This window comes from Pseudorasbora parva, chromosome 22 (assembly GCF_024679245.1).
Source record: "Pseudorasbora parva isolate DD20220531a chromosome 22, ASM2467924v1, whole genome shotgun sequence".
Taxonomy (NCBI): domain Eukaryota; kingdom Metazoa; phylum Chordata; class Actinopteri; order Cypriniformes; family Gobionidae; genus Pseudorasbora; species Pseudorasbora parva.
The window spans coordinates 21303212-21591569 of record NC_090193.1 but is presented as its reverse complement, the minus strand read 5'-3'; the positions used below and the strand labels follow the sequence as shown (position 1 = coordinate 21591569).

Genomic DNA, 288358 nt, shown 5'->3' with positions numbered 1-288358 from the left:
ATGCTTGTAAATAAATGTTTTGTTTTATTATTAATAAAAATAATTATTATAATTTATTATAATTGTGCTTTGTATTCTGTTGCATTACACTGAAACATTCAATGCAAATCAATTACATTGAAACATTGTGCAACATTGGCCAAGGCTTACTAAAGGAAAGGCTGTTAGACATCAATCAGTGTATGAGTCCATTAAGACCCTCTGGTGGCCCATAAAGCCTCAAATCATGTGACCGATGACTGTCCACTCCTCACATCAATATCTGAGCCTCCACTCGGGTGGGTTTACAAAGAAAATATGCGCTGATGTAATGGTGGTGCTGTTGTCTTTTGACAATACAGAACCTTCTGGATTCTAGAAGCAAAGATGTTCTTGAGTTATATTATCACTTAGGAGGAATCATTGGGGGGGGGGGGGGGGGGTTCTCTTAATTTATTTTCTGCAGGAAATTATGCACTGTTAGTATGCTAATGTCCTGAACCTGCACAAAGCCCTGATTCATATTTCAGTGATTTTAATTATGCTTGACCCCATTATGAAGAATGAAGTGACTTACAAAACACATAAATGTGATACAATCACTACATTCGTGTATGTTTCAGTCTCTAATCTAATGGTTTAAAAAAGGGTCAAAAGATCATTTAGGCAATTAAAATGGAGGACTAAGAGTTTCTTAAGAAAAAGATCTTCAAATACAAACTAGTATAAAAAATATAATATAATATTACAAATATAATAATTATATGGCTATGTTGGCCGCATGGTGACGTTTTATGACAGTTTTAAAGGGGTACTTCAGCACTGGGAAGATGAATGTGTATTTAAACTGGGTCATTTATGTAGTAGAAATGTGAAATTATTTTTGAATTTGGTGCCTTCTAGACTGAAAAAACCCATACAATGTATTTTTGGCTCATGTGGATGAAAGACAACACCTCCCAGAATGCACTTGCTTTCCTGCCCTGGCTACTCCCAAAGCCACCGTTACTGGATCACTGGATCACACCGCCCCTACCATTGTTTTAATTTCATAGTAATAAAATAATTTAGCTCAGTTAGAGAACAGACACTATAATTAAAGGAACTGTATGTAAGAAATGTATTTCAATGAATCATAGAATGACCCTGATATGTCACTATGACCGTGATATGTCACATTTGTTGCAACCCCCCCCCCCCCCCCCCTTTTTTTTTTTAAACTACAACTTATTAAGTAAATATTACTTCCTTATTTCATGGGCATATTGTACATGCATTAATCGAGTAATGTAGCTAGGTTTATTATCACTGAGATCACAGATGTTGGGGGGTTCGGGGGCATGCTCCCCCTAGAAAATTTTGATTTCTATGATCTACTACATATGTGTATTTTAAGATGTTCTGAAGGCCAAAAAATTAGACAACAATAGCTTGAAAACCATGTCACTCGGAGCCGCTGCGGATTGAAGAACACAAAGACTAAAAGACGGGGCGAAGCCGTAGCCGAAGCCTCACGCCAGTTTCATATGTTTTAAAGGTTAATCACATATTTTTTTTGGGGGGGCTGATGCATAAGTTCATAAAAAAGGGCCTAGTGAGGCCCATGGTTATGACAGTATTAGCCTACTTGATCAATTTACACTAAACAGCTATCTCTGATGTAAAAAAAAAAAAATGATTCAAATGAACTGCTATAACGTTATGATAGAGCGACCAGCTTAGTAGAGAACAAGTAACTTAACCAATAAGTAGGCTAACATACCTGTATATTTCGCTTTCTTTTTTTATATTTCCTCTTTTTTCTTTTTACGATACGGAGCCCCTGATGGCTTTGACCTTTTCATGATGATGAAACTAAAGCACGCTGTAACGAGTAGAAATATAGTGTGGCCCCTTTAAGAGTTGCGCGCGCTCCCTGCAAACGAAGTCTGCATTTTGTGTATGTGCGCACTGAGTCTTGAGCTCCCATGTGTGGAGATTATTTTCTGTTTTCTGTTGCTAACAGTCAGTTATTTTGTTTTATTAAGTAATGCTGTGGACAGAAAGGGAGTTTGTGATGAGAGTTCAGCGGGGAATAAAGTGCGATCTGTTTGATGTTAATCGCCTCCGTGTTTGCATCCACTCCAGTTACATTAAGTGAGCTATCCGCCGCCCTCTACATGATCTCATTTCATTACAGCAGCGCCACTATCACCATGGCGACTTCACTCCAATTATCGCAACTAATCATAATGCCTTGAAATAGCAAAAGTACGAAATATTAATAATAAAATATATATGAAATAACTAAAAAATCTTGTTGGGGCGGGGGCTCATTGGCGCCCCCCAGCTGTTGGCGCCCTAGGCGACCGCCTAGTTTGCCTATGCCTAGAAATGGCACTGCTGACAACAGTAGTCCGGCCAGGATATTGTCACTTAAAAGTTGTTGTTGCAGCTCTCAACTGATGTGGATGTTGACATGTTGTGTTTTGGCCTGAAGCTCCACCCTCCACCTATCTACCAATCATGAAGTCAGCAGTGTTTCGGCATTCGGGTTGCCAGCTCTGCTCTTACCACAGCTGCACCTACAAACGTTCCTGCTGGATCCTGCAGACTATCTGGCAACCTCGAGTCAGGGGGGAAGGGGAGAGGGGATAGTGATTGCAGTACCAGTTTTGGCCACAATTTTACATACACTTCCTTTAAAAACTGAATGTGTCTGTTTAATATAGTGTGAGCCGAATGAGTGTCACGGCACAAACGCAGCAGGAGTCAGATTACATTCATCATGAGAGCTGAGGTAAGTGCGGCCGCAGCATACATTCACAGCACGTGTTCAGCCTTTGGAAGCTTAACTTTCATAGGAATTCATTTGAAAAGTTCAAAGGTGGACTTCATTACTTGAGTAAAAGTATTACTGGTCAAATATTACTCCGTTACAAGTGAAAGTTGTTCCCCCTTTTTTGTACTTAAGTAAAAGTACAGAAGTATTTGTTATCTAAAAGTACTTAAGTATCAAAATTAAATTATCACTTTTAGGTAGTATTATTGTTGTATAAATGCACACTACACTATCATGGTTTAAGCTAGTCAGTGATGCTCCATCTGACATACTAGCATACGGCTAACTTAAACTTAAAATGTTACAAAGCTCTTTACAAAGCTGCTGTCACTTTAAGGCCGAATGCATCGATCAATACACTGATACACATCTGATATTCTCCTGGGAAATGGGAAATCATTGAACTTCATGTGATCCTACAACAGTGATTACTGATAGGCTTTCCGCAAAAATGCAAACACCTTTTAAAGAAGGAAAAAATCATCCACTGACTTTCAAAGCTGCTACAGAAACCACTTTCGACTTCGAGGACCTAGATAGAAATGTAGTGGAGTAAAAAAAAAAAAAAAAAAGAAAAGATCATTCAATTATAGTCCCAGGTTTCTACTAATACAAAGCTTAAAGCTACACTGTGTGATATTTTCCCCCATCTAGCGGTGGATAGGTATATGACCATCCAGTGAATAATAGTTTCTGTTCCTCTCAATTCTGATTTCGTTTTGACTCCTACGGTGGCTGATTTAGTCCAAGATTAACATGGCAACCCCCCTCTTCACATTAGACACGGTGCCATCGAGTGATAAAACGCGAAAGGCGAAGCTTGAATTTATGGGTATGTCCCTCTTTGGCTAATGTACTTTCAAGATGGAGGGGCAACATGGCGACCGGCATTCAAACCCCTCACCTGTATGTATTTTCAATGACATATTATAAACTTATGAGAATACTTTATTACTTGAAAGAAGTAAATATACATTAATGAACACATATATTTTTGAAAGAACTAAGTGTTTTTAGCTAAGAATAAACTAAAAAAAGTTACACAGTGTAGCTTTAAAGGGTTACTTTACCACTTTTTCATATTAAACTATGTTATTCCCTTAACTAAAACGAGTTGATACATACCTCTCTCGTCTCAGTGTGTGCATTTAATCTCTCTGATGCGCGGTGATGATCTGATAGCATTTAGCTTAGCTCCCTAAGCCCAGTTCATTCACTATGGTACCAAACAGAGATCAAGTTAGAAGTACCAAACACCTCCATCTTTTCCCCTATTTAAATACAGTTACACGAGTAGTTGAACGATCAAGTATGGTGACAAAATAAAATACAGTTGCACTCTCTCATTTCTGTCAATAGGGAGATGTGAGGGAAGATGTTTCGGCCGGGACTTTTTACTGCGGCGAGCCGAAGTACTCTCAGAAGTGCTATTCCGCCATACATTATAGTTTCTTCTTTTTAATCTGATTAGAAACGTGCCACGTTTTATTTTGTCACCATACTTGATCGTTCAACTACTCGTGTAACTGTATTTAAATAGGGGAAACGTGGAGGTGTTTGGTACTTCTAACTTGATCTCTGTTTGGTTCCATAGTGAATGAACTGGGCTTTTTTTATTTTAATAAAATACAATTAAATTAAATTGTTACAAATAAATTACATTAAAATAAATTATTGAAATTAAATACATTTCCAGGTCTAAGGTTATGGCATCCATTCTACACGATCATCTAACCCACAAAGAACATCTACATATGGTGTAATAAATTGCAAAGCAATTGATGTGTTGAATTGAAGCTGTCATTCTGGCACTTAAACAAAAAGGGTTCTCTTCCTGAATCTACCTGCACCTGTTAACAGGTAGAATGAAAATATGTGTCGGTTTCACCCCAACCTGTCTGACAGGTCCCGCCCAGAGAGCAGGTGTGTTAAATATACAGTCAGTCCACGTTTTGCTAGTGGAGCGGTTTCGTAATCTCTGGTTTCCAGGATTGAATGTACAGTAGTGCAGGTCAGTGCCAGTGCAACATCACATTCTACTCCCCATTATCAGCCAGTGGAATTTAGTGGAATATATATATATTATATATATATATATATATATATATATATATATATATATATATATATATATATATATATATATATATATATATATATATATATATAATATATATATATATATATATATATATATATATATATAATATATATATATATATATATATATATATATATATATATATATATATATATATATATATATATATATTGAACTATTACGCACAACAGACAAAGCAGGCCAGAAACCCAGAGATAATGTCAGAAGAGACTGGTTAGACGAGATTCCTGAAGTTCCAAAGCGCGTAGAGCAAACAGAGGGCATGGATACGCATAAACATCCAGTAGAACATTCTAGAGCTCTTCGGTAAGCAAACAGGTGTCATGAGAAGTTTATGGCACTATGGATATTTAAGTCGCCCATTTCTCATTTATTTGCTTTTGGAAGCCAAACGTCCTCCTAACCCGCCTCAGAATCAGGTGTTGACTCAAAGAAACAAAGTACGCTAAGATTTTCCCAGAAACAAAGTCTTGTACACACACAGCAAAAAGTGAAGAGGAAGAGATATGATAAACAAAAAAAGGTAGGAAGTAAAGGAATCAGGAAATGATACTGAGGAAGTGACATTGGTCAGGGCTAAACAGCAGAAAAGGGCTCATCATGTTGTCTCTGACTGGACTTAAAACTTTCCCAGCATCTGTGTTTCACAAGCGCTGCAGTATCTGAGTCAGCATACAGTATTAAATTGAATGCAGCTTATGCCAAACTTTTTCCCCACCTCAGCTCTTGAACTTTACTCAGGGTGTATTTCAGAAAAAGTACTAACAAATTGACTGTTAGTTATAGCCCTTTAAATATCTTAAAAACCTCTACATTATTCATTGTTATAAATATGGATTTTTACATTTCTGCAAATTAAAAGAGGCCTATTTTAATTTATTTATTGACAGAACAATATTACAGAAAAATAAATAAAATAAGCTAAAAAAAAAAAAAAAAAAAAAGATTATGAAGCTATTATTGAATTATGGTATAGTTAATTTATTACTGGCAGTTTTTAAGCTATAGGAAATTATGAGACAAAAATGGGATTTGGACACAACACAGACCAGAGTCAAACCAGAATTTCTCATATGAGTACCAAAGCTCAACGTGACCACGATTATTGAAGTTAACAACGAAAACAAAAAAAAACAAGTTCTTGACTGTTTGGGCGAAACCAGAGTGCTCGGAGGAAACCCAGGCTGACACCGGCCGAACACGCAAACTCCACACAAAAAGGAACCTGGGACCTTCTTGCTGTGAGGCAACAGTGCTACCCACTGAGCCACCCATAATAGTATCTAAATGATACCAAAATAACACTGAGCGTGACTGGAGAGCTATGCTAACCGCTAGGCCAGAGCTCCAATAGAGAAAGAGATTTGAACAGTAATGAACACAAATCTGGCAGGACTCAAACCTGAATTTCCCATATGTGCGCCAAGGCTCAATGTGACTGGAGCACATGTGCTAACCTCTAGGCTCCAACAGAGGCCTTCCTTAAAGGGTTAGTTCACCCAAAAATGATATTGATGTCATTAATGACTCACCCTAATGTCGTTTCAACACCCGTAAGACCCCCGTTCATCTTCGAAACACAGTTTAAGATATTTTATATTTAGTCCAACAGCGTATCTAAGTGTAGGCACACTATACTGTCCATGTCCAGAAAGGGAATAAAAACATCATCAAAGTAGTCCATATGTGACATCAGTTGGTTAGTTAGAATCTCTTGAAGCATCGAAAATACATTTTGGTCCAAAAATAACAAAAACTACAACTTTATTCAGCATTGTCTTCTTTTCCGCGTTTGTTTTCAAACCTTAAATAAAGATTCAAACGGTCATGAATCCGTGAATCAATCAATGATTCAGATCGCCAATGTCATGTGATTTCAGCAATTTGGCAGTTTGACACATGATCCAAATCATGAATCAATCCGCTGATTCATGACCGTTTGAATCTTTATTGAATCTTAACCCTTTAATGTACAAACAGAACAAGTTATAAATAGGATGCCAGTGTTCAAGAGGGGAAGGATAAAGTTAAATGAAAAAGGGAAAAAAGGAGGACATGCGATGGGGACGGAGAAAATAAAGCGCTGAAAAGAAAGTGAAGGAGAGATGCTGCAGTCTGCACTTTTCAAATGAGGACAATGCACTCCACAGAGATATCTAATTGCAATACCTGGCAGCAGGACTTATTCAATTAGGTAATGTAGGAAAAAGTATTCGCGTGTATATGCAGTGCAGCTCACCAATGAGATGAGGTCAATGTAAACTTTTCCAAACAAAACATGCTGAGAGAGGGTAAAATATAAGCAGTAGAAAGGTATTCACTCACAAATCAAAACTGAACATTCAGATTTCTCGCTCATGTCATACCGTTAATTTTTCCTTCATTATATGACATAGTATAGACAGATCATAACAATCACCTCTGTGAAGCTCCAAAATGGACCAAAAAAACATTATAAAAGTCCATACATATATTTCAAGTCTTCATACAATAGCTTTGTGTGAGAAACAGACCAGAATTGAATGACTGAATCATTCAGATTTGTGAATTGGATCAAGTAGTCCGTAGGAAGAAACCCTTACCCTGAGATTAGTAAAGATGCCAGCTGTTACATTTTTTTTTAAATACACATTTTAAAAGTTAAAAAGTCAACCTATTTTGAGAATGACCTCTAAAGATTTAAGAAATGTACACGTGCGAAAAACCTCAAATTCTCCTCCCTAATCCCAGTGACTCCCAAAAATCACAATTTGTCTCCGTCTTTGTCAATGACCTAAGAAGAAAAAAACTTCAAAGTCTGAACTATTTTTTCAACCACAAAAAAGCGACAGATGGAGAGAATTGGTTTGTCATGCCTCTTCCTAACTTCCTCTCAGAGGTGCTGAAGACAACTTTGTTTTCCTTCCCTCTGTAATGAAGGAGAAGAGGTCTAAAGCATGCCGCTACAGGAAAAAAAACCTTCCTAAATGAAAAACAGACAGAAACACCAACTGCACCGCAAGGCAACTTTAGCTCTTTAGCTTAGCATAAATTATTCCCGCCCAACTATCTACAGAGAGCAAGAGGTACAGATTCAAAAAAATGGCTACCAGACTCAAGGAATGGCCTTCTTTAAAGATGTTGATGCAATTACAGGCTATGCCAGTAAATCAGTGCCGTACAGCCTAATTTAAACTGACACTGCTATATTAAAGGGTTAAGAATAGCATCAAACATTAAATGCACCTCCCTCATCTTCACGCTTTTCTGACATAAAGTTTGAGGAAGAGAGATGGGCAGAGTAGAAAGTGAGAACGCAGTACTGGGTGGTACAATGATATTTAAAGCAATTTTGTATTTTCATTGGACGTCAGCGTGATCATGTTTTCACTGATATTTCTATGTTTAAATTTATGTAGGCTATGTTTTTAAATGTATATTTATGCCCAACATTTTAAGAATATTTTCATTTTTTTTTAAGATTAAGGATATTATAAGTTATTTATTTTGTTCTAAAAAAAAAAGAAAAATTACTCATGCCAAGGCTTAAAATTAAATTAAATGAACACAGATATGACAAATCGGACCAATGAGTGTGCGAGTAGATGACAAAGAAGAGAGAGAAATTACCCTGCTGACTTACTGCAGGCAGAATATGATGAATCTCAACAGACAATGTGCGTGCGTGATCGCGCGTGTGTGTTTCTGACCCTGTCAATTGGGACGGCACTGAGCTCACACGGCCACATAAATGCCACTCAAATCACAACACCATGACGTCTCTTACCATAGCGAGAGAGTCAGCCAGAGACACAACGGAACAGCATGTAAAATCTAATTAATGAAGATGAACAGTGAAAGAAAGCAATTAAAAAGGTGTTGATGAGAGGTACGACTCTCTCACACTCGCACACAGCAAAAAAAGACACAAACAAGGAAAGAACTACACGGAATCCAACCTAATAAACTAGTACAAGATTGCACACGTCCCTCATTTCTTTGAAAACAAAGATAGGGACAATGACAGCAGATGCCGAGTACAGTGGCCATCGCTGTCAGGATAAATCGTACTGTAAACATATGGCAGCCTCACCTCAACAGCTGCGTACTGTCAACCCCCCCCAACCCCCGTCCCACCATAAACACGCTAACAAAAGGCATCAGGATGGTTTTGACATCGACACGCTCCAGTCGTTACATTCGGCACCACAAGTGTTTTGAATCACACCGATTATTTTGGAGATGGAGGTTTTCGAAATTCTACCAGAAGATCTGATTTGTTTGGAAAGCAAGTACGGAGTGTTACTATGTGAGAAATTAATTAAAAACAAAGTAACTGACAAGTGGGAAAAGAAGCGATCGCAGCTGGATTTCTTTGATTTAATAACTGAAATGTGCAGAAAAAGTTATTTATATAAAAAGGCAGAACGTTCCGGGAGGGGTTGCTGTGGGAGAGATTCTGACTTCCTTCTGTAAATACTAACATATGGTTATTAAATGTAATTGCTTGATCTGTTTTCCCTTCCCAAAGCGGGGTGCATCCTTCCACGGGTGTGTGTGTGTGTGTGTGTGTGTGTGTGTGTGTGTGTGTGTGTGTGTGTGTTGTGTGTGTGTGTGTGTGTGTGTGTGCTTGGGTGGCTGTTTAAGAAACATCAGTCTCTGACGCCAAACCAAATTCCTTTGCAAGCAAGTTTTTTTAATAGTTTTAGTTAATGACAACAACACTGCCAGACACTGCAGTTCCTAATTTGAGAATACTGATTATACAAAGCTAAAAACATCAATATGATATCCATTTGCATCAAGAAACACTATTCTTGACCCTGAAGAAATATTATGATTATTTTGGGCCTATCTACAGAAAACCAGAGAACAAAACAGAATGCATACATGTAGGTCACATTAATTTACATTTGAAATAATGCATTCTGGAATAAAACATGCTTGAAAAGAGCAGGAGCAAAGTAATTAGCTCAAGCAAGGCTCTCTTACAAGAAAAGCACAAAAAGAGAAGGCACCAAAGAAGGATCCATGGGCAGCCGCCGACCATTTCGGACTTCATGGTGGCACAGTGTGTTGTCTGTCTGCTATTGTTGACAATAAAAGCCTGTCTAAATCCTCTTGAACTAGTCTGACCCCCCTCCGAACTCTCTGAGAGACACCCCATACTCTTTTTCTTGCAGTCTCTCTTTCAGTAATAAGGCCGTACGAGAAGAGGCAGAGAAAGAAAAGGCCTCTTCTTTAATGAGATCTGTGTATTCAGACCCCTGGGCATCGGCTGAACAGAACCGTGCTGGAAAAACACAACGTGCTGGACACACAGCAACTTCTCCAGAGACTCTGGGATGATGAAGCATAATACAACCGAATATAACAGGGTATTCGATTAAAGTTCCACTCTATACATTTTTTTATCGTCCAGATAATCAAATCTAGCAGCAAATATGGCGTGTATGCTATAAGCAATGTGCACTGTATGAATACTAAAATGTCAAAGCAATAGCATTTTCCCAATATTCTAAGCAATGGTAGTTTCTAAAGCATTAATGAGAAATCATTAACTTAAATAAACTTTACATTTAAGCCAGACAAAGAAAATCAAGTGGCTGAGTGTTCACGTGAACCACAAAACGCTAATTGGTGACTTCTGGAATATAGGGAACCGGTGACTATTCGCACCAGGTCAGGATTATCCCGAGGTTAAGTTCAATTTAGTGCTTGTGTGAGAGACTGCTCTGAAAATCATCGAGAAAAGAGGGCAACGACAGCAGAGCTGTGGCTATGCATGGGTGATCAGAACATCTGATGTGCGCAAGTACGTTTCTGCAGCGTTTCTCCCTGCAGGAGAAACTTTCAAATCGTGTTTCTCTGCACTAACCATAGTCTCTCACAGATGTCACTTAGAATAATATTATCTAAAGGAGATATTCTCTGGGTTGTTCCAACTTTCATCAATGTCCAAGTCTGTAGCGTGTGATTCCAAAGCAGGGACGCTGCCAATGCAATAACAAATGTTTTCCAAACATTCAGTTTTCTTTCTTCCTCGAAATTTGAAAAAGAATCATTCATCGAATCAGAATCATTTTTATAATTTCTTATATCCTTAAACAATAGTTTCATTTGTCAATGACTGCAAGATAGTCCAGATTTCAGCTATAAATCTGACTATATAAACCGATGAAACCCATGCACCCTTTTGAAACTGATTCCCAGATTCACAACTGACAGATGCGGATTTATTCAGCCTTCCAGGAATAGCGCAATGTTCTAGCAGTCATCACTCACCACAAGCTTGTTTGCCATTCAAAGCATCTGCTGATTCAGAAATCACATCTTTCACTTTCATTCAGTTCATATGTGACTAGTTGATCTTCCCTGGCCAAAAAGAGACAGGCTGTGACAATTTAAGGATTAGTTTACCCAAAAAATGTATTTCTGTCATTAATTACTCACCCCCATGTCATTCCAAACCATAAGACCTTCGTTCATCTATTACATAAGTTATTTTGATGAATTCGAGAGGTTTCTGAACCGCATTCAGAAACGTCATTGCATCTCCAGAAAGGTAGTAAAGACATTGTTAAAATAATCCATGTGTTATGAAGCGACAAGAATACTTTTTGTACCTCCCAAAAGAATGAATTTATTTAACAATCTCTTCTCTTCCACATCATTCTCCTACGCTCGCTGTTGTAAACACAGTACAGCGCTTCCAGGTTCAACGTCAGAACTCCAGCACATTATTGGCCAGCACCTGCGTCAGGATCACACGCATCATGTTAACATCGTCGGCCAATAATAAGCAGGCGTTCTGATGTAGAACCTGGAAGTGCTACACTGTTCATTATTTTGTCTGGTTTCAAAGACAGCTCGAGCTGTGGTTAGAAGGATAGTTTCTTGTTTGCATGACATGGACTTAATAAATCCTTATCTTGATCTATACATTTTGTTTCAAATACATACCTATTTAATTTATGTCTTTTAGTTTGTCAAGAGATTTAAAGCACCTTTTTTGAAGAGTGCGCATGTGCGTACGTGCTCTAGTACGTAAGAGTGAGCGTATGGTTGAATTTGCACACAAAAAAGTAATAAATGACAGAACTTTCATTTTTGGGTAAAGAAACCCTTTAAGTGCATAACTAATGCAAAATTGGAGCAAAACATTTCTTTCATAAGCAGTAAGCACTAACAAAACTTGCATGGCTTGCTGAATGCCTTGACCGTGATGTTGTGAAACGTGGGGCAGCGTTACTGACCGAAAGGTGAAAGAAACTTTTCAAAAAGATTGTTTTAACAATAAACAAAAGTTCTATTTAAGCTCAGATTTAACTGAAAAACTGAAAAACAGCCGAACACAGAAAAAAAAGACCAGATAACAAAAGAATGAGAGTAAAGCGATATAAGATTTCACAGGTTAAGTTGTTTTGCCTCAATGTGCATGTTTTCTTGAGAAAAGTGACAGGCAAAACAAAGACTAAAGAGTTTTATCTAAGAGCCAGCCCAAGCCTTCCCCAGAAACCTCGATTGAGACAGGTAAGCTGTTGACACATCACTGAGCACACACCAGCCCAGAGTTTCTGACATTCAGCTCAATGTTTGCTCATCTCTTTGGCAACCGGGGCTTCAGATGAATGGAAGTAATCATTATAACCTCCAGCACTCTCTCAGACACACACACAACAGACAGCAACGACAGAATAAAACTGTCCATGTGTGATACACATTTTTTTTTAAAGAAATAAAGTTAATCATATTGAGAGCTACAAAGTCGCGTGTGAATTGTAAAGATATAAAGATACAGATGTGAGAAAAAACAGAAGATTTTTGTGCATATCATAGTAGTGACTTTCTCGTAATTGTGACTTCTGCACTATTAAACAAATAACAGCACAATTTGCTCTGTCATGCATCACACAATGTGAGTCAGCTTTTAAAGCAGCAAGCAAGAAAGCAACATAGTTTTGCGAGTCTGAGAGCAGAGTGGGAGATCTCAGAAAAGCAGCCATCTCACAAGTCCCCTTGTAAAATGCTCTCTGATCCAGATACAGTCAAATCCAGTTTGATCTGTGAATAAGAATTTCTTTACGGCACCCTCCACAAATCAGTCACAAGACCCCATTAGCCCAGTTGGATGGAAGCTCTCCCTGTGGATACACATAGCTTGGGGGGGGGAAGCGCTTTTGCCCTGGAACGGTCGTTCTGTACAAACACTAGTGTAACCAATTCCCCTTACTTGCCTCTTATATTATAAAAAATGTCCATGATTGAGGTAGCAAAAGGCCAAGCCCCTGTTGATTTACTATATATAAAGACTTTTTGTTTGGTGTGTTTTAACATTCGGTTTCATCATCTTATCAATGATATTGGCATCCAGGTCAATTAACTCAAAGGGATAGTTTACCCAATTTTATTTATTTAAATGAAATGAAATTAATTTAAATTAGCCCATGATTTACTCAAGCCCTCCTATGTGTATATGACATTCTTCTTTCAGACGAATACAATTAGAGTTATATTATTATATGTCAAGTCAATGGCAGCCCAAAATTTGAAGACCAAAAAAAGTGCATTGCTCCATTATAAAAGTAATCCATTCTATACAGACCCTCTGAAATTATCAGTGGGTTTTTATAAGAAAAATATCCATATTTAACAAGTTATAAAGTTAAATATCTATCTTCCGGCAGACTGCCTTCCGTATTCAACTTACGAAGAAAGTGTTTTACTTTTTTTCGCGTTTATTTTTTAACTTTTTACAATAATTTTACCCCCTCTAGCTGTGTGGAGTACTTTTATAATGGATGGATGCACTTTTTTGGGCTTAAAAATATGGGCTGCCATTTACTGCCATTATAAATCTTGGATTAGCCAGGTAATATTTTAATACAAGTCTGATTGTATTCCTCTGAAAGAAGAATGTCATATATACCTAGCTTGAGGGTGAGTAAATTATGAGGTAATATACATTTTTGGGGGTTAGCTATCCCTTCTAACCCCCATCGCAAAAAACAAAACAACAACAACAACAACAACAACAAAAGACTCGGCCATACAGATGCTCCACAACATCAAGAAAATCAAGTTTCCTATCCAAGCATGATATACAACTCTTTGTCCAGATTCTTGCTATCTCTAGTACAAATTCACGGTTCCTGAATAGTGGCACATTCCGAACTAAATCAGAAAAGCTGGATCCCTCTCTAACTTTGAATACCACATAAAAACACAACTCTACAGTGGGCACCTGATTCAAAGCTGCTAATAAGACAAATCAATGGATATATTATATATTATATAATAAAAAATATCATAGATTCAGACCTTGATTAAAGCATTAAGCGCTACACCATAATGCAGGGGTGCCCAGTCATGTTACTGGATATCTACTTGCTGAGTACAGAAACAACCCTGATCCAACACACATCTGTAATTATATAGTTCTCCTGAAGATCATAATTAGTTGTTTAGTTGTGTTTGATCATGGTTGGAGCTGAACTTTGCAGGAAGGAACAGGATTGGGCAACCCTGCCTTAATAGTAAGGTAAACAAATTACTGTTGCATAACCATAGGTGGATGCACAAACGTGCTGTTGAGATCATTTGGTTATTCATTCACTCATTTATTGTCCCTTCCTTTTTTTGAAGCACTGAAAGAATGGCTAGCTTTCCTTATTGTTTTAAGTTGTTCCGGCTCACAGACTGTGATAGGAAGCAGAGTGGGTTCCTCTCTTTCTCCTGAAGAACACAGATGTTTAAACTGAACTCAGGAAAAGGAAATAAACACTTCCACATGAAATCTACCCACTGAGGCCTCCACCACTCCCCTTCAGCTAATTTACACTGCCGTAAATCTATCAGCCGGCCATATAAAAACCTACAATATATGAAATGAAATTGTGTTTGATATATGCGAAATGCACCACGACTGAAAATTGCCTGTGTAAACAATAAAAATGGATGTGGAACGTAAGGGCACAGCCTCAAAAGCCTGATGTGATCCAGATACTAAATACCTTCATGTTAACCCTTTGACCACTGGCTTAATGGCATTTCACATTCCCCTTTCTAATGGGTCACGTTAGATTAGCATGATCCCATGTGCAAACTGACACAGTGAACATGCTAAACACACACACATGCATTTTCTCCCCAGGCATAGCCTAATCCAGCTCAATGTCAAATCCCACACAAAAGCTCCCAGACAGAGGGATGTAGAGCAGTGTGTCATTCTCCCCTTCAGAAGGCAGCTCGGAGAGGAAAACTGAACTAGGATCAGCATTTGTTTACAATGAGCACAGACATGGGAGAAATCTGATACAGGATAAATTGTCCTGCTGTGAAATGCATCATGATAACAAGTCAACAGCTAGTCTGGAGTCCAGACGGCCTTTGTATATGCACTCATTTGCAGCCCAACAAAAACTTGGCATATTTGAGTATCCACAAAAAATAAAATTTTGGTTTGAAAGCATCATTTAGAATACTATATGTATTCACGTTGGTTGCATATGGCCTGAAAAACTTTAATACTGTTTTCAGTTTCACAAATTACTCTAAAAATGTCATATGATATAACCATAAAAAAAGTTCTAATTTCCCTTGCAATTTGAACATGTGATATTACACAATCAATAAGTTTTAAAAAATACTTCCCAAAACAATGATGGCATTGTTAAAAAATGGCATTAATTATGTTTTTGGGAAGTCTCATAACCTTTACTTGGCGGACAATACTGTTTCAAATATTTGAAATGAATGCAAAACATTTAAAGTACATTAATAAATTGGACAAAATAATGCCATTCCACGTAACTTTCGGCTCAACTCCGCTGACATTACCAATAACAGTGATTTCTCAGAAGAAGAGGCTTATTCCATAAATCAATACAACAGCATTGAAAGGTATTCCTATTACATATTACCTCCATAGAGAGCTGCCAGGGCACAGACTGTTAGTGAGGTCACCACAGAACTGAGAGTCTAAATGTTAAAATCAATGAAGATTAATGAGTGAATTTGTTGTGCGCTGCATTAACTGTGCTGAAGGTTATGGATGGGCTGTGTGCTCACGATTAGACACTGTATATAATAACGGCCCACGCAAATGAACAAGGCCGTGGTATGACTGCCGTGAAGACCCACAGGTGCTTATATAAACAAGGGCGTACATAAGAAACGCACTCCAAGCTCAGCTTAATGCATTTCATATCAATTATTCATCCTACAAGTCTGAAGAATGGGAGAGTTTGTGATCATCAGCTTGTAGAGACCAAAAAAAAAAAAAGACTTTTTGCTCACAAACTCACAGAAACACAGATGGCATTTGTTGCCAAAAAAAATCATAATTAAGGTTGGTTACAACAAAGAATTCCCAGACAGCATGATAGATTATAAACAGTGAAACTCAACACCAGAATGTATATGTGGAGTGTACAAGAGAGAGAGAGAGAGAGAGAGACAGAGAGAGAGAGAGAGAGAGAGAGAGAGAGAGAGAGAGAGAGAGAGAGAGAGAGAGAGAGAGAGAGAGAGAGAGAGAGAGAGAGAGAGAGAGAGAGAGAGAGAGAGAGAGAGAGAGAGAGAGAGAGAGAGAGAGAGAGAGAGAGAGCTGGAGCCGGGCCCAGTGGTGCTCTGGGAATGCAGTCCGATTTGATTGGCTGGTTTCCTGATATTGTCTGAAGTCATTTGGTGAAATAGGCAGAAGCATAGAGAGCAGCATAACTCAAACCATGTGATGAGGCAGAGCCCTGTGGGGAGTCACCACAGCTTCAGCACAATGGACAGTCTGTAGTGCCTTTACCTGGGAATTAAGGCTCACTCATCAACTCCTCATAAAGTGAAATAAATGGCGAATGGCCTAGAAATGTGAAAAGCGGTATCACGTGATTTCTTTTTAGTGAGTCGTGCATTTACAAAGGATGTTCAGCATTATCTGACCTTCTGTGAAGTGCCAAACACGCATTTCAACATAAACTGGGGCAAAAAGTTTCACAATGCTTAATAATATAGATTTGCTCATTCTAAAGTGAGAAGTGCATTACATAAAGTCGAAAACAACAATGAGAATGAATGTGCAAAATGCAGAAATGTAATGGCATGAATAAATAAAAAACACTTCTACTACTTGCTGGTAGCTCTATAGGCTTTCATTAGGGAGGCACAACCAATATCCTTTAAATCGACACATAGAAAGGGTCTTGGTCAGTGAATTGTATGCTACTACACATAAATAAATAAATAAATATTTATCCTAAATAAAAAATAAAATATATATCATGTTATATTATACTGCACTGTAATGATTTTGTATGGTTTCAAAAAGAAATAAACAATTAAAAATCGGTTCTACCTAATTAGGCTATTGGACAATAATTACTTGATTGGATAATCCCTTGATGATTTGTTTACAGGAAATACATCACATGGGGAAAACAAAAACAAACGCACTCTTACCTTGCCTCACAGTTTTCAACCTAATGGGTCCCTTGCAGTTCTTGATCACTGTCAGCACATCATATAGCGGCAATCCAGAGACAGAGAGCGTCTCCACTTCCAGCAGTAATTCCCCCTCGGACACTTTCCCATTTCTGTACTGTACGGCATTCCCGTTAACGTGTCCGATATAGGCGAACTCCCCGTTCTCCGCACCGCCGAGCAGCTGCACGTTGAGCTCGCCACGGGCGTCCTTAGAGACTGTGCACTCGTTAACTTTGGTGGTCCAGTGATTCTTTTTCTGTACCACTTTGGACATGATGAATCAATAAAATCCGTCCAGAAACAGGTGGTTCCGCTGACAGACGAGAAAATGAAATAGTTTCATAGAATGAAATATCCCACGCACACGCGGTAAAGTTTCTTGTCCGTCCCCTCGGTCATGAATGCAGCTTCCTCGCAGCCCAAAAAAGAAAGAAAAAACAAAATCAAGCCATTGTCCGGCTTTTGACTAACTGAAATTCCCTGTCCGACCGCTTCCCTAATTAGCCTGTATTGTTTTCCTCATCTTGTTAACATCTTTGCCATTTAATCCTCTTGGTTCCGCTCATCTGCTTGTGTTTCCATTTCATAAACCTCTTTAACTACACTTCTTTAAGTCTTACGCTGTTTTCAAAATAGTTTAATATTTTATAAAACACTTCTAAGTATAATTCCCGCAGCTTTCTTTGGTGTTGGTGAGGATTTCCTCCTGGTTCACGGCTCCTTTAAACAGGTACAGCGTTGACGTCTGTTTTGATACATTTCATCCTGTTCTGCCTGCTCGCGACTAGGGATGGAGCGAACGTAACGTACGCGCATGCGCACTCTTTCCCTTCGGACTCTAATAGGGAATCATCTCTGCGCCCGTCACCAGGTCCTAAAGCCCGTCTAAGATGGCACGATTTCTGGAAACTCCTGATTAAATGTCTCTCACATTATAAATCGTTCAAGTGCCGGCAATAAATGATTGCAAGTATAAACATGTATAAATAATCGCACCTGGACTGTATTCAAGGCTATAATCAGCATATAAAATGGGTTAATTGTAATGAGAGGAATTGACAACATCTCTACAATCAAAGTACTGGGCCTTAGGCGTAAATCATAACAGATTTTCTCGAATGTAGTTTTGTCTTTGTTGTGTTTAAGACTTGCTGTTTACAAAGACAGGAATTGTTTTCTTACACTCCTGCACAACCAGTTTTGTTGGTTTGCCCAGAGTGGCAGTTAGTGTAGCCTAATGTAGCATATGGTTCATCCAATGAACCCTTGATGTAAATCAGATTCAGCCTACCTGCCTATCAGGTCTGTTGTCCTAAAGAATTGTGCCATATTTCTCAAAACTGTTTATAGTGTCTGTATGTTCTAAACTTCTAACTGTCACACATATATTAAAGGTGCAGTATGCACTATGAAGTATTTTTACAGTAAAATATTAAAAAACCACAAGGCCAGTGTTATATATTTTGTTCAGTTGAGGTTCAGTTGTTCACCAAGGAGCCGGGAGTCGCCTGTCAATTGCGTCATATCTGCGTTACCCTCGGTTTCATTTGCCAGAAGCGCTTTACTCTTAGCAGTGTGCAACAAGTGTCACAGCAGCCGCTGAGTGAACGCACAGAGTAACGTCATAACATCATTTTAAAAACACTTAAATCTAATATGATAAACAGAGCTGCGGTACCTCATACTCATGACTGGAAAAGCGAAAATGGCGCCTGTGACAGTGTCCTGTCCCGTCATAATAAAAGTCCTGGTGCTCGCGAGCCGTGTGTTGCTCAACAATCGCTCCAACGGCTTTGCTCAGCTCCACAACACTCTGTCCTGCTCTGCTTTATACTACAGTAATCACATTCATGAACATGACTCCTATCCCAATTATTTTCCACTGGCTGTGAGGTGAAGTCCACATGTCCCAACTCCCAAGATTCTGAGCTCAAACTTAGTGTCAACAAACTCCACTTTTGTTTTGTATAGGTGCCTTCTAGCGGACTAAAAAATCCCTGTGCTCCTCTATCCCTGAGACGAAGATATTTGTTAAGATATTTACTTTATTTCTGTAAAGTAGAGGGAGCTATATTTGCATGTTTTCAAGCAGTCAATGGGGGGGGGGGGGGTTGGGGGGAATCACACTCACAGCACTCGGCTCAGGCAGCTGCGAGGATTCATGTAAACAGGTGGAGCAAAGTGAGTGTTTCAACTTTTCAAATTAATTCCTATAAAAGTTAAGTATGGAGGGATTTTTCAGTCAGATTATAAACTAAAAGTCTAAAACTAAAAGTCTTAAACCAAAACTAAAAATCTAAATTTGAAACTTAAAGTCCAAGTCGAAAATGAATTTGGTATTTAGGATTGGGCATTTGGTATTTAGGATAGGGCATTTTCTATTTAGGATAGGGCATTTTCTATTTAGGATTGGGCATTTTCTATTTAGGGTTGGGCATTTGGTCATTTAGCCATTTAGGATTGAGGATTGGGGATTTAGGATTGGGAATTTGGTATTTAGGATTGGGCATTTAATCATTTAGCCATTTAGGATTGGGCATTTGAGGATTGAGGATTGGGGAGTGTATGCAAATTAGGAGGCGTGGCCCAAATACTGGAGGCTGGGTTTGAATTGGCTGGTGCGCAGATGCACCTTATGGACAGCAGAGGGAGCTCCCAGTGCTAAGGAGCACACTTTAAAGAAAACAAACGGAGCGAGTGAGCGGCTTGAGCGAGGACTGTGCGATAACTTCAACTTAATGACAGCTTTGTAACATTTGTAGCCTCAAACACAAAGTCACCAGTGAAAGGAGTGCTATCGGTCTGACGACGAGAAAGCAGCAGACAGTGCAGCAGGTAAGATGCTAACATTAGCTACTAGTTATATAAGCTGATATTGCTAATATGCTTTAGTAGGGAATTATTATATTGACATTCAAAAGCATAAGGAGCGTCTACTCTCTTTGATGTCATATGTTGTGTGTGTATATATGTATGTGTATATATATATATATATATATATATATATATATATGTATATATATATATATATATATATATATAAACAAGGTTAGGAAAGCAATCATGAAGGCCAGTGACGATGTAACAGCAGGGTTTTTGTGCAGTGTAAAAAGGACCGCAATATATTGCTATATTATGCTCTGACTGACATCGTCTTAACGTATACATACATACATACACACACAACATATGACATCAAAGAGAGTAGACGCTCCTTATGCTTTTGCATCGCAGTACTTTGATGTCAAACCGATAGGTCTTGCAGTGTGCAGCGTTCAAGTCGAACAAGCCTAATTTCTTTTCTCTCACAATCTTAATAAAATGTATATAGGCTATATAGCAAAAAAGAAAAAAAACATAAACAAGACGATCTAGTGGCAATGGGAAAGGAGTGTATCTACTAATGTCAGAGGAGTTAACCGCAGTTTAAAAAACAAGGCAGCATGTCCCAATATAATAATTCCCTACTAAAGCATATTAGCAATATCAGCTTATATAACTAGTAGCTAATGTTAGCATCTTACCTGCTGCACTGTCTGCTGCTTTCTCGTCGTCAGACCGATAGCACTCCTTTCACTGGTGACTTTGTGTTTGAGGCCACAAATGTTACAAAGCTGTCATTAAGTTGAAGTTATCGCACAGTCCTCGCTCAAGCCGCTCACTCGCTCCGTTTGGTTTCATTAAAGTGTGCTCCTTAGCACTGGGAGCTCCCTCTGCTGTCCATAAGGTGCATCTGCGCACCAGCCATTTCAAACCCAGCCTCCAGTATTTGGGCCACGCCTCCTAATTTGCATACACTCCCCAATCCTCAATCCTCAAATGCCCAATCCTAAATGGCTAAATGATTAAATGCCCAATCCTAAATACCAAATTCCCAATCCTAAATCCCCAAATCCCCAATCCTTAATCCTAAATGGCTAAATGACCAAATGCCCAACCCTAAATAGAAAATGCCCAATCCTAAATAGAAAATGCCCTATCCTAAATAGAAAATGCCCTATCCTAAATACCAAATGCCCAATCCTAAATACCAAATTCATTTTCGACTTGGACTTTAAGTTTCAAATTTAGATTTTTAGTTTTGGTTTAAGACTTTTAGTTTTAGACTTTTAGTTTATAATCTGACTGAAAAATCCCTCCATAGTAAAGGGGGCATGGACTGGCTTTTTAATTTTTTTATACTGTTATCTGAGGTCAACTAATGATGTTTGTGTGGTTTTTACATTCAAAAACATCATAACCAATAAGTATAGGCTATTTTCTACACTGGTTTTGAGGCTCTCTCCAAAACGTTGGGTTTTGATGGGCGTGCCGCACTGGAGACTTGGAAGTAAACGCCCACAGCTATGATTGAATAAGATTTGCATTTTTAATGAGCTTCAGCTCCCCTCTCAGTTCACATGAGAGAGAGGAGAGATTGAGAGAGACATGGCAACTGTAATATATATTTTTTTTTTTGATTACAGGGCTCGTAAACGTCTTTATCAAACAAACACAATGATTTATTTCTCATCTACCCGCGATTGATTGGACTATTATTATTCTTTTACAGATAGCCCGCATGATCGGTCGATATAAGTGCGAACCATGCGGCGCGCGCACACACATGTCAAGTCGAGAGAGAGAGACAACAGCATAGAGCAAGAACAGAATATAATGAGATTCATCAGCTTGCCGGGCTTTGCTAGCCCTTGCCCATACGTGTTTCTGATAGACACGTACACATATGTAAAACGATCTATAACAATGCAATACTATTACATATAAAAACACGTTTTACTCACATAAGTGTGTTGCACCATTCCAAATCCAGCATCGACCAGAGATTTGTTTAACAACGATTTTGCAGTATAATGAAATAAACATGTCTTCCCCACGTGAGCTGGAACTTCATTAAAAATAAAATTACACACACACCTAATATTAGGATCCGAAGGAAGGACTGTGTTCTTCCACAACCAGGAATAGTGCAATATCTTGCTATCTTCCTCAGCATTTTTATTATTGTTGTCTAACTATAGATTACCTCCATGAGTCGGTGGGCGGGGCTACTGGATTAGACGTGCTGTAGAGCACACGATCGTTTGCTGGGCCTGGTGTCTATAAAAGATTTTCTTTGACTAACAATGAAGTTTTCAGCTCTGAAACTTACAGGATATTCTTATATTACCATGACCTTTTGGGATAGCGGGGCACAATGACCTAACTTCTTGACATCAGGAGTTCAGAGTATTTATTTTCTCCCACATTAATTTCACACATGTCTAGTACAATTATGTGGTTTTGTTGTATACTTTTTTCTTGATTTAACCCAAAAAATTGGAAGTGAAATGTGACAACATGCCCCATAGCTGGGGGCATGTTTGTAACATGTGAAAGGGCAAAATGTAACATAACCAAATGACAGCTTAAAAAGTTATCTGATACAATCTAAATAAAATGTCCAAGGCAAATTAAACTATTTTGTCAATAAAATAAAATTATTCACTTTTTTTTAATCAAATAATGCTATTTTTGAATAATTAAAAATAAATTAATATCGAAAGTACTTTTAGTAGGGTAGGGTATTAGACCCTTTTTAATTACACTGTATTTTCTTCACCTCTGTCCCTTTCTATGTCAGCAGTCAGTATATCTTTCCTGCATGTGTTTGTCTGACACCGTGTTACAGCCTGACACGTGAAGGGCCGTCGTCGGGATCAGATGGGCTTCGCTGTTCACCATGGGAAAAGCAAATGAGCTCTCTGATCCTAAAAATAACATTCAAAGTACTCCTTCTCCCTAGAGACGCTAACCATTGGCCTGGATGGGACAGGAAACAGAGTGCTTTTAAGCTTAAACCATGCAACTTCTCCTCCAATCGTCAGCGGAGCTATCAGACGCACACTGCCTTCATGCCTGCTGCATCTGGGATCTTTGAATGATGATGTAACGCGTCTAACCCGATTTCACTCCTGAGATAATCATGAGCAAATTTGAAGTGGTAACTAAATACCGTTTGGCTCCACAGCTAAAACCTGATGTCCCTCTCATTGATGTTGCCGGCCTGTGCCAGCTGAGACCTAAACCTCAATCCACTCGCAAGTTAAAAGTGCTTCAATGTCGTATTGAGACTTCCTGATTCAGAAAGGAAGTGGGGTATATGGCATTCACCTGATGTGGAAGTAGAGTTGTATATTTGAGAGTGCAACTTAGCAACGTCTCTCACATTTTGCCAGTCAAATTCTCTATGACCTGAGAAAGGACTTTCTCACTGCTGGCCTTCTACCACAAACCTCCCTGCCAGAATGCGTCATTTAATTCAGAGTGGCTGATGCACTGACTGTGATCCCTGTTTTTTATTTCTCATTTGATTAATTTTCCTTTCCATTTCTTCCTGCAAGAAGACCCATTTGCAGTACAGGCAAACTATCTATTTTTTTCTCACAACCCCCTCCTTGCTGTCAGTCAATGAACACATGAGAAACACGTTTATCTACTGACCTACAGTACATTGTATGCATCGTTACTTTATCACACAATTCCATATTTTAAAATGAGAAGTTTCAACTTAGGTTTCTGCTTGTTTGTTATATTAAGCCTCTAATTGTATTTGAAATATTTATATCATCATACTCATGACTAGATTATAATATTGATTGTAATTGTACTTGTCATAAGTGGTTAGGGGAAAGTATTGCATCAAACTTAATGGATATATTGTGTGATAATTGTTTTATACGTTTCTGAAATTAAGTCTTGTCTGACTGGTACACTGATACCAGTTCATTGTGCTCTCAGAAAAAGAAAAAAAAACTATTTAGCTTAATTTCAATGTAATAGCAGCTTAAAAGTGACAAGTATTTTCATTCTGCAACCCACTAATAACCCTCTTTTAATGGCTTTGCAATAAACTTGTCTCCTTTACTTTCATGTTCATTGAAAACCAGGAGTGATCTTTCATGTTCATTAAAACCACTGTCAAATATTTTGCTCTTTCTTTCCCTTATCAATTAATTATTGTTAGATTGCCATGAAAAAGCAAGTGAGAGACAGTGATAAACTTCACAGGTATGTGGCAGGAAGAGCATAAACAGTTCAAAGGACAGTCACACTTAACTGATGAGTCTTTGGCTGAATCCCAAATCGCCCCTAAAACTCTCAGTCACTATTCCCTACTTAAGTCCACTACAGTTCACTTGAAGGAGTGAATGAAAACAAGTGACGAATTCGGACAGTCGTTGAGTGTACATCGGCTGTGCACTTGTTATTGCGGTGCAATGTGGGATAGAATGAATGCACTCAATAACGTAAACTATGGTTTTGGACACCGTATGGATGTTCCCTCAAATAGTGCCCTATTTTGGATTCAGCCTTTGTCTCAGAAGGATAGATGACAAGCACACAGATGATTAAGGAATAAGTAGCTTGATGAGGATGAAGAAGGTAGGTGCAGGTGAGTAGTCGGCTAGGTTTACTCCTGTGTAGACACTGATGAGACCGGACAATGAGTGAGCGTGAGCAGTGTGATTACAATTGGTGCTTGATGAGGGTCTGACAGTTGACAGGTGATGATTGAGTGTCTACAGGTGCATGGGAGCCAGGAGGAATTCTGACAAACATAATCATGAGGTTACTGGGCTGGTGACAGGAGATCGCGAATCAGGGTACGTCTCAATCTGATTGAGGGGGAATCCATAATAGTAATAAAAGGTCAAAACCATAGAGCAGCCATCCAGATGATAACAAAAGGCCAAGGCACAGGCATGCAGGGAAATCCAGGGAGACAGGTAGATCAAAAACCATGACACCAAAACCAGAAGTAGCGCTCAGAAATGCATTGTAACACAAACAAGACTTTTCAATTAGTGAATGAACACACAGGGTTTAACCCTTAAAGGGGGGGGGGGGGGAATGCTGTTTCATGCTGTTTCATGCATACTGAGCTTTTTACACTGTTAAAGACTTGGATTCCCATCCTAAACATAGAAAACGTTTTGACAACTAATGTTGGACATTTGATGGAGTATTGCTTTGTCAAAAATACTCCTTCCGGTTTCTCACAAGTTTCGGAGAGTTTTTTTCGAGTATGGGTCGGTTTGACGTTAATAGAGCGGAAGGTCGTTGTATGGGCCGTACGGGCTCTTCTCCCGGTAGGGTGCACGCGCGTGACTAGAGCGAAAGAGGAAATGCACGCCCATAAACACTCTCTCCAGCTGCAGATCCAGTCGCCCGTGAACACTTATGACGCGCCGCGCTCCCGTTCCACTTTATTCCTATGAGTGACATCAAGCGACTTCAACGCTTCAGCACAGCATTCCCGGAAGGCAGCGCTGCATTTGAACCGATTTGAACGCAGAAATGACGGAAAGCTTCACAACATTGCGGATTTCCACGGTCACTGCTGTCACAGGACTTCACCAAATCATACCAAAGTGTGTTTTTGACGGAGCGGTCCCAGCGATAAAGATTCGGTCCTGCTTTGGAAGCAGCCGGTGAGTAAAACTGCTTCAAATGTCTTTGCTGTTGGCTCGTCGCGTGAGTAAACATCAGTAAACGACACGATCGCATGCTTCGTCATTCAAATGCACTAAAGGTTAACGTTACTCCATTGTTGTTCTATGTATAACGTTACACTCGTCTGACGTGCAAAACCGTTTTGCTTGCTACTGCTAAGGTTTAGTCGAATACAATAGTCCATAAACCGAATCATGTCCTCATAAACTGCGAGTAAACACACACAAATGTTGACAGACCACTAAATACAGTACATACCACAGAGACGGACGTCCTGCTGTTGCTCTTTCTACTGTTCAATTTATTTCAGCCTGATTCTGGATCACGTATCAGCTGAATCCGATTGATAGCATACATGGGTCGATAGCATACATGGGTTTCTCCACGCTTGAGGATGTCACCGCTTTGGGTGTGCTCGTCATTCTTTAGCTCCGCCCACACTATACGCCTTCAGGCGCTCGTTTTTTTCCGGAAAGACTCGGTACAGCCTATATTTCTTTATAAATATAATAACACTAAAGACTTTTTGGAGATATGAAGGATGCAATACTACTCTATAGGTACTCAAGATTGACATGAGATTGACTGAAACTGAGTGTTTCACCCCCCCTTTAAAGACCTAGAACATTTTTGGGGCACCTGATGTGCCTCTACTTTTCTTTGTTTTTCTCACCCATTCTAGCAGTTAGCATCAAGTGCTATATATCATTTTAAACAAGAGAACTTGAAGTTTCCATCTAGCTCATTTGATGTCCCAATTTTACATTCATTTATTCTGAGAATGGATTAAATTAATATAATTTCATGAAAAATGGCAGCAAAAATGTGTTGTTTTTACTGTGAACTCGAACAGAACTTCATGAAGTTTGGATTTTTTCCTTTAGAAAGTTAGACTTGGTTTTACACTTCAAGATGAAATTTTGTCTACATGTAACAATCCCTCAGCAAGTTAGGTGTTTCTAGGTTTTTGAGTGAAAACAGGTGTATTTTATTTACTGACAATGTGTCCTAAAAAGTTCATGTAGTAAAGTAAATAGAAAGATTGTTATATAATAACAACACTGAAACAAACATTTTTATTCAGAGAAATATATTATAATTTGAGCATGAAAAACAAACGCAAACAATACATCAAGTTGTGACAAACCATGAAATAACTAATGATGGGGGGCTCAGGGGAACAACCCACGTGTGTTTCCTGGACAAATCAATGCTGCATATTTTGATGACACTTCCACGCTGACTACGGAGCCTCTGAATGATCAATCGCGAGACATATTATACCTATGGAAAGCGGAGATTCTCCTCTTTATGGTGCATGTTACAGAATACAGATTGGCGGTTTAAAAGTTATTAAACATTTTAGAACAATAGTTATTTTTAGCCACGGGCTGTCTCTGTCTTTAAGGGTTAAATAGGCAAACATAAAGAAGATAATGACAAACAGGTGGCAGTAATCAGAACATGATGAGTCCAGGCAATGGGTTCTGGGAAATGTAGTTCTTGAGCGAGTTGTGTTCAATCAACTCTCTATGTTTCTTGAACAGAACAACCTCCTGGACAACGACCAATCCGGCTTCAAAAGGGGCCATTCGACTGAGACTGCCCTGCTCTCGGTTACTGAGGCACTGAAACTGGCAAAAGCAGCATCCAAACCCTCAGTGCTCATCCTGCTAGATCTGTCTGCTGCTTTTGACACAGTTAACCACCAGATCCTCCTGTCAACTCTTAAGAAGATAGGCATCTCAGGAACTGCTCTCCAGTGGTTCAGGTCTTACCTCTCAGGTAGGTCCTACAGGGTGTCATGGAGAGGTGAAGTGTCTAAGTCACATCATCTAGCTACTGCGGTCCCCAGGGCTCAATGCTTGGACCACTTCTCTTCTCCATCTACATGTCGTCATTAGGATCTGTCATTCAGAAACACAGCTTCTCAGCTTCTGTAATCACTGCTATGCTGATTACACTCAACTCTACTTCTTATTTCAACCAGATGATCCTACAGTTGGTGTTCGTATCGCTGCCTGCCTGACAGACATTTCTGGCTGGATGAAGGAGCATCACCTTCAACTTAATCTTGCAAAGACAGAATTACTTGTTTCTCAACCATCCCAGCACTTCATCAAAATTTCTCCATTCAGCTAGCTTCATCAACCATAACTCCATCCAGGACAGCCAGGAACCCTGGAGTTGTGATTGATGACCAGTTAAACTTCACTGACCACATTACTGCAAAAGCCCGGTCCTGCAGATTTGCCTTAAACAACATTAGAAAGATTAGACCCTTCCTATCAGAACAGGCTGCACAACTCCTGGTCCAAGCTCTTGTTCTCTCCAGACTGGACTATTGTAATGCTGTTCTAGCTGGCCTTCCAGCATGCACTATCAAACCCTTGCAATGATCCAGAATGCAGCGGCGAGGGTGGTCTTTAACGAGCCGAAGAGATCGCACATCACGCCTCTCTTCATTAGACTGCACTGGCTGCCAATGGCCACTCGCATCAAATTCAAGATACTGGTGCTCACCTACAAAGCAACCACTGGCTCTGCACCAATATACCTAGACTAGCTTGTTCACACTTACACACCCTCCCTAAGCTTACGTTCTGCAAATGAACGACGCCTTGTGGTTCCATCCCAAAAAGGCATGAAATCTCTCCATGCCTCAAATAGAGTATTTGCAGGCCCAGCAAACAAGATATGCCTGTGACGTCAGAGTATGGTGAAACACAGCCTCAAGATAAGACGAACAATGTCTGATCCTGTAGCCCCGCCTACCGATTTTTGCCACTGTCATGACACAGCTAAACTGAATCAAACCTCTAAGCAATAAACTTATGCTGCATGAGCTTCATTCGGATTTCAATATTATGAATGCATGGATGAAGCTCACATGGGGAAGACATTGCGTGTTTGTTCCTTCATTTCTGATCACAGATATATATAGTGAGGAAAATGAGAAAATCTATCAGCTAGAATTCTGACCCTCAAAGACCTGTTAGTCTGCCTATAAAATGTCCACCGCCACTCCATTTATTATGCTAAATTAGATGCACCTGTTTGAGGTCGTTATCTGCATAAAGACACCTGTCCACCTCATACAACCAGCAAGAATCCAACTACTAACATGGTCAAGACCAAAAAACTGTCCAAAGACACTAGAGACAAAATTGTACACCTCAACAAGGCTGGAAAGGGCTATGGGGAAATTGCCAAGCAGCTTGGTGAAAAAAGGTCCACTGTTGAAGCAATCATATGAAAATGGAAGAAGCTAAACATCCCTGTCAGTCTCCCTCGGACTGGGGCTCCATGCAAGACCTCGTGGGGTCTCAATGATCCTAAGAAAGTGAGAAATCAGCCCAGAACTACACAGGAGGAGCTGGTCAATGACCTGAAAAGAGCTGGGATCACCGTTTCCAAGGTTACTGTTGGTAATACATGAAGACGTCATGGCTTGAAATCATGCATGGCACGGAAGGTTCCCCTGCTTAAACCAGCACATGTCCAGGCCTGTCTTAAGTTTGCCAATGACTATTTGGATGATCCAGAGGAGTCATGAGAGAAAGTCATGTGGTCAGATGAGACCAAAATAGAACTTTTTGGTCATAATTCCACTAAACGTGTTTGGAGGAAGAAGAATGATGAGTACATACCATCCCAAGAACATCATCCCTACTGGGAAGCATAGGGGTGGTAGCATCATCCTTTGGTGGTGTTTTTCTGAACATGGGACAGGGCGACTGCACTGTATTAAGGAGAGGATGACTGGTGCCTTGTATTGCGAGATTTTGGGGAACAACCGCCTTCCCTCGGTTAGAGCATTAAAGATGGGTCAAGGCTGGGTCTTCCAATATGACAATGACCCGAAGCAGCCAGGATAACAAAGGAGTGGCTCTGTAAGAAGCATATCAAATTTCTGCCGTGGCCTAGCGAGTCTCCAGACCTAAACCCAATAGAGAATCTTTGGAGGGAGCTCAAAATTAACAATGCTTTTCTTATTTGCAGCTGTATCATACAAATGAATAGTTAAAAAATCATACATTGTGATTTCGGGATTTTTTTTATTTTTAGATTATGTCTCTCACAGTGGACATACACATACGATGACAATTTCAGACCCCTCCGTGATTTCTTAGTGGAAGAAATTGCAAAATAGCAGGGAGTTCAAATACTTATTTTCCTATATATATATATATAGGGGTCGGGACGGGACTGGGACTCGATTAAAAAAATGTATCTAATTAATTAGAAGCTTTGTAATTAATTAATCGAAATTAATCGCATTTTAATTGCATATAAATATTTGACCTGGAACAATGAGAAGTAATTTTTCACATGGATTTTAGTATACCACTGAATAATGACTGAATACATAAGCTTAATCAACAAAATATTGTTTATTTATTTCAGTCCAGCAGACCAGTGCAATGTTTGCCATTAAGTGTAGCAAAAGCATATTTGTGATATTTGAGGCTCGGTGTGCTGCGGTGATACGCAAATTCCTTGTTGTATAGCTTGCACACAACCATGCTCTTGTCGACGCTTCCATCCTTTCGTTTTTTAAAACAAAATTTTCCATCCACGGGGCCAAGCAAAGCGGTCTTATCAGTTTCTTCGTTCATGTTCACACTGGTTTGTTGTTGTGACCATAGACCGTAAAAAAATATGGATGACTCGACATCATCCGTTTCCGCTTGCCATATTTGAAGCTTTCAGGCGGCCTGCACGGCGCTGACATCTTGGGACCGAGTCTGCGCAGTAGCGATTTCGGGACCGGAGTTGCGCAGTAGTGCGCAGTAAAGTAGAGCAGGAAGTACAGCTGCGATATCAAAAGCCCGCCCACCCTCTCACAGATGCAGAACAATTAATTATGTTGGTGTGAAATAAACAGTTATCTATAAATGTAGAAATTAAAGCTAAAGCTCCACTATGCTCCCAAAAATTCAGAAAAATGTCCTTTAGTGCCTCAGTGGCAACTTCACTCAGAGAAGACGTCGATCTCAGCTGTCAATCATGATGTCACACCCCCCGTTTTTATAGCATCAGATAAAGAACTAAAACTAAAATTATTTTAAAAACGAACACTTGAAATGAAATCATTGTGATGATAACTGCCTTCAATGACATAAACTAACTTTGGGGAACAAATATTTGAAGTGTAATTTTATTGTTATTTTGCCTCGCGTCCATTAGAAAACAGAGGGGCGGCTAATAATAATGATAATAATAATAATAATATATTTTATTTGTAAAGCCCTTTTCATAGTTAAAAACAATCCCAAAGTGCTACACAGAAAACAAATAAAACAAAATTAAAAACCAGAAAGAACACACAAAAAAAAAAAAAAAAAAAGTTTGCAAAAAGTAAAAAATGCATGTTTAAAAAGAAAGGTTTTTAGTTCTTTCTTAAAAGAGTCTATGGCTTGAGGAGCCCTTAGGTTTTCTGGAAGGGAATTCCAAAGACGCGGTGCGGCTGAGCAGAAGGCTCGATCCCCCATAGTGCGGAGCTTAGTTCTGGATGGTTGAAGAAGGGCTTTGTTTCCAGAACGGAGGTTGCGTGAAGAGTTTTGTGTTGCGACGAGTAGTTCCTTTAATAGGGGTGTGCGTTTCCGTGGATGCATTGATGGGTAAGTAAGATGATTTTATAATTAATCCTGTATGAAAAAGGGAGCCAGTGGAGCGAGTGAAGGATGGGTGTGAAATGGTCATATTTTCTTATCCTCATTAGGATCCTGGCAGCACTGTTCTGAATGTATTGTAATTTTTGTAGACTTTTGCGAGGAATCCCAAAAAGGAGAGCATTGCTGTAGTCCAGCCTGGATGATATAAAAGCATGGACAAGTTTTTCAGCATCTGACAGACCAAGTGTGGGACGGAGTTCAGCAATGTTCCTGAGATGATAGAAGGAGATCTTACACAGATGTTGTATGTGGGCTTCAAATGTGAGTTGAGCATCAAATCTTACTCCCATGTTAGTGACTGTCGATGAAATTGGAATGTTTTGACCAGAGAAGGTGATGTGCGTTATAGGTGATGACTGGACCTGGTGTGGTGTACCCTCTAAAATAGCTTCTGTTTTGGAGCTATTTAGCTGTAGGAAGTTTGCCTTCATCCATGCCTCAATATCCTCAAGACAGGAGCTCAGAGATGACAGAGTGGCTGTAGATAAAGTGAGGTTGGTTTTTATATATAGCTGAGTGTCATCGGCATAGCAATGAAATTATATTCCATGCCTGTTGATTATGTGGCCAAGGGGAAGAGTATAAATGGTGAACAAAATCGGGCCGAGGACTGACCCTTGCGGGACTGTATGCGTCTGAGACTTTACACCTCCCAAGGAAACATACTCTGTTCTTCCAGACAGGTAGGACTAGAACCAGCTTAAAGCAGTGTCAGAGAGTCGGATAGAATGATGGAGACGCTGAAGGAGGATATTGTGATCAACCGTGTCAAAAGCTGCAGATAAATCCAGTAAAATGAGCAGTGATGGTGTGCCGGTATCAGCCGCCATCAACAGGTCATTTGTGACCCTGATCAGGGCTGTTTCAGAACTATGAGCGGAACAGAAACCGGACTGAAATTTTTCAAAAAGGGAGTTTGAATTTAGATGATCCTGAAGATGGGCAGCAACAACTTCCAAGAATGGAAGGTTGGAAATAGGCCTGTAGTTTGCAAGAACTTCAGGGTCTGAAGTGGGGGTTTTTAGAAGGGGTTTGATGAAAGCAGTTTTAAGAGCAGATGGAACATGACCAGTATGTAGAGAATGGTTGATGACTTTGGTTATTAAGGGACTAAGAGAGCTGATGTGTGTTTTCACCAAAACTGTGGGTAAAGGGTCCAGCATACAGGTGGAAGCTTTCATCCTGATTCTGATGTCCTCAACTTGTTGCTTAGAGATTTCAGGAAAACAACAGAGAGGCTGGAAGGTCCCAGGCTGTGGGTCGACAGTAAGGACAGATAGAGCAGCAGTGCTGGAAAGGAGAGAGCGGATGGTCTCAACTTTTTTCCTAAAGAAGGTGATGAAGCTGTTGCATTTCTCTTCTGATGTGTCATTGTGTGAAGTAGTTAATGGCTTGATGAGATGATTTATTGTGGAGAAAAGCTGCTTGGAATTCCCCTGATTTTCACTAATGATGTTTGAGTAGAACTGTGTCCGTGCTTTTTTTAGTGAGATTGAGTAGGCCTTCTGATGTTCTTGATAGGCTATTTTGTGAACAGTAAGTCCTGTTTTTGAAACACGTCGCTCAAGTACACGCCCTGCTGTTTTCATTTTCCGTAGCTCTGGAGTGAACCAAGGGGATGTACGAGAGAAAGTTACTATTCGTGTTTTTTCAGGTGCATGGAGGTCCAAAATACTGCTCAAAGTGTTATTATAAAAGCCCACAGATTCATTTACAGATGTGAAATTTGCTGAAGAGATTTTCATGAGGTCCAAAGCCAAAGTGTCTGGGTTGAGTTCAGTTCACTAGTCAGGGCACTGATTAGGACATAAGTCAATGGGCTGACTCCCTGATCAGCGCCCTGACAACTGAACTAGGGAGCAGATTGAGACGCACCCTTGGTCGTGACTTGTGAGCGCTAGTTGGTGTTCCAGTATAATCGGTCCGTCGAAACTCATTCATTGAAAAACGTTCCGCGGTGCAAAAATAAGTGTGGTTAAAATTATTTATTTTTTTGCGTAATTAATTAATGCATTAAAGTCCCATAGTAGTATATACATATGATAGTATTGCATTGATATAGATCTTTTGATTATTTTTATATGTATAACAAAACAGACCTTAGCATGCTGTCAAAGGTTGGAGAATGCTTTATTTGTGGTGTTGTTAGTTCATTGATATTCAGGATTTCAAAACAATTCCCACATGTACCATAGACCACAAAAAAAAAAATGGACGACGCAACTTCCACTGAAGTAATTGAAGCCTCTGGAGGTCCGAATATGGCGCTGACATCTTGCGCAAATTTGGGACAGAGTCAGAGAGCAGGAAGTAGAGGCGCGATATCAAAAGCTAGCTAAAGGAACATTAATGTGATACTATGTATTTACAGTATTTTCTTTTATGTCAGACTCACTCTTGCTGCATAATCTTTATTACCTAAACCAGCTTACTAGATACACAAATCTCCCTTTCTTTGCTCTTTCTCTATTGTATACTTTGTCTTTATTTCTCTGTGGCTGCAATCCTGTTCATTAGTTTAATACAAATGCACTCTGAGTGCTATCCGATTGCTGGAAAGTACCATAAAACACTTCAAACATCCTTTGGTCAGAATATGATCCCTTAAAACTCTTCAGTGGGTGGATTAAAAGAATCTTTTTCTTTCTTTTTTTTTGTTCTTTTTTTATTTATTTTTGGATTAGCTTGAAATGTTTCACTTTAAAATGTATCCTTCTTTGAAAGTCATTACCAAACCCTTAAATCAAAACAGCCAAAACAGTATATATATTCCTTTATTGGAATTCATTGGCTACTAGATGAAAAGAGGCCCATGCAAAACTTCTCTATTAAACCCAAATGGTCCCTTCACAGTGATGCGCATGTATTCTAAATAAACTGTCAATCAAAGCATGAATGGACATTGGAATCAGCCTTGCTAGGCTTTACCGGGCATTAGATGAATAAGGCTTTTGTTCTGTTTTAATTGAACTGTTGTCCTTGACTATGTTTGATCTTATTTGACTGTTTAAAGAGGAATGTCAAATGCCTGAATGGGAACTTTGTGAGCTTTTTGACCCTAGGAGTGTGTTTATGTGCACAGATGAGAAAATATTTTGTGGGTATGTTTACTGTGGCTTAGTGTGTACACCTCAGTCATGTGACATTCTCTATTCACCATATTTCTTTGATAATCAACTCAGTTTTTTTTTTATGTCATTCATGTATTAATTTATTCATGATCCCATTTTGATGTTCTGCTTTGTACTTTTTGCCATCCGTATGAATGACAAATTAAAATAACAGGGGAAATTTGTTCTTGTGCATGTAAATGTTGACAGAATTTAAAGTGGCCCTTTTTTATTTATCTATTTTTGAAGGTTACTAATTTTGTTTCTTAAGTCTCCTACTATAGGTTTACATGTATCCAGGGTCAAAAAACACTTTAATTTTGCAGTAATGCAGCATTATCTCTTTTGTCTCAGAGTCTAAAATGATAAAAGATTCAGTCACTCTAACCAAGAGCCTTTGGAAGAGCCTACTCTGCTCTGATTGGTCAGATGGCCCAGTCAGTTGTGATTGGTCAGCTTACAGCATGTGTAACAAAGCGTTGCTGCGTCCCAATTCGCCTACTTATACTACGTCCTAAAAGTATGTACTCTTTTTGTGAAGAAAAAGTATATACTTTTGAGTTTGTAGCAGAAAAGTATGCAAGCTTCGGGACATACTACTTCGCCATCTTTAACGGACTCTGTCGCTTAGTTACGTGCATCCCGTCACCGTTTATCTGCCCTGTCAATCATCGTCAGATTCGTCACAGTTCAAATCCTTCACATTCAGTTTAATCTCCTACCGTATCGGAGAGAAATGTAGCCGCTCGTTGATCTGCCATTTGTGGGTCTTTAATGCAGAGACTCTCCTCATGTATTTACAGTTTAAATATAATGATGCATTTAAAAGTTAATGGCCAAACGTGTCATTTCAAAAGTTCTCAATGCTGCTGCGGGTGAAATATAATGTGACAACACTGAATAAATATATTTTTGTCAGGTTAAATATTGATAGTTGGTCACTCAAACCCCTTTATCTAAACTTCTCTACTTAACCGTCGAACTCGCACATCCGCCATGTTTGTAGTTTTTTAACGCTTTTTATCCGCGTTTGTAGTTCTAATCGAATCCTCGTCCAACTCGCAATGGGTTGTGGGCAATATCAGCCTTTAGAGTGCCCATCGACCGGAAATAGTAAACCATCCGGGAATCTTTGGAATACTCTTTTCAACATACTACGATTTGGACATACTAATTCTATTTTCGAATACTATTTAGGATGGATAGTATGCGAATTGGGACGCAGGGCGTGTGTTTAATGTGTAAGGCGGGCTAAAGTAACCCGCCTTACACATTAAACAGTAGACTAATGACTAACCGGGCAACCAATGAAGACCATAGGCTGGCATTATGCAAATTTGTTACAAACCTAGGTTCATGCATGAAGTAATGCTGGAATTACTGATGCCTTCAGAATAAGTTCTTTAGTTTGGGAGACATTAACCATAATGATAAACTCCATTTATTATGCACTTCGATCTTTGAAACCTTGCAGATCTTTTATACACAAACAGCTGTATTACAGGCTACATGAAATGTAATATCCAAAAAAGCATTGTGGAACTTTTAGGGTGAACTATCTCTGTAAGTGTATATCTGCTCATATCAATGCTTTAATTCAGCTTTGGCTTTTGCTCCTCCTCACCACCAACTTTTGTGGGGCTTATTGTACAGATTCAGTGAACCGCAGCTTTATAAGAGCACCTCCTGCTTTCTTTTGTGTGTAGTATGTCTATGTGTGTCTCTGTAACCAGGAAGCTCCTGTAGACAGAATCTGGAAAAGCTCCAAAACATACCATACTGCTTGGCTCCAGTATCTCTTTATATGAGTCTAGTGTCAGCTTCTTCTGAGACTGAGGAATGCTTTGAAAGGGATGTGGAAGGATGAGCTCCATTATGGTGTGATCAATTACAATAACAGCATTACCTAAAAATTACACTGCATTTTTTATCCTTTCCTTACTTCTTTTTTTGAAGCAGGAGTGGGTGAGTGAATTACAGCAAGTGCATAACCTTGACTGGCCTGAGTTAGACATAATATGCTGAATGTGATTACACAAGAACAGGACTTTGTATCTTTAAATGTGAATTTTATGACCTTATGAAAGGGTATGGGATATTTCATATAATACAATATAATACAATATTATATTATATTATATTATATTATATTATATTATATTATTATATACACCGATCATTATTGTGTTGGTCCCAAGATGTTAGCAGCAGTTCATTTAAGTCCTTGTGAGGTGGGGCTTTCATGGATCGGACTTATTTGTTCAGCACAACTCACATGAATGATTGGATTGAGATCTGGGGAGTTTGGAAGCCAAGTTAACACCTCAAAATCGTGCATTATCCTGCTTAAAGTGGCCAAAGCCACCAGGGACAACAATGTTTAGGTGAAAGTAACATCTACATGGATGGCATGACCCAAGGTTTCCCAGCAGAACATTGTCCTCAGCATCACACTGCCTCAGCCGACTTGCCTTCTTCCCATAATGCAGCCTGGTGCCTTTTGTTCCTCAGGTAAGCGACACACACAGATCCGGCCATCCACGTGATGTAAAAGAAAACGTGATTCATCAGACCAGGACACCTTCTTCCATTGCTCTGTGGTCCAGTTCTGATGCTCGCGTGCTCACTGTTGGCACTTTTGGTGGAAGACAGGGATCAGCATTGGCACCCTGACAAGTCTGTGGCTATGCAGTGAGCTACAATAGCTCGTATGTTTAATCAGACCACACGGGCCAGCCTTCGCTCCCCACGTGCATCAATGAGCCTTGGCTGTCCATGACTCTGACTAAAAGTTTTTTTTTCTCTTGTTTTTTTTCAATAATAATAATAATTATATATATATATATATATATATATATATATATATATATATATATATATATATATATATATATATATATATAATCAGTGTTATTCACTTCACATATTATAATGTTATGCCAGATCGGTTAATATAGGCCCTTCTGAAGTACACAAGGTGTAGCCTAGAAATCTAGACGCATCCTAGCTGCAGCAAATCTAATCTGCCGCGAGTGTCTAGCAACTCTCAATACACTTCAGAGCTATAAAAACCAAACTCTGGTCAGGCCAATCACATCGTGTATAGAGTCGGTGGGCGGGGCTTAACATAGTGATGGCAGAGCTGCCCTTGTGTGCTGCCTACTAGTAAACACAGAAGCTCAAACACAAACAACGGTCTTTCGAATCAGCTTTGACTGCAACTCTGGACGACTTGGAGTTAAAGGGGAGGTGAAATGCTGTTTCATGCATACTGAGCTTTTTACACTGTTAAAGACTTGGATTCCCATCCTAAACATAGACAAAGTTTCAAAAACTAATGTTGGACGTTTGATGGAGTATTTCTGTGTTAAAAATCCTCCTTCCGGTTTCTCACAAGTTTCGGAGAGTTTTTTTCGAGTATGGCTCGACTTGACGTTAATAGATCGGAAGGTCCTTGTATGGGCCGTACGGGCTCTTCTCCCGGTAGGGTGCGCGCGCGCATGACTAAAACAAGAGAGCAAATGCACGCCTGTAAACACTCAGGTGCAGATCCAGTCGATCCAGGCGCCGTGCTCCACTTTATTCCTATGGGTGACTTCAACGCTTCAGCACAGCATTCCGGGAAGGCAGCGCTGCATTTGACCCGATTTGAACGCAGAAATGACGGGAAGCTTCACATCATCGCTTCAGTCGCGTCGCAAAAGTGGATCTCCACCGTTCACTGCTGTCAGGACTTCACCAAATCATACCAAAGAAGTGTGTTTTTGACGGAGCGGTCCCAGCGATAAAGGTTCGGTCCTGCTTTGGAAGCAGCCGGTGAGTAAAACTGTTTCAAATGTCTTTGCTGTTGGCTCGTCGTGTGAGTAAACATCAGTAAACGACACGATCGCGTGCTTCGTCATTCAAATGCGCTAAGGGACTCTATTGTTGTTCTATGTATAACGTTACACTAGTCTGACCTGAAAAAACGTTTTGCTTGCTACTGCTAGGGTTTAATCGCATACAATAGTCCATAAACCGAATCATGTCCTCATAAACTGCGAGTAAACACACACAAACGTTGACAGGCCACTAAATACAGTACATACCACAGAGACGGACGTCCTGCTGTTGCTGTTTCTTCTGTTTAATTTATTTCAGTCTCCAAATCTGATTCTGGATCATTATCTGTATTAGCTGAGATTGATAGCCATGAGTTTCTCCACGCTTGAGGACGTCACCGCTTTGCGCGTTTGTCATTCTTTAGCTCCGCCCACACGATACGCCTCCAGGTGCTCGGTTTTTTCCGGAAAGACTCGGTACAGCCCATATTTCTGTTATAAATAGAGATGGAGATATGAAGGATGCAATACTACTCTATAGGTACTGAAGATTGACATGAGATTGACTGAAACTGAGTGTTTCACCCCCCCCCCCCTTAAGCTTTTCTCTAAAAAAAAAAGAAGAAAGAACGGCACAAAAGTCACTCTTAAAAAGGTAAGATGTGTTCTGAGTTTTGCCGACCGGATACGGTGAAAGTTTAATCTATCAACTAGCTCCGCTTCACGTTGCTCTGGTTGGTTGTAGCGCTATCCAATTGTGTGCAGAGGGAGTTTGAAAGACAAAAGTTTATCCTGTCTGACCTCATCTGTCAGCCTGTCCATCAGCAACGCAAACAAGAAGGGGCTCAGAGCCGATCCTTGATAAAGTCCACCTTCACCGTGAAGTCCTCGGTCTCACCTACGGCACACCTAACCATTGTCCTACTGCTCTCATACATATCCTGCATCACTCTAACATACTTCTCTGCCACTCCAGACCTCCTCATACAATACCACAGCTCCTCTCTTGGCACTCTGTCAAATGGTTTCTCTAAATCTACAAAGACACAATGCAGCTCTTTCTGACCCTCTCTGTACTTCTCCATTAACATTCTCAAAGCAAATAATGCCCCTGTAGTGCTCTTTCTTAGCATGAAACCATACTGCTGCTCACAAATGTCCACTTCTCCCCTTAGCCTTGCTTCCACTAGTCTTTCCCACAGCTTCATTGTATGCCTCATCAGCTTAATACCTCTGTAGTTTCCACAACTCTGCACATCTCCCTTGTTCTTAAAAATCGGCACCAAAACACTTCTCCTCCATTCCTCAGACCTCATCTCACTCTCTAAAACCTTGTTGAACAACCGAGTTAAAAACTCTACTGCCATTTCTCTGAGACACTTGCATACCTCCACCGGTATGTCACCAAGACCAACTGCCTTTCCTCTCTTCATCCTCTTCAAAGCTCTCCTAACTTCACCCTTCCAAATAATTTCGGCACATGCTTTCAGTGCAAAATGCTGAAAAGTTAGTTCATGCGTTCATGACCTCAGGGCTAGATTATTGTAATGCTCTATTGGGTGATTGCCCTACTCACTAAATAAATAAAATGCAGCTGGTCCAAAATCCAGCAGCTCGAGTTCTTACTAGAGTTATTACTTATTCAACATTGTATACATTTTAAAATCTTGCTGATTACTTACAAAGCACTAAATGGTTTAAACTGTTACTTCAGCGATTAACATATGGCTTTATATCAGTAGAAACCCTGGAGTATATTCAAATGATTGTGCTCCCCCTTCTCATATCCCCCTGGGACAAGAGATTTATGCATTTTATTTCTGGAAAAAAAATTGTCCAGAGGCTAAAGACTACAGTCAGCAGAGGGAGCCATTTCCGCATGTTTTCATTCCCCAGGGGGGATGGGATCTCACTCACAGCACTCAGCTCGCAGCTGCAGGCATTTATGTAAACCATGCGGCCGGCGGAGTAAAGTGAGTGTTTCAACTTCTCAAATTAATTCCTCTAGTCTGAGAGACTGTCACTCATGTAAGAAAGTTAGTAACTATAGTAACTTGTGGGATCAGCGCTGATTTGAGACGCATTTAGAACGATTCCGTCCAATTTGGTGAACTTGCTCGACCGGTTCACTATAAAGATCTGGTTAAAAAGAATGATTAGTTTGCGAACCGGACATCACTACTGTGACACTACCTCAGCAGCTAAATCACATAATATTGAACAGACGCGTTCAGTTTTTAATTGTAGTGTCTGTTCTCTAACTGAACTGATTTTATGAAAATGAATGGGGTCACGGTGGGAAAGTGAAAGTGATTCAGTAATCTAGTAGAGGTGGCTTTGGGAGGGGCCTCATAGGGCAGCGAACCATTATGAGAATTGTTGTCTTTCATCCCCATGAGACAAAAATACATTTTCTCAGTCTAGAAAGCACCAAATTAAAAAAATATTTCACATTTATACTACATATTCATATTATATACTTCCCAGTGCTGAAGTACTCCTTTAACCTAGTACTTAAGTGAGCTCTTAACGCATTATACTCCATCATGTCTATTGCAGTCTCAAGATTCTGGCCAGTTGATAATACCTAGAATATCAAAATCACCTGCAGGCGGTCAATCCTTTTCCTATTTAGCACCTAAACTCTGAAACAGCCTTGCATTGTTTGGGAAGCAGACACACTCTGTCAATTTAAATCTAGACTAGAACATTATCAGTTTCTATTATTCAAATCAGTTAAATGATTGTTTTAGGCTGCATTTACTAGGTCAGCCAGAACTGGGAACACTTCCCATAACACCTGATGTACTTGTTACTTCATAAGAAGAATGACATCTATGCTAATGTTGGTCTCTCTGTTTATTCCGAGGTTTACTGCAGTCAGCCGGATCCGGGCCGTATCCAGACCAGATGGTGGACCTGCACCTGGACATGACCAACGCATCCCTGAAATGTCTGCAGAGACCGTGTCAAATAGTGGCAGATCTCTTATTCTACAATTAATCTCTAATGGTAATATAGTTAGAAGGGAAAAAAAGTAAATTGTTTTGGGACTAACATTAGATGACAAATAATGTTCTAGGAGGGACCCTGGTGTTCAGTTTGTAAAGTAAGGGCCCTCATTTATGATTGCACTGTATGCACCAATGGTTTCCTTGTGCTCACTGATTCTGTGTCTGGACTTTATCTTTTGAAATGATGATATTGTTCCTGACATACTGTATATAGCAACGAAAGGTCAAAATTGGTTGTACTGGCTCTAAGGTGCAATGAAATAAAAACAGGACAGTATGTTTGATAGATTTTATAAATAGTTGAGCAAAGGAAAGAGGAAAAATATCTGAGATATGCACAAGGTGTTCCAGGCTTTCAAAGACTCGCAAACAGTCTCATTGTGTCCCAAATGATGAAAGTTTTTATTTTTGTTGTTTATAATATAATATAATATAATATAATATAATATAATAAATATAATTACCACATACCATGAAAATTTCAATGAAAAGAGCTAGGTGCTCTGTTCATAACCCATTAAAGGAATGAATTGAATAAGCTTTAAACTTTTTACAAAAGTTTTGGAGATAACCTTTAATTGCTGGCCCTCATTTATTAGGTCTTCCTGTACAACAGAGACAGAGCCCTTATAAGTGCTAATTCGGGATAGAGGATTAGCCAGCTAACGCTAGCACTCTAATTTATGCTAATATCTCTTGCATGTGTTAAAGTGCACTTTGAGGTTTTGTGTGGCAGAAAGTATTTACATTTCTTTATGTGTGCTACGCTATAATGCAGTGTTGGCTGCAATCCAGATTGAAGTAAGAAAAGTGAGCATGTATCTAGCAGAATAAGGGGCCACATAGCTCATTGTTTCTACGAGTATATAGGTCAATTCAAAATGTGTAAAGTTTCAAGCAGTGCAAGACCAGGATAACTTAAAACAGCACCTTTCCAAAATAACTTTCAGAAGATGCATGAGTTACCAGAATGTGGGTATATACTCACAAGGAAAATATTGTTGAAGTCCTTTTAGAGCTTTGCTTATTCTGTCTTTCCCGCTTGCCTGCTTTGCTACATTTACTCTCTACCTCAGGCTTAACACGGCACATTCAATTACATCTCTCACTCCACAGTACGTCAGTTTCTGCTCATACTATGATGTGAGAAAAATAGGGTGAAAAATATGCATAGATACAGACTAAATGTATATGTATGCCATTCATTTCCATAATACTTATAGACAATTTCCATATCGACCTTTTCTTTTACTTTTGAAGAAAGTAAAGTCAGGGAAGTCAACATGAAAGAAACATTTCCTTTTCAACATACTTAATTAATTGGTACAATCCTGTTACATTTTTTGTATTGATTCTTATTTCACTCAAAAATATTACAAAAAAAATACTATATAATTATGGAAATATGATTGTGGTGGTGAATGCAATTTCAATGCTTAAACCGTTGCAATTACATTTGGTGGGGGAAAAAACAGGCTTCACCTTTAAAGTTGGGATTGTCCTTTCATCTTCCCTATATAGTGCAACAGTTGGGTTCCACAAGTAAAAACTTCTCCATAGGGAAATAGATTTTGAATGATAACTTAGAAAACTTTAAAGGGTTAGTTCACCCAAAAATGAAAATTCTGTTATCAATTACTCCCTCTCATGTCGTTCAAAACCCATAAGACATGCTTTCATCTTCAGAACACAAATTAAGATATGACCCCTACATAGAAAGCAATTGAATTACCACTTTCAAGGTCCAGGAAGGTAATAAAGACAGTGTTAAAATACTCTATGTGACTACAATGGTTCAACCTTAATTGTATGAAATAAGAATACTTTTTTTTGCGCCTTCATGGATTGGACTTGTTTGTTCAGCACATCCAACAGCTGCTCGGTTGGATTGAGATCTGGGGAATTTGGAGGCCAAGTCAACACCTCAATCTCGTTATTGTGCTCCTCAAACCATTCCTGAGCCATTTGTGCTTTGTGGCAGACACATTATCCTGCTGAAAGAGGCCACAGCCACCAGGGAATACAGTTTTCATGAAAGGGTGTGCTGCAACAATGCTTATGTAGGTGGTACATGTCAAAGTAACATCCACATGGATGACAGGACCCAAAGTTTCCCAGCAAAACATTGCCCAAAGCATCACACTGCATCCACCGGCTTGCCTTCTTCACATAGTGCATACTGGACCACAAGGACCAGCCTTCGCTCCCCATGTGTATCGATGACCACTTGGACCACTTTTAGATACTGACCACTGCAGGCCGGGAACACACTAAAAACCCTGCCGTTTTGAGATGCTCTGACCCACAATTTGGCCCTTGTCAAACTCGACAAAACTTTTTCCTGCTTCTAACACATCAACTTTGAGGACAAAATTTTCACTTGCTGCCTAATATATTCCACCCGCTAACAGGTGCTGTGATGAAGAGATAATCAGTGTTTTATTCCACCTGATTTGTGTAGTAAAACAGTGCAGCACTTTCAAGTTCATTCCAAGTCATGGTGGCTCACCACTGGCCAGCTCCTCCGTCAGCATTACACACATGCTTTGTTATGCTCACGTGAACATCATCGGCCAAAGGTAAGCCGGCATTACAACATATAGCGCTTCAAGAGATGCGAGGTTGTCAGTAATGCAATAATGATTAACAGTGAAGTTCCTGGTGAAAGAAAGTCAGGGTATTTTATCAAGTATTTCACATATACACGTGCACACACTCCTATAGCATTTATATAACTTCGGAAACAAAGTGATCCATGTCAGCGAGCAGCTAGTAAAGCGTGAGCTTTGTAGGCCAGGGTGTTGTCAGCGCAAAGCACTCTGTGCTTCTTCTGAGTTGGATGATGACAGAGAAAGAGAGCAAAGGGTGGCAGAATATTCTGTTTTCCTGTCATTCCCTCTGTATCATCTGGGATACATCATATGTGTGTGTATGTATGTGCCTGAGGCAAGTGAAGTCAGCTGTGCCTGAGAAGCAGATGTAGAAAATACTAAGAGGTAAAATGCACTAAATAAATACTTACAGCGAGCTTGTCAAATTTGTAAGCGCATGTAAACAAATCATACCATTATTTCTGTTAAAAAAAACTCCAGGCTCCAGCCTTAATATTTTTGGCTACACTGTTTCTTTGGCTTGGACTGAGATGAAAGAAAACTTAGGTGTGTGTAACATACTGATGAGATGACCAGACCTGTGGTCGACCCACAACTGACAGTCATGTTTAATTAATGTACGAAAAACATGGAGTTTAAAAAAGCTATTCCCACCTCTTACTTCCCCATGCCATGAATAATAAAAAAACCTTTTGATGATGAGGTCTAAAAGCACTGGATAGATATGCATGACAACTAGGAAATACAGTGAAATCATCTATCTTCTCCAAATGCTGGAGGTGAGATCTGGCTTGCATATGATTCTCATTAAAAGGGGTCTCACAGGACAGATGAAGTTCCCCAGGTCCCAGTATTAGTGGACTGAAAAATCGACTGAGACATTTCATATAATGCCAGTCAATAGCAACCTCTTACTGAGGCAAGGGAAATCAGAGAGAAACCTCACAAAATGAAATCTATAAGCATACACAGCGCTCACATACACTCCCTACCTAGAGCACTGGGTAATTACTTCTGGACAAAATAGCAGGTGATCTATGGTTATATTGAAGGCTAGAAACCATTAGTACATTCAAATGAGAAAACACATTTCCTACTCGGAACTTTGACTGTAATTATATGGTTAAACTTCCACTACTCGATTCAAATTACACTGATGGAAGAACTGCATGTTAAGTTCTTCATACTGCAGGGTTAAAAATGTTATTATTATTATTATATATATTATATATCATACTACTATTAATTTCAATATAAGTAAAATTCAATTATAAATATAATCAATTATATTCAATTATAAATCAATTATAAATAAATAATTATTATTGAATAATATAATAATACAAATAAAATAATACCAATAAATGGCATACATTTACTATATTACTGCATATATTAATACTTCTAATAGGCCTAAATAACAAACAACAACAACAACAACAAAAAAAAAAAAAAATATATATATATATATATATATATATATATATATATATATATATATATATATATATATATATTAGGGCCGGGACTCGATTCAAAAAATTAATCTAATTAATTAGAGGCTTTGTAATTAATTAATCGAAATTAATCGCATTTTAATCGCATATAAATATTTTACCTGAGAACAATGAGAAGTAATTTTTCACATGTATTTTTAGTATACCATTGAATAATGACTGAATACATAAGCTTAATCAACAAAATATTGTTTATTTATTTCAGTCCAGCAGACCAGCGCAATGTTTGCCATTAAGTGTAGCAAAAGCATATTTGTGATATTTGAGGCTCGATGTGCTGCGGTGATACGCTAATTCCTTGTTGTATAGCAGGGGTGTCCAATCCTGCTCCTGGAGGGCCACTGTTCTGCTGAGTTTAGCTCTAACCCCAATTAAACACACCTGTACCAGCTCATTAAGGTCTTATTAGGCATACTAGAAACTTTAGCAGTGTATTGAGGCAGGAGCTAAACTCTGCAGGACGTCAGTGGCCCTCCAGGACCGACTTTGGATACCCCTGTTGTATAGCTTGCACACAACCATGCTCTTGTCGACGCTTCCATCATTTCGTTTTTTAAAACTAAATTTCCCATCCACGGGGCCAAGCAAAGCGGTCTCATCAGCTTCTTCGTTCATGTTCACTATGGTTTGTTGTTTTCATGGTTGTTGTCGTGACTCCGGAGCGCTAGTTGGTGTTCCAGTATAATCGGTCCGTCAAAACTCATTCATTGAAAAACGTTCCGCGGGGCAAAAATAAGTGCGATTAATTTTTTATTTTTTTTTGCGTAATTAATTAACGCGTTAAAGTCCCGTAGTTAATTAATCTTAATTAACGCGTTAAAGTCCCGGCCCTAATATATATATATATATATATATATATATATATATATATATATATATATATATATATATATATATATATATATATATATATATATATATATATATATATATATATATATATATAATATTAGGCCTATGTCTATTTCAAAATAAAATAATTCTTAATAAAACAATAAAATATGATTAAAAACAGTAAAATATTAACCTAATAAATACCTTTGATTGTAAAAGCATCTGAATGTGCAAAGTACTTTCTAAAATAGTGTACACTTTCTCAGATAGTGTATATTAATTCTGTATATCACTTTATTGTTATACTGACTCCATGCAGTAGCCAACAACACATCCATGATGAGCCATTTCTGTTGTTGTATTTTGTCCATTTAATTAATCCTTAAATATTGGCCTTTAGGAACTTCAGGCTTGCAGCATGGTCCCGATAATAACCACTGTCATCTATTTGCCTTTGTCATAACTGTTTCATGTAAGTTCTTTTTGTTCATTTGGTGACATTATGGTGTCAGACTAGTACTTGTGCTGATTACTGTGATTATTTTCCATGTCCTTCATTATAAGTTGCTGTGAAACTATTCAAAGCATTGTTCAAGGAAACTGGCATAACCCATCCAAAAGAGTGTGGGTGTAGGTGTATATTTATATAGAAAGTTCTGCAGACAGTCATCACAGTAACATAAAACTTTTTGCAATTAGTAACTAACAATATTCTCACAACATTATAGCTGCATGCAGTCGTTTTTTGTTTTGTTAATACTGTTTGTATGATCACAGACATATTACTTGAATATAGGTCAGTGAAAAAATACGTTTCAATTAAAAGTCAACACCCATCTTACGATTTATGTTTTTAGTTGGGGTCAAAAGATTGCATTTGATTACTGCGATAATTTTATTTTGTCAGAGAGAAGCAAGCATATGAATTTAATTATAGAAATAAGGAGTTCATTTTTTTCTTGAATGGTGAGAACAGAAAGGCCTACCATATAAACAGGAAATGAAGAGCCAGATTCAAGTTTAAAAAGCGCAACCGCTCTGGAAATGATCTTCTCTTCCTAATATCAGATGTAAACAAACACTAATTCATTTTCCAGTAATCTATTGTGATGTGATCTAATATAATTAAAATGCTGACATCTAATGGTGAAAATCTGGCAGTACATTCTCGCGAGACTACCTTCTTGTGGCAGTGGTATCGTTAGGCTACTTTTCTTTTCTCAGTCATTTGCATGCTATTTAGTTATTTTACAAAGACATTACGAAAAATTTCATTCATATATCGTTACATTTTTGTATATTTAAAATTGTATGAACGTTAAAAATAGACATAGGCCTAATTAACCCAAACAAATGTAACATTGTTAAACGCACTCTCAACACAAAATAAAAGACCACACCAACAATCTATTAACTTCTTCCTAGATTGCCTTGGACCAATTAAAGTGACAGTTCATCCAACAACAACAAAAAACATTTACTATAAGTTATTCCAAACCTATATGAATTTCTTTCTTATGTGGATCACATTTCGAAGACTATAGATAACTAAACTATTTTTAAAAAATAATAATCTTATTATGCCGTCTCATAATTATCTGTTTGCAGCATAGAAAAACTACATAGGGTCCTCGATGGACGCTGGATCGTACATCAACGTCTCCGCCATATTGGAGCGGGCAACTTGCCATAACACTCAAACAGCTCTAGATGGCAAGCGAGTCTTCTGCGCAATGCAGTGAGCCAGAGGACTTACAGAATTACAGACAAAGCTAAGTAGACTCATCTCTCTCATTGGCCATGTCCCCACTTTTCAAAATAAATCATACTGGATGATTTTTTTTTATAGAAAGTAAAAATGCAGAATGTTTCTTGTGATGGGTAGGTTTAGAGTAGGGGCAGTGTAAGGGGATTGAAAATACAGTTTTTACAGTATAAAAATTGTGTGTGTGTGTGTGTGTGTGTGTGTGTGTGTGTGTGTGTGTGTGTGTATAAGGGATTTATAAATTTATTAGGCTATTGTTGTATTGTGTGTGTGTGTGTGTGTGTGTGTGTGTGTGCGCGCGCGCGCGCGTGTGTGTGTGTGTGTGTGTGTGTGTGTGCATGTGTGTGTGTGTGTGTGTGTGTGTATAAAGGATTTATATATTTATTATTTTTGTATTGCAATATTCAATACAAAACAAGACTTGTCCATTTCATGGCAACGTGTGTACTATGATTATTTCCACTGTATGCATATTTATAATTAAACAAAATATGATATAAATAAATCACATCCCATTTTCAGTTTTAAAAAAAATTATAATATTTTGAATTAGGCAACACGTGCATACTCTGTTTATCTTCAATGCATATTTATAATACAGAGCATTTATTCATGAAAATTTGCTATTTTGGCTTAAAATGTATTTAACACCATTGTTAATTAATGTGTATCATCCTAATAAATAAATAGTTTTTATTTTTTTATTTAGTACATTTTGTATGTACTAAATAAATACAAAATACAGATATGAAGTACAATACAAAGTACAGGCATGAAGTACGTTGTATGTTAGTGATACTTTGTTCCCTCGTTCATTTGCTTGAATCCTTAGTCATGCTCTGCTTTTTTACATGAAATGCACCTACATTTTCCTGTTGAGGAGTCAGGACATAGACATAATCAGGTTAAATGAGCTTTGGGTGTACTGGCAAGCGTAGGCAGTCCCTTGGGTGGCCTTAAAGGGTTAGTTCACCCAAAAATGAAATTGATGTCATTAATGACTCACCCTAATGTCGTTCCAGACCTGTAAGAAACACAGTTTAAGATATTTTATATTTAGTCCGACAGTGTATCTAAGTGTATGCACACTATACTGTCCATGTCCAGAAAAACATCATCAAAGTAGTCCATATGACACATCAGTTAGTTAATTAGAATCTCTTGAACCATCGAAAATACATTTTGGTCCAAAAATAACAAAAACTATGACTTTATTCAGCATTGTCTTCTCTTCTGCGTTTGTTTTCAAACCTCAAATAAAGATTCAAATGGTCAAGAATCCGTGAATCAATGATTCAGATCGCCAATGTCGTGATTTCAGCAATTTGGCAGTTTGACACATGATCCAAATCATGAATCAATACGCTGATTCATGACCGTTTTAATCATTATTTGAGGTTTGAAAACAAACACGGAAGAGAAGACAATGCTGAATAAAGTCAAAGTTCTTGTTATTTTTGGACCAAAATGTATTTTCGATGCTTCAAGAGATTCTAATTAACCAACTGATGTCACATATGGACTACTATGATGATATTTTTAATTTCCTTTCTGGACATGGACAGTAAAGTGTATACATTCATTTGCATACGCACTCTGACTAAATATAAAACATCTTAAACTGTTGTCCGAAAATGAATGGAGGTCTTAAGGGTGAGGAACGACATTAGGGTGGGTCATTAATGACATCAATTTCATTTTTGGGTGAACTAACTATCCCTTGTCAGATGCAGTCTAATATTATAAGGGAGCCTCCCTTTTCTCATGAATCTGGGCGTGGCAGGTACAGTTGCTCCCCGTTTTTTACGGTCTATGGTGGGGATGCAGTGGGCACTGGTGCTTCCTCAAAGGATATGGTGGGCACTGGTGCTTTCTCTGATAATGAGGCAGGCATAGGTGCTTCCTCAGATGATGGTGGAAACTGGTGCTTCCTCTGATAATCAGGCAGGCATAGGTGCTTCCTCAGATGATGGTGGAAACTGGTGCTTCCTCCAGGGGAAAGTCGGCACAGGTGCATCCTCTTGGGACGAGGTTGTCACAGGTGCTTTCTTAGTGGACACAGTGGGCACTGATGCTTCCTCTGTGGATGAGGCAGGCACAGGTTCTTCCTCTGTGGATGTGGTGGGAACTGGTGTTCCATTTGGTGTCCTGGCAAGCGTAGGTGGTCTTATATTATCAGGGACCTTTCTCAGAGGATGTGGTGGGCACTGTTGCATTATTTTTATTCCTGATTAACCCGGCCAATCGGCTTCTCTCCTTGTCGAAAGATGACTGGCCCATTGAGGATTATGTTGAGGAGTCCCTTGATCTTGCCCACCTGGTGCCCTGGAATGATGGGCCCTTAAGATCATTTTCTTGACTGGACTTGTTGACCATATCTTCTGCCAAGTACCGACAGCAGCTACTACATGTTCCCTTGTCAATTTTATGGAATATGTGATGTGGTTGAGATTCCAGAGAGGACTTCCATCCTGTCCAGAGTCCCAAGATGGCTCCTGCCACTGACCAGCATCCAGAAAGGACTCCAGCCCATGAATCTGCTCGAGTTGTTCATAACCCCATGGCTTCTCTCAAGAATATCGGGGTCTATACGTCTGCAGCCATAGTGGCCAAGCCAAGGGTAAAGGCCATCTGTCCTTGGCTCTTGAACTGTCCCGCCAGCTGATGTATTATGGCATGAGGATGCGCCTTCCGGGACGGCGTGGTACTGTCACGGTTGGAATTATTTTTAGTTTTTATATTGTTCAGTTCATGTTTGCATGAAATGAATCACATTAGCAAAATTTGTTCTATTTTCTTTCTGTTTATTTTGATAAACAAAATAATATTTTTTTGTTCAATTTAAAGACTGTCATTATATATATTTTATATTAACATTATAATATATATATATATATATATATATATATATATATATATATATATATATATATATATATATATATATAATCTGTAATCATTGTGCTTTCCCCAAATACCATAGGCTACTTTATATCTTCAGTTATTGACAAACTGTTGCTGAGACAGTAGGTTAACATCCATCCATTTGTTTAAACAGCATGAAAATATTGGTTAAAAAAACATCCAGAGATAAAGATCGTACTCACAATCACTCGACGACCCCCTATAAATTGCGCCCTTGACTATTTTTTTTTTTTTTTTACTGTCTATGGTCTGCACTCGGATATATTGCTCACCGAACTGAAGATACTTTACAAACATTGGAAACGAATATGTATTTTGATTCATGGTTGTTTTATTAACGGAACCCAGGTGGTCTGTCTGTTTGCTACCTGGGCGTGGCTGTCAACTGGTGACCAATAATCTTAAAAATATATTTTGTGTTAAACAGAAGTGAAAAAACTTATAGGTTACAGGTTTGCAACTTGATGGTGAGTAAATAATGAGAGATTTTAAATTTTTTGGGTGATTTTTACTAATTCATCGTAAATATTCGACTCAACAGAACGATTCGTTTACAAATTAGACAAAGCCTACTAATTAATTATAATATAACACACACTGTCACATTGTTCTATGAACATTCGACCTTAAACTGAACGAAAAATTTTATTTTATTTTATTTTATTTTATTTTATTTTATTTTATTTTATTTTATTTTATTTTATTTTATTTTATTTTATTTTATTTTATTTTATTTTATTTTATTTTATTTTATTTTATTTTGTACAACATGTACTTCCGCCATTTGATACACACCTAGTTTGTGTCGTTAATTGCTTGCTTCACACACTTGACGCTGCTGAAAGTGAGAACTTTAACAATCACTTCTCTTTTACAAGAAGATCTTTCTATCGTCGAACAGATTTAACCGAACTGATGCCAGGGTGTTTTGATATCAAATATATTTTTTTCACAACTTTATACGGCTGTTTTTACATTTTAATGAGATGTTTATGATGTAGCGTCAGATAGTTTTGCTGTAGTAGGGGGCGAGGTTTGTTTCAGCTCCAACATATAACGTACATCTGAAAATGTTGACAAGACCCAACACGCACTTCTGAGCAACTGTATCTAGATACCGTTTATTGGGCTCCAGGTGAGTTTAATATTGTATCATCTTTTTTATTTAAATAATAGCCGGCGACTTTGTATGTAAAGTTAACGTTTACAGAGCCGCTCTCATTATTTGCATTTGAGTCTCTTCACTGTGTTTGTACGTTCAACTCTTTCGAGGAATGAAATATTATGTGATTGATATCTGCTGCCTGAGATGACCTGACCGAATGTGTTTCAAACATGGCAGGAATAGCATGGTATCAGAAAAAGGTGAGCCTTTTTACAGCTATCGTACAGTAACGTTAAATACAGATTATGATTTTTAAAGTGGTTACAAGCTCTCATGGTCTTGTGTCAAAGATTGGAGCATATGATCAGCAGATTTGGGAAAAATCACTGGAACAGAATGAGCTCAAGGTAATGTGGCAGTTTGTGTTTGCTGCATAGATGTGGTTCTTGAATATTGCGTAAAACGTATGCAATCAGACTTGTGAAACTTTGTTCCTTTTGAACAGGGTTTTGGAAGCAAACCTAAAAAGACCGGCCATATCAAGCCAGACCTTATTGATGTTGACCTGGTGAGAGGTGAGTTATCATGAAGTTTAGCATCTGAATCTATATACTTGTTATAGGCTATCAGATAAGATTACATGCATACAATGTAAAAATGTACAGTAAAACAGGCTGCGAAAGTTGCTAGAAATTCACTGCAAAAAAGTTTATATTACAGGATGACATTTCCATGCCTGTATGTTTCAGTTTAATTGTAACCACATATTATAATTAAATTATATAATGGTAATGTACCAACTTTTTAAATTACAAAGTTAACTAAAGATAATCAAAAGTAATGTCACACATGGGCTTCTGGGAATATCCTGTTTTCATTGTCACTGTAAATCATAGTTTTAAATTATACTAATTGTATATTAATGTCAAGTATAAATTGCAATTTCCATAAATTACACCAAAACCAAACCAAAATTGGTTTTACTTTTATTTATTTATTTTTATTCAAAATGAGTACTGTTTTACAGTATGATGCTCTTTTTGAACTAGTGTCTTTACAACTGCAGGTTCCACGTTTAGCAAGGCCAAACCAGAGAGCCCTTGGACCGCTCTGACTCGTAAAGGCTTAGTCAGGGTCCTTTTCTTCCCTTTCTTCTTTCAGTGGTGGATCCAAGTCACATCTAAATGCATCTCCACCCTTATCTTGGTTCTGTATTTTCTTCAAGGTATGCAGTTTTTCTTCCTCTCAGCAAAACTGTCAAGTGGAAATAAAATCTGCACTGAAGTGTTTCATCCTAGTTTCATTAGTCATTCTTAGAATATTTCAGATTTCATTGAACGATAATACATGTGGTTTATTGATAATGCATTCTAAGTCAATTGGAAATGAATTACATTTAAAATGATCCATATGATATCATAATCTGTGTTCATTGCAGTGGCAGGAGCTGTGTTGTATTTTGAGGTACCAGTAGCCTGTGCCAGTGAGGTTGTGGGTCCATTGTGTCTCATGCTGTTGATGGGTACAGTACACTGCCAAATAGTATCCACAGAATCTTCCAGAAGCCCAGACAACAGCCCTGTCCCCAGCCGGACCGCCAGCCCTGTTCGCAGGAAAAGGTTAAGCTACTGCTTTGTCAGATTTGTGAGACACTGACTCAGAGCCATAAAGGACCAAGTGTTTTTTTTCTCTTTCATCAAATGTCCAATACATCTAATCTTCCGCAAGGCTGGCAGTTTAATCAGCAGTGCCAGTGTTCAGCTGACACTGGTGGGTCAATGACAATTAAGTGTCCACAATAAAGAGAAGGAAAAATCTAAATGTACTCTTTGTATTCATGTTGGTCATGTGGTTTTGGAAAACTTTATACCATTTTCATGAAAGTTTACATGTGATGTCATAATCAAGTTTAAAAAAAAATATTACAGCTTAAAATCTTTATTTAAAAATTATTAAATAATATACATTTTAAATATTTTCTCAAGGTAAAAAGTATTTTATAAATGTCAAGAATTATTCATAAATATGATTTGGGTTTTTTCTCACACCAATAGAAATTTTACAACCTGATTTAAATTTGCCATGTCACAAAAAGGTCAAATTATCTGACCCTTAACACAATCATGAGAATCTGCACAGTTCCTCTCTTTGACTTTACATCCTGTTTTTTCCTAGTTGAACTACATTACTTTGGCTTGGCAGTAAAAAAAAAGAAAGAAAGAAAAAAAAAAAAATATATATATATATATATATATATATATATATATATATATATATAAATAAAACCTTAGGCTACACTACTTTTTGGTGACAAAATTGTGGGGGTTGGGGGGTGCGGTACTTGATGCCCGCCAAATTATTTTTAGTTGAAAAAGTTCTCAAGTCATTTTATGAATGGATTACATTTTAATTTATTTTAGAATAAAAAAATGCACTGTCATTGACCCTAGTGTTAAAACAGGCACGATTACATTACTAATATTATATATTAAAAAACAGATAGGTCGTGCCTTCTGTTTGGTCAATACTGCATTATTTTGATCCATTTGTGTCACGTTTTAAATAATTTTTGTTGTTTATTCATAGACAGAGGAAGAGTAGAATATCAAAGAGGTCTGAGGATGAGGGCAGCAGAGGGGGAGGGATAATAGAACTCAAACCTCTGCAACTGGAAGACAACAGCCAGCTCTACAGAACAGAGAAGAGCCTGGTAAAACACTTTCCTTTGAACTACACTATTTGAAGAGTCATGAACGTTTCTGTTTTTGTTGGTTGAGATCTTGTGGGTTTTGCAGGACTCCCTGAGGAGGCCTCCGTATGGGGTTTCTGAAGATCTCTCCAGTGAGGAAGAGGAGGCAGATGAAGCAGAGCTGCAAAGAGAGAGACTTTTCTCATCTGCACCTCCAAAATATGCCCGTGAGCTCCGGAATAGACTTCACAAAGTCCCCAAGAACATTTCGCCATCACAGAATCAGGTGAGCATCTGACTAAAACCAAAGGCAAAGGTCTGTAAAGTACTTCAGAATATTCATCACCATTTTGTGATTGCATACAGGGAGACAGTAATGGTATGCCAAAAGACACCCCAGCTCTGCCACGCGAAGTTGAGCTTCTGCGGCCTTCAGAGGGCTCGCGTCCAGCCTCTGACACAGATGATATGTTATGGGAAGAGCTTCTACATGATCCTGACTCCGTCTCCACAGGAAGCAGCGAGAGTGGGGAGGAGCATCACAGTCATAGCCACTCCCTCCCTCTGCCCAACATCACTCTGACTAGTGATGAGGATGAGGCCTTACCGCAGGTGGGCTGCAGTTTTATTGTAACAAAACTATGGAATGTGACAGAATTTAAAAAAAAATCTGTCAAATTACTCACCTTTATGTTGTGACTCCTCGTCATGTTCGGAACACAAATGAAGATATTTGGAATAATATCCGAGCGATTTTCTCCATTGACTACCACGCAACTACCAATTTGACGCTTCAAAAAGTTCCTAAAGAGATTGTAAAATCCTTATGAATTGAGGTTTTGTCCATTTTTTCTGAAGAGACATGATTTCTTTATGATGAAGAGATTTAATTTAGACTTTTGAATTTTAAAATAAACATTAACTTCAACACATCAGTTGTGTTAAACGAAAGCTCAAGCATATTTTTCTGACATGTAAGAACCAATGGGATTCATTCTTGTGTGTTACACCTCATGTTTGAGCTTCTGCACGAACCAATGAGATTTTTTCTCACACATTAAGCTGTTTTGGTTCAGTGATCAATGTTTAATATGTGAATAAAAGCATCAATTTAATCTGTTTACTATACAAAGTGACTGTGTCTCTTCAGAAAATTTGTACTAACCTCAATTCACTTGGATTAGTTTTGACTTCTTTATGAACTTTTTAAAGCGTCAAAGTTGTTGTTGCGTAGCTGTCATTGGAGAGGACCGCACTGACTCTGATTTTATTTAAAATATCTTAATTTTTAGGTGAACCATCCCCTTAAACCTGGGTTAACATCATTTTAACGCCTCTTAAGAGGAGTTTTAACCCCTCCAGCGCAAATTAAGATTGTGGTGTGAATTGTTTTGCTGTAACAAATTTTCATACTGCAGATTTCACGCTAAAAGTAACACAGACGCTAGCCTGACAAGACAGACCCACATCAACATGTTTAGTCTGGAAACTCACCATTGACAGGGCTTAATCCGAGGGGTGGGTTAAACGGTTGTCTTTCAAACTCCCTCTGCACACCATTGGATAGCGCTACAACCAACCAGAGCAACGAAGGTGAAGCAGAGGTCGTTAACAGATTAAACTTTCGCCGTACCGGTCGGCAAAACTCAGAACACATCTTCCCTTCTTAAGAATGACGTCAGTGCCATTCTTTGTTCTTTTCTCAGAGAAAAGCTTAACTCCAAGTCTTCCAGAGTCGCGATTCGAAAGACCGCCGTTCGCCAGTTTCTGTGTTTACTAGTAAGCAGCACGCAAGCGCAACTTGGCTGTCATTATGTTAAGCCCCGCCCACCAACTCTAGACACAATGTGATTGGCCCGACCAGAGTTTGTCGTTTACAGCTCAGAAGTGTATTGAGAGTTGCTAGACGATACTCGCAGCAGATTGGATTTGCTGCCGCTAGGATGCGTCTAGATTTCTAGGCTACACTGACGCACCACTACACGCCTAAATGTGAAACTAGGGCTGGGGAAAAAATCGATTTGATTTAAAAATCGAGTTGGTAGGTTAAATCGATTCATATTGTCAAAAAATCTTTTTCTCCCCCTCTGCAGTATAACGCAATACATACATTTTGTATTCGCCAAAACTTCCTTCAGGGTTTCCGTAGCACGCTCCCTGCGGCGCAGCCCTCTGCCCCTCCCCTCTCCCGAGGGCAGAGCATGCATACACAAACAACATGGCAGAAACAGCCGGCGAAAGAGAGCAGATCCTTCCAAAAAAAATGCTCTTTGACTTCAGTCGTGAGGAGTTGCAACTAGCGCCCCATTGAAGAGGGTCTTTAGTGTTGGGTGGTGGTATTGTCACCTGTAACCGAGCTTGCCTCAAGCCTGCTGTTGTTGATAGGCTCATTTTCCTTGCAAAGAGTGTTTAAAATGAAATTACATTTTTTATGGCGAATGGTGTTACTGTTTACATGTTCAATTCAACTAAAAGTTACCTCAGGATTTTTTGTTGTTTATTAGCTCAATCCAAAGCTAATTTTGTATAAATAATTTGGATGTGTAACAATCTTTGTTGCACACTGCACAGTGACTTTTCAGTTAGATAAAGGTTTTGCCTTTGCAATTTTATGTTGATGTACTTTAATAAAATATAATAAATATATATATTTAAAATATATGTACAGTTTGCAATTATTTTGTTTTAAATGGGGGGCAGGGAAGAAAAATTGAATCGTAAATCGAGTTTATTTATTTTTTTTTGGGGGGGGAATAAATAATTTTTTTTTTGCCCCTTTAGAATGTACAAGTAAGTTGTTTAAACAGTCAACCAATTACAAACGAAACAATAATTACCTAATTAAATATTCTTGTGCTGTCACGGGTGTGTGCAGGCAGGAAGATGAATACAGATGAAACAAGTTCAAAACAAGAATTTAATTACAACTAATCCCAAGACAGGCAACAATTTAACATAACGGTGAATGAACAAGGAGTGCAGGAGAACGAACAACTTAAATGGTGAACACAAACGAGATGATTAAACAGACACAGCTGAACTGAATGAGCTCATGATGACGGTAACCAGCGAGACAGATGAGTGGGAAACTGAATAAAGAACCGACGTGTCAAATGCAAACAAACTGAAAGTCCATGAACCAAACAGAATGCTGATATAGGTTGTGCACAGTTTGTATAAATACTTTCATACATGTTTAATTTTAGTGCCTATCTCAATGCAACGATTAAAGTGTCGAACCACACAGTGTTGCTTCTTGCATTCTGTGTATTAAACTCATTATGATTTATTAATGTGCAGTGTGAAATTTGTAAATCTGGCTGCCCATGATTATGTTTAAGTTTAACATGATCCTGGTTTAAGTTAATCTAGGATAATGTTAAAAAATCATGTCACATGACATTTTACAACCTGAATTGACCTTGCCTCGTCACAAAAATTATCTGCTATTTTAAGAAATTTGTTGAACTTTATAGTCATTAGGCTCTGGCTATCCGTTTCTATATAAGGTAATTTCCTTTTTTTCTGCATGGTGATTGAACCACATGACTTTTTTTGAATATTAATACACAGTGGAAAAACATAGCATTATGTTGCTCTACTTTGAAAGAATTTCATTCTCTTGGTATGTTTTATTGCTATTTATTTTTATTCATTATCATATGAGGACAATTGCACAACTGTGACATTTTTTAACTTGATGTCCCCCAAAAATATCAACATTCATTTTATTTCCCAAAAAATCAAAAACCATCCAAGTGTGGAAATTGGAACTGAACTTAAATTTTTTCTTAGTTTTACCAACCTCATCAAACAATATATAAGTGGTATAGAATGGACTCTTGACTGAATTATTCATTTTGTTTTTAATTGAATCTCCCTTTAGCACCAGTTTTCATGGCTGCAGGCTTGTCACCCCTCCAAAGATCGCGTCAGTGCCATAATCTGGGAGCAAGGAGAGTGTAAGAAAGCTGACATGTCCGTGCTGGAGATCAGTGGTATCATTCTAACACGAGTAAAGTCCTTCTTTACCTCTCTGCCTTGTTTATTTCTGCTTTAGTAGTTTAAATTGCCTGGAAAGGGAAGTGAACCATTGCCTTTCTCTCTAAAAGTACATTTTATTCAAATTCAATGTAAACACATCCCTGTAAGCCTTTGAACACTTACTGTTTTAGAGATTTGCATTGGTATTTGCATTTCAGAAGTAACAGATCAGTGTTGTTGCTGTTAACATACTCTGAATGACTTCTGTTTCCAGGTGAAGGTGGTTGAGCAAGGGATGGGTTATCTGATCTTCGGCAGCTTGGTCACGGCCTCACTGGCTCTGCTGCCCTACTGCTTCAGACTGGCACAGAAACTGGATGTTGCCAATCTCAATTCCGTTTCCCTCGAGGAACTTCCAGCAGTGGCCATCGGGCCGCCTTGTGCCTTGTCTTATGCGTTCTTCATAATCACTACAATGGAAAGGGTTTTCCTGTCTGGACTCTTTTTCTTTATGATGTGTGTGGCTGAGAGGACATATAAACAGGTGAAAATGAACATTCATTATGAATTAATTATTGCGCACTGGAGTGTTAGCATTATTAATGTTCATATTTGAGGCCACCATTCTAAGCTGATGTAGTATGAGCAAATCATGCATTAAAGGAACACTCCCCTAGTGAGTTTTACTGTTTTTGAATCTATTCAGCCGATCTCCGGATCTGGCGGTAGCACTTTTAACATATCTTAGCATAATTCATTGAATGTGATTAGCATCTCGCTCAAAAATGACCAAAGTTTTGATATTTTTTCTATTAAAATTGCATAATATCATTGAGCCTGCTGCACCCCATGGTAAGGCAGCAAAGTTCCTAAATTATTACGCAGGAATGAGAGTGTAGTGCCTAGCCATATCAGCCCTAGAAAATCAAATATTTTCATTTTCTGTCAGTCTTAGTACATAATAAAACTATAGAAGAGTCAAGCTTTAAATAGGAAAAATATCAAAACTCTTTTGTCATTTTTGAGCGAGATGCTAACGGTCTAATCAGAATCAATTAATTATGCTAGGCTATGCTAAAAGTGGTACCGCCAGACCCGGAGATCAGCTGAATGGATTCCAAAACAGTAAAACTCAACTATTTAACTTCAGGGGAGTCGGAAAATTAGTCTATTTTCAAAAAAAGTGGAGTGTTCCTTTTATATTAGTTCTCCCAATAATGAAAATTCTGTCATTAATTACTTACCCTCGTGTCATTCAACACCCGGAACACAAATTAAGTATTTTTGTTGAAAGCCGATGGCTCAGAAAGGTGTTCTTACGAGTGTCGAAATTACATGAGGGTAAGTAATTAATGACAGAATTTTCATTTTTGGGTAAACTAATCGTTTAACAAATTTAACTTTATTGTAAAGTGTGCTGAGTCTCAGGGTACACGATACAGAGCTGCACGATTCTGGATGAATTAAGAATACTTTTTTTTTTGTTCCAAATAGAGCTCATGATTCTGAACAGACAAGTAAATAAAATGAATTGAAATTTACTAGAGGTTCTGACAAAATTTGAATTGCTGCAGAGTCTTTAAAAGAAATGTTTCATTCATTTAAAGGGGGGGGTAAAACACTCAGTTTCAGTCAGTGTCATGTCAATCTTGAGTACCTATAGAGTAGCATTGCATCCTGCATATCTCCGAAAAGTCTTTATTTTTTTTATAATTATATAAGAAAGATGCGCTGTTCCGAGTCTTTCCGAAAAAAGCCGAGCGGGTGGGGGCGTGTCGTGTGAGCGGAGCTAAATAATGACGTGTGCAGCAGCGCGCTGCTATTGTGTTGAGTCGAGTGCGTCATCCCTAACAGCGGGAAAAAAACTTTATTCAAAATAAAAATATGGCTTTTAATCAGATACAGCCATACATCTATGATCCGGAATCAGACCCAGAGGCTGCAGTTGAACAGGAGCAGCAGCAAAAACGACTAGAGCAGGACGTCTCTATGTGGTACAAGTTATACACTAAAACTATATAATATGCTTAGCGGCTTGTGTTATTTACATATTTATACTTGAATTATATCGTCGTATTTTTGTCTTTGAAGGTGTAACGTTACATGTGGGAAGTGCAGTTGTGCACGTGTGTTTGTGTGTTTACGCGTGGTTTGTGTAGACAGTAAGCGGACTGGTTTTGCACGGCAGGCTAGTTAGTGTTTACATAGAAAGACACGGAATAGTAGCGCATTTGAATGAAGAAGCGTGCTTATTTAGTTCAACATATTTCCCCCCTCTTTGTGTATTGTTGTTTGGAGTGCTTTTACAATACACAAACATAAAGTTACACATATAGTGGCCAGCTAAACAAATGTACACGCACTACACATCGCATGCTCCATTGATCAATTAACTATACGTGATCATGTTTGGGCTACTTGATGAGCATAGGCAAAAACACAGACATTTGAAGCAGTCTCACTCACCGCCTGCGGTACTAACGTTGGGACTGCTCCATCCTTCAGCATTAGGCGATCGGGAAAATCCGGCGTCGAGCTGGGCCTTGTTTATGAAACAGTCGGCACCGAAATGCAGCGAACAGATATAAACATTCGCGCAACTCAGTTGCTGATCCGGAAAAGCAAATTACATCCACTGTTGCCTTAACGCGGGGTTTTGGGGAATCTGTGCAGGACTGTCTTGGTCTGGCAACCAAAAACGCACTTTTTTGGTGACATTGTTATGTGCACATTACCTGTGCAGCGCAGCCTACAAGCCAGCGCTTTGATGGGCGTAGCCTGTTACTTTCGCTCTCTCCCTCTCTCTCTCTCACGCTCTTCCGGTAGAATTGTCCGTAAGGCCCATACAAGGAAATTCCGCCCCCGTTAACGTCAAAGGGGACGCATGATCTCAAAAAACTTGCCGAAACTTATGACTAACCGGAAGTAGTATTTTTGACACAGAAATACTCCATCAAACGTCCACCTTAACTTTTGAAACTTTGTCTATGTTTAGTATGGGATTCCAAGTCTTTAACAGTGTAAAAAGATCAGTATCCATGAAACAGCATTTCACCCCCCCTTCATTTAAATTAATTATCTGTTTTTAAATCGGTTCGTTTACTCAAATTCTTTACTTGTTTTAATACTGGTTGCAACAGCGTTTTTGAAAGAATCTCCAAAAGATATTATAATAATATTTTAAAAATGAATCGTGCAGCTCTAGTACATTTACACGACCACGGTGTACTGAACACAAGGTTTTTCCCTTGCATTTTTTTAACTGTACAGGCGACAACGTTGTCAAAAAAGGATCCCCGTTGAAAATGCTGTATTATGCATGCCAGGCTAGTAGTTAGCAATTGTCACTCTTAAATGAGCACAACGTGCCAATAGACTGATCACGTAATATGCATGCACATGGCGACACAGTTTTCATAAATTGTATAACTGTATCGTATTCAAAATATATTACTTAGATACCCGTTTTCAAGTTTCCATTTTCAGGCCCCCAAAACACTGTAGTCGTGTAAATGAACGTGGAAAATGCATACGTTTTTAGTTGAAAGCGGTGTCATGTAAATGCCCCCTTAGTGCCACAAAAAAGGATTTTTGTTCTCAACAAATGTGATGTCATCCACAGCGCCTTTTATTTGCGAAACTTTTCAGCCATCTCACATCTGCACGCAAAGCCAAAAAATCGGAGATTCCTCACTTTCGGCTGAAGAAAGTACAGAATATAAAGATGTGGCTTTCACTTCGATCATTCCTGAAGGTATCCTCTTCTACAGTTTACATGTAGGGATGCTCAGTACATCCGTTAAATTCTTTAATTTATTAAATATATTAAGAAACTGAAATGTAACTGATATTAATATATATTTATTTTTATAGATCTTCCTATCATATGTTGGTCCCAATGTTAATATATTAATAATAATTTATTAACTTTTAAATTTAATCTTTATCAAATCTCGAAATAAAAAATATCTGTTTTTGTTTTTATTCTGTACAATATAATGGTATGCCTAAATTTACTTGTAACATTTAAAATTATTGTTTTGATTTATTAAAATAGTATAGAATTTTAATTTCAGCCATATAATGAAAAATATTTGTATCTTTAACTTCATAGACTGAGGGATAAAAGCTTTTTGATTGCTTTTACATGGTAAACAAACTTGCACAAATGACAGTGATTGAGTGTTTCTGATGGCAGGGACATTTGTGTAGTCCTGATAAATTCACATTTATATGAAGAGCAGTTTAATAATTTCTCTATTCTATTTAACAGAGACGAGGCCCTCAGCGATCTGTTGATGTCATTGTATCATCGATTTTCCTCCTGGCCTTGTCTATTGCCTTCATCATCTGTGCCCAGGTCAGCTATTGTTCTTCTCCACAATGCTTTTGAAACCCTTTAGGCATATTTTTGTACGGTTTGCCTTCAAAAAAATACTAACCCTGATCCTTCTGTATCTTAAACCCTTAAATGCATGAATGTTTCGCCATACATTCCCATATTAGTGTTCTCAACCATAGTCTTGTAATCAAAATCAGTATTTTGATCACTGGCAGCTTCGTCACCAGATCCCCCATCAAGTGACAGTGACACTAATATTTGCGCACAGCACTTGCTCTGTAGTAAATTGCTGACCATTTCAAGGTTTGCTGATAGTATTTGTGTATTCTTTTGTTTTATGCCGGCTGTAATTATGAAACATCATGTCATCATTGTGTATCAGACATCTCATCAGAGAAGTTTTTGTCTTAAAGGTCCCGTTCTTCGCATGTTTTCGACGCTTTGGTAATGTTTACAGTGTGCAATATAACATGAGTTCATGTTTCGCGTGTAAAAAAACTGTAATTTTCACACAATTTACTTATCTGTACACCTCTGTTTCCTCTGTCCTAAAAACGGCCTGATGATTTCCTTGTTCTATGAAGTCCCTCCTTCAGAAATACGTAACGAGTTCTGATTGCGCCAGCGCTTCCCATGTTGTGATTGGACAGCAGCTTAGCGCACTTTGCCCTGGAAAGGTCACGCCTCTTACCATAACGGGGAGATGCAAGCGATGAATGCACGCTCTTCTCCACGTGGGAGAACAACAACACCACGCCCCCTATTTCGCATTTTTTTCGGGTGGAGGGTTAGTCAACAAACTGTTCTAGTGACGTCATTCCTGAAGGAAGTGCAGGGGTGTAGTCCAAACACGGCCGTTCACTGTAGGCTTTGAAAGGGAACTTCTGTTAAATAAAATATCTCGCTTGGGATTGAACTTTGAGCTTTATAATTTTACAGGTATTATTTATGCTCTAACAGCAACATTACACACTAACTAAAGTTTGAACGATGGAATCGCGAAGAACAGGACCTTTAAACCAGACGTTAACGGGTAGATTGCGCTGGTCATTTTGGAAATGATCCTGCTGCGTCTGTGTTCATTAATTTGTGCTTCGTCAGTAGATCACGCGCAGAACTCCAATCAGTGCATTTATGGAATTGCGCTATCACGCTAATTTACCCTGTTTACCCTGTTTTTGTAAATCTGGCCCTTAGTTTGGTTTTAGTCGACTAAATCTATTAAAATCTAACAGTCAGTAAATAAGAAACAAAAATAAGAACAATAGGACTGAAATAAACAGTGCTTTAACTTGGTGAGGTAATTCTAACAGTAGTATTCCGGTAAGAAATAACTATAGAAATTGAAGAAAGTAATCAAATATAAAGTAGCAGCACATAGTTTTCCTTTTATAATTTTCCTTTCGAACGTACTAAAGCTACTCAGTCAAGCAGTCTGTGACTTTCTCTTTGTCTTTAGTTGTTTGACTTAACATTAAAGAATTGGTTCACTTTAAAATTAGAGATTTTTCTCACCCTCAAGCCATTCTAGGTGCATTTGACTTTCTGATGAACAAAATTGGAGTTATAGTAATACATATCCTGACTTTTCCAAGCTTTATAATAGCAGTGAATGGGCCCACGAGTTTAAAGTTCACAAAAAGTGCATCCATCCATCATAAACGTACTCCACGCGGCTCCGGGGGGTTAATTCTGAAGCGAAGCGATGCTCTTTTGTAAGAAAAATATCCATATTTAGCACGTTATTAAGTAAAATATCTAGCTTCCGCCAGACCGTCTTCTGTATTCAACTTACGAAGAAAGTGTAATGGCTCTCCCAGTTGAAAAACGCTTGCGCTACTTCCTAGTCACACAGTTGCGCTTTTTCCGCTAGTTCTGAAGCTAGATATTTTACTTTATAACATGTTAAATGTTGTGGAGCTTCACAGCTGTGTGGAGTACATTTATAATGGCTGGATGCACTTTTCTGAGCTTTAAACTCGAGGGCCTCATTCATAACCCGTTCACGGCTTGAGGGTGAGTAAATCTTAGGGTAATTTTCATTTTAAAATATGGATGCACTTTTCTGAGCTTTAAACTCGAGGGCCCCATTCATAACCCATTCACGGCTTGAGGGTGAGTAAATCTTAGGGTAATTTTCATTTTAAAATAAACTAATCCCTTCAGACAGCAGCAGGTTTAGGCTACTGTCACTTTAAGAACTAATGCATGGATCAAAATACAATTTTCTCCCAGCTATTTAACTTAACTTAAGAAATAACTCACACTCACCAAAACAGGCAGTTTGATATATGTTTTGTGTGTATTTATCATTTCATGCATGATAAGATGTAAAAGAGAACTCCATTCAGCACCCTGCTGTGAGATGCGGCAAATGCATGATAAACTTTTTTGTCAATTTCTTCAACTGTCCAACGGACCATCGTGCAGTCCCGGTCACGTTATGTGTTTTTACTGATCAGATGGTTATCTGATTTGTTAAAATGATTCCATTTACACTTAGCCACATAAATGCATCTCTACAAAAATCATATAAATCCGATCTTCAATTTCCGCACTATATGTAAATTTTAATGGATTTCACGGCAACTAAAGCAACAAATATGAGCTGCATTTTATTTATCATCAGCGAATTTCAAGATCAAAGACAGCAATAGGAGAGAGAGCGCCATCAGCACCGGTAAGATCATTTAGTCTCACTACTTTAATAAAGATGATTGTGTGTTAAACGCCTGCGACTTACTTTCAGATTCATTTGCGGCAGTTTGCGCGTTGCCTTGCTGAAGAGATACTCAGTCCTCATCTGCTGAGATTTACACTTGTCCAGTTTAGTTTGGATTGTGTCTTCAACCACCTCCTGAAGTGGTTTGAATGATCGGATTTAAATCTGTCTCAAACGTTTCGGGGGGCATTTGCACCTGGTCTATTCCCAATCGGATAGCTATCCAGAGAAAACGTGTGAAGTGACCAGGTGTAAACAGGCCCTTTGTGTTATCCTGGAGATTGTTCACTCCACATGGCACAAATGGTCTTGTTTTCCTTGACATCAAATGTGAAATGTATACATATGTCTGTTTTTTTCCTACAGATGTTGACATTTTCAAATTTTATAAGACATGCAAGAATTATATACTATTAATCCACCATGTAGTTATTATTTCTCCTGTGAATAAAAGCCTAATGTTTTTGGCCACGTTTTAGCCATCTGAGACAAATTTACCAAATCCTAAAAGATTCCTCTGATCCTAGGCTAAAATCTGACGTCTTTGGTCGCTAGTTTGACATGTTCACCGGCAGCCGATTAATGAGCGCTGCGATCAAATATATATATATAAGATATATTGCCAAAAGTTTTTTTTTTTGCAGTTTTTCTTTACATGCACATTAAATTTTATGGCATCCCATTTTAAATCCATAGGGTTTCATATGGAGTTGGCCCACCGTTTGCTGGTATAATAGCTTCAACTCTTCTGAGAAGGCTTTCCAGAAGGTTTAGGAGTGTGTTTATGGGAATTTTTGACCATTCTTCTAGAAGCGCATTTGCGAGGTCAGGCACTGAAGCCCTGGCACGCAGTCTCCGCTCTAATTCATCTCTAAGTGTTCTATTGGGTTAAGGTCAAGACTCTTTGCAGGACTCTTTGTCAAGTTCCTCCACACCAAACTTACTCATCCATGTCTTTATGGACCTTGCTTTGGATTATGGTGCGCAGTCATATTGGAACAGGAGATGGCCATCCCCAAACTGTTCCCACAAAGTTGGAAACATGAAATTATCCAAAATGTCTTGGTATGCTGAAGCATTAAGAGTTCCTTTCACTGGAACTAAGGGGCAAAGTCCAACCCCTGAGAAACAACCCAACACAAAAAAAAAACCTCCACCAATCTTTTTGCAATGCAGGCAAGCAACTACTGTTCTGGCAACGCCAAACCTAGACCTGTCCATCAGCTTGCCAGACAGAGATTTGTCACTCCAGAGAACATTTCTCCACTGCACTAGAGTCCAGTGGTGGCGTGCTTTTCATCACTGCATCCGACGCTTTTCATTGCACTTGGTGATGTAAGGCTTGGATGCAGCTGCTCGGCCATGGAAACCCATTCCATGAAGCTCTCTATGCTCTGTTCTTGAGCTAATCTGAAGGCCACACGAAGTCGAGGTTTGTAGCTATTGACTCTACTATTGCACTGTGTGCCTCCGCATGCGCTGACCCTGCTCTGTGGTTTTACATGGCCTACCACTTCGTGGCTGAGTTGCTGTTGTTCCCAATTGTTTCCACTTTATAATATCACTAACAATTGACAGTGGATTTCATACACCTGTGGCCATGGAAGTGATTTGAACACCCAAATTCAATGTTTTGGAGGGGTGTCCCAACACTTTTGGCAATAGTGTTTTTTTTTTTTTTGTCATTTGGATTTAGTAAGTACAGTAGTAATTATAAATGGTTCTGACTATGTGTGCCATAAAGTCATCTTCAGAGACAATTGAAGTGATATCAGGTGTTTATATTAGGTTAAGTATCATATTACTGTGCTTGTTAAATCTATTCACAGTTTGAAAATGTGACAGTCTAATATAGCGAAGGAAACAGGAAAATAACACTTGTTATGTTTCAGCTTTTGCATAGTCATCACACATTTCTGGACTCTGAGACCAACTGGGAGCTGATGGTCTGGTGTGCTGCTCTCATGGTTTTCCTCCTACGCCTTGCTACCCTCGGAGCAGAGACCAACCGAAAATATAGCAATGCTTCTGTGCTTCTGACTGAACAGGTGAGATGATAATCTCAGCCGCTCAGAACAGAGGCAGTATTGTTCAGAAACAAGTGAACCATTCACACGTACGCACTACGCAGGCACTAATAAATGCGACATTGCTTACAGCTTAGTGTGTTTGCTGTTACATTTTCTGCTTCAGATAAACTTGTATCTTAAGATGGAGAAGAAACCAAACAAAAAGGACCAGTTGAACATAGTGAACAACGTACTGAGGCTGGCCACAAAATTATTAAAAGTAAGACCATTAGAAAAGCCTCGTTCATTGAGAACAATAAAATATGCTTTGCTTTGCATTGACCATCTTTTGCTGCTTTCAGGAATTAGACACTCCATTTCGTCTGCTGGGTCTGACGGTGAATCCGCTCGTCTACAATATCACAAGAGTGGTCATCCTGTCAGCCATCTCAGCGGCTGTCAGCGATTTACTAGGGTTCAACATCCGGGTGAGGGAAACATTTGCACTCTAAGTACAGTGGTTTTTTGCACCTGTTTCCTGGGTCTGTTTTATTGTCCTGCTGAAATCCACATGTCTGGAATTATTGATCTTTGTGATCTGTTTTTTTATGACTTAACTCAATTGCAATTGTGCTACTTTCTGTTATCAGGACACTCACTTTTATCACTTTTATTTGACTTTTATCATACCAGTGTTTAAGCAGTACAAAATACACAAGCAATCTTTTACTAACAGGTTTAACAATGTCCATCATGTGTTTTTTTTACCAGCTCTGGAAGATTAAACCTTGATGTGATGCCTATACACTGCCAGCGTCTTAACACTGGGGCCAGAGAGACTCTTTTAAGTGTGCTTATGCACAACCTACTAGATGACCAAGTTATCTATTAAAAACTGTGCAAATCTACTGACCAAACTTATGCATTTCCTCACCGAGCAAACCTGTGTTCTTTGTTGACTCAACTTTGTTGAGTTTTCCCTCATATTTGAATTTAAGAATCATTAAGAACAAACAGACTGCAGTGGCTTTTCTTGATGCACTTGCTTACTGTAAATACTTAACAGCTTGCTGTTATATTCCAACCAGTGCTCGCTGTTTCTCGTAAATGTATTGTCTGGTCTGGAAGCAACCACTTAAATCAGAACCACTATGTGCCTTGTGGATTATTAATTGCATATAACAGATCTTTTAGATAAGCTATTTATGAGACATGGATTTGTCAACTGCTGAATGGGCAATTAAATGAAAGTCTTAAGTTTTCAGAAAAGGGTACTGAGAAACTTGCACACTGAAGCTCTTAGAGGAAGCACTTTTTACTGGCATTGTATTAAAATAAACAAACCTTTCTCTTGAGTCTTTTGTAGTCATCAATCATTAACCAAATATTTTAATTGGGGGGGGGGGGGGGACATATACATCTTCAATACAATGTAGTGTTTCTGATGACTAAAAAAAATTCTTGACTCCTGGCCAGTAATTTTTATTTTTTATTTTGTTGAATAAACAGAAAAGTATGTATTCAGTGATTTTACTGCTGTGCTTTTTATACTGCAAGTGTTATATAGTGCTTACAGAAATCATTCACAGTGCTTCAGTTTTTCCACATTTTGTTGTTACAGCCTTACTATAAAAAGTATTTAAAATCATTATTTTCCTCAAATTCAACCTGAAAGAGGTTTGAAATCTTTGAAAATGTGTTAAAAAAATAAAAAACGAAAAGTGTCACATGTACATAAGTTTTTACAGCCTTTGCTCAATACTTTGAAGCACCTTTGGCACCAATTACAGCCTCAAGTCTGTTTGAGTATGATGCTACAAGCTTGGCACACCTATTTTTGGTCAGTTTTTCCCATTATTCTCCTCAGAACCTCTCAAACTCCCATCAGTTTGGATTGGGAGCATTGGTGCACAGCCATTTTCAGATCTCTCCAAAGATGTTCAATCGGGTTCAAGTCTGGGCTACTCAAGGACATTCACAGACGTATCTTGGCTGTGGCTTAGGGTCGTTTTCCTGTTGGAAGATGAACCTTTGCCCCAGTCTAAAGTTTGGATATGGAGCAGGTTTTTAATTAAGGATGTCTCTGTACATTGCTGCATTCATATTTCCTTTGATCCTGACTAGTCTTCCAGTTCCAGCTGCTGAAAAACATGCCCACAGTATGATGCTGCCACCACCATGCTTCACTGTAGGGTTGGTATTGACCAGGTGATGAGCGGTCTCTGGTTTCCTGCAGGCAAGACACTTGCCATTCAGGCCAAAGAGTTTAATCTTTGTTTCATCAGACCAGAGAATTGTTTTTTCCTCATGGTCTAAGAGTCCTTCAGGTGCCTTTTGGCAAACTCCAGGTGGGCTGTCTTGCCTTTTACTTAGGAGTGTCTCTGGTCTGGCCACTTTACCATACAGGCCTGATTGGTGCTGCAAAGATGGTTGTTCTACTAGAAGGTTCTCTTTTCGCCACAGAAAAACGCTGGTGCTCTGTCAGAGTGACCATCGAGTTGAGTACTGGTTATTCCAAACTTCTTCCATTTATAGATGATGGAGGCCACAGTGTTCAATGGGATCTTAAATGCTGCAGACATTTTTCTGTACCCTTCACCAGATCAGTGTCTTTTGTTTACGGACAATTCCTTGTACTTCATAGCTTGGTTTGTGCTCTGACATGCACTGTTAACTGTGGGACCTTATATAGACAGGTGTACGCGGTTCCACATCATGTCCAATCAGCTGAATTTACCACAGGTGGACTCCAGTCAAGTTGTAGAAACATCTTAAGGATGATCAGTGGAAACAGGAGCACCTGAGCTCAATTTTGAGTGTCATGGCAAAGGCTGTGGGTACTTACGTACGTGTTTTTTTTCTTCTTGTTTTTATTATACATTTGAAAAGATTTTAACTAACTTCTTTCACGTTGACATTATGGGGTATTGTTTCTAGTATATTTGAGAAAAATAATGAATTGAATACATTTTGGAATAAGGCTGTAACATTAAATGTGGATAAGGTGAAGCACTGGGACCATTTCCATGGATGCACTGTATATTTGGATGACTCAAAAAATTGACTCCTGGCCAATAAATATTTCTTTAATTTAATTATCATTAATGTAAACGTGTGTATTTATTGATTTTACTGCTGTAATTTTTATACTGTAATCATTGGCAAGCATTATATATTCTGTATTTTGTTTGTGAATGAATCTTTTAAATTAACCAATCATAAAAGTTATTCGTATTAATAAGTAAATTACAACTTTGTGTTTTTGAATTTATTTATTTATTTGTTTTATTTAGGCTATCTTTTTCTATGCCTTTTTAAAACCCACTTATGACTTTAATTTTTTAACAATTAAAGTATAGAGAAAGGGCCATTGAACAAATTAGTTCACCACTGAACAAATAAGTGATTCAAAAGAGTCGAGTCACCGAGAAGAATCAAAATATCCATCACAGACTAGCAAGCTAATTTTTGGTTAAAATAATTTACCCAACAACAACACATTTATTTGCTTACCATAAAATTATTCCAAACCTGTATACATTTCTTTGTTCTGCTGTACCCAAAGGAAGATATTTGGAAGAATGTTTGTAGCCAAGCAGATCTCTGCCCCTATTGCCCCCAAGTGCAGTTGACTTTAAGCCTGTTCACCCAAAAATGAAAAGAAGATCTTGGTCCCTATTTGACTACCACAGTAGGGGAAAATACTATGGTAGCCAATAGTGACCGAGATCTGCTTTTCATTTTTGGGTGAACTATCCCTTTAAAGTCAACTAAACTTTAGTGCACATTGACCGGTGTGCTGTCATCGTTCTGCATGTATTACGGTAAATAGTGACGTAGATACACACCTTCACTCACGCGCTTGGCGCTGGTTGCCATGGAAGGTTATCAAGTGCAAAACCGGCTGAGGCAACGAGACTGCGCAAAGACACTGAACCTGCCGGTTGGACCGGTGGATACCAGATAAAATACAGACCCCAAGGTTGAAGGGGTGACGATTAGAAATCAGTAAGATCTTCGTCTCATGTTTTACGCATCTCATTAATAATCAGTGCTTTAATGTGTTTGTTCAATGTATTGATTGTATGATGTAATAGACGTGTGGATTAGACCATTGTTTGTTAACAAACCCTCTGTTTACGGTTATGACGAAACATGGTGGTGTCCTGTCCTCAGCATCCTCTTCTCTGTGGTGACGTAGCGCGACATTTGTTGTTACTGCGCTGCGGATGACTAAGAAGAAATGACAATGTGGCAATAATAAAAGATACATATCACTGAATAGAGCGTAATTGTATGGGGGAAATTTTTTAAATGTCCTTTTAATTTTAGTAAAACTACAAGTAACGTTGCGTATATTGTCTTTACTTGCAGTTTCTCCCCCTCTCTGGCAGGTGCACTTTGTTTGTACAGCAGGAAGGTTCTGACAGATTCAGTATGTCTGCGTGGCTGCAGCAGGAGGCTGGTTCAACCAGTTCAGCTGAAGCCAAGAAATCAGAGCCCAGAGGCCAAGAGAAGAAATGCTGTAAGTGCACAACATGCTTTCACATTCCACTAGATGTTGTTTTCAATCCCAGTTTAAACCAGCCTAAGGTGGTAAGCTGGTACGGCTGGTCTGTTATAGTGGGGTTTTGAGGTACTTCTCAAGTGATGAGAATACTTCCCACATAGCAGTTTTGTCCCTGGCCTAGTACATTTTAACAACGGCATGAATCATATAACAGTTGCCCTTCTTATAGTGTCAGCTGTCACTGAGGCTGTAAAACAGAAGTTCACTGTCAGGCTAGATTAGAAATATACCTGCTGTGCTTGCCTTTATTTAGATATGCATTGTCTGCTATGCTGGTTTCAAATGGCATATCAAGGTAGAGACATGTTTGTTTCGGAGGGGGGTTTTCCACCGTTCGTTATCAAATTGCAGGTAATGTTTTCTTCATAACCAATATTTTAATCTGGGAAAACTGCATTCCTAGATCTTTGCAGGATATAAATATCTAAGAGAAACCTTTCTATTTAATACTAGTCTAAAAAAATGTAATGCTCCATATTAATAAATAAAAAGTACACATTAGAATTGATCAGATGTGACAGTAAAGACATTAAGAATGTTACACAAATTTCTGTTCTTTTGAACTTTCTATTCACCCAATAATTCTGGAAAAGGAAATTGTCGCAGTTTACACAAAAATATCAGACAGCACAATGGTTTTAATGTTTCTTAAGCACCAAATCAGCATATTAAAATTATTTCTGATGGACCGTGTGACATTGAAGACTGGAATGAATAAAATTTGACTTTACCATCACAGGAAAAATAGACATACATTAAAATATATACATTAATTACATTACATTAATTATTACATTAATATATATTAAAACAGCTATTTTAAATTGTAATATTAGTCTACAATATTAATAATAATAATAATAATTTGTTACATTTATATAGCGCACTATATACTCAATGCGCTTTACATTGAAGGGGGAATCTTCTCAAACCACCAACAATTTAAAGCAGCCTTGCTGACCACAAGAGGCTACTTTCAAAAAAAACTTTATACAAGCTGTCAAAACCGTATGAAAAGTACTATTAACCAAGTGCAAACTCATGCATTTTGTCATGCATCAGGCATGAAGTAATTGTGTTGTTTGATTTTATGTAATTTTTGGTGCAGATGCTGTTGGTGTTGGTATGTGAAATTTTAGTATTTTTATATTTGGCAGATTATAATTGATAGTCATGGAGACAGAAATTTCCTCCAGCCCATGATGTGCTGTTAACACTGTCTGTCTGTTTTTCATCTTTTGTCTGACCACAGCATGGGCGTCTTACATGACAAACTCCCCCACATTAATTGTCATGATCGGCCTCCCCGCCAGAGGCAAGACATACATGTCGAAGAAACTCACTCGCTACCTCAACTGGATAGGCGTTCCTACAAAGGGTGAGTGGGCAGCTGGATTTAGACAGTTGCAACATATCAAATAACATTCGCTATAAATATCATCTGTCTCCAATTTTAAATGCTCCATATATATATATGGAGGATAAATTTGGGGGATAAATTTGAACTTACATTGGTAACCAACACATTTAAAGAGGACCTATTGTGCTTTTAGATATTCTTGTTCTTGTGTAATGTTGCTGTTTGAACATGAAAAATATCTGTAAAGTTACAAAGTCACTGCAAAGGGACAAAGGGAGGTATTCTCTATATCAGTAAGCACTGTTTCTGAACTTCCTGAAACCAAAAAAAAAAGTGGTGTAACATTCCCGAAACACACTTGAAGAGGTTGACCAATTACAACATCCTTGTCCAGGGCTTCTCATGCTGCCTTCACATAGGAATTATCATAAATACCAGTTTCCTTATTAAAAATTGTGCATGAACGCCATTTGAAGTCACTCACTTCAATGCAACGAGCTTGTAATTACTACTTCAGAAATTGGAATTATGCAGTTTCTGAAAGCATGTGAAGGCTGCAATAGAAGCAGCAACTGAACAGTGTTACAGTGGTCCTATTATGGCCCTTTTTTCAATGTGTAAAATAAGTTTCTGATGTCCCCAGAGTTTTTGCTCAAAACAGAATTTTTTTTTAATAGTATGTTAAAATGTCATAAAAAGACTGAACAGTTAACTTTTTGAGGGTGAGCAAAGGTGAGGGTGAGTTTTTGTGTCCCCCATGCAAATGAGCTGCTGTTCCCCGCCCCTTTTCAGGAAGAGGGCGAGGCTTCAAGAGCTTTTGTTAGCAGCTCCGATTACCTCACACAGATGCACTGAAATGTCTGGAACTGTTCAGTCTTTTATGATAAAAGCGGAGTCCGACAATGATGGAGAGACTCAAGAAGAAGTGATAACAGGACATTTCTAAATGGTTAACTGATGAATATATGTAGCTGGTGTGGAGTTGCTGTTTTCTAATCATTAATTAGCATGTTCTGCCATGATAATCTATAAATCCCTTGTGTGGGAAATGTTGTAAGATAACTGCAGAGCCAAAGAATATATTCTGCATAAAGCTAGAACAGGTATAGTTTAGTTTAATTACATTTATAACTTGTCATCTTCTCAACATGGCCTTTGTTGTATGTTCCTGGGGGCGGGGTTGCTGTAAAGTTTAAGGTTAGTGATGTCACTAAATTGTGAAGAAGCTTATTTTAGTCCCAACCAGCTGTTTGTTGTAGTCCTTTAAAAAGCGATTTCTTTCAAATAAAATATCTCCATTTGTTTTGAACTTTAAGTGTTGTAACTTTGCAAATGTTGTTTATGCTCAAACATTACACACTAACTAACAATAGTAACTTAATAACTGTAACTGAAGTCGGAGGTTTTGACTTGACCTGTTCCATCTTTTCATACTTAATGATTCATCTTGATGCAATACAGTTGTGCAAAAACTAATCAAGACATTGTAGTGATTAACCATAATTTCATGTTTATTGTGCAGTGTTTAATCTTGGTGTGTACCGGAGGGAAGCGGTTAAAGCATACAAGTCCTATGATTTCTTCAGACATGATAATGAGGAAGCCATGAAGATACGGAAGTAGGATCATATCTTTTGTGTGTGATTAAATGGAAGAGTTCCCCCCAAAAAAGAAAGTTAGGACCCACTTGATATTAGGTGACCTTAACTACCATGTACTAACATTTTAATTAATTATTTGACACTTATTGTGTACACTTATTGTGTACTTACATGTTTTTACATTGTACTTACATTTAAATAATACATGCATATAATTGCGTCTGTAATTAATTTCTGTAGTTACATTTGTAATTACACAGTTGGCACTTCCCTTACATCTAACCCTACCCTTAAACTTACCCATACTGCCACACCTGTCCCTAACTCTGCCCGTATCCCACCTCAATATCAGCAAAAGTGCTTTGCAATAAAATTTGAACACAGTAAGTACATTGTACTTATTTTTTGATTTAAGTACATAGTACTTAAGGCCACCTAATATAAAGTGGGGCCGAAAGTTATGTCATTGTTTATTCACCATCATGTTGTTCCAGACCTGTATGACTTTTTCTTTACAGTGTTAATAGTGTATATGTAATAATAATGTATATGCTTTTAGTAAAACAAGAAACTAACATTAGCCAGTTAGACTAATATGATGTTTCAACACATTTCCTGGTGGTTACATCAGTGCTTTTTTGACAGGACAGTTTGGGTTTTTTCTTGAGAACTGTTGCATTTTTCCATTTTTAATAAATCATAATGACTTTATTTGCATCCCAAATAGACAGTGTGCCTTGGTGGCCCTGCAAGATGTTAAGATCTACTTTAATGAGGAAGGTGGACAAATAGCTGTAAGGTTTTTCTTTTTCCTCTGTTTACATCAATTATTTAATTTAATGTGGTGTGGAGTGTTGAAGAATAGTAATGAGATTCAGGATTTAAAAAAAATATTTAATTAATATATAGATAATAATGTGACATTGTCGTCATTTTTTAAAGGTATTTGATGCCACAAACACAACCCGGGAGAGGCGGGATCTCATATTAAATTTTGTACAGGACAATGCATACAAGGTAGCCAAATGTGCAAATTAGTATAATTTTATATTTATAAGATGAAATATATTTGTGTGGATTTGAATCCACAGTGTAATGATCATTTTCCTATTTCTGTGTGTTTATCTTTGCAGGTGTTTTTTGTGGAGTCAGTATGTGATGATCCAGAGGTTATTGCTGCTAACATCTTGGTATGTTGGTTGTGATGTTTCTTTGGTTTACATTTCATTAAACTGGTGGTATAATGAGTATAGCAACATTGCAGTATTATTGTTCATTATCTTCTCAACAGTTGTCACGTATGTGCCTTTTCTTCAGGAAGTCAAGGTTTCAAGTCCAGATTATCCAGAAAGACACAGAGAGAGAGTCATGGGTGATTTCCTGAAACGCATTGAATGTTATAAAGTCACTTACCAACCACTAGATCCCGATGAATATGACAAGTAAGAATGTTTTTAAAATAGACACATAATGGAATATCTGAATATACATACATTTTCGTTGAAATAAATCTATTTTTGCTTCCAAGCGCCCCTATTACGCTATTTTAAAGGTTCTTAATTTAGTTTTTGGAGGTTAACCTACCTTTTTACATGCATCCAAGGTCAAAAAATACCTAATATAATATACAAAGCAACATCACTTAATTTCTCACAGTGCCTACTCTGCTCTGATTGGTCAAAACTTGGGTGTTTGGTCTACAGTTTAAAGCGAGTGTCGGAAACTAAACTCCCATTGCCATATCAGAATTTCATCTCCAGAGGCTTCCTCAGCACGTGTACACACAGTGATACAAACAGTAACTGCCGTTGGTTTTACCGTATCAAAACGAGTCCTCATCCTTTGGAAGTGCATGCAAAGTAGATTTACTTTTTGCAGCGCAGAAAATGGCATCATCTCTGCCTGTCGACAACACAAACCAAAATCTTCCAGGTCTCCATTAAGTAGACATTAAATTCAAAGTAGACATTGTTTGCAGGTAGTCAATAAAGACCATAGTAGACTGGCATTATGCACATTTATTACAAACCTATAGGTTTGTGCAGGAAGTAAGACTGAAGTTACTGTCTAGTAATTTCAGACAGTTCAGAATCGGTTCTTTAGTTTGGGACAGGGGAGACTCTAGGTGTTTCTCAATGTCAAGGAAGGATCCTCGGAAGCCAGAATTCTAAGGATGCTACGTCATTGACATCCGACGAAGGACTGTTCCAATGTCGAGGATCCTCGGAATTCAACCAAGGACTGAGTCCTTCGTTCGAAAAATATGTCATATACAGGAAAGGATGCATATGAGTAGCCTTCGCGCACTTCGGGTTCTCAAATCACCCACAATCCTATGCGCGGAGCTTTGTTATCAGACGTTCCCGGAGTCGGACTCGGAGCGTGAACGGGGCAAATATGCTTGTATCGGGGTTTGTTGATGGGAAGGAAGGAGGCGGGAACCGGCAAACGTTCAACAACTTTATAATAGCCCCCTCACGGGCGACTGCCAGCACACACATAATAAAACATAAACAAACCATAACATAAAGTCCAGGCCTAGTCCTCTCTCGTCTTCCATGCTCCTCCAATTATACTCCTGTCGCTGCCGTGAGCCGAGACCGGTGTGGCGATCAGCTGCCGCTCATTATCACTCCACTGGCCCGCTCTCACAGACCCTCACCTCGCTGCTTGCCACAATGCTTTTATTTACGTTACCAAACATTTGTTATAACCGTAGTAAATATAAGTAAAGTTTAACCTTTAAATACCGGTACAAATTACTACTGTATTGATATTAAAAAAATACAAAAAACGGTACACATAACGTTATTGATGGCCAACGGACCTTTTCACTGACGTAATGACGCAATGACGTGCACTTGCTAGCCTGTTCCATTTACGTGTTCTCCGAATGCTAAAGAGGAGCCTCGTCTAGCCTCTGAAGGAAGTGACTTTGAAGGATCCGTCCTTCCAAGGAAGCATCCTTGACATTGAGAAACACCTAGTATCTCTGTTTACTAGGTGTTTATCTATCTCTGTTTATCATGCACTTTGACCTTTGGAACTTTGCAGACCTTTTACATTGACAAACCCGAAAAGGCATAATAAGATCTTTTTTTCCCACCAGAGACCTATCCTTCATCAAGGTGATGAATGTGGGCCGTCGTTTCCTGGTAAACCGTGTTCAGGACTACATCCAGAGCAAGATTGTTTACTACCTAATGAACATCCATGTACACTCGCACTCCATCTACCTCTGCAGGCACGGAGAGAGCGAGCACAACGTCCAGGGCCGCATCGGAGGAGACTCTGAACTCTCCCCCCGTGGGAGACAGGTCTGAACTCATTCATTGCTGACTTTATAACACTTACTCATCAGAAGATGCTTGACTTTCTCTCTCCCTTGCGTGCAGTTTGCGAGTGCCCTGCGTGGGTTCATTGAGGAGCATAAGCTGTCCGACTTGAAGGTTTGGACCAGCCAGTTAAGGAGAACCATCCAGACGGCTGAGGAGCTGGGAGTTCCCTATGAACAGTGGAAAATCCTCAACGAGATAGATGCTGTTAGTATGCCCAGGTCCCAGTGGAGATTACATGCAGTTTTTATGTATTGCACATTCATTCATAAGCAATGTGTGCTCTGAAACAGGGTGTATGTGAGGAGATGACCTATGAAATGATCCAGAACATATTCCCAGAAGAGTTTGCTTTAAGGGATCAGGACAAGTACCACTACAGATATCCAGGAGGAGAGGTACAGAATGTCATGATCTTTTCACTTTGTTACAGTTCTTCAGAGTGTCTCTTCTCACTCTCTGTAGGTTTGTTGGTTTCTTGTGGGAAGGTCTGACTATTTTAAAAGACTCTCTTTTTTTGCAGTCGTATATGGATCTGGTTCAACGACTGGAACCTGTGATTATGGAGCTTGAGAGACAAGGCAATGTACTAGTCGTCTGTCATCAGGCGGTTATGCGCTGCCTACTAGCTTATTTCTTGGACAAGAGTGCAGGCAAGATACATTTGCATTTTTTGACTGAATGCTAAAACTACCTGGCTTTATATATAAACTGTGTATTGGATTATAATTTTTAATAGACTTCATATATAACAGCCAGCTAGATAACTGAGCAGAATATGTAACAACTGATCAAATCACAGAAATGTACATCAACTGATTTTTTTTTTCTTTGGTCTCAGATGATCTCCCATATTTAAAATGTCCCCTTCACACTATCATGAAGCTCACTCCTGTTGCCTATGGTGGGTCGGACAGTTGTTTCTTCACTTTTGCAAACACACACATGAAAATTCTGCTCACAGAAAATGTTATATTATGTTTTAGGTTGCAAAGTGGAAATGTTTTATCTGAATGTGGAGGCAGTGAATACACATCGGGACAGACCACTGGTGAGTCCACATTTGTTTCTGTGTTGTTCTCTTTCAGTATGAAATATTAATGGAGGATATAAAATATTAATTTTAAAATAATTAGTGCCACATTTATTTCTCAGATTTGGATTTTATTTCAGTATTTTTTTTTTTGGAAACTTCTAAACAAGCATGCTATCTTTCTTACAGTAAAGCTTTTGATATCTTATAGGCTTTTGATTGGGAATCGCAATTTCATCACTGCATGCTTGCCATCTATGATGCTTGTTGTTTTTCTTAGAGAACATTGGTTAAAGCAATTTTCTGGGTTTAATACAACTTAAACTCTATCCACAGCATCTGTGATGTGCTGCCAATTAACACAGGAAATAATTTTGACTCCCCACAAAAATATTTTTATGGGGACATTGTAGTGGAATAAAGATTAAATTGCTAACCGTCAACCGTAAAACTGGTAACACAGTAACTTTGACATTCAGTGTGCACGGAGACCAAAAAGAAACTGAAATAACGCATTTGAAGATAATCTGATGCAAGAACACGTGTTTTTAAAACATAAACTTCTTCCCTTATAGATTTTTTTTTTTAATTAAATAAAATGTAATATAAATATCAGAGGAAAAACTAAAAGTAGAAATGAAATGTATAAAGTAGAAATGTTGCAAACTGATATTGGCAACTAAATTAAATAAAATGCTAAAATAATTCAAACATAAATTTATAAAATGTGACCCTGGAGATAAGTATTTTGTGGTAATAGCCAACAATACATTGTATGGGTCAAAATGATCAATTTTTTTTTTTTTTTTATGCCAAAAAAAATCATTAGAATATTAAGTAAAGATCATGTTCCATGAAGATATTTTGTAAACTTCCTACCATAAATATATAACAAAATATTAGTAGTAGTAATATGCATTGCTAAGGACTTGATTAGGATTTTTTTGCACCCTCAGATTTTTAAGGTAGTTGTATCTTGGCCAAATATTGTCTTGTCGTAACAGACCATACATCAATGGAAAGCTTATGTGTTTAAAATAAATTGTTATACAGATTATGTATAAATCTCAAATTCAAAAGATATTTCAAAATATCAATAACTGCTATAATAGTATATAAATAATACTAAAATTACACCCATTCTAAGTGCAGTTTTGTTATTTTTAACTGAATGATGGGTCAAAATTGTTATCTATGTTAACCCATAACACTCTTTAAGCTATGTTCTCTGCTGTTCAATCAAACTGTCAGTCAAATGGTTTGATTAAAAATCTTCTTCCTCTTGTGATTATTCACCTCATCAGAGTGAGGTTCAACCTTCCCCTCTATACGTGGTTGAATTACAAGAATAACTGTGCAGTAGTGTATAGCCTTCAGTTTTATGTGTTCATCCCAATTGTGACGTCTCAGCAGCCTGTGGTTGTACTGTAACTGTGGGTTTGTGTTGTGAGTTCTGCTTATCCATGTGTTGAACGCTCCATTAAACGACATTGTGCTTTAGTGGCATTGTGCTTTAGTGTTCTTCATTGCTGTAGACATGTTTTATAATGTTAATCTGGAGTCATTTATCACACTTTTTAGTCTGTTTATATTTAGATAATGTGGATTATCTTTGGGTATACTTGGAGCTTAAATGTTGTTTGATTGTTTTGTGGAGACTGAAGTGTCTTGTTCGCTTTTGAGATGAGCTTTGTGTAGGCCAGTGGGGTCCAAACTTGGTCCTGGAGGTCCACTGTCCTGCAGAGGTTAGCTCCAACTTGCCTCAACAAACCTTCCTGAAAGTCTCTAGTATGCCTAGCAAGACCTTGATTAGCTGTTCAGATGAACTCTTCAGGACAGTGGTCCTCCAGGAGCAGGATTGGACACCCCTGGTGTAGGGAGTCTCTCTTTTTAACCCAGCCAGTCTCTTCCATCTCAAACCAGGGGAAAGTCAGACGAGACTCTGCCCCTCTGCTGCTAAGGCGGAATAGTTACACCCCACTTTCCAGTCACGACCAGGTTAAGCGGCCCCGTCTCTACAGCGCTGACAACCGGTCCTGGCTGCCCCTCGCCCCCTCCCCCACTACCCTGCACTTCCCTGACACGCCAGACGGGGCGCTGCTGCTTCAGCAAAGCCAAGTTAGTGTCATACTCTAAAGCCCTGTGATATTAAATGGGCTTGATTGACTCAGTGATGTCCTGACATGAACCTACCCTCACCCTGGTGTTCTGAATCACCTGTGAATGTCACACCCAGTACTAATTTTGCTAAACGCATGAAATCATTTCACTTTGGCAGTCTCCTCTATTTTGTTCCTTGTTTTTATGTAACCGCATGCTCTTAACTCTTTGTTCGGCTTGAGCTTCTGTCTTGTTTTGCTGTATGGTTGCATGCCACAGATCATACAATATTCATAACTTGCCAGCTAACAGTTCTAATTGGTATCATCCCACTTGCCTTTATATCAACATCATGTACAAATCTAATAGTTTTCTTCTTAACGGTTTACTTCGTTTCCCTAAGAAAATCAGTTGTCAATTTATTTAATGTGCTTACAGGAATAGTTCTGCCAAAAATGAAAATTGTCATCATTTACTTGGAACTTGTTGTTCCAAACTTTCTTCTGTGGAACATAAAATTTTTAGAAGAATTGTAGCTGCTCTTTTCCACACAATGAAAGTGAATGGTGGCCAAAAATGACTTGAGTAAAATGTAAGTCATTTTTAAATCATACAGTAGGCATTTTCAAATTGGAGGGAGGGAAAGATTTGGGTCTGTATTATAGAAACATCCTATATTAATTCTTGACTTTCTGTGTTTTGTATGCTTGTGAAATTTCCATGATTACTAAAAAAATAGGATATTGCATGGAATCGAGCAGCAGGGGCGTACCTAAGGGGGGAAAGTTAGGACGATTCTAAGGGCCCATGAACTTTTGGGGCCCACAGAGATTGGTTTTAACAGTAGGGATGAAATAAAAATTGTAAATGTATAATCTACCAGAGTAACAAATAAAACAAACTATAAGTCTAGTCATCAAAACCGAGGCTACAGCGATAGTCTATTCAATGGGTTATGTTTTTCACCACTGAAAATGAAAGGAATGTCATTTTGGTTTTTGTAAATTTGACTCATATAATGCATTTAACGTCAAATAATATATATTTTTTAAAAACACACAATGTTTCGCAGGCTTAACGTTCACAGCTGCTGACCGTGAATTCCGGCACAATGCTTCAGTAACAGTCACAAAGTGCAAGATGAGATGTGCTCTATAACGAAGTTATAGCTAACGAAACAACTGTGTTACGGTAGAAGTTAAACGAGCGACAGAAACAATCAGTTTGCAAAGACTGTATCAACCAAAGCTCAGCTTTGAAAAGAGGAATATGCAAGTCAGGAAGAAGGAGAAGGTGATGGAGATGAGAAGAAGCTATTGTGCTTTTTAACACAGATACTACCGGTCAAAAGTTTGAGAACGGTAAGATTTGTAAAATGTTTTTGTAATAAGTATCTTCTGCTCACCAAGGCAACATTTATTTAATCCAAAATACTGCAAAAACAGTATTATTGAGTCATATTTTTACAATGTAAAATGTCTTTTTTTCTATTTGAATACATTAAAAATATATATATTTAATTCCTGTTATCAAAGCTGAATTTATCCCCATTGCTCCCGTCTCAAGTCACATAATCCTTCAAAAATTATTGTAATATGAGGATTTGATGATCAACAAACATTTATGATTATTATCAGTGTTGAAAACCGTTTTCTCAGGATAATGTAATGAATAAAAAAATTCAAAAGAACAGCATTTATCTGAAATATAAAGCTTTTGCGACATTATAAATGTATATACGGTCACTTGAACAAATGAATGCATCCTTGCTGAATAAATTATGTATTAATTTATTTAAGTTATTTCTCAACAAAAAAAAACTTTCTATTCATCAAATAATCCTAAAGAAATGTTTTACACAACTTCTTTCAACATTGATAATAATCATTAATGCTTCTTGAGCAGTGAAACCTCATATGAGAATGATTAGTGAAGGATCATGTGACACTGAAGACTGGAGTAATGATGATAAATTCAGCTTTGATGACTGGAATAAATTACACTTTACTATATATTCACATAGAGAAGTTATTTTACATTTTAATAATATTGCACAATATTACAGCTTTTTTTGTAATTTACTAACATAAATGCTAGATTGGTGGGCAGAATAGACTTCTTTAAAAACATTTTTAAAAATTATACCGTTCTCAAACTTTTGAGTAGTGTATATATAATTACATGGCTGACAATGATTTTGGATCGCTATAGGTTGTCCTGTATGTTTAGGTACGATAGGGGGCCCAAGCTCATATTCTTTCATAGGGCCCAAAATTGCTAGCTAAGCCCCTGTCGAGCAGTGTAACATATTTTATGTCCTGCAGAAGAACGAAAGTCTTTTGTTTGAGTTTCGAATGAGACGAGGTGAGTAAATGATGACCGAATGTTCATTTTTGGGTGAACTGTATCTTCAAACTGATGTTATGCTTCAGTAATCAACGATCTTTGTCCATGTTTTACTCTGAACATATTTAGCATATTTGTCCTTACACTTCAGTTGTCTTCTCCATATTTGTCTCTCCTCTTTCCACTTCATCCTTCTCTCTCTGTTCTCACAGTCTCGTGTGGTTGGCAATCATCTGTGAGTACCCCATAGCATTTTAAAAAAAGTTGTTTTGGGATGTGTGAGGTCACAAACATTTTTTGATTTGTATGTTTATTCTCGGTTGTCTTTTCTGCTAGCTTTCTTATAACCTGCATTTATGTTGGAAGATTCAATTTCAATCTTGTTTTTGTATGTGTGTTTGTTATGACTTGAATTGTGCAAATGTTCCGAACGCAGCAGAATCAGGTTTTCCAGTTGTCCTGTGTTGTGACATGTCTTGGTAGAGAATTCAGTTTACCTTTTCAAATGCTTTAAGAAGTTAGTACACCAAGTAAAGGTATTATTAATATACTGCAAGCATATAGATCCAGAATGAGCATATTGAGTTGTTTAGTCTAGTCCACCTATCAAATGGTACAGTTTAATAGAGTGTTTTTATAAAGTGATCACTTAAAGTTCAAAGGAAGGTCATGCCTTAAGAAAATTATTTTTCTTTTTGAAATTATTTTAAATTAAATCTATAGGGGGCAATATAGGTTCTGAAGGCAGTTTGATACTTAAGTTTAACTTCATATCTTTCTTTATTTTTATTTTTTTGAGGACTCATTGTGTGAAGGAATCAACTTTGACTGCCCCTGACGAAGCTAATGACTGTTTCCGCTTCTGAGTGAGATGGGAGAATTTCCAAAATCCTGCATGACACTGAAACTTTTCTTTTAGAATTATCTCGCACTGACTCCCAGCCTCCTGCTTGCTTTATCAGTGTTGGGACAACATTTCCCATCAACCCCCTGCATGACAAATCACCAAAGTCTATGACTACAATTAATTTATCATTTATCATCACTATACATTATATAATATACACTGGTCTGGTATTGCTTCCTAATGTTGGTCCCACTTTTGCCGCCAAAACAGCACTGACCTGTCGAAGCATGGACTCCACTAGTCCCCTGAAGGTGTGCTGTGGTATCTGGCACCAATATGTTAGCAGTAGATCCTTTAAGTTCTGTAAGTTGTGAGGTGGGGCCTTCATGGATCGGACTTGTTTGTTCAGCACATCCCACAGATGCTCAATTGGATTGAGATCTGGGGAATTTGAAGGCCAAGTCAACACCTCAAACTTATTGTGCGCCTCAAATCATTCCTGAACCATTCGTTATTAGACTTAAAGGATCTGCTGCTAACATCTTGGTGCCAGACACCACAGCACACCTTCAGGGTGCATGACTCGACAGGTCAGGTCTGTGTTGGCAGCAAATGGAGGACCAACACAATATTAGGATATTAGTCATAATGTTATGCCTGGTCGGTATACAGGTGCTGGTCATATAATTAGAATATCATCAAAAAGTTGATTTATTTCACTAATTCAATTCAAAAAGTTGAATTCATTTAATCATTACACACAGGCTGATATATTTCAAATGTTTATTTCTTTTCATTTTGATGATTATAACTGACAACTAAGGAAAATCCAAAATTCAGTGTCTTAGAAAATTACAATATTTCTTCAAACAAATACAAAGAAAGGATTTTTAGAAATCTTAGCCAACTGAAAAGTATGAACATGAAAAGTATGAGCATATACAGCAATCATTACTTAGTTGGGGCTCCTTTTGCCTGAATTACTGCAGCAATGCGGCGTGGCATGGAGTCGATCAGTCTGTGGCTCTGCTCAGGTGTTATGAGAGCTCAGGTTGCTTTGATAGTGGCCTTCGGCTCTTCTGCATTGTTGGGTCTGGCATATCATATATTCTTCTTCACAACACCCCATAAACTTTCAATGGGGTTAAGGTCAGGTGAGTTTGCTGGCCACTTAAGAACAGAGATACCATGGTCCGTTAACCAGGTACTGGTTGCTTTGGCACTGTGTGCAGGTGCCAAATCCTGTTGGAAAATGAAATCTGCATCTCCATAAAGTTGGTCAGCAGCAGGAAGCATGAAGTGCTCTAAAACGTCCTGGTACACAGCTGCGTTGACCTTGGACCTCAGAGAACAACAGTGGACCAACAGCAGCAGATGACATGACTTCCCAAACCATTACTGACTGTGGAAACTTTACACTGGACCTCAAGCAACGTGGATTGTGTGCCTCTGCTCTCTTCCTCCAGACTCTGGGACTCTGATTTCCAAAGGAAATGCAAAATTTACTTTCATCAGAAAACATAACTTTAGACCACTCAGCAGCAGACCAGTCCTTTTTGTCTTTAGCCCAGACAACATGCTTCTGATTCTGTCTGTTGTTCAAGAGTGACTTGACACAAGGAATGCGACAGCTGAAACCCATGTCTTGCATTTGTCTGGTTCTAGAAGTACTGACTCCACCTGCAGTCCACTCCTTGTGAATCTCCCACTCCATTTTTGAATGTTTTTTTTTTTTTTCACAATGCTCTCCAGGTTTCCTTCCCTTCGCCCCTCTGTGAACAGCCAGCCTCTTTTGCAATGACCTTTTGTGTCTTGCCCTCCTTGTGCAAGGTGTCAATAGTGATGTTATGTCGGACACAGACGCTCCAAAGCTTGCTTCAAACTCGAACGGTCCTTGCAATGAACCACTGCTTCGAAGCTTGTATCATTACGTCACTAGTCCCTTGAAAATGTCTTCTGAAGCAAACACACTGCTTCACTCCTGTAGGATAAAAACCATTACAGAAATTATGTTGGATTGAATGGTTTTCATGGGAATTTTTTTGGTTGTAATGGGAATTATAGTGGTCTCTACTGATATGTGTTGGGTTCAATAGGTGGGCCATTAAATCCTAGTGGAATATGTCCCAAACACACTACAAAAAATAAATCTTCTGTGGTTTAAATGGTTGACACAAGAAGCCAATGGTTCCTATTGGTATTTTAATAGAAACCATTAGAATTTATGTGATGGTTTCCAACTTTTTTTAAGATTGTCTGATATTCTGTCCTTGTCTAAAGAAATAATTACACATACACATCATGCTTTGTGTTTTATTATCAAGGTGAACACATGAAATTCATAAGTATCTGTAAAATTCACCTAGGCCTACATAAATGAGTTCCACAGCTCTAACACTGTCTCAGCTTGGATTGCCTCGGGTAAACACATCATGTTAACGGGCGTTAACATTTAAGTCTACTTGCATTTTATGGTTGTCAGCTTTGATGCATTATATTTACTTCACCAAGAGATGGTGCTGCAATTTCTATCTGAATGAAGCTTCGAGTAATGAACCATTTTCGACTCAATTGTATCAGAAAGCCATAATGCTTCGAAACTCTAGGTGTCAATGGTCGTCTTTTGGACAACTGTCACGTCAGCAGTCTTCCCCATGATTATGTAGCTGTTTTGAGTTAATTAGCTGATTAGAGTGTGGCACCAGGTGTCTGGGGATACCAGGAGATACTGAATTTGCAATTTTCTTTATTTGTCAGTTAAAATTTAAAATGAAAAGAAATAAACATTTTAAATATATCAGTCTGTTTGTAATGAATGAATATAATTTGCAAGGTTCACTTTTTGAATGGAATTAGTGAAATAAATCAACTTTTTGATGATATTCTAATTATATGACCAGCACCTGAATGTGTATATATACAAGAATATTTATTTTAAGCAATGATGCCTTATTGAAGGTTAAACGTTGAGATCCTCTCTCTGACCTGAATGTTCTCTGATAGAACTTGAACACAAACGTGGGTTGTGTAAATGATGATGACCTCCATACAGAGTCTATGTTGCAACACAATGTTGTTTGCAATGAACTATTTTCACAATCATAACTATTACAACATCTTCATATATACCATAGTCGGTCGTCAGAAAGAAGACTAGCATTATTCAGGGAGTTATTGCAATTGAGATTTGACACAGATAGAGGAAAGGTTTGTATATTATAACAGATTGTGACTTCAAAGAATGCACTAACTGAGACAATGAAAGTACAATGAAATATTTTTCTTGCACATTTTCTTAATAAAAATGGTATTTATTGGATAATGTACAAAGTTAGCTATTCATTTACATTTTATAGTAATGTATTTGTGTCGCATTATATCAAAATGACAGGGATTTGTAGGATGCAGTATGTAAATGAAGTGTATTTTATAAGTCATGTCACTGCTGATGATGCTAGGAAATATAGTTGTTTTTATTAAGGTAATGAATGTACTCGAAACATATCTGAACAGCGCTTTAAGATAGGATTGTTTTCTCTGGTCATATGTTTGTTAAAACTGGAATTACTAGCTTACATGTCGGTTTATATTTCAGTGCGAGGAGCTGCACTATTCTTAGCATGTCATCAACCAATAGCATTAGATAAAAATAGCCTTTAGACATTTCTTGGTCAAAGGGGGGAAAAATCATTAAAATTGTTTACTATAACTTTTCATTTTAATTTTACATGTTAAATCACATTTTTGCCTTAGTAAATCATTTGAAATGAAGGTGTGACAAATACATTTTTAAATGTAATGTCAATTACCCATGGTGATCAGTGTCCAGGACACTAAGACCATCAGCACTTATTTATGTTTGTTATGTTCATTCAACCCTGCTGCATAAAACTAGCACTTTTCACTACAATCAAGGTGCAAGTTAAGATATCCCAGCATGCATCACCCCTATAGTGACTACAGTGATGGCACACAATGTGTCTTTTAACTGGTATAAATTATACATGATGTTGCAATGGCAATGCCACAGTATATAAAATATATTTTATTCAGACTCTAGGAAGTTCAATAAAATACATACAATTAAACAGTTTCTGCTTTGTCAAATTTCCTTGTCTGTTTCTATCCCAGTGGGGTCTAAACCTGAATCCACACAGACCCGTGAGGACCTAAACTGAGGTCCCCATGAGGAAAAAGTTTTCTGTGATGGGTAGGTTAAGGTGTTAGGGGATAGAATATAAAGTTTTGTATAGTATAAAAATCAGTGTCTATGGAAAGTCCCAATAAAACATGAAAACGCATTGCCACCAGATGGCGCCAAAATACTTTACTTTACAACGGGAGACCAGTTCTTGATGAACAGATACGGATTTGTTGCTAAGAACAAACATACTAACATAATAAGAACATTTAGGATTTAGTTTAACGTCATTTTGTGAAGAAAATTAATTCTGCTAGAAGTTAAATCCCTGACAGGGCGTTACCACACTACAAAAATAATGATTGCGCTATGCAAGTTGCTTAGCGACACGAACAGGTGACTGCTGGAAAGCTGTAGCCAATCAGAAGCCAGGAACCGAACTCTAGTAATATAATGTAATTTCTTGTAATAGAATGTTGTTCCATTATAGGCTACTCCGTTATTTGTTGTAAATGACCTGTCCTAAATGACATTTGCTACTGATATCCTCTGGTCTGACCATTGCATGGCAGTTATATCACAAATAGTGTGACTGACAGAAATGAATGGTTGCACCTGGTTGGCACAGACACACACACACACACACACACACACACTCTCTCTCTCTCTCTCTCTCTCTCTCTCTCTCTCTCTCTCTCTCTCTCTCTCTCTCTCTCTCTCTCTCTCTCTCTCTCTCTCTCTCTCTCTCTCTCTCTCTCTCACTCACTCACTCACTCACTCACTCACTCACTCACTCACTCACACACACACACACACACACACACACACACACACACACACACACACACACACACACACACACACACACACACACACACACACACACTGCCCTCTTGGTGTTACATAACCCTGATGGAGATAGAGGAAAACCACAAGAGAAGTATAACTTCTGAGTCACTGCAGGTGAAGGAAGAAATATCCAATCTCTAAGTAAAACTGCCATTTACAATGCAACCTACCCTCCTCGTTTGTCTGCTCATATGCTAAACGTATTGTCTTTTTGAATGTGGCACAAAAAAAATCCTTTGACTCTCTTTAAAATGAATGTGTCAGTATCATTTCATGCATCAGTGAGAGCTGAAAAGTGCAGGTGCTTCATAAGAGCATGTTAAAAAGCCTGTGAAAACTGTTTGAGGTTTCTCTTCAGCACAAGTGTTCCACTCTGACCACAATAGCACAGTTGTCCTATCTAGGATGATTACATAGATCAACTTTCTGTTATTAATTTTTCCTCTCTTTTCCCCCACTTACTCTTTCTCTGCTTTCCCTCTGATTTATTTTTCCATCACTTTGTAAAGCTGCTGTTGTCTTTCAAATGTGTGGTTGCTGCAGACAGGTAATTATATAGGCTGCTGGTTCCTTAAGGAGCACATTGGAATCTTTTGTTGGTAGTTTACTCTCTCAACTACCCACAGAGAGTCCAACGGGACTGGTTTTGCTCAATGTGTCCTTTAGATTAATGTGATATAAAAAATAATATTATTATATCAGTACCTCTTTACATTGGCTCACAATGAAGCTACTATCAAATTACTAAAGCATCTGGAGTCAAAATATTGTCAGTGAAAATATATAACATTATTGATCAAAATATTGACACCATGAGGTCTTTAAGTTTTATATTAATAATATCAAATGCACAGAAAGTGACAACATTGAAAAAATTACAATTAAAACAAGGTACATTAAAGTGTTTCAAATATTAACATTGTATAGTATAATTTGTTTAAAATAAATTAGTTATTTTATTTAGCATGTTTGCATTAAATTACATGGTGTTGATCGTGGTCTTTTAGACTTTTTAGTCATCAAATAAGTCTAACAAATCGTTTCAACAACAACAACAAAAAGCAGCACAACTGTTTTCAACATTGATAAGAAATGTGTTTGAGCAGAAAATCAGCATATTAAAATGATTACTGAAGGATCATGTGACACTGAAAACTGGAGTAATGATACCAGGTACTGGTATCAAAAAATTCAGCTTTGTCATCACAGGAATAAATCATATTTTAAAATGTATTAAAATAAAAAAACAGTTATATTTGATTTGTAATACTTCACAATATTATATATATATATATATATATATATATATATATATATATATATATATATATATATATATATATATATATATATATATATATATATTCCAGTGCCTGATCATACAAAAAGTGTTTTATATGATCATTGTTTTGAGTGATGTGTGTATACACACACCAAGTTGGGTTGAAAATGGACAAACCCAGTGGTTGGGTTGTTTAAACCCAGTGATTGGAGTAAATGTTTGCTTAAAACAACCCGATCACTGTGTTTAAAAAAAAACAATTGCTAGGTTTAAACAACCCAATCGCTGGGTTGGTCCATTTTTGTTTTCGTTTTTAACCCAGCATTTTTTAGAGTGTATACACATATCACACAAAACACTATATTAATGATCATACAAAACCCTTTTTGTATGATCAGGCACTGGAATTTAATACTATTGGCCTTAGTGATGTATGATACTCAGTGACAACAAAAACAGAATGATGTGTAAGGATCACACCTGTGTGTGTGTGCGTGTGTGCGCATGTAATCGAGAACAGCAGGGAGTTGCAGTTTAGCACCGTAATGTGAGAGATGGAGGTCACCCAAAGCAGTGCTCACCTGTCCGAGAGCTTTCAGGGGAATTTGATATCCTTCACTCACAGTGTGTCAGACTGAAAGAAAAAGCAAAGAAAGAGAAAGCAAGCAGGGTGGGAAAGAACCTGAATTGCCACGACCCTCAAAGAAGGCGCTAATAATTATTATTATTGCACGGCTCTCTGGAATACTTGATTCTGATTGGTCCAATATTTTTTTTACGTGACCTTTGTCTCACACTGGGCTAGTTTAATGGATCGTGTATGTCTTTCTCCTCGTATAATCAAATAATTGAAACTCAAATCAGTATTGCATTTATTTATTTGTTAAGGAGTCATGTAATGATCAGCTTTAAAGTCTGGCAGGCTTTGCATCTTTTTATTATCAGTGTGCAGGCCGCTTTCATTTCATGTGACTGGTTTTAATACCCAAGTCAAATTATGACACGGTTATGGTTAATTCAGGTCATTTTAGATAACTAACCATCATGCATTAGATGGCAAATAGACAAAGCCAGCTGTCTCAAACCGCATCATGCTGGGATCAGGAGCTGCGTAGTTGCATCTGTGTGACTCAAGCGGTTGTGTGGCCAGTTTTTATGAGCTGTTTAATAGCAGTAAGCTGAACGGAGCCATTTAGTGCCGACTCAGTGCTGCAGTGTGAATAGGGTTTGGTCTGGTACTCTCGTAAAAACACCGTGTCCATTATTATGGGCAGAGAAAGGAGAGAAGGGGTGAACATGGAACAAGGAGGGGCTGTACCTAAAGACGTGCTGTAAATCAGGGGTTCATTTATACCTTCTCTCTCACTCTCTCTCTCTCTCTCTCTCTCTCTCTCACTCACAAACACACAAAGATCATTTCAACCAGATTTTCCATCATTTTGAGGGTTTGAATGCAGAACTAGCTCCTTGTGAGGGCCATTTGGAAAAATAAACCAAAGTAAAAATTAGTAGACTAGAGTTTTTTTTCTGCAAATGTGTGCATTTTTATTGAATACAAAAATGCAAACATACAAACAGCAAATTCAATAAAATGCTTAAAAGCATATTAGATAGTTTCTAAAACAATTGCCAAAATGTGTTTAAAAGTCAAGTCAGTACAAAGTCAGTACATTTTTTTAAGATAACAGATAGGAAAGGATGCATTTAATTGATCAGGTCATAATAAAGACTTACATTTTCATTTTTTTAAAAACTTGGGGGAAATATAGTCATGAAAATTCAGCTTTGCATCATAACAGGAATAAATTAAAAAGTTTAAATATATCAAATAGAAAACAGCTATTATAATTTGTAATACAATTATTATTGATTTTTACTTAATTTTTTTATCGAATAAGTGAGCATAAGAGACTTTCTATTTAAAAAATATTAGATTTTTTTTTAAATATATATATTTTTTATTATTATTTTTATATTAACTCAATTTCTCTAAATGGCAAACAGTTATTTATTAATTAAATATTTATTTGTTTAAACCTCATGAAAATTTTGTGAAAAGCAAGTTAACTTATTTAAATATTAAATAAATATTTGTGATATTTGGTCTGTCTCTAAAAATTGCCATATTTCATAACATGGTTTCTTTCAGTGTTATCATGCAAAGTGTGTTTGTTTGTGGGTGGGTGGGTGTGCGTTCAATTTATATACTCTGTGTGTGTGTGTGTATATATATATTTATATATATATATATTTATATATATATATATATATATATATATATATATATTTATATTTATATATATATATATATATATATATATATATATATATATATATATATATATATATATATATATATATATTATTTTTTATGTATTAAAACGTTTTTTTAAGTCTTTTTTTCCCAACATTTTGTAATGAGGTTTAAACAAATAAATAAATAACTATTTGAAATTTGGATAAAATGGATTATGAATGAAATGAAAATCAGTTAAATTAAAAGATAAATAAAAAGTCTAAGGAGAGATATTTAAAAAAAAAAACGAGACAAAAAATATAGTTAAGAAACAAATGTTTGCAGTTTGAATATGCAATGGATAAAATGTTTCACTCCATTATATTCCCCATTGATGCTGTATGAGCGTGATGATTTTAGCTGCTCAACACAAATTCAAAAGGAGGACAGAAGAAGGCGGAGAGCGTCTGTAAAATAAACTACTGTCAAGTTTTGGAGCTCTCAGTGTGTGTGCTATAGAGCGGGTGGGAGGGGATAAAGAGATTAACAGGTAAAACAGACCTCTGCAACCGCACCGACCCACAATGACACGGCATTCATCATTACACCGCAGCTAACAAGAGCCTTTGTGTGAGTGTTTCTGTAAACACAACGATGCATTAAGTAAAATATATGGCTCCTCTCAGTCCAACAATTCCTGTGATAATCATATTGTTTCTCTCTCACAAACACAGATGCTTGCAGGCTGGTTTGCGTAAGTCTTCATAATAATATTTCTCTCTGTGTGTTTTAAGGACACTCGGCTCCAGTTACTTTGTCCCTCATCGCTAGAATCAATTAACCACTTGAAGGGGGGCAACTTTAATTTAAATTAAACACAAGCAGCTATGCAAACAGCGGACAGCGGCGAGAGAGAGAGGAAGAGAGTGAGGGAGTCTCAGGCCTGTAGAGCCGCTGAGTCTAGACTCCAGATGTGCGCAGCGGCCCCTGAGGTCTTCAGTAAATATCAGCAGCACATGTCATCACAGTTACAGCACTACCAATCATGACTGCAAAAGAACAACAGGCATATCACTTCTAGAGATCGCAGTAGCATGCACAAACACACACACATGCACGGCATGCAATAGGCCCTTGAACACACGCCAGTGTCTGGTTTGTTTTGCACAGCAAAGACTCGGGTATCTGTTACAGTTTTGCTTTAAGACTCTGTGTGTATCTGCATGTGTATATGGACAGTCATTTGTCAACTTGACAAGTTCACGCCGTCTTCCTCAAACAAAAACGAAATGACCTGTGGAAATCTGAACAATAACAGATTTGGAATTATATTTTAAGTAATGTTCACTGGTAGGGGGACAGCTGAAATACATTAAACAAGTGACCCATGATATTTATTCAATAAATGCATAGTAGTGTCCTCTTCAATTGGGGAAAATGTAAAGGACATGCAGTTCTCTATAATCTGAAGATATCGAATAAAGTTAAGGGGTAATATTTTGACTTCACCGCCTACCTTTAACGTTGACGAGCTTCTTGTCTTTTTATGACGGAAAAACTGAACTTTGATGTTTGTGATAGCTAGTTTGACTCTAAAAATCGCCATATTTCATAACATGGTTTCTTCAGTGTTATCGTGTAATTTAGAGAAATGTGCAGGGTGTCTGTAGAACCTGATTTCACCAGGTGCAACATGTTACTGAATCAATGACTTTGTCAAAATTCCAAAAAATCGGATTTGAGGGACTAGTTTACAATTTATGTCATTCACCTATCATTGTCCTTGGATTTTAGGGATAACTAATGGGTAGGGTTAGGGGGAGGAATATGGTTAGGACTAAATTTTGGGACAGATGTGTTGTTCCAGGATCAATAAAATATGTTTACACAGAAACACTTATAAAGGCCTGTTCACACCAAGACTGATAACTATAAAGATAACTATATTATTAGCGTCCCCACCAGGAGACGATATTGTTCTGTTCATACTTAAATGCATGCTTGTCAACCGTTTTAAATGCTTAAGCTCGTTACAGTAGGATGGATTCTGATCTGTCAGTGTTTTCATCATTCTTCTCCTTCTTTCGGCTGTTCCCTTCAAGGATCGCCACAGCGAATCATCTGCCTCCATCCAGTCCTATCCTCTGTATCCTCTTCTCTCAGACAGACTACCTTCATGTCCTCCTTCACTACATCCATAAACCTCCTCTTTGGTCTTTCTCTTGACCTCCTGCCTGGCAGCTAACCTCAGCATCCTTTTACCGATATATTCACTCTCCCTCCTCTAAACATGTCCAAACCATCTCAACCTGACCTCTCTAACTTTGTCTCCAAAACATTTCACATATGCTGTCCCTCTGACGTACTCATTCCTGAGCCTATCCATCCTCGTCCATCCCAAAGAGAACCTCAACATCTTCAGCTCTGCTACCTCTAGCTCTTCCTCCTGTCTTTTCCTCAGTGCAACTGTCTACAAACCATACAACATCGCTGGTCTCACTACTGTCCTGTACACCTTTCCTTTCATTCTTGCTGGTACACTTTTATCACACAACAGACCTGACACTTTTCTCCACCCATTCCAACCTGCCTGCACACGCTTCTACACCTCTTTTCCACACTCCCCTTTGCTTTTGACTGTTGACCCTAAGTACTTAAAATCCTGCACCTTCTTTACCTCTTGTCCCTGTAACCTCACTGTTCCACTTGGTTCCCTCTCATTCACACACATGTATTCTGTCTTGCTGCGACTGACCTTTATTCCTCTTCTCTCCAGAGCAAACCTCCACCTCTCTAGACTTTCCTCCACCTGCTCCCTGCTCTCACTACAGATCACAATGTCATCCGCAAACATAATAGTCCATGGAGGTTCCTGTCTGACCTCATCTGTCAGTCTGTCCATCACCACCGCAAACAAGAAGGCTCAGAGCCGATCCTTGATGCAGTCCCACCTTCAGCATGAAGTCCTCTTTCTCACCTAGGGCACACCTTACCACTCTCCTACTGCTCTCATACATATCCTGCACCACTCTAACATACTTCTCTGCCACTCCAGACCCATACCTCAGCTCCTCTCTTGGCACTCTGTCATATGCTTTCCCTAAATCTACAAAGACACAATGCAGCTCTTTCTGACCCTCTCTGTACTTCTCCATTAACATTCTCAAAGCAAATAATGCACCTGTGGTGCTCTTTCTTAGCATGAAACCATACTGCTGCTCACAAATGTCCACTTCTCCCCTTAGCCTTGCTTCCACTACTCTTTCCCACAGCTTCATTGTACGGCTCATCAGCTTAATACCTCTGTAGTTTCCACAACTCTGCACATCTCCCTTAAAAAACGGCACCAAAACACTTCTCCTCCATTCCTCAGGCCTCATCTCACTCTCTAAAACCTTCTTGAACAACCGAGTTAAAAACTCTACTGCCATTTCTCCGAGACACTTCCATACCTCCACTGGTATGTCATCAGGACCAACTGACTTTCCTCTCTTCATCCTCTTCAAAGCTGTCCTAACTTCACCCTTGCTAATACTTTCTACTTCCTGGTCAACAATACTTGCCTCTACAACTCTTCTCTTCCTGTCATTTTCCTCATTCATCAATTCCTCAAAGTACTACTTCCATCTTTCCCTCACCCTCCTGTCACCTGTCAAAACATTTCCATCTCTATCTTTATTCACACTAACCTGCTGCACGTTTTCAATCTCTATCCCTCTGCCTCGCCAACCGATACACATCCCTCTCACCTTCCCTATCTAACATTGCATACTTGTCCTCATACGCTTTCTGTTTGAACTTTGCTACCTCTATCTTAACCTGACGCTGCATCACCCTATATTGCTCTCTACTTTACTCCGTTCTCTCACTGTCCCACTTCTTCCTACCTAACCTCTTTCTCTGGATACTCTCCTGGACTTCCTCATTCCACCACCAAGTCTCCTTGTCTTCTTTCCTCCTTCCAGATGACACACCTAGCACCTTTCTACCTAAACACTTTGGCTGTAGTAGTCCAGTTATCTGGAATCCCTTCTTGACTGCCTAAAGCTTGTCTCAACTCCTCCCTGAAAATCACACAGCACTCTTCCTTTTCCAACTTCCACCACTTTGTCTTCTGCTCTGCCTTTACTCTCTTCATCTTCCTCACCACCAGAGTCATCTTACACACCACCATGCTGTCTAGCGACACTCTCACCTACCACTACTTTACAATCGCTAATTTCCATCAGATTATAGTGTCTACATAAAATATAGTCCACTTGTGCTCCTGCCACCACTCTTATATGTCACCCTGTGTTCCTGCCTCTTCTGAAAGTACGTGTTCACCACAGCCATCTCCATACTTTTAGCAAAGTCTACCAACCTCTGTCCTTCTGGATTCCTTTCCTGGTTCATCAAACCTGCTTATCACTTCCTATTCCCCACTATTCTTTTCCCCAACATGTCCATTCAAATCTGCCCCTATCACTAACCTCTCACCTCTGGGAACAGTCTGCATCACTTCCCCCAACTCGCTCCAGAATCTGTCTTTCTCATCTTGCTAACAACCTACTTGTGGAGCATAGGCACTAAGCTTTCATCATTCATCAACTGGATAAAATCCGTCTGAAAGTGATTCTAACGATATTGTTTCTCTGTGTCGTTATCTTATAGCTGTGCTGTGCTATTCTTTATTTTATATGATCTTTCGAACTATATTTCACTCTCAGAAACAAAAGGTACAGTGGAGGTAAAATTTTGCAAAACAAAACATATAACTGTACCTTTAAAGGTACACAATTGGTTCTTAGGGTACAACTTTACCATTGTTTTCCTCAGTTCGGTCCTAGTTTTTTTTTTTATGTGAGATTGTGGTTTTTGCAGTGTAAACGAAACATAATTGTTCAAAACAAAAGAAGCAATAAACAAACTGTATCATGAAGAATAATGTTTGACTAAACTCAACACTGAATAAAAATTATAATAAAGAATATTCACCAACAATACTTTCTTGTCACATATCAGATGATCTAAATTTAGATTTTTTAAAACATTCTAAAAGGGTAAAAGAAGCTCACAGATATTAAGAATCTCATCCTATGAATCTTAATAATGGTGACATACTTTATGTTGCAATGTATGCTGGGAGCCATGAATGAATGCCTGCAGCTGTGAGCTGAGCTTTGAGTAAGATCTCCCATCCCCCACGCGCGGGTTGAAAACCTGCATAAATGACTCCCTCTGCTGGCTGTAGTCTTTAGCCTCCATCCAAAAATTCCTTCGATGACGCAAATTGACAATATTTGCGTCATCGGAGGAATTTTTCCAGAAACAAATTGCATAAATCTCTTGTCTCAGGGGGATATGAGAGGGGGAATACAATCATTCAAATATACTCCGGGGTTTCTACTGATACAAAGCCATATGCTAATCGCTGAAGTAACCCTTTAAGGGTGCCACCCCAGTGACGGCCGCCTGTACCTTAAAAGGTAAAATTTTTAACTGTTTTTTTTTTTTTTTTTTTTTTGCCAGTGCTTTATCTGTATAGTTATCATCATTTGGTGTGAACAGGCAAAATCAGGACATGAATGCGTTCAGCAGGGTACAGGTTAAACACATTATTAACTTCTATAGAATCCTATTGTCTCAGACAGTCACTGTGATTTTGCCAAGTAAGACATGTTCTTGAGTTAATCCTGGAACAACATTCATGTCTGAAAAACTAGTGCTAACCCCATTAATTGTCCCTAAAATCAGAAGGAAATAATAGATGAATAACAATAATGTAGATGCATCTAACCCTTGGTTGTAAGTCTAAACTTGACATAAACTGTAAACTTGCCCCTCAAATCTGATTGGTTGATTGGAATTATGTGCCAGGATCAACAAAGTTGTTCACGTTCTTCACGGTCACCTGTATAAGACGCTGTCAAGGCTTAGACATTTAGGATGAACAACTGCATCTAACACGACTGAATAGAATATATTTTATATAGAATATATAAGTGACTTACCCCCTTACTGACTAACTGAATGCTATTTGTTTTGTTTTTACATTATTTTTTTAGAGGTTTTGAAATAATTATTTAAAGGTGCCCTATGTAGTATTTTTGCATCCAAAAACCACCATGCCAGTGTTATATATTTTGTTCAGTTGAGTTCTTACAATATCCCAAATGTTTCCAACTATTTGTAAATTGTGAGAAAATTGCTATTTTAACCAAGGAGCCGGGACGTCTGAGGGAGTGGCCTGTCAATTGCGTCATATCTACGTTATTCTGTTTTTATTCTGAATATTCCGTTTTTTTTATTCTGCTTTACTCTTAGCCATGTGCAAAATCACATTAACAAATTACATGCTTTTAATAACTAGTTTTTGTCTGGTTATATACAAAGTGTACCATGGTCTACAAATGTCTTCTCAATGATGCTAGTTTGTTGTGGATAGTTGCCAGGGTGTTTCTATGTGGTTTTTAGTATGTTGCTATGTGGTTGTTATGGCTATGCAGCTAATAATGTGTTCTGGATGGTTTTAGCCATAGATATATGTAGATGGCACATTCAGCCACTCCAGACACGTCGGAGTGTCCGCCATCTTGGAACGGTCGTCACTCACAATAAGAGCCCTTTCACAGGTGAGAATGTGTTCGGGGTTTAATATACTTTATATTATATAATATTTTTGGAAACACTTTATTTTATAGTGTCCATGTTACACGTATACTATAGTAATAATAACTACAAATTGCATAATTACATGCAAATAACCCAACAAACCTATTCCTAACCCTAATCCTATAGTACAAGTAATGGATTAATACTACTCATGACTTAGATGAATATTAACAATACACTCTAAAAAGGACCTTATTTTGTTATATTTACTACGGTGTTTCTACTTTTACAATGACATACACAGCACAGTTATTTAAACTGACACACAGAGAGCAAAACCTCTACTCAAGTCTCCTAAAGTCTAAACACATTTTCTGCTTTACCCACAATTTGCAATTCAAAATGGCACTTAACACGGTTTTCTGCATAAGACACAACAATCTAACATTAAGTCACATGTTTGCCATTTCAAAACAATGCCATTCAAAATGACACTACATGAGCTAACTGGCCAAAACATGAGCCACCTGGCCAAACACATCATTGGTTAATTGTTTACACTTCAATCAGGAAGTAAGCACTATGAAAAGAACACAGGTGAGCACCTTTTATTACAACAGAAAAGATGTTGCAGAGAGAGGAAGAGGGAGAATGCAATTTTCTTTTTCAGTTTACTGTTTTTGTGAGCATATTTTTGTTCAGTCCAATGTAAATATATCTGCTGGGCATGTGTTGCACTGACTTGTTTAGTGACATTTAAAAAAAAAGAAATGTTTCTTCAGCATGTATGTGAATCTGCAAATATTTCTGTGCATGTGCACAATCTGAAGAATTTTCTACAATTTGGACTACATTTTTTAGTATTATGGCAAAGCATAGTAAAGATGAGTGCTTTTTTTTTGCCCAAAAGTGTGTAGTTGGTTAGACAAAAATCTGGTAATATGAATGAAGTGTGTGTGCCGTTTCCTGCAAAAGTTTGATTTTGTTAAAGCTATGTAGGTTGCAGTGCTTCATTTGAGATTTATAAGGTTTTTAATATTTTTAATATTTTGCAGTTTTGGTGTGTGGTTTTGCAAATTGTGTTAAGTATTTTGATAAAACCAGCCTAGTTTGCAAAATTGTGTGTAAGCAATTGGGTGAAAAAAACTGTAATGTCGTGTTAGTTGGCACCTTTGTGTTACTTTTAGCAAAATCATAAGATTCTGCTTCAAAGATATTCATACATGCATCCAACTACGGTTTTAGACACTCAGCCAACTTGCTCTCGAATGTTCACAGACCAGCTTTGACTGTTCTGATTACGTATAGCGGCCCATAGAAACAGCCGCTAATGTGGCATTTATGTATATTATCTATGGGGTTTAGCATATTGTATGTGATTGTTAGGGTATTATGTACCATTTTTTTTATCATAATGCTACGCAGTCGATAAGATGTTTTGTGTTGCTATGTGGCTACTGAGAAGTGTTATAGATGGTTTTAGCATATTGCTATGCAGTAGATATTGTGTTATGGCTGGTTTTTAGCATTTTGATATAATGCAGTTGATATTGTGTTATGTGAGGTTTTAGCATATAGCATATTGCTATGCAGTTGATATTGTGTAATGTAGTTGTAGCATGTTGATATAATGCAGTTGATATTGTGTTATGGACTTATGATTAGTTTTAGAATGCTGATATGCAGTTTATATTGCATTATGGGAGGTTTTAGCATATTGATATGCAGTTGATATTGTGTTATGGGTTGGTTTAGCATGTTGATATGCAGTTGATATTGTGTTATGGGTTGGTTTAGCATGTTGATATGCAGCTGATATTGTGTTATGGGTTGGTTTAGCATGTTGATATGCAGTTGATATTGTACTGTGTGGTTTTAGCATATTGATATGCAGTTGATATTGTGTTATGGGAAGTTTTAGCATGTTGATATGCAGTGAATATTGTGCTATGTGTGGATTTAGCATGCAGTCCATATTGTGTTATGTGAGGTTTTAGCATGTTGATATGCAGTTGATATTGTGTTATCGGATCTTTTAGCATGTTGATATGCAGTTGGTATTATATTTTGGGTGGTTTTAGCAAATAGCATATTGCTATGCAGTGTATATTGTGTTATGAGCAGTTTTACTATATTGCTATGCAATTAGTATTGTGTTAAGGGTAGTTTTAGGTTGATATTCAGTTGATATTGTGTTATTATGGGTGATTTTAGCATATAGCATATTGCAACGCAGTTGATATTGTGTTGTGTGGGTTTTAGAATGTTGCTATGTGGTTCTTTGTTGGGTGGTTGGCATATTGTTATGCTGTTGTGCTGATTTTTAGTGTGTTTTGTGGCTGCTTACTGGTCTGTTTTCGAAGGTCCATCATTCACTGTAAGATTAGGGGGTTAATTAATCAATTTAATTGTTATTTTTTCATATCACTAAACACTAGGTATAAAATGTCTTTGAAATACATTAAAGTGCCACTTTGGTATGAGATAATATTTAATAACATAATAACTTTCTACATACGCCTGAAGCACAAGAATATTTGGCATTCAATAGGCCTATTCGTTTGGTAAACATTGCTGAAGGAAATATTCAGCTGTTTAAACTCTGAGACATGATGAGCTGTACATGAGAACTGTGTGTGAGAGCGATGTTTGAGCTGACCAGGGTGAGAATATGTACTGAGCAAACAGGAGTATGTGACCTGAGTATTGTACCAATACAGTTGTGAGACAGCTGCTTCCGCTGCCTGCCTTTTGTTAGTGTGTGTGAACAGGTGAGCAACAATTCATTCCCCCAATACAATACAGAGCACATGCACACAAGAGAGAACAAATATGCAGCAAACACACTCTGTAACAAGCACAAGCTCATACACACTTTGCCGTCAATTTTCTCAAACACACACACACACACACACATGCTGTGGAGATTTTGACATCTCTTGGGTGTTTCCGAGGGCCAAGTAACCTCACACAGAACAATTCTCACCCCATTATTGAGGTTATGCTTGAATTATGAGAAATTCTTCAACTGTTTCTCTGCTCACCTGTTGCAATATGAGCCAGGATTGCAGTGAACAATAAAATGTACTAAAATGTATCAACCAAACCAAAACAAAACAGATACGTCAAAATTTATCCACTACAATTTTGAATATTTGGAGCGAGGTTTGACTGCGTACACCGTTGACAACGCGTAAACTGCGTTTCTATAGAACATTTTCTTCAGTGTAGGCCTGCATGGTTTTAGCTTCCAAGTTTTTTTGACCAATATCAAGGTAATACCATGATTTCTTAGGTATGTACCATGGAAATATTCATTTAAGGTAAAAAAAAAAAAAAACAATAACATGGTAAACAAAAACAACATTACCATGATTTTTTTCCACAGTACCATGGTATTCGTAGAGTACCATGTAAATTCCATGATTTCAGTACCATCGTATTTTTCTAAATGCTGTAGTAGTAATAATAGATTTTATTTATAACGCACTTTTCATTCCGAAGAATCTCAAAGTGCTACATAGTACCATGTGATACTATCTATTCTACATCAAAGTACTATGATATCGTGAATGTAACGAATAATCAAGTTTATTCATAGGAAACATATTTATATATTGGGTGAGGATTGACTGTCTCTTTCAAGGTGTATGGTGGGTACAGGCCTGCTTGGTATTACCATGTTTTGGACACAATATCAAGATAATTCCATCGTTTCTTAAGAATGTATGACAGAAATATCATGGTCTGAGACATTTACCTTGGCAATACTATGGTATTTTGTGACATATCCCAGAGGACCATGTAAATTCGAAGGTACTTGAATGTAAACACCATTTCAAAATTCCATAGTATTACCATGTGACACTGTCACTCATATTACCACAAAATGCTTTTGTAACGGTAATGCGTGGAATATTAATACAGTAATCATTTACTAATACACTATATTTCAATGTAACATGGGAAAACCATCTACTATTATAATTGTATCATGTTACAGCCATATTACTTTTGACCATTATACTGTTTTTTTATACGTGTGAAACGTGCTTTGCGAAGTGTTGTAATGATTCATAAAATAAAGAGAAAACTGACCGAATGAATCTCCTGAGAGTTGCTCACAGCTTGAACAAATCATTACGCTTTCACACTTATTAGACGTTCATGGCCACGCTGATTGTTTTTGTCACTCTTCTGGGAGGAGGGCTGGATACAGATGTGCAGCAATCGTTGAAGTCGTGACTCCATTTTCCACCACTAGGGGGACTGAAACACTGTGACTGAGACGGAGCAGACAGCGAGACTTCAGGGGAATCTAATACAAGACAGAGCCAGAAACACCTCATTAGTGTGTGTGTGTGTGTGTGTGTGTGTGTGTGTGTGTGTGTGTGTGTGTGTGTGTGTGTGTGTGTGTGTGTGTGTGTGTGTGTGTGTGTGTGTGTGTGTGTGTGTGTGTGTGTGTGTGTGTGTGTGTGTGTGTGTGTGTGTGTGTGTGTGTGTGTGTGTGTGTGTGTGTGTGTGTGTGTGTGTGTGTGTGCAGATAAAGATGTTCAAAGGCTTATTGGATGTTATCTCATTCAAGCGCCTTTTGTCCAGCCTTTGGCCTCGTCTCTAACAAACCATGCCTTAGGATGAGATCATAGATTAACAGCTTGGACTGTCCATCTATGAGTACAAAACATCATACATCTGCTGTAATTTAGCAGACATGTGAAGTATACAATTCCCATATGCGCTCACGGAGAAGGATGCATGTATGCATGTGTCGAGAATGCATTGTTGACTTAAACAACCGCTGAGCCTGCATGCATCTTAAACGACAGCCCCTCTAAGCATCTGCCTATGCGCCAGCCTGGCTGCTTGGCAAAATATGAGCAATTTCCCTACAATGTGGTTGCAATGAGCCAGTAATCGTTGCGAACAGCCCCCTCCCCACCCCCCATGCCACAAACACTCCCCTGCATTCAGTGTTGACACAGCTTCAGTGGGAATACCCACCCTTTATACCTCCTCCTGCTCTGACCCCCCCTCAATCACACACACACACACACATCAGAGGCCCAGCCATCAGGCCCCACACCTGGGCATGTTTGCAAAGGAAGAGGCCGGGGCGGGCGGCCCTCCATGCGCCTGTCGACTGGCTCCACAATGTCTGGCCAGCTGTGAGCCTGGCCTGCCCTGAGCCCTCACTGTGGGGGCTGAACACACAGCTGGGGAAGGCATGCTTCCCAAAAAGAGAGAGAGAGAGAGGAAAGAAAAAGGGAGGGTGGGAGGCAGAGGGAAGACAGAAAAAGAAAGCAAAGGAATGAGGAAAGCGACTGCACATATATATCTGGATACAGATGCTATAATGTATTTTTTGTTCATAAACTTTTGCTAAATGTTGTTAAAACTTTTTTTTTTTTTTTTTTTTACATTTTTGGTTGCTACAAGGTTGCTACAAAACTTTTTAATTTATGCATTTAGCAGGCCCTTTTATCAGACGCAACAGCAATATTTGTTGGTTCTCAACTGCATGAGTCTTGCTGACTTTTATTATAAAATATAGATAACGGTAACAAGCAGAAATGAGTCAGTTTGTTCAAACTTTTCATGGCTAGAGTATTTTATTTTTAGATCATACAGTTGGAGTAAAGTTTACAGAGCCAGAACACATTACAAAGCATTACCGATCTCTTGTAATGATACACAGCCAGATATCTAACTGGAATAATATTCATTTCTGTAAATCAAATCTAGCCCCCGGGGGGGTTTTATTGTAAAAGTCCAAGCATAAAACTCTCTGTAACTTTGACTTGTTTTTATGAGTCTGAATTGCTATAATTTTACATCTTTTATGGACATATTTTATGAATTAAGAGCGAAATCGCCTTTCTATCGTTCTTCTTGTGTGTGTGTGTGTGTGTGTGTGTGTGTGTGTGTGTGTGTGTGTGTGTGTGTGTGTGTGTGTGTGTGTGTGTGTGTGTGTGTGTGTGTGTGTGTGTGTGTGTGTGTGTGTGTGTGTGAGTGTGTGTGTGTGTGTGTGTGTGTGTGTGTGTGTGTGTGTGTGTGCGTGCGCACAAAACCAAAAGTTGAAGATCAAGTCTGTGCAGTTTAGTTCCTATGTGCTATTATTACCAGTAAAGTACTAGTCAGACCAAAGCTGGTCTTGTTGTCTATCAAGAAGACAAAAATAATAATAAGTAAAACTTTATAACTCTTACATCGCCGTTAAAAATCATGTTATGGCATTATATTTTTTTATATTAAGTTATGGCATTTATATTTATTATCCCTTTTTTATGAAACATTTAATTATTTTACCTAATATTTAATATGTCTTTTGTACCTGACCTTTTGTGATCAATTGTGAGTCTAGTTTCTGCCTATGTGGAGTTTTCCAAATTAGTCACTTGTGAGGTTTCATAATGGGTAGGCAGTAAGCAGCATGGCAGTGAACACAAAGCTAGTGTGTGTATGTGTTATATTCTAGCTATATTAGTGTAATGCATCCTATAATCGTTACTGGAAAAAGCATCATGCCAGAGCCAAATGCTTCTTCTAACTGACCCTCTCAGAGGACACATGCTGCGTCTCCAACCTGTCCTGGCCCAAGCACCCCACTGCTTCCCTCTTCACACAAACACACACACACTCCAGATGGGCACAGTAGATGGACAGAAGGACAACACATGTTTAGGAAGTTGAATAGTCAATGAGGAAGAGGTCAGGTGGAAAAATATACCTAACAATACCAAAAAGTGTAACTGTCAAGCACGCTCTCTTAATAGCGGTGCAGTTTTTTTCTGTAGCTTTGTTTCCACAGATGCTATAACAATAGTGGTCTATAACTAAAGCCAGCCATGCTAGATCCTCCATCCCAGCAGATTCTTTCCCCATTTGGGTGTCTGAACACACACATACACCAGGTTTATAACATTTACGTCATGTACCAATCAGCGCCTATCACCAGAAAAGGCCTCCCCACCTACAGCATTCCAATGCTATCCAGCCCTGGTTTATGCTTTATCTGCCAGGTTGGATGAACATACACTACCGTTTGAAAGTTTTGGGTCAGGAACAATTTGTTGTTTTTTAAAGAAATTAATTCAGCAAGGGCACATTAAATTAATCAAAAGTGACAGTAAACATATTCTTCAAAGAACCCCCGGGGGGAAAAAAGATCAAATTTTGCTTAAAAATTTTAAGCCGCACAACTCTTTTTAACATTCTTGAGCAGAAAATCATCATATCAGAATGATTTCTGAAGGATCATGTGACACTGAAGACTGGAGACTCAGCTTTGCCATCACAGGAGTAAATGACTATTTACAATATATGAAAATCTAATTAAAATGTGTAATAATAGTTCACACAATAACCGTTCTTACTGTATTGTTGATCAAATAAATGCAGGCTTGGTGAGCAGAAAAGACTTCTTTCAAAAACATAAAGTCGATAGTGAATTTGTGTTGTAGATTTTGCTCGTTTTTTTGGCCTGCATTGAAGTGTCCCTACATATTGGTCAATTGTATTTGTTGTTTTATTATTATAACATTTATATTTGTAACTTTTGCACACAATGTATAGCACACTTTCTGTTGTTAGGCTGGTCCAATGTTCTCATGATCGGCCACATGACATTATGACCTCATGGTTGATGTCATTACGTGTCTGGTTTGCATTTGCACAAGTGCACACTTTTTTGTTTTATAGCCCTCATTTTGCACATAATATAAAGGGCAGTGTTGGAAGCGAATTAATATACATTTTCTGTTAATGTATTTAATCAATTATAAACTGATAAATGAATTAACAGTTGCAGTGCTAGTTGAGTTCCTGCAGGTGCGACCAAATGTGGCAAGAATAGGCAAATGGGGAGAGAGACGTGTGAGACGTTAAGTGTTGTTTGACTTTGCAAGTGTTTTTCCACTTACGGTGCTTTACTTTTGGAATTCCGTAATGGAGCACCAGCTCCATGCTGACATTACATGGTGAGCTGATGACACTAAAACGATTCCTGATCACATCAGCAAACGGCAGTCACCTGCTTAGCTAAGGGAAATGGAAAAAATCAGCAGTACAAATGGGGTGAGAGAAGATCACATGTGCGAGCGTGTTTGTGTGTGACACGGAGAGAGAATTCCCTGAGTGAGGCCAAAAGCAGGAACTATCTCCACAGCTGTCTTTGAAACAGGAAGCTACTCTCTGAGAAGAGCTTTCTCAAGGCCTGATCATAGAGGCGTGACAGGAAGCCCCATCAAATGACAGGAAGTGAAGTCTGGAGAGAGGAAGTGGGCTGTGGAGCTTCGGCTCCAGTAAGTCTGGACCCTAAAGCGAGGGAGGAAAAGAGCGAGAGAGAAAGATGCTGGGCGTAGTGATGTTAGCGGCAGCTGTTCCCACACTGCCAGCTGTGAGTTATTATTTGCCGCCTCGTAAAAATACACTGGCACCAGTCGGGCAGCCTCCTGTCGCCATGAAGCCTCCCATCACCATGGTACTAGTCTCTCCAGTGAAGAACAGATGTGTGACAGCACAGCCATTGGTCTGTCGTTGTGTTAGCATACAAAAATAAGCATGTTTTTCATCTACAATGCCACATATTGTGGACACATTTTAGCTTTCGGTCCCACTAGTGTTATTTTCATCGCTGTCGTATAGTTTCATGTCAGTAAGAAAACAATGGCGATAAACTATATATATGTGTGAACTAATTAAGCCAAAGACACGGCCTGGTGCATATTTACAATGTCTTAAAACGCATGCTAGTGAACAACTCTTTTACACTCCCCGCGGGTTCGTAAAAAAAAGTCTTTAAAGTTTATGTCAGGGACCGTAGCGGCGTTCAGAGCATATGCTTAAAACATTGAAAGGCTTACCGTACCTGTTTTGAACACTTAGCATACAGAGAATAAGGAAATAGCTGTTTTGCATTAAAATAAGATGTATCACCTCAGATAAGTAGGTGCTAATTTGTGTAGCGGCAGCTGACGTGAATACAGTGGCAGCGTCATTGTGCGTTAAGGGTTGGGACCACAAACATGGCCACAAAGCCTGCATACTCGTCCTAATTTGGGTATCAACTTCCTCATTCAGAAGCTGAGGTGCTAAGTGTACCTTGACTGCTAATGGCTCGCGACCCTCCTTGGATAGGATACAGATCTGGAGACAATAGCTCATTACAATTATCACACTTTCTAAGTGGCACCAGCAAGTTTAACCACTAAAACTTTTCACCTACTGTAAAGGGCTTTGTGAGGCATCGCTTCCTTTCTGTAGGGATGAATCAGGTTGCTAATGGGTCATTAGCACTCGTAACACTGGCCTTTGAACACAAGGACTTTGAGTCGGACAAAGTCAAGGAAAAGTCAACGTTTTATTTGTCAAATGTGCAATGCAGCAAACTGCTGTACCTATTGATGAAGTCCTAGTGTTTCAGTAGTATTATAAAACACACACACACACACACACACACACACACACACACACACACACACACACACACATATATATATATATATATACTTTATTAGGCAGGCCTACACCTGATGTCCAATCAGCCAATCACATGGCAGCAACTCAATCTGAAAACCTAGTTAGCTGCCTTGTTGCCTCAAAGACTTTGTTTGCGCACGAAGGTACCTCACAAAACTTACTTCTGAGGCAGCGTTACAGTTTAATGATCTACGGTAAAATAAAGCGAGCTTTGGTGAGAACTTAACAAATATTTAGTTAACTACAGTAGAAATTTCTTGCTAGAAATTACATCAAAAGTGAAAAACGTTGTCAAAATATGATAAATGCTTTGCTTGTTACATATAAGTGCAAAATTTCAGCCATAAATAAATTATAAATGTTAGCTACATTATGCTTATTACCTGTCTAGCGATGTATGTGTATGCTGAAATATAATACAATAATGGTTTGTATTTTTAAAAACATGTCGTGTGCCGTTATGTATGAGCTGATTCGTGTGATTTAAAGGTCCCCTTCTTTGCGTGTTTTCGAAGCTTTGATTATGTTTACAGTGTGCAATATAACATGAGTTCATGTTTCGCGTGTAAAATTAGTATTTTTCACACAATTTACTTATCTGTTCAGCGCTGTTTCCTCTGTCCTAAAAACGGCCTGATGATTTCCTTGTTCTATGAAGTCCCTCCTTCAGAAATACGTAACGAGTTCTGATTGGGCCAGCGCTTCCCCTGTTGTGATTGGACAGCAGCTTAGCGCACTTTGCCCGGAAAGGTCCCGCCTCTTACCATAACGGGGAGATGCAAGGGCTGAATGCGTACTTTCCTGAAGAAAGTGCAGGGGTGTAGTCCAAACCGACCAACCGTTTGCTGTAGGCTTTGAAAGGGAACTTCTGTTAAATAAAATATCTCGCTTGGCATAGAACTTTAAGCTTTATAATTTTACAGGTATTATTTATGCTCTAACAGCAACAGTACACACTAACTAAAGTTTGAAAGATGGAATCGCGATCTACATGACTGCTGATCTACATGGCTTTTCACGCACAACCATTTTAAGGGTTTACAGGTAATGGACCGAAAAATAAACAAAATATTCAGTGAGTGGCAGTTCTATGGCGAAAATGCCTTGTTGATGCCAGAGGTCAGAGGAGATTGAACAGACTGGTTTGAGTTGATAGAAAGGCAAGAGTAACTCAAATAACCACGGTCTGTAGAAGAATGTCTCTCAACGTACAAAACATTGAACCTTGAAGCAGATACAGAAGCAGAAGACACACCGACTCCCACTCCTGTCAGCTAAGAACAAGAAACTGAGGCTTCAGTTTGCACAGACTCACCAACTGGACAATGGAGGATTGGAAAAACATTACCTGCTTTGATGAGTCTTGATTTCTGCTGCAACGTTCAGATGGTTGGGTCAGAATTTCGAACCCCCCCTGCTCCAAGCGGAACTTGAGACGGCATGAGAGTCGGACGCTCTTACAAGGAGGCTAAAGGCTGTAAACTCTAGCGTCAGTTGCTAGAGCGTCTCTAGAGATCAGAGGAGTGAGGTTTACTCGCACAGCAACTACTACCTGGCCTCCGTTACACTCACCCTCCTAAACCTCACTCCAATCCACGTCACAACACCAGTGTAATCCCTCCTGTTCAAACTCCCTACTCCAAGCCATAGCCTACCTGAGTATTGTTGCTGACCCTGTCCATCCCTATGACCACAGTGTACCCATCTTCTGATAATGCGCCACATCACAAAGCTCAAATCATCTCAAACTGCTTCTTGAACATGATAGTAAGTTCACAACTTAAATGGCCTCCATAATCACCAGATCTTAATCCAATAGAGCAGCATTGGGATTGGTTGAACGGGATGTGCAGCCGACAAATTGCGTGATGCTACTCTGTCCATATGGACCAAAATCTCAAATACTCAACCACTAGCAAGGTGTATCTAATAAAGTGGCCACTGTATGTATGTATATATATATATATATATATATATATATATATATATATATATATATATATATGTGTGTGTGTTGAAATGTTGGCCCATATTTATAGGATAGCATCTTGCAGTTGATGGAGATTTGTTGGGTGCACATCCAGGGCACGAAGCTCCCGTTCCACCACATCCCAAAGATGCTCTATTGGGTTGTGATCTGGTGACTGTGGGGGCCATTTTAGTACAGTGAGCTCATTGTCATGTTCAAGAAACCAATTTGAACTGATTCAAGCTTTGAGACATGGTGCATTATCCTGCTCGAAGTAGCTATCAGAGGATGGGTACATGGTGGTCATAAAGGGATGGACATGGTCAGAAACAATGCTCAGGTAGGCCGTGGCATTTAAACGATACCCAATTGGCACTAAGGGGCCTAAAGTTTGTCAAGAAAACATCCCCCACACCATTACACCACCACCACCACCACCAGCCTGCACAGTGGTAACAAGGCATGATGGATCCATGTTCTCATTCTGTTTACGCCAAATTCTGACTCCACCATCTGAATGTCTTAACAGAAATCGAGACTCATCAGACCAGGGGAACATTTTTCCAGTCTTCAACTGTCCAATTTTGGTGAGGTTGTGCAAATTGTAACCTCTTTTTCCTATTTTTAGTGGAGATGAGTGGTACCCGGTGGGGTCTTCTGCTGTTGCAGCCCATTCGCCTCAAGGTTGTGTGTGTTGTGGCTTCACAAATGCTTTGCTGCATACCTCGGTTGTAACGAGTGTTTTTTTCAGTCAAAGTTGCTCTTCTATCAGCTTGAATCAGTCTGCACATTCTCCTCTGAACTCTAGCATCAAGGCATTTTCGCCCACAGGACTGCCGCATACTGGATATTTGAACCTTTTCACACCATTCTTTGTAAACCCTAGAAATGGTTGTGCGTGAAAATCCCAGTAACTGAGCAGATTGTAAAATACTCAGACTGGCCTGTTGTGCCAGACACAACAACCAAAATTGCTTAAATCACCTTTCTTTCCCCTTCTGACATTCAGTTTAGAGTTCAGGAGATTGTCTTGATCAGGACCACACCCCTAAATGCATTGAAGCAACTGCCATGTGATTGAGATAGATAGATAGATAGATAGATAGATAGATAGATAGATAGATAGATAGATAGATAGATAGATAGATAGATAGATAGATAGATAGATAGATAGATAGATAGATAGATAGATAGATAGATAGATAGATAGATAGATAGATAGATAGATAGATAGATAGATAGATAGATAGATAGATAGATAGATAGATAGATAGCATGGAATGTCAGTCTCAAACTCTGTAAACCAGCAAGACCTCCTTCGTCAACCAGTTTCAGCATTCAAGATCATTGCATTTACATGAAAGTTCCATTTCAGTCCGACAGGGTTTGCAGGGAGCATGATCATCATGGTTTCTCAGTAATGTCTTATTATTAGATCAAAGGCGCCACATTTCATGTGACCTTCATATTATTAAGATAGCAAGTCTGATAGCAAATGAAAAACAAAGCAGTGCCACAAGGACACGCTCAAGAAAGAGAGACAGTTACATTACTGTGACTGACTGGCATTAGCTTAGCATCTGGACAGACATAACACAGGGCCCACAGAAACATCGCAGACATAATTCAGCACAGTTTTATCACCACGTACGATAATATATCACATTGTGTTGCATTTCCAGAGGGTGAACAACGAGACACATCTTTGTTGGTAGAAACATGGATTCCTTCTGCTCCTCGCTGTATTACGACCGACAGAATTTCAGGAATGTCACTGATTTTGCATCTCCAACTTTGGTCATTTCAAACTCATTTTGAACAGTGGCTTTGATCACCTCACACAGCTGCACCGAACCACTTTCATTGCCCTCACAATAGAAGAAGAGTGTTTTTCTGCAGAAGAAAGCCCGGGGTTTAGTTCCCAAAGAAAGCTGAAGTTTAGCTCCTTCACTTTCTCAGTATTGTTATGCTAACAGGGTCAGGGCTAAAGAAACACCCCATTAGCATGTGAAGAAGACCCCACATCTGAGAGGAGACCTTCCAGAAAGACAATCTCCCATTCCTCTCTCACTCTCTTTCACTTATTCATTCACTCCTTCTCATTCAGCTCTGATCCTTCACTCTCTTTTTCCCTGTCTTTCAGGCTTTTATTGTTGTGTGTTTCCAAAGATCCTCCATCTGTTTCCCTCTCAAAATGAGAGTGCATAATATGATTTCTTTTTGGAAGCTTTTTTAAATATAGACTCAACGCTAAACAATATTTATTGTTAATCACATGGCAATTATGTTTACAGTGACTCGCGCTGTTATAGCAGTCCTAAATGTATCCTTCAGACTCGGGATGAATTCATCATCTATATGGCTACAGTGTGTGCCTTAACTGGTGACAGATGTGGAGACCTTCAAGTCTCTGTGTGTGTGTGTGTTTGAGCGTGCATGTGTGTAGATCATGATAAGTATGACCACACCGATTTCTGTCTCGTACTGAAACTCCATCCATCTTATAGCGCACATCAGCCAGAGTAAATATATGTATGTTTAGATGCCATATTGAGCCAGAGCTGTTGGATTACAGACATATGGTTCTGCTGGAAAACAGAGAGCTATCCAGATCATAACTGGAAATATGAAACACATACTTACTACATACACTAATGACAAAATACGCCATTTAAAGGATTATCTATAAGGTTGTGTGAGTGCACTTAGCTACTTTGGAGACAAAACGGTCTAGTTAAAAAAAACACAAAATTGATATTTAGTCTAACTAAATTTATTATAATTAATAATGTTTTATATTAATATTTTATTTAGAGTTATGCAACAATATATACAATTATGCAACAATATATACAATAACACCATGTCGTATCTTTTCCATGTTAATTCGAGTTTTTGACCTAACCAGCCATGAAAAGATACCAGAAACGCAGCGATTAAATTTTAGAAACGGTTTCGATTTCTGTGAAGTCACAACTGGAAAAACATCCAGCATACAAAGTATGAAAATAACTGTTTCCATCATCCTGTTTTTTGTTTCACATTTTGAAGCATCGCATCAAAAACGGGAAAAAATCAGTTAATTCGCAAATATGCTCGCTTGAGGTGTTTTTTTGACCTATGCGAATAATGTGGAATGGAAACGCATTTGCTGAATAAATTACGACGTAGCGAAACATTAAACCCACGTGAATAATCGGCTGATTCCTCTGAAACGGCAATTAATTTACTGTTGGTGACTAGGTTACCAATACCACCGTCATCCACTCAAACAACTTGATGGAAATGCACCTTTGCAAACTTTGAAAAGATTCGCTTCACATTAGGATGGAAACCTAGCTATTGATTGCTTGCTTTATTTAATGTTAAAAGCATCCAATTTGAGTTTGAATATAATTTTGTGTGAACCTTTATATCCATACTGAAATTATGAATAATTCACCTAATTCATCAAGATCTTACAAATAAATGAAAGGAAACGAGAACATTCAAACTGCGAACAAACAAGTGCATTCTATGACAAAAAATGTATCAGTCACCAGGCAGTGTTGAGAAAAGTAATGCATTACAATATTGCGTAAATCCCTTAAAAAGTAGCTAATTGCATTACTTAGTTACTTTTTAAGAAAAATAATGCACTTAATGATTTTTCTTGTTTTGTTTGTTTTTTTAAACAAAAAAGTTATATTTTTGGGACAGAATTAAAATAATAAGATAAAATAATAATAAGCAAATAATAAGCTGAAGGAAATGCAAATTCAAACAAACCTTTCAGCTGTGTTATCATTCTGGATAATGGAAGAATATGATGCAGGACTTTTTTTTTTTTACTTCACCTATAAAAACAAAAAATCTAAAGTAAATGATGCTTATGGTTTAACTAAATCATTGAAGGATAGCAGCAAGACATAGGTCAATATTTTTATTTATTTAACATATTTAATAATTGGAGGCTTGCCTAGTATTCTGACTTTGCATTTGACTGATTTCATTATTTTGAGGAATACTGAATCTTTTTTTTCGTGTGCAAGTGAGCGAAGTAAATGCAAGCTCAACTACAGTAACCATCATGTTTACACACACTGCCTCTGCGCATTACATTTTTCTCTGAGAGAGCTGTCAGTCAATAAATGAGAAAACAAAGTAACTTCCGTTACTTATATGAAGACGTAACTTACTTATATGAAAAAGTAATGCGTTACTTTACTGGTTACTTGATTATGTAATGTGTTCCCCCAAAACTGTACTCAGGCCTATGTATTATTAATAATTTTAAAAAGGTAATAATTATGAACTTCATTGTACTTTTATAGAGTGCATCAGTCAAGTTCCGGAAGTAAAAACTCATTCACTTTCTCCATAAGAAAAACAAGATTTTGAACAAGAAAATATACACCTTTAAAGACAGACCTGTGAGCTACGAGGTTAATAATCAATTGGATTTGCTTCTACTGAAGCTGTCAGCATGCATCATTTCAACTTATTTTTTTAAATAATTGTTTAAAGGTCCCGTTCTTCGCGTGTTTTCGAAGCTTTGATTATGTTTACAGTGTGCAATATAACATGAGTTCATGTTTCGCGTGTAAAAAAAAAGCTGTATTTTTCACACAATTTATTTATCTGTACAGCGCTGTTTTCTCTGTCCTAAAAACGACCTGATGATTTCTTTGTTCTATGAAGTCCCTCCTTCAGAAATACGTAACAAGTTCTGATTGGGCCAGCGCTTCCCGTGTTGTGATTGGACAGCAGCTTAGCGCACTTTGCCCTGAAAGTTCCCGCCTCTTACCATAACGGGGAGATGCAATCGCTGAATGCGCGCTCTTCTCCACGTGGGAGAGCAACAAGAACACGCCCCCTATTTTGCATGTACTTGTGGGCGGAGGGTTAGTCAACAAACTGTTCTAGTGACGTCATTCCTGAAGGAAGTGCAGGGGTGTAGTCCAAACCGGCCGTTCGCTGTAGGCTTTGAAAGGGAACTTCTGTTAAATAAAATATCTCGCTTGGCATTGAACTTTGAGCGTTATAATTGTACAGGTATTATTTATGCTCTAACAACAACAGTAAACACTAACTAAAGTTTGAAAGATGGAATCGCGAAGAACGGGACCTTTAATAGTTAGTTGAATTTGTGGTGAAAAACTACATTACCCATGATGCTATATAGAAAATGAACCAATCAAACAGCCCCAAAAGAGCACTTTAACTCTGCCCATTCCCATGAAGCCCTAGTGTTGGCCTCTCTGCTGTTAGCAATGCTTCATGGAATTGGAATTCTTTCCCTCACTAAAGCAGTGTTAAGTACCAACGCTATACCACAACATGCAGTATTGTATGTATTTTACGAGATGGCTAATTCGTACGCATTTGTACAACCTCACCTGTATGAATTTGTATGATTTGTCTAAAGCCAAGTGACGGGTAGATTTACGGGTGGGGTTAAGGTTGAGGTCATTTGTCATTGGCAACTCATTAAATGCGTACGATTTAGCAAAAAACGTACAAACTGGTACAAGTGAGGTCCTACAAATTTGTACGAATTTGCCACCTCGTAAAATAAATACAAATTGCTTTGCGAACGTGTTGTACACACTCGTAACTTTGAATTGTTTTTCGATTTTCAAATTTTTGCTTCAAATCAAAGTTTGTGATGTTATGATACGTGAATCGTTAAATAGACAGTTAAATAGTTCCATAAAATGTTAGTGTCAAGCTTCATGTGTCACCAAAATGAACACATTGGGTAATCATGCCGCTCTAGTTCCGCAACAGGTTTCCCCACCAGTGTGAACATTCGCTCTTTGAGCAATAATAAAGTGAGAGTTGACACAAAAACCTGCACACATCCTCTGGTATGGAATGTGAACTTACAGGTGTAGTAATGCAAACAGTGAAAAGTCCCAAATCTGAGGTCTAACTGTAAAATAGCCTACTTGATAACTTCTTATTCACTGATCTGTTGCCTTAAAATCTACGGACTGAGCTGGAATGCTCTTTAAAAAAGAAAACCAATGACACGTCCTCATTTTGATCGCTAGGTAAACTTGCGAAGGTGTCACTTAGCAGGCTTATTATCACTGTGAGTGTATGATAAACAGTAGTGAGTGAACACTGTGAGTGATGTGACACTCAGCCTGCTCTCGTCTCTTGAAACAGAAACTACTGCCAGCTGTACAAAGAGTCAGAACCGCTGCACAGGCCCATCTGCCAGAACACACACACACACACACACACACACATGAAATCCTGGAAACTCCAGAGTCATGGTGCTTGGCGCCTGCGTGTGTGAGTGATGCTTTTAGTAAACACTGAGACAGCTGTGCTTTTGGGGAGAAGCTAAATTGTTGGCTAAATTGTTGATTACAACATGTACCTGTGACTAGCTTTGTGGTGTAACTTAACATCACACATAGGCTCGCTTAATAAGGAGTTGCGTTGAGTCACCCACACATACTCAAGTATGGGTAGGGCAGAGAGGATGACTAAGTCCTGCACCTGCTGGGCTGTCAGGGCATTTCACTGAAGACACTTACAGGCAGAGAGAGGGAAGGCGGGAGGAAGGGAGGGGGAGTTAAAGAGGATATTTCCAGTGAAGGCAGAAAGAGGATGTTGTGAAATCATGTTGCGTATGTGACTGCACAGCTGCAGCTTCGGAGAGAGGCGGACTGAGCATGTGCAATCACAAAGAGGCACATACATGGCTTACGTTGACATTTCGTCATTGGGGACGTTATCACAGATGAAACCGATAATGTGTGAACATGATATGACTTGCCAACGTGAGGACTGGCAGTGGCAGAGGACACAGAGCACATGAACACATGCACCTTTCGTTTCCTGTAACTATTAGGCTCTGATCCAGCACATTCCTCTGTTCAGGAAGGAAATGCCTCACAGCTTCGGTCTCTCTGATGGTTTGAACCAAAGAAAAACCCTACACATTGACTTTTGTTCTTCCTGACATATTTATGCAGGAGGTCCTGCAGGTGGTGAGGTCAACTATCTGTTATTACAAATCATTCAAATATCACTTGAAATCAAATGACAAAGCTGTAAAATGTACACGGTAGCATTTTGTTGCTTTTCCACAGATGTATTATGTATTCATTTGTTTTACTTCAGGACATCAAAATGAATGCGTGAAGTTTGGAAATATAAAATATTTCACACACACACAGTATATATATATATATATATATATATATATATATATATATATATATATATATATATATATATATATATATATATATATATATATATATAATTTCAATGATTAAAAAATATTATAGTAATTATATCAAATACTTGTATTCATTTCTCTAAAATCCCCCAAAAATTAAGTGTTGAAAGTATAAACAGTATAAACATGATATTTCTAAAATATATCTAATAAATTATGACAATAAATAACTATGAAATAAAAATATTTTACAAAGTATCTTGATTCATTATTCTTTATATTATTAATTCTAAATGTATACTCATTTTATTTTTTCCTAAACTGGTTAATCTTTCCTTGTCATAAACCACTAATGCAAAGCAAGTAGTGCATGTTCCTTTTGACCTGTGGGGTCTGTAACCACTGAAGCCGTTTATGGTGAAATGGCCTCCAAAAACCCGGTATAAGGGTGTATGAAGCCAAGCGTCCTTCCATACAGGCGCTGTGTGGTCCAGCTCCCCCAGGAGATGTGCAGAAGCCCCAGGCTTTCTTTAACCGTCTAGTTTGCTTTGATGCCTACACTAAAGGCTAGTGCAACATGTGCTATATATATGTATTGAGATGAAAGATTGAGATGTTTTTTTTGCGTCTTCGTATATTTGTGAGGTTGAGTGTGTTTGTGTATAGGTAAGTTGTGTCATTTAGGTCTTCACATATCTTTTTGTATGTGAATATATGTATGTGTGTGTGTGAGAATGTGTTTGGGGGGGGGGGGGGGGGGGGCTTGGGGTCCCCTCCAGCCTGGTTGCCAAGCGAGCACCATATGGGCTGCCTGTTAGGGTGCAGCTGAGGTCTCTAGCCCGTTCCCAGAATTGAGATGGTAATGAGAGTGGCTCTCTTTAACTGGACACTGGACTCAAGCTGGAGCTGAGAGGAGACGCTGCCTTTCAGTGCCTCCAACAGGCTGCGGGACAGCCCAACTCCACAAGACACAGCCCCTCCAACAGGGCCAAACCACCTGTTTGATTTTCTCATGAAGAGGTGGGAGGGGGGTGGCAAGAAAGAATAAAGAGAGCGGGAGAAAGCAGAGGAATGTGCTCTACTAATTCTGTTCATGAGTGTCTCCTTCTCTTCATTCAACTTTCTCCAGATACCCCCCTCAGCAGCACCGCTGACACACACATACTCACGAGAGTAATTTAGAGTCTGTGCTCACAGATGAACGCGCACAGACGTGGACAGACACTAGAGGATGATGGTGTGAACATACCACACACACAATGTTCACCCGTTCTCCCTTTGTTACTGTAACCCCCCGAAACAATGCGAAGAAAGACGAAGAATGTAAAAGAACTGGGGCACCTTCTGCTGCCTGTTTCACACAATTGGATCCCAGCAAGTCAGGCCTGATACATGTGTGTGTGTGTCCAAGTGTATGGCGTTGCTCTGGCCTGGCTGTGGGAAAGGAGATAGCGTCACTGCATGTGTGTGTGCGTGTGTGTGTTTGTGCAGTGGACACATTCTTCTACCGTGAGAATGCCCAGGGGAGATGGGATGCATCCTTTGCATCCAGATTGTAGCCTCATTTATTCCCGCAGTCATTCCTATGGACTCTAAGGCTCGTTCACAGAAAAACGCTTCCGCTTGCGATGACATCAACAAGTGCTGACAACTTAGCAAAAATCATTTTAAGCTAAATCATTTATTTATTCATTTGAAAATTAAAATAAATAAATAAATAAATAAATAGACAAATAGATAAACAAACAAACAAATAAACTAAGTGTATTTTTACTTCACTTATTTTTTATTTAATTTAATATCTATGTATGTATTTTTATTTTTTTAAAGGAACATAAATAACAAACAAACAAACAAACACTTCCAAAAGAAGAAAAAAAATACTTTTGGAAGTGTTTATTTTATTTTATTTTATTTTATTTTATTTTATTTTATTTTATTTTATTTTATTTTATTTTATTTTATTTTATTTTATATATGTATTTATTTATTTAAATTAATAACTTTATTGAATTAATAAATAACCAACACTTCCAAAGACAATAAATAAAAAAAGATAAATACATTTAAAAAAATTAAAAATGTTTATTTATTTATTTTGTTACCTTCTTTTTTTAAATAAATAAATAAATCATAAATAAATAACTTTTATGTATAGTGTGTGTGTGTGTGTATATATATATATATATATATATATATATATATATATATATATATATATATATATATATATATATATATATATATAATTAGAAAATTGAGAAAAATAAACTTAAATTACACACTTTAAATGTAAAATTAATTAAAAACATCATACAAATATTCAAAACAAGCTGCAACTGAAACAAATTACTTTAGACTTTTTTTTCCCAGAACTGTTTTCTTTTGTTTGTGGCTCAAATGGCCAAATACTTTTATCTTGTAGTATCTTGATCTTCACATGAAACTGACTGGCAGGTTATTCTACTCTTGTGGGAACTTGCTGAATTTACATATAGTACCTACACAAAACAGGTTGAAATTCAGCTGCATTATATTTACCAGCCCAGCCCTGCCATATGGCAGATGGGCAGCTGAAGTGATCCAGGCAGCTTTAGGCAGTGAGTGTACACTTTTAAACACATAGGCAAAATGGCTGATGAGCTTCACTTGTATTAAAGCTGCAGGCTAAACACCTGTGTGGAGGGTGTGTGTGTGTGTGTGTGTGTGAAACACATTGTGAGTGTGCGTATTTCAGGGTGTGGCTAACTGCCTCGGCTCTGTGGACAAACAGCCTCACAGCAGCACCTGATACATGTGAGTTTCTGGTTACCTCTTTCTGATGTGATTTCAAACCTATTTACATTCTAATAAAGGAATGAAACCAATGAGTCAAAACCAAACAATTCTTGCCTGCAGACTCGGTTGCCTCATTGCCTTCTGCCATTTCTTGCACCTGTTGATCCCGAGGCTTGTGAAGCGGTCGCAGATATTTCTCAAAGCATGACGTCGTCACCACAGTTGAGCAACTCCGCTTTTATATGCAAGAACAAAACATGATGATGATGATTACCATAATAACAACTTGGGCAAATTCAAAAACAGTCATCGTGGAATACCCTGGGTTCAACACAGGTTAAGCTTAATCGACAAGCTTAATTGTGGGATATTGTTGATTACCGCAAAAATCATTTGCACTCGTCAGATGTTTTAAGAAAAGCAGTTTGGGGTTACACTGAGACACTTCAAACGGATGGGGCCAATTTTTTGTGAGGACTTAAATGCAGAAATGTGACACTTAAAGCTGCTGTCCGTAACTTTTTTTTGTGTTCAAGATTTACAAAAATTATATAATGAGAATGTACAACATGAATCCATTTTCCAAACCGTGTTTTTGTCTTACCCTGAATCATTATGGTACACTTATAATAAGTATTTATATTGGGACTATTTCAGGCCAGACTGGTAGGTACCGCGGAGGAGGAGCACAGTCCCTGCGTGATCCGCCATAGACATAAACAGAGAGAAGTAGCTCCGACTGCAATGTTCTTCCGCAAGATGCATGCAGTTCTGTTTATTAACCACTAGAGTGCAATAAGTTACGGACTGCAGCTTTAAAATGTTCGCAAAAGTTTGTACGGTTGTTTTAGGGTTTTAGGCATTACGTTGTAATGGCAACGAAGTTGAAAAATGATATAACATTACACCAAAAGTTCTTATGTTTACATCTTTTAGCTTTGCTGTTGAAAGAGCGAGTCAGCATTCACTTTCATTGTAAGTGCAGGCCCAAATTCACTTCAGCGGTGATCAACATCAAGCCACAAGTGCCCAGAATATTCCTTTAATGACCAAACAAGTCATTAAATCAAAGTATCTTGAGAGAGCCGTACCACCCAGAGGGGGACGATCTCACAATCCAGAATAATCCAGATTACATAGATGCAATACTGAAAACAAAAGAGCTGGAAAGGTCTGTTCAGTATCAACGCTGGCGGCCATTTATCAGAACCATCAACGGGTTTCATTCTCAGGCGACTGGCACAATACGCTCTGACAAACAGGAGGGCTTCCCATTCTTTGAGACTGCCACTGGGAAAACGGATTTGAGGAATTAATCTTAGTGTGGAACTGAAGAGGAGTGAGTAACTAGGCCTCGGTATTGTCCCCTTTTCTCTGAATAGGGCTTTGTGAGGGAAGCACAGCTGCCACCATCATCACACCCATCTTTAGGCCGTACTACCAGCCAGTATCCAGATGGGTTTGGTGGGATTTTAGCACGTATAGGTATGTGGAGGAAGTCAGGTGACTTGAGCACACAAAGATCTATTAGATGGAACCCGACCATACTAGAAGCAACAAGTTGCGACAAGCTGCGAGACCACAAATAGTTGCTGACGGCAACTTTTTTGACAGCTCTGTAGAATATCGGAAATAGCTCAGCACCTGACACACAGGGAGATCTGGGTTTAGAATAGAACGAGCTGAAGCTCTCCAGAGGGTCTCTTGCTAAATGGCCTCGGTCCCTCTCCCCTGCTGGTGGTGACAGCTGCCCGGTAGTAAGGGTCTTCCCTCCAAAACATGGCCATTATACCCCAGCTGTGAGCAGCTGGTCTCCCATAAACACACACACACATCCTCTGGATCTGTCCATACAATGGCAATGTGATGTAAATGAGGTTAAGGCGAGAACATCATTCAGCTTTTCTTGTTTTGAGGTGGGGCAAGAGTCATCTAAGTATCTTTAACGATCAAGCTTCTATCCACCTGGAGCGATTTAGGACCTTTGAATGCACATTAAATAATCACGCCGAAAACAATGCAGTCACATTTGTGAATTTTTGACGAAATTTCACAAGCACAAACGTCCATTGTCTATCGTTTATAACGCAGCGACGTTAAAAAACGAAAAGCTTTCTGGTGTGCCTATGTGGTGAAAAAAAAACTGAATTCCTGATCACGTGGATTCCACTGGATTTGTAAATGTGACCACGCTGTTAGTGTCCACTTTGTATGCGCTTTTTTTTCCGAAGCTCTGCCTTATGTCTCTTTTCGAGGATGTTAATATGGTGCTGTCTGGTTGCCTTTATTACCCCACTAACGGCACAAAACAAACGTCTGTTCCCAGAAGATGACACAGTCACAGATTAACTCGAAGAAGCAGAGCTGTTGCCAATGAGCATGAGAGAGAGAAAAAAGGAGGAGGAAAACAAAATGTGTTTGTGTGCGCGGGGGGTGGCGGGGGGCATCCAGGGGACAGAAAGAGCTCCGACGTTATTAGATTTGCAACAAGCCGCAACACTGTCGCCCATTGTGTACCGGCCTCCTCCCCCGTCCTGTCCAGTGCGCCTCCCGGAGTCCAGAGCTTCTCTCCGTAACCCTGGCTCTCCTGTCCTGTCCCTTCCCAGAGGTCTGAGTCCTCTCCAGGCAATCTCCAATGGAGTGGAAACGATCCTGGGACACAATGGCCACTCTCTGAATGGGCCTTCAGCATGCCACCGGTGCTCTGTCACCAGCAGATGGGGAGCTAATTAGGAGCCATTAAGGCACTTTGATAGTGTGTGTGGGAGCCAGGCGGAGAGTGTGGAGTGTGAAAGTGTGTGAGAGCGACGAGATTCATAAGATGCCACTACAGAACCACTATGAAGGAGTGATATATGCCAGGAGGATTGACCAATCAGGGTATATCTGATCATTACTAATAAATGCAAACTGGTATTGGGATGTGTAGGCCTACTGAAACCTCGAAAGAGAAAATTCAGCTAGACCAAGCGTTTTCGAATAAAGTTGCAATGTAATGAAACAAGCAACAGATTTGTTCTTTCACATTGTGGCGGATATCCAAGTGAAATGGATTATCAAAAATAATATAATGTAAGGCTGGGTTCCTATGCATCAGTCGTTAATTGGAGGGAAGATGGATAGATGGTATGAAATGAAATGATTGGAGAAGTCCTTTATACGTCACCAGAGAGAAGTCTGCCCATTCACCATTCACCGTTCCAACAAACGATCGCAAACAGCATCGCAAAGTTGCGTGTTTGGAAAAGACAGCTCTCGACCTGTGGTTAACACTCAGTTTCAGTCAATCTCAAGTCAATCTTGAGTACCTACAGAGTAGTATTGCATCCTTCATATCTCCAAAAAGTCTTTAGTTTTATTATATTTATAAAAGAAAGATAGGCTGTAGGCCTACTGAGTCTTTCCGGGGAAAAAACGAGTGGATGAAGGTGTATCGTGTGAGCGGAGCTAAAGAATGACAAGCGTGCGCAGCTATTCCCTTGAGAGCATTTGAAAGCTCTGGCATCCTTAGAAAAAAATGTTATCCTAAATAAACACTGAGATCAATCAGATTTAGCCATACATATATGATTCAGAATCAGATCTAGAGGCTGAAATTGAAAAGGAGAAGCAGCAACGACAACTACAGCAGGGCGTCTCAATGCTATGTACTGTAATTGTATTTGCTTAGCAGCTTGTCATGCTAACGTGTTTTACAACATTTGTGTGTGTTTACTCGTGGTTTATGAGGACATGATTTGGTTTATGGACTATTGTATGCAATTTAATGTTAGCAGTAGCAAGCGGAACGGTTTTACACGTCCGACTAGTGCGTTTACATAGAAAAACTATGCAATAGTCGCACATTTCAAAAGACGTTTAAAGCAGTTTTAATCACTGCATGCTTCCAACAAATGACAGTGAACATTAATCGCTGGAACGGCTCCATCTTTCAGCATTAGACGAGCTACAAACCCGAAGTTGAACTGGGCCTTGTTTATAAACCATCGTCGGCAAAATGCAGGGAACAAACAAAAACCCTTGCACAACACCGTTGTTGCTCTGGAAAAAAAAACTCCAGCCACTGTCCCATTAACGTTGGGTTCTTTGGAAAGCTGTTCAGGGTTGTCTTGCCCTGACAACCAAAAACACACTTCTTTGGTGACATTGTTGATTCCGTTAAGTCCTATGACAGCAGACCAGCAGCCGTCTTACCCAAAGCGTTTGCTCTCTCGCTCTAGTCGCTCGTTCGCACACCCTTCCGGGAGAAGATCCCGTACAAGGACATTCCAATATATCTGACGTCAGAGAGACTCAAAAAAAACTTTCCGAAACTTATGAGAAACCGGAAGGAGTATTTTTGGCACAGAAATGCTCCATCAAACGTCCAATTTTTTTTTTTTAAACTTTGTTTAGGATGGGAATCCAAGTCTTTACTAGTGTAAAATCTCAGTATGCATGAAACAGCATTTCACCCCCTCTTTAATCAGTGAGTTACGTCGTTGTACAGGAAATGCACCCCTGTGCATTTGCTCGGCAGCTACTATGAGACACTTGTTACACACTGCAGTAAGCTAGATCGATATTAGGCATGGTAAAACATGGTACTCACGGTAAATCAAGAAAACGAGATTTAAACAATAAGACTAACCGTGTAGAGCTATATAACAATCATCGGTTTCTTATCGATTAATGGATCCAAACAGTTGATCACCTGTCTAATAAAACACATAAAATATCAAAGCGTCTTTGGTGTTTCGGAAATCGAGGGTAACGCAGGTATGATGTCACTGACAGGAGACGCACGGACCATGTCCTGGTTAAAATAATGGTTATTTCTCTGGATTTAAACATTCTGGAAAACATTTGGGATAATAGTACAAAAGTCAACAAAATATGTAACATTGTTCTAGTGGTTTGGGGATATTTTAATAGAAGAATTGTACATATTGTGCCTTTAAAAAAACTAAACACCCAAAATAGATGATGAAAAAAACATCAACTGTAAAATGTCACGACTTTTCCACTTCGGCCTTGCTGGCTTTTGGAATTTGTTAACCAATATCCAAATAGCTATTAAGAAAACTTGCTTTTATTTTGGCTTCATTCTGGTATGGCCACCCTCCAATCCATTCCCAATGGATAAAATCAACCCCCCCCCCCCCCCCCCCCCCAAAAAAAACCTTTATATTACGGAAGTCAAATGTGTCGTGAAAAGCCATTCACGTTGACTTCATGTCAGATGACTCATACAAGCTAATTAGGCCATTTTCTGTCTGTTCTTGGTGAACTGTATTGTCTTATTGCGCTTTGCATTGAGCACTTCCTTTCTGTGTCTACTGCTTTGTGTGGCTGTGATGTTGTGAATTAAAGGCTTCATAGCCAGCTGATGACACAGCACAGAACACTGCAGCCTTGTCAGACAGCGATCACATGACTTCTGACAGGATGTGATTCCCTCGAGGACAATTATCTGAGGCCACTCTTCCCATGAGAGGGAAAAGTCAAAGATACATGCAGATGCTTCATGAAGAAGAAGCGTATTCACACCAGCTTTTTCTGCTCCATGACATATTGTGAGAAATCTTAGTCATAGATGAGATAAGGGTGGAATCAGGACGGGAACAACTTATATAAACGATTTATATGCATGTTTATGTTTCAGTTCACCTGCATTAAAAACCTGCATTTATATTACACAATTAAAACTTTAATGATGAATGAATAAAAAAAGTATGTAGTTGTTGTTTTTTTTTTTTTTTTTTTTTTTTTACAAAAATATATATATATCAATTTATTTAAGTGAATACATTCTGACTTCTAAAATGATAAACACATGATGCAGATTATGCTTTCCTGAACAAATAAAAATGAGTGATTGCTGTCCAGTGTCCAGCATATGAGTTCATCGAGCAATAAAGCATATATAATTTGTATAACTTTTTCTTTTAACTTCCTTTCTTCACTTCTAGGAATATGTTTTATATTTTACCACGAGTTCATAAGGGTGTGTGAGTGTGTGTAGGGGGGATGTTACACTCTTTGCCTCTCTTTGCCTTGATGTGCAGTAAACAGGCTTTGGAGAGCCCAGCTGTGAGGGCTTATTGTTGGAGTCGGTAGGAAGTGCTGATAGCTTGCGCAGCTGAACAAAAGCGGGATGAGCGAGTGGAGGGGCGCTCCAGACTCGTCGGCTCCAGCCGAGATTCTCTCTCACAGTCCCGATACTGCACTCCCATTGTTCAGCTCCTCCTCCGCCTCCCCTCAACCCCGCTCAGCTGTGACCGAGCCAGAAACGCTCCAGTCCCTCTAAACTCCTGCAGGATGTACAACTATGTGCACGAGCTATCGGTAAAAATAAAATAAAATAACGTGCACACATTCATGCACGTGCATTTAAGTTTTATTTTAAATAGAACTCGCACGTTACTATAATAAAGTAGATAGGTCCTCTCTGTTTTATAATTTTCAAATGGCTTCTTGCATGTTTACTTTTTATTTTGCGGACAAACTTTTTTTTTTTTTTTCAAAAAAAAAATATTAAAGGCGCATAACTGCTTATTTTTAAGAAATAAAAAAAAATATTCGTAAAACATAAAAAAAGTTAAAATTTAATGTAACTTTTAACAATTAAGTATAAACTATTTACTTTTTAAAAAATGCAATAAAATAAAAGGTTCCCTGCGATCAAAAAAAAAAAAAAAAAAAAAAACCTCCCTCTGGCTCAATAGGCTATTTTTCACTTTGTCTCTCACTTTTTGTGTCTTTACAAGAGTCTTTCTCGGGACGACAATGGCAGTTTGCAGGTGCGCGGAGCGGTAATCGCATCAGAGGTTTTAAGTGATAAATGAGCGCTGACCAGTTTGTTCTCAGGATTCCGCAGCGCGCAGGTGAATGGGGGAGAGTGGAGGGATGCTAGCCTGTTGTTTGTTGTTGCTATAGAGACCGCCCGCTCGGCGCCAGGCTGACAGGCGTCAAGTCTCGAATGAATGGGTGACGTCACGGCGCTGGCGCCCGGCAGTCTACTTCGGTTTGTTTGGACAATCTGGGGGAAGAATCAGAGCACAGCAATGCAAAGTTATGTGAGTGCGCGCTCAAGGCGACGCGCACATATGAAGGAATTTGGAAGTTTGCGCGAGGAAACACATTCTAAGAAAGACAATGAGACAATCATTGGTGGAAAATGAACAGATTTGAATAAAAATGAGATTGTGGCACAATAGGATAAATCTCAGCACTATAAAGTCTGCAAGTAATGCACTTACAGGATAATGGACTGTGAATACTTTTTACAATACAAAGTATGCTATTGAATTCAACATAGTCTAAGGCTGACGAAAAATGTAAAGGTATATAATCAATGGCATTAATTTAGAATGTAAACACCTAAGATCACAATGAATGTCAAAAGTATTAAAACACAATGAATCCATATCACGTCCTGTTGAATCACGATTTTATCAGATTTTATATAAACCACAAAACAAACAGGCCTATTTGATATTAAGCAATGATTTATTAATGAATAACTTTATGCCTTAAAAATGCACTGTAATAAAAACTTTTGAAAGTTTCACCGCCACTCATTTAACTGTCTTAAATTCGTAAAAAGCAACATGTTATCATAAATAGTTTGGCATATTCCTTCATAATAAATCAGTAAAGCAGTTTTGTTTTAAAATAGCATAGGCTATTTCAAAAACTTTGTCTGCCAAATTAAAATCAAGCATAACCAAAGCCGAAGCCATTTTGTTGTTATGTGACAAGAAAATAATAAAACACTAATGACTGTGTGTAAAGGTCATGTATTTAAAAAAGAAAACCTTTAATATGCATATAATGCATAATCATGCATTTTGCTTATGCCACACTATAATTTTGTTTATAATGTTGCTATTCAAGAATTTCAAGACTTTTAAACGGAAGCAGTAGGCTAGTGAAATTAAAACTTTTTTACAGTGCATTTTAAGCATATGTGTGTGTGTGTGTGTGTGTGTGTGTGTGTGTGTGTGTGTGTGTGTGTGTTTATAGAAAAAAGATTTTGTGTGTGTGTACTTGAAATATGTTTGAAATGAACACGCACATCACGTTTTCAAAGGTGCACATGTCGCGCAGTAAAATGACACAAATGATTGTGACAAGTTAAATGGGTGGAAACAAAGATGCTGATGAAACATTTTACAGTGTGCTTTGTTTCTTGAAGCAGCCCACATACGAAGAAAGCTTGTTTCATTAGAAAGTAATAACTGTTGCCTGTTGATCCTCGACCACCCCCACCCTCCGCTTGATATGTCTGCTTCACCTGTGGAGTGCACGGACAGCTGGATATCCACAGATCATCCGCAGAAGACACACATTTGTTTCCATTTGTAACACCATCCCCCAAGCATATTGTAACTGCGATAACAGAGCCGCGCCGTCATTGGCTCCGCGCTCGACTCTGGTGAAACCCTATTGGCCCAGGCCTGCAAACACGAGTGTTTGGTGACGCCCATAATCCTTTATATACCGAACACCTCAGCACTGTAAGCATGTGGTGAACTGTCATCGCGCTCTCGACGACTCAAGAACTTTAAGGAGTACGAGCACATCGCTTCAACTCAATCTCTTTGACTTTATCGTCAACTTTAACAGCCAAAATGAAAGTTGTGGGACCTACCTGCGCGCTGAAGAGCGGCAAAGTCGGAGGCGAAGAAGTTGTCCGCTGCCTCTCCGACCAGAGCTTGGCCATCTCCAAATGCAAGATCCCGCTGCTGGACGAGCAGATGACCATGTTTCTGCAGGACATGAACAGCTGCTACAGCAAACTTAAAGAGCTGGTGCCCACGCTACCGACCAACAAGAAAGCCAGCAAGGTGGAGATCCTGCAGCACGTTATCGATTACATCTGGGACTTGCAAGTCGAGCTGGACGGCAAGAAGAACCAGAGCTCCGCTCCCCGCACTCCCCTCACGACGCTCAACGCGGAACTCGCCAGCATCTCCGTCGAGGTAAATATCGAATAAGCTAGATATTTTATGTACAAATAAATGGTGTATTCATAACAAGACTGTCTATCTGTCTGTCTGAATGACTCGACTCATGATGTATCCCCTGTTGTCTTTCAGAACGGCTGTTCAGACGACCGGATCATGTGCCGTTAAAGCGGATGCTCCCGGAATCACATCAACTGATCGAAGCTTCGCGAAGAACGAGCACGGCGCGCTGAGGTGATGACGATGATGGACCAGAACCGCCGTGACGCCTTGAACTGTGTTTGGAGAGTCTCATTCTCCTGTTGTAGAGGAAAACAACTTTCAGTAGAGAGTCACAAAACCAACATGGACATGAGAAGTGTGACGTGCTCTCTGAGATCTTCCCAAACATACCGATGATGTGTGTTAGCTGTGGAATCCATGGCGATTATTCACTTATAGTTCATGCATTTCCCTCTCGGTCAAAGTTTCTCCAATGTTTTCTTAACTCTTTAGAAAATCTTCTATTTTGTTGTAAATGTTTTCTCAGATTACTGAGCGAAAGAATGTATTGTATATTACAATGACTAATGAATGCTTTATTGTGTTTTTTACAATGTATATTGTTTTTTTTATTATTAAAACAAGAAAATGAGACCTATTTTGGACTTGGTGTATCCATTTTATACTCAAGAATGAAAGGTTATACTGAATTGAGAGAATGCTTGAGTTTAGTCGGTCTTTCTTTTTTACTGCCATTTAAAATGAGTTTCACAAGGTTGGAGGTCATTTAGCCTGTTAAGTAGGCTAACACATTAAAAAAAAAAATGCTATAGGCCTAACACTCATGTTACAACATTGTTACACAATTTCTGTCATTACAATTAGATTGAGTTTCAGTTTCAACTTAATTTACTTTTGTCAGTTAAACTGAAAGTGAACATATCACTGCAGATTGTAGAAAATAAATGAAACAAAATCAGCCATTAAACTCCCATTTTAGTGGGTTCACTTTTTTTTCATTATTTAAAAATTAAAATAGCCTAACTAAAAACAGACAAATTCAAATGGTCTACAGCCACATTTCATCTTAAAATATATAGGCCCTATCTAAGAAAATTAACGATATTGACCATAACAAGGAATACTACTAGGCTATACACAAAAAGTAGGCCTAGCCAAAGCCTATATGCAGCTGGGAGAGAGGGAACTAATCTTTCCTATTTGAAAAATATATATATTTAAATATATAATTAATAAAGCTTCTTAAATTGGTTAAGGATTGCTCCATTCTTTATTAAAGGTAGCCTTTTTTTTTTAGCTATTTGCAAACTCTCAAAAGTTTATAATTGCGCTTCTTTTTACGCATCCCTGTTTTAAATACGGGTAGCGGAAGGGTTAAGTGTTTTCCGAGAAAAAGGCAGTTCGTTATAAGATTTATTCCGTCTCCCTGGTGCAATGTTTTTCTCATTTCCCTGCGGTGTGATGCGCGCAGCTGCAGGCCTCGCGATGTGCGGCTCGGCCAGTGTGTGTGATTGTGTTTGTGTGATCGCTTTGTGCCAAGGGCAGGGGAGGGCGCAGACTGAGCGGCGCCGCCGCACACCTGGGGAAGTTCAGGTTAAATCGCTCCACATTCCTCGGCACACAGCTGATTGAAACATTAACAAACAGTAATCCGCAAGCCCGGGCTGCAGATGGGCCGGGAACACGGCCAAGGAACTCTCACTCCCTCTGTATAGTTTCCCACATACTACAACGAAAGCTTCTTTTAATAAGAACTTAGCGCATAAACATAGCGCCACACTATACAGCCAACTTTTCCACTAGAACATCAACTAAGCTTAACAGCACGCGCTTTGAAACCAGGAGACAAAAAGAACACGTTGTTTTCAGGCCAGTACGGGATATTTAAATTAATTATAGTTATAAAGTAGCCTACTCCCTCCCATCCCCAAATTAAAACAATTTCATGTTAATTAAGGGACGTTTAGCCTAGCATGTAATCAGCCCATTGAAACTTCTCTCAGAGAAACAGAAAACCGATGAATGATCTATAGACCAAAATCATTTTTAGTAAATCTTTATGCTAGGCTAATTGTTTTCATTAAAGGATGTTTACTTACAGTCTATTAATAAGACAATCAATTTTCAAGAATAACGTTTGTTTTGTGGCTGAGGAAGATCATTTTAAGCCTCTAGCGCTCCTCTGTGGTAACATTGTGAACTTTATTTTACCTTACACACACACGCACACACACACGTCGTGTGATAGACTTTTCGTTGACTTATTACTTTTTTTAAACAATATTCTCGGTACCTTTACAGAAACATTTCTAGATATTTAGATTTTCATTATTATTTAGTTATGTATTAAGCCACTTGAACCAGTTAAGATATGGGAGGCTGTATTACAACTGTGAAGACGTTTAGTAGGATGAGTTTTTTTAAATTATTTAGTAGTGATGATATTTATAAAAGTATTTAATTTACCTACTACTCTATTAAAAACTGTTTTGAGCCTTACAACAGTAAAGAGAACTTTAAATGTCCTCAGTTTCATGAAAATGTGCTGCATTCTTACAATAAAAACAAAAAACAAAACCTGATTTAGTGTATACCATTTTTACATACATGTCCTCTAATGGAGCACTTGTCAGATGTCACTTATTTCTCACTTCTCTTCTTCATCATCATCATCATCATCATCATCATCATCATCATCATCAAAAAAAAAAAAAGTAAGTACACACAAACTGCAGAACATACGGCTCACGTTTAAATAGAACTTTTATTTACAACAATATCAACATCAAGCAAAATAATTAAGTGTAATGTAATTTACATCCTGCAAAATGTGAGCTTATCTTCCATGTTCAACCAGTTCTGAAAACACACCAGAATAACCTCAATTTCCTGGAATTATCATTTCAAAATATACTTTGTCACAGTCAACAGTAATCTAGCGAAATGAACACATATGATCGTGTTGCTTTCCTGAAAAGCCTGACTTTTTATTAGTTTCCCCATTGTGTTTCATTCCCGCATTTGGGAATCCGCATTATTTGAAGTCACTGATGGTAAAAGACTTGACTAATGAAGCGGCCGAGGATCACTGCAATACAGAGATGCACGGATGAGCGTCTTGTTCAGAATGGATGGTACTTTTAAAAAGCACATCCGAAAGAGGCTCTTAAGTGGGTTAAGAAACGTTTTAAAACGAGGTGTATAGTTACAATTTGTCTTGGCAGTTCTGTAGATAATTCATAATCATTAAAATCTTACAAAACTTAAATCGAAGAGCGAATAAAACCGCATGATAGAGAAACCCTCCAAAAGCACAGACAATACTGCTAAAATATTAACTGGCCTCAAAAATAAAAAGGTATAATTGGTTTTGTATGTATACAGTATATAGTACAAAATCATAATATGTAGTAATATGTTCATATGATATGTACCTTTTACTCTGCGCATTTGCGCAAAACATATATAAATGGATACATTTCTGTAATCAAACGTGAGAAAACAGAAAAAGAAAAGACTGAAAAAATATCTTTGGATTGTGCATGTTTCTTAAAGGTAGATTTCTGAAGAACCGACAGTATGATACAGTGAGAAAGTGAGTTATTTGTCTTAGTAAGAGCTAGCTTAAAGAGCAACATCAAGCATAATCTTTGCGGATCATCTGAAAACTTGCACCATTTGTTTTTTGTTTTTCGGTGAGAAGAACAAATGGAAATTAAATGATGAAACTGTCACTGCATAAAACTTCTGCGAATAAAAAAAAAAGTGCCATCCAAACGTAATGGCGAATGTTGGAAATAAAGAAAAAGAAAGAAAAAGAGGTTGTGCTGGAAAAGATAAAAAATAAAATATTTTCTCCCTTTGATAAAAGTTAGAATAGATGTAAAACCCAGAGCATTATTGACCTAAAATATAGATAAGATGGACCTCTGCCCAAACTCTGTGCAAAAAAAGTATGTAGTAAAAGCATGTATGATACATATGTAGCATACAGTATTTACAATTCAAATCTTATTCACACACACAAAAAAAGAAAAATCCTGTCTAATACTGCAGTACCATTTGCTTTTTGTTGACACACCACTTTGGTGGATTGAGAGGAGGATTATTGCTTTGATATGCGTAAGTGATGAAGTTCTGGTGCTTACAATTCCCACGGTTTTCATTCAAACGAGGCTTGTCCGAAACAAATTCAAAATAGACAATATGCACATAATCGGTCTATAAGGCTAGAAAAGCAAGAAATATATTGCAACTATCCTTTTCCGTACTAGCCTTAAAATAAAGTGCTCCCCACACTGTCAAATTGTACCACAACCGGTCCTGCTCTGTTCCCCCTGGTGGTTATGTTGTGTACTGCAGTACAGCCACGTGGGACAGGAGAGAGAGAGCCTGCTGCACGCGCTACTGGGCATGTTCCGAAAAAAAAACCCACAGAGAAGGTTTGAGTCTCTCTCTTTCTCGCTCTGTCCCTTTCGATGTCTTTTTCTCTCTCTCTCACTCAGTCAAGTTTTCACTGAAGAGTTCCAGTGATTTCTCCTGTACGAGGCGGATTTTATAGCTTCGTGTTGACATTTCCTCACTGGACTGATGTGCGAGTCCGAGTTAGACTCCAGCTTTGACAGAGATGGCTCATCGCCTCAGCAGTACTTCTGTTAAACACATTATATACACACACAGATAAGTAAAAGTAACACAATGTGTTTGAATGCAGTTATGCAAATGTAACTGAATCAACGTGGTCTATACCGGATCGGGTCCCATTGGCATGCGACCCATGCCCATGGCATTCATGCCCATCTGGCCCTGCATTGGGGGCATCTGCCCTGCTCCGTTGCCATTTACACCCCCCTGCATGGAACCGTTCATCATCATCCCCCCGTACTGTCCCGGCGGCCCCTGCTGGGGATATTGCTGCTGCTGGGAATATGAACTAGGAAACGGATAAAACAGGAGAAAGATTTAAATAAAGACCATGACTGACAAGTTCGATTAATTCACAATTATTCTTGTTGTCTGAGAAGCTTTTAATTTATTTAGCAGTGTACCACAGCAGTGTTATTTTAGTATTATATATATTTATTTATATATATATTTTAAGTTTAATTTTAGTCATTTTGTTATTTGCTTTTGTGATTTTCATTAGTTTTTAATATTCCTTTTTTAGCTTTTTTAACTATTTTTGACCAAGACATTTCTAAGATTAAGAAAAATCTCTTTCCAGCTTTTATAGCTGGTTAAATATTAGAGATTGAGGATTTAGAATTGAGCACACCTACAAAATTATTTATTTCGATATTATAACCATAATATATAATAATAAATATGATATAAAACAATGACATAATATCTCAAATAAATATGAAATTACATGTAATTTTACCAAATTGAAATAAGCTTTATTGACACGACTTATAAAAGTATTGCCAAAGCATTGGCTATTACATAAGCAAGTCATTGTTTTGCAAGTAAACAAATATATTAATATATCTTTTATAAATCAAGAAATAACAAAAATGAAGACAATAATAATAATAAATAAATAAAGCTTTGTACATTTTTTTCTACATTCAGACAAGATAAGAATATTTCAGACATTAGTTTTGTCCACTGGCTGACTCTCTTAGTTTGTGGCATGCTGTTACATATTTTACTGCTGTTGTGATCAAGCTAGAGTTCTCCCCTAAAATATGATTAATATTGGTGAATTGCCAAATGCAGAAAAATGTATAGTAGATTTATATCTATATTTGTATTTATTTGTATTGAACTATTTTAATTTCCATAACATTTTCAAGACTTAAAGTGTTAGTTCACCCAAAAAAAAAAAAAAATGATGTCATTCGACACCCATAAGACCTCTGTTCATCTTCAGAAAACAAATGAAGATATTTTTGTTGAAATCTGATGGCTCAGAAAGGCCTTCAATGACACCAGTGTCATTCAACGTCATTTTGTTTTGAAATCGGCCATCACAATATACATCGTTATATAGTTAGTTTTTTATGCACAACATCTATCATTGTCACTTTTAATTTTGTCACTTCAAATTATTGTAGAACCACTGTAGTGAGATGGGCTTTGTAATGACGTCTTTAGTGCCTTTTATGGAGAGATGTCTTGAGCAGAGGAAATTACATCAGTGGCCAATGAAGGCCTTTCTGAGCCATCGTATTTCGTTAAAAATATCTTGATTTGTGTTCCAAAGATGAACGGAGGTCTTACGGGTGTCGAACGACATGAGGGCAAGTCATTAATGACAGAATTTTCATTTTTGGGTCAACTAACCCTTTATGGGCCAGCCGTCCACAACCAGAACAATGACTTCATTAGCACCCACACTAGCGAATTATATAGTTCTGTTTATTCTTAGCGCACACTGCAATTATGTCATCTGCTGCTTTAAAGTGATTACGATATTGTTTCTCTGTGCTGTGGATACTGCTATTCTTTTATGATTTTTAAAAACTATATATTTATTGTTATAGTTATCGTCCTAGGTGCTAACAAGCCTTTAAGTGGCATTTTTATTTAATCACAAAAAAACTTCCATGCTGCATAAGGGTTTATAACTTACTTATTCATTGGCATGGGTCCCTGTCCCCAACCTTTCATCTCTGCTGACTGGTACATGGGATTGCTTTGTGGGTGCTGTTGCATCATGGGATTCTGAGGGCCAACCATACGACCAGGCATCATATTGTTAGGGGGGCTGCTGCCGGTTCCCACAAATGAAGGGTCCCCCTGCTGGCCCATACCTGCAATCACAACACAGAAATATTTACAAGGGGAAAAAAGTGCATGGTGCATCATTAGATGCATTAGACAGGCTAATCGATATTCTTTTCCAATCAGGAGTGTTTCAAGCCTTTTCATTAGTACTCAGACACAGGTCCCACATAAAAAGGTGTGCCCATATTTTGATACAATTATAAATATATGGACATAAAGTCTTTCCCTGCAGTAGAAAGTCGTTCACAATCTGCCCGTGAGGGCGAAGAAACCTGTCAATCAAATGAGATCGCAGCAATAGCAAACCACAACCATCTAATCAATTCTCTAAAAAACAAAAGACGATGACTTTAGTTGTGAATGAGATCCCAATATGATAACTAGCATACCATAGTTGCCTCCATAGTTAAAGGCCTGCTGGCCGGGCGGGTTCATTGGGGGTCCTCCCATAGGATTGTCCATTCCGGTCGGAGCTGTGACATTAGGAGGGGGACTGAAGCCGCCAGCTGCAACCTGCTGCTGCTGTTGCTGTTGCTGCTGCTGCACCATCATCATCATCTGTCGTCTTCTCATCTGCAGGAAAAAGAGGACAATGGTAACATCTGAAAAGGGAAAAAACTAAGACACTGGTTATGATATCTAACATCCGTCTTGGTGTTTAGTGCATAAAATCGTATACTTTAGTTACACTATAAATTGTCATTGGGGAGTCGAGTATAATAAATACATATTTTGAAAATGGTCTGTTTATACCTCTGTTTGAAGATTTATCATTTCTCTGCTGCGCTGGGCCATCATTTGAGCGTTCAGAAAACTGGGCTGGAAAGATGAGGAAGGGTGATATTAGAGAGAGAAAATTAATATATCTATAAAAGATTTCAGATTTCAAAGGGAAAAAAAGTACCTGTCCACCCATGCCTGGTTGCATGCTAGGTCTCATGCCAGGGTTTCCAGCAGGGTTGTTATCTGGCCTCATCGCCATGCTCTGTCTGCTCTGGTTCAAAAACTGCAGCAAAGACACGTCCATATGTTATGAGATTTAATCAAGTAACATCGTTCATTACACCAGGGCTGCAACTTGCAACTATTCTGCTTGTGATAAATATAATGCTATGGTTTATTTAGAACCCAAAATATATGTTTAATTTAACCACCACCCCACACCCCCGAATCCCCCCGACTAGATTAAGTATCTGAAGTTTATCGACAATAGCAACATTTAATCATTCTCTTGCTGTTTTGGATGTTCTGTTCTGGAAGTATATTGATGTTGAAAGCACTGCTAATTTTGCAGTGATGTGCTTGGAAGTTACAATTTTACAGAACAAATATTATTATTTAAATATATATTTAATCTTTTTTTATTTATATATTTTTTTAAATTCCAATGTTCAGTTCCACATAGTGTTGATTTGATTTGAATTGTTTTGTTAATATTTATTACAACATTTTGAAATGACAATATTGTGTGAAAAATGTTTTCAATTGAAATATTCAATAAGGATATTATTCGATAAGGATTTTTCCGTCATTAGTTATTATTAATTAGTAGTCACAGCTTGTCTGGTTATCACAGAACAAGCTCAATTTAAGATTGAACACTGGTCTAGGGAGTCTGCTCTGTATTTTATACAGCACAAGAGGTGTGATAAACGAGCATTATTCAAATAGCTCTGTATGCAATTGGATAGTCCTTTAACCAATCAGACCTCTAGATTGTGTGATCAACGAGCAACCAATGACCCATCGCTTCTTCATCTGTCGTGTTAAACCCACCAATAGCGCACCAGGTGGATAAGCCAGTATGTGCTTAGTTCCCTCAAAAGTGAAGCAGTTTTTAGAAAAAAGAAGCAGTAGAAATAATGTACATGTTTCCAGATTGAGTTGCAGGGCGAAATCTAATCGCCGGCAGATCAGGCTGGGTTTACCCAGTCTAAGTCACAGCCCTACATTACACAAAATATATTCTGGGAAACTATCATTTTTAAAACATGGATCAGCTGTAAAGCCATGTTATACTTCCTCATATTTGTCAGTTGTAGTGCAACTGCTCACCTGCTGTCCCTGCAGTCTCTGCTGGAGCTGCAGTCGGAGCGGCTTCGTTGTGTTCACCATTCGAGGTCTCATCATGTTAGCACGAGGATGCATAGCACCCATACCACCCATTCCAGGAAAACCACCCTGCTGACTCATCTGACTCATCATGGGGCTAAACCCTGGTCCTGACTGCCCCTGCAGAGGACCAGGTCCAGGGCCGGGACCAGGGTTAGGACCAGGGACATATCCGCCCTGCATCCCCATGGATGGGGGACCTGGGTAGCCCTGCCCATACATGCCCTTGGGCTCCATACCCATAGAGGAGTCAGGCCCCGGACAAGGACCAGAGAAATGGTCTGACGGAGGGGGCTGGTCTGAACTATGACCCTAAAGGGAGAAGAAGAGCAAGATGTTGGTTATTAGGGAATGTGACTGGACGGCTGCTCTAATATCTCTAATGCCACAGGATTTATAATATATTGCTATTTATAAACTGAACAAATCTATTTCATGAAGCGGGGCACGCTGAGTACCTGGTTGATGAGATCCGGTATGCCAAGGGCACGGTCGATCTCCTCCAGGGCAATGACGTCAGTGTTGTTGAGTAGAGAGTCCAGCTGGTCCAGCAGAGCTCGCTCATCACTCTGACCCTCAGTGGTGGACGGAGGGACCAGAAGATCATCCAGAGAGTTATTAAATGGCAGCCTGTTATATAAAAAGCAAAGAGGATGCTATTGACTTTTGGGGTGTAACAACAATCTAAACATTGTTAAAAAAAAAATACTTGAGAAGTAATAAGATGCACCCACTTGTTTTAATATATCTTGAATTAAGGGAATTTGGATTTAAAGTACATTTTTGGAGTAATTCTAATTTTAAAAAAATCAGTGCTGTCTTATAATTTTGAGGTTTTCTGACATGAAGCTTTGAGGCTTAGGGGAGATGATGTGATAATATGGTCCATTTTAACGAATAAGCATTTGAAATCAATCGAAAGCCAGCAAATGAACTAAAACTAGTGTAAACAAAAATCTAGTGTAGCATCGTTTAATTGACCTGTTTGCATTCTGTGGTCCCTCCATTCCCATCCCACTGTCTGGCCATGAAGGGGACTGTGGTGGTGGTGCCTGCCCTCGGAACGAATTCATCCCCATACCTACATCATAAGGCCCTGCGAAAACAACACCACGCAGTTTGAAAGGGCTCATCTCATATACACTGCTTAAAAAGATTAAAGGAACACTTTGAAAACACATCAGATCTGAATGGGGAAAAATATCATGCTGGATAGCTATACTAATATGGACTGGGTAATGTGTTATGAACAAAAGGATGCCACATCGTTTTACGGAAATTAAAATGATCAACCTACAAAGGACTGAATTCAAAGACACCCTGATAATCAAAGTGAAAAAAATTATGCAGCAGGCTAGTCCATCTTGCTTATTTTTTATTGCAGCAACTCAAAATAGTACTCAGTAGTTTGTAAGGCCCCCCCTTTTGTATGGTTTGTATGCTTGTATGCATGCCTGGCAACGTCGGGGCACGCTCCTAATGAGACAACGGATGGTGTCCTGGGGTATTTCCTCCAAGATCTGGACCAGGTATCACTGAGCTCCTGGACAGTCTGAGGTGCAACCTAGCGCCGTCGAATGGACAGGAACACAATGTCCCAGAGGTGTTGTTTTGGATTTATGTCAGGTAAGCGTGGTGGCCATTCAATGTTATAAATACTTTCATCCTACAGGAACTGCTTGCATACTCTGGGAGGAACCCAGGACCGGCAATGGAGGAGCAACATGGCGACCGGCATTCGAACCCCTCACCCGTGTGTATTTTCAATGGCATATTATAAACTTACGAGAATACTTTATAACTTGAAAAAAGCTAATATACATTAATTGTTTGAATTTTGTATTAAAACTTGACAAATTTGGCATGAGATTTATTTGGCCAGAATGAGAACGTGAGTCAGAGCCTAAAAACGTGTGCCTCACGCCAAATGTCCGACAGTTGGCAACTGTTTTTCCTGCTCGATGTAGTTTTGTGTTGCAGCCACAGGATGGCAGCGACAGAGGACTGAGACAAGATCTGTACTTGAGCAATAGCGCAAACTCGTTCTGAATATTTTGAAGCCATATACACTGAATATTCTCTTTCGTGATGAAAAAGTGAAGACGATTGTTGGCGAAAATTAAGAGAGATTTTATCTTAGATTTTATGCAAAACATTTTAGTCTCGTCCTTTTTCGTCAACAATAATGAATGTTAATTTAGTCTTAGTCAGCGTTTTTGGACATTGGTGCAGTCTCGTCATCGTCTCGTCTTAGTCATGGAAAAAAAGGTTGCTGACAAACATATTTCATCTCATCTCGTCTTGTCTCACGAAATGAACACTACTGTAAAACCATTTTTGTTTTGGGTGTTGTCTCATTGTTGCCCATCTAGTGCGTCTGTTGTTTGTTTCATTAACACCAAAGCAGCTGAAACTGATTAACAACCCCCTCTGCTACTTACCTGACCAGATCAATATCCCAGGATTTTAACTTACTTGATGCTATTCTCTGATTAAAAAGTGTTCTTATAATTTTTTTGAGCAGTGTATTACCAGTTGTAATATGCCCGAACTGCTGGATTTTAGTTATTCTGATTAACAGCACTTACCCATATCCATCAACTGCTGCTGCAACATGGATCTGGTTGCAGGAACGCTGTTGGATCGGTTAACCATGGGTCCTCCCATCATGCCCTTAGGATTGTGGTCCATACCTGCACGACCCATGCCAGGGTGTCCAACAGGGCTGCCGGCGGAACCAGACATTCCCCAATCCGCACCTGCCATCGGGGGCCGATTAGGCATTCCCATTGGCCTGTTTGGACCTCCTGCGAACAACATGGTGGGAACGTTAAAATTCAGCTATAGAATGAATATATACATGGTTTGACAGTTACATTTATATACTGTAAGTAATGTTGAAAATATGAGACTCACCCATGCTTATCTGGTTTTCAGTGTGCTCCTGTTTGACAAGAGAGGAAGGGGCGCTCCTCCTACCCGTCATGCCCGGCCCACTCAAGGGTTTACCATCGACAGACACTGCCCTCTGGAAGGGCACACGTTGACCAGAGCCCATACCAACAACTTCCCGGTCTGGAATGCACAATTACATATACAATTTGCATTAAGATTAACATAATGGGGAGCACTTTTGGTAATCTACATTGTCATCTGCAGTTACCTTTAAAATATTTGTCCAGTTCATTTTCTGTTGAAGTTTACATGTTGTCATCTAGTCAGATAAAATTTTCAACATCCCCTTCTGGCTTTGAGGCCCTCGAGGTGTTGTGACTCACCATGTGCGGTGCTGTTAGGTCCATTGCCTTGCTTATTGCCCCCTTCCATCCCTCCATTTCCAGAATCACCAAACATTCCAGAACCAGAACTCCTCAGTCCTCCAAGAATACTCTCCAAGTTATCCAGCTGTAAAGACAACACAAAGGGATTGATGTTAGAATAATAAACAAATAAATATGAATTGGATCCAAGTTTTGTATATTCATGATAAATATAAATGAATGTTTTCATTTAAATAAATAAAAAAAATATAGGATTGATTTGATCTATAAACCTCCCAAAAAAGTCAAACATAAATACCTCATCGGGTGGTTCGATCTTGACTTTGCCCTCCTGGTTGTTAGAATTGGAGGTTGTGACCCCTGACCCCTGCCCTCCAGTGGCCCCTCTCCCTTCCAGCTCTTCCAGCTTTGGCTTGACCTCTGTGGCGTTGGGCTCTTTGGAGTCATCCTTATTGAGGAGGTAGTGAAGAAGGGCTTGGGGCTTCTTTCCTTCTTTCGGACTGAGCTGCTCCTGTTTGAGATCCAGATTCCTCCCTTCAGCGCCTGGGTGCTCCGAACCAAGTGAGGACTTACCAGTGGCCTCGGCTGTGATGCGAGCCACCTCATCGGGTGTGTTTCCATTTTGAAGAAGCTTGTGGAGTATCTTGTGTTTTTCCTGTAAGGTGTGAGTACCGTGATGTCCACTGGGACAAGCCGTGGACGATACTCCTCCCGAGCCTTGCTGATTTAGGTTATTCCCTGATGATGAACCGGATGAGGAGGACACCCCCGTCGATGAAGGACTCATCATGCCATTTCCTGCCTCCTTTGAGTCGGAACCCATTGGAGTGGAGGCGCGACCTGGGACGGGTCCACCGGTCGCAGTCCCAATACCAATCTCTTCAGTCGGGGATGTGAGCAACTGAAGTAACTTTTTGTGGCCCTTTCCGTCAGGGACTCTCCGGTTGACTTCCGCCCCAGTGGAACCATCCTTGTTGGACTGACTGTCCGGTTTTTCCGTGGTCATTGATGAAGAGGCCTGTTGTTGATCCAAACCTGTGCTGTGAGCACTTGACGGACTCTTGGAGTCACCAGCGCTGGGTTTGTTGGTGCCGGTCGGGCCTTGTTGACTGGACTGGGTTGAGTTGATGCTGGGAGAGCTGTCAGATTTGTGGGCGGGTGAGTTGAGAGCTGAAGGTAGAGAAGAGCCAACACCTTCACTTATGGCCTGGAGGGCATTCAGTGAGCTGCTAGAAAAGGTGTTCCCAACTGATGAACCAGAAGATCCACCACTGCCGCCCATACCAACAGGACCCATGGGAGAGTGCATGCCTGAGACATCGACAAAGTAAAGAAGTTATAGCTAAATCTAAAGTTTTTTTTCAAATGGAGCACTAAAATCCTGTAAGTTTCAGAGCTGAAAACTTTAAAGTCAAAGAAAAGCTTTTATAGATACCCGGCCCAGAAAACGATCCTATGCGCATCTATATGTCATAGCGCTACGAAACTCACCTCTAATGCACGTCTAATTCAGTAGCCTGCCCACCGACTCATAAAGGTGATCAGCTCATGCTAGCTAGCCAACAACAATAAACATGCCAAAGAATATAGCAAGATATTGCGCTATTCCTGGTTGTGGAAGAACACAGTTGCTGCTATGGGTATGCGATATCATCTAAGACAATATCCTAATTGTTGTTTTAACAATGTGCGATCTGACATTATCGAGTATATCCTTCACACACACACACAGAGAGTGTGCGTGCGCAATGCGCATACAGTACATGACTAGTGCGGGTGCACTCTTTCACTGCACGTGAGTCTACATTATTTAATATTTTTAATAAATATCACAGGAAGAATCCAGATATAAGCATGATAAATGTAATATTGATTTTATACAAGTTTGCTAAACAAGAATTTAATATTAAGTGACTAACATTTTAGACACCATATTGCCCATTACTCTATTTCGCCAATGAGAATAACGTTCAAAACAAAGTCACAGCACTGTAATTGCGTCTCTCAGCAGCACACGTGGTGTTTCCTTACTGAGTGAATCAGCTTTTTGAACAAATCTGTTGAATCAGATTTGTTCAAATCAAGGTTTGTTCAATCAGTCAGCTGATCACCAGCACCAAGGTACAGGCACAATAACACACCCTGTAAAATATTGTCTAATTATCATTATCGAGAAAATCCCTGAAAATATGAATATAATTTTTTGTCAATATTGCACACCCCTAGTCGCTGCATAAGCTTCCTTCGGATCCTAATATTAGGAATGTGTGATTGAACTTTATTTTTAATGAAGTTCCAGCTCACGTGGGGAAGACATTTGTGTGTTCGCTTCATTTCACTGCGGAATCGCTTGTAAACAAATCTCAGGTCAATGCTGGATTTGTAGACAGTTGAGATTAAAACAATGCTGATTGTTCTATATTGGATCCGACAGGAATGGTGCAACAACAAACTTATGTGAGTAAAACATTTTAGTTAGTTTTTTATACGTAATAGTATTGCATTGTCCTATGCTTTTTCCAGACGGGATACCAAAACATAAGCCAGTCAGCAGGCCGATTAATTTAAAATAGTGAAATAATATTCCTTTCTTGATCTGTGCTGTACTCTCTCTCTTGATTTGATATTTGAAGGGCGTGTGTGTGTGTGTGTGTGTGTGTGTGTGTGTGTGTGTGTGTGTGTGTGTGTTTGCGCTTATATCGACTGATCGGATGGGTCATGTGGTCATGTGGTCATGCGGGTGGATGAGAAATAAATCATTGTGTTTGTTTGATAAAGAAGTTTACGTGCCCTGTGGTTGAGAGAATCATTCCAGTTGCCGCTTTCAAAACAATCCCTCCCTCATGAGAACTGACAGGGGCATATATATGACAGGGGAGCTGAAGCTCATTAAATATGCAATATACTTCCAAGTCTCCAGTGTGGCAGTGTGCAGAAAATAGCCTGTTACTTATTAGTTATGAAGTTTTTGAATGTAAAAACCACACGAACATCATTAGTTGACCTCAGACAACAGTATAATCAAATTTAAAAAGCCAGTTCATGACACCTTTAAGGTTAAAGCATAAGCTTTTTATCATACTGATGATTTTATCATCAGCATGCGTGTGTTGTCCAAACCAAGTTGAGGAGAACTCATGTGAAGGAATAAAGAGACATGCAGCTCTAGTTTAAACGAGTACAAGGACATTTTCATTGGTGATAACTTCTGGAGCGAAAAGGCGCAGATAATGTGCATGTATTGAGTGCCAGTGTTCACACACACTATCAAATGGAGCATACTTTGAAAGGCTGTGTATTTGCCTTATGCATACGCTAAGCATTCACGTCAAAACTGAAGTATATTTTGGGCTTAAAAGACAAAATACTACTAGAATATTTTATTAGGCCAATGAAATCTGGAAACTTTTCACATTTTCTGTGATGGTTGAAAGAGAAATATCTGCAAAACTGATTTAAATACAATTATATTTGTTAAAATACCAATTTTAAAAACAAATAGACAACCATCCCTATTTACTGAGAGCATTATAAAATTATCTAAAAATTTTAATAAACATAAATAATACATTTTAATAATACATAAGGTGCTTGGAATATGTAGAACCAATAGTAAGAATTTTGACCGATTGACTCAGTTATCAGTTAAACGGTTAAAAGGTTTTTTTATTTTATTTATTTTTTTACTCACAGGGCGCGTCAAAACATGCAACGAACCAGACGTGCCGACACAGACATGTTTCATAAAATAAAGCAATGGGAAAGAAGCATACTGTGTGGGACCATTTCGACAGAAAGTTACGGGCAAAATAAGCTATGCGGTATTACAATACAGCAGTAGTATACAAGCTCCTGACTGGTGGAGGAAAGCAAATGAAAGTCGCTTCCAAAGGCTGACCGCTCTAGCGAGACGTCTCTGTATTCCCCGGGCATCAGTGCCATCTGAAGCCTTGTCTAATGCTTTTCATAATGTGTTTTTTTCCGACAGCTTATCAAAAATCTCGGCCCGAGTCCGACTGGAGCAAAGTTTTTGGGGGTTTTTTTTGGCTTACATTGTTGCAGCCATTAAAATAGTTCCGTTTTTACTGTCAAAGAACTTATATTTAATTTTGTTTATTTGTTAAGTTGATTTAGAAAAATTATTTGTTTGTTAAATGATCAAGTTAGCACCACCATCATATCTATCTGACTACAACATAACACACTCTCACACACGTACATTTTTTACCCATTTGCCAGGAGTAAAATGTATGGGTTAAACATGGTTTAAACAACCAGATTCATTTACACGTGTCCAGTTTTGTCTGAAATGCTTTCAGACCACCTTCTGAATTGGTTTGTTTCAGTAATCAGATTAATACGTCTCGAAAGAATCTCGGAAGGCATTTAGGCCTACTCCTGGTCGTTTCGCAATCAGATAGATACCTGGTCAGAGAAAACGAATGAAGGAACCAGTTGTAAAAAGGCCATAACCATAACATCCAACTGCTGCTGGACTCTATATGTGCGAGTCATGTCTTGACAGTCGCGTAAGCATGGTCTCATGTTGTTTCCACCAGCGCAGCACATCGTTACTTTTAATTAATAAAATAAATATAAAACGAAAGGGGAAGCCTAAAAAAGGTCAGAAGCCCGGCCCGCGTTTAGGTATGATGTGAAAATTGGCCCGAAGCCCGGCCCTATAGGGGCGTAAAAAAGTCGGGTCCCGTCAGGCTCGGGCATAAATGCAGTGCTCTATGGTGTGAATATAGGTTCTGTTGTTGAGCTGTTCTGTATTCTGCTGTTTGCAATAAACGCTAAATAAACGCTTGAAAAAAGTCTTTTTAATGGGTCACAGACACTCGTAAATTGTATTTTTATGTAATGCCAATTCATTATAATCTTACCAGTTAACGGATAATAATCGATTAATGAGCATCGGTTGTCGGTCGGGAAAATTAACCGAAATTAGCATCCCCATTTTGAATGCTGTGGAACCGAGCAGAGCTTTCTATTGAATTCTGTTTTCATTCCACAGGCCTAGTATTCCATTAATTTAATCTAAACAGCAAAAACAGGACACATACCTCCAGGAGAGAAAGGACTTGCACCCATTTTAGGACTCCCTCGTATCCGCGGCGACCCTATGAGGTTCTGTTGAGCAGGATTCATACCAGGACTTCCTTGTGAGGGACTTGTCATGCCCATTCCATAGCCACCACCATGAAACTGACCCTGTTGTTGGTGCTGATTCATGCCAGGATGGCCCATCTGATTCATAGAGTTCATCTGATTCATGGAGTTCATCTGATTCATAGTGCTCATTTGATTCATGCAATTCATCTGATTCATGTTCATTTGATTCATTGAATTCATCTGGTTCATTTGATTCATCTGATGCATCGGGTTCATTTGATTCATCCTGTTGCCTGGGCCGTACATAGGTCCTCCTCTGGGTCCCATGTGACCTTGCTCGTTCATGCCGTAGCCCCTGGTATTACCCATGCCCATCTGGGCATTCGGATTTGCATTGCCCATAACTGATCGCATTACACCACCCTGGTTAGGTCTGTATCCATTTTGCTCCCTGCGTGAAAGAGATTGAGATGAGGGCGAGGACAGCACAGAGGTATTTTCATGTAAAATCAGAGTAGTGTTTAACTGTTGGCTTTGGGCAGATTTGCACAAACCTCTGCAGAAGATGGGTAGAGAGGAATGTGACTGGGTCGTTGGTGACTGGGTTTCGGCATAGTTCGCTACGTGTTTGTGCCGTTACTGGAGTGCCATCTGACAAAGAGAACCGATAGGGTGGAGTCTCTGCTCTGCCATGAAGAAACGCTGAATAAAAAGGGGAAAAAATCATTATTTAAAAAAATGATTAAATCTGTCAATTTCACACTGCATGCAAAAGCAGCATTTTACAGAATTCACACTTCCATTTTGTCCTTCAAAATCCTTTCCCCAAGACCCTTTTACTTAAAGGGGGGGTGAAACACTCAGTTTCAGTCAGTGTCATGTCAATCTTGAGTACCTATAGAGTAGCATTGCATCCTGCATATCTCCGAAAAGTCTTTATTTTTTTAATAATTATATAAGAAAGATGCGCTGTTCCGAGTCTTTCCGAAAAAAGCCGAGCGGGTGGGGGCGTGTCGTGTGAGCGGAGCTAAATAATGACGTGTGCAGCAGCGCGCTGTGTGTTGAGTCGAGCGTCATCCCTAACAGCGGTAAAAAAACTTTATTCAAAAAAAAAAATATGGCTTTTAATCAGATACAGCCATACATCTATGATCCGGAATCAGACCCAGAGGCTGCAGTTGAACAGGAGCAGCAGCAAAAACGACTAGAGCAGGACGTCTGTATGTGGTAAGTTACAAGTTATACACTAACTATATAATATGCTTAGCGGCTTGTGTTATTTACATATTTATACTTGAATTATATCGTCGTATTTTTGTCTTTGAAGGTGTACATGTGGGAAGTGCAGTTGTGCACGTGTGTTTGTGTGTTTACGCGTGGTTTGTGTAGACAATTGTAACGTTAGTAAGCGGACTGGTTTTGCACCGCAGGCTAGTGTTTACATAGATAGACACGGAATAGTAGCGCATTTGAATGAAGAAGCGCGCTTATTTAGTTCAACATATTTCCCCCCTTTGTGTATTGTTGTTTGGAGTGCTTTTACAATACACAAACATAAAGTTACACATATAGTGGCCAGCTAAACAAATGTACACGCACTACACATCGCATGCTCCATTGATCAATTAACTATACGTGATCATGTTTGGGCTACTTGATGAGCATAGGCAAAGACACAGACATTTGAAGCACTCTTACTCACAGCCTGCGGTTCTAACGTTAGGACCTTTATCGTTGGGACTGCTCCATCCTTCAGCATTAGGCGATTGGAAAAGCCGGCGTCAAGCTGGGCCTTGTTTATGAAACAGTCGGCACCGAAATGCAGCGAACAGATATAAACATTCGCGCAACTCAGTTGCTGATCCGGAAAAGCAAATTACATCCACTGTTGCCTTAACGCGGGGTTTTTGGCGAATCTGTGCAGGACTGTCTTGGTCTGGCAACCAAAAACCCACTTTTTTGGTGACATTGTTATGTGCTATGTGTAATTGTCACCTGTCCAGCATCCTACAAACCAGCGTTTTGATGGGCATAGCCTGTTGCTTTCGCTCTCTCCCTCGCTCTCTCTCACGCGCTTCCGGTAGAATTGTCCGTAAGGCCCATACAAGGAAATTCCGCCCCCACTAACGTCAATGGGGACGCATGATCTCAAAAAACTTGCCGAAACTTATGACTAACCGGAAGTAGTATTTTTGACAAAGAAATACTCCCATCAAACGTCCACCTTAACTTTTGAAACTTTGTCTATGTTTAGTATGGGATTCCAAATCTTTAACAGTGTAAAAAGATCAGTATGCATGAAACAGCATTTCACCCCCCCTTTAATTTAAAAGTCAAACTGTGCAATGGATGCTTTTCACAGACTGTGATGACACATTACCACAGTTATTATTAAAAAAAAAAATTAAGTCAAAAAAGAAAAGAAAAATGCACACATCAAAATAGCTTTATTCACCTTTCGGTCCCATGACCATCATCAGGTATACCATTTTTTTAAATTTGCGATCTCTTTAACTTTTTGAAGTGTCAAAGTTTCAGTTGCGTAACTGTCAATGGAGGGAGAAATCTCTCAGATTTCATTAAAAAGATGTGTTTGAAGATGAACGAAAGTCTTATGAGTATGGATACTCAAAAGACTTTCGTTAGGGGTATAAGTATAGTTGAGTATACTCCAAAGAATCTTTTATGCTAAAAAGGTTCTATAATGGCCAGAAAGAACCCTTTTGGCACTTAAAAAGGGTTCTTTATTCTCTTGTTTTGGGGGAAAATAACAAAAAAAACTTTTGTTTTGTAAGTTTTTGCTTAAAAAAAAAAAATTATTTAGCTTCCATTCACCAATTACATTTCCATAATGTAATGATACAAAGTAAACTTTCATATATTTTAGATTCATTGCACACCAACTGAAATATTTCAGGTCTTTTATTGTTTTAATACTGATGATTTTCCAGACTCTGGCACCTTGATTTCCGAATGACATTTTAGCAACAGTCCAGTGCTGCTTCTCTGTAGCCCAGGTCAGGCGCTTCTGCCGCTGTTTCTGGTTCAAAAGTGGCTTGACCTGGGGAATGCGGCACCTGTAGCCCATTTCCTGCACACGCCTGTGCACAGTGGCTCTGGATGTTTCTACTCCAGACTCAGTCCACTGCTTCCGCAGGTCCCCCAAGGTCTGGAATCGGTCCTTCTCCACAATCTTCCTCAGGGTCCGGTCACCTCTTCTCGTTGTTCAGCGTTTTTTGCCACACTTTTTCCTTCCCACAGACTTCCCACTGAGGTGCCTTGATACAGCACTCTGGGAACAGCCTATTCATTCAGAAATGTCTTTCTGTGTCTTACCCTCTCGCTTGAGGGTGTCAATGATGGCCTTCTGGACAGGGTCGGGTCGGCAGTCTTACCCATGATTGCGGTTTTGAGTAATGAACCAGGCTGGGAGTTAAAAGTTTTTAAAAGCCTCAGGAATCTTTTGCAGGTGTTTAGAGTTAATTCGTTGATTCAGATGATTAGGTTAATAGCTCGTTTAGAGAACCTTTTCATGATATGCCAATTTTTTGAGACAGGAATTTGGGGTTTTCATGAGCTGTATGCCAAAATCATCAGTATTAAAACAATAAAAGACCTGAAATATTTCAGTTGGTGTGCAGTGAATCTAAAATATATGAAAGTTTAATTTTATCACTACATTATGGAAAATAATTAACTTAATCACAATATGCTAATTTTTTTAGAAGGACCTATAATCTGCCAATGAGGCAAGTAAAATAATGTTGTTTTAAGATTACCCCACTGGCAGATTATTTTGCTTATTTTCAGCAAAAACACTCTCAATTTTGAGTTATTTTTTCCCAAAACAAGACAATTACTTTTGCTTGTCTAGCAAATACTGCTTGTTTTAAGCATTTTTAGATGTTTGGACTAGAAACAAGACAAAAATACTAAGTAAGAAAATAATTTTTTGCAGTGAACCTTTTAGGAGTTCCAAATACGTAGCGCCGATAGAACCTTTTCTTCTAAGAGTCTGGAATGACATCAGAGTGAGTAAATAATAACTTTTCTGTCCGCTAGAGGTCGCCTATTTGTTTGAGCCAAGTTTGAGCGCATAATCTTGGGACATGTGGTCTTCACCTCACAGCCGGTGGAAAAGAATCGGGATAGGACTCGGGGAGAAATCATGTTCATGGATGCAGTTATTAACATTACTGTAGTGTGAAGCAGAGCAGGGGCGAGCGTTTTGGAGCTGAACGAGGTCGCTGGAGTGATTGCTAATGAGAGACGAGTGAGACACGGCTCACAAGCACCGGGACTTTTATTATGCCACAGTCGCCTATGCCATTTTTGCTTTTCCGGTCATGAGTATGAGGTAACGCAGCTCTGTTTATCATATTAGATACATTTAAGTGTGTTTGAAATTATGTTACTCTGTGCATTCACTTGGCAGCTGCTATGGCACTTGTTGCACACTGCAGTAAGAGTAAAGCGTTTCTACAAAATATAACTGGAAACCGTGGGTAACTATTTACTATTTGGTTACAATAGACATTTTCTTACGATTTACAAATAGTTGGAAACATTTGAGACATTTTAAGTACTCAACTGAACAAAATATATAACACTGGCTTAGTGGTTTTTTGATATTTTACTGAAAAATGTTTACTTAGCGCACCTTTAATGCTGCTGTGTGGGTGTTTCTAACACAACTGCTAATGGAGTGATAGTACATTTGACATCTTTCTTTTGACCACCGTAATCAATCTTTCGTAGGGAAATTTTTGTTGTTGTTGAAGAAACAGTGTCAAGAATTTTTGTATTTTGATATTGAACCAAGTGGGAACGCAACAAATATATTTGTTATAGCTTCCATTCACCACTATAGAAATGTACTTCAGTTATGACGCTTCTGAGAACCCCAGAAATGTAAAAAGTGTTCATACTGGAAATGAAAAAAATCCATGCAGGTGTACTACCACATACCGTCATGATAGTGCCTCTTGAAGGACCAGGGCTGACCCTCGCTGCGATTCAGGAACATCTGCATACACCTGCGCACTAAATCCTCCCAGCCAGGACGCATGGTGGTGTGCAACAGGCTCTGCTGCTCGATCTCGATCAGTTTACCTGTGGTCAAACGCAGATGCTCAGATTTGGTGCTAGACCTGTATGTCTATGATGCTTTTTTGTCCATTTCACTGTCCACCATTCCAATCTGAACTGATATTAATAGCACACTTCTTTACCTTTTTCATTGTATTCATATGTTTTTTGTTCTGATGAAAGTGTTCTTTATACTTAACAATATTAATATATATTGTAAATATATGTCATTACATGTATGCCGTCTTGTGTGTTTAAAGCTTAATAACCTGCTAGTTCAGTTTAATGCTATTCATCTATTTCAGCACAAATGTGGAATATTCACATACATTCTTTGTGCATTCACTTTTTAAATACTGTTTTTGTCTTTAATATCCTGCAGTGTTATATCATTTTTCCATTAACAGTATTTCATTAATTTAAGTCACTCAATTATTAAATTACTGTCATGACAACTTTTCGCCTTGTCTATGTATTGTAGATGGAATCAAAGAAATATTTCACAAGTAATTTAATTCATGAGATTTACATTGAGTTGAATGGCACCGTAATAAATTTTACCTGTTAGTTCATGCCTAGTGCTGAATCGTTCTGTCCTCTCCACTGCCGTCACTCTTCGTGCTACACAAATCATACATGACTGCAGGTCTGAAAGACAGAAAGAAGAAAACACTATTTATAATTAAACTGAACGACAAAAAAGGCAATCTGTATAAAAAGTATTGAAATGCAGTATTGGGCAAGCTACAAGCTACTTGTAAGTAGTTAAGTTACATTCAAGCTACCATTTTGAAAAAGTAGTTAGCTACATTACAAGTTACTATCAAAAAGTAGCTAGCTACATTGAAACTACTTTCCTTTTTTTACAATGACATGGTTACAAATAACTGAATAATTGTAAATGAAGTATGTTATAATATTTGGGGTGTTAAGCAACAATGCAATGTAATTTCAATATATTAATTTTCAAAGAAAAATACACTTTAGAGAATGGATTTCAACAAATCAAACTTAATGAAATGACCAAAATCTGTTCTGACCCACCCAATGTCTGACATATTGGGCATCTTTTCACTTTTCATAATCAATATAGCGAAGATGAAATTTAAAAAAAAGCATTATAATATTTAAACATAACTATAAAACAAAATACATTTTTAATGGCTACAACAAGTGTAGTAGGCTACAGTACAGAGAAATTTAATGTCGGAACGGGATTTCAGCGAACAGTGTTTTACCGGTGAGCGGATCATGAGTGGAGCGTACCTGCATAGAACGGAATATTGAGCTGAGCTCACACAGCTTCGTTTTGTTCATTAAAGGCTCTTGTCAGAACCAAAACGTGAATGTAGCTTTTGGTTGTTACACTGCTACTTACTGGAAAAGCTGCACTGTTTTAAAAGTAACTGAGCTACTGACAAGCTACTGAAAAATTGTGTTAAGTCTATTAGCATTGCTACTGCCCAACACTGTATAAATGTATACATTTACAACTGACCTTCCCCTTCTTCCATCATTGCTTTAGGCTGTGTGAGAGCGAAGCATTGCATAGTCTCATAGCGCGGCCCACCGCCCCCTTCTTCACCTCCAGGACCGCCATGGCCGAACTTCACCAGCATGCGGCAGTTAAACGTGTGACTCTTCTGACGGGAAGCATCACCACCCCATGACACACCTTAACATACATGAAATGTTTTGCTTTAATCAATTAGCATTATGAATTTCTGCATTAGCTTATGTTATTTCTGCATAAGCTTATGTTATCTACAGTCTAAGATCAACATTCACTTAAAACATTGTTGTAGATATATAGAGCAGCATTAGTACCATTGCTTTTGGGCAAGTTTTTATGCAGTTCTTCTCGGTCTTCCTCATGCAGTATGTTGTAGATACTGGTGTTGATCAGCTCCTCCTGTTTATACTGCAGGTACTGAGTCACATTATCTGACACAAACACAATGCTGCCTTCACGACTCACTACAAACAAAAACCCATCCAGAGCCTGATTGAGAGAGAGAGAAAAAAGCTTGTTTTAATCATTTCCCAATCCTTTGGATACTCCATAAAAGATACTAAATTATAACTGGTAAGGATGCTAGAATGAGAAATGAGCAAATGTTCTTTGGCTGACCCTTGACCTTTAGGTCTCTAATCTAACCTGTAACAACAGAGGGCCCAGATGGTCCTTGTCGATGACTCCTGGACCAGTAGAGGAGACATCCGCCTTCTGGACATCATCATCGCCACATGAGCTTTTACCTGTATGATTACAAACCACATATTATAAACATTTTAGAAAAATACACAAAGTTGTACAGATATGGATTACTTGTGAATAGCAGTGTATATCTTTATACATTTCTTTTTCGAAAGATATTGATACATTTATTCAGCAGATGCATTAAATTGAACGAAAGTGACTAATGACAATTCTAATATTTTAATGCTGCTTTTTGATGTCATTCTATTCATCAGATACCTGAAAAAAGTTTGTTTTCAACTTTCACAATGAGAAATATTTATTGAGCACCAAAATGTTTCTGAAGGATCATGTGACACTGAAGACTGGGGTAATTGCTGTTAAAAATTCAGCTTTACTGTCATTCAGTAATAAAGGACAACGTATTCAATGTATTTAAAACGAATTAAAAAGAAAACTCTTATTTTTAATTGCAATAATGTCTCACAATATTACCAAATATTTGCATACTAAGTGAGAGAACAGCTTTTTTTTTTTAAAAAGGACTTTTGATCTGTTTATTTCTAATATGTAGATTTCATCCCTGTAAAACCAGATTAACAGACAGAATGTTAAATAAGGCAGAATGAGCACCAACGCCTATTCATAGTTTCGCTGTGTGAAGACCGGGTTATATAGCCCAAATGAAAATAGGCATGTTTAGGCCTGTCTCCTGCAAAGGACTTGTGGAGAAAACTCTTTTGAATGCAATATATAATTAAGAGTGGGATGAAAACAGGGCTGTAATTGTAGAACGTATACCCAAAATCTTACAAATATAGTAATTAGGCTCATTATTTTACACTACTTTTTTATGTAAAATGATTTATGGATTTTTTCATTTTTAAGTTTTGCTGCTAGATAATCCAGTCTCATTCACATTAATTTATATGCATTTTATTTTGTATTTTTTTAATGTTATGTTTTATGGGGGTTTTAAGGCCAAACATTTTTTATATCAGCTAAAAAGGAGCAAATGCGTTAAAGATGAACTCAATGTCGAGGTCAGACTGCAGTAATTTAACTTAACATGCCACTTGCCACCAGGTGGCAGCGTTTTATAAAACTGAGCAAATTCAACCATTTCCCCACACAGTGGGTTTAGTAAATATTTTCACAGACTGATATGTAAAAGAGCAGTTCTAGCAGATGTGTACCTTGCTCTTTAATCTGTCGTATCTGGCGCACTGTCTCTTTAAGGATGGCACATTTGTCGGGTTTGACATTGAAGCTGTCGATGTCACTAAGGTTGGCCGAAATCAGTTCAGCCAGCTCCTCTATATACTTGCTCTCCTGCTCCCTCCTGCGCTTATCACATCTGTAATAAAAACCACACCGAATTTTAGTGAGGAAATCATATATGATGCATTGCTTGTTGCATGTTTCCGTTCTCCCTATAAAAATAAAAAAAAACTCTCACCCTTGTCCTGGTGTGTCACACGTGGAGAGTTTGCGCTTCCGGTCCGAGCACAGCGGCTCAAGTGAGTTCTCACCCACTCCACTCATGTTTATAACATATCAGCACCTGAAAAACACGCACAGAGTTTAGATTTGGGGCAGAAAACACACATCCAAAGGCATATGATCTCAAAATGATAGAAAAACATCACAAGTGTATTTCTATTTCACGACAAGTGTACTACAAACCAACAATGAGCTGACTTTGGCACTTTTACACAATGCACTTGAAGGCTTCATCTCTTTCTAAATGGTTTAGTAAAAAACTGTGTGTGTGTGTGTGTGTGTGTGTACAGCTTATTTTTAAGTGTTCCCACATACAGCTGAATGCGTGGAATGTTCCAGGCCTCAGCAGCGGTGCTGCGTGTGTGTGTTTGTGTGTTTGTGTGACAGTGTGTCTGAGAAGAGACACTGATTATGATGGAGTGAAACAGGGCCCCAGGGGAAATGGATCAACCCTCAGTGTGTTTGTGTGTGTGTGTTTCTGTAGCAGGGACTGGGTCAATTATCTCAATCCGTGAAGCTGCACGCAGCACAACATATAAATGAAATGTATAAATGATCTAATTAAAAAGCAGACTAATGAATCTGAATTACTCTAATACAGAATTAAAGACAACGTGGTCACAAAACACTCTCTAGGCCCCCTCAAAAAATGCATTTCATTGTGATATGATGCCCTTCCTTCACACGTCTCACTATGACACACAATCACACCATTTCTTCCTACTTTTACCGCCATCGCTCCGCCCACTTCACTAACGACAACACTTCCTCCTCTTTAGTGACACTTCTCACTTTTTTTTTTTTTTGTTACTGGCACTGCCACTTCTGATATGTTTGTCTTCCTTTCAAGTTATGTATGCAAAGACAGAGTGGCCCCTAAATATTAAGTCCCATTTAAAGGGATAGTTCACCAAAAAATTTTAATTAGCCTATGATTTACTCACCCTCAAGTCATCCTAGGTGTATATGACATTTTCTTTCAGACGAATACAAAAAAAAGCATTGGCTAATCCAAGCTTTATAATGGCGGGGATTGTTGCTCTGTTTTTGAAGTCCATAAAAATGCATCTGTCCGTCAAATGACGTGCTCCATACGGCTCGGGGAGGTTAATAAATGCTTTTAGAATTGAACTGATGTGTTTGTGTAAGAAAAATATCCATATTTAAAACTTTATAAAGTAACGTTTCAGGCAATTGCCTTTCGTATTCAATTTATGGGAAAACTGTTGAAAGTGCCTCTGTAGTTCAAAGGCTTACGCAACCAGGTACGCTCGTCAGACATCACATGCATCTTGGACTCCGAAAAGGCACTTTCAAGACTTTTCCACGCACAGCGAACGGTCTAAACTTTAATTAAAAAAGTTTTAAATATGGATATTTTTCTTCCTAAAATGCATCCTTCTGATTTGCTTCAGAAGGCCTTTATTAACCTTCCAGAGCCATGTGGAGCACGTTATTTGATAGAAAGATGCATTTTTATGGACTTCAAAAACAGAGTAACAATCCCAGCCATTATAAAGCTTAGACTAGCCAGGACTTTTTTAATAAAACTCATATACATGTCATATACAACTAGGATGTAGTAAATCATGAGTTAATTTTCATTTTTGGGTGAACTATCCCTTTAATCCAATAAACATGTTTGAATGCCATTAGATATAAAATATAAAATCAAGCACCATTTATTTAAAAGGTTGAGTGTGTGTCTTCCAAGAAAACAATACTGATGTTAAAATTGCTATCTTCGTATGAACAGCCTCGATATTGATTACCAAGATCACACAGGCTGATTCCCAAAACGAATGTCTCTTTTGAGCCGGTTCTTTTGAATGAATCCCAAAATGGGATCATAGGAAATGACTCCTATGAATCGATTCTTGTTAGTTAATAAAAAACAAACTGTCCAACCAGCATAGGCCGATACCCAAATTGAAATGGCCTTGTGAAGCGGAATTGAATCACCAACTGCAAAAACGTTGACCGTTTTCCTGAATATTCTGCCTGTCTGCCGCTGGTCGCCCAAAAAGGTAGTCCTGCCCCAAATCTAGAGCACTGACTGAGCCAAAGTTGTTCTGTCGGGCTGCGCATCTTTGATAATTTTGAATATATTTTTATTTGCAGTGCATTAAAACAGAAGCCGTTGAGTGACATCATATGCTGTCGATATTTATTGCCGTGTTTGAAGACATTTTGCATACCCAAAGCCTAGAATGACATTTTGCATACTCAAAGTCTATGATGACCACCACACCTTTATGCGAAATATATCCATAGTTAATATGAAGACCTGCACCTGTGGTTACTCTGCTAAGACATCCATGTGAACTTGAGTAGAAATTACTTCAACATTCACTAAATATCAATTTGAGGCCAGTTGGTTAAAAGTAATCAAACATGGCTGTCTTTCCGTCTCCATTCTTTTCATTCTCTCTGGCTTCTTCTGCTGTTATCAGTCTCTGTCACACTGGTCATAGACCCTCTGCTGTATGCGTGCGTGTGTGAGTGTGTTTGTTTAGAGCCCTGACCTTGCCCCGCGCCTGACCCCTCCCAGAGTTCAGCGGAAATCTCAGAGCACAGACCATCGGCTCGCAGTCTTTTCCCCTTCCCTCGTTGAACACACACATGCAAACAGCCTTTTCCCCTCGCTTAAAGGGATAGTCCACCCATAAATGAAAATTGTGTCATGTTGTTCCAAAAACATAACACCTTTCTTCATCTTCAGAAGAAATTATTTTTTTAAATATATATGATATTTAATATATATCTTATTATTTTGTCTATCAATTTAAAGTTGAATTGAAACTAAAGTTGTGTTAGACTTCTGCTATATTGTGATGTATATCCAAGTGAAACAGCGTCTTAAAAAATAAATGCAGAGTGAGAATTTTGTCAATTTTGCAGGAATAATTTTGTTTTATATACCACAAAAAACAAGAATCTTTCATTTTAGATTTCATTGATATATTAAAATGTTTTTACTATTTAATCGCGATTAATCGCATGATTGTCATGAGTTAACTTGTGATTAATCGCAATTTAATCGCACATTTTAGCAATTGTAAATGTATCTTAAATTATGTTTAAATTCAGTTTTAAAATTCTAATCAACATGGGTATGGACAAATATGCATGCTTTATGCAAATGTGCATTTATTATTAGTGAAACCATACTTATTCAATAATAATCAATACAGGATGAAGACTAGACGTATCAAAGGTTATAGACGTTTATCTAAGAAATTGTTCCTGTCTCTTAAGCCTAAACTTAAAAAGTAAGAGTAAGTAGTGATTTCTCTCATTTTAAGAATATAAAGGGAGTTTTTACACTGGCAGTTTAATTCAGAGCAGGGCACAGTTCGTATGAAAAATTGGTAATGTGTACCAGTGAGCGCACCAGAACCACAGCATACCTGGAGGAGGTCCATATTCCACGAGTAGGAATATAGTGCAGCCCCTTTAAGAGATCCGTATTCCCTATTGAACTGTATTTTGCGTGTGCGCGCCGAACTGGGCCGTGATTCACGTGGACAGTGTGAAGAACATGGACTCGGGAGTGCGCTTGTTCAGGAAAGTAACCTGTGCATTCGTTTTAGCCGATTGTAATGTATTTAGTTCAATAAAACAAGTGTATTGTAAGCGGTGATGGTGTTAATGATTTACCTGAGCGAGAGTGAGCTGCAGTGCATCGCGCTCAGACTGCAGAGAATGTGCTCAGTGAAAAAACACACTTTTCTTTCTGGAGTCTAATAAAAGCTAAACAGAAAATATGGTAGCTTATGTAGGCAATAACTGCCCTTTTGGTTTAGAATATTAATGTCAACCCTTTTCTTTCTCTATTAATGTTTGCTGCTGCATCCTTTGCGTCTGACTGCTCTCACTTTTTCCAACTACGGGCTATGCCCTATGCCACGGATCAAACAGAAAATGCGTGCTGCGTTAACGCGCGTTAATAAATTTAGTGCCGTTAAAATGAATTTGCGTTAACGCGTTATTAATCCTTATGAATCAACTGCATGTTTAATGGGTTAGTTCACCCAAAAAATGAAAATTACCCCATAATTTACCTACCCCTGAAGTCACCCTAGGTGTATATGACAACCTTAAGACAAATACAGTTATATTAAAATATGGCCTGGCTCTTCCAAGCATTTTAATGGTATCCTAGATCCCGATGGACCGCCTTTCGTATTCAACTTATGAAAAAAGCGCAACTGGTGCAATGATGACGTCGGACGTAGTTGGACTATGTCCTACATCACCGTCGCACCAGTTACGCTTATGCGGTCCGATTCCAGTCCATCAGAAGCTAGATATTTTACTTTATAACTTGTTAAATGTGGATATTCTTCTTACAAAAACCCATCGATTTGCTTCAAAAGGCCTTTATTAACTGCCCGGAGCTTCACTTTTATAATGTATTGATGCTTCAAATTTTGGGCTGCCATTAAATCCCATTATAAATCTAGGAAGAGCCAGGATCTATTTTAATATAACTTTGATTGTATATGTCTGAAAGAACAATGTCGTAACTGATGGCTGGAAGGTGAGTAAATCATGGGCTAATTAAATTTTTTGGATAAACTATTCTTTTAAGCCAAGGCTTCTAAATAGACACAATTAATTTATATGATGAACATATTTCATTTTGATGAACATAATTCATTTTATTCACATATAAATATTGATTAATGGGCATCATGAACATCAAACATGATAGACAGATGTGCAAACAAGACTGCTTGACACTTCGGTTTACCATAACCTAAGTCTTCTGGATTACTTTTATTATTCTTTATGTACATTTTTAAGCTTTTTTAAATTAGCGCATGATATATGAGCGTATTTTCTGTTCCGTACATTGCTTTGCCCTCGGTCACCTCAAAACTCTCAGTATGAGCTTATCATTCCTGAGTCTGACTGAGACGTTACACAACTGTACACATAAAGCACAGCCTGTGCTGACACGTACAACTGTCTGTTTCAAACCTACAACACAACGTAAAACTGCTACAGAACAGTTTACATCTTCCAACTTCTTTCTTACTTATTCCGTCTATACTTTTAGATCACTTTAGCCTTTCAATCTCCTTGAACTCTGCAGTGGAGTAAAATAAAATGATAAAGCCAGATAACCATTCATGACGGTTAAGGTCAAGGTTGCCGCTAGCTTAGCTTAGCATAATGAATGGAATCCTATGTTGCCAGCTAGCATGTCTTGAGTAAAAGTGATTAAAAAAAAAAAAAAAAAACCCACCTAATTACTTCTTGTGGCCTGCGTATTCACAACAAGTAAAAATAACGATGCAGATTAAGACTAGGCAATTTCCTAGGCAGATATTTGTCTTTGGACTATATTATGGGGAGATATCACACAGCACATTGCGATCGCGCAATAGCCAGAGGACATGAGGATGAGAGCCGTGATATCACTGCGTCCAAGTAGTAGTGCTTAGCCTGTGCTTCCCCATAATATAGTCCTAAGACAATATCTGTAGTGAATATGCAGGCCACAAGGAGTAATAAGGTGGGTGTTTTTTCACTTTTACTCAGGACATGCTAGCTGGTAAGATAGGATACCATTCATTATGCTAAGCTAAGCTACCGGCGACCCTGCCAAACTAAAACAATGCATGCCATGCACTGAGACAAAAATGCATTTGCCCACATATCTAAATGTAGGAAAAAAGTTGAATAAGCCCTATCTCTAAAAAGGATGTTCCTTTAATAGACACTGGAGAATGTGTGTCATTTTGGAATAAGATTGTCTGCGTTTTTGAATCGAGTTTGCAAACTTTTAGCGATTGATCGTGCAGTTTTCAGAATGTGTATATGGGCTGTCAAGACTCAAAATGACAAAAAAGCACCCGGAATTGATCACAAAAGTGGTCAATGTCACTTGTGGCCTACATTCCAATCTTCTTAAGCATTTTAATAGTTGTATGTGTAAGAGAAACCTCAATAACTGGCATGATTCACCATTGGAACATATTTAAGCAAGGATAAGGGGTTGTGGTTGCTCGGCTGCATGTTGTGCCAAACACCTTTAGGCTTTGACCAAATTCACAACATATACTGAAATCTAATCCAATCCACATCAAGGAATGTTTTTTTAACTGAATAAATGAATGCAAATGAGATCAATTTAGGCTGTTTCCCACATAAAACTTTGAATATTGTGAATGAGTCGCATGGACTATTTTATGATGCTTGTGGTGTTATTTCCCCATTAGGTTCAATTATTGAATGTAAAGGTAATTTACAGGTCATGTGGATTAAGGGTGTGTTCACACTTGCATGTTTGGTGCGATTGCTCTATTAGCACGGTTCATTTGAATAAGTGAGAATGCTGCCATCTGAATTCTGGTGCGGACCAAACAAGCAGCCAGACCTCTGAAAAGATGAGTCTTGGCCCGCTTTCAAACAAACTCTGGTGCGGTTTGAATGAAATAGGAATGCAACACGTACCAAACACATGAACAAACCAAAAATAGGACATAATGTCACACAATGCGAACCTAAAAAGGACAGAATGCGCAAGCAAACCCTCTTAGTCGAGAGTTAGGTACAGGTATCAGAACCGCGTCGTCTTTGTTTCGGTGCGTGACGGAGGGATTCATGTCGCTGTTTTGACTCCTTTACACGTTTTATAACCTCTTCACGAGTTCTCAAATGATCAAAATACCATCATATATAGGCTACACACATACAACAAGCACATTTAGCCCACCAGAAAGCATTGTTTTGGATGTTCGGAAAGTTCTGTAAAGAAATATACGTGATCAAAGCCAACCAATCAGGTTGTGAACGTATCCCTGAGCCTTTAGATACAGTGTCTTTAGGTTCAGTCAGTGTTAGCATGCCAATGTGAGTGCCAAGCGGACCAGGAGTACATTTCTTTTTTTTTTTTGGTCTGGATTCCGGACCAAACAAACCAAGCAAACCAAACTACAAGTGTGAAAACATCCTTAGAATGGCATACCTAACATTATCCAAATTGATCTGTTGGCTTTTTTCAAAAGGGGTTTTGGACACTTTTAAGCTGGTCTAAACCAGCTGAATGCCAATGAGATGAGTAAACCAGCTTAGGTTGATTTTAGCAGGATTGTTCAGCAGGGATGAGAGAGTAAATGAGAGAATTTTCACTTCAACTGTTCTTTTACTACTCCATTCATGTACAGTTCCAAGTGCACCTGCAACAAAAACCAGACACCACATCAACATTCTGCTCAAGAGAGCATGAGAGAGCAAGGGTGCGTGTGAATGCGAATGTAAGGAACGAGTCAAAGCAAAATACTGAGAAAGAAAAAGAGCAAGAGTGAGACAACATCAGTCCAAGGATGAGCACTTCACATGCGCTTTTAATTAAGCAGGAGATGTGGAATTTAGAAGCTCATAGCAGAATCAAGGATACAAGAAAGAGTTCAACTTCTGTCTGTAAGTCGCTCTTATGTTTCAGAGCTAACAGTCGGGATGGCGAATGGGTTAAGGACATTACTGCTCCATTATACAGTGATGCAGTTCCAAATCTTTCAGAAGTTCAAAAGGTGAACTGAGTATCTGATAAAAAACACAAAAGAGCACCGCTCATTATAGCAGAGTTCTTGAAACTGCTGCTTTCAGAATGCACCAGATGAGCATCTCTAAGCAAAGAGACATTATTCTCAGAAAGACGGGACGTGGATATTTTAATGGGAAAGTTATCGAGATTATCCAAATCAGGAAGCAGCAAAAACAGGCATCCTGTTTGCGCCTTCCCACACACACCGAGTCCTGCGTCACAACTTCCTCTTCCTGGAAAAAGCCTGCTGGCTCTTTGCAATCATATTAACATATTCAACCTCATGAGCTAAACTGGTTCTATGTTGTCTCTAGAAGCTAATCTTTCACCACCACCCATCATATCTATCACTCTTTTAAGAAGAACTTCCTTTTGTTTCATTAATGTTAAGAAGCCACGTTCTAAAACTCTGAAGATGTCGTTTTTTATCCTTACTATAAGCCCAGACAGATTTGATTTAGAAATATTTAAACAGGCCTAAAAGGAAAAAAATAAAAATCTGAAAAAGGACAATGCCCAGTCTCTCGCTCTCTCGCTCTCTCAACTGTTTACAATTAAAGGCATAATTTCTTGATGCTAGATTATGGCAAACAAAAGATATAAATAAAACAAAGTATAATAATTAAATCATATGAATAATCTAAAACAATAATAATTAGGTATTTATTTACATGCAGTAAAATAATAACATATAGTAATAAAAAGCAATTTTTAATGCATGAAAAATGCCAGACAGAGACAAATAGTCGAGACATTTGAACTGATTGACTCGAAACAAGCAATTGAATTTGAGTAATGGAAAGGAACTGAACTTTCCAACTCTACCACCATTTTCACTACTGATTTTAAATCAGACACATTTGGGACTGTCACTAACGATTATTTTTAAATTGATTAATCGGATAGTTTGTGTGTGTGTGTGTGTGTGTGTGTGTGTGTGTGTGTGTGGTAATAAAATAGATAAACAATCAAATTATGTACATTACATATAATAAATTCCTGCAGAGGGCAGGCCAGCCTGGTGATCATTGTCGTTACATTTAAAGGCATAGTTCACCAAAAAATTTAAATGACATTTAACGAGGTGTTGGGTGAGTAAACTCACAGCGAGAACTCTTGAGTGCACTTCGCCATTAGACTTCGCCTATTCAAAACAAATGAGTGAGTGCACGGCGAGTACTTGGCCGTTTTTTTACCGGTCGCAGAGTTAAAACGCAACGCTCATCACTGTCACTTTCACTACCCAGCCGTCCAATCACAGTGGAGGAGGGTTGGGATAAATACAACACCGACCACTCGCCACATTCTGCTTGTACAACAGATTACAACAAGCAGCATAATAATGGAACTAAATTATTTAAAACATGAGCCAGAGCAAATACTGTTGTATCAACTCTTATGTAGAAACAATACAGAAACCAACTATCTGTGAAATTAGATACTAGGCACACTTCTGCGGATATTCCATTTCATAGCAAGCAATACGACGCAACTGAAAAAAAAGATGGACTGCCAAAGCGCTAGATTCCCAGCTAGGCTGAGCAGAACACATAGCATTTTCAGATAAAAAAAAACACTTTGGTGGACACACGGCCTTACTGTGAATGGAACTGCTCTCAGACACTGCCTGTAGGATTCAACTGCAGCACATATAATTATTTAATGGAATCGTAGACCTTGATATTTCACAATAGCACTATGCTATATTATTATAATAATGTGGCTCATGGATTCTCGTCCTTGGAATGGGCCACTTCCAGTATTTTGCTGGTTAATTGACGACAAGGGTACTTTTTTTTTGTTAAAAATAGCATACTCAAATTTAATCGAGGAATTTAACGTTGTTAACCATCGTCACAAGACAGGGAGCACTTAAAAACACTGCAATATTCACAATGTTATTATTATTATAACCAACTACCAAATCATCATGCAGTTATTGTGTGACATTCAATACGTCGCCCACCCATATCTAATAATACCTCAATCTTTGTTTTTTTTGCGATTCTCTTGTACAATTTAAAATGCAGAAGCAATAAATGCAATGGTTATTTGTAAATACAAATGCATGTGTCACATTTTATTGATACTAATACACTGGCTGGAGGGGAAAGAATCATTTATTAATGAAAATTAAGATATGAAAAACTAGAGATTTACAGACTACAAATTTGACAGATGCAGGCTACAAAACCACAACCACCCTTCCCAATTGCTGCTGTCTCCTGTGCCTGTTTCCCTGACGACCAGTAGGGTAACGTCTTAATATCCCATCATGCCTTGACCCCATACAGAGAGAACCTGCATTATTGATGGGGCTGCCTCCTGTCGCCACATACACATAACACACCTCAGACCCCCTTCTCCATACATATCAGCAGTGGGCCATTCAAAAATATCACACTGAGTTAAAGGGAGAAATACATTATTGAAAAGAAACAGACTTATAATTATGTCAGCGGCACCTGCGACTGTCTGTGCTTCATGTGCACAAAAAGGTCTATCAAGCTATTTAACAAATCATGCTTCAATCATGCATTGAGATTAAAGATGTTATTAGCTTATTTTCAATGCCTCATAAAAACTTCATTTGGCATTTTCTATAAAACTAGAGATGTTTTTAACCAAACTGCCACTTACAGAGAAGGGAAAGCAAGACATTCTCCATGCACTATCAGAGGACAGCAAATGCCACATTAGACAGTTTTTTTCTCATTGAATACCTGGTTACACTGGGGAATGACACATTTAAGAAGCCATATAGGTTTGTTAATGCCATTTCATGTTCATTCACTTTAAATAGACCAAAACCTGAATGTTAATAAAAATAATAATAATCCAGTTCACTTTGTATTTGCCATATAACAATCCAGTAGAGGCGCACATTTTTTATTTTTCAAATAGAGATCACAATTCTTCCATCATTATGTGTAATTACTAGGTAGTGTAATTTACTAAGGGTTCCGACAAAATGTTTAAGACACAGTATGTAAGTTTCGCCACTAGACTTCGCCTATTCAGAACAAAATGTACGTCTTCCCCGCTACAGCTGATGGAAAGGAATCCGACGAGACACGGGCAGAAAGCATGTTCATGGATCATGGGTTCATGTCCAGTTATTGCATTAACGTTTTATAAACGTTGTACTGTGTTATGAAGCAGGGCAGGGCCGACAGCCCGGGACATTTTATGTTGCCATTTTTATTATGCATATACCGCAGTCAATCGCTGACTCTTTTTTCGAATACAAGACGTTTCCATGCCAGAGGGTCCATGGCCGCGGACCTGGCCTCATTGAGGTTAAGACATCGGCTTCTCATCAACCTGTTTGATCTGGTTCGTTGGACTTTTCACTGGGCAGGTCAATTTCACCAGATGGGTTTGTATGGTTGGTAGCCTGCTGTGACTAAGTCATTCTACAGAAGTAGTTGCAGTCACCGTTTCTGAATCTGCTCCTCGACCGTCGTCGGCTGATGTTCGCATTTGCAACGAATATACTCATTTCGGAGCCGGTCGCAAATGGAGGCTTGTACAATCTGGCATTAGCATCGCATTTAAAAGACCTCAAGTTTGGTCAGGTATAACATACAAGTTTCTAACATACACAGATGAGGACCGGCAGGCTTAAGGGGGTCGCACACCGGACGCAAAGCTCAGCGCCGCGCCACACCACATCTTTAAAATTCAAACACATTGTTTTCAATGAGTATACACACACCAGTGGTGGCATTCAGGAAGTTGTTTAAAATCCTGCCATGCCACAGAGCGATATTTCAAGGTTTTATATTAAATATTTATTATATTTTCCTCAAATCGTCAATGTAAATACTGATTTCCCCCGTGCTACAAGATACACCCATCGTACAGAAGTCGATTCAAAATTGAGCTTGCGCGAATATAATGTGTGTTTCCGGTGTGAGATATCTGAGGTGCGGCGCTGCCCTGAGCTTCGCGTCCGGTGTTCGACCCCCTTTAGGGTCTAAAAGAGGCGTACCTTGGTTTTAATGGAGGGAAGCAAATGCCTGCTTGACTAATTCGAGTGTGGACCTCTGCTGTGGTCGCTACTTCTCTAGTACCATCATGCTCGATTTGGTCAGCATCTAGATGAACAATAGCCGGGAATCCGTCTGATGTCAATACTTTTATCTTGTCCACATTAATCTTGAGACCATATGACTGGGCGACGCAGGCAATATCATAGAGGACGTCAGCGAACATTGAATCGGTAATGAAATAGTCAGCGTTTTACTGGACTCCGCGCCTGTTTTGGAATGCTATTCTCATTATGGAATCTTTCACGATGTCGAAGAGGAGAGGTCGTCAAAGACCACGTTGAAGACACAGACAACAAATATGTGCACACGCATGTTTTATAAATGAGGCTCCGAAGGTCTTTTCCACCTTTATGAGCTCAAAGGGTTTCAAATCTCTTCAATGTTTGAACTGACAGGACCACGCGCAAATGCTAAATTTTTACTCTTGGATGGTGAAACTTTGCAATTAATCCGAGAATCACGTGCGTTTTGAACCGTGGTGCCTGGTCCGTATGTATTACAGTATCAACCACGATATAAATACTTGACATCGCACATCCTGCGATGCAACTCCTGGATGCGCGCACCGCAAAATTGATGCTAAAACAACATATCACACAGCCCTATATCAGTATGTATACTAATACTACTACTAACACAAACAACCACTTCAGTTAAATTGATCCACAACAGCTTAACTTGCACTGACTGAAATATTTGATCTGATATATTGGTGTTATAGTTTGAATAATAATAAAAAGTATGTATTATTATTATTATTACTACTACTATGCAGTCATTTTTATCCACTTCAGTTTTACCTGCAATAAAGCTTGTCCTATCACATTAATATAATAATAAACTGATATTAAATAATAGACCTAATTTAATGTTAATCATAGTATTATACAGTTAAACACGGCAGACTATCATTTCAAATGGCATTATTGCTGTTAACTGGAGTTTGTTGTTGAGGGGCAGGCATGTACTATACATGTGTCTTCGCATACATCTGCCCAGTCATGTTTTCATTGAGACTAGGGCGCATGCAGTCACAATGGGAACACACATCATAGATACTAACAGACAGTATGTGTATTGTGTGTATGAATGGAATGCATCTTTAAAAACAGATGAATGGAGCATGTAAAGAAACAGAAGAGATCTAGGAATGGAGGAAGAATGAATGACTCTAAAGCAAGAGGCATTCAGACCCAGAATAGCCTCCACATTCTGGCAGAGCCTGAAATAAAGCATGAAATCTGAGCTCAGTGAAACACTCACTTAATAACAAACACATACACAACAAAAACTCTGCAGACAATACGGCATGCATGCACACACGCTCTGCCTTTTCAAAACGAGGATAAAAACACTGTGGAAATGAACTGTGTCCAAATCTATTCATGAGGATGAGGTGGCACAAGTTACTGGTCGCCGCTCTCCTTCTCTGCGATAGACCCTGCGTGACCACTCAGGACGGCTCCATTCTGCAGCACAGAGGAGCGAGACAGCAAGTGCAAAGGATGAGCTGAGGTAGAACAAAAAAGGAAAGGAGGGAGGGTGAGGAAAAGAGAAAGAAACCAGAATAAGAAAAGAGGACAGAGACTGGTTATGATTGGAGGAGGAGGGTGAGAAAAAGCAAGAGAGGGAGAGAGAACAATAGCGAACAGCCCAGACACGCAGACATGTGCCAAGCATGTGTGTACATGTGCAGACATCCAAAACCTTTTTGCAGTAACACTCGCAGCATTATCTGAGCTCAAGCGTACGGACACATGATTCACTTGTCCCAAATCTGGACTAACTCACAGTCAAGCAATGAAAAAGATATCAGAGTTCTAATGTCTTAAAGAAAAATCTGGCTAGGTGAAATCATCAAGCTAAAATGACCACAATCAAAGAACTGTCTTTGTGTTTTATAAGCACATTTTCCTTCCATTAAACTATTTAAAATATTTGAAGCAACATGGTCATACCGGTGTATTAAGGAGCACAATTTCATGTCATACTGCAAATATTTAGAAGTATTGTGTAGTGTTGTGATTTCAACAGCAATATAATATGCATAATGAACATTCAAAATGTTTTTCATCTCAACGGCTTAGATAAAATGGGTATACAAGGCATGTAGCACTGTCATGTCCCATGATCAACAGGTTGTGCACAAACTAATTATTTCTAGTATGGAATGACCACTTTTCACATTCCAATAAATTCTTGATGAATACAAATACAAATATTCAACTTTTTTCCCCTTAATTTGGAAAACGATCATATTATAGAAATAAAATGGATTGTGAGTGCAGGTTCTTTTTGATTTCACATTATACCTGGACTTAGTTATTATTGATGCTATCATTTTTTGGTGTTATTGTCATTGTAATTATTATTAAATGTATATATTACCATAATTTATGCTATGACATTACAGTCCCTGACAAAAGTCTTGTCGCTTATCTATTTTCTAGAAATACCTGATATTAACCTGACTTTTAATTAATTCATTGGTGTTAGAAATAGCTCATATGAAAAGCTAAAACCCTCCCAAATGATGTTTAATGCACTGAAATAAATAATTTTCACAGAAAAAATATTTATCATTTAATCAAGACAGAAAGGTCAAATTTTGGCAAGACCAAAGTTTTGTCGCCTATACAGAAATTGAACAAATTTACTGCAAATACAAAAATATGTCAGCAAATTAAGTTGTGGCCCTGAGAGATCCAAATTTAATATCTTGTATGACTTCCATGAGCTTGAAGGACTGCATCCATGCGGTTTGGCAAGGATTCATACAATTTATTGATGAAGTCATCAGGAATAGCTAAGAAAGCAGTCTTGCATGCCTCCCAGAGTTCATCAATATTCTTTGGTTTCGTCTTCCATGCGTCCTCTTTCATCCTACCCCACATATGCTCAATGATGTTCATGTCTGGTGACTGGGCTGGCCAATCCTGGAGCATCTTGATCTTCTTTGCCTTGAGGAACTTTGATGTGGAGATGGAAGTATGCGATGGAGCACCGTCCTGCTGCAGAATTTGGCCTCTTTTATGGTTGGGAATATAAGAGGTAGCTAAGATTTCTTGGTATTTTAGACTATTGATGTTGCCTTCCACCCTGCAGATCTCTCGCACACCCCCATACTGGATGTAACCCCAGACCATGATTTTTCCGCCACCAAACTTCACTGTTTTCTGGGTGAATCTCTGATCCATTCTGGCTTCAGTAGGTCTCCTGCAATATTTGTGGCGACTGTGATGTAATTCAACAGAAGATTCATCTGAAAAATCCACCTTCTGCCACTTTTCCAGCGTCCATCCTTTTAGCATGCTGTGGGCCTTGGCAAATGCCACACGGTTTTTCAATTGTCTTTTGTTTAGTGCTGGCACTGATTCGACCATGGAGGCCATTTCGAGACAGAATCCGACAAACTGTTCTGGTTGACACAGGAACTTCAGGTGACCAGGTCTCGTGGAGCTCTGCTGCAGTGGAAAATGGGCTGGCCTTGGATTTTCAAGCCAACAAACGGTCCTCTCGAGCAGTTATCTTGTGGGGTCTGCCTGACCTGTGCTTGTCAAAAACGTCTCCAGTCTCTTCAAATCTTTTTTTTATCCTCTGTACTTGACGCTGAGACACATTGAAGGTGTCTGCCACATCAGCAGTGGATCTGGTCTTCAGCCTCATGATAATCAAAACTTTAGTCTCAGGGTGAATCTTAGGCATGTTTGCAGAGGTCTAGATGCAGTTGATGTGAAGGTCTAGCGTACTGGGGTTCTTTTTATACACACTTCAGACCTAATTGATCCATTATTAGTCACAGGTGAAGCTCATATGACAAGGTGACAACACTTATGTCTTTGCAAAAATTGACTCAATGGGCTTTACCAAGCTGTGAATATTAGAATACTTTTTGAAAGTTTAGTTTTTCACTGAAACATTATCACAAAAGCTGGTGGGATTAAAATGAGCCATTTCTTCTAAAAAAATCTTGATTAGAAATATATTTCAGCGGCACTTTAGGTCAATTTGTACACAAGCAACAAGACTTTTGTCAGGGACTGTATATATACACACACTACCGGTCAAACATTCAGGGTGAGTATGATTTTTTCCTCAACAGAAATTATTTTTTTTATTCAGCAAGGACGGATTAAATAGATCAAAAATTATATTGAAGACATTTATAATATTAAAAGTGTTGCATACAATTACATAAATGCTGTTCTCTTCTTCTATTCATCAAAGAGCCTGTTTTTACAAAAATAAATATTAAGCAGAAACTTTTTTCAACAACAATTATAACAAGAAATGTTTCTTGAGCAGAAAATCATCATTTTAGAATGATGTAGGGTCATGTGACACTGAAGACTGGAGTAATGCTGTTGACAATTTTGCAAATTGTAATTATATTTCATAATACTACTGTTTTTACAGTACTTCTTAAATCATATTAATATAGTTATAATACGTTATTATTATCATAGAATAATAAGGCTATCTAAAACCAATGAAATGCAGCAAATATGAACAAATATTACAAGCCGAGTGTGCTCAAAGAATGAGCAGTAGATTAGAAGCAGATAAAAGTACTTTCCTTCACTGTGAAGCACACTATGCATTTATTTTTATTGAATTAAATCACAGCCTTTTGAGGTATAATAACACCACATCACACCAGGCCATATCGCGACTTCGATTTTAATCCGATTAATTGTGCAAGCCCTAATGTGTATGTGGTGTTGCTTATGGGTGCGCCACAGGCCCACTTTGTAATTCATAACAATAAATCTGTTAATCCAACTGTGTTACTATAACAGACCACCAGATAACCAGTCATCCCTGCTGTGCAATAGCAACACATACACACATTACGCGTCTAAGTAGTAGATTTGGGAGGAGACAGAGAAAGCATCTGAACGTTCGCCTCCCCTCTCCTTCAAGAAACTGGCACACGTACATCATACCAACAATGCAGAGCAAAAACTGCAGAGTTCAGGAAAAATGCAACAAACGCTGGCAGAATCACCTCCGCAGGAGGGAGGGAGGGAGGGAGGGAGAGAGAGAGAGAGAGAGAGAGAGAGAGAGAGAGAGAGAGAGAGAGAGAGAGAGAGAGAGAGGAGAGAGAGAGAGAGAGAGAGAGAGAGAGAGAGAGAGAGAGAGAGAGAGAGAGAGAGAGAGAGAGAGAGAGAGAGAGAGAAATGTATTTGAACACAAAGTCCATACTATGCTAATCCATTCATTAATCTATGACAGAGGGGCTTTCAGCAACCTGACAGGAAGAAAAAAAACACGGAGGGAAAGAAAAAGTAAGGGAGAAAAGTAGAAAATAAAGAGTAAGGGGGGTAACGTGCCTGGTCATCTAGTCCAGTTTTACCCAGTGAGCTAATGTAGCATCCACTCTTTCAAACACATAAAAAGAGCAAATGGAAAAAGCAGAGGGTGGGCCTCATTTTCCTCATAAAAAAGCCCATTTAAAAGGCACAGCTCCACTCAGAAAAAAACGTCCATGGATTTCTGAACCGAGAAGGAAGGGAGAAGAGAGAAAGGAAGAAAGAAAGAAACTTGTGTAGCCGAAAAACCCAGTTTTTTTATTTTTTTCTTGAACTCATGTTGACTGCTCTGCGCGGCTGAACAACTTATTCATTCCAGACTGTGACTGTGTCGATTCCATTTTCCAGCCTCCGCTCTTTCTCCCTCCCTCTCTCCCTCTCTCTCTCCCCGAGTAAACAGAGGAAGAGCGTAGGCTCCATTCCAAACTGTGTCCTGGGCGTTCCTGCGCAGCTCCGGCAGGGTCAAAAGTTTACAGTGGTTTTAATTTCACCTTTCCTCAGCCAATAGCAGCACAGCAGCTGAACTCTGACCTCCACAAAAGGATTCTACTGGCAGGAGGAACGCTGCGCTCTTTCGCTCTCCCGTCTCCCCATGCACTCTTTCTTTTACTATACTTCGTTTCTTTCTCACCGCCCGGATTTGTTTTGAAATCGGCAGAACGTGGGATTTCAAATAATGTTAAAAGCAGGACGACTCAGCAGAGCTAAAGCGAAGGTGTTAGTGTTGATGCTGAAGATTAAGTAATGCTGTAAAATGTATTTGCTGTTGCTAAGGTGAAAACTACTTCCTTGTGGCATTTATATTAGCTACATATTACAAATGTTTCAGAAGGAAACTATAAAAAAAAAAAAGACGTAGGGAGAGAATATTCAAAGTCCTAAATGTTTATTATGATCTTTTCTAGAACAGTCCAATGGAGGATTTTTAATGGATAACTTGCTTGAAGCTAATTGAAGTAAACAAAAGTAACTATACCTGATAAAATAACAGTAAAAGTCTAAAAAACTACAGTAAAAACTTGGTTAAAAGTATGTTTCCTCACTATATACTGCGAATAACTGTAAAATATCTAACTTTACTTTTAACATAATTTTACAGTAAAATTTACAGTTTTGTAGAATTCCCAGAGACACATATTTGATTAGTTGAAATCACTTTCTCCTTAGTTTTTTTCAGTTTATGTACATTAGGGTTTAATGTTATAGCTAATGTTGTCAAATTAATATTTCTTGCATTACTTTAGTGTCATGAATGTAAATATGATGGGGTTTAGTATTTGATTGAATGACTCTGTGCACCTCTGTGACCTGTGCATAATACCTTAGGTATAACTTTTAGGTATTAATGTTTCAGCTATTCATGTTATTAAAGATTTATATCTTTTTAAAAAAGTATATTAGTATTTAAAAAAGTAGTATTTACCTTCTTAGCTTGTGGAAAAGCTACTTTTGATGAGCTTTGTTTTAACATGTGACTCATCACCACCAGTTTTTGGTGTACTTCAATAAGTTTGTATACTAACATTAAATCGGTTAATGACATTTGTTTACTGTAAATTTAGGTTAAATTGGCAAAACCAAATGCTGCTACCATATTTTTTACGGCAAATTTCTGTTAACCGTAGCAGCAGTTTTTAGCGTTAATTTCACTAAATGTTTTTTACAGTGTAAATAGTGAGGACAGAAGAAAAAAAAGTTTATTTAGTTAAAAGAAATGAGAAAACTCATTGCCTTAAAAGTATTAAGTCAAATGATCACTTTTACACTTCCATTTTTGGATAGGTAATATTAAAATATTTAATAATATTTCATTCAATATTAAATAAATTAAAATAGTAATTCAGTTTGAGGGGAAAAAAGTAACTGAAATAATTAAAATATGTAAATAACTGATTATTAAATTGTAAAAATGGTTAAAGTAATGCATTATGCTTTCTATTGAATTTTTTGTAAAATTCCATGCCATCCCTTTTCTGTATTAAACAATTTTGGTACTTCAATGTAAAATGAAGGTCCTGAAACAGAACTGGGCTGGCTTAAGATATTTCCATTACAGATTTGCGCAAAACGTTTGCAATATTTTCTAAATGACGATAAAAACCGATTATGAAATAACGTTTCCATTAACTCATGTTATGCGACTAAAACTTATTTTTTTCCTCAAGAGATAAGTCCTTCTAAAAAATGATGCCACTTATGTTGGTATGTTTATGTATATCCCTGTCACCGCACTAGCCATTATTTTTAACCGAAGGAGATGTAGGCGTGTTATCCAAGCATTAATGGCAAGGAATGCACCTTACACTTGAGCAGCCACGTATGAGGTGTGTGTGTGTGTGTGTGTGTGTGTGTGTGTGTGTGTGTGTGTGTGTGTGTGTGTTTCTCCCTCATATCTGCTTCAAGGTCTTCATGATAATGTGACATTTTTTCGGTATTCCTGTAATTCTATTGTCTTATAGTTTAATAAAGAACTCTCTTGTCTTCTGTCCGACATCACGTCAACTGTAAAGAATAAATGTTTTTTACGTTAAAAATGATTTAAAATGTCCTTTTTCGAATTGTCTGAAAAACCACCATGCAAGCTTAACTTTTTTGCGATATATGGGAGTTTTTATGAAATTGACGAGTTTCCATTGGCTGTTGGCTATTTTTGTTTCGCAATTTAAATTTGCGCAATTTGAGGGGTGATGGAAACGTGGCTACAGTCTGTGACTTTCTTTCTCTTAAACAGCTGGTTCTCCTGGAGAATAAACTGAATGCTTTTTTCTCCTCCATCATCCAAATCAAATTATGCAGTTTTCATAGTAAAAGGAGCTAAGTGCCCCATGCTGACCTCAGCCTGTGACCCCTTCTGTTCTCCAGCTTCTCTATCCTCTCCCTCACCACATGCTGCCACAACACGGGCTAAACGCCAGCTCGACGTAGGCTAACACTATTAAAAGCGTGTTTAAATGACTTATGAGCGCTGAGACAACAGATAGGTCGAGCGAGCTGAGCACCCAGGGAGCACGAGAGAAAGGCCGAAGGCTGGGGAACGCTCCAAAGTGCCTTCAATATTGAAGATAAAAATCAACTAATCGAGTTTGAACTGCCAATACGTTCGATGAAGCCCGGTCGGGTTCAAAAGGCGTGTCTGAATATTTCAAGGTTACACTCTTAGTCACCTTGGCAGAAAACCGTTAGCTGACTGGCAAGTCAGTTATTTCGTGAACAGGAATTGAGCTTCAAACAATGGAAGGTCTGAAATCAGTCAAATGGTAAAAACTACACAAAAACCTCTGATCGGGGACATTATTTCCTTAGAAATGGAAATCAGCAAACATTAATACAGTTGTTCACAAAAAGATGGGAGCATGACAGAAAACTTACATCAAAATATATACAAAAATGGCACTTTTTTTCCACAGCCAATAATGTCAACTAGGTGAAATTCTCCAACATGTCAGTGCGAAACCACAGTTAGGCTGTGACCTTCCTAACCTGAATTGCATCTAAACAAAACCTATAAATAAACCTGTAAACTTCCTGTAACAGCATATTCTACATACAGACTTTCTAAAGCAAAACTGCAACTAGCTCTCAGCGCTCTAAAGAGCAGAATGAGCGGGGTTAAAGGCCAGTTGCTTTTGTTAGCTTGTTCTTTTCTTAAAGATAACCCCTGACCTGCTCTGGGGTCAGCAGTGCCCTCTCGCAACTGCTGATGGTGTCTGACTGGGTGCTGAGTGAGAGATCGGTCCCTACGCACTGATCCTGAACACTGTTTGGTCAGATGCTGATTGGAGACAAGCACAGGTGATGAGTCAAACTGTCAGGAAGCATTGTGGAACTTTCCTTAGGCAAAAAAGGCACATCAGCCTTTAAGCGTGTTCTGATTTCTAAGCATCTGACAAACAAATCAATCACTGTGTGGATCAATTCAATCCATAGGGCAGATATTGGTATGTTTCAATCAATCAGAATGATTCTTGCATCAAAAACCTGTTAAAGGGACCGCTCACTTAATGAAAATTCTAGCATCATTCACTCACCCTCTTGTCATTCCTTGTAAAAAAAAAAATTCAATGTTGTGTCCATGTAACGAAGGACAACATCAATATTCTTTGGACAGCAACATTCTTCAATATATCTTTCTTTGTGTTCTTCAGATGATGTTCTTTTATTATGAATTTTAAAGTATACACAGTGTTTTTTAATGACTCGAATGAATGATTCAATGACTTACTCATTTAGGCATTTACTGCCAGCATCAATTCATAAATGTTTTATTATCATTGAAAATAATCTGATTTTGAGGATCATGTTGGCAATAGTTTGCCCAAAAACGCAAATTATGTTTAATTATATTTACTTACCCTTATGTAGTTTCAAATCTGTACGTTGGCAACCGAACTTGTTGGTCGTTGTACCCTAAATGTTTGTGTAATAAATTCTATGTTGAGTCAAATCAGATATTTATTTAATAATATTTATATTTGATGCTTTTTTTTAATTTAACACAATAAGGACTTTAAAACTTAACATTTTATGTTATTAATTTAGATTATTAAGATTAATTAATCGGCACATGTAACATGTTTGTACTACTATATTACTATAATATTAATATAAAATATATCAGTATTCAATCAGTTTTCAGTTAGCCTTGACATATTTTAATTTTTTTTACCTTTTATAAAGGGCATTTTTTCCCTAATCTTATTCAATATAGACTATTCTTCAGCTTTAATTTTATATTCTTTTATTTGATAAATAAATTAAACTAGAATAAGGTACTATAGGGCTGTTGACAATCAAATTAAATAATTTACACTGAAGCTGTGAAGCATTACAACTCTATTAAATAATGTTATGAGATTGTTTTATTTTTTAATATACAAATAAGAAAAGTTGGAAAGAATGTTTTAACATGAAATTAAACTGCCAGTAGGTGGCGGCAGGTGACCATCTTAATGAGTGAGTCATTGAGCTGATTCCTTGAAAGCCAATACGGAAGTAACTTAAAGGGTTAGTTCACCCCAAGCTTCGGAGCATTCATGCGTGTCAAACCGCCAAAATCACATAACTTTTGGCAATCGAAATCGCTGATTCGATACACTGATTCATAGCGGTTTAAAGCTTTACTACGCAGTGTTTTTAAATCGGCCATCACTATAGAAGTCGTTATTTAAAAAAAAAATTCGTACAAAAACTTTTTTTGTCGCTTCATAAAATTATCGTAGAACCACTGTAGTGAAATGGACTTTGTAACAACGTCTTTAGTGCCTTTTTTGGATCTTGAGAGAGGAATTGACAGTGTCATTAATTACTTGTTTATGGAACTGTCATATGAAATCACAGGCGCGCATGCAGGCATTTCGTTGTCACGGCTACAAATTTCTGCACACAGGAAGACAGATGTTTTGGTAATATTTTATGTATTTTAATCACAAAAACAAACGTTTGTATCAAGTGAAAGCATCGGGCACATTGCTACCTACTAGGGATGTCAATTTTCACAAATTCCCATGATCGATCGTCGTTTAAATTAACGATCAATTAATCAATTAATCGTTAACCATAATACTGAAATATGCGTCTACAGCAGTGGCTTATAGCCGACAGCATGTGCAATGCTGCTCAAAACGCCATGTTCTTCACCAAATGAATGAGAAGGATTTTTATCTAAACAAAGGGCTATGGGATTGTAAAATTAGTCGATGTTATTTATAATTTAATTACATTAGGCTACTTATTTAATAACCTAATATAACCTGTAATACAACACGAACGCCGCCTCAGATCTGTTATTCAGAATTTGTGGACGCACTTGCAAGAGCAACGTGCTGAAACGTCACCTAAACCCAGTTAATTCAAAACGATTTATTAAAATATTGTTTTCATTAATGTTATGTAATGTGACAGTCCCAATCATAGTTATTATTAGTCGCGCGTTGCTGTTTGAACTGCGCGAGCTGAAGCGGATGCGCTGAATCAACACTGGTAAGTTACACTGAAGCTTTGCTAGCGCGTTATTTAACTCAACAAAAAGCTTCCTATATGAGATTAATCAGATTTATATAAAGTTAACAAAATATTACAAATTATATATCTTCACAAAATGATGCGAATGGACAAGTGAACTTGAATTGAGTTGCTGATATTCATATTCAGAATGGGAGACGCGTGGTGTTCACGCGCTCTCCTGGAACAACGCTCTGAACACGGCACCTAAACCCAATGACTTTACAACCATTTATTAAAATAGTGTTCTCATTTCTGTTATATAATATGATCGTTCCAATCATCGTTATTATGCATTGCTCTGCATGCGCTAAAGCCGAAGCACTGAATGAAAACCGGTAGCCATCACTGACTGAAGCCATCTGTTAGTGCGCTTTATTTCGCTTGAAATAAACGCATCCTATATGATTGATCACATATATAATGTCACAAAATAAATGTAATATTACAAATTACTTCAGCACAATCTGATGCGAATGCACATGTGAACTAAGTTACATGCGCGAGTCAGAATGCGTGACTCATGTTGTGCATGCGCTCTTCCTGGATCAACGCAATGAAACACACGGCAAATAAACCCAAATAATTAACAATCACAATGTTTTATTAGGCTACAATAGTGTTCTCATTAATGTTGTGTAACATGACAGTCCCAATCATAGTCATTATTAGTGCTGTTGGAGCTGCACGCTGAAGCTGATCACCGCCACGCTTTTACTACCGCTCACCTCTAATGTTAATTATTAACCAAATGCATCCTTATGAGATAAATCAGATATAGATAGGCCTGCACAAAATAAACACAATATTACAACTTACATTTGCACAAAACAAAAGGCTGCGAATGCACATGCACGCTTGCAGTCATGATGAAGGAGTAACTCCAGCTGTAAAATGGTTCCAAATAGAACTCGGGCGCGCTCGCATCATTTTTCCTCCCGTTTCCTCACGCACGCGCATGACCCTGCTTAATCGATGATCGATAAGTCTTATCGATCAAATGTCTTATCGACAATTAATCGATCATCGATTAATCGTTGACATCCCTACTACCTACATAATATGCTTTTTTAAATTTAAAATGTTCAATGTCTTATCGCGCTGATGTGACCGAGGGTATCCATCCTCTAAGTGAGCACAGTATCATTCCAGGACTATTCTGGGTTTAAATATAAAAATATAAACATAAATAGCCTACTGATACAGCAAAGACAACTATTGTTTTTTTTATTATTACAATTAGGCCTATATCTGCATTTATGTTAACCTAGAGACTTTCGAACATGAAAATATCATGAATTAATATGTATTCATGTCAAAATGATATATAAACATCGTTTCCTATTCTATGCCTGGAGACGCTTCCAACACGCTCGCGTGTCGCGTGAAAAATAGGCGCTCTTCTATTTCTAGGATGCACGCGTTTTCCACGTGTCACGCAGGCAGTGTGCAAACTCCAAAATGTTAACATGGGAGCCGAAATAAAAACGGACACGCCATGCAGCCGAAATGCTCACGGCACGCTTGCAGTGTGTCCCCGGATTTGATTAGCCAACTTGTTGATATTTAATCGACGGGCATAGCCTGTAGGCTGAGCTGCATACATAGAAAAATCGTATATTGTGTTTCTTTGTTGTTGGTTTATACTTATTTATTTGTGTGTGTGTGTGTGTGTGTGTGTGTGTGTGTGTGCACATGTGTGTACTTTATATTTTCAAGGTTTTATTGAATGCATTGCTCTTGTTTTACTTGGAATTTTAAGAGCAATAAACATATTGCAATGTTAAGGAATTAGTTTTTTCATTCAGATAATTAAATCAACATGTATAAATTGCTATTAGGCATTTAATCAAGAGATAATCGAATCAAACAGGGAAAAATTAATCGTTAGATTAATCGATGCACCGAAAAATAATCGCTAGATTAATCGTTTAAAAATAATCGTTTATCCCAGTCCTATTACTTATATATAAACATTTTAGGTATTTTTTACATCTTGATTTACATCTTTTTTTTTAAAGTTTTAGTTAACAAAATTGTCTTAAAGCCAATTGTGTTGATTGACTGATAAAAGTTAGCAAAACGACTTGAAGCACTGTCAGAAACCCAACAAAGCTGAATGTGTCATTGCATGTGCGCTAATTGCTAGGCTGTAACTGCTAGGCTCCGAAAGTCAATGGCGGCACCTCCCTTCATATCAAATGTTGTACAGCAGTCACAACAAGCTCCGTTGGGACACTTCTTGTAAAATGTTTACCATTTGTCATCACCTTCAATGTCTGTACTCCATGTTAAAGACAAAAGATTGGATTAGTCAACCCACTGGAATGCCTCTGGGGGAAAAAAAATTACAAATGTCAAGAAGTGAAATGAATGTAATAGATCATCTAAACAGTGTCAACCTGTGTTTTCAGCATCAGGGTTTTGTATTGTCATTTGCAACCACAAAGAGTGAAAGGTAAAGCTGCTCACGTCAATATGGTATGATATTTATATATAGCAGCAGGACCTTGGCAGTTAAGTATACATAATTCATCTTTAATTAAAATTTAGTAATGACAAAAGGCCAATGCAACTGCAAGCTGCTCTATTAATAGTGCATTGGATAGATGGACCTCCTAAAGGGAAGAGGACGCCCATCATCTTTTCCACAGCGAGGAGAGCTGTCCCCGCCCACGACTGGCCTCGTCACCTTGACAACAGGCCATAAACAGGAGTGAAGCCATGGCGACAGGCAGACAGACAGCAGAGAGACCAGGATGTAATCTGCTTTACCACACGGTCTTGGACTCTATCCAACAGAATGAGATGCCTTTCAAACCGAAAGCCATTGACCCTCCTACAGCCCATGGCATAAACATCTAAATCAGATCCCTAATACAGATTGACGCTGATACTGATTCTGAAATTGTCAATTTATTCTATGCAAATATGCATTTTAGCCATATCGGTCAACCGTAGAGCGCAGACTGTGGTGTCCGTTTCGTCTGTCATGCTCTTTGATGAGTGGCATGTGTGTCTCAGGTGTGTGACCGGTCCCGACAGCGCACAACGCCTGCGACAGTGGCTAATTAAAACATAACTGATGTGATTAAAGGGACAGACCGTTGCTTTCCCCACCTGGTGCAATCTCTTTTGTCAAGGCAGACGCATGAGGTGCATCTGCTCTGCTGCAAAGCAGCCATGACACCGCATACCTGTTTTTCTCACAAGCTTGTATTCTACCTTTGATTTAATCACTGTAATGCTAAAATCCTATTCAGCGTTGTCCCTTCAACATCATCAGATTATCAGCCTGAGACGGAGAGATTATGGACTCCTCGGGAACAAAGAAAGCTGAAGTCTATGGAAATACACCGAGCAAAAAAAGGGGAGCATCAACCTTGGATGCAAATAAGCTTCACGGTATGAAGGTAGACACACACAAAAAAAAAGTTTATATCTCCAATAGTGTTGCATTGAGGTGTGCGCTTCCATAACCAGGCTAATCCGATCATATAAAAACTGTATAATATAGTATAATACTATTACATTTATTTATAACCTACTACTACTTATTAATTATGGATCTAACCTTTTGTTTGACTAAATTATCAGAAAAGAATAGGGCTGCCCCAGACTTTTTCCTAGTCGACCACTTAAGCAATTTGTCGACTAATCGCATATTTATGTTAATTTAATTACTTAATATATATATATTTTTTGTTGGTTTTTTTTTTTTGGGGGGGGTCATAATATATAGCATATTCCACGCTCAAGCGCACACAAAGGTTGCCACAAAGCACCGGCAGATGTAATGATTATGAATGTGTAAAAATAGCATTGATTATTAATAAACTAACGTTTTCTAAGTCCGTGTTGGCTGCAAAGATGAAATTGATGAAGACAGTGATGACTCGCCATCTCTGCATGCCTTTAGAGAGAAATACAACTTTCTTACATTACATAATCAGAGCGTTTCTGTTTGTTTTTTGTTTAAATCGGTTTGTTTCAAAGTAGACCGTCCAAGCTTTCTATAGATTTATTTCTTATGTGTGTGAGGCAAGTAGTTACAGTTTATTTTTGTGAAGCAGACGGTATCCTGTTTTTATTTATTTAATTATATATTTTACATAAGCACAACCTTTCGTTGTTATTGTTAGTTTACATACAAATACAAGTTACAGTTTAGAATGATGCTTTACACTTATCTATATAAGCAAAATTTAAGTTGTTTCCGCTATTATGAGGAAAAAAATTCAAGTGATCGTGCCTCAATATCATGTTATACTTTAGCATCCACACTCACACAAGCACTTGGATATGCACCTAACAATAGCAGACATTTATCTAGGTTAGCATTAGAGCGAGTGGACATATAAAGTTGCTACTACTTAGAAGTTTCATATTATAAGCCATATTTCATGGTCGATGGATGATAGGCGAATGTTTTGATTTCCTGCCCAACACTGTAATTACCACAAGGATCTGCTGTTAATAGATCTGTCTCTCACGGACTGCATGGCTTCGCTTTTAGGGATGTGACAGTGAGGACATTTTCCCACTGGTTCATTGATGTGGAACCGGTAATACCAGACGTTGAAGTTTTTCCCTTTTTTACACCTTGCTTTCTAAATTAGTTAAGGTGCATATCCGCTATGCCAGTGCACAGTGAGCATTTTCAGTTCATTCCTATGGAAGTTGAGCTTCATGCTCACCTAGATGAATTAATTGGAAACACTCGCCATCCAGTCTGACAGTACTACAGTTCAGACTGGATCCTGGGATATGTTAACCTATAAATCTAGACGCACCCTAGCGGCAGCAAATCTAATTCGCAGCCACTGTCATCTAGCAACTCTCCATAGACTTGCGAGCTGGAAAAAACAAACTCTGGTCAGGCCAATCACATTGTGGACAGAGTCGGTGGGCGGGATTAATATAATGACGGCAGAGTTGCGTGCTACTTGTAAACAAAGAAGCTGGCAAACAAAGGTCTTTAGAATCGGCTTTAGCCGCGACTCTGGAAGACTTGGAGTTAAGCTTTTCTTTGAGAAAATAACGGCACTTAAATCCTTTTTAAGAAGGGAAGATGTCTTCGTAGTTTTGCCGACCGGATACGGCGAAAGATTAATGATCAACTAGCTCCGCTTCACGTTGCTCTGGTTGGTTGTAGCGCTATCCAATTCCGTGAAGAGGGAATTTGAAAGACAACCATTTATCCCGCCGCTCGGATTGAGCCCTGTCAATGGGGAGTTCCCAGACCCAACATTTTGATTTGTAGCTTGTCAGGCTAGGGATATGTACGATTTTTTAAAAATGTTATCTTATGCTGAATATGCAAGAAAGAAAAAAAAAAAAATCACAGGATTCTTTGATGAATAGCAGGTTCAAAAGACATAAAATAGAAAGCTTTCGAAGAATTCTTAAAAAAACTTCAAGTTTTCAACTTTGATAATAATCATAAATGTTTCATTATCCTCAAATCATCATATTAGAATGATGATAAGAAAGTTCGCAATGCGGATAACACTTTTTATCCACATTTGATTTACCTGCGGAGGATTCGTTGCACAGTAGTGTCAGACAAATGTCTTTTATAATGCATGTTCAGCACGCATTACCTGTCCCTGATCTTTCCACAGAGTACACGCGATCGCAAAATTTAATGTGAAAGTAAACGCAGGTGTGCATTTACACGCGATTTCAATAGGCCTACGTGAACGCTGTTTGAAAGCAGCGCCCTGAGGCATGAGAATATTTCTCAATATGAAAGCTATCTGTATATTTAACCATCTCTTAGCTCTGTATCATGCTTGAAGGAAATTTTTGTCTCTATTTGCACTTTCAATATTGAGAATATTGAATACTTTAATTATGGATGTACTTATTGTTTGCACTTGATCTATGATCAATTTGTGGAAAGGAGTTTAGTTAGGAGGTCAAAAGGTGTAAAAGCTCATAAATCATGTGCAGTTCAATCAAAAAAGAAGCCAGGGAGTTGAGTTTGTGCAAAACCTTTTATAGTGCTTGAGTACTGAGTATCTTTTACGGCATATGATAATTCATAATCAGAAAGTAGAACTGAAATGACATTCATAACAAGATGATAAGTTAAAACATTTCAAATGCACTTGCAAACAATTTTTCCTGTCATGTATTTCAACATTGAGGATTTCTTAAAAATACTACACATTTCGTTTCATTTCGTCTCGTTCCCGTAAACCCAATCTTGTGTCTCGTCTCGTCTCATGAAATAAGTGTCTCGGCGTCATCACGGCGTATGGCTGAACACAGTATAACACAGGCTATCCAATAAGCCTAGCCACTTCCTGTGGAGATTCCTTTCCTGCGACTAACCAACTACTACAATTTTGGTCGACCATAACTTCTCGTCGACAAACGTAAAGTTGACAGCCCTAATTTAATGAATCTTGTTGAGTATAAGAGTTAATTTATTTTTAAAAATTAGCGTTCGCATATACTTTTATTGTTCATGCAGCCCATCCATAATGGTACAAATAGAGGGGTGCTCAACATAAGGTGTAAGAGGGCAAGAGGTAAGGACAGGAAACTAAACACGGGAAAAAGTGAGCAGAGTTGTAAAAGGGGATATAAGAGAAGAGAGAAGAGGGAAAGCAGAGTTCATGTAAAGATCACTTTCATATGTCAGTAACTATATTCAAAGGCTGAAAACCTTAATTACTTGTGTATGAGACTGTCCAAATAACCCACATCTGCACCGTGACTGAAACAAAACTCACATGGAGTAGAGTTAAAGGAACAGTTCAGTTCAGAGTTCTTGATTGAACTTTTTTTCATGGTGCATAAAATAAAACATTTTGAATAGTGACAGACTGATAAATCGGTCTAAGGAATAGCTCACCCCAAAACTTTAATTTTGCCATCATTTACTGATTTAAAGTCAAAGTCAGACATAACTGCCCTCAAAAATTATTTTAAAATGTCTTTTTTGTTTGTTTGTGAGTTTTCCCCAGAAGAAAAAAAGGCATCATCGCCTAATATAAAGGAATCTCTGAGCTGGCACATTGTGATTGGTGTAACAGACATCAAACCTAGAAACAAAAAATGCACGAGTTTGAAAATGAGAAAAATAACTTAAATATCATCTTTTGTGTTCCACTGTAAAGTTATACAGATTTGGAACAACATGGGGGGGTGAGATAATGATGACAGCAAAATTAGTTTGTGTTGAACTAATCCTTTGATTGTAGAGTAAATATTCGACATTATTTCAGTTTGGCTGTAGTTGGTACTCTAGAGATTTGTAAGTGTGGAATTCTGACTAACTCTCCACAAACCTTTCGTCAAATTGGGGGCTGGGGATGCTGGCAAAATGAAAACAAGGTGGCCGCTAAGCAGTTGAGAAGTTCATCCAAAGTTGACTTTCTCTCTTTCCATCGACTTCTCTCTCTCTCTCTCACTCTCCCCTCTCCTTCCTCTAGGCTCAACTGCCGGAGAACGCATCTGGTAACATTTACCTCGTGACTTAAAACTTTTCTCTACTATTATACAACAGGGCCCTAAACACAACACAAACCCACAGCAAGTCTTGCTAACTTTTTACAATGGTAACAAGACCAGACCAGGGCCTTACCCTCCCGTGGGCTCATTCAGGTGAACCGTTTTACGAGCATTCTTCAGCAGAGGGTGAGAAAGCCAAAAAACTAAAGAGGAAAAAAAAAAAAACAGGAGTTTGCACTTTTCAGTCTTAAACCCTGTTAGCTGCTTTCAATCATCTTTCTATCCGGGGAAAAAACAGGAAAACAACGAGAGCTCATGGAGAAATCTAAACTGAGCTGGAAAAAAACGCAACAAATTGAACAGGACAGCAATGAGTAAATGACAAACCAAGCACTGCATTTTCCTCCCCGAGCCCTTTCACCGTATCAAGAGAAAGTCTTTATGCACAAAGTGTTTGCACGTATTTCCAAGTTTCACTTTCAGACACCCACAGTACTGCAGAGAGCTTCCTTCCGCGTGTATGTGTGTGCATATCGTGCACACGCCGTCGCCAGGCACATCCAGCTCGTCGTCACCGCCCGAACGACCTTGAGCCAGTCGTGCAGGAGTGTCGTCATGGCAACACAGCTTTACACAAGCAGCCACAGCTGGATGCAACTTACACATTCCTCTTAAATTCGACTTGTGCTATAGGACACTGAAGGGAGCTGTAAAACGTTTCCGGCGCACGACGACACTCGCATGCAGATGCCATGCAGAGGCTCTTAATTATGACTCATAAGTTTCCAAATGATTCGCACAGAATTTCTGACTTACGACAAACAAACCTTCACAGTTGATCTGTGTCTGAAAGGTGAAGGGAGAAAGTTCACAACATGTTGTTTGTGAACCGAGCAAACGGAAAGGAATGAGATGCATTACTCTCTCTGGACTGAATTGAGAAGGACCAAACTTTACTTTTCTGCTTGTTTCTCTAGTTAGCAAAATGGAAAGTTTACAGCGGTCTACAAATTAGCATCGTAAATTACGCCGTGAGCTCCAGCTACAGAACATTTACGCTTGAAAATGTTTTTGTGGAGGAACGTCGAGGTGCAGTAAATCATTAATATCCTGAAATTTCCAAGCGGTTCACTTTTCGATTCCTTTTGCACTTAAGCCACGAGATGCGAGTCAACCTCGCCACACTTATTAAAAGTTTACAGGCTAAAATAACCCGCCTTCACCAACACCTTTAACTACTTGGAGCAAAATGCCATTGCAAGTAACAGGTATCACATTTCAATTAGTGCAACAATCAAGCTTTTGTTTCAACCCACTGCCACCAACACAAGCGCCTTGGAGCAACACTATACACCCCCCACCATTAATCTTACATTTGAAACAAACACACAGATACTTGATATAACTGGACCATTTTCCCTACTCTTAAAATAACCTTCACCCACAACCACACTGTTTTCCTTCTTTCAATCTCACGTCACAACTTCTTCAAGTATTGAGGACTGAAAAATGCTAAATGAGCTAGGACGATCAGATAAGTGTCAGAAAGGTGACGTGAAACAAATTAGTCTGTTTCTGCTGTTTTGCAGGTCACAACCTCCTGTGATCCGAGAGGAAAGCCTCAAAATATGTATGCAAAATGAAACATCTACAATAGATGAGACAATGATATTATGGAATAGTTTAACCAAGAATGAAAATAACTTCTGTATTTAATTTCTGTCTTAAGTTTACCACAAAAGCGGAACTTTGAATTAATATTCAAGTCGCTCTTTTCCAAATAATGGAAGTGAATGGGGACTAGGGCGGTCAAACTCCAAAATGATATTACAAAAATTAAATGGGTCATAACATAAGACTTTTGCACAAGACTTCCGAGGTCACATGATAGATTTGTGTGATAAACAGACCAAAAATAAAGTCACTCGTCTCTGAAACGTGTGACTGAATCATTTTTTGAGTCAGATCATTTCAATGAATCGACTGTCATGATTTCCAAAAACTGACCAGCGTTGTTACAGTTTGCTAAAACCATTAAAATTGTTTCTGTTAGTTTAAATAATGGAAAAAATATGGTTCAAATTTTATTGAAAATTATCAATCTTCCCTTGGCAACTAAAGCCAGGTGCACACTGTGCGATTCTGACGTCTTTGGTCGTTAGTTTGACATGTTCACCGGCAGCCGATTAATTAATCAAATTTTACCTCAGACGAAATTCTGGCAGTGTCAGAAGATTTGGCACATAATCCTGCAGTGTGACTTCTCCTAAGATGACAGTCAAATATCTCCGTTTTTCAAGACACACTATGACCAAAAAAACGAGAGCTAGAGATTTCTTTGTAGCCAGCATTTCAGTCCCGCGTGTAATGCAGCTCACTGTCACCGACTGCGTCATTCATTGATGATATAAAACTCCGGATGAGTTTTTTTGTGCGTGTCCGTTTTTAGCGCACCTTCACTATCGTGCAGTATCGACATTAATGCCAACTGAGATCTTACAGTGTGACATGGCTTAGATGGGGGATCATGTTCGTACAGTCTGAGAAGGGACATTCGCAAAGGATTTTGAAAATTCGCACAGTGTGCAGGACCCATAACTGTAATAAAATAAGTTTAACTAAAATTACTGCAACAAAAAAAAGCTAAATAGAAATATAAAAAATAATAATTATAAAAGCACATAACATTACTAAAATTAAAAGCTATAATATATATTAATTTCTATAATAGTATATAAATAACTAAAAACAACACAGATTCAATAATTCAGTTTATGGCCACTGGGTGGCAAAAATATCAGTGAATAACAACTTAAACAATAACAACTTTCAGTTGCTCTGATTCAGTGCCATTACATTGAAAACATCCCTAAAAATAAAAAATAAAAATATTTAATTTATTTTGTTGGGTTAACTACTTCTTGACCCACAACAATAAAATAAAAATAAAAAAAAGAAACATAAGATAAACGAAATCGAAACTCAGATGTTCCCTTAAAAAATCATGGGAAAACTTTTGCACAAGCATTTTTTTTCTTCCCCTGAGAGTGTCCGAGTTAATGAGTTATAGAGCCAGAGCTAACAAATGGACGAGCACAGAGAATCTATGCATCCTTTAATTCTTAACCCCATCTGCAGTCAAAGCGTTCAACACAAGATTGATTCATAGTTAATGCAGCCTGACGCTCGGCGTGTGAGAGAGAGGGAGCTGGGGAGAAAGGAACAGATAAAGGGGGAAGGGGGGGAGGGCTCAGCCTGCGACCAGTGTGAGGAAGAGTTCAGAGGGTCTTTTCCCACACGCAGTCAGGGCATCCATGGGTCCCGTAGCGTGTGAGCACCAACATACACCGCTGTGCATAACGCATGCTCTGTTCTCATGCATCCACAGAAATGCTTCAAAGACACACACTGTGAATAAGTGCACTAGTACAGGCTAAAAAGGTTGCGGACCAAGTCTTGAATTTTAATAACATTAATTATTAGGAAGGGTCATTTTACTCTGTATAGGCAAGTAAAGCAAATCAGTCATGGTTCTAACAATATGTTATTAAACAGTGCAAGCATGTCATCTACCTGTGCCTTCAGTGTGGAAAAATAACCAAAAGTATATTTCAAAGCATCTATATCAACATGAGTGCATGTGGATTTCAGGGAAACGTTGGTTCTACAAATGTGGTTCTGTGATGTTTCTATAAATGGGCAGTGAATATTTTTAAAATGGTGGGATGTGGTCAAAGTCTCCCAGCTCACAAACTGCAGCATTTGGATCACTACAAAACGTGAATCGCTGTGAATTCAGATGAACTTCCTCAAACTTTCCAGTAGCGCTGCAGCGCACTGAATACCTCAGGCTAAATCATTGCAATTAACATTGCAAGAGCAAAGAATGGGAGTGTTAAAAATAGTGTCTGATGGCTCTGATAAGAATCTTTCACATTCTTACATTCACAATGTACACGTTCCAAAAGCGCCTGCCATGTCCAACAACACTGTCTGGGTGGAGATGACTGGAGTTTGAGACACAGCCGTAATTCCAGCATCTATACCGTCAGGACAACCTACATAACACGTTATGACCATGAACACGAAACACAGCAACAGCAAAAATACAACATCTAAAAGATAAGAGTTATCATGCAGACTTTAATTGTATTAACCCTTTATCTGTTTTGTCAACTTCTTAACACTGCACAGTTTGGTAGGCAGCAAAATAAAAGCATAAAAACACTGTAAATAATGCCTAGCTTTGATTTGTTCATTCCTGACTTATGATAATTTAATCTCCACCCTCCGTGTCATTAACCAGGAAACCATCTTGTTGTTTGGGTTTTATGAACTTCATGAACTGAGAGCAAAAGCAACAAAACATCATCATAACAAGAATCACACCACACATCTGAACAGATCATTTGAGGCCAATACGTTTTTCACTACAAATTTGAAAGGAAAAAGTTGGAAGATTTCCTAATAATATGTATATATGATAGTAACAGATAAAGGGTTAAGAATATGTTATGCTTAAGCAAACTAACGTTAATTTCAGCTCATGTAAACTATCAGGTGATCCAAAAACTGGTAAACAAACTTGCTGTGGTGACCAAAGATTTAAAACAAGGAAGAACTCCACATATTACTGTATTCATCTCAATATTATAAGAACCAATAACGACAAAAGTACAGTAAATTAAAAAAGAAATCTTAATTATTTTGGTTTGTAGAATTTTAAAAGATTCAGACTGGAGTCAAACCTCTCCAAAATCTTCATTAACTTAGTAAAACAGTGTTAAACTGTGTCTATTAATGGCGAAATTTTATTTTGGTAGCAGAAGAATACAAAAATCCACAAACGGATCTTGTTATGAAAAGTAAACAAACATGCTGGAGATTGTTGTATCTGGCAACACTGTGTTACTACGATTATTGTCTCAAAGGCAGAATAACTAGGTGGCAAGATCCCCACCGTGGACAAGAATGTACTTCTGAATAACCGGCATCACGTAACATTGTTTCACGAACACAACAATTGCTCAAATGCCTTCATTTACGATCGCGATTAAGTGTTTCGGTTCACTTACCGGTGTAAATGTATCCCGTGAAACACTCCAGTTTCTTTAAGCCACTTCTACGCATCCGCCATCTTCAGCATTAGCTATGTTTGTTTAAATGGGAAACACTCCCAAAGCTTAAAGAAGCCTGCCTGAACCATGCGCGCGGGGAACCCTGGGTAGTGTAGTTCTGCCATCCGGGCTATCAGCACATTCCACCCAGAGCTAAAGAGGAAAGAAACTACAAGTACATGAACCCCCGCAGATCGAAAAATAGACATCCAGTAGGAGATGGGCAGTAGTAGCAATATCGTAGAAAAAAAATTATAGTGCGTTTATTTTTAGCTCATCCAAGGACCACATAGAGATAAGTCACGTATCCCTAATGAGTAGTCTGACGTACTCCTTTATTTACATAATTTGAGTGTGATGAATTCGCTGTCTTCGCGAGAGATCGAATTATTTGTTCGTAGCACACCTTTTTATTCATTGTCTTTCAAATCAAATCTTTATTGTCACTACAACATCTACATAAGTTTTGTATGTGCATTGCAGCCCCTTAGTAACAGTAAAAGACAATGTAGCTACAATAATACACACTTGGGCTACTTATAAGTTTTAGACAATGTCCACATTTGCATATAATATACACATTATACATACAAAGTATACGTTAGGCAATACACACGATCTACGAGCACTTGAACAGTTACTTGAAGCTGCTGCAAATAAGCTGCAGAATGTTATTTTAATATGCACAATATGAAGTAGGTAAATTTGCCAGCAAATGTGACAAAAAACCCTCAATATTAAAGTCTGTATAAAAAGGTTATCCATAATAAAAAAATGTCACTTTTTTTGGTTGCAAATTGTATTTTGTATTACTAAAATACATAATTATGTTCTAGACATGATATTAGGTCTATTCATTGATTTATTAAGCCTTTTTTATTATTATTATTTTACATTGTCATATTGATGATTACTCGATCAAATGGTTTGTATATGGTTAGAAAGAAAAATGTTCTTTAAGGTAAAAAGGCCCATGAAATCAATTTTAGGTGTGCAAATATTGCCAATTAAAAAAAAGGGGAAAAAGAAAGTTCATTTTGGACAATATAGCATGCAGAGGGAAAAGCTACAAAACAAATTGTATATAAATGACACAGCAAACATTGATATCCTTACTGTAAATTATTGAAGCATGTGGATCTGTGATATAATAATCTCTCTCTCTCTCTCTCTCTCTCTCTCTCTCTCTCTCTCTCTCTCTCTCTCTCTCTCTCTCTCTCTCTCTCTCTCTCTCTCTCTCTCTCTCTCTCTCTCTCTCTTGTGTGTGTGTGTAAAGGGCATTTAATGGTCAAAAATGCATTTTAGGATGCACTCCTATTCTTGTGGTCTGCAGAGGCTGTAAGTGCTCTGCCCTCTGAAGACCAGACATGGAAGATAGCAATGAACTCGTCTCCATGGTGATCTCTGAGGCATACCAGTGTAGAATTTCAACTGTTGGAGGAGACAGCGCTAAAGAGGGAGGGAGGGAAGGAAAAAGAGAGGGGAGGTAGGGACGGTGGGAGGGAGGGGGGAGGGGAGAATGAGCGAGTCAGACTGAGAAACACAGAGAGAGAGAGAGAGAGAGAGAGAGAGAGAGAGAGAGAGAGAGAGAGAGAGAGAGAGAGAGAGAGAGAGAGAGAGAGAGAGAGAGAGAGAGTAGTAATTAGCTCATTGCTTGCTAGCTGTTTCCTGTCATGACAGTTCCCTGCTATACAACCTCTTGTCTCATCTGGCTAGAAAACTTAGACATGAAACTGAAGCATCAAGCAATTTAGCTACGGGAAAAACTCAAAAAATGTATTCTCAAATTTTATTTGATGCCAGAGAAATGCCGCAGGTTGAAACTAAGAGGGTTTTTTTTATCTTAATTTTAAATATTGGTGAATTATAACACACTATATGAGATTTAAAAATTAGGTTATGAACCTATTTGCATTTGACCACAAGACCACATGAAAGTGCCCCAATAACATTCTTGAGAAGCCCAGAAAGAGGCCCATAGACCTGTTGTTGTTCCCTCCCCCAATTCACAGCACAATCTGACTTCCCCCTTCTGAGAGTGTGAGATGCTTTACCCCCCAACCCCCTCACTCTGTCTGTCCCCTTTGAAAGGACAGGAGATAGCGGTTTAAAAGGACAGGAGATTAGCCCCCAATCATCTGCATCTATAGATTCTCTACCTGCAAACACGCAGTCATGAACCTCTCTTTCACCCATCCCCTCTCCAGATGAAGTGCTTTAAAGATTTATTAGGTTAAATCACCTCTTTAGGAGTGTACAAATGAGCACCCAGTATGAAATTGAAAGCGCAATAATTACATCTGTTTAATACAAGGTTAGTAAATTGTATCACTGGGGTTGGGGGCTCCTTGAGGCAATCAATTGTTTAATAAAAGAGATAAATGAAAAGCTATATTACTTATAAATCTCTCTGGAGATCTTCCAGGCTGTATATATTTTTTAAAAATATATACAGAATATTTAAATATACAGGGTTTTTATTATTAACTGCATTTTAAAACTGACTCATCTGAAAATCTTAGGACACCGTAGAGCTGAATAAAACCAGTGTGCTTATGGAAAAACTCTCCATATCATCAATATATCTTTGGCTTGAGATCTTCCATGCTGTGTGAGTGTGTCTGTGTCAGTATGTGTTTTGATTTATTAATGCAGCAGGGAGTCTCAGACAGCTGTCCTCAGCATAGATGACAACATGAGGAGTAGAAAGCTGAATAGCCCCCTCTAGTGGACAGCCTGGGACATGACCTCACAGACCTCTGAACAGTGACCGTTTTTGCTTGAAGAATCGTGTAAGTAGGCTATTTAAAATTCTATTTAAATTGTTTGAGTAATGTTATTACAAGAGGTTTTTTAATACTGTGAGACATGTTGGTACTGAAATCTTGTCTGTGATTTGCAACGAAACTATTTGTGACTGGTATATTCTCATACAAGTAATTTGTCTGTGTTCGTATTTTAAAATCTCAAAATGTAACGTTAACAGATATATGACAGTCCTTGGTTGAATGATGTTTGAACAAACTTTGGCTCAATTTTTGTGTATCTTAACAACAGAGACATGTGACCTTGACAGATTAAATTATTGATCCCTGCTAATGAGTAAGATTTTAATGTGATGAATAAATAACACATCTAAGTACAAAAATACGGAGATATTATTATTGACGTAACTTGTTCGTCCGTTCCAGACTTACGTTGAAGGAAGGAACCCATATAGAAACAAAGATGTAAACTTCACCCAAAGTGGAAGTCAATGGTAACCGGAAGAGTCAACAAAATATATTATTTTATGTTCCACAGAAGAAAGAATGTCATACAGGTTTGGAATGACACAAGGGTGAGGAAATGATGACCATTTACATTTTTGGATGGACTATCCCTTTAAGAATTTGTCATTGAACAAACCATGTTGATTTACCATTCATTTTAATATTAGGCCGATAGTGACCCCTTAATTTCTTACAGCTTTGTCTAAGAAAATGGGCTTAGTAAGGGCCACCCAGAACACCCTAGCAACCGGATAGTATTGCCCTAAACTTCAGAACACCTTAGCAACTCCATAGGAACACCCTGGCAATCACCCAATACACCCTAGTATTGTAGTAGTGAGATTTACATTGAAAAACCCTAATCTACACTGTAAAAAAATCCAATTTATGTTTCAGCTTTTACAGTTTATTCAACTATTTAACATGAAAGTTTGTACAACTATTGACCCTAATTTGAGAAACCTCAAAAATGTTCTGCAGCTGGTTGCCTTAAACTTTTAAACGTTTAACTTTTCTCAACTTTTTTTTTTTTTTTTAACAGTGTACCTTCTAGTGATGTTTAGCGCTTAGGTTTCACAGTCAAGGCTTAAATCTAGTCCCGGACTAAAATGCATGTTTAAGCTGTTTTAACTGAAAATAACTTGTTGTCATATCTCAAAATATGTCAGTGCCATTCTATTGTTGCCTGTCTAAGGCCTAATACAGGCCTAATCTAAGCCTTGTCTGTGAAACCAGGAAATTGTCTTTGATTTCTGTTTTTACTTGGTTGATAATAAGACAAGAAGTCTGGTTTTGCAAGAAGACAGCAGGTGTTGGGTGTGTTCTGGCAGATGACTCACTCAAAGGTGCTTCAGAACCTGTCTAACTAGAGTGGGGTTTTAGATAAGATGTGCCCAGACCCCACCCTCTTAGGTCTGCCAGAATCATATATATGCCCATGACATCTTGAGTATACATTAAAGCTTAAATACACAACACAACTTTTTCCAAATCAGAACAGATTTTAAAACACTAGGCGCCATATTATTGCCAACTTGTGAATGTTAAAAATGGGCATCATACACTAAACAACTGATGATCACACACTACTAGACTTTTGAAGTCTTTCCAAACACTTGCATGGAAACATGCGCCTTGCTGCTAGGAGACGAATGACAAATGAAGGCAAAATGTGTTCTAAAATCGGCTCAAAATATCAAAGATGTTTGAGATCCTGTGACTGGATGGAATTATATATCCATAATTCAATATTTTCATCTAAATCTGTCAACTCAAAACTGCAAAATGGCTCTGATAGTTGCCAATTAGCATCAACTTTTCCAGACTGTAAATCGGGGCAAATTTTGGGCAAAAAAAATTGTATTCCAGCCTTAAAGTCACCATAAAATCAAAACATTTTTTTTTTGCAGTATTATTATTGCAGTGTTAAATGATTTAACCTTGTGCATATATATTTTTTTAAATGTATGTGCCTTCGTAATCTATATTTACAATAATCCAATCAATTGCCGATTGACAAAATCAAGTCCCAACCTACTTTTTGCCTTGTTTGGGAATTTTCAGATATGTGCCATAATAGAGAAGAAAAGGATATAGCAACTTCCTTTTCTTGCTGAATTTAAGTCTCATTAAAATCATTATAGTTTGATTAATGACCACAACTGTCAATATTTTGTACTGTTAGATTATTGTAAGGCATACAAAATACTTTTGTTAGAGTAAAATTTTACACTTAACAGTAATTTACTTCCAGAAACCACTAGATAACCAACTTAAGTTGTTATGATTTTGTAAAAATCAATGATGTGGTAAGAATTAGTGAATGATTTAGAGGCAATGAAGTAGTGAATGATTAACAAAATCGAGTGAACTTTATTAACTCCATATACGTATATATCCAAATATATGTATTATGGCTGAAAAACATGGATGATCTTGATGTTCATCAGTATTTTTTTCTCTCAGTGGAGCCTGAGAGTTTAATTCCAGGACTCAAGGCCTTGTGCATGTATAGTGAGATTGCTGTAACTTGATTAATTATTTGTTAAAAAATAATTATTTGTTTTAATTAAGTGTAAAACATCTTTAACAAGTAGTTGACTGTGCGAGGTTGAGAAATTTAGCTCAGTTTTAGCTGTGCAGATCAAGGCCTAGCTCTTCTTTTAGTCCATGATCCTGCCACAGCCTGTCTGTACTGAACAAAAGACATTTACTCAGGAAACAAGTCAGCCAATCAGCTGCTGCCTTTCATCCTGCCTGTGAAAACCGGCCAATCATGTAACTGCTTTCATAGTTGTTATCAGAATGTTGGCTTGGCTGGCTTGGAGAGCCGAGACTGCTGTGTGTGTAGAGAGAGAGAGAGAGAGAGAGAGAGAGAGGGAGAGGGAGAGGGAGGACTGTCCTCCATGTTTTAATAAGCATTGACATTACCCACTGTGTTTTAAGCCATGCATCCACAGAGGTAAGAGATTTTTCATTGCTTGTATGCTTTTACACTACATGTTAATGCTAATGGTTGAATTATGTCATGCAGAAATGCTGGATTTTCTGAGAGACAGGGGGCAAAAACCTGTCCCAACTCCAAAGAGCTGAATCCTGGCAGGAAGAGACAACTCAGAAATCACACTCACACTGTGTTTTTGTCTCCAGGATCGCATGACTGACCTGTGCTAACTCTGTGACCAAAATGGCCTCTTCTGGTCTCTGTCCTAGTAATGTTTCTCTAGAGCCAGAGAGGAGCACAGCCGTGTCAGGTTGTGTCACAGGCCAGGCCTCTCAAAATGGAAGGCCCTGAGGAGCAGACAGTGCAGGCTGTAAGAGGAAGCGCACATGTAGAATGGCAGAAAGAACGAGCAGCAGCAGTTTTGGCTCAGGTTGCAAGTTAAAGGAACACTTTTTAATGGCTGACATAATGCTGAATGTCCATTTTGCTCAGGATATAGGCCTAATTCGCTAAAGCATACACCAGACTGATTTTGCTGACAGAGTTATTGGATCTGAAATAGAAGAGACTGCTTTTTTCTATAAATAGGTGCATATAGATGGTGAGTTAGGCTTGTGTTTGACTTTCTAAGTTAAATACAGGCTTCTGTCTGTTTACCCAGGTTGTAAAGAGTCAGAACAGGCCAGGCATTTTATCAAAACTTAGTTGTGGTATGAGTTGGCAGCCATTTCAGACAGACTTCCTTTTTCAGCTGCATAACCACAAAGACTTTTTGTGTCTCTGTGTGAATATGAGCGTTTTACTTAATGTGACATCATTAATATGACGTTTGCATCCAGTATTTTCAAATATTTCTCTTGGATGGCAAGTATTTGGATACTGTATTTAATAAAGCAAGGGTCTGATCAGAAGGTCATAGCAGAGGACTCTGGGCTAGTGATGTTTTTCCACAACCATAATGTCAAACTGAGGTGTTTTTAGTCTACTGTAGCAGTCCTTGTCTGCTAAATAACCTGTGCGTTTCACAGTTTGTCTGTTAACGTAAGTGATTAAACCTGATTGTCTGTCGGCTTCACCTGTTTGCCAGTATATGTGCATATGTTTGAGCTTGTTCTTCTAGAAATGTGATTTTATCTTTTGTTTTCTTTCACTTTTTGGGGATGGATGAGTCAATGTGTTAAAACAAAAGGATCAGAGGTTAATTACTACATTAATATAAGAAAACAAACTATCTGAATAATAGGTATGAACAATTTAAAATTGCTATTATTAGCAGTAGACAAACAAGACAAATGTCACCCGGGACCTCATAAGTTGCACAATGGCCAACAATAAATTGTATGGATCAAAGTTATCCATTACTTTATGCCCAAAATCATTAGGATATTAAGTAAAGATCATGTTCCGTGAAGATATTTTGTAAACAATAAAAAAAAATTGTGCACTCATATTCTAGATTTCCCGATAGTTGTATCTCGGCCAAATACTGTTATATCCAAACAACCCGTACATCAATGGAAAGCTTTATTTATTCAGCTTTTATATTATGTATAAATCTCAATTTCCAAAATATCTATCTATCTATCTATCTATCTATCTATCTATCTATCTATCTATCTATCTATCTATCTATCTATCTATCTATCTATCTATCTATCTATCTATCTATCTATCTATCTATCTATCTATCTATCTATCTATCTATCTCTCTCTCTCTCTCTCTCTCTCTCTCTCTCTCTCTCTCTCTCTCTCTCTCTCTCTCTCTCTCTCTCTCTATATATATATATATATATATATATATATATATATATATATATATACATATATATATTTAAAATCAGTAACTATTAATTCATAAATATGAGTTGCACCATTTGACATTTTACAACCTGAACTAACCTTGTCTTGTCACAAAAAAGATCAAATTATCTGATGTTTAAGAGGGTTATTGACCTTGACACAAAGTTATATCCATTTTCTTTGGTCATACCACATGACATGTTGGAAGTTTTTCAAATGTCACAGTGAGCAGTTTAATGAAATATTGTTTTTCTAAAACAACAGCAGCAATTATGTTAATGAAGATAAAATAGTATGCCACACTAATTAATAATGTTTTCTTTTAAATAATGAATTTAGGCTTTTTTCTTCATTATGATGTCAAGACCGTACATTCTCCACCCCCCCCCCCCCCCCAACATTTTTGACTTTATGCCACCCCACCCCCAATTATTTTTAATACATGCTCATTATAGAAGGTGTATTCAAGTCATTATATGTATAAATGGCATTTTTAATGTGTATTTGTGACAATAGAACAAACAATAGATCCAGACAGGAGAAAATGAGCATCGCCATGTCATTGATCATATTACAACATTACTCTGCAAACTGAAATTATTTTTAGTTGGTTCGTGAGCTCATTTTGGCAGACGGCTGACTGTATGTCAGTCTTGAGCAGCTAAATGGGAGAACATAAGGAGTATTCCCAAGACCTGCAATTTACCATGACTCCGATTACATTTTCCAGCCTTTTCTTTGTCTCATGGTGTTTACAAGGCCCTTACTGCATTCCTGTGAGTCGCTCATTTGTCAAATCTCCATCCGGCTCTTACTTAACACGACAAGGAGAGAGAATGTGATCAAAATGGTCGCCCTTAGCAGTGACTTCAGGGGGGGAGGAGGAAAAAAAAACCATCTGACATGTTTGTCCGAACATCTACATCCTTTGTTTATTTAAACCGGTAGTTTTCAGACTAGAATATGAGTATTTTCCTAGTAAATGGCAGCAGCAGCAGCCCTCCCTGCATTGCAGCAGTGTATCAGAGCAGAGAGAGGGGAGCAGGGAGAGCCTGTGTGGCACACACAGCGCCAGCCACCCAATCACGCGCCTCCGTGTGGCTCTCAAACCAATCGGCAGCACACAGCTGAGGTTAAAGATTGACAATCGCTCTGAGAGCAGCAGGGAGAGCAAGGCCCTTCTGGAAAATTCTGCACCCATCTTTGTCTCATCCCTCACTGCCTTTAAATGTGAAAAAACACATTTAAAAGGCTCAGCCTGAAGAATCTGTGTACAGTGCCTGTAAAGAAAAAAAGGTATGCTGTTATTATATGTCAGTTTTTAGAGGGAGAATCATACAATGCTGGTGGGATTGTGTGTTTTTTGAGGGGAGGCTTGTATTTTTAAGGTTATACTTGTATCTGTGATTGTATGTTGCCATTTTTAACTCTGTTTTCGGGTTTTTGCTTGTGTAAGAGGAACTGGATTCTGCTGTGGGTGGGGAGTGGATGGTGCATGCAGGTTGGACGTGAGGAGGCCAAGATGGCAAGAGCTCATGCTCCACAGATGTTTGCCTTGCGCATGCTGTCAACACACCCCCTCCCCATCTGCATCTCTGAAGGTTGGGGGTGCAGGACAGAGCAAGATCGCTGCCACATCAGTGCAAGCGCATGAGAATAGCCCTCGTGACTGTCAATAACAGTGTGATTTTTGTCTTTGATCATCCTGAGGTTTGTTCCAGGAGGCTGTGCTCTGTTCCTCTGTTCATAAACGAGATATGGTGGGCGTGTGCGATAATGACCCAGGCATCAGGAGGAAAAAAAGGGGCCTTTTTAAAACCGTTAAGGCAAAATGACTGAGATGGAAACCGTTATGTTGCTTGGAAAGTCTATGTGCCGCATCCGAAATTGAAATTGAGGTTTAGCGTTGGCATCAACTAACATTATATCTGATGAGTTATGGATGTGCACATCATATTCAGGTAGCGTTAGTGTGTTTTTTGGGATTTCTTATAGAAAATTATCTCTTGGCAGTGAGAGGAAACCATCTTGGCGCTACCTTTGCCAGTGTTTTAACTAAACTGTGTTGCATATGATTGGATAAAAGCACATTATTGTTATCCAAAAAGGAAAATAACTGCTTTGCCTTTTTGTATATGTCTACATAAAATGTGATGTTTTAGCCATGCCACATGTTATTGAAACCATCAGGAAAGGCCACAGCTGATTATTTTATTTTGCTAGTATCAAATGCTCCTTTGTATTTGGACTTCCACCCTCCACATGATGTGTCATCTAATAAGCTTATTCTTAAACAAGAAGCGTAAGATCTGTATGTTCGCATTTTGGAGTCAGATTAGCATTTGTCCGGAGCGAGCGGACCCGCGGAGTGGAGAATAAGCATATTGTGTTGACTTCGAATGAGGCCCTGCTGTGAATCTGACGTCAAAGGGCTCTTTCACTGAGAACTTCCTTCTCTTCTGCATTCAAAGCTGTGGAAGGAAAGCCTGAATTCAGTGAAATACTATATGAAGGCATTTGCTTGGTTGGTGTTTGGTAAAATGGTGAACTTTTTTGGTGAAAGATTTTTATCATGGTTTGCTTCATTTTTGCTAAAAAGAAATTCTGCAAGAAAAGCAGGAAATACAGGTGCAATTATGACCAAATGGCATGTATAGTTGTAAAATGTACATTTAATTCATTCATTCATAATGAATTTATTTTCATTGTGGCAGTTTGGCTGAAGGAGAAGGGAAGGAGTCAGATGCAATTGAAGGGATGGAAATCGCAACACGATCCAAGGGTGAGAATCGTCCTCAATGTTATGAGAGTGCCACATTTATTACCACATTCAAGTGTGAAAACTCCATATTTGTTGATTGTTTTCAGTATGGTTTAATTTATACATACAGTTTTAACATTAGTAATTTGTCCCATTGCCATGCAGTCTCTGATCAAGGGTCAGCGGAAAGGACCGTCCCTAAGCGCAAGGTTTCCAGCCCCCCTCACTCTTCAAACGGACACTCCCCTTCGGAAACCTCCTCCAGTCCTGTGAAAAAGAAGAAAAAGCCAGGAGCCGTCAATAGCAGTAAAGATCAGGTGCAACTTCCGGCCCCTATACAAGCCCTTGTTCATTCCCGCATGTCAGTCATTCATTAATTTCAGAGTCCATCTGTTTTCTGTTTTTCTTTTGGTTGGCTTCTTCATGGTGATACTCTGCGAGATTTGATTGTCTTCATCATAACCTTCATCCTGATATAGAGTTACTTTATGATATAGTCGCTGCTTGTGGTTCTGCTGTTTTAGCTGAAAAGAATTTAAAGGGGGGGTGAAACACTGAGTTTTAGTCAATCTCATGTCAATCTTGAGTACCTATAGAGTAGTATTGCATCCTTCATATCTCTGAAAAGTGTTTCGTTTTATTATATTTATAAAAGAAAGATAGGCTGTACCAAGTGTTTCCGGAAAAAAACGAGCGGCTGGAGGCGTATCGTGTGGGCGGAGCTAAAGAATGACGAGCGCGCAGCTACTGTACGAGAGCGTCAAGCGTGGAAAAGAAAACGTTACCCTAAATAAACCATGGATATCAATCAGATTCAACGAATACATATACAATCCAGAATCGGATCTGCAGGCTAAAATAAATTAATCAGGAGAAGCAGAAACATCAGGACGTCCATCTCTGTGGTATGTAACGTTACTGTATTTAGCAGCTTGTCAATTGCCATTTGCCAAACGCTTGTCATTTGCGTTTGTTAACTCGCATTTTATGATGACATGATTTGGTTTATGGACTATTGTATGCGACTAAACCTTAGCAGTAGCAAGCAAAACGGTTTTGCACGTCAGACTACTAGTGTTACATAGAAAAACAATGGAGTAGTGCATTTGAATTTCCTTCTGTGAACGTCCCCTAGGTTTAATGTTATGTTTGGGGTGGTTTTACAATAAACAAACAGACACCTATAGTGGTCAGCTAAACAAATGTATTTAAACACACATCATACATCGTATGCTTCATTGATAAATTAACTATACACTACTGTATCGTGTTGTTTACTGATGTTTACTCACGCAATGATATCCAACTACACACAGACATTTGAAGCAGTTTTACTCACCGCCTGCTTCCAAAGCACGATCGTGAACCTTTGTCGTCACCGCTCCATCAAAAACACACTTCTTTGACATTGTTGATTTGGTGAAGTCCTGTGACAGCAATGAGAGCAGCGTTTATGGGCGTTGTGCATTCGCTCTCTCGCTGACTCGCTCTGATCCGATTGTTCGCGCCTGCGTGCACCCTTCCGGGAGAAGAGCCTGTACGGCCCATACAAGGACATTCCGCCCCGTTGACATCAAGCGGACCCGTAGTCGGAAAAAACTCTCAGAATCTCGTGAGAAACCAGAAGGAGTATTATTGACACATAAATACTCCATCAAACATCCAACTTATTTTTTTTAAACTTTGTCCATGTTTAGGATGGGAATCCAAGTCTTTAACAGTGTAAAAAGCTCAGTATGCATGAAACAGCATTTCACCCCCCCTTAAACCCGATTGTCAAACTGTGTTTAAGGACCCCTCTAAGCAAGTCTACATCTCACAAATAATATAATAAGAACTATCGACCAGACTGTACTTGTGTCATGTAGCATAATATTTCAGCAAGAGGGGGTAACTGGGTGATTTTTGGCCACTTTGAGATTTATTGGGTAAATAATAGAAATGTGTCCGTTCCAAAATCTAAATCTGCCAACAGGTTTGTCAATTAATAATGCAATATCGGTATTCTGTTAGAAAATAGTTTGTAAAAAATATATTAAAAAAATTAAAATTTTCAAAATCATATAATTTGATCATATAATATAATCATATAATTTTAATGTATTTTAATTCCATATAAAATATACATTCATTTCGAGTAAGCATTTTTATTAAATAACCTAAATGTTATGCATATTTATCAGTCATGTATAAATGAAAAAATAATGGGATTTAAATAATATTACTAATAAACCAAATGTGTTTTAGGCCAAGTTTATATATTTATCATACAATTTTTAAAATGTAAACCCCATATTTGAATCTTGCTTGTTCATACTTTTTAACTTATGGAATGCATAAAAATAATAATTTTGAAAAAATCAAAACACTTTTTGAAAACGAATACAATTCGATTATTTAAATCAAATCAAATAATATTTATATTTAAAAAGCAATATTCAATTTCTTCACAAATATAAAGCATTTTTTAAATTCTGTGTCAGGTGCAGAGTACATTTATATTTATTTTAAAAATTAATAAACAGTTTAATCTTATTTTTTAAAAATAACTTTTTGATAAGGATTTATAATTTGAATAATAATAATAATAATAATAATAATAATAGATTTACATATGGTATTTATACAAAGCCTTTATAATTCAAATACTACTAGTTCTACTACTAATATTAATAATATATTTACATATTCATACAAATTAAAGCTACATCTAAAGGATAAAAATGACTGATATCCTCAAAGTGAAAATAATTAAATTAATATTCATTTGCAAGGTCAGTTTAATAAGGCTGTTATAGTGTCAAGAGTTGTATCAATATATTAATCGATATATTAATATCATATGTTGGTATAAGTTGAATTTTTTTTTTTTACTGATTTGGCCATTGCATCACCACAGATGTATGCAAACAGACCATCCTTAATATTAAGCCCTGGTATCTGCTATTGATAAACCCTCTTGAGTCACTTCCTACATTTTTTGCAGGGAATCCAAAAACCTGCCATCTTTCAACAGTGACATTAATTTTCACAAACAACCTAAGGCCCTCGTCTTCAGTTTTATGAGACAGATAATGAGCTCAGCCAAACAAATGCAAGGCAGGTGGCTGTCATGCAAGCTAAGCAGAAATGTGTGTCCAGGGACAGAGCATGATTCATGTTGATGCAGCTGCAATGAATTATTAGGCCTATAGCTTGTTTCTGCCTCTAACAAGAATGCATTTACCTTCATGTTACAGATTGAAATGCAATTTATTCAGTGCCCATTCGTCTACATTTGCTCTCGCCTGTCCTCCCATGCCACTCCCTGATTGATAACCTTTGTGTCTGTTTGTTTTGTCTTGTTAACTTTAATACCCATGTTTTAAAACCCCGACCCTCTGTTTCTCTCGCCCGCATTCCAGTCAGAACTAAGACATGGTCCCTTTTACTATGTGAAGCAGCCCGCACTCACCACAGACCCTGTTGATGTTGTACCGCAGGACGGGCGGAATGACTTCTACTGCTGGGTGTGTCACCGCGAGGGCCAGGTGCTCTGCTGTGAGCTCTGCCCGCGCGTCTACCATGCTAAGTGCCTCAAACTGGCTGCAGAGCCTGAAGGAGACTGGTTCTGCCCTGAATGTGAGGTACTGGCTCATGGGGCTTCACTTTGTCTAAAAAAAAAAATCTTAATGCAGATTTTTAGTTAGTTTAGTGTGTATATCTAGTCCTGGTTGGACCAGACACATTTACAGAAAACACTTGTCAATAGTAGCAATAGTGTTGGGCTTGGGTGCATGGTTGCACGTTTTCACACAAATCGGCCCGAGTCGAATCCACCTTTTGCCGAATGTGAAAAGGCATTTCTTTTCAGTAAAAATTAAAGGAAATGTATGTAAGAAATGTATTTCAGTTAATCATAAAATGGCCCTGATATGTCACTAGACATTAAGAAATCATGTTCATTTCAGATACTTATATCACTGACAACAGTAGTCCGGTCAGGATATTGTCATTTAAAAGTTGTTGTTGCAGCCCTCAACTGATGTTGATGTTGACATGTGTTTTGGCCTGAAGCTCCACCCTCCAATCACAAAGTCAGTAGTGTTTCGGCATCTGGGTTGCCAGATCTGCTCTAGTTACCACAGCTGCAGTTACAAATTTTCCTGCTGGATCCTGCAGCCTATCTGGCAACCTCGAGTCATGGGGAGGGGGAGAGGGGATACACTCTCTACAGTCATTTGAAAGTGATTGAAGTACCAGTTTTGGCCACAATCTTACATACACTTCCTTTAAGAAAATATTCTAAAAGTGGAAATAAAATGTCTAATTTGTGTTTAAGTTTGGGTTAGGTCTAGGTGTACGGCGGGCTTTATTGTTCCAATAAGGCAGAATCCATTAAATGATTTTAATAAATGTAATCAATTACACTCATTTACATGTTATTATCACATACCATTTAATGTACAACAACACTCAGGTGCAAATAGTATCTGCTATAAATAGCACTAACTGCAAAAAAGGCTATTTTTACATAGTGTAAATAGAATCTATTCATAGTTTCACTTTTTGTACATAGCATATTGCTTGGAAAATGCTGCAAAATTGTATGTAAATATTGCTATTTAAAATATCCTATTTTCACTTAAGCCCCTTTCACACTGCACGTCGGACCCGCAATATTCCCGGAACATTGCCGGGTCGCCTTCTGTGTGAAAGCAACCACGTCCCGGAATTGATTACCGAATTGAACCCGGGTCGGGGACCTAGGAACATTGCGGGATTCGACCCGGGACGAGCGCTGTGTGAACAAAAGCCAAAACTAATGCCGCAACGTGTACTTAGTTATCGTGCGACTCCTAGAGCTTGTTTTTTCAATAATACAACCCTGCAGTGCCAGAAGAGCTAGTCGATGTTTTAAACGCAGAGAGTGCTCGTATACAAAAGAAACTAAAATTAAACAAGCAGAAATGTGCGCAAACTGGACACAAGTCGAGACCACGGAGCTCCTTACTATCCGCGCTGATGCTGAGATCGCTCACCATTATACGTCACATCCACATCACGTGTCAACTCGATCCGGGACCGTTACGGGTTGTGTGTGAATGTGAAAGCGCACATATTACGGTATTTCGCTGGCAGTGTGAATGGACCGAATCTAACGGCCCGGGAACAAATGCCGGGTCGCATTATCTGTGTATTTGCCGGAATCTCAGTGTGAAAGGGACTTAAGTGTAAATAGCCACTGCCTTGAATTAAACAGAGAGCAGTCTGCATCTTTAAGAGTTCTATACTGTATGTAAATTACCTCTTTTTGATTGGCCAAACTTTTGGAAATGTTGCTGTATACTAAACATAGCCTACAAGCTGAAGTATAAATGGGGGCAGTCGTATCCCATGACAAGGATTTCTTAATGACACATTTGTGTAGATTGGTTTCGATTCATTTTTAAAACTTATTCAAAAGAAATACGAAAATTGGGTTTATGATATGCAAACATCTCTTTAATATTTGTATATAAAGAAAGGTTTAAATCAGCACTAGGTAACATTTCAACCTTCGTAATATATTTTCAAGACTTGTACATTGACTTAAAATAGGTTGATTGACACCTCTGCCGTAGCCTGACGGGGTCTGTATCGTTTTTAATCGTACTTTTAATCTTCGGGTTTCTGGTAGTAACCCGAGAACAAAAAGAAATACAAAATTCAACTGCTTTACGGCATATACGTCACTTCCACCACCACCCCCACTTCCTTACATTAGGACGTGCGAGCCCAACTATCGTTTGTTTGTCGGATGTTATTGTCATGTCATGTCCAAAGCAGCACAGAAAAATAAGAAAGCAAAGGTTTTGTTGGAGGAAAGCAATAAGCGGAAACGAAAAAGTTATCGGATTAAAGGCAGGACGAGGATCAACATTTGGGCCAGCGTTTGCTCGTTGGCGTGAGCTGAAGGAGGCGTGCCCGACCGAAGCATGACAGCCAAGTCAGCATGCTATGGTTATTATTACCTACCACTCAAACATTGAATTGAAGTGTCATAGATTGTGTAAAACGGTAACCAATAGACTATAGGCTACTATAATGACGCTGGCTTGTAAACGTGAGCATCGCGATCATTAGGCATTTGAAAAAAATCAAACATGAAATGATATTCATATGACATGCTGAAACATGCCACTGTACCTGGGATGCAGACATTTCACATGCAACGCAAGCAGAACTCCTGCATGTGAACGTGTTCAGGGTAACTGTTAGTGATGCGCGGGTCTGCTTTTTTTCCAACCCACGGGTCCCGCATTTATGAAATTATTTGTCCCACCTCGCACCACTGTATATATTTTACAACCCGCCCCATCCCGCACCCGCGACCATTAAATAGACATACGGGGTCCGCGGCTTATGAGACGACCCGCTCATCATTAGTTCAGGGCTATCATGGTTTTTGTCATGTCAACAAATGCACGCATGCAAAATATGAAAAGTATGAAAGAGTTTACGACAGTAGTAGAGGACAATATTTTTTCCCAACTGTAGGGGGACCATGAGAGTAAAAGTTACCTAGTGCTGATTTAAAGAAGCATGACATATGCAATATTCTTTTCTTCTCTATTGTAATGTATATCTGAGTGAGATGGCTTCTTAAACAAGAAAATTGTAGGGCGATTATTGATTTTGTCCATCTGGAATTGATCAGATCATTGGATGGTTGTGGTTTGCTATTGCTGTGATTTCATTTTATGTGAGTGACAGGTTGTCCCGCCCTAATGCGAGTAAGCACATCAGAGAACAGATGTGCTGCCGGAGGGAGGGAAAGTTATTTTGATTAAAGATTACAAGGACACATTTTGAAAATATCATGTGCACAGTTTAATCATCATTAATAATAATTATTATTTTGCAATACTCCATCAAAATTAAGAATCATCAATTTTGATTTCACGTTGACTTTCTCTTTTCTTTACAGAAAATAACAGTGGCAGAGTGCATTGAGACCCAGAGTAAAGCTATGACGATGCTCACATTGGAACAGCTCTCCTTCCTGCTGAAGTTTGCTCTCCAAAAGATGAAGCAGCCAGGTGTAAGTTTCATGACTTGATGGTCCTCCTTCAGCAGATACAAGATTTAGTTTACATTAGAGAGTTATGCCCAGATCTAGTGCAAAAGCAAAGGAATGGTACAAAATGGTAACATTTTCCCACTTTTTTTAACATGAAATTAGTTTAAAATTAAAGCACACCTGAGACACTTCATTAATGTCTCAATAATGCTCTTTAGTGTTGCTTTCACATCATAATTAAGTTTGTTTTGGTTGCATGAAAGCATGAAAAGTTTTGGTGGTTTTATTATAAAACAATAATAATGTTTCCAAAATTACAGGTAACATATTTGTACAAGGATATTACAACTTTTAACCGTATTTGTCATTAATTCAATTAAATTTCACAATACATATTGTTTCAAAGCAGCTTTACAGAAAACATTCTCAGGAAGGCTTTTGTAGAAAAGCTTAATGTGAAAATGCTCTAACACCTTTTGTGGACTTTGCAGTCGTTTTAAAAGAGTTTTGTGACCTTGAGGAGTGTGATGGGTTGTAGCATAATAGAAGATCGGTTAAACACACAGGCCCGAAAAAAAGGTCTGTAGCAATACTTCATAATACAAAACTTAATAGGTAACCAGTGTAGAGGTGATACTATTGTATTGTCTTGATGTGGTAGGAACTCTAGCAGCTGCATTTGGGCATGGAGGTTTTTCCTCCATGTCCAAAATGGAGGTTTTTTATTAAGGATGCAACTGGGCAGCAACCTTGTAATGCATTACAGTAATCTAAAGGTCATGAATGAATGAACTAGGGTTTCTGCATCAGAAACAGATAACAATGCGAAATATGATTTTCAAAAGACTAGTTGCTGTCTAACACCTGGATCTTTAACTATAGAGGATAAAGCAACAGTAGCTCCTTCTAGATGCAAATTGTATTCTAAGGACATTTATGTATAGTTTTTTGGGGTCCAATAAATAATATATCTGTCTTATCTAAATTTAATAGTGGAAACATTTTGTTGGATGACCAGTCATATCTTTAACACACTTAATGAAAAGGAATCTCATATTTGGAAAAAGCAGAGAGCCTAAAACACTATAAAGCCTATAAAGCACTACTTTGCTTGTGTTAAATGAGATAATTTTCCATTTACATAAAACAAAATGGTAACGGTCAGACAGGTATGATCTAAACCACTTTAATGCATGTCCATTATATCATTAAGTGATTATACCCTGCTACTTGAACGATTAAAATTTAAATATGCTTTTTACCTTAAAATGTACTTATAACCACTATAGGTGACACTAAACAAATCCACATGATGAATCAGAGTTCATCATAAATGGCCAGTAAACAATAAACAGGGTCATAAACACAAAGACAAAACACCAATAGAGTAACATGCATGACTTAATCATACACTAAATAACAGTAAATGTAACACAAAACACCCCAATGTAGATTACTAATAACAAAATTATTTATTAAAAATATCATGTCATTGTCATGCAGGGACTTCTGGGAATGTCCCTTTACTGTTTACTGTAAATTATATGGTAATTCATAGTTTTTACTTTCAAAAACCATATATTTTACTGTATGACAGATAATGCGATAATGTGAAAACAGATGTCCTGCAGAAATCACCTAGCTGTATTCCCCACCCTTTTTGTTCCCTAGTGTTTGGAGTCTTCATGTCGTAGCAGTCATATAGTATTACTACCTTGGCCTATAGTCTAAATGGTGTAGTTGGTGGAGGTAGTAAAGGGAAATGTGATCTGCTCAATACCAGTCATGCAAAGACACTGAGGGCAATATTGCACTTTAGATAAGATTTTTCTTAAAGGGACAGTTCTTTTATTCACTCTGATGTTGCTCTTTCTTCTGTGGAACACAAAAAATATATTTATGCTGAACTTTATCTGTAAAGTGACTAGCACAAGAAGCATCAAAAATCGCTGTCAGAAGAATTTAATCAATACATCTCAGATCTTTTGAAACCATATGATTTTTGATTTTTATTTATTTATTTAAAAACAAAAAAACATAATCATGACTAATATCCATGGTAACCACTCACTTTCATTGTATAAAGAACAGCTTGAATATTCTGCTAAATATTTATTTTATGTACTATGGAAGAAAGAAAATCATTCAAATATCAAAAGACATGAAATTAGTAAATAATTTACATTTTTGGGTGAACTTCAATAACAAAATACCTCTCTTTTACAAGACGGAACCATTTCAGAAGCCAGTGTCATTGGAACAGCATCCTGATTATGCAGAGTATATATTTCATCCCATGGATCTCTGCACTTTAGAAAAGGTGAAAGTGAAGTATTTGATCCAGAAAAATAATTATTTTCAAATTTTAGGAATGTATATTGTCTGGCATGTTATGAAAGGGTTTCATTAGTATTTTCACTTTTTGTTCCTATTCAGAATATCAAAAAGAAAATGTACGGCTCCACTGAGGCTTTCCTGGCTGACGTGAAGTGGATTTTGCACAATTGTATAATTTATAATGGAGGTTGGTTGTTATCGGTTCCAGACAATTGCCAAATTAGTTTCTGCTGAGTGTTTATGTTATGTTAAAACTGTTTCCATCTGTTTTTTTCTTAGGCAACCATAAACTTACAGCAACGGCTAAAGTTATTGTGAAAATCTGTGAGCATGAAGTATGTATTATAAATTATAAGAATTGTAAATCGAAATATGTATATACTTTGTCTAGTGCCAGTTTTTAAACACCAATTACCTTTCAGATGAATGAGATAGAGGTCTGTCCAGAGTGCTATCTCTCTGCATGCCAGAAAAGGGACAACTGGTTTTGTGAACCATGTGTGAGTGTTTTACACTAAACAAAATGAAATTCCTTCTTCACATAGTAACCAGAGTGAGTTACCCATCTGTTCATGAAATATGTGTGTGCATCAGAGCAACCCCCACCCTCTGGTCTGGGCCAAACTGAAGGGATTCCCATTTTGGCCTGCCAAAGCTCTTCGAGACAAAGATGGACAAGTGGATGCACGGTTCTTTGGGCAGCACGACAGGTGAGGAACCATTGAACCATGTAATGACCATCCGATATGTGGCAAAACGTCAATCAATAACTTAATTTGCTCTAGGTTAATCTGAGTTGTAGTCATAATCAGAAGTGAGCATCAACACATAAATGCATATTTTGATAGCCCATCTGAATAATTGATTAATCTGAAAAAGACATGAAAATAGACGTCACTGAGCTTCCTTGTGCACAGTGTGCAAATTGTTTTAAATATGGATTTATTTTGTTGCAGTGCATAGACTGTTTTTTAAACAGGGGTCTTTTTTTAAAGGGGTCATGAACTGGCTTTTTAATTTTGTTATACTATTGTCTGAGGTCAACCAATGATGTCTGTGTGGTTTTTACATTCATAAACATCATAATGAATAAGTAATAGGCAATTTTCTACCCCGGTTTTGAGCCTCTCTCATGGAACGATCGTTTATAATGGGGCTACCGCATTGAAGACTTGGAAATAAACGTCCACTGCTATTATTGAATAAGTTTTGGATATTATACAGAGTACATGTGAGGAATTGTTATGAAAGTGTGTGGGAAAATGGCAACCGGAATTATTTGCCCTCACAGGGCTTGCAAAATGTTTTTATTAAACAAACAGTGATTTATCTCTCATCCACCCGCAATTAATTGGAATGTTATTTTTTATTACTTGGCCCGCCCGATCGGTGGATATAAACGCATATATATAACCATGCATAGCTAACGCACACCCACGCACAAGCCTCACTGCAGAGTTAGACGAATCAGTATGATCAAAACTTGCGCTATTCTATTTTTCTTCAAATATCAAGTCAAGAGAGTGAACAAGGCACATCAAGAAAGGAATGCTATTTCACAATTTAAGATTCACCGGCCTGCCGACGGGCTTCCGTTTTTTTTTTTCGGGCTTCCTGACGACTTTGCCCCAGGATGTTGGGCAGGCGTTCATCATCTTCTGTTGAGGTGGTGTTTCGACCACACTCTGGCGTTACAGCTTGGCACATTCTGAGATTGACTGTTTGTTGGGCCTGGTGTCAATAAAAGCTTTTCTCTGACTAACAAGGAAGTTTTTAACTCCAAAATTTACAGGATATTCTTATAACACAATGAACTTTTATATATCAAAGGCTGAATGAAAAGTTGATTTCTCAATTCATGACCCCTTTAAACAAATATATTTTGATTGGTCTGCATTTCAAGTTAGGTAAAAACAGAGGTTAAAAAACTTAACATTTCAAATAATTTATAGATATAATTAACAGTTGTGGGTCAAGCATAACTTAACTCTGTTTTATTTTTTTTGGTTTAATATATAGGGCCTGGGTTCCTATTAACAACTGCTACCTCATGTCCAAAGAGATTCCCTTCTCAGTGAAAAAGACCAAGAGCATATTCAACAGTGCCATGCAGGAGATGGAAGTGTATGTAGAAAACATCCGCAAAAAATTTGGAGTCTTCAATTATGCCCCATTCCGCACACCCTACACACCAGACAACCAGTTCCAGATGCTCCTGGACCCGGGAAATCCTGGCGCAGGCTCCATCAAACCTGAAAAGCTTGAGAAGATCAAGTTCAGCTTTGATGTGACAGCATCTCCTAAGTTGCTCGTGGGCAAGAGCATGGTGTCCAGTGGGAGCATAGGGGGCGGGACTGGAAGACGAATCTCATTGACTGATATGCCTCGTTCACCAATGAGCACTAACTCCTCTGCCCATACGGGATCTGATGGAGAACAGGAGACTGCAGAGAAAGGTCATGCTAGAGCAGCCCTACCCCATTATAGCACTGGAGAGGAGTCACTGGATTGCACTGGTATATAACTGAGCGAAACATGCACACTGCTGCGTTGCACATTTGTCAATGTCAAGGTCTACTTGTCAAACACATTGCAACCTGCCAAAAACATGTACTGCTATAGTTGTAGACACAATACGGTATGTATTATTAAAGCTCATTTCTACTCTTACAGCATCGCCTGCCCCTCCTAGAGCAGGTCTCACAGGCAACACCTTAGAGAGCCCTAAACCCTTCCACTCACCAGCTCCCAGCACCCCGGTTAAACAGGAGAAGACCCCCACCACTGGCAGCATCCTCAACCTCAACCTTGGTAAACCTCCATCAGCTGATTAATCTATTGATTGTTTTCTTTGATTGTTTAAAGGAAGTGTATGTAAGATTGTTGCCAAAACCTGTACTGCGATCACTTTCAAATTACTGTAGAGCAAGGCTGGATTTACCACCGGGCCGACTGGGCAGGTGCCCGGGGGCCTCCAAGCGTCATAATTTTTATTTTTTATTTTTTTATTTTTTACTTTTTTTACATTTATTATTGGATTAAATTAAATTAACAATAATTTATTTGCACACACACAAAAAAAAAAATCATGATTAGCTTTTTGGCTGTCTGATGATGACAATGATGAGTCATCAGCATGCGGAAACTGTTGATAGCGGCAAGACAGGTGGTAGAAGTACAAGATAGTGTGAAAAAAGACATTGAATAAACAACCAACATGGTTAAAAAAAACGGTAGCAGTGGAGCCACAAAATGGAAAGCTAAAAGGGAGAAGGATAGCAGAGAGGATTTAATTAGGAGTAATATTCCAACCATTTCCACTTTTTTCAAGTCTTTTTTCAAAAGTCACTTTTTTTCTGAAAGCGGCAGAAACACGGCGTTGACGTGTAGATTAACGTACATTACCAGCTTGACAGCCTCAAGAAATGTTGGCCTATCAATTACTTTTTCCCCTTAGATTATTATAGATGCCCGGATCGGCACATAAGCCTTCCATCTGCGTCCACAGAGTCCGACCCACCTAAATATTTTATTTTTTTGATTTCACCACTTGTCTGTCCCCGTTATGATGTTGCTTTTTAAATCACGTAACCCTAGCCAGCTATGATGAGATCACTGTGGTCCGGACCTCGGTATTTCCCTGAAATGTAGGCTATATAATAAATGTTGTGAAATAAATGAATAATATAGTATTAACACTATTTTAGTATTGCAATGATACAGCACAGCACCAACCACTTCTTATCAGAGCTGCCTCAGCAGTTTGTCACCGCTCATCAAAATATTACCGTACATTTGAGAGGACCAATCAAATCAAAGTAGGCGGGCTTTACATTCACAGAAGATACTTAGCGCAAATTTCCTAATTCAGGGGATTCATAATGTATTTTTTTCTAATGTAACATATTTTGTCAATGTGAGGGGAAAATAAACATTAATGAAAGTGATTTCATCAGATTAGGCAGAATGTGAATTTTTCACATTCTGTCTCAGTTTGTGTAAATCCACTTGGTGTTCAGAGTATTTATTGTTCCCCACATTGATTTCACACGTCTAGTACAATTACGTGGTTTTGTTTCAGTAATACAGTCTATACTTTTTTCTTGATTTACCCTGAAATGGAAGTAAAATGTGACAACCTGCCCCATAGGTGGAGTAGCCTACGTGGTATAATATGAGCATATGACAGATTAAAATGTTATCTGATATAGGCTAATAGAAAGAAAAGAAAAAAACGTCCCCGGTTACGACTGTAACCTTAGTTCCCTGAGAACAGGGAACGAGACGCTGCGTCAGCTGACGCTATGGGGAACGCCTCCAGCGTGACCGGTGTCTGAGCTACTATCAAACCACAGCAATCCTATTGACCGGCGACAGCCTATGATGTCATCAAGGTGCGACCAGGAAGTATATAAGGGCGCCTTGCAAACATGACACCAGCTTCTTCGTCTGAAGGGACTGTTCGCAGGCAGGCCCCGAGGCATGGCAAAAGTGACGCAGCGTCTCGTTCCCTGTTCTCAGGGAACTAAGGTTACAGTCGTAACCGGGGACGTTCCCTTTTGAAAGGGAACTCGAGCTGCGTCAGCTGACGCTATGGGGAACGATATACCCACGCCGCCATGCCGAGGGGAGTGCATGCCTACTGGCAGTGACAACTGTCAGGACAAGCAAATTCAACTGAAATGCCTGAACCACTCCCCCTCTGGTCACATTAGAGGGGAGCTCTTAAGCCTGCCTGGTAGGTACCATGCTGTAGGCAACCTATGCAAGTCCCTGTCCTGTAAGGACCGCATAGCAGCAGTGTAAACTCGTCGTGCTAGAGTATGCGCCCGCCATCAGGTGCTGCCGGCTAGGACCGAAGCCTGATGGCAGGAACCACTAGCTGTCAGCTTGAGCCAGTTATGTGTCTCCGTCCAAGGAACTCATTCCCCCTGGGAGGCCCCGCAGGGCCTACTACTTGCCAGGCTACTCGTAGCCGGCACTGAGACCAGGGAACGACCTCAGGGAGGCCTGGTGAGGCCTGCTACCTGATAGCAGATCATGCTAGCCGCCCTGGCTAGCAACCATGCTCACTGTCATAGGAACCGGGAACCGGGGCTCACCCTCCGGGAGGCCTAGCGAGGCCTAATCCCTGTCACCCAGTGGCCGAGGCCCTGGACCACCCCCTCAGGGGAAGCCAGATGAGGCTTGCTGCAACCCACCAGGCCCTCCGGGAGGCCTGGTGAGGCCTGCTACCTGCCATCTGGTGACTGGAACCCAGGAACTGTTATCCAGCGCTAGTTCCCTGGAGTACCCCCTCAGGGGAAGCCAGATGAGGCCTGCTGCATCCCAGCAGGCCCTCAGGGAGGCCCCGCGAGGCCTACTACCTATCATCCAGTGACTGAAGCCCAGGAACGACCCCTTGGGGGAAGCCAGACGAGGCTTACTGCTACCACAGCAGGCCCTCAGGGAGGCCTGGTGAGGCCTACTACCTGCCGTCTAACACCTGAAGCACGGGAATACCCCCTCAAGGGAAGCCCGGCAAGGCCTGCTGCACCCCAGCAGGCCCTCAGGGAGGCCTAGGGAGGCCTACTAACTGGGCTTGTAGCCATGCCAGCGACGAATCCTCGCTGGCAGGTCGGATGAATGCTGGCCGCTCCAAGTCGGGCTGACAGTGGCTGTCTGCTTGGCTGACGAAGACCTAGACATCCAGTTACCACCTGGGGAATCACCCCAGGGAGGCCATGATGGTCCTGCTTGTCGACGAGGTACTGCTGAAGCCGACATCGTCGGGGATATTCCTCCCAGGCGCACATTGGCCCGATGTCGCGACTCACCCGCAAGGAGGCCTGCTGAGGCCTCCTGCTCAGAGTCCACTGCCAGGACTGCCCAAGCTGGCTGCTCACAGCCAGCTGGTAGCCCATGCCCCTCCCGGGGCTGGCTTCATCCCGGAGGCTCACGGGGTCCTCCATGCAGTCCCATCCGGCAGTGCCTACAGACATAGCCTAAACACATTGCCAAAAGCAGTGTACTCAGCAGAAAGTACCTAGACCCTCAAAGCGAGGGGAGTACAACTTACGTCACCTGCGTCAGGGCGGCCGCTCTTCCTTCATGCAGCGGCCTACCGTTCACGCTAGGGCGTCAGCCATGGCAATGCTTCGGCTTCCAGGGGAGCATCCGACCGAACCATTACGAAGCACGCAGGTTGCGAGTGCAGCTCAACCCGAGCCCTAAAAGGTGGAGCAGAAGACACAGAGCAGAGGGCAAAAAAATATTCACAAATATGCTACCCACCGGCCCAACATCCTCCAGGATGGGGCCAGGGGCCGCCAGAAGGTGGCAGCCACAACAAGCTCTGGAAAGCGGGGTTTTCGCAAAAATAGCCCACCTGCGTACAAGCGTGGGACGCCAAACCCCGCCCCACGACCACTGGCTAAGTCGCTGTTCATTCTGCTTCACACCAACCTGCATTACTAAAAACCCCAAAACGCAGAGAAGGGGGCGGGCCTTGGCCGGACGACTCTAATGTAAGAGGAGGCTGACTAGGGATGCGAAAGAAAATGCCCTGCAATATTCAAACCGAGGGCCTCGGGCGATAATTACTTTCCTTCTTTGGAAAGAAATGCCCACCATCCCGCAAAAGCCTAGGCCAACCGATGCAGTGGCCCGGAGAGGGCCAGCCTACATAAGAGTATTATACGCGGCTCGGGGAAGCGAAAAAACCTCAATAATACTCCGTCTAAGCCCTGCGAGGCTAGACATAAATCTGTAGTTCGTGCGTAAGCCTAAACTCACCCTCCCGTCTATGAAATTCCACGAGGGGCAACGTTGACCGCTTTACCCTGGGGTGGCTAAGAGCTTCCTGTTTGACTAGGAGAGCACACTCGCCTAAAACAACAGCACATTCCTACAAGAATGAGCGGTTGCCTCAATACTGCTTCATCACACAGAGAGAAGGCAAAAAAAAAAAACTGTTCGCACAGCTGTACATACAATGGCGGCTATTCTCTCCTAGCAAAGCTAGCTCTAGACATGCCACATAACGGCATCTAAAAAATCGTTCTAGCCACCGGACAGGGGAACTACAGGGCCCTATGGTGTCCTCCATCGATACCGTGATCCCCAAACCCTTGGCGGGGAGCATGAAGTCTCACACAACATAAATAATAAATGTTTCCCTCGCAAGGGGGACTTACCAGCTCGCCTCCTGCGCGACGATATCCACACATAAGTTTTACTCACAGTATGCATGTTTGGGAGCGCAACCGCCTGAGGGTGCGCTTCTCACAGCCCAGCCAGGCGGGGTCTAGAGTATCATCGTCATGGCCCCCCTCAGGGCCGGATGTAAGAAGCGCCTGGGGAGAAAATGAAGAAGAGCAGTAAATGAGATGTAATTCTTAACTCACCCACCTAAGGGAGGGATATTTCTTTCACGCCAACAGCGTTGTGATACTATTCCTCTTATATGGGAGTCCGCCTCTTTGCGCCCCGCCCTTAACCGCGGGGAGCATGAGAGGCGATGTTGGCACTCAGGCCCCGTCACTGGTCCGTATACCGTGACGCCTCCCGCCTGCCTGGGACCCGGATCTCAGCGGTGTGCGGGTCCTCGGACACCACCACCCGCGCTTCTGTGACACTGGCCCTCAGGCCCTGCTATCGCTGATATGGCGCACAGCTGCGCCGCGGGTCAGGGTATTTTCCCTGATTGAGATCCCTCAGCAGGTCTTCCCAGTATACTTGCAACACCGACACGGCGTAAAAGTAGCACCAGGCTGACCCGCTGCCGTGTATGCCCCGCCATCTAAACTTCTTGAAACATAGTTGAAAGAAGCTCAGATGGCAGGGTTGGAGCTAGAACACCCATCCTCCAAACATCAGCATTTAACACCGCTGATGTCCGTGAATACACTGAATATGGGTTCTTCCATACCCTCACGATCTCAGTCAGGAGATCAGGAAGGAATGGAAAAGCTCAACTGAGCCGACGGTTTTATGGCCGGGGAGAAACCGATCGTTCCGTTTAAACGAGCGATCTCTCCTTTAATGCGCCCACATGACGGCCGCAGCCTGCATGCAGCGCGCTCATAACAGCCATCGGCTCAGCATACACAGTCAGGATGGCTGAGAAATTAATTTCCCTTCTCACCAGCCATCCCTACGAGCATTCGTGATTAGTCTCGTCAGTCGCTAGATCGCCGGAGGGAAACATCCCCTCGCGGCGATCGGCGACCCCATCCGAGGGAATGTGACGTGCATCCGCGCTCAGCCTCAGCGTGAGCGGGGATCACATCACTAATCTCAGATGCAAAAACGCTCTTCCCTCAGGAAGAGCGCTAGACGAGAACGGAGCGATCTCGGATTGAAAACTTCGCTCACATTACACACAATCGAACAAATGACTCCACAAGAGCTTGACTGTGCATGCTCTTAATCCCAGGCAGAAAATAAATGAATCTGGATTACCTTTGATTTGAAGCATTCAGACAAAAACAGTCCCTGAAGACGAAGATGCAGGTGTCATGTTTGCAAGGCGCCCTTATATACTTCCTGGTCGCACCTTGATGACATCATAGGCTGTCGCCGGTCAATAGGATTGCTGTGGTTTGATAGTAGCTCAGACACCGGTCACGCTGGAGGCGTTCCCCATAGCGTCAGCTGACGCAGCTCGAGTTCCCTTTCGAAAGGGAACTAAAATATTATGTCAATAAAAATTCTAATTTAAATAGAAATAAAGTTAAGTTTGACAACAAACACATCGTAAAATGCAGCTATACAACATAGTTCAAAACATAATAATTAATACTTTCTGAACATTGACTCAGTGTTTATTCACCTTTTTCTTATGGTTTCTCAGTTTATAAAAGTATAGAATATAATTTTTATACATTTTTTGGGGCCTTCAAACGTCTTAAAAATGCACATATGTTGATCAGAAAAATCTAAATTTTCTCGGGGGAGTATTCCCCCAAACCCCCCTAACTATGCCTTTTTTAAAGCCCTGCTTATGGCCCTGAACTTATTATATTAATGTTGAATTCATTTTTATGACCAGATAGGCCTACAATAAAAAACCAACAGCTCCCTTTTACTGTTTCTAATAAAATTACAATTGTTTAGAAACTGTGTTTAGGCCTCTGCTTTCTAAATCCATGCCTGCTGTAGAGGTGTATCCCCTCTCCCCCTCCCTACTGATTTGAGGTTGCCAGATAGGCTGCAGGATCCAGCAGGAAAGTTTGTAGCTGCAGCTGTGGTAACTAGAGTAGAGCTGGCAACCTGGATGCGAAACACTACTGACTTGGTTGATAGCTGGAGGGTGGAGCTTCAGGCCAAAACACAACATGTCAACATCAACATCAGTTGAGGGCTGCAACAACAACTTTTAAATGACAATATCCTGGCCGGACTACTGTTGTCAGTGATATAAGTATTTGAAATTAACATGATTTCTTAATGTCTAGTGACACATCAGGGTCATGAAAACCAAATATATTTTCAGATATATTAGTGAATAAAAAATTGGTAAACACTCTCAAAAACTTTAATTCAGGCCATATGCTCGTATATGCTCATAATGGTCTAGTGAGAGCCTTGTGATCTCTTTTCTAGATCGTAGTAAGGCAGAGATGGACCTGAAGGAGCTGAGTGAAAGTGTCCAGCAACAACAGCAGCAGGGGGCTCAGCCCTCCCTCACCTCCCCAAAGAGACAAATCAAAAGCCGTTTCCAACTCAACCTGGACAAGACCATAGAAAGCTGCAAAGCACAGCTGGGTGCGTTCAGAAACACAAAGGCCATTTTCACACTTTAAACGGATGTAAAATTGCAGTGGCAACAGCTTTCAGTGTTTTATTCACATTGGTGCCAGTCACGCACCATTAAATAAAAAACATTATTTATTTATTTTTTGACTAATTATTCCTATTAATTCTCTGTTAATTAGAGTATAGTTTTGCTTAACTTAATACACCTTTGGGAATATCTAAGTTTTCAAAATATTACTTTTCGGTTTCTCAAGATAATATATAAAAAAAAAACATTTTTTTAAGAAACTGACCAAAAACTTCACACAGATTCTTTGTCAATTTCAATAGTCCTGTTGTCACCAGACAGTTGTTTTACAAAATCTTTTTATGAAGAATTATTGGACTTAATTTGCTCTGTCTCACAGGTATAGATGAAATATCTGAGGATGTGTGTAAAGGCGAAGAGCACAGCGATTCAGAGGAATCTGACAAGTCTGACTCAAGCGACAGTGAATACGGCAGCGACAATGAACAGAAATCCAAGAGTGGCCAAGACGACAAAAAAGCAGCTGATGATAAAACTGAGAAAGACCCACCCAAGAAAAAGTCAAAACCATCAACTGCTGCTGGTGAGGAAAAAGACAGCAGCAGCACAGAGTCTGCTGCTACAGCCAGTACAGCAACCAAAGGAGAAACCAGCCAAAAAAGCACCTCCGACCCCATAGCTAAAGACAAATCAGGTATGGACTCAGAGAAAGAACCTCCTGAGAAACTGAAAGCAGCTCAAGTATCCTCAGATTCCAGAGAGAAACTCAAGAGCTCTGAGGAGGTCGGACCATCGGCATCTGTGGATGTAGACATGGACTCAGATTCTGAGAGGGAACTGGTCATTGACCTGGGGGAAGAGCAGGCAGGGAAGGAGAGGAAGAGGAACCGGAAAGATTCAGCCGCTGTCACCGCACTCAAAGAGCCCACAGCCTCCAAAACTGAAGGTCAGATTTCCTTTATAAATCACTCTTAATAAAGAATAGGGCTGCCAACTGTTCTGTATAAGATGGAATCTTAGTGAATTTAAGACATCAAAGGAGTGTTCCATATTAATCCCATTCTCCCATATATGCAGGAGTGTAGTCTAGGGCCTGCTCCTGGGGATCCACTGTCCTGCAAAAACTATTTCCAACCTGCTTTAGCTCACCTGCCTGTGTATTTTCAAGCAATCCTGAAAAACTTGATTTGCTGTGGGTCCCGAGGATACGTATGTCAATGGCCGTTTGTGGAAGGCTATAAATTTGGCTTGAAAGTTGCATTAGGTTCAGCAGCATAAGGTATGCTTGCTAAGATGCTGGTTGGTTCCAAGCATGGGATGCGGGAGTGCTTGTGGACTAGCATGGGATGTTGGTCTGCTGGTCCCCAGCCATAACCACCAGAAACCATCCTGGACCAACATGGATTTCATGCTTGATTATTCAGCAAGGAGTGTAGGGTGTATTGTATTCTTGATTTTTGTCCATTGTGAATGGATTGGATCATTGAATTGCTGTGGTTTGCTATTGCTGTGATATCCAGGTTGTCCTTCCCTTGTGCCGGTAAACACATAGTCAGATAAGGGATGCAAGATGGAGGGAATTTTTTTTTTAAATTAAAGATTACGAGGACATAAATAACAATGTGAATGAATAAATCATTTATAATAAATACGGCAATATTATATTACAATTTTTTTTAAATTGTCCATTTTGATTTTACCTTGGACCTCATTATTGTATATATGTTATTTAAAAAACAAAAAAACAAAAAAAAACCACAACATTACAAAAACGGTCTCTGCCTATACTAGTAAGTTATCTGTAATATTAAAACAAATCTATTTTCATTCATAGCCTACATGTTTGCAACATTTTAATTGTTAAATGCCATTGTGTAAAAATGCTTTATTAACATGTCTCAGAGATATTCAGTTGTTTACTTTATATAGCCTATAAATATTTTAGAAGCAAAACAAAGGCAAATACATTTGCACTTTGTGGTACAAATGTTTCAAGTGTCCCTTAAAGTATTACACCTTAAGTTTCCAGCGTCAACATTCAGTGCTTCAGAGATCACACAACCTGCCGAATACTGAGTGTTTTATCCATAGATATGTGTACATATCTGTGGTTTTATCTACCTACCGGCTATTACCGGACACTCGTTCGCTCACAAAATAAAGAAATAAATTGTCTTCGGTAAGCAAAAACTTTTTTATTTGAATTATGTAGCATCCATGCCGTTCTAGCCTGCCATGTGGCATATTTGTCTATTTATTACTACGCAGCTTTTTTAAATTCTTGATTTTGATTGGTCAATCGCGCCATTTAGTTGTCTGATCAGTTGCACGCTCTTATCATACCGCGGACACGCGCGCGGCGTTTTCGTTTCATATTTCATAGTACCGCAACTGATCTGACGCCATCTTGTCACAGTTTTCGATTGAAGTAATACAATATTATAAATACATTAATAGTATTCATCAGTATCAATATCACTGTAATATTGTAGGGTTCTCCCGGTTGTTGTAGGGTTCGTCTGGTTGCTAAGTAGAATGCGTTGTAACGTTACTTGAAATAAACGTTTTTGTTGCTGACGTTTAAGATAATAAACAGGTAACGTAAGTTAGCCTATAACGTTACCGTAAAAGTATTGTAAAATAATTTCATCTCGAATTTATATATCATGTCCATCTGTTTATTTATTTGCTGGGTAGCCATGTAATAAGTGATAATTTCTTGTTGAAAAATTGTGTTTATCAAAGAATCTATTTGGTGATGTATTGCTTGAGTTGATAGTGTCACCCTTGTTATGGATCAAGGTAAATGAAATTAAGCTGTCCTCATACCAGTACATTATTGAGATTATACTATTAGATATCAGTTTTTATTAATATTTTGAATTACTATATGATTATATGCAGTACCGCCGCGGGCCGTCTTGATGCCCTACGCATCATTTTTAAATGGTGCCCGCGGGGGTCGCGTTCACGTTGTATAAAATATATTTCTCCCATGAGAAATATTGCGTTGACAACTATCTGAAATAATACATATATATATATATATATATATATATATATATATATATATATATATATATATATATATATATATATATATATATATATATTTCAGTTACCATTTATTTCAAGTAATGGAAATTATGTTAATTATGTTAGTAAAGGTTTAGTTTACTATAATTACGCTGTCTCATGCTCTCATATTTTTCTTTGACTGCAGGTAAAGCCACTCCAATTTCAAGCGCACTCACCCAGCCTCAGAATTCAGCAGCCCTTTCCTCCTCCCCAACTATTAAAGACCCATCTCAGTCCCCGATGTCTGCCCCGCTTAATATAATACCCCTTACAGCAGCTCCGACCAGCACCGCTCTGACCTCCTCCACCCTCCCCATTACCACTCCCTCCAATGCCAACAGTTCCTCACCCATCTCCACCAGTACAGTAAAGAAACAGCGGCCCTTGCTGCCCAGAGAGACCGTACCTGTGGTGCAGCGGGCCGTCGTGTGGAACCCTACTACCAAGTTTCAGACGTCCTCTCAAAAGTGGCACATGCAGAAGGTGCATAGGCAGCAGCAGGGCCAAACGCAACCGGCCACACAGGCTCAGGTGTTAACGCAGGTGCAGCAGAGTCAACAGCCGCAGCAAGCGCAGGTCTCTTCATCCTCGTCAGGACAACAGCCTTCATCCAGCACCAGATACCAAACACGACAGGCTGTGAAAGGTATTCAGTTCAATACGATTCAATGAAGAACTATCTTACTATAAATGTATATTTATTTATTTATTTATTCACTACTGTTCAAAAGTTTTAGAATGGTACGATTGAAATGTTTTTAAAAGCAGTCTCTTATGCTCACCAAGGATGCATTTATTTGATCCAAAATACAGCAAAAATTATATTATTATTATTATAATATTATTTATAATTTTTTTAATAATTTTTTTTGCTTTCTATTTGAATATATTTTAAAATAAAATGTATTCATGTGGATTTTCAGCATCATTACTTCAGTCTTCAGTGTCACCTGATCCTTCAGAATCATTCTAAAATGCTGATTTTACTGCTTAAGAAACATTTCTTATTATTATCAATAAACAATTTATCTGAAATATAAAGCAAGATAAATGCTGTTCTTTTGATCTTTCTATTAATCAAAGAATCCTGAAAAAAAAAAAATCAACATTGATAATTTATAATAAAATGTTTCTTGAGCAGCAGATCATTAGAATAATCATGTGACACTGAAGAGTCTTCCTTACCAATGTGGAAACCATGATACATTACCATTCAAAAGTGTAGACGCAAGTGATTTATTTATTGATTTTTTTAAAGGAGAATTTTATATATATATATATATTAAGTGGAAAAGTCACACGAGAAGAGGCAGTCTTCATCGCATTATGATATGCCTATTGTGGTGTTCACGTGAAATTTTAATGTGATAAATGTATGCTATATATTGTATTTTGAAAACATTGTGTTACAATTGTTGGTGTGTTTAAATCCAGCTGTGCAGCAGAAAGACACCCCACAAACTACCTCCACCTCTGCAGTCACCCTCGTGACCAGCACACCGGTAACGGCCACCATGATGGCAGGAGTCACTGTCAGCTCTTCCTCTTCATCATCAACTTCCACCACCGGAGACTTCCAGATCCCCACCACATCTGCAGATGTCGCGGCAGACATAGCCAAGTACACTAACAAAGTGAGATTGCTGATAGTAAATTGTAGAGGGTTGAAAGATGTTGCTTTTCAACCCTCTACAATGCCAGTAAATCACTCGCATATGTGACTAAATCCTCATTTTGGGCGACTACATAATGTCTGTCATTAGTCATAGGATAATAAATTCTTAGATTTTACCCTCCAGTGTTAGTAGCTAAATTGCAAAAAAAAAAAGCTCTTAAATTAAATTACAGATAAATATCTCTTCTAAATTTTCAAAGATATATTTTCATTGAGAGTTTCGCTCTGTGTCAAATGATCCGTACTGTTTCAATTCAGCTCAAGGGTTGTGAGCGTACCTGTATTTGACATGCCGTAAACCCTAGTGTGAAGGCACACGACTCGCCGCCACTTTGTTAAGAGCTCTAGCTATACTTCACATACACATCCAGAGAGAGAGACACAGAGAGAGAGTCTTACATACAACACATACAACGTGCTACATGTAAACAATATACTTTGGTTGATTTGAAGTATTACACAGAAAAAAATCAGACGATATGCTGGTTTCTTTATGGTAGTGGGCAGAAAGAACATTTTGATTTCAGCAAATCAGTTTGAGTGAACTCATTTCATTTTTAATGAACCCAGGAGCTCATCAATCCATAGTGCATTTTATTTTGTTATTCTAAGTAGAGTTAGTTTTATAGAAACACTGAATGACCAACAATATCTTAAGCACCACCGCCAGTCCTAAATTCAGTTAAAATGACAAATATGCATTCATACATGTTTAACGTGTGTGTGTGTATGTATGTATATATATATATATATATATATATATATATATATATATATATATATATATATTAGGGATGCAACAATACAGGTAGTCCACGGTTCAATACATACCTCGGTTTTTAACCACGGTTTTCGGTTTGGTTAATTTTTTTGCTATTCTATTCTTAGGCGACAGGAACAGAAAATGTTTTTATTGCAATACTCTTTCTTTATTTTACTTAAAAGACTTGAAAAACCTTAATTAAACATAAAACTTTAATTAAAAGACCCCGTGTACACATTCCTTGTATATTTTATAATATAAAATAAATATATATAAAGATTTACAGTGTTGTTTTGTTGTTTTATTAACATAAATTTAGAGGTGAACTGTCCCATTAAGAACAATTGTTTACTGGCTGTGCTGCTTTCAATTTAAGACCTGCTCGCATATCATATATAGACACACGATTTTACTTTCACTTTAGACATAATTGACTGTGTTTATATATGTTAGCCTTGTGTGTATTTGACAGTATTAGTGCAGTAAAGCTACTTAGTCCAGTAATCACATGTTTGACAGGCTTTTAGTGAGCGCGATCAGTGCATGTAAAACAGTGCATAAGCACGCAAATTAAGTGTATAAGCGTTAAGGCTTTAAAATGCATGTAAACAATGAACCTTCGTGATTGTGTTTAACTTTAGTGTTCTGTGAGTATAACTCTCTGACACCAGCATTTCAAGCGTGGCTAAACACCCCCTACCTTTAGTGCATATGATTGAATATTTGCTCATATCAGCACGTAGACTCACAGGCACACTCAAACAGAGCTGAAATAAACTGAGAGGAATATTTCAAACGGAGATAAATAGAAATAATTAATTAAATGCAAAACTGAATAAAACGCAATTCACAAGTGCGTATTGAACCGTGAATGCCGTATCGAACGGTTCAGTATTATATTGAGAATTGTGGCATCCCTAGTATATACAGCTCTGAAAAAAAATAACCATACCACTTAACATTCAGATATCAAAAAAATGTAATACTAGCCAATTGGAAATTTCAAATCAAAATGTCTATGTCCTGGGAAAACAGGACGTTTGGTCAACCTAGCGTAGAGGGTTGTCTTTAGATGAAAACCATTTTAATTGACCCATAAATATAATTGTTTGTGTTTGACTAACTGATTGTTTTTAAACTATTAATAGATCATGGATGCAATTAAAGGGACGATGACTGAGATATATAATGACCTTTCTAAGAGTACGTCAGGAAACACAATAGCTGAGGTTTGTATTAAAGTAAATCTGGAGAAGAGCAAAGCAATATTGATGAATTATTTAAAGGGTTACTTCAGTGATTTAGCATTAAGCTTTGTATTTAAACTGCATCATTAATGTAGTAGTAATGTGAAATTATTTTTGAATTTGGTGCCTTCTAGACTGAGAAAAGACAGAAAATGTTTTTTTTTGTCTCATGGGGTGAAAGACAACAACTCCCAGAATGCACTTGCTTCGCTGCCCTACGAGGCCACTCCCAAAGCCACGGCTACTGAATAACTGGATAAATTGCCATAAAATCAGTTCAATTAGAAAACAGACACTACAATTAAAAACTGAACATGTCTGTTCAATATAATGTGAGTGTCACGGCACAAACGCCGAACGCTCAAACGCTGCAGGAGTCAGATTACATTTATAGTAATGAATGAGCTGAATGAGCTCTCATGATGAAAGCTGAGGCAAGCACGGCCGCTGCATATACATTCACAGTGCGTGTTCAGTCTGGCACATTTTCAGTTCATGCCTTTGGAAGCTTAACTTTCATAGGAATTAATTTAAAAAGTTGAAAACACTCACTTTGCTCCGCACCACTCCGCTTACATGAATCCGAGTGCTGTGAGTGCGATCCCAACCCCCAGTTACCGGTTGAAAACATAAAAATAGCTCCCTCTACTGGCTGTAGTCTTTAGCCTAGGGCCTAAAAATCATTTTACACGATTATTCGAATATACTCCCGGGTTTCTACTGATACAAAGCCATATGCTAAATCGCTGAAGTAACCCTTTAACAACTATAGAATATGAATAAAACTGTCTTTCTACCCTGTTACAGATTAGACGGTTGCGAATTGAAATTGAAAAACTGCAGTGGCTACATCAACAGGAGTTATCGGAGATGAAGCATAATTTAGGTATGTCATTTTCTCATACATTCTTTATAATGAAGAACCTCTATCACCCATTCCATTCCATTCCACAAAAGGTTCTTTATGGTGGAAAGTTTTTTTTCTTTTTAAGAACTGTTCACTGAAATGTTATTTGAGGAAACAAAAATGGCATTGTCTAAAAAAACTGTTTGGAAATGTAAAAATATGTTATTTACAATAGTTTATTTAATTGGAGATGCCCCGATGATACAATTCTGACCTATACTGATAAGCTGATAATTATTTTCCTGGCATGAGCTGATATTAAAATTCCATACGGTTTTACAAAAAATAAAACAACAAAAACTAAAGTCATTACAGCCTACAGTATGAAAAATAGATACTCATTTTCTGATTTGCATGTATCATCATATATATTAATGCTGGGCAATCATAAATAAAAGTTTGTATTTACATAATATATGTGTGTGTAATGTGTATAATTATGATGTAAATATAAATACACACCTGCATGTATACATTTAAGAAAAAAATAATAATATATATGAAAGAAAATAAAAAAATATATATATATATATATTATACATATTTGTATAATACATAACAATTATACACATTACACACACATATATTTATGTAAACACAAACTTTTATTTTGGATGCGATTAATCAATTGCCCAGCACTATTGCTATTATTGCCCAGCATGTCTTTTCCCAAAGCGTGTGTGTGTGTGTGTGTGTGTGTGTGTGTGTGTGTGTGTGTGTGTGTACATACATATATATTAGGGATGCAACAATACAGTTAGTCCACAGTTCAATACATACCTCGGTTTTTAACCACGTTTTTTCGGTTCGGTTCGTTTTTTTTTTTTTTTTTTTTTTTTTTTTTGCTATTCTATTCTTAGGCGACAGAAACAGAAAAAGTTAAGGAGAAAATGTTTTAATTGCAATACTCTTCCTTTATTTTACTTAAAAGACGTGAAAACCCTTACTTAAACTTAAAACTTTACCTAAAAAACCCTTGTACAGATTCCCAGTGTATTGTATAATATAAAGTAAATATATATAAAGATTTACAGTGGCAGCTCAGAGATGTACTGTAGCATTTAAGTATGAAACTGAATGAATAAATGTAGGCTTAAATTAAAACTACATATTCTTCAATATACAGGTCCTTCTAAAAAAAATTAGTCCATAATGTAATGATAAAAATTAAACTTTCATATATTTTAGATTCATTGCACACTAACTGAAATATTTCTGGTCTTTTATTGTTTTAATACTGATGATTTTGGCATACAGCTCATGAAAACCCAAAATTCCTATCTCAAAAAATTAGCATATTTCATCCGACCAATAAAAGAAAAGTGTTTTTAATACAAAAAAAGTCAACCTTCAAATAATTATGTTCAGTTATGCACTCAATACTTGGTCGGGAATCCTTTTGCAGAAATGACTGCTTCAATGCGGCGTGGCATGGAGGCGATCAGCCTGTGGCACTGCTGAGGTGTTATGGAGGCCCAGGATGCTTCGATAGTGGCCTTAAGCTCAACCAGAGTGTTGGGTCTTGCGTCTCTCAACTTTCTCTTCACAATATCCCACAGATTCTCTATGGGGTTCAGGTCAGGAGAGTTGGCAGGCCAATTGAGCACAGTAATACCATGGTCAGTAAACCATTTACCAGTGGTTTTGGCACTGTGAGCTGGTGCCAGGTCGTGCTGAAAAACCAAATCTTCATCTCTATAAAGCTTTTTAGCAGATGGAAGCATGAAGTGCTCCAAAATCTCCTGATAGCTAGCTGCATTGACCCTGCCCTTGATAAAACACAGTGGACCAACACCAGCAGCTGACATGGCACCCCAGACCATCACTGACTGTGGGTACTTGACACTGGACTTCAGGCATTTTGGCATTTACTTCTCCCCAGTCTTCCTCCAGACTCTGGCACCTTGATTTCGGAATGACATGCAAAATTTTAGCAACAGTCCAGTGCTGCTTCTCTGTAGCCCAGGTCAGGCGCTTCTGCCGCTGTTTCTGGTTCAAAAGTGGCTTGACCTGGGGAATGCGGCACCTGTAGCCCATTTCCTGCACACGCCTGTGCACGGTGGCTCTGGATGTTTCTACTCCAGACTCAGTCCACTGCTTCCGCAGGTCCCCCAAGGTCTGGAATCGGTCCTTCTCCACAGTCTTCCTCAGGGTCCGGTCACCTCTACTCGTTGTTCAGCGTTTTTTGCCACACTTTTTCCTTCCCACAGATTTCCCACTGAGGTGCCTTGATACAGCACTCTGGGAACAGCCTATTCGTTCTGAAATTTCTTTCTGTGTCTTACCCTCTCGCTTGAGGGTGTCAATGATGGCCTTCTGGACAGGGTCGGGTCGGCAGTCTTACCCATGATTGCGGTTTTGAGTAATGAACCAGGCTGGGAGTTTTTAAAAGAGCTGTTTTTCATGAGCTGTATGCCAAAATCATCAGTATTAAAACAATAAAAGACCTGAAATATTCCAGTTAGTGTGCAATGAATCTAAAATATATGAAAGTTTAATTTTTATCATTATATTATGGAAAATAATGTACCTTTTTCACATGCAAATTTTTTGAGAAGGACCTGAACAGCATTTATTAAAAGCTGTCTTTTTTTTTATTAAAATAATTTTAGAGGTGAACTAGGCTGCTGCTGTCAATTGAAGACCTGCTCACATCTCGTATATAGACGCACGCAATTTTACTTTCATTTTAGACATACCCGACTGTGTTTATATGTTAACCTTGTTTGTATATGACAGTATTAGTGCAGTAAGACTGTCCAGTAATCAAGTGTGTTTGACAAACGTTTAGTGTGCACTCCATGCAAAACAGTGCATTCATTGAACAGTCCGTGCCTTGCCGGTTAAACATTTCATTTGCGTGCACGCAGGCTTTAAACCGCGGGAAAATAACCCTTTTTTTTGCTCATATCGGCACGTAGACTCACGGGCACAATCAATAAAATATATAAGCATACACGTCATTTTTCAAAGTCTTCTTAGCGATGAATTTAAAGTCTGTAATATTGATATGGTACCAATGTACTCAGAGCTAACCATGGCAGAGATGAGGCAGAGTCTTGAGCAGGAGCGAGAGCGAATCGTGACGGAGGTCAAAAAGCAGATGGAGGTGGAAAAACAGCAGGCCGTGGATGAAACAAAAAAGAAGCAGTGGTGTGCAAACTGCAGAAAGGAGGCCATTTTCTACTGTTGCTGGAACACCAGCTACTGCGACTATCCCTGCCAACAAGCACACTGGCCTGAACACATGAAATCATGCACACAGTCTGGTAAGACAGTATGAGGCTAGGAACTCCAACTCCAACAGACTTATTGAACTATACATGCACTACAAAATCCTCATAATTAACTAGTGTAACTATGTTTATGTGTGTCGGGTCATATAGTATAAATGACCTGATAAATATACACCATCATTCAAAATTAAGAATTTGTAAATGTTTTGAAAGAAGTCTTTTATGCTCACCTAGCTTGGATTTATTTGGTCAAAAATACAGTATAAAACAGTAATATTGTAAAATATTATTACAATTTATAATGACTTTTATATAATATGGCTGTTGAAATTAACGTTCATTTTGTGATTTATTTTCTCATTGTAATGTGTTAAAAATATTTAATGCAATTAACGCAGCATCTGTTTTTCTTCCTGGCATCCTTTGGCTAGTGTTACGGTATATGATCAGGCTCTAAATGCTTTTAAACCATTCAAGCGCGATAAGATGCTGAAGAGCTCAGATGTGCGACATATTAACTCATGAGAACATATGCTGTGGCCACCAGATCCTACATATTTTTCTCATGGCAATGAGTTAGACATAAAAAAAACCTGCGTGACTATTAATAAATTAATCTTTTATTTAAAATTAAGAATGACAAAGTGCAGAATTAAGAAATCGTTATATTAACCTACTATTACAGCATATTATAGGTATTTTGCGCGATGTTGGCTATAGACAACATTCAAATGAATAAAAATAATAAGAACTTAACATAATATAGGCCTACAAGAAAAAAAATCTATTCCATCCTAGTCTTTTAAAGCTATTCACTGATCTTTTCTTTGTTTATTTAATATTTGTATAAGATTATTATAATTATTGGTTATTTTTTATTCATTATGTATTTGCTTTTTTTTTTTTTCATTTAATGTATCGCTTTACTTAATTAACGTTCTGTATATTGTTATTTATGTTTTGTAAATACTGTAAATGACCGTTTATGCCAATAAACTTTTGACTTTATGACTGTATTTCTTTAGGATTATGCTATGTCAGTATGTGACAATAGATAGATGAGTGCCATTTATAAATATAGTATAGGCTTGTGGCCATGACAGCATTCAAATTAATTTTTAAAAATTATTAGCCTAATAATAGTCTGAAATACAAAAATATGAATATTTGTCTTCCAAAAGTCTTTTAAATCCATTCGCTGATATGTAAGCTATCTTAATTTTGTTTAATATTTGTATATAGGCTACTTATTTTATTATCTGGCTAATCTCATTATTTCATTATTATTACCCAATTAGCGTTCTGTAAAGGCTAATCTAATAAGCCTGCTTACATAACCTATATAGCATTTGATAAATTCCTGTAAAGTGAACTTTCTGTAAAATTGACAGTATTTACAAAACGTAGGCTACTTAATTTTATTTCGGCAACTAATTAATAGGCTATAGAGGTCGATGTAGTAATAATAATAATAATATAAAAATATTTAATAAAAAATAATCAGTAAAGGCTTTGGGCTAGGATGGATACAAATACTTTAAGATAGGTCTATATTTTAAGTTCTTACATAATCTTTTAACATTTATTGATAATAACAAACTTAATTTGAATGCTGTCTATAGGCAACATCGTGCACAATATATTATAATATAATAGTAGTATAGTTAATATAATAATTTCTTAATTCTGCTTTTTTTTTGTCATCCTTAATTCAAAAAAATAGTAATAATTTATTAAAAATATAATTTCTAAAAACGCAGGTTTGTTTACACGTTAAACTTGTGGCCACGAGAAATAAATGTCATTCCCTCAACATAAGAATTCGACATACTATATTGCCAAAAGTTTTAAGACGCCTGCCTTTACATGCACATGAATTTTAATGACATCCTATTCTTCCGTAGGGTTTAATATGTAATTGACTCACCCTTTGCAGCTATAACAGCTTCAACTCTTCGGGGAAGGCTTTCCACAAGGTTTAGGAGTGTGTTTATGGGAATGTTTGACCATTCTTCCAGAAGCGCATGTGAGGTCAGGCCCTGATGTTGGATGAGAAGATCTGGCATGCAGTCTCTGCTCTAATTTATCTCTAAGTTTTCTATTGGGTTGAGGTCAGAACTCTGTGCAGGACAGTCAAGTTCCTACACACAAAACTGGCTCATCCATGTCTGTTTTGACCTTGCTTTGTGTATTGGTGCACAGTCATGTTGGAATAGAAAGAGGCCATCCCCAAACTGTTTTACCACAAAGTTGGGAGCATTAAATTGTCCACAATTTCTTTGTATGTTGAAGCATTAAGAGATCCTTTCACTGAAACTAAGGGGCCAAGTCCAACAACCTGAATAACAACCCCACACCATACTCCCCCCTCCACCAAACTTTACAGTTGGCACAATGCAGTCAGGCAAGTACCGTTCTCAACTGCCAAAACTGCCAAACCCAGACTTGTCCATTGGATTGCCAGAGAGAAGCGTGATTCGTCACTCCACTGTTCTAGAGTCCAGTGGTGGCGTGCTTTTCATCACTGCATCTGAGGCTTTGCATTGCACTTGGTGATGTAAGACTTGGATGGAGCTACTCGGCCCTGGAAACCCATTCCATGAAGCTCTCTATGCACTGTTCTTAAACTACTCTGAAGACCACACGAAGTTTCGGATTTCTGCGCACTGTGCACCTCAGCATGTGCTGACCCCTCTCTGTGATTTTACGTGGCCTACCATTTTGTGGCTGAGTTGCTGTTGTTCCCAATTGTTTCCACTTTGTTATAATGTTACTAATGGTTGACTGAAATATTTAGTAGTGAGGAAATTTTACGAATTGACTTATTGCACATGTGGCAACCTATCACAGTACCCCGCTTATTCACTGAGCTTCTGCAAGTTTTTAGAAGCAGTCAGATGCCTAGGTGCTTGATTTTATATATCTTTTGACCATGGAAGTGATTGGAACACCTGAATTCAATGATTTATGGGTGTCCCAATATTTTTGGCAATATAGTGTATTATCATATTCCCCTTACATTATGTAAGTTAATATGTCATGGCAAAATGACAAAAAACTAAGTCAACAGAACATGTCGCCACCTAGTCAACGTACAGGCACAATGTCTGTGAATCACGCACACAAAAAGTGCTCCATTGAGAAGGGTTCCCACTCATTCTGGAAAACCTGGAAAATTTCACTCCTGGAAAACACATGGAAAATTAGAGAAAATGTAAAATTTTGTTGTTAAAAATTAAAAAAAAAGATTTTTTTTTTTTATCGGTTTTTCTTTAGCTGAGAACAAAGATTTAATTACTGGCCCAAAACTATTACATTAAACAAAACATTAAAATAGTTTTAATATTGTTTTCAATGATATGGACACGGGTGATAAGAACATTTGTCATAATCATAATGTATGGTTAAGAGCTCATATTAAAAACTGATGTTATAGTCAAGTCATGGCAATAAACTATGGAAGCTTGCTTCTGCCACTGAATAAAAAATAAAAAGTTAATTGTAACTTATCTAACAATTCAATTTTTTGTTTAGTTAAAATAATTGTGATGTTATAAAGTAAAAATTGCAAGACATAGTTGTTATAAATTCAGAATTGCGTGATATAAATTCGCAATTGTGAGTTAGTCTAATTCTGATGTAAAAAAAAAAAAAATACAAAAGAAGTTCATTTTGCAATTCTGGCTTTAGAAATGTTTAAGTTTATATCACAATTATGTAAACCCACAATTGCGAGGAAAAAGTCAGAATAGCGATGTTAAAAATTCACAATTACCTTTTATTTTTTGGTGATCACTGAAAAAGAGTGAGAACCCTGATTGAGTTACACTTGAATGGACAGAAACACAAAATGTAGTCAGAAGGCCCATTATTGGCAGGTATCATCAAGAAGTTTAAAAAGTCTTAAATGACTGTAAAGAGTATAAATGTATTGTGACAATGTCTTTACTATTACTTTTGATTAATTTAAAGCATATGTATTTGTCAAACAAATATACACACATATGCATATGTATAAAATGACTTGTCTTATTAATAAGTATATGAAATGACTTTGTGAATTTCAGCAACATCAACACAGCAAGAACAAGAGTCAGAAGGCAGCTCAGATGTTACTCCCAAAGCTCCTGGGCAGCCGAACAATGGACCCAACTCACCTAGACAGACTGTATCTGCTACACCTGCAGACAAAGACAGTGAAGCGGATAAAGCTAAGGACAATGTCACTATCACTATGTCCTAGCTCACATGTACAAAACTACACTACACTTACGTTTGTACAGCTGTACATAGATGTTGTCAAATTCTTCACTACAAAAAATCTTTTAACTAACGTTTGTCTTGCCTGATTGTGCTTTTGTATTTTTTTTTGTGTTATGACTATGTCTGAATGTTCCAAAACTAAGACACAAAGACCATCCAAACATTTCCTGCTTTGGGATTGAGAGGGTTGTCCGATTCTTTGTTGAGTTTCACTGTAAAAAAAGAAAAAAAAAGAATGACTAGTTTTTTCTTTTAAGTCTTGTGGGTATGTGGGCTCTGATTGAAAACTTTTGAGTTCATGTTTTTAATGTTGCCAAAATTATATTTATAATATTTCAGAACACCTGGTTTGCAGGTATAATCTTAAAAGAACGAGTCACGTAATTCACTTTAAAAATGGTTACAGCGATGTTTTTTTTTTTTTTTTTTTTTTTTTTTTTTTACAATTCCAAAAAATAGTACATAATGTGGTTATTTTATTTTTAGTATTTGTAAGAAGAGTACAGTGCTGTATTTATTGGAATATCTTATTTATGCTAATGTATCAAAAGAACATTTGGTTATATAAAACCTAAGAGACTACATTATATCTTGTCCATACCTCGCGAAGACAAGTTTAAACACTGTTTGACAAATGATGACTACTTTATCTTGTTCGAAAAGGTTGAAACATGTTGTAAAACAGTATTATCACTAGATAAGAGTGATCATTATAAATGTGAGACTCTGTTCGGTTTTCTGTAATGTATCTTAAATGCCTTCATTTTTTTGTTTCGCCCATTCACCTGATCCCGTTGATGTTACATCTATGGGATATCTCTGTTTTATTTATGTTTACCTTTAAAAGTTGAAACATACATTTACGTTTCACAGTTGCAAGTTAGTGTTAAACCCGTGATGAATGACAGATTTTGTCATGCCTATATTGTTGGTGTCAAATAATTATTTGCCTTTAAGATGATAAATGATCTTTCAAAAATACCTGAATAATTTGTATTTAAACATTGGAGAACTTTTATTATTGGTTTATTTAAATGTTTTAATATCCTTGTTAACAGGACTGTAACTTCACTCCAACACAAAAATATAGTTTTTTTTGTTTCTAATTTTGAAAAAGGCATTTATTCTGTATTCTCAATGTTTAAAGAACAAATTGTCATGAACCTATAACTTACTGTACTATGAACCACAAACAGAAACATTCCTCTATGTAATGCTTGGTGCATAAATATGTTATTCCAAAACATGTACAGTGAAGGAGAGCAGTCAAGAAGAACAGATAGATGTTTACATATTGTATATAAATAAAGATCTGGTGGTCTAAATTGTAATTAATAGTTTTTGTATGGTGCAAGTGAATTAAAGAGAACACCTGATGCAAATGTTTCACATTGGAATCATATTTTGATGAGTGATTGATATGTACGGAAATCTGGTAGAGAGGGAGCGCTGCCTACAAACTCCTTGGAGGTGTGAAGCTGGCTTCTGCGGATGAAACTGCAAAGTATTCTTCAGTACATTCCTTAATGAATTGCACTCCTGACTCTTGCGCAACATTTTGAATGAATAATTTATAGATGCACGCTGGTCTGTTATTTCAGGGACATCTACTTTATATTTTTTTAAGCCCCTAAACATGACGTGGAACAAAACAAACTTTGATTGGTTGCGTTACATGTCAGTCAAATGTCCTCTTGGGTGTTTCTCACCCAGTGCAAGCTGAGAAGAAGTCCAGACCTTCTGCCATCAGTCTGAAGGTGTGGCAATGCGAGACTATTTTTTTCATGAGCATCTACCCGCCACACTTAAAATTCCTTTCGTTGTCCAACAAATTTTCCCTTTGTTAATGGGAACCCATTAACTCGTTATCCCAGAGAGTTTTCAGAAAATGTTTTGAAGCAGCCCTGACACCACTGAGAAAAGCAGATCTCCGAGTGTCAGCTTATTTGGACGATCTGCTCCTCTGTCCTCCATCACGGCATCAGAATAGATACAAAAGTATTAATGTCTCATTTGAAGAACTTAGGTTTCAAAATAGAATCTTGGTCTCAGAATGAACTCAGACCTACATCAGTCGGACTGCAGACCAAACATTTCTGCCTGAAGAATGTATCAGGTCAAATCACAGCTGTTTATCCCTTTGTCGGAAGGGAAAGAAGGTCCCATTAAATGTCTTCTGAGACTGATGGTCTTGACTGAGTTATTCCACTGGGACTGTTGCAAATGAGAGAGCTTCAGCACTGGGCAGTGGCACTGAACTCTCTACCCTCAGGTAGTGACCCAGTTGTGGGAAAGTTTTGGCCAAGCTGCTGTAAATCCCTAGCTAGTAAATTCCCTCACCTTGTACGAAAACACTCATTGCCCTCTATTTTTCTCTCTGGCAAGAGACGGCCTATGGTTGTGGAGGCTCAAGCGCACACATGGCCAAAAGCATTGCTTTACACATATCCTCCACAGAGTCTAATTACACCAACACTAAAAAGACTGCCCTGAACTGGTCTGGGTAATTGTGCCTGGTGGAAATAATCCAGCTCCTGTGTGACCAGCCCTGGCCTCTCCCACTGCGCAGTGACCTCTTCTCACAAGTGGGAGATTTTTCACGCAACCCTGGACAAAGTTGCTCTTTAGGCCTGGCTCGTGAGAGGTTAAACTTGAGTTTTAAAGGTTTGTCTTCAAGAGTGATTAGGACTATTTAGAATGCAAAAGCAGCTTCAACATGCTCTAAAAACGATCGTAAATTGAATGTGTTTCATTGATGGTACACACTGTTGTGGATGTGTTTCTGCTGCAATTTCTGAGTGCCATGTGGGGAATGACAGGAATACCATAGGTCAACACCCACTCAATATCTACAGATTATGAGAGGTGCAGGACACAACAGGTGCATGGGGTGTACCCTATCATACCATTCACAATAATACTGGTATAAATTTGTACTTGATAAAAGTGTCATCGCGATATCAATGATATAGCTGTGCGATGATGTAAATTATGGGCGCATTTACTTTCCCCAGCGCGCACAACATCACGTACCTGTCTGAGAGTACACGAAGAGCATGTCAGCCTCCGATGACGAATTAGTACCTAAAAAGGGAGCTACTTGGTTACAAGAGGTCAGCCCTCTTGACAACTGACATAACATTTACAACTTAAAGCTGTTATTGAGGTTTGCAGCACAAGATTTGACCGAATAAAATTGACGGCTATTTTTGTCAGTTACGGCTAGTTAGATCTAGCATTCTGCCTCCTTTGAATAAGACACAGAGATAAAGTATTGTAGGCCTATTAAGTAATAAGTTTATTTGAATTAATTGATTATAGCATCTATTTGAACAGAGAGCTAGATTCATACTTGCGTGACTGCGTCTGTTCAGCATCTTCCTTAACAATGTGCATTTAGACCTAGCGTTATAATCATTGCTGAGAAATATAACGTGATCCAGTAGCTTAAAGCTACACTGTGTGATATTTTCCCCCATCTAGCGGTAAAAAGATATATGGCCATCCAGTGAATAATAGTTTCTAACTCCTACGGTGGCCGATTTAGTCCAAGATTAACATGGCAATCCCATTCGACACGGTACCATCGAGTGTTAAAACGCGAAAGGCGAAGCTTGAATTTACGGGTATGTCCCTCTTTAGCTAATGTACTTTCAAGATGGAGGGGCAACATGGCGACCAGCATTCGAACCCCTCACCCGTATGTATTTTCAATGGCATATTATAAACCTACGAGAATACTTTATTACTTGAAAGAAGTAAATAAACATTAATGAGCACATATATTTTTGAATATGAATATGTTTTTTAGCTAAGAATAAACTAAAAAAAATTTACAAAGTGTAGCTTTAACGTTAGCTATTTTACTGCTAAAAGGGGCAGGCGAGTTTCTGTGCTCTGCAGCGCGATGATCTCTGCTCTCTATGCGTGTGTGCGCGCGTGTGCGAAACTAATGATGATTCATCTGAATAGTTTGAACTACATGTGAATTAAGCGATTTTATCGCACACCTTCCAGCCAATCGGAATCAAATATTAACCACAGACAGACCATAGCATAAATTATTTTAGTTATTGTTAAACTAAATGTTATGTTTGTTGGTTTGAAGCATAGACGGTTTGAAGTGTATGTAAGACTGTGCCAAAACTGGTACTGCAATCACTTTCAAATCCCTGACTCGAGGTTGCCAGATAGGCGGCAGGATCCAGCAGGAACGTTTGTAGCTGCAGCTGTGGTAACTAAAGCAGAGCTGGCAACCAGGCTGCGAAACACTACTGACTTTGTGATTGGTCGATAGGTGGAGGTTGGAGCTTCAGGCCAAAACACAACATGTCAACATCAACATCAGTTGAGGGCTGCAACAACAACTTTTAAATGACAATATCCTGGCAGGACTACTGTTGTCAGTGATATAAGTATTTGAATGATTTCTTAATGTCTAGAGACACAGCAGGGTCATTTTATGATTAATTGAAAAACATTTCTTACATACAGTTCCTTTAAATTTCCAGTGAAAACACTAATAACGTGTTCTAAGGCTACTTCGCTTTTATTTGACTTATGCTAAAGCGTCTGCTGCCACATAACTTATGACACTTTGATTTTTGTAAATAGATTTACACTTTGAATTAAATATTCTCTTATCAATGTAAATGATGTTTTGTTTGCACTATAAATGCCACATGCCTACCAGCTGCAATAACCAATAACAATATTTTTTTTTTCTATATTGTCATAAATATCGGCATTGCAAATATTTTAGAAATATCATGATATAATTTTGAGGCTATATCACCCACCCCTATCTCAGTCCAGCTTTTGAGTATAGTAGGATTTTGACTTAAAATTTGTTTCGCTAGAGGCTGCTCTACTGTTGGCTATTATGACTAGTGAATTTAGTGAACTTAACACTTTGTCAGTTCATAACTCCGGTCAGATTTTTGCTATGGATTGCTCGAGAGTAAATCTCAAAAGTAATCCAGCATTTGTGCCTAAAGTGAGTGTGTCAACTTAGCTCTCATCTGTAAACAAGTAGCTTTCCATCCGCTGCCTTTTTTCTCATTGGAAGAGCGGCTTTATTGTTTGTACCCTGTGCATTGCATCACTATGTGGACAGAACGAAGGCTATTCAGGAGAATTATCAGTTTTTTTTTCATGGGCTGATTTTCAACATGGTAAACCTACTTCACAGCACCTGTCCCACTTGGTTGTTGAATCCATTATATTAGGTTGTTGTAGCTCCTTCGCCAGCTGATGAAGTTCAAATTGCCAGCAGGGTCTGCCTTTTGCATGTCTTTACTGGTTTGGCCAATATATAAAGATGGTGCATTTGTATACTATGAATAGGAGAAAGTGCAACGCTTAATATGGAGGATCACGTCTAAATAAAAGAGCCTGTTGCTTCAGCTCCTGCGCATTGGCTTCTTTAGCCTGAAAAATTAAGCTTTTTAAATTCTATTTCAGCATAAGAACCACATGATACAGTTGTTGTCAGTAATTTCTAGTTGTTGCCATATTTATTTGTTTAAGTTTGGTGAACAGCTTTGAAGATTTTGATGTGTCTCCATTCAAAGAGATAAGAGCTGTATATTTGGATGACTGAAATAGCTACGTTTCAAAGATGACTTGCCTGAAAGAGACTTTGGTTTGGGTCAGCTGAGCTACCAATTCAGACCCCAGGCTACAGCGGATAGCCTAGACTGCTGAGAGAATCCCTGGTACCCACCTTTCGACCCTCCAAGAACTGTACAAGAACTTCATCCAGAGAGGAAAAGGGCTGGAAAAATCACTCTGGGGTCTGGACCCCTCAAATCCAGGCACTTCCTCTTTTAACTGTTGCTGTCTGTTCGGTGCTACTGAGAACCTGAACACTCAGGCAAAGGAAAGGTTTCTTTCCTCAGGCCATCTACCCAATGAACAGTTAAATACCCTATACTGTGCAAAACATGTTCTTATTGGAAAGTATATTGCACATGTGCAATACCTAACACTATAATTATATTTATTTAAAAATATATTTTAATCACATTCCCTTGTAAAAGTGTAGCCATCATATCTGGACATATATTGTCTATTATCATATATTGTCCATTGCCTTGTTTGTCTATTGTGTGATTCTGCAAACTAGAGGGCGCACCTCTACCTGGATGATGCATTTTCACTCCGCGACACTGCGTCGCTGTCCTACATTCTTCAACTTCGAATGTGATCGTCTCATGCTATCTGGACTGGAGCACTAAGTTACATGCAAAAAATTCGCCGCCATCATCAACAAGAAAAGAAAATGGAGGTCACACCGTTGCATTGACCCTACGCCGAACGACATTAATGTTAACCAGTAAGTATGCATTTCAGTTGTAATGGACATTAGTGTATGCTATTTTGCTGTTTATTTGTGCTCAATAAAGGCAGAGATGCAGGCACAGTTTTTCAGATTTTACGCCACTGAAACTCGCGCTCCAGTAATGGCGCCACGAGCCTCCGTATTTATTTAATACGACAAGATAAGATTATTCCAGATGGAGTAAAACAACCCGGGAGAGACGAGTAAACAGCTGTGTTTGTTATGAAATTATAACGTTAAATGTTTGGTATGTGAGTTTAAGCGCATGTGTAATGTAGGGTAATCGTGTTTTAATCACAATTTTGACTGCACGTTATACTTTAAACTATTTGCAGATTACTATGCAACGTTACCATATTGCGTTATTTACGTCGGTTTTTTTGTTAAATTGTGATGTTTTGTGTGAAATTTGGTGTAATGAAGTTTTGAATTTGTAGTACTCTGTCGACAAAGTGGGTGTGTGCGGTCCTCTGCTTTACACTAAACGAGGTGCATATGTTTTTGTGCGTTTTAATTTATGCCAATGTTAAGTTTATGACTTGATTGTATTTTTCTGCACGAAAGGGAGGTATATGGAAGCTAGCCCGTGCAGATAAGGACATCTGTGATTTATATACTTTTACATTGTTTAAATATTTAGTCTCCAGCATTACTGTATGATTATGAACTCTTAATAAATTATTTTGACTTATAAATTATAAAATAAAATACGTACGGTGTAAACGATAACCGCTTCTCACGTGGCAGCTCTCCGTGACCGAAACCCACCAGTGCTCACATGCGATTTTTAAACGAATCCTTTTTTGCTCGGTCCATGAAAGTAACGTTAGCCTTTTTGAATCGGTCGCGACACTCGGAATGCTAAATAATATGCACTTACAATAAACAGACTTATCTATAAACAGTCATTATATTCGTATAACGTTAATGTTGTATTGGAACGTAGGAACCACGTGATGGCGTCATTACTAGACGAGAAGAAAATGATTTGTAAAAATGAATTAGATTTAACAGCAGTAAGTTAAGTTACTACATGCACTCCAAATCGGAATTATATTTGTATATTCATATAGACTCTTATGAATAAGTCTTAAGGACAAAGTAGCAGGAATAAAGGGGTCTCTTGTGTAAGAGACAGTGAAATGGAGGTCGTGCGCTAGCGATTAGCTAAAGCTAATAGGCAAGTAACACATCTCAATATTTAATCCCGGAAGCCGTTGTTTAATCTGATTGTGTCAAACGAATTTATATACGCTGGACTTTGTGTATACAGCAAGTAAAAAATATATCTGTGCCGAGTTGCTCGTGTCAGTTTTGTTGGCGTAACGTTATACGTGTGTTGCTGTGGGCGGCCATTGCAGGGCGAGCACGCCGATGTATTTATTAATTATTTAGTTTAAAACGACTAATGTTATGTAGTATACAGTAATCATGTATTCATAAATGTATCACTCCTTCAGTGGATTATCTTCCTTTAAATTGCAACAGACAAGGGTGAATTTAGTATCTCATGCACGTTTAATGACTAACGTCAGGCATAAGCACGTTTGTAATGTAACGTTAGCAATTATACATGTCCTCAGAAATATGCAGTTTCTTTCCATTCTTGTTATATCTTGTATTGTCATATTTGTAATTAATGTTGATACATGACGTCCATTATAAGTGTTTGGAATCATTTCAGATTATGTGCTTTGCTTAGTAATTGTGTTGAAGAGGGATGATAATACTATAAGCTGTCATGGACTTGTTTGTTCATTGCATCATTATAGGAACATGACTAATATGAGTAAAGTTAATTAAAAATGCATTTTAAATGTTTTAAAGTGTTTTCTCATTAGGACTGGATTCAACCTAAGTCAGTTATATTGCAGTGGCTGATGAATATTCTAGTGTTTATTTGCGCTTGTAAGAATAATTTGAATATATGGCATATTTAACTGCTTAAAAGATCCATTTGCTTATGGTATTAAGGTAAAGTAATTCGTTTTGCAAATGTATATTACCTGTAGGTTTCCTTTATAAATTATTAGACATACTAATTTGCAATTTATGCCAGTCTATCCATCTATCCAATGTTTTTACCAACAGCATGCAACATTGTGACAAGCATTCAGGTGATCTTGTGTAACAGTTTTTGTACATGATTGGAGTGCTTATTTTTCTTGTTTATCTTGATGGACTTAACTGTCTGAATAGCAACATATTTCATACAGAAAAAGACTTAAGTTGTGATGAAAGGACAGCCTAATTAAGGTAACCTTCTTAACACGAGAGCTTAAGTTTTCATTTCAAATTAACTTTTCTTTGTGTTGTTTTTAGGTCAGTATCTTAATAGAAGAGTTCCAGTCATCATCATAGCAAACAGGTACAGCATTTCACTAATGTTAGTATGAGACTGCAATGTTTTTGACAACTGAAGTCACACTGTTACTGTTTATTGAAGTGAGAATGGTTGACAGTATTGTGCCCTGGAAACTTGATCCTTATAAATATGACTTATAACACTTTACCTCCATTGCCAAATACATGTTAGAGAAAGCAGGTGTCTTCTTACAGCAGGTCTGGTTCTCTCTAGATTGCATTGTTAAAAATGTAGACTCTACAGGCTTTATTAATCGTTAATGCAGCTCTTGCCATTAAAATGATCTTCAGTGTGAAACTCAAAATAATCAGTAATATGAATTGAATTCCTATTGTGTAAAAAGTTTGAAATTAATTAAACTGAATGATAAATTAAATGCATCAATTATGGAATTCAAAAGTGCATTGTAATTAGACTATTATAATGATACCCGATGTAATACATGTAAAACAGTGTTGTATGAAGCTTTAAAGTTCTTAAAGGGTTAGTTCACCCAAAAATGAAAATTATTTAATAAAATAATTTTCATTTTTGGGTGAACTAACCCTTTAATGAGAGAACTCATTTTCAGTGGTAATACAAACTTGTAATATACATGTCTATGTATGCCTACTTAAAGAGTCAGTGTATTGATGTTTTTTTAATTTATTTTTACATATGATTAAAGTATGATTGAGGGAAAATATATTCAAACTCAAAATGGCAAATCTTTTTTCAACTTTATGATGAAACCTTTATCTATCAATTGAGTAGACATGTTTTAACTCATTCTGCTTATTTTTTAAAGAAGAAAAATAATACAATTTGTGGAATATATCTACTATTATTTCACTGGTATGCTATTTGATTTAAATTCTTGTCCTGTGTGTATAGACTTTGAAAGAAAAGGCTTATGTTCAACAAAGCTGCATCTATACCAAAAAAGATTAATAAAATGTTTCAATATTGTGAAATCTTTTTTTAAAATTGTTTCTATTTTAGTATCATTTAAAATTAAATTTCTTTTTTGTGATGACAGCTGCTTTTTTGTGTCCTTGGTGAATGTGTTAGTGTGTCTGTTCATAGACTGTTCATATTAAGTTCAGTATACTTATTTTTCTCAACATTTACACAATTCATAAACTATTTAGTTTCTACTGTATATGGACAATGCTGTGAGTAGAATTTGAAATTTACATGTGGAAATGTTTTATATTATTAGTACTATTCATAAAGTTGTGTTCTCGGGATATGTACTTTATTTTAACAGTGTTTTGTGTAATAAGATTCAGAGGGCATGATTCTCTGAATTATACGATTTGAACTCAAAGTTGTTCTTGATATTTATTATGTTAGATAGTTAGTTAGAATTGTTTCATGTAATATGGTTTTGAAGAGCCCAGTGTGCAGTGAATGAATGAGAACTAGTTTCTATTAGTGTCACAGTTTTGTTTAGAGAATATTTTACTCGTCCTTAAATTTGTATATACTGTATTTTGATTTGACACTACTCTGAATGCAGTAGTTCAGGGAGGGAGCACTTTTAAACATCTCAAGCATGTTAAATCTTTTTTATAGGCTTGAAAGGAACAATTTCCTAAATAAATGCATGCATGACACATCCAAAGGAAAGACTCACTGGCACCTTCTACTAGGAAGCCACATGGCTTCAGCCAAGTAGGCTATTCGCATAGGAATTTGTAGTACTCTTTGGGAGTTGTGCTCTCCATTAAATCTTTGTTCTTTCTTAATTATAGATATTCTGTTTGAAAAATAGTGTCTCTCTGCTATGGAGGAGAGTGTGAGCCCTGAGCTGGCTCAAGCCCCTGAGCCTGAGCCCAGCCAGGATCTCATGGATACCAGCTCACAAGGTACCCACGGCCCACTCCACCACATGCACTCCTGTATAAGAGAGCCGTGGGATTGACTCCAATCAGGGTTTCAAATTGGGAAATTACTGATATACACAGGATGCAATCACTTTAAGAGATTTAAGAGTCTGTATATATGCACTGAAATATATGAAATGGCAAAAAGCTTTTGTTGATTTTTTATTTTTTTTTCAATATGTGGAAGATCACTATATCAATTAACATGTTTTTGCTGAAATTGCACCATTCAGCTTGAATGCCCCATCACAGTTTTTTGATCCAAATTGCACGTCTCTAGCATTTAAACATTTATTGACTACTAATTTTGCTACGTTTCACACACAGAACCAACATCGATCTTGGATGAAGTCAAAGATCAAAAAGACCAGGAGGATGTTAGTGAAGACAAAGTAGAGGACCTCGACAAATCCACAAAGCCCTCACGCGAGTTTAAGAAGACTTGGGGCTTTCGTCGGACCACCATTGCTAAGAGGGAAATCCCTGGAGAAATGGCAGCAGAGACCCCAGAGGGCAAAGGCGCCCCAGTGCGTCGTAGTGGCAGGCAGGCAAAGCGCACAGACAAACTGGAAGAGTTTCTGGTCACTGTGAAGCGAGGAAGAGGAACGGGTAGGAGAAGTTGTCCTTCACGACTTGAGGGAGGAGATCCCCCATCCCAGACCCCAACCGATGCTGAGACGGCTTCTGAGGCCAGCTTTGACGGAAATGCAGAAGCCAAAGCAGAGGAACAAAAAGCGGCCTCACCAGAGAAAAGGAAAAGGGGCCGGGGAAGGACGAGGAGGGCAGTGAAGCCTAAAGCAGGCGGAGGCTCGGTGAGTGATGACGGCAGCTCTGAAAACGAAGAGGAGACTGGAAGCGAAGTAACAAAAGAAACTCAAGAACAGGTTGAGACTACAGCCAGTGCTGAAGATGGAAAGGATGTCGAAGCAAAAATTGAACAACCGATGAATGTGACGAAAGAAGTGGAAGACATAGAGGATGAGGGTAATGAGAGCAAAGAGAAGTCCTCAAATGAGTCCATAAATAGACGTCCTACCAGAGCAGTCAGTAAAGATTCTAAAAGAGACACTAAACCCAAAGTAGGAGTGAAACTCCGCAAAGAGAAGAAAGAGGATGACGACGATGATGATGAGGATGACGACGATGAGTCGTCTTCCAGTGAGTGCGACAGTGATGGTTATGACCCTAATGCACTTTATTGCATCTGCAGGCAGAAACACAACAAAAGGTATGTGTCTTTGACGCAGGTGCATGAGATGTTGGTAGCCGATATCTTTTTTGCTGGATATTGAGAGAATTAAATTACAACTGATGCATGCAGAGTAAAACACTAAATCATTTATAAAATTACATCATCAGCAGAAGATTGAGAGCAAAAAGGAACAAAACTCAAGTGTTCTTATTAGGGATGCACTGATTAAAAAAAAACATTAAGAACCGATCCGATACCAAAAATTCTGAGTATCGGCCGAGACCGATACCATTGGAGTTTTGTTTAAATATTAAATCTCAAATTTGCAAAACATTTTGAAAGCTGTTGAGAATGACTGACAGACACAGAGGAAACTATACCTCACATTAAACTATAGAATGGCTTCAGAAAAGAATCGTGCATGAAGAGTTGATGATGCCTTCTAATGTTTTTGTGCCTTTTGTGGGGCACCGGGGCTTAAAAATAACACTATCAGATTTGGATCGGTCCTGTCTGATCGATAACAATCCGGAAAATAATGGCGGTATTGGAGCTGACACCGATACCGAGTATCAGATTGGCGCATTCCAAGGTTCTTATTCCCTGTAAGATTGTACACTCGTATTGCCTGTAGTATTTTAAACTAAAGTTTCTCAGAAGGCCTAAATAGTTTTATTTACTTAAGGCCCAGGAGAAATCAATATGAGTGCTAGTAAGTTTTTTGCATTCTAAAAATATTAGGTATCGTGCAAGTTATTGGTATCATACATCTTAAAACTAAACCATGAGTAACCGGCATTATCCATAATATGTATTAATTTGAAAAAAATTACACAGTAAATTTAGTTTGAGCTACATAGTTTGTTACATTCCAGTATATAGACAGTTCCAGTAGGTATGGGCATTTTTTGTATTTGAAAATTTGGGCTCATTAAAAATGAATATTCAAATATTTGTTTATTTAAAGGTGCCCTAGAATGAAAAATTTAATTAACCTTGCCGTAGTGAAATAATAAGAGTTCAGTAAATGGACATCACATACTGTTCAAGGTCCCATTCTTCGCGTGTTTTTGAAGCTTTGATTATGTTTACAGTGTGCAATATAACATACATAACATACAATTCATGTTTCACGTGTAAAAAAAAACAGTATTTTTCACACAATTTACTTATCTGTACAGCGCTGTTTTCTCTGTCCTAAAAACGGCCTGATGATTTCCTTGTTCTATGAAGTCCCTCCTTCAGAAATGCGTAAGGAGTTCTGATTGGGCCAGCGCTTCCCGTGTTGTGATTGGACAGCAGCTTAGCGCACTTTGCCCAGAAAGGTCCCGCCTCTTACCATAACAGGGAGATGCAAGCGCTGAATGTGCACTCTTCTCCACGTGGGAGAGCAACAAGACCACGCCCCCTATTTTGCGTGTTCTTGTCGGCGGAGGGTTAGTCAGCAAACGGTTCTAGTGATGTCATTCCTGAAGGAAGTGCAGGGGTGTAGTCCAAACCGGCCGTTCGCTGTAGGCTTTGAAAGGGAACTTCTGTTAAATAAAATATCTCGCTTGTCATTGAACTTTGAGCTTTATAATTTTACAGGTATTATTTATGCTCTAACAACAACTTACACACTAACTAAAGTTTGAAAGATGGAATCGCGAAGAACGGGACCTTTAATCTCAAACACTATTACCTCCTACTTATGATGTAAATCTTATGCATGAAAAACACCACGGAAAAATGTGATTCTCAACATTCTCAATGCCAACTGTGATGCAACCGCTGGAATCATTAATGTGTACGCCCCCAATATTTGCATCTGTCCGAACATTGTCAGGTGGAAATGCAGCCGAATCATCGGGACTGCAGGTAAACAAGCGACACCCGAGGATAGCAAAAACGACAGCTCTCATGGACACAAATGAGGACTTTTCATACCCTTCCCACGGACAAAAAATGTCAGCAGACTTGGTTGATGTTTATTATAATCAGATACTGCAACAATTTAGTTCAAAATTGTTGGTTTGCTCGGCACATTTCAAGCTAGCTTCGCTCAGTCAGTCTGTGTTCTGTCAGGACTCATGAGCTGCTTTGCTGAACAACTGAACTGCTGTGAGCTGCTGAAATAAGCCAATCAGAGCAGAGCTCAACATTAATATTCATGACTCTTCCAAATAAGGCAAAAACAGAGCATTACATCCTAGGGACAATTTAAAGGGTTGTAAATCTGCACAATTTTTGCCCTTAAATAAGCCACATATCCTCTATGTAGATATCAGAGAACAATTTAACATATTGCTTCAACTCATTCTAGGGCACCTTTAAATGTTTTACAATATATTTTTTAATCATAACATTTTGTCACCGTTTCTGAACAAGCTTATGATTAGCAAATAAAAATGTTTGCATTATATCTTGATTTTTAGTTTTGTTAAAAACCTGTGTAAACAAAATATGGAGAACTAAAGCTTTTAAGCCGATGCAGAGTGAACCGAAAAAGACTATGCCAGTTATTGTACTGAGCCTACATATATACACTCGAGTCGACGTGGTTATCGTGTTTATATTCATTCACATGTTCATGTTGAGAGAGAAAAAAAGAATGTCTATATGCTTGTGTGAAAGTTGGCTCCTCAATCAGATAGCAAAAAGAGAGACAGAACATGAGAAAGATGCGCTCTTACAGGGCTTTGTGTTTTCTATTCTTAAACCTGTCTCCCTTAGCGAAACTTAAAGGAAGCATGTCGTCTTGATCATTTTGCTATCTGATATCTTTATCAAGTTATATTTTCTCTGCTAACTCACGGGTACAGCTGTGCTTACCTGCAGTTGTGAATGCAGCTGTCTTTCCTCATTCGACTGGTGTTTGGATTTCATGTGATTTGCATGGTGATATTTCTGATAACGGTTTCACCCGACAATGTTTCCATAAGACATGTTTATCCATTTGTAATTCCTAAATTCCATATTTTTAAGTTAATTTAAGTAAAATAATTTTGAGCAAAGTAATTCTAAACCTTGTTGCGCCTGGAGGCAGACTACATTCTGTGAATGAAATTCTATCAACTTTAAGCTCCACAGCGCCACCAAGTGCATTTTGTTATAACTGAGTTTTAGCTTGTGTCCTTAGGATTTCACTTGATCAGGCAAGATGCCAAAAAGTGGCATTCATTTATGTTTGACGCAGAGTTGTCCTTTGCTTGCTTTCTGTTTTTGTAAGATTTCTGATGTTGTTGATTGAATGATTATTGAGTGTTTGGTCATTGTTTAAATCCTTGTTGTTCATAGGTTCATGATCTGCTGCGATCGCTGCGAGGAGTGGTTTCATGGTGACTGCGTTGGCATCTCTGAGGCACGTGGCCGACTGATGGAGAGAAATGGGGAGGACTATGTCTGTCCAAACTGCTACACACAGAAGGGACAGATTTCCAAGGCTGGTTCATCCACCGCAGCTACAGAGAATGGCAAACGGCCAGTAGCTGGCATTCGTAAAACCGAGACCGGCCTCACTTCACTTTCTAACACTTCTGCAACCACCACAGAGGAGAAAGCTTCTGATGACCTGGGTATCAAGGGCCGGATCGAGAAGGCCACCAATCCTAGTGGGAAAAAGAAAATAAAGATTTTCCAGCCGGTATGTCTCCGTATGAAACGAGTTTGAATACTGCACTTTTTGTTTCTTCTTCTTTTTTTTTCTTTTTTTTTTCTTTTTTTTTTTTTTTTACATGTGATTTCATGGGGTTGAAGAAATAATCCTGTTTGTTCTGGATACAGTTTTGAATTATTTGTGATTCCATGCTTGAAATTCAACAGTTTTTCTCAAGAATTTATTATCAGTTTTATTTTTAAAAGCTTAAGTTTAACTTAAATTTAATGCAGATTACAACAATATCTGATACAGATAATTCATACGATTCAATTTTGATGTCAATATTTGGCATTTAGCTCATTATAAAGCTGTCACATCTATGCGCTTTTCAATGTTTCATTGTACAATATATTAATGATTACCAGGTTTGACCTCTAAAATTTAACTAATGTTGGGAAAACATCAAAAGGAAATCGGAGGGCACAGGGCACAGACAACATCTGAGAACCACACTTTTTAGTGCCATTGCAAAGCAAGAAAATGTATTTTTTATTGGGTTTCATGTCATGTGTTTTTCTCAACTGAATACCTTTCATGCTAATATAAAGGTAATAATGTAAAAACCAACTCTGAAATATCAAACTCAAAGGCATCTAATTGTAATATACTTTTTGTTTTTTGGGGGATAAGTTTAATGGTAAAGAGATTGTCTCCACAACAGTAAAAGTAAAAGCTGTCTGTAAATGAGACCCTTTTAAAATGTTTAGAAATCAACAATATACTATAAAAAGTCTAATAATTGGTTCCTAGTGATCTGATCATAATACTTGCTCTTTGACCATATCTTTGGACAAGAATTGCAAAAATCTATTGTTTTTGTTTGAATTGTTACATTTTTGTGTGTGTGAAGCAAAGCTCCAAAAAACTTATTTTTTTTTTGTCTGCTGAACCTTGTGTAAGTCAATCGGTGACTTTGTTTGGATAAGCATGTTAGCATGCTACTATTACTATTGCTGCTATATATATTACCTGTAAAATACCCAGATGAGCTTCTAGAGTTACCAAAATGTCCAGTATGCAACAGAGTTTGTTGCTTTTGGATACTGTATTCTGTAATGCAATGATTTGACCATTTATTTCTAATGCCTTGGATTTCCTTGGAGTTAATATTAGCCAAAATCATTGTCACTTGATCAGTCAGGACACAGAATTCTTCCAAATTATCAGTAAGCGTTTTAACTAGATGGCTTTTGGTTTGGTCATGTGTCGTCAATATCAGTTTTTAAAATAACAATATAGTGTAAAAATACTACAGTTTAGTTTGCTATTAAAATAAAAACTACAAGCTACATAAAGTGTAGATCTACTGCTGTAATTTAGTGGCCACAGAGGTTTGACATCCCTGAGTTTTTAGCAGGTGACTGCAGTTGAGGGATCTTCCCTCCCAAAATGCATCGGCCCTGGCTGTGAGAGAGATGCCCTCCCTGACTCTGTCTACTGTGGGAACGACTGCATACTCAGACATGCCGCTGCCGCCATGAAGACCATCACCACGGATGGAAAAGACTCCAAACAGAAAGAGAGGGGCAAGCCTAAGGCGCAGAAAAAGACCACAAATAAATCACCACAGAAGGTATTATTAATAGGCACCTTATAATAATCATGCAATATTAATTGTATTAAGGCTTTAATGGTAGGAACGTTTTACATATGGTTTATGGCTATATGAGGATAAATTTACAATAGTCTTAAGGTGTAATTGCAAAAGTTGTTAATCCAGTGCTAATTCAGGTGCACATTAAATCAGGTATTGTATCTACTTTTTTCTATAATGCTGTTGGTTATTGAAATCTAGATTTAGTTTTTTATTTGATTTACACTGGTCTCTATTTTCAATAGATGTTACTTTAAATGTAAAAAGTATTGTTGCACATTAATTAGTGTCAGTGTCACATATATATATATATATAAAATATTTATTTTAAATGGCTAACAATGCTTTCTGTTCTTGTCAATAGAGGATTTCTGGACCGGAAAGGAGGTCATCTAACCAAGGCGAGGAGGAGGAGTCAGAATCTGGGACTGAGGAAGATGACGAAGACAAGCATGCAGAGGAGCATCCGCCACCTCCGGCCATGTCATCCTGGTCCAGTGACCATAATTACATTGCAGTAACGCCAGAAAAGACTACACCCATATCAGCATCTGTGTTAAACAAAGCGTGTATGTATCTCTCTGAGGGTTTTCCACATTTTATTGACCTGTCTCAACCAATGATGGGGGTGTTGAATTGTCAAGAACAACTGATTGAAATTGTTGCAGCCTAGGGATTCAAAGATCTAAAAATAGCTTTTTTTCTGGTGTGAATTGGACTGAAATTAAAATTACGTGCCTTTTAAAGGATATTGGCGCCAGAAATTGCTAGCACAGCTATAATTATGGATTTAAGCTGGACACTGTGCTACATCTTAAATATTTTGTCAGTGTTTTTTTTTATGTAACACTGCAAGATGCTAATATTTGGAAAATACCTGTATCAGGTCATTCAGACATCCAGAACAGGTAAGTTTAAAATAAGATAAAAATGGCAAGTATTTATGATCTAAGATGCATAAAGACTGCATTTTTGCAGTCTATACAAGTTACTTCATCTTGTAGATTAACTTACTCCTGCACTAAATAAGTGATCTAAAAGTGTAGATCCTAGGGATCTTAAGCCCAGACTGTAGTGCCTTGCCATGATATGCTTTTGTAAAGCTTTCTGACCAGCATCTACAACGTATGTGCATGTGATTTTAAATTTCTCAATGTGTGGAATACCATTGCCATTTATCTCCAATCTCTGCTGTCATCGGGGCAATAACTTCATCCGAAAAGCTGTACTGACCACACACCTGATCAGGTAGGTTTTGGTGTCTTTTTCTCCTGCCCTCCTCCCCGACTAAGAATAGAACATCTCTGATCACATGGACATTTGACTACAGTCCTGTTACATATTAATGAAAACATGTAACTTTTTAACTAACAGCCTTTAATTTGATATTCCATTGACTTGCATGCACTGCATTTATAAATCTTGAGTGGACAAAGTGGCATTCAAAATAAAGTGAAATTGCGGATAATACTCTGCTGCCCCTGTGCTTCAATTGTGAGAGAAGTCTGTTTATTGGATGACAACATGGGATGGCATGGCCTCTGCCTTCTTTTGGCCTTTGTCAGCCATCCGCTATGTCACAGCGTGTTTTGCAATAAGAAGCCTACAGTCCTTGGAGCCGGCCTGAAAGAAGAACTGGCGTTTCAGAAAAGTCCCAAGAGCCCAGAGAGTAAGCTGAAGTAATGAGGAACCATAATGAAGAACAGCTGAGGACACCATATCACCCACAGCAGACAACGACAGAATTCACATGCCTCATAATTGCAGCACACAGGGAAATATCAAGCTTTTTTATATACATTTACACAGAATGAAAAACAATGCTGATACTCTTGTTTTTTTAACATATTTTAAAATTAACAAATTATATATGGATAGGTTAGTGTACTTGTTGAAAGCAGTTGATTTGAGGCAGGGATAAATTTGGTTTTCTGCAATTGTAGGAATGATTGATTACTGGAAAGGGATAGTTTTGTAGTTTACCATATGCAAATTATGAATTAGAAATCAAAATTAATGCCAATTATTTCTGTGTGTTGGTCCTAGCAGCTTTTCAAAATGGGCTCTAGTCTTTTGAATGTGACCTAAGGTTTCCTCAGATTGTTTGTGTCTTCTGCTTTTAGTGTTGATCAAGATATGGAGGAATTTGTCTGATAAGAGTAACACATGGACGGGATTACTGATGTTCTGTGGTACACTGTGTCCCTTCACTTGAAAGTGCTTAATAAGGATATATTTCTGCAATACAAAAGACCTGAGGTCCACTATGGTTTAGTTATTGTACACTGATTGTATACTCAAATCCCTAATCATACTTACATGCGTTTTTTTGTTTGTTGTTGTTTTAATCTGTGTAGCTGGTAAAATGTTAATAATTTGTACCAAACAAGATTTAAGATAGTCTCATACTAAAATGCATGTTTGAGCTGTTTTCACTGACATATCTTAAAATATATCAGTGCTATTGTTTTGTCTCAAGATGCACACCAGTAAAGTTTTTTTCTTTTCTTTTTTTCTAAGGCACATTTTTATAAAAGCTACTCAAATATCCTAATTAATCTAAAGCCTAATCCTGTCTTAATCTAAGCCCTGTCTTTAAACCAGACCTTACTCCTTATGTAATATATCCTTGAATTATTGCATCAGGATTTCTTTTTTGTGCATTTATATACTCAAATGTGCCATGTTGTTGCATTAATAGTACTTTTAGCATATAATTGACCCCCCACACCCAAGATATTTAATTGTTAGGGGATATATGGGGTATATAATGACAAAATATTAAAATCAAGGCAGCATTGAATCTTAATTTGGCTCAATTGGTATGACCTTTCAAAATTTGCTTGAAATTTTTGGCATATTAAATGGAAAAAAAAAAATTGTACTTGCCAAATAATAGCTACATTGTGCTCCAGTCATTTCGTGCATTGTTTATGATACATAGTCACTGTTTAGTATCATGATTAATACATTGTTTAAATAAATATATAGAGACATCTGGCTGGTCTGTGTGCCAGGTAGTCTTTAACTGGCATGATGATTGTAAAATGTTTTCTAAAATAAAGCTTACTTGTTCAACATTTTCTTGTTTGTGTATTTTATCCAATTCTTGGGCTTGTAATGGTGGTCTTCATATTCAGAAACTTGGGAAAGTTATTACAGTTTCAAGGCAAGGCACTACAATTGAGCTTATCACTACATTATTTTTATTTTTTTGCCAAATTAGCTATTTGGAGTAATTTTGCCATTTGCGTTCATTAATCCTTTTATTTATTTTTGTTGTCAAGCAGCTCCTCCAAAAGAAAAAGAAAAGGAGGCCATTGAAGAAGTCAAACCAGAGAAGGAGACAGCATCCGCTGACAAGAAACCCCCTGCTACAAATGTTGCTCCCAAAGGAGGAAAAAAGTCTCCTGGCTCCAAGGGGACAAAGTCAGCTGCTGCCACCTCTTCTTTTCCCAAAGGCAAACCAAATGCAGCACCTTTGAGTAGTGGCAGAGAGTTAAGAAAACAGCCCATACCACAGGTCAAATTGAAGAAGCCGGGACCTCCCCCACCACCAATTCCGGTTTTATCTCCTTCGGGCCCCCCCGGATCTCGCCACCATGCTTCTGGAGCTCTTCGCGTTGGCAAAAGCACCTTTACTATCCCCAAAAAACAGCCACAGGCAGTGCAAAAGGAGTCTGCAGAGCCTGGTCCTTCTGCCACCACTAGAACCCCCCCCTCACCAGTGTCATCCACTCAACACCCAGTGCCTAAACCAACCCTGCCCGCTGCCCCTGCTGCTCCTCCACAGCCACCACCCAACAACCAGATGAGATCCAACATCAGACGATCACTGACTGATATCCTGTATAAAAGGTGAGAGATGATTCAGACGTGTAACATTTATTTTGGGTTGATCACTTTTCTCATACTATTATAGCACCTATCTGTGATGTACTACGGTCACACGGTACTGGGTTACTTTTATATATAATGGGTCACACGGAACTGGGTTACTTCTCAGTGGTTGTCATCCCGTTCGGTCTAAAATGCTCTGAATAAAAACACTTATTATAGGTGTACTATAGTGATTCAAGCCAAGACATCAACATGGTTTGGAAGATATTTTCATGATTTACTTGTTCATTATATAAATTGTGTACATTTTGAATAAGAAGGTTACAAAGTGTGTCTTTTAAATATTGAATGGTTTTATTTGTTTGCCTTTTGGTGTGTTGGTGATGTGATGTGTCTGTGCCACAGAGTCAGTGACAGTGATGATCTCTCCATGTCTGAGAGTGAAGTGGGAAAGTTGGCCGTCAGCATCGAGAAGGAGATGTTTAACCTTTATTTGAACACTGATAACAAGTACAAGAACAAGTACAGGTCCCTTATGTTTAACCTGAAGGACCCCAAAAACAAGGTTAGTCACTTTTTTATATGTTTAATCGAGACACTTATGATCTATTTTAATGTACATATGAATTTTAGTAGCTTTGTGGGATGTAACAATACTAAGAGTTGTATTATTTCACTTGGCTGTGTTGCAGGGCCTGTTCTATCGTGTGGTTGGTGGCGAGATCAGTCCTTTCAGGCTGGTGAGACTGAGTCCAGATGAACTGCTTTCCAAGGAGATGTCAGACTGGAGAAAATCTGAGGTCTCTGAGGTAAAACTATTTAGAATTTGTTTAGAAAAAGATATATGCTGCTTTCTGACTCTTTTATTAAACATATGTACTTATTCCAAAAGAGTCTGGAAATAAGTGGGAGATCTCAGCCCAAAAGTGGATCCAGACATGAGGGTGCTCCCCCGGATGTAGACATGGAGGAAGCGCCTCCTCCTATGTCTGATGGAGATGTATGTATGCCTGCCCCTTCCCAATCTCCCCACTTGGCTTCTGCTGCTGTAAGTGCTGGCTTTCTTGCTTTCCTGTTCTGTCTGTTCTTCCACACACCTCTCCCGCTCTCATTTCGTATTCCTCAAGCGTCTTGCTGAATGCGTTTTCATACCTGCTAACTTTATCTTTTGTCTTTTCTTTCACATGGGTGAATATAAACATGTATGAATAAATGGATGAGAATAGTGTCATATAGTATAGTAATATTTATTGACACTTTAGTTCTATGTTTGTCCTTGTTTTGTGCAGGACTCCCAAGAGGACTCACGGCCTACTTCTACACAGCAAGCACAAGTCTCTGCTGGTAAAGGCAGCTCAATGCCAGATATCTTCAGTAGTATGCTGAAAGACACTACAGCAGAGCACAGGGCTCATCTCTTTGACCTGAACTGCAAGATCTGTACAGGTGGGACTATATCGCTACAATAAAAAAGCCACATACCCTTAAGACTTCTTGGAAAGTGGCTACTACTGGTTGTATATACATCTAATTCAGCTAATAGTTAAATTACATGTTGCTAATTTTTCAGGCCAGAAGTCTGCAGATGATGAACCACCATCTAAAAAAAATAAAATGTCTGCACCTAAAAAGCCAGAGCCGTCGTTTAAGTCTAAACCAGAGCCACGACCATCCAAATCCCCTGCTGATCTCCCTCAAGTTTCCTCTCATTCTGGACTTGAAATGCCTTTGCCTGATTCTACGTCTGTGATGGAGGATTCAAGCAGTGTATTTCCTGTGGTTCAGCCCTCAGTCACCGCTGTACCAGCAGTCTCTTCAGTTACAATAACTCGAAGGGATCCTCGCACTGCAGGTCACCGGTCAACTGTTCCTCACATAGTTCCTGATGTTCCTGCTCTGCCAGCAAATATTCCTATCTCTGTTGAACCTGCGATTGTAGAAGCAAAAGGTCCTTTGCCTATGCCCCCTCCTGCCCCAGCATCTCTAGCCAGACCTGTGATGCCAAAACCAGCCACTTCACAAGATCTGCGCAGTTATGGATCCAGTACTACCAGGTGCAACATTGAACATGATACGATCGTGGTCTAAAGTTTACATACACCTTGCAGAATCTGCAAAATTTTAGCAAAACAAGAGGGATCGTACAAAATTCACGTAATTTTTTAATTTAGAAGAATATCTTGAATAAGATATTTTATATAAAAGATGTTTACATATAGTCCACAAGACAAAAGAAAAGATTTATCCCTTTCAAAAGTTTACACACACTTGCTTCTTTAATACTGTGTCATTACCTGTGTTTTGTGATGGTTGTTCATGAGTCCCTTGTTTGTTCTGAGCAGTTAAACTGCCCAATGTTCTTCAGAAAACTCCTCCAGGTCTGGCAAATTCTTTGGTTTTCCTACATCAGATTCAATGAGATTCAACTCATACGCAACTATTACAAAAGGTGCAATTAAGAACAAACTTTTGAACAGGATGAAAATTTAAATGTTTCTTATTTTGTTTAAAGATTCTACTTTTTTATTTAGTACTGCCCTTTGGAAGAAACAGAAGATACTTACATGTTTCCCAAAAAGTTAAATTAAGTTTAATTTACCTTGATCCTCAAATTTAAAGTTTATCCATCCCCCAGCTCCTAATGCATCATGTTTCCTTCTGGAGCATCAGTCAGTGTTTGCACCAGGGCCTTGCACAAGGGAGTGGCCCGGTGGCTAGAGCCACTGCCCCTCTGCCCTCATCGGCTAAGGTGCCCCTCTTGCCCTCTTGCCCCATTCCCTCTCTCACCCTTAGAGGATTCCCATAAAAGCATTCTGTTCCGCTAAAAATCCACTTAAGCCCCTTTCACACTGCACATCGGACCCGCAATATCCCCGGAACATTGCCGGGTCGCCTTCTGTGTGAAAGCAACCACGTCCCGGCATTGATTACCGAATTCGACCCGGGTCGGGGACCTAGTAACATTGCGGTATTAAACCCGGGACGAGCGCTGTGTGAACAAAAGCCGAAACTAATGCCGCAACTTGTGCGTAGTTATCGTGCGACTCCTAGAGCTTGTTTTTTCAATAACACAACCCTGCAGTGCCAGAAGAGCTCGTCGGTGTTTTAAACACAGAGAGTGTTCGTATACAAAAGAAACTAAAATTAAACAAGCAGAAATGAGCGCAAACTGGACACAAGTCGAGACCACGGAGCTCCGTACTATCCGCGCTGAAGCTGAGATCGCTCGCCGTTATACGTCACATCAGGATGTCACGTGTCAACTCGACCCGGGACCGTTACGGGTTGTGTGTGAAAGCGCACATATTACGGTATTTCGCTGGCAGTGTGAATGGACCAAATCTAGCGGCCCGGGAACAAATGCCGGGTCGCATTATCCGTGGATTTGCCGGAATCGCAGTGTGAAAGGGGCTTAATTCTGCTAATCCGTTCTGTGTTTTTCCGCTCGCTCTGCAGCTTCGCTCAAAGTCTGCGGCTGTGTCAGCTCTTTGTGGAGACGGCAGTTAAATAATGTCGTCTCATCATTAACGGGTATATTACAAACTACAATCCACATTACGCGGAGTGGTTGATCCGCGGAATTAGTAGTTTGTTTGTTTCAACAGTGCAAACATGGATTCAAAGATCCAGCGGGTAAATCGTCATATACCATATACTGAATATTTAGCTGACAGTTTGTCACTCTTTAACTCCTGTAAATTAGATTTCCGATTATAATCAATTTTACGAGTTAATACTAGTATCTATAACATATGTCATATTTATGATATTTTATTTAGACCCTATTAATCGTATACACAATTAAAAAAGGTACTAAAGGCTAATATAAATATAAATGAGTTGTATCAGGGCACAATGGGGATAAAGCACACCCTAAGAAAAATGTGCTCATTTTTCAAAAAAGTTCCTACTTGTGCAAAAAATCTCTAGCAACATTTGCAGTATTTTTTGATTATTTTGAATAAAATAATTCATTATTGTTCAGTAGTAAATATTAAAATGTTAAAAATGTTTAAAATACAGAAACATTAATAATAATTTAATAGTTTTATCATTGTAACAACTAAATATATTTGTATATGATTATCATCATATTTTTATTATAAATATGATGTTACCCCTAAGATGGACACCCAACTTAAGATATTTACCAGCTGAATCTTAACCATGTCATGTCAACAAATGGAAGTCATTCAGCTGTTTATTATCATGTTAAATATGCCTTTTACCCCAAATACCATACTTTTACATATTCTGTTTTTAAAAAACTGTTGTGTATGATTTACATAAATCATTAACAAGACCTTTGTCTTAAAATATATTCAATACTTTTAGTGATTCTCATTTGCTACTTAAATCTCCAATAAAAAATAAAAGTAGAAAAGAAATTAGCTCAGAATCAACTTTTTGGAAGAAGAATTAGAACAACATCACTTTAATAAGCACTAAAGCCTAACAATTATAATTACAGTATGATTGTAAAAGGTTTTTTATTCATTCTCTATATTAAGATGTTGCCCTTATATTTCCCCTTTTTTGGTTTGGTTTTGGCCAATGACCCTCAAAATGTCTGTGCACGACCCTGGTTTGCACCTTTCTAGTAGTTTCTAATAGTCCCTCAGTTGTCGTGTGAAAATATGGGTCTCAAAATCATACAGGCACTGCTGTAAAGGGCTCAAATATGCAGAAGATGCTGGAATTCCTGGAGTACTAAATAACATGTATTTTGTATGATCTCTCTTATTGTGTGAAAATAATTAACATTTTTGGAGATTATAAAAGGTGTATGTAAGCTTTTGACTGCATATATTTAGTGTAAAATGCTGTTCTTTCTACGTTGTTACCATTTTAGTAAGTAGTACATTTTGTAAATCTGTTGTGTTTTCTTCAGTGCATCAGAGCCAACTCCTGAGGGTGAAACTGCTTTGTTCTTGTCTGGACAAGAGATGATGTGGAAAGGATTCATAAACATGCACTCTGTTGCCAAGTTTGTCACAAAAGCCTATATGGTTTCAGGATCATTTGAGCATATTAAGGAGGTTTGTTTTCCAAAGATTTTCTTAAAAACTTTCATATTGGATTGTGGGGTTAAAGTTGAGTTATTGATTCATTTTTAACCACTGTTTTTATTTTATTTGCAGGACTTGCCTGATACCATTCATATTGGTGGTAGAATATCCCCACATACTGTTTGGGATTATGTGGGAAAGTTGAAGACTTCGCTGTCAAAAGTATGGGGAAAAAAATTCTGATGCATTAGAATTAAATTCCAAACTTAGAAAGTTAACCCAATTTAAACGGTTCTTTACTATATTCATTTAAATTTTCATTCATTTCTGTTTTCTTTTTACAGGAATTGAGTCTCATTCGTTTCCATCCAGCTACTGAAGAGGAGGAGGTGGCGTATGTGTCTCTGTTTTCTTATTTCAGTAGCCGTAAGCGGTTTGGAGTAGTGGCAAACAGCAACAAGCGCATTAAAGACCTTTACCTCATCCCTTTGAGCTCAAAAGACCCACTTCCTGCAAAGCTTCTGCCATTTGATGGACCAGGTAAGCATGTACTAGGATATTATAAAATCTCTTTAAAGTGTCATCTTAGTGTCTTTCCCAGACTTTTAATAAAAAGCAGTTTATGTTAACGTAAGGTAAGCAGTCTGTCTATACTTTAACTCTTTAGTCAATAAATGGAAAGCTTGTTCCACAATTTACAAAATGGTAAACAAACCATGGCCATATCAAACATGCTACAATGTGTAATTCATACAAAGTTTCTTCTAGACAAAGTTGTTTGTGTGCTTTTTTTGTGTGTGTTCTTAATTTTGTCTGCAAGTTGTCATGTATTTTATGACTTTCTAATAAAATATATCATAAATCAAAGTTTGATGTCCTAGATATTTGTGTCTTAGCCTTTTTTCAGGTTCATATTTCATTGTAAGAACAAGTGTTTTATAATGGAGTAGCTCAAAGTTACTACCTATAAATGTAATAAATAACTTGTGCCACTTCACAAAAAATTATACATCAAAATGAAAGTGCTGCCATTTATGTTGTCTGCTGTTGGACTAGCTGTAATATCATGGCAACCGTGGTAAGTTATATTCTGGACAACATCCTGTCTTGTAAGGAAAACAAGGAAGTCATCTGACCTGCCCAAGGAGTGATTGACTTTTTGATGTTTGCCAGCAAGTTTCTTATTGCGTAATTTACATGATTAGAATTGTCATGATTGGCATAAGTTTGCAGAGGAATAGGAAGAAACATGAGCAGTATAATTAATGAAATGCTGTTTTATCTATACATTTTATATAATCAAAAGCTTTTATGGTGTGTAAGGAAATAATAATACTAAATAAACAAAGCGTTTGTGGTAATTACTAATTTAATATATCACAAGGATAATTTGGTTGGTAAATAATAATAAAAAAAGATTAAAACAAAGTTTTGTATAGGTAGGTTTTTACAGTTTGTGTTACCAGTTTGTAGTATTTTGTATTATGTGGAACAAGCTCTCTTAATGTGCATTTCTTACATATTAACATCCATATAAATGTTGTAACATAGGTGTTATATGCTAAAGATCTTAATAGATCTTTAACAAACTTATTTGTGAAATAATGTTTCATAATTTTTTGCAGGTCTTGAACCAGCTCGTCCCAATCTCCTCCTGGGGTTGTTGATTTGTCAGAAGGACAAGAAGCGTCCTGGTGCCCCTTTAGAGAATGAGGAGAAACGTTCTAAAACTCTAAGAGATGATGAGACAGGCCTTCCAAAACCATCCACTGTTGGTAAAGCTGAAATAAAACAGGACAAAATTCATCGATCTAGTCTGGATGTCATAAGCACAACTCCCCCAGGCACTCCTCCACCCATCAGTGCCTCGGAGTCTACAAGTTCTGTCTCTTCTGTGTTTTCCATACTGTCCTCTGTCAAAGCACCTGGTATTAGCACTACCACAGGCAGTCATTCTCCATCCTCCAATGTCTCAGCACCATCTACAGCCACTCCACTTCAGACTATCCTAAAAACACTTTTTGGTAAGAAGAAGCAAGATTCCGATGTCTCGTTATCACCTTCAGATCAAAGTGCTGTAGATGTCTCTGTGCCCATGCTTGATCCAATCGTCCAGCAGTTTGCAGTAACCAAGGGTAGAGAGGTAGAAGTACAGGATGATAGGCCATATGATCCTGAAGAAGAATATGACCCAGCTGTTGGCTATGGTACAGAAAATACCCATAATACAACAAATGTATCTGCTGCCATTAAAGAAGTCACATCTGTGATGGATGATGTTGCTTATGACCCTGAGGATGACTCTCTTTTTAATGACGCTGGGGTTGATCCAGGTGCTAAAAAATTAACTGAGCATCAAAAAGTGCTTGACGATAAACAAATTGAGGAACAGAAGCATGAGGAAGCAGTTCATCAGCAAATGCCAGACACTTTGATTTCTCAGCCTGTTGCTTCTCTGTTAGCTAACAGTCAATTGCTGCAGCTTGGTAAAAAGGTTGAAGAGTTGGTGGCAAAGAGTTCAGCTGCTCCAGTTATTAACCAGAGAAGAGACCCAAGACAGAGTAGAGACCCTAGACATGCATCTGCAAGTAGAAGACAGACTTCTGATTCCACAGAGACAGAGGAGGAATCTCCTGCTACTACAGATAAACCATCTCCACAAGAAGCTACAGCAATAGAGACATCACTAACACAAGTTTGCACATCCACAGACACAGAAACTGCACAGCTGGACTCTACTGAAGATATATCAGTAGAGGAACCTTCTGCAACTGCAGATATTCCCCTATTGCAAGTTACTGCCATTTTGGATTCCGTGCAGCCTGCCAATCTGCACCCAGAAGCATGCAAATCTGAGGAAAAAGGTGAGATGGAGGAAGGAAGAGAGAGTGAATTGGTGCCTTTTCTTGATATAGAGAGCACAGAAGTTTCTATTCCATTACTAGGGGAAAAGATTGACCCAGAGTTAGTGGAAAGCTACATGGAAAAGGAACCTGAAGAAGAACCCAAAATTAAGGAGGATCCCATTGAATCCGAGATTAAAAGTTTTGAGGAGGTTTGGCCTAATTCTGCCAGCATTTTAAAAGCTGATTCATCCATTGGACAGTCTATTTTAAAATCTGACAAAGTTTCTTCCATTGGGCAGCCTATTGAAACCACTGCAACCACATATTATAACATTTCAACAATCAGTACTTTATCTACATCCGTACACTCAGTAGTTCCACAAGATATAATCCAAGACAACTCACCTTATATGGATTCTCACACTTCCCATATACAGCATATACCAACAACAAACCCTGCTAATATTCCACCTCCAATGGTGTTTCCTCCTCCAATTGGGCCTCCACCGATTCTTGGTCCTCCTCCCATGCAAGGCCCACCACCAATGACTGTTCCACCACCCATTCATATCCCTCCACCAATGTCAGGACCACTGCCAATGCAGATTCCACCAATGCAAGGTCCACCTCCCCCCCTCGGGGATAATGATCATTCTCAATATCCACCACCTGGATCATATCCACCTTTCCAGAATCAGTGGGGTAGCAGTTCTCAGTTTGATGCTGCTCCAAGAGGTCCTCCACCTACAAATTTTACACCAAGAGTACCACCTCCATTCCAACCAATGAGTCAGAGAGGTCCTCCTCCTCAGATCTTTGATAATTCTATTAATTCAATGCCCCCTCAGCATATTGGACCAAGAGGCCCACGTTCAGGGCCTCCACTACCTGGGCCACCACCTCCCAGCTTTGATGGACAAAGGTTTAATGGTCCTCCACCACCTTTTAGCTTTTCTGCACCTAGGGGTCCACCTCCACCATTCACTGGTCCCCCTCCAAATCCCTTTGATAATAGAGCGCCAACACCATCCCACTTTCCAGGTCCGAGAGGCCCACCTCCACTTCATAACATTGGGGATCGTGGCCCTCCATCTAATATGTCAAGAGGACCTGGAGATCAGTTTGAAGATGGTGGAAACTCTTATCATCAGGGAATAGAGAAACCCTCGCAAGGGCCTCCTTTTAGGGGACCACCACCAAACCACTTTGATGGACGAAGAGGACCTCCTGGTCCTACAGGTGAAATGTCAGGACAGCGATTTCCACCTCCAAACCAATTCCGTGGTTCACCTCAACACAGGGGATCATTTGAGGAACCACGGGGATCTCAAGACTTTGAAAGGCACCGGGGGCTGTCATCTCAAGACTTTGAAAGACATCGGGGACTATCAGTTCAGCAGTTTGGTGGCCCGAGAGGTCCACCACCTGGACATTATGATAAGGAAGCTGTTGGTCAGCCAGCACGATTTAACTACAATGATGACAGTCCAAGTGATGTTAGAGATGTTAGACCTATTCGTGGACCTCTGCTTCCAACACCACCTGAAGGTCCCATCCCAATACCGGGTCGTATAGGTGGACACAGTCCAGACACCCACCGTGAAGACCACTGGAGACGTCACTCCCCTGAAATGAGGAGGCGAAGCAGTTCCAGCAGAGACAGTGCAGAGCCACATAACCGTCCAAGTAGATTTGATGGTGGTTCACGTGACAGAGATGCCCCCTCAAGATTGTCTGAAGAGAGGCAGCGTGACTTGTCTGAGGATAGGAGGAGAGACAGAGACAGAGAAGGTGGACATGGTGGACGATCATGGGGCTGGAATAGGGAACACGAGCATGATCGAGGCAGAGAAAGGGATCGTGAAAGAGACCGGAGCAGGGAAAGAGATCGGGAGCGGGGTCGCAGCAGGGAAAGGGAAAGAGAACACAGTAGAGAGAGGGATCGCAGAGAGTCTGACCGATACAGAGATGGAGATGGAGACAAGAGGAGAGACCGGGATCGAGACAGAGACCGTGACCGTGGAAGAGAGCGAGATCAAGACCGAGACCGAAAAGACTTAGACAGAGAAAGAAAAGACCAAGATCGAGACCGAAAAGATCAAGATCGAGACCGAAAAGATCAAGATCGAGACCGAAAAGACCCAGACCGAGACCGTAAAGACCCAGACCGAGACCGTAAAGACCCAGACCGAGACCGAAAAGACCCAGACCGAGACCGAAAAGACCATGACCGAGACAGAGCAAAGAACAGAGACAGAGATAGAGACCGTGAACGAGAGCGAGACAGCAGGGACAGGAGAAGAGAGCGCTCAAGGAGTCGTGATCGAGAACGTGGAAAAGACCGTGACCGAAGAGATCGGGACAGAGAACGGGACAAAGAAAGAGGCAAGGAGAAAGACAGGGACAGACGGGACAGAAGCAGAAGCAAAGAAAAGAAGGATGAAAGAAAAGAAAGATCTGACAACTCAAGAGCAAAGTCTACAGAATCTGAAAACCCATCATGAAGGTCATTCATCTTCACTGTTGACTGAAAAAAAAAAAATCTTTCTAAATTTGCATGGGTTTGAATGTTGCGTTTGAAAGTCACTTTTGTACTTTCCTTGCTGAATATTTTATGCTTTTTACTTACAAGTCCTTGTTGTTGATAACATCTTCAGACAATTTTGTCAGCACAACATACACTCTCCCTGCACTGCTATTTTAAAGAAAAGTATGGAAAACTTCACAGATAAGAAAGAAAAAAAACAAGATGTGTAAATATGTATGTTTGTGTATATACAGGTATGTTTTTAACTACTTTTTTTCTAAATAGAGAAGTCATAAGCCATATAGCTTCACAATTGTTTAAATGAAAAAGAAAAAGTCTTCAAAAGGTCTTTATATGGTAAAAGCTTAACCAGCATTTCATGAATGTGTCTGAAGGCTATTATTAATGATTGAACTGAAGGCTCTCCAAATGTTCATTGCATTTGTTCAATAAATTCTCTGTGATTATAACACGTATTTTTGTTTTGTTTTAAGTATTTAAAAGTTGAAATTGTTTTGAAGTTAACCTTTATGTATGGATAAAAATAACTTGCTCTTGAAATGGTTGAATATTTCAAGCAAGACATTTAAATTCTTTGCACAATTGTTATGAGTAGTAGGTTTAAGACTGTCAGGAAAATAAAGAGATTTGGTGTATTTTAGTATTATGTAAAGATGATGTTTGTGATCTTTTTGCTACCTCCTTCAAGACACAAAATTAGACTGCTTCCATTCCTTCCTATGGCCTCACTATAATTTCATAATCCTAAACTTATCCACACTCTTTGTTTTATAGGACAATTATTTCAATATATATGGTCAATTTATATATAACATTTTAAGTCCATCTACCACTTTTACATTTCAAAAAGTTCATAAAGAGGTGGTAAAACTAATTACATGAATTTACTGAATTTAGGCTTTTATTCAGACAAACATTCATCCATGCACATCATTTATAGTAAATGGAAGCTCAAACAGGCTTGCTTGACGTGCAAGAAACTATACTGTAATTTCTTTAAGCTCGCTACCTTAAACCATTCATGTCCAAGGATTTTCCTCAATTCAGTCCATTGTCTTGGGCTTTCCTGCAGAAGGGATCGAATCAAGTGGCAGCATTCTGTGCAGAACAATAGAAGAGAGTAAGATAATTACTCCTGTTGACTTTGTATGAAGATGTAAGATTAGACTATTCTATATAATAATAATATTAGTTTGTTCGATTTATATAGCGCTTTTCAAGGCACTCAAATCGCTTTACATTGAAGGGGGGAATCTCCTCAAACCACCACCAATGTGCAGCATCCACCTGGATGATGCGACGGCAGGCATATTGCACCAGAACGCTCACCACACACCAGCTGATTGGTGGAGAGGAGACTGAGTGATGAAGCCAATCAGGATATGGGGATTATTAGGAGGCCATGATGGACAGAGGCCAGTGGGCAAATTTGGCCAGGATGCTGTGGTTACACCCCTACTCTTTTTCCGAAGGACATCCTGGGATTTTTAACGTCCACAGAGAGTTAGGACCTCGGTTTAACGTCTCATCCGAAGGACGGTGCCCTTTGTCAGTATAGTGTCCCCATCGCTATACTGGAGTGTTAGGACCCACACAGACCACAGGGGGAGCACCCCCTGCTGGCCTCACTAACACCTCTACCAGCAGCAACCTAGTTTTCCCAGTTGGTCTCCCGTCCAGGTACTGGCCAAGCTCACCCCTGCTTAGCTTCAGTGGGAAACCAGTCTTGGGCTACAGGGTATACTGTACATTCAGGCAAAATTCCTGTATTTATCCACATTATCGTTTATAAATCCACTTGGCTCAGGTGTTACATTTCCTCATTTCTTTGTTTTGTATGATTTAAATTACAGTTGGTCTTTGTTGTGATGTATGACATCTTACCGTTTGACAAGCCTTGCATAGACCAGATATCATCATCAATCATCTGCCTGTCTCTGGCCTCTGGAAAGCATCCACACACCAACAGGAATAAGAGCAATCCCAGAGACCACACAGTAGCTGGCTTCCTGTGGTACTTGCCCTCTGTGTGGTACTCAGGTGGGTGGTAGTCAAGAGTGCCTGTTGGAAAGATTTTGTCTGAAGCTTGAAACACCAATGACTGGTGTTTTTAATATATAAAAAAATGCTGCCAAAAGTGAAATATGGTTTATATCATACCAATTTAACTTGTCACTAGCGCTTAAGTCCCAAACTACAGGTCTGATTAATAATCTATTTTTTTACAGTCTATGTTAATAATACATACTACAGAATCTTTCATAGCCAGATTCCTGCAGGAAATCCACACATCCAAAATCAATTAATTTGACCTTAAGCCTTTCTGTGTTGATCAGAGGTTCTCCAACTTAATATCGCAATGAAAAACTCCATGGCAACAGCACATGTGAGCAGCCATTGTTGCCTGAGCCATGATAAACCGTGCTGTATCCTCATTGAGGGTGCCTCCGTGAAAGTTTAGAAATTCCCATAGATCATTGCAGGCTGAGGGACGCTCCAAGACCATGATATATTGGTCAGGCTGGCCTTGCCAGTCCAGCAGCTCAATGATCTCTGGAACTTTGGGGCCATTATTAACAAGGATTACAGGATGAACTCTTAATAGCAGAGGTACGGGATGACCAGGCTGGAAGAAAGGTCGTTGTTATATGAAGGTGTTGTCATTATGTCTAAACATTTTAATTTGAAAAATCAGCATAGTGAGTGTAGCCTACTTACAATAAGGGATGTCCCGATCCGATCACGTGTTCGGAAATCGGGCCCGATCACGTGATTTCAGACTCGATCGGAATCGGACGTTACATCCCGATGCAGGACTCGGATATATAGGCCTATATATTCTGGGGTGAGGTGAGCAGGGGTGCCGTGTAAAAGGTTCGCACTTGCACCGCGGTTCATCTCACTTCTGATGACGCATCAATAGCCTAATATGGGTTGTAATTTGAAAATAATGCTTTATGTATGTTTCTGTAGATGGATACACGTGCTGGCTCCTCAGTGATACATTACAACAGCGCTAATAAAAGAAAAACGTGGGCAAAACGGTCTTTCAGTGTAACGTTGTTCAATGCATGCGAGTGCTGCCGTATCTTCGAATATGAGCAGTCATTTTCACAGTCATCCCCCGGGTATATTCGCTAGAAGACGCGAATGAGAACGCGCGCGCTGATCTGTCTGTGCATCATCCGAAAGCGCGCACTCGTCTCACAGCGCGCAACTGAGTTCTCGTTCAAGTGCTTAAACGGACCAACTCACACAAGAAGTATGTCAACATGTCCATCTTGATGAGTATCCAAGCAGACATAGTCTGAATATGCCTTAAGAGGACTTTATACAGTCGAGAAAGTGACGCAGAGCCATCCATTAGGTCTTAGGGGCAGTTATTAGCCTTTACTGCTGTCTGTTTAATCTCAAACAAAAGATAAGGTTCTGCTCTTGATTGAATAGCTTTTGTAAGGATTAGTCTTTAATTTAAACAGTTAAATATGCAGATATTTTACATTTGATTAGCCTACTTTATTCAATTTCTCTACCTAAAAACTAATGTTAGACCTACCTGAAAAGCATTGTTAATTACACGTCAATCAAATTACACTTCAAATATTTTTTCCCCAAATTTAGTTTATGACATTGTAGGCAGTTATCGTTTTTTAAATAAGTTAGCTTTACTTAGTGTTTTGATGCTGATGTCATGATTAACAGCTGAGATCGACGTCTTCTCTGAGTGAAGTTGTCACTGAGGCACTAACAGACTTTTTTCGGGATTTTTGAGAGCAGATTATTTAATTTAATTTAATTTCCATAACTGTTTATTTCACACCAGCATAATTAATTGTTCTGCATCTGTGAGAGTAGGGTGTGCTTTTGATATCCCCATTGTACACTGAAGAGTTTAGCTCCAACCCTGTTTAAACACACTAACCTGTGATTTTCTAATGATCCTGAACATAGATATAATATACGTAGACGCCCCATAGACTTACGCTGCCTATTGGAGCGGACGTATCAGCGCGGCGCCATCTTGGATGGGTCCCCAATGCGCCGCCCCCCGCATTTATTTCTACTGAGGAAGATGTATTCTCAACTACAATGATCATAACTCCCCGAGTTTTTACCGGATTTTCACACGGTTTGGTTTGTTACAAACTGCAGAGACTTTGATACAGGATACTGTCACACGTTGAAAAATTCTGCTTTGATGTAGAAAGACTTTGTATTACGAGCTTTAACTAAGACATATGGTAGACTATCACATATTGATAAATGTATAAATGAATGAATTTTATATTTTAATAAAGAAACCAGTTTGATTGCTCATTTGAATTTATTTCTCTCACACACTCACACAGGCATATTGATAAATGTATACATTTATGAATTTTATATTTTAATAAAGAAACAAGTTTGATTTTTCACTTAGATTTATTTCTCTCTCTCACACACACACAGACACACACACACAGACACACACACACACACACACACACACACACACACACACACACACACACACACACACACACACTCACTCACGTTCTGTAACACATACAAGGTCCCATATATACTGTACCAGCTCAGAATTATTATTTTTTTAAAGGCCTAAAGTAAACGTTATAATTCCAGGTAATTCCAGCATCTTACATTACCCTGTCAGGCTTGCAACTGGGACTGGGGAGCTAAAATCCTTTAAAAATAACTGTTTTGCATAGCTTCTTGCGTATGCTTGCACTCTGTAACTCCAGGGTAGTTAATTTTGCGATGTGTTGCAGCCTTACTTTGTGAAATAGGCCTACAGACACCACAAATGACACAAGCATGAAATGATAATGATGTATAAATTGTAAAATAACCTCAATTATTGTTCAATCTTACTTGTGAAATGTAATCCCATGCGATCTGGTATCAATATTGCGTTATTGCCACCGTAATTAAGCTGCATAAAATATGGGCATAATTGCTCGCTCTCCATTGACTCTGAATGCTAGCGTTGAGTGGAGAGACCCAGCCAATATGGCGGCGACGCTGGATCACGCTCTAGCACATCATGGGGCGTCTACGTATATGATGTCTATGATCCTGAAGACATTGATTAGCATTTTCAGGTGTGTTTGATCAGGGTTGGAGCTAAACTCTGGACCGCATTGGCCCTTCAGGGTAAGATTTGAATAGCCCTGCTCTAGGCCATCCTTCTTGATAAACAGAACCGTATGCTCCCTCACCAAGCATTCTGCCGATTTTATACCGGCTCAAAATCTGTTTTGTCTGACAGGGAGCATTACATAATGTCTGTTAATAGATGAATCATTTTAGTTGCATGGACAGCAGTGTGTAATGTTTGAGGTTATGGCTGTAAACTCACCATCAGTTGTCATGTCCACTTTGTTGTTGTGACCTGGTGCTGGACTGTGGTGGACTGGAGATAGAGGGGTTTAAACCTGCTGATCTGCTGGAGGAGGGACTTAAAGGTCACTGAATAGAGGTTCCTGAAGACCATGATCTTCTAGTCTAGATCACAGACACTGTACTGTAGAGAATTGTGATCTAAAGCAGGATTAAGCAAATAATAATTAAACACTGTATAGTCATATTATGGTAACTTGTTGATGTAATATGTAACTGTGTAACACATGGTAATTGATGACACTTCATCCTAAGGAACATAAATATTCCCATAATTAAGTTCCCATTAATGGATACTGATATATACCTGAACATTATGTAGAATTTATGATGTAACGAGCTCTAGTAAAAAGAAAAGAATTACACATTTTTAAATGGTCATATGATTTACTTTCACTGTTTCTAATACACTCACCTAAAGGATTATTAGGAACACCATACTAATACTGTGTTTGACCCCCTTTCGCCTTCAGAACTGCCTTAATTCTACCTGGCATTGATTCAACAAGGTGCTGAAAGCATTCTTTAGAAATGTTGGCCCATATTTATAGGATAGCATCTTGCAGTTGATGGAGATTTGTTGAAAGCACATCCAGGCCACGAAGCTCCCATTTCATGACATCCCAAAGATGCTCTATTGGGTTGAGATCTGGTGACTGTGGGGGCCATTTTAGTACAGTGAACTCATTGTCATGTTCAAGAAACCAATTTGAAATGATTCGAGCTTTGTGACATGGTGCATTATCCTGCTGGAAGTAGCCTTCAGAGGATGGGTACATGGTGGTCATAAAGGGATGGACATGGTCAGAAACAATGCTCAGGTAGGCCGTGGCATTTAAACAATGCCCAATTGGCACTAAGGGGTCTAAAGTGTGCCAAGAAAACATCCCCCACACCATTACACCACCACCACCAGCCAGCACAGTGGTAAAAAGGCATGATGGATCCATGTTCTCATTCTGTTTACGGCAAATGTCTCAACAGAAATCGACACTCATCAGACCAGGGGAACATTTTTCCAGTCTTCAACTGTCCAATTTTGGTGAGCTCGTGGAAATTGTAGCTTCCTTTTTCTATTTGTAGTGGAGATGAGTGGTACCCGGTGCGGGTCTTCTGCTGTTGTAGCCCATCCGCCTCAAGGTTGTGTGTGTGGAGGCTTCACAAATGCTTTGCTGCATACCTCGGTTGTAACGAGTTGTTATTTCATTTAAAGTTGCTCTTCTATCAGCTTGAATCAGTCGGCACATTCTCCTCTGACCTCTAGCATCAACAAGGCATTTTCGCCCACAGGACTGCCTTATACTGGATGTTTTTCCCTTTTCACACCATTCTTTGTAAACCCTAGAAATGGTTGTGTGTGAAAATCCCAGTATAACTGAGCAGATTGTGAAATACTCAGACCAGCCCGTCTGGCACCAACAACCATGCCACGCTCAAAATTGCTTAAATTACCTTTCTTTCCCCTTATGACATTCAGTTTTGGAGTTCATCACAAAAAAGATTGTCTTGACCAGGACCACACCCCTAAATGCATTGAAGCAACTGCCATGTGATTGGTTGATTAGATAATTGCATTAATGAGAAATTGAATAGGTGTTCCTAATAATCATTTAGGTGAGTGTATATCGCTGTGGAATCTTGGTCTGAGCCGCTGCTCCAGTCCCAGCAGTGAAGAGATGGCAGCTTCTCAAAACGATCCACCCTCCTCCTCTTTCTTATTGGCATCTCATTGTCCTCACCAGCACTAACGTGCTGATGGTTTTCAGCCATATCGGAGCTGGATGTTGAGGACATGCTCTGATAGGAGTCGTTGACTTGAGCACTTTGAGAACTTTGTTTTCTTCTATGTAAAGTGATATGTCATGTCCTAAATAAAAATCTGATCATGGCCTTGATCTAACCTTCAACTAAATTTTGATTATATGTGTGATGGTGTGAATTTTTGTAATGAATGGCACAATTACTGAAATTTTAACATATTGTAATGAATGACACTAGTTTTCCATTAATTGATACTTGATACTGTATATATAGCTGAAATAAATATAGTGGCTCACTAGTGGCTGCATTGGTCTGATCCTCCACTTTCTCACGCTGACCTGAGCTGCTGCTCCACAGAACTACTCTTCCTCCACTGTCTCTTCTGACTATCTCCCCTCACTAACAGGCTGATTATATATACAGACGCATAGAAGAGGTTTGACCTTGATTTCTTTCCATATCACAATAAACAAAGAACATGTAAAAATCTTCCAAATATGAATATGTATTCAAATTCATTTGTGGTTAGCTTATTGTGGTCAATATCAAACAATTTGTGGAAAAGTGGATAGAGGACTATCGGTAGAGGTTTTTGAAGACCATGATGTACGCAGACACTGTACTGTACATTTTCTATACTATAGAAAATTGTGATCTAAAGCAGGAAATATCAAACAAATAATAATCACAAAACATTGAATGGGCTACTCATGTTACAGCGATTCATCTGTTAAATTGTTTATTTTTTTCAACTTGGATTTGTAACAATGGTAATCAATGCTACTTCAATGATATGCAATGGTCATTTGATTTACCCTCAGAACTTTTCTCATTTATGGGTGCATTAATCTGGTCTATGCTGCCGTTCCAGTCACAGTAATGAAGAGACGGCAGTTTCAAAAAACAATCCATCCTTCTCTTGGCGTATCCATTCTACGAGATTTCACACTCGTACTATTGATACACATTACCATGTGATCGTGTTGGATCTGATTGGAGTCGTAGGCCTACTCGTACACCTGAGCTTTAGAACTGTTTTCTCTTCAGTGCCATAACAGTTGTCCACTTGGTAACTCTATCATATGAACTGCAGAGAAGCAATGAGAAGACAGAAAACAGACGGTATGTGGTTTCTTTATTGCTGAGAAAAGGCTTGTTTTCTATTCTTGCTTCAATTATTTGTTTTATAGGTATATTTTGGAAATGTTTCAACTTAAAACCTTGTTTTTATGTTTCTAACCCTAGCCCTTACCTTAATGGTCTCGCTTTAACCTTTCAGTATTTTTTTTTCTAATGAAATTAACATTTATATTACGGTGTGCCTTAGCCCCGTTGGATTTATTTACATTTATCAACACAATATTTTTGTGTGTGAAACAGTTGTTCATTCATTCATTCATTCATTCATTCATTCATTCATTCATTCATTCATTCATTCATTCATTCATTCATTCATTCATTCAATCATTCATTCATTCATTCATTCATTCATTCATTCATTCATTCATTCATTCATTCATTCATTACATTCGTTTGTTGTTTGTTTGAAATGCATTTCAGTAGATTGAAATTCCCGTCCATGTTATTGCAGTAGCTCATCAGTAGGTGGTGGTAAATGCTCACAGAGGAAACAGTGGGAAAGCATGAACTCCCTCCATCACAGTAACTAAATTATGGCCTGGTTTCACGGACAAGGTTTAGACTAAACCAGGATTAGGCTTTAGTTCAATTAGGACATTTAAGTGGACTTTTATAAATGTGCCTTAGATAAAAACAACCTACTATTGTGCATCTTCAGACAAAACTATGGCACTGATCAATTTTAAGATATGTCGAGCAAGTTGCTTTCAGTTAAAAGCTCAAACATGTAGGGGAGACCGGGTATAGTTGTAACACTACCATTTCCATGAATCAGGGATAGGACAGGAGTCATCTGACAGTTTCAGTTTTTTCAGACTTCATTTATGATCTCACATGGAGGTTTTGCTGTCTGTGTTGCCATCTCTCCTGAAGCTACAGCTAAAAATCAAATTCTGAGGTACAAAAGTAAAAAAAACTAAACAAGATAATATATTTTTTAGTACTTCTACTGTTGTAGATAATGTTGTATGAGTTATAGCAGGTCAATCTTTAGTTTCTCTAGTAAAGAATGGTGTATCAACCTCCTGCTAATTTCAAAGCACCATGCTAATACAGCTAGCTAAACAGTGGGTGACAGTGGTGGGGTAGGTTGTAACACGTGTTTGGAAAGTGTTACAACCATCCCCATACATACAAATAAGAAACTTTTTGTGATTTTAATAATACTACAGAATGCCTAGAACTTGGGTGAGAAAAAAAGAATGTAAAAAAAAAAAAAAACCTGCCGGGAAAAGGGTGAAGGAAGATAACTCCTTCTTTCTGTGTCATTGGCATGGAACCATTTAGAAATTCAAGACCCAAAGAAGTGCGGGTCAAGTGTGTTTTATGTAGCTTTTGGGCCCAGGCATGCACTCCAGGCCTGACCAATTTCATTAGTCACCATTGTGACTCTGATTAAGAATGCGCTTAATTGTTTTGGTCTTGTCACCATTGTGACTTAATGCATTTTTTTGTTTGTTTGTCACTGTTGTGACTGATAAAGAATGCATTTCATTTGTTCGTTCTGTAGAATGGGGGTAAATAGGTTAATTATAAGCTAATGATTTAAAATTAAACTTTTTTGTTTTTGTGGCATAACACTTGGAGTACCCTTTTTTGTGTTTTTTGTGCATTTTGTCTACCTGTTACAACTTACCCCAGTAGTGGGGTAGGTTGTAACGAAGGACCACCTTGTATTTGTCATCATCTCAAAAAGTCTGTAATATAGTTGGAGAAATTTAAATAGTTGCCAATTGTAGTAGACAAGTGTGGGTACTTTGCCTAAAAGTTTCAGACGTGTAGTTAAAAAAAAAGGTAGTTTTAGGTGCTGAAGAAAAAAGTGTTACAACCATACCCGGTCTCCCCTTTTAGTCTGAGACTAGGTTTAAGAATTGTCTGTGAAACTGTCCATATATATCACTTCACCCAACAAACTTAATTTGCAGGTGTAATATCCAGATATCCGTGTAATTTTACTCAATTTGATGAAAATTGATACAGTTTACTGGATTAATTATCACTTTGAAACAATCACTGAATAAATCAATGTAAAAAAAAGAAAAAAAAGTAATTTCCTATAGCAATGTGTGTCTTTTTGCAATTTCAATTTATGTATTTTGATTTAACAATATGCTTTTAAGGATTGTTTTTGTCCTGGTAGCAGCACAAGTATATGGCTTGTGATATCTATCAATCCTGCTCTTTTTAAGGTCATTCAGAATGATACCCTCAATGTCATTTCAGTGAGGTTCAGTATCTTATCATTTATCACAGCCAGACTGTAAAGAGCAGCAAAAGGCCCACTGAATCCAGAATAAAATATTCCTTTTACTGAACCTCTCCATCAATCTGTTGATCTGAGTTTTTACGGTTTGTCTCATACCTGCACACATACTCAGTGTGTGACCTTTATCTGTGCCTGCGATGTGTATTCTACTAAATATCAAACAAAAGTGTGTCATGACATAGAAATATACAATGACATCCTTTACAAAATTTGTACGAGTGAGGTCGTACAAATTTGTACGAATTAGCCACCTCGTAAAATACGTATGAATTGGTTGTGAGATAGCGTTGATAAGGGTACATCAGAACAGCATTAGTGATTTAAACACTGGCAGGATGTGTCCAGACATGATTTTTGAAAATGCCACAGAGTGTTTGTGTTTATGATGGTGTCCATGGGTTTTTGTTATGGTTTGTCTTGCTGTTTTACCTCCATGTTTGGCCATAAAGCTGCTGTGACAGCACTGAGAAGAGGTTGTTGAATGATTTATTGTATCCTTACTGATATTTCTAGCCTTAGACTTGCTCATACACTTGTGTTGAGAATAAAGGTAGATGATACTTGAATGCCCACCTTCACCACCAAAAAAATAGACAGCTTTAACCAGTCTAAACTGGTTTTTAGGTCTTAAAGGTTCAGTAAGCGATCACTATTGATATTTGAAATCTATACCGAAACAAACACACCTCTCTCTTCATGCTCCGCACCCAAAATAAAACTAACATGCACTGCAGTGCTGGATGTGCCTTAGATTAAGTGAAGCAAAATAATGCTTTGCAAAGAATAAAATTAAGATGACAAAAACAAAAAATTAACATTCAGTTCACAAGAGTATATACACGCAAGGGTTTGTTGTTAGTCACCAGCAGCTCCAGAAAAGGATTGACTCACTAAACGGTCCTAGATAACATTACAAAAACATATGTTGTTTCTGTGAAACAACAAGATGAATTTGACTCTCATATGGCACAGGAACAACACGACATCAGATTCTGTTTAGGTCTTTCCAGTGCTGGAAAACATTTCTAATATTAACGCGGGTCCTAAAGTGCTTACCTCATCAAAACTCTTTTTTTTCCAGTGATATTTCTCTGACCTTTTTTTTTTTGTAATATGGTTTTGATTATCATCTCTATCGCAGTCACACTCACGTGACATTGCAGTTCATGATCAAGTTTATTATCTGCCTGTGTTTTATAAGTCTAAACTTCTGATTTAAAGTTTTCTGAGCACACACATCCTTCATGTCTTATTGCACTAAAACTGTCAAAAACAAATGGTTATGTAAAAACCCACATAAGTTCACATAAACACAGTCAGTTATGTCTGAATGTAAACAGCAGGAAAAGAATCTGTGTATTACAGATAACAATCATTGCATGGTCAATACTGAAACCACTTTTTCAAAACTTGTTATACAATCTGTATTACCAACATGAATCTTGGCCAAACAGTTCATCTCACCTCCAAAACTCACTCAGACCAACAACACACTTCATATATGTCTTGAAATAACATTGTTTCACCATAACACTGGCACCAATTCTCATTCAGAAAACATACTTATCACTCATAACACACTGACCTAAAACCTTATACTGACCTAAAAACTAACATCAGGGAGCATTACATAAATTATAAACTTTGTTCTTTAAAGTATGAATGATTTTTTTTATAACATTAAACAGTATTTCACTAAGATAGCAATAAGATCTTTTAATTTTACTGACTGTAAAGAATGAATGAAAAATGCAGCAATTAGTTTTTTTTAGGCATAACATTATGACCAGATGCCTCCTCACGTGCATCAATGAGCCTTGGCCACCCATGACCCTGTTGTTGGTTCACCAGTTCCTTCCTTGGACCACTTTTGATAGATACTGTCCACCCCACAAGAGCTGCAGTTTTTGGAGATACTCTGACCCATCTAGCCTTCAAAATTTGTCCCTTGACAAACTCACTCAAATCCTTATGAGTGCCCATTTTTTCCTGCTTCTAACCCATCAACTTTGAGGACAAAATATTCACTTGCTGCCTAATATATCCCACCCACTAAGGTAGCACAGGTACCGTGCTAAAGAGATAATCAGTGTTATTCACTTCACCTGTCAGTGGTCATAATGTTATGCCTGATCAGTGTACAGTAATTATAGTAATGCAAGTGTGTCATCCCTGTGATAGACTGGCCATCTGTGCAGGGTGTATTCCTGCCTTGACATGATATGCTGGGAAAGACTATAGTCCCTCCATGAACATACATAAAACACTTAGCACTTAGGAAAATGTATGGAATGTATGGATAGATGTATAGATGGACTGATAGTACAGTAAGGGTTATAGTCCTCCCACTGTCTGCCACCCTTCTTTCCCCAGCATCCCAGTTTTCCAAACAAAATAGTTCTGTAGACATACCAATTTACCAAAGATTTAACAAATAATAATAATAATACAGTAATAGAGACTAAAAATAGAAAGCCTGGGTGCAGATTTAAGCTGAAATTGCAATTAGTTGTGATTAAAATAATTATTAATTAATTTCAGTGTAAATAGTCTGCTAAGATTTTATATTTCAATATAATTACTGCAGAAATGTTGTCTGGCTATCACCAGACCAAGCTCAATCTTTTAAGATTGAACATTGGTCTGGGTAGTCTGCTCTCTATTTTCTGCTGCACAAGAGGCATGACCAACTGGCGTAGTTCAAATGACTATGTACACATTTGGATAGTCCTTCAACCAATCAGTCTAGAAGAGTCAATTATTGTGTTAAACTCAACAATAGTGTGTGGAACGACATTAGGATGAGTTATTAATGACATCAATTTAATTTTTGGGTGAACTAACCCTTTAAGTACTATGTACTTATGTCATAAATAAAAATGGTTAGTTACAATGTACTTATTTTTGTACCACTTTTGCTGCTATGAGGTGGGATACTGGTAGGTACAGGTTTGGTGGTATGATTAAGTTTCAGGGTAGGTTAAAGGGGTACTTCAGCGAAATGTAGAAATAGTAGAAATGTGAAATTATTTTTGAATTTGGTGCCTTCTAGACTGAGAAAAGACAGAAAATGTATTTTTGTCTCATGGGGATGAAAGACTACAATTCCCAGAATGCTTTGCTGCCCTGTGAGGCCATTCCCAAAGCCACCGCTACTAGATTACTGTGACTGAGTTTGAGAACAGACACTACAATTAAATACTTAACGTTTCTGTTCAATATAATGATCGAGTTGCGCGTGAGTCTCACAGCACTGACTGCAGGAGTCAGATTACATTTAACGTCATAAATAGCTGATGAGTGATGAGAGCTGAGGTAATCGCGACCACACTCGTGGCATACGATACATTCACAACGCGTCTGGCGTGTTTTCAGTTCATGCCTTTGGAAGCTTAACTTTCATATAAATTAATTTGAGATGTTAAAACACTTACATTGCTCTCAGCATAGTTCAGTTTACATGAATGCCTGCAGCTGCGAGCTGAGTGTTTTGAGTGTGATCTCCCATCCCCCACGCGCGGATTGAAAACACGAGGAAATAGCTTCCTCTGCTGGCTGTAGTCTTTAGCCTTTGGCCAAACATTCCAAAGATGACGGAAATATCGTCAATTTTAGTCATGGGAGGAATTTTTCCAGAAATAAAAAATCTCTTATCATTTGAATATACTCCAGGGTTTCTACTGATACACAGCCATATGCTAATCGCTGAAGTAACCCTTTAAGGTGTAAGTGAAGGGTAACAGTGTAATTATTTCTGTATTTTTTAAATATAAGTACAATGTAAAAAAAAAATGTTCACAATAAGTGCATTGTATCAAATTATTAATTTAAATGTTGTTACATAGTAGTTATGTTCTCAAATGCAACATTGTGAACTAGTGAATCGAATTTGGATGAATTTATCTTGATTTTTTTTATTGAATTCAGAAATGTTTGGATTTACTTCTGTTTGTGTTTGGACAGTAAAAAATGTTGTTTTGTGCCGCCATAGGACGGCATACCCCCCCATCCCCCCCCCCCATCCCCACACACAAACAACTAGGCAAACTGCAGTATCTGCAATACAAATAATAATAATAGCAAGTTTGAAATGATCTGACACCTTTATTACCCATGGACACTGAAGGCATGCAGGCCAGAGAGATGGGGGGGGGGGGGGGGGTACTGAATGATTGATTATTCTCTTATACCTTTGTGGTTTGATTAAAGCGTCGATGATTTATCTGCACCACTCACAACATCATTACACCATGTACAGTATCTGTGTGTATGAGTGTGTGTAATCTAAAGGTATATTGAATCGCATGCTAAAAATATCACAAACAAAGGCTTGCCAAGAGTGTTTGCATAAATGGCTGTCCTCTCAATAAATATTCTCTCCTCTGCTGACACCTCATATTAAAATGGGAATCATCCCCTGTTACGCGTACAGAACATATTAGGTTATTTAATACTTGATTGATGTGTTTACTTTAAGCAGATGTTGCCTAGAGAATAATCATTTAGCACCCATCCGTTGTGCATCTGGTCTACTTGCATAGGCCTTTAATTCGGCTCAGCTTCATATTTTCAGGGAAGACAGATGTAGTCCGCATGGGACCATGGGCATCAATGGTTCTATGCAGTCCAAATGATTCACAGCAGTCCATGTTGTGTTGAATAACATTATTATGTAGATCAGGGTTTTTCAATCTAGGAGGTCCATGGAAAATTTAATAAAAATTAGATTCATGAAAAAAAAGAAATTATTATTTAGGGCTTTTAAAATAAAAGTCTTCATATTAAATATAGCTGCAAGCAGCAATCAGGGGCCAAACACAAAGAGGGCACAACAAGTCATGCCAGAATAGCTGGAGCATCAGACCAACTGCAGCCCTGAGCAATTAAAGACATATTAAGATGATTTTAGGCTAAATGGCTGAAAAATCATAAATACAGTCACTGGTGATATCAGAGTTAGGTGATAATGACATATGCAAAGTTTGGTGTTAATATGCCAAAGCATTACAGCCTCACAGAATGTTTTAGCATCATGCCATTAAATTTGTTGATTCGGGATACAAAAGCGGATTTGTCTATCAATACGAAATCCATAACTTTTTGCTGGCATGGTCTAAAAATAATTTAACTCAAATTTGATGAAAATCTGACACATGGTTTAGGAGGAGTTCGTAAAAGTAGGACAGGAGGACAGGAATTTTGGCCGATTATGGCAAAATGTGTCTATGGACTCAGCATGACCCAAATGTCAGTACAACAGGATACATTAATCAAAAGTTATTAACATTTTTGGAAATTTCATTATAACTTTTCCAAAAGTTTTTGAGTACCTTCAGGGCGTGGTGCCGAAGACACATGCCAAGTTTCCCAAGCGATATGCCAATGCATTTTATGACAAAATTCAAAATGGCCAATATGGGAAAATTGGGTATCGTTCAACTGCATGCTGCATCAAAAATCTAAAGAGACCAGATTTGATTTGATTTTTGGACAAAACGTTCAGAAGTTATGTGTTGCGGAGATATAGCCTCACGTTAATTTTGCCATGCTCTTTGTTGAATTTGTTTGTGCATTATTCAAGAAAAGTTTGACGAATCAACTTTAATTCCATAACTTTCCATAGTTGAAGATGATCTGGTTCAAATTTCATGGATCAAATGCCCGTTTATGAAAATAGCTTTCCACGTGTAAACGTAGCCTAAATGTCTCAACTTTCCTGCAAGTGGTGCTATTGGCTTTCATAGAAGCAAAAGCAGAAGAAGAACGCTAACGATTACAATAGGTGCCTTCGCACCTTCGGTGCTAGTCCCCTAAATATATGTATATTATGTACAGATTAGGACCCTTAAATATTGATTTAAATACTTAATATTTAAATATTTAAATTATGAAATTAAATGTTTTATTAGCTCATTAAACATAAAGCTTTGTCAAAGAACAGCTAGCAAGCAGCTTTGAGCCTAGACTAACGAACAAATTCAAACAAAACAGACATTTAAAAGATAATGACTGCCAACAATACCGTGTATAGACAAATCTGCTGCGAACTATATGTTCGCAGCAGATGGCGCCGCCATTATTGCGTGTCTGCGAAGTGCGCTACGGTGTGACACTTGCCAGTGCCCTCTAATGACATTTCAATGAAAGCGGATCCAGCACTTGAAATAAAATGTCTGGGGAAAGGGAACATTGATGATGTCAGGCAGTGGCCAAAACTTACAGATAAAGGTAATTTATCAACAACATGATTAATGTAAAAATGTGTCAGCCAGATGTAATGTAATGTAATTCAAACAACAATAAAACTAAACACTGTCTTACCAGCTGTGTTGCTAATATTAGGGCATCTTTTTTCGTTTAAATTTTTGGGAATTCAGTTTTTTTTTTTTGCGTCTGCATGAGCATTCACATCGGTAGGTCAAGCAAGTTTACGTGCTGATTTAATAAGGCCATATTTCTTGTAACACTGATTGTTTCATATGTGTGTAATTGCACTCAAAAAATGCTGGTTTAAAAACAACCCAAGTTGGGTTGAAAATGGAAAAACCCTGAAATTGGGTTGTTTGAATGGGTCCATTCACTAGGTTCAAACAACCCAATTTATGGGTTTGTCCATTTTCAACCCAACTTAGGTTGTTTTTAAACCAGCATTTTTTAGATTGTGTAACTTTAAGTCCTTTTGTAATGGACACGTGTTTTAATTATTTTCTTTCTTTAAGTGGTTTTCTTTACGTTCATTTTATTCTTTATCATTCACAGCGCGTCGTGCATTACATGCCACGGGCTGCTCTGTTTTTTTAAAAGTTATTATTATTATTATTTAAAGTATCAAGATTTACAAACAAACATCGTTGCATAAAATCAATTTCTTCAAAATAGGATACAGAAAAGATATAGCCTGAGGGAGCAGCTCTTAAACGGGAAAAAATTAATAATATGCATACTTAAAAACAAAAATATTAATGATTTATTAGGAGAAAGAAAAGGTAGGCTATTATAACATAACATAAGAGGAGAATCCAGTCACTCTTCCGTTATTAACCTAATTTGAGAAGTGTTTTAGAAGTGCTCTGCTCTAAGTGCTGCATAAGTCCTTAGAAGCAAGGCACGCAGTAATGGCGGCGCTGCTTTACTTCCGTGTTTTGCCGAATTTATGTATATTGGGAGTGTCTAATCCTGGTCCTAGAGGGCCAGTGTCCTGCAAAGTTTAGCTCCAAACCCAATTAAACACACCTGAAGCAGCTAATCAAGGTCTTACTAAGCATACCCGAAATCTCAGTCTGCCCAGGGGTGCATCTCAATCAGCTCCCTAGCTTTCTAGGTGGTAAATCAGTATATTGTGCATGAATGTGGCCGAATCCTTGATCAGTGCCCTGACTACTGCACTAGGGAGCTGATTGAGATGCTGGCCCTGGTTCTTGGAATGAAAAACATTTGAACCAGATTGTACAATTCTCATTGCAAAGGTAAAACATTATGTTATCATCTTTTTATTTTTGATTAGGCTTAGGAACAAACCAACAAACAATCAACACTTTTTAGAGCTGTTTAATTTACTAAGGTGTGTAAAAGTTTATGCTAAAGGTCTGTTACTGGCATGCGGGCAAGGTTGAGATTATTGTGTACTTCCTGGTTGGAGGGGTGTGTTGTGGATGCTGGTTTGCACTTTGTGCTTCCTGTCTCTGATGGGCCAGGCCCTTCGGCACTTCCTGCTTGGAGGGGTGGAGGGTGTACTGTGACCTTGCCTCATGTTTTTCCCACTGGGTTGTCCCATCGAGCCACTCTTAGATGGGGACAAGGCAGAACTCTGGCTGGTGGGGAAAAGGAATAAGTAAATAGAAGAACAGGAGACATTAGGTGAGGCCTCAATACTGTACACTGCCGGGTGATAGACAAAAAATACAGGTAATTTCAGTCTGAACCATATTATGATTACTTTTTTTTTTGTAAATAATTCGTATTATTTATATAAAAACATTAAACAAAATAAGAAATTGTAGGTCTACTGTAAAATAAAAATACAAGTATCATAGAAAAATAATATGACAACAAATACAGTCCTAATATTTATGGCTTAATATTCTTAATTCATTTTCAAACATTAAACTATTAAGCTTTTATTTTGGCGGAAAACCGCAGGGAGCCCTTAGTGCTGAGCCGTGTTATCCACAACACAATTTTATTTCGGTCAATCATGCAGCCCTCGAAGGTAGTAACTTTGTTTATTGCAACTGCGACTTTGTGTCTCATAATTTATATCTAACATTGAGAGTGTTTCTTATTTTAAACTTTATCTTATTACCTTTCTTTCTTTTCTTTTTACTCTGGGCCAGAATGCTCCTTGAAAGCTTTCTAGGATCCCAATGCAATGAAAGCTCGAGAGTTCTATAGACCCTTGTACTGAAGGAGGGAAATTACCCCCTTCGCTATTTCAGCTCTCATTTATTCCTGCCTCTACTTCCTGTTTCCTGTCTCCTTCAGTCAACTTCCTCTCCCTCCTCACCTATGCAAGCCAGAAGATGTTTGGGATGAGCCACTGAGGAATTCGAGAGGGAAAAAATGAAGTAACATGTCTTCTAAGAGTTATTATTTTTTAGTTGTGCTCAATTATATTCAATAACCCAAAGTAGGATTTTTTTTTTTTTGGCTTCAAACCTTAATTGTGTTTTCTTAAAGTGACTAAATCAAAGACTAAATCAAACCAAATGAATGCGAATCATACAGAACAATGCCAGGAGTTTTGCTCTAGTCTAACAAACAGAGATCACAAAGGAATGCAGTTTACTTCCACACATCCAACACACAGCGTGTTGTGAAGGATCCCACCCACAGGTTTATTCCTCCGGGAGTCTTTAAGCCAAAATTTTATTCTCTCCTCTTCTTTCCCTGTGTGCGATGCACATAGGGTGGGGAGCTCGGGGAAGTAGGGTATATCCTTCCTCCCAGTTGAGGACATTTTAAGGAGGGGGGGGGGGGGCATTTTAAGGGATATTTATAATATACATATACCAATTTCTATTATAGAAATTGGGATATTTAGCCCTTTCTATTTTACATGGCAATATATTTTATTAAGATAAGCGTCATGGTTCTGAGAAAAGGTGTATAGGACCTTATTACATCTGGTATACCTAATAGCATCAAGCTAACACTAATGTACTAAACTAAATAACAGCTGATTATGCAAATGTCTCATAAACATACCTTTATGAGGCTTAATTTTTAATTAAATAATAACAGCATATGTAAAGAGGTGTTTCTTATTTTCATCAGTAGCAAACTCTTTCAGCTCGTAGCAGACTCTTTAATATGTAATTGCTTCAAGTTAACAGAGCAAGTAATGGATTATAAAAATGCATTCTTGTTATATGAGCATTTTTTATGATATTAACATGAAGCATTATTGTCTCATATTAAACACTTCAAGTATTTATTGTGCTTAATCTCAATGAAACGTTAACAGCCTTGTAACAGAGAACAAAATGATCTGTGAAGGGGATGGGGAATAACTAGCTAAAAGTAGAAACAATGCTAAAAACTTTTTTTTAGTAGTAGTTCAGCTACATAGTTATTTTTCCAGTAAACCTACTTTTTCTACACTAAAAAAAACACCTCAATGGTCCTCTCCCTCATATGCTGGATACTTCAAACTTTTTTAACAAATCAAAAACTGAAAAATTGGGCGTGCAAAATTATTCGGCCCCTTTACTTTCAGTGCAGCAAACTCTCTCCAGAAGTTCAGTGAGGATCTCTGAATGATCCAATGTTGACC

At 38.4% G+C, this 288358-nt stretch overlaps 7 protein-coding genes and 1 pseudogene across 27 annotated transcripts in view; 5 read left to right on the top strand and 3 right to left on the bottom strand.

Annotated features, from left to right (window-relative positions):
- magi1b (membrane associated guanylate kinase, WW and PDZ domain containing 1b) overlaps positions 1-18161 on the bottom strand; it is a 156904-nt gene extending 138743 nt beyond the window's left edge. For 4 of the 7 annotated variants that reach the window (XM_067432300.1, XM_067432304.1, XM_067432301.1 and 1 more), the window contains exon 1: positions 17352-18155. In XM_067432300.1, the coding sequence (XP_067288401.1) occupies positions 17352-17649 (298 nt within the window). In that variant the 5' untranslated portion in view covers positions 17650-18155. Of the gene's footprint in view, positions 1-17351 lie in introns of all 7 variants that reach the window. The other 3 variants (XM_067432302.1, XM_067432305.1, XM_067432306.1) reach the window with 2 other exon arrangements.
- Positions 18162-51953: 33792 nt separating this feature from the next.
- phtf1 (putative homeodomain transcription factor 1) lies at positions 51954-69353 on the top strand. Of its 2 annotated transcripts, XM_067432321.1 has the most exons (18): positions 51954-52282; positions 52420-52512; positions 52603-52659; positions 52758-52827; positions 53319-53477; positions 53691-53871; positions 54839-54962; positions 55048-55227; positions 55308-55553; positions 58828-58956; positions 59200-59469; positions 62548-62679; positions 63199-63285; positions 65897-65947; positions 67882-68037; positions 68183-68278; positions 68361-68486; positions 68770-69353. In XM_067432321.1, the coding sequence occupies exons 2-18, from the start codon at positions 52483-52485 to the stop codon at positions 68788-68790; spliced, it is 2115 nt and encodes a 704-aa protein (XP_067288422.1). In that variant the 5' UTR covers positions 51954-52282; positions 52420-52482; the 3' UTR covers positions 68791-69353. The 2 variants fall into 2 exon arrangements, with proteins under 2 accessions (XP_067288422.1, XP_067288423.1); XM_067432322.1 differs by lacking the exon at positions 65897-65947.
- Positions 69354-71721: 2368 nt separating this feature from the next.
- Positions 71722-89283, top strand: pfkfb2b (6-phosphofructo-2-kinase/fructose-2,6-biphosphatase 2b). Of its 6 annotated transcripts, none has more exons than XM_067430871.1 (17): positions 71723-72007; positions 72390-72523; positions 73821-73946; positions 75451-75547; positions 76257-76323; positions 76472-76546; positions 76663-76719; positions 76847-76971; positions 78639-78846; positions 78925-79071; positions 79158-79262; positions 79388-79517; positions 79706-79768; positions 79851-79915; positions 81821-82015; positions 84556-84578; positions 85143-89283. In XM_067430871.1, the coding sequence occupies exons 2-17, from the start codon at positions 72436-72438 to the stop codon at positions 85207-85209; spliced, it is 1638 nt and encodes a 545-aa protein (XP_067286972.1). In that variant the 5' UTR covers positions 71723-72007; positions 72390-72435; the 3' UTR covers positions 85210-89283. The 6 variants fall into 6 exon arrangements, with proteins under 6 accessions (XP_067286974.1, XP_067286972.1, XP_067286975.1 ...); XM_067430870.1 differs by having other exon boundaries at positions 71724-72006; positions 72393-72523; XM_067430873.1 differs by lacking the exon at positions 81821-82015 and having other exon boundaries at positions 71722-72006; positions 72393-72523.
- Positions 89284-130192: 40909 nt separating this feature from the next.
- id1 (inhibitor of DNA binding 1, HLH protein) lies at positions 130193-131287 on the top strand. Its single transcript, XM_067430998.1, has 2 exons — positions 130193-130662; positions 130780-131287. The coding sequence occupies exons 1-2, from the start codon at positions 130312-130314 to the stop codon at positions 130813-130815; spliced, it is 387 nt and encodes a 128-aa protein (XP_067287099.1). The 5' UTR covers positions 130193-130311; the 3' UTR covers positions 130816-131287.
- A 2108-nt stretch (positions 131288-133395) lies between these two features.
- Positions 133396-192281, bottom strand: ncoa3 (nuclear receptor coactivator 3). 2 transcript variants are annotated; one of them, XM_067431693.1, is made up of 24 exons: positions 192146-192220; positions 191014-191128; positions 156638-156742; positions 156375-156535; positions 155137-155237; positions 154806-154980; positions 154477-154653; positions 153540-153626; positions 152859-153002; positions 148445-148592; positions 147842-148341; positions 143074-144086; positions 142773-142899; positions 142411-142569; positions 142083-142301; positions 140476-140590; positions 139953-140124; positions 139438-139806; positions 138287-138388; positions 138136-138201; positions 137772-137955; positions 137228-137408; positions 135400-135583; positions 133396-135302 (listed from the first exon to the last, which is right to left on the bottom strand). In XM_067431693.1, exons 3-24 carry the CDS (start codon positions 156721-156723, stop codon positions 135291-135293), a joined length of 4482 nt encoding a protein of 1493 aa, XP_067287794.1. In that variant the 5' UTR covers positions 156724-156742; positions 191014-191128; positions 192146-192220; the 3' UTR covers positions 133396-135290. The 2 variants fall into 2 exon arrangements, with proteins under 2 accessions (XP_067287794.1, XP_067287793.1); XM_067431692.1 differs by lacking the exon at positions 191014-191128 and having other exon boundaries at positions 192146-192281.
- Positions 192282-194957: 2676 nt separating this feature from the next.
- On the top strand, positions 194958-237217 carry zmynd8 (zinc finger, MYND-type containing 8). 5 transcript variants are annotated; one of them, XM_067431696.1, is made up of 20 exons: positions 194958-194979; positions 202417-202484; positions 202629-202780; positions 205868-206089; positions 209413-209526; positions 211733-211825; positions 211942-212029; positions 212122-212177; positions 212265-212342; positions 212437-212552; positions 213862-214358; positions 214516-214653; positions 221428-221589; positions 221988-222554; positions 224832-225332; positions 226121-226320; positions 228273-228353; positions 229179-229257; positions 232308-232547; positions 236582-237217. In XM_067431696.1, exons 2-20 carry the CDS (start codon positions 202460-202462, stop codon positions 236755-236757), a joined length of 3585 nt encoding a protein of 1194 aa, XP_067287797.1. In that variant the 5' UTR covers positions 194958-194979; positions 202417-202459; the 3' UTR covers positions 236758-237217. The 5 variants fall into 5 exon arrangements, with proteins under 5 accessions (XP_067287797.1, XP_067287798.1, XP_067287795.1 ...); XM_067431697.1 differs by lacking the exon at positions 194958-194979 and adding an exon at positions 197831-197920 and having other exon boundaries at positions 205946-206089; XM_067431694.1 differs by lacking the exon at positions 194958-194979 and adding an exon at positions 197831-197920.
- A 5766-nt stretch (positions 237218-242983) lies between these two features.
- Positions 242984-268470, top strand: dido1 (death inducer-obliterator 1). 4 transcript variants are annotated; one of them, XM_067431951.1, is made up of 17 exons: positions 242984-243114; positions 245443-245488; positions 247222-247335; positions 247681-248581; positions 251822-252167; positions 253540-253755; positions 254141-254345; positions 257067-257634; positions 258022-258181; positions 258309-258425; positions 258509-258664; positions 258906-259062; positions 259187-259670; positions 262508-262655; positions 262758-262847; positions 262970-263165; positions 264251-268470. In XM_067431951.1, the coding sequence occupies exons 3-17, from the start codon at positions 247254-247256 to the stop codon at positions 267973-267975; spliced, it is 7551 nt and encodes a 2516-aa protein (XP_067288052.1). In that variant the 5' UTR covers positions 242984-243114; positions 245443-245488; positions 247222-247253; the 3' UTR covers positions 267976-268470. The 4 variants fall into 4 exon arrangements, with proteins under 4 accessions (XP_067288052.1, XP_067288053.1, XP_067288051.1 ...); XM_067431952.1 differs by having other exon boundaries at positions 253537-253755; positions 258509-258616; XM_067431950.1 differs by having other exon boundaries at positions 253537-253755.
- Positions 268471-268619: 149 nt separating this feature from the next.
- On the bottom strand, positions 268620-273513 carry LOC137058273 (serine/threonine-protein kinase pim-1-like; annotated as a pseudogene).
- Between the last annotated feature and the right edge of the window lie 14845 nt (positions 273514-288358).

Excerpts from the sequence above, each read along its gene's own strand:
- phtf1 (XM_067432321.1), top strand. The coding sequence starts at position 52,483 with ATGGCAGGAATAGCATGGTATCAGAAAAAG. Across the intron at positions 52,513-52,602 it reads TAGCATGGTATCAGAAAAAG|ATTGGAGCATATGATCAGCA; the intron begins GTGAGCCTTTTT and ends CTTGTGTCAAAG. Across the intron at positions 52,828-53,318 it reads TGATGTTGACCTGGTGAGAG|GTTCCACGTTTAGCAAGGCC; the intron begins GTGAGTTATCAT and ends TTACAACTGCAG.
- pfkfb2b (XM_067430871.1), top strand. The coding sequence starts at position 72,436 with ATGTCTGCGTGGCTGCAGCAGGAGGCTGGTTCAACCAGTTCAGCTGAA. Across the intron at positions 76,720-76,846 it reads TTATTGCTGCTAACATCTTG|GAAGTCAAGGTTTCAAGTCC; the intron begins GTATGTTGGTTG and ends CCTTTTCTTCAG. Across the intron at positions 79,769-79,850 it reads GCTCACTCCTGTTGCCTATG|GTTGCAAAGTGGAAATGTTT; the intron begins GTGGGTCGGACA and ends ATTATGTTTTAG.
- id1 (XM_067430998.1), top strand. The coding sequence starts at position 130,312 with ATGAAAGTTGTGGGACCTACCTGCGCGCTGAAGAGCGGCAAAGTCGGA. Across the intron at positions 130,663-130,779 it reads TCGCCAGCATCTCCGTCGAG|AACGGCTGTTCAGACGACCG; the intron begins GTAAATATCGAA and ends GTTGTCTTTCAG.
- ncoa3 (XM_067431692.1), bottom strand. The coding sequence starts at position 156,723 with ATGAGTGGAGTGGGTGAGAACTCACTTGAGCCGCTGTGCTCGGACCGG. Across the intron at positions 156,536-156,637 it reads TGTGACACACCAGGACAAGG|ATGTGATAAGCGCAGGAGGG; the intron begins GTGAGAGTTTTT and ends TTTTTATTACAG. Across the intron at positions 138,202-138,286 it reads AACCAGGCATGGGTGGACAG|CCCAGTTTTCTGAACGCTCA; the intron begins GTACTTTTTTTC and ends TCATCTTTCCAG.
- zmynd8 (XM_067431694.1), top strand. Across the intron at positions 206,090-209,412 it reads GGTTCTGCCCTGAATGTGAG|AAAATAACAGTGGCAGAGTG; the intron begins GTACTGGCTCAT and ends TTTTCTTTACAG. Across the intron at positions 228,354-229,178 it reads CAGGAAACACAATAGCTGAG|ATTAGACGGTTGCGAATTGA; the intron begins GTTTGTATTAAA and ends ACCCTGTTACAG.
- dido1 (XM_067431950.1), top strand. The coding sequence starts at position 247,254 with ATGGAGGAGAGTGTGAGCCCTGAGCTGGCTCAAGCCCCTGAGCCTGAG. Across the intron at positions 248,582-251,821 it reads AGGCAGAAACACAACAAAAG|GTTCATGATCTGCTGCGATC; the intron begins GTATGTGTCTTT and ends TGTTGTTCATAG. Across the intron at positions 254,346-257,066 it reads ATCTGTGTTAAACAAAGCGT|CTCCTCCAAAAGAAAAAGAA; the intron begins GTATGTATCTCT and ends GTTGTCAAGCAG.